This window comes from Pararge aegeria, chromosome 19 (genome assembly GCF_905163445.1).
Source record: "Pararge aegeria chromosome 19, ilParAegt1.1, whole genome shotgun sequence".
In the NCBI taxonomy this organism is placed as follows: Eukaryota; Metazoa; Arthropoda; class Insecta; order Lepidoptera; family Nymphalidae; genus Pararge; species Pararge aegeria.
In genome coordinates this window covers 7,259,034-7,498,815 of record NC_053198.1, presented here as the reverse complement: position 1 = coordinate 7,498,815, position 239,782 = coordinate 7,259,034, and the positions used below count along the sequence as shown (strand labels likewise).

General features: G+C 35.9%; 13 protein-coding genes across 18 annotated transcripts; 7 read left to right on the top strand and 6 right to left on the bottom strand.

Moving 5' to 3' along the window:
- Window positions 1-850: 850 nt before the first annotated feature.
- On the bottom strand, window positions 851-70,244 carry LOC120632128 (kielin/chordin-like protein). Of its 2 annotated transcripts, XM_039901932.1 has the most exons (25): window positions 70,136-70,244; window positions 17,521-17,603; window positions 17,044-17,190; window positions 16,475-16,668; window positions 15,813-16,044; window positions 15,318-15,458; window positions 14,258-14,585; window positions 13,467-13,756; window positions 12,720-12,919; window positions 12,340-12,523; window positions 11,815-12,019; window positions 11,297-11,490; window positions 10,668-10,836; window positions 10,075-10,225; window positions 9,293-9,499; window positions 8,535-8,721; window positions 7,524-7,700; window positions 7,091-7,153; window positions 6,329-6,457; window positions 5,773-5,913; window positions 5,373-5,654; window positions 4,776-4,913; window positions 3,852-4,066; window positions 2,877-3,008; window positions 851-2,490 (listed from the first exon to the last, which is right to left on the bottom strand). In XM_039901932.1, the coding sequence occupies exons 2-25, from the start codon at window positions 17,579-17,581 to the stop codon at window positions 2,236-2,238; spliced, it is 4,422 nt and encodes a 1,473-aa protein (XP_039757866.1). In that variant the 5' UTR covers window positions 17,582-17,603; window positions 70,136-70,244; the 3' UTR covers window positions 851-2,235. The 2 variants fall into 2 exon arrangements, with proteins under 2 accessions (XP_039757866.1, XP_039757867.1); XM_039901933.1 differs by lacking the exon at window positions 7,091-7,153.
- Window positions 70,245-87,842: 17,598 nt separating this feature from the next.
- LOC120632271 lies at window positions 87,843-101,942 on the top strand. Its single transcript, XM_039902093.1, has 8 exons — window positions 87,843-87,942; window positions 92,046-92,069; window positions 92,975-93,180; window positions 99,198-99,327; window positions 99,604-99,768; window positions 100,370-100,548; window positions 101,129-101,235; window positions 101,611-101,942. Exons 1-8 carry the CDS (start codon window positions 87,897-87,899, stop codon window positions 101,726-101,728), a joined length of 975 nt encoding a protein of 324 aa, XP_039758027.1. The 5' UTR covers window positions 87,843-87,896; the 3' UTR covers window positions 101,729-101,942.
- A 1,583-nt stretch (window positions 101,943-103,525) lies between these two features.
- On the top strand, window positions 103,526-128,636 carry LOC120632168. Its single transcript, XM_039901974.1, has 13 exons — window positions 103,526-103,571; window positions 104,250-104,273; window positions 107,578-107,777; window positions 109,068-109,197; window positions 109,919-110,086; window positions 111,217-111,395; window positions 111,834-111,940; window positions 112,647-112,682; window positions 122,562-122,793; window positions 123,559-123,688; window positions 124,388-124,564; window positions 126,273-126,454; window positions 128,460-128,636. The coding sequence occupies exons 1-13, from the start codon at window positions 103,526-103,528 to the stop codon at window positions 128,589-128,591; spliced, it is 1,743 nt and encodes a 580-aa protein (XP_039757908.1). The 3' UTR covers window positions 128,592-128,636.
- A 1,818-nt stretch (window positions 128,637-130,454) lies between these two features.
- On the bottom strand, window positions 130,455-133,270 carry LOC120632375 (ribosomal RNA processing protein 36 homolog). Its single transcript, XM_039902233.1, has 4 exons — window positions 133,063-133,270; window positions 132,127-132,365; window positions 131,506-131,786; window positions 130,455-130,610 (listed from the first exon to the last, which is right to left on the bottom strand). The coding sequence occupies exons 1-4, from the start codon at window positions 133,114-133,116 to the stop codon at window positions 130,471-130,473; spliced, it is 714 nt and encodes a 237-aa protein (XP_039758167.1). The 5' UTR covers window positions 133,117-133,270; the 3' UTR covers window positions 130,455-130,470.
- Window positions 133,271-135,261: 1,991 nt separating this feature from the next.
- LOC120632318 lies at window positions 135,262-135,959 on the top strand. The gene has a single exon (XM_039902160.1). It carries the CDS (start codon window positions 135,283-135,285, stop codon window positions 135,910-135,912), a length of 630 nt encoding a protein of 209 aa, XP_039758094.1. The 5' UTR covers window positions 135,262-135,282; the 3' UTR covers window positions 135,913-135,959.
- Window positions 135,960-136,354: 395 nt separating this feature from the next.
- On the top strand, window positions 136,355-138,777 carry LOC120632030. The gene has a single exon (XM_039901787.1). The coding sequence runs from the start codon at window positions 136,596-136,598 to the stop codon at window positions 137,217-137,219; it is 624 nt and encodes a 207-aa protein (XP_039757721.1). The 5' UTR covers window positions 136,355-136,595; the 3' UTR covers window positions 137,220-138,777.
- Window positions 138,778-138,875: 98 nt separating this feature from the next.
- LOC120632028 (bifunctional glutamate/proline--tRNA ligase) lies at window positions 138,876-174,326 on the bottom strand. 4 transcript variants are annotated; one of them, XM_039901781.1, is made up of 32 exons: window positions 174,185-174,326; window positions 173,769-174,101; window positions 172,543-172,693; window positions 171,531-171,650; window positions 170,550-170,676; window positions 169,296-169,488; window positions 168,398-168,569; window positions 167,649-167,807; window positions 167,102-167,176; window positions 166,784-166,928; window positions 166,066-166,313; window positions 165,598-165,805; window positions 164,546-164,725; window positions 156,654-156,866; window positions 155,217-155,417; window positions 153,611-153,811; window positions 152,585-152,785; window positions 151,355-151,555; window positions 151,013-151,210; window positions 150,130-150,279; window positions 148,646-148,750; window positions 148,465-148,542; window positions 147,148-147,274; window positions 146,113-146,261; window positions 145,406-145,606; window positions 144,359-144,476; window positions 143,439-143,578; window positions 142,440-142,566; window positions 141,414-141,655; window positions 140,171-140,331; window positions 139,586-139,729; window positions 138,876-139,089 (listed from the first exon to the last, which is right to left on the bottom strand). In XM_039901781.1, the coding sequence occupies exons 1-32, from the start codon at window positions 174,219-174,221 to the stop codon at window positions 138,924-138,926; spliced, it is 5,271 nt and encodes a 1,756-aa protein (XP_039757715.1). In that variant the 5' UTR covers window positions 174,222-174,326; the 3' UTR covers window positions 138,876-138,923. The 4 variants fall into 4 exon arrangements, with proteins under 4 accessions (XP_039757715.1, XP_039757716.1, XP_039757717.1 ...); XM_039901782.1 differs by lacking the exon at window positions 152,585-152,785; XM_039901783.1 differs by lacking the exon at window positions 153,611-153,811.
- On the top strand, window positions 159,685-163,353 carry LOC120632029. Its single transcript, XM_039901785.1, has 3 exons — window positions 159,685-160,689; window positions 161,718-161,864; window positions 162,335-163,353. The coding sequence occupies exons 1-3, from the start codon at window positions 160,372-160,374 to the stop codon at window positions 162,911-162,913; spliced, it is 1,044 nt and encodes a 347-aa protein (XP_039757719.1). The 5' UTR covers window positions 159,685-160,371; the 3' UTR covers window positions 162,914-163,353.
- A 6,474-nt stretch (window positions 174,327-180,800) lies between the features above and the next one.
- Window positions 180,801-186,051, top strand: LOC120632353 (potassium channel subfamily K member 9). Of its 2 annotated transcripts, none has more exons than XM_039902206.1 (8): window positions 180,801-180,937; window positions 181,567-181,703; window positions 181,973-182,190; window positions 182,393-182,567; window positions 182,865-182,971; window positions 183,039-183,157; window positions 184,118-184,229; window positions 184,685-186,051. In XM_039902206.1, the coding sequence occupies exons 2-8, from the start codon at window positions 181,577-181,579 to the stop codon at window positions 184,820-184,822; spliced, it is 996 nt and encodes a 331-aa protein (XP_039758140.1). In that variant the 5' UTR covers window positions 180,801-180,937; window positions 181,567-181,576; the 3' UTR covers window positions 184,823-186,051. The 2 variants fall into 2 exon arrangements, with proteins under 2 accessions (XP_039758140.1, XP_039758141.1); XM_039902207.1 differs by having other exon boundaries at window positions 181,545-181,703.
- A 951-nt stretch (window positions 186,052-187,002) lies between these two features.
- LOC120632381 lies at window positions 187,003-188,423 on the top strand. The gene is made up of 3 exons (XM_039902241.1): window positions 187,003-187,129; window positions 187,597-187,710; window positions 188,304-188,423. The coding sequence occupies exons 1-3, from the start codon at window positions 187,003-187,005 to the stop codon at window positions 188,399-188,401; spliced, it is 339 nt and encodes a 112-aa protein (XP_039758175.1). The 3' UTR covers window positions 188,402-188,423.
- Window positions 188,424-189,011: 588 nt separating this feature from the next.
- Window positions 189,012-200,658, bottom strand: LOC120631851 (ras-related protein Rab-1A). Its single transcript, XM_039901507.1, has 5 exons — window positions 200,479-200,658; window positions 199,751-200,015; window positions 196,321-196,452; window positions 194,393-194,607; window positions 189,012-193,160 (listed from the first exon to the last, which is right to left on the bottom strand). The coding sequence occupies exons 1-4, from the start codon at window positions 200,490-200,492 to the stop codon at window positions 194,407-194,409; spliced, it is 612 nt and encodes a 203-aa protein (XP_039757441.1). The 5' UTR covers window positions 200,493-200,658; the 3' UTR covers window positions 189,012-193,160; window positions 194,393-194,406.
- Window positions 200,659-201,641: 983 nt separating this feature from the next.
- On the bottom strand, window positions 201,642-209,446 carry LOC120631967. The gene is made up of 7 exons (XM_039901682.1): window positions 209,188-209,446; window positions 205,194-208,962; window positions 204,790-204,981; window positions 204,291-204,410; window positions 203,754-204,011; window positions 202,770-202,958; window positions 201,642-201,863 (listed from the first exon to the last, which is right to left on the bottom strand). The coding sequence occupies exons 1-7, from the start codon at window positions 209,310-209,312 to the stop codon at window positions 201,786-201,788; spliced, it is 4,731 nt and encodes a 1,576-aa protein (XP_039757616.1). The 5' UTR covers window positions 209,313-209,446; the 3' UTR covers window positions 201,642-201,785.
- Window positions 209,447-214,126: 4,680 nt separating this feature from the next.
- LOC120632167 (dihydrolipoyllysine-residue succinyltransferase component of 2-oxoglutarate dehydrogenase complex, mitochondrial-like) lies at window positions 214,127-223,061 on the bottom strand. The gene is made up of 10 exons (XM_039901973.1): window positions 223,020-223,061; window positions 222,294-222,382; window positions 221,200-221,343; window positions 220,151-220,313; window positions 218,676-218,879; window positions 217,784-217,944; window positions 217,089-217,247; window positions 216,504-216,637; window positions 216,005-216,162; window positions 214,127-214,261 (listed from the first exon to the last, which is right to left on the bottom strand). The coding sequence occupies exons 1-10, from the start codon at window positions 223,059-223,061 to the stop codon at window positions 214,127-214,129; spliced, it is 1,389 nt and encodes a 462-aa protein (XP_039757907.1).
- Between the last annotated feature and the right edge of the window lie 16,721 nt (window positions 223,062-239,782).

Below are 239,782 nucleotides of genomic sequence, written 5' to 3'. Positions count from 1 at the left end.
GTGAAATTGCACAGTAAAAACTGTATCCCTGCCTCTTTAATGCAAACCAATACCCCAATTCGTTTTTTGGAATTTAACCGGAACACTAAATTTCTTGACGGCACATCATTGTCATTCGGGCGAAGCCTTCAACCAGACCAGTACAGAGATAATTTAGAAATTATGAATTTTGCCTTTCGAAGTGGTCGTAATCACTAAAAAAAATTTTGACAGTCAGGTAGGGTCAGGTAATCAAAAAAGAAACCACATAAAATTAGACCTTAACTTTATTTTACATACACATTATAAATATACCATATTATTTTAATAATATTATAAACTATTCTTTATAATTATGTAATACTTTATTAACACACTAAAAATAAAAATAAATGGAATGAACTAACATAGACTGGTGATAACCATATAATTAAATAATGCACAATATATAAATGAAATATGTAAACGTAAATTTATTTACACCTCAAAGAACTTAGAACTAGAAATTAGGTACAGTTTCCGATGAAATAATAAGATGGAGACAAATTTGAAAAGTTTCACTGAAATTAAGAGAGACTAGATAAGTTCTGCACCGAGACACCCTCGTTTAGTGCAGAGGTTTTACATTATCTTATAAAAACACACTGAAGAGCGAGTCTCGACGAGAGGAACTAAAGGTGCGTATAGGCGTTCGTCGCTTTAATCGACGCACGCCCGTGCGCTTTCTTTTTACAGTACTTAAACTACTAGATATTTTCTTAATTTTCCTAACAAGGTTATGAAAATGTTATCTTTTTTAATATAAATACTATAGAGAATAACACGCAATATTCATTTAATAATGGATATTGTTTTAAAATGTTGACTTTGTTCTTTTCAAAAATAAAGAAGTATTGTATAAAATATAAACTTGACTGTGCACTAGAACGAATAGAAATGTCCTCATTGACTTTAAAATAAAAGTAAAATAAACAAAACTTTACAGTTTATTAAATTCGTTCAAGGCCATGTTAGATTCCCTATGTACTAATATTTCATTTATTAGGTACCATGAAAACTAAATAAGTATAAACATCACGAGTTGCTAGCCAATTGGACCCTATTTAAATTCTAAAGTTGCTACCACACAAACCGATCTCCGAGACTATTTTAAAGATTTCGAGACGTATTAGTAAGAAGGTAAGACTATATTAAGACGGTAATCGTATCCAACGTTGTAATATAAAGGCGCGTACTTAAGAACAATGATTATTCATTATTCTTAGGTGCGTACAGACGGCCAACAAGGGCCAAAAACCAACGTGGCCAGTCTAATTATTTGTTCGTTGCGTCTATGCTCTGCTTAATGATAGGAATCGAACCGTTTGTATACTCTTTGACTTATGAAATCTCTTTTATTAGGGAATAGTTTATAATGGGAAAAAATTGTAATTTTATGAGCAATAACGGAACATTTGAATTTATTGGCTATCGGCTGCCCAGGTTGGCTTTTTGTGATATAATGCTTGCAAAAGCTGAAGAAGGGTTATCTTTAGCACTAAAAATCAACTTTCATCTATTAATATTATTCCATATTATAGAATATAGGACCAAATAATAAAGTGTTTGACATCCACTGACTGCATAATTTAATTGTATCAGGCTAGATTTCCATTAGTACTTTTTGCTTAGGTACCTGTTAAAGAATTAGGCACGAATAAATTTATATAACATTGTTAAGAGCTAAAAGCCTCTTTTATACGAAACACTTGTAAGCGAGACTTAATCATGCTCTTGATATAAGCAGTGACTTGACTGAACATTCTACAACTGATAATAATATGTTGGTGGTCAGACGTCTTACAACGTTTCTATGCACAAAATTTATCCATCTGACCGTTATCAAATAGGCGATCGTTACACGCGTTCCCATTACGAGCAAATCGGCCCAGTAAAAACAGTCCCATGAAGTCCCTTTAAAATAGATCAGCACCACCCATAAAGCCAAAATATCGGAGAGTGCATTTAAGACCTAATAAATGTTTAAAAAGCCGGTTTAGGCCGATGTACGATATCCTGGTTGTATTTATGGGTTTCGGTGGACAAATAAACATATGGGCTGCGAAATCTTATCGCTTGGAAGTGCTATTGAAGTTTGTTACAGTCTATTTTTTCTTAAGTTTCTCTACGTCAGTTGCGTAGGTGTGATGTCGTCATCACACAATCAATTTTTTCACGCTCGCAACTCAGCAATTTTATTGGAACTCTTTCTACCCGTTACACTCTCGTATGATCATCGTTAGGCGGCACCGGTGGAGGCGGGGCGTGTAACACTCTCGCCAATTCTGCCTTTTCGTCAGCCGACAGCACGTATACGGGTGGGGCAGCAGGAAGGAACCGCTCAGCTTTGTGGGGTTCCCGCTGTAACCTAGCCCGGTAAAGCATCACTAGGACACACAGGACGCTGATGATGAAGGCCGATGTTGCTGCTAGAACGATTAAAGCTGTGTGGTATGAGGTTGCTGCGGATACCTGAAATAATAATTATTAAATGTAAGAATTTTAGTTACAATATAAGTACTTGAGAAAAAGTCACAAAGCGAGCTAGTAAGTTTGTATGATTCACTGCAACATAAAATGAGTATATGATACTCATTAAGTATTTTTTAACTAACAATCACGAAAATTGAATAACCACATTATTCCTGGATATTATTATCACCCATCAGACCGTATTAATTATTAAAAAAAGAAGAAGCAGAAAAATAAGGAGATCAGCTCTAGAAAAATATCGCTTCGTTAGACTAAATCTAGACTGTACAAAATATAGTCTATGTGATGGAGTTTATTTTTTAAAGCTGCTGTTATGGTAGAAAATATATAAGTAGTAAAAATGACCAGACTTGTGAGAAACTTACAGTCGATTCGGTAAGTATCTCTCTTTGAATGGCGGGAGCGGGCGCGACCAATCGGTATTCGCTACGGATAACGTCTGCGCCGATAACTCCATCTTCCGACTTATTAGCACCGGTGAGTTTTTCTTTTTTAACCTGTGTGTCATTCATAATTGTTTAGTTAGTTGTAGCAAGAATTGGGTTTTGTGATTTCAATTTTTACTTCCATAAGCACAACAGCCCACAAGCGTCCACTGCTGAACATAGGCCTTTCCAAGAGCCCGCCACTACACACGATCTTTCGCCTTTCTCATCCAGCCGCTTCCAGCCACCTTTTTTAGGTCATCTGTCCATCGGGCTGGAGGTCGTCTCACACTGCGCTTACCGATGCGCGGTCTCCACTCCAGGACGCGTCTGCCCCAAAAGCCACCTCAACATGCTTATCCTTTGAGCTTGGTTTTCCTACGGATTTCCTTGTTGCGAACTTGTTTTGAAGAGACTCCTAACAGCTCACTCCATATCGCGTTGCGCGACTTTGAATTTATGGATCAGGTCAACTGTCCACGAAAAGGACGTAATAATTGCTTCCATTCAAGAACAATATGCAGGAACAGTGCAGTGCTGGACTAAAGGCCTCTTCCAAAGGCACAATTGGCCCGTATTCGTAGTGAAAGACGACTTGGTGATCGTAGTATATGGAAGTAATAACGGAAAACAGGCCTGCCTATTAGTCGCAGCTGGCTGTTTTCCGCTATATTCCCTTAGTCGCCTCGTACGAGACCCACTGTGAGAGGTCTTGTAACAACTCTATTTTGTTCGGCCGCCACCTCACGGTAGTGTGCTGCTACTCATGGTAAACGAATTATCGGCAAAGTTTTAAGCTTAGAGAATGTAACATTAAAAGTACCTAATTGGGCCTAAGAACCCATTCTCAAAAGTATTTAAAAAACTAAGCTAGGTACTCTTTCTTATGGATGAAATACTTATTTTATAACAAACCTGTGATTCAAGATGGTAAACCAAATCAGCAGCTCTTGGTCCAGAAAGCAAAGCCCGCAATTTCACGACCTCCCGATCTTTGCTCACAGTGACAGGAACATGGGCCCCCAAAGCAGATAGTCGCGATGTAAGTAAAGCTTGAGCCTTATTTCCGACTGACGCTTCTGCACCTATCAGTTCTAACTCTAGAAGTGCCGATTCAATTTGAGTTACCTCTGTGAACATTAATAGAAGAATAATGATTTGACCCAAGTTCCTAATGAAAAAACCTCCATCATGTAAAATAAAGCTACAGAATGCTATTAAAAAGTGTCCTTTTTATGAAAGTTCAACAAGATCCTTATGTGCCTATCCATAATTTTTATTTAAATTAAGTAAAGGGTTTTTATCTACACTTTGAGGAAATAACATATATTTTTTTTCAAAATCGTGCATCGGTAGTACAAACACCGTGGCTTAATTAAAAAAGCATCCACTATAAAATTCCGCCGGACCCGAAATTTTATAAGTGGCATTATTTTAATTACATATTTATTAATCATCTTTCTTAGCCTATTAATATTCCATAGCTACTCAGGGTCTAAGATTTTATACCTAAACTTAGGTGAATTTATCAAATTGGACCAGAGTGAATTTTTGCGAAGGATAGCCTTAGAATTGAGAACATACAGAATCCTCATTCAGCCATCATTGTGTGCAGTGCATTGTGTCCAAAAACAGTGATACGCGGAATGTTGCTAGCTCACAAACTTTTTCTAATTTATTTCTCAACTGCTAAACGGTAGGTACGGTACTAACCGTTTGTTTGAGAAACAACAAAGTAAAGTGGTTATTGATGCTTCAAAATATTGAAGCATCAATAACCAGACTAATAGGTCTGGTACACGATTTCTGTATGTCCTTAATTCTATGGTGGGAACTTACCGCAAGGGTCAGTGCTGAAGGCGTTGGAACCGGGTCGAATCTGTCCTGCCGCATCTACGCACCAACAGCGCGCTCGGCCACACTGGCGTGGTGAAAACGAACCGTCTGGCAAGCATCTAGGCCGCCAACCATCAGCGCCTAGACCAAAAGTTGAATGATTAAAATCTGTATAAATCTTTATCACAAGGATGATAAGTTCCATTTTTATCTGTTATTACAGTGTTTTGATACTCGGTAAGGTCTCTACGATTGCGAGAGTATTTCTGTCTGTACGTTTATGAAAATGACAGCTATTCTAAATGACAGAATAAGTTAAATGCCAACTAACTCGGCAAAACCTGATTATATTATTTTATAGAGTGAATTAAAATACAGCGGTGCGATTGAATTCGAGAATCGATTTTATTTGACACCATAGATAGCTAGTTTTATTTAAAACATCTAATGATAATTTTTTTTTAATGTACATCATGTACAGACTATAAATATTTTGCCTTCGTACATACCCCTTTTTATAAATTTATTTAGAATCAAACTCTGAAATTAAATTTTCTAACCATTGTCAACTCTGCAAAGGAATTTCGTGATCAAAATTACCGTTATCGATTTCTTCTTGCATCAGCTGACACTTAGTACGGAAGATAGTTTTGTCTGGTACAATTTCTACGGGTGTTATTATTTTTCTCGTGCTCTCTGCTAACTTTGGTTCAATTACTTCTGAAAACACTGAAGTATCTTCTCTTGATGAATCTTCTATTGAAATCGGATCATCGCCACCTCTATGTTCAGGTCCTACATCCGTGTTGTCGAAATCTTCATCTAAATCTTCGAACTCATCTTCTCTAAATGTCGTCATTTGTCTGATCAATTCTTCTAGCACTGCAGAAAAATAATGAGTTATTAACTATTTTAATAATCACTAGATGTTGTAGATTTTCATGATTCATAATAGCATAGAAATCCCAATGTTAAATTATTTTAGTTTTCTTGTATTTACCTTCATCAGCTCTTGCTTTCTCATCGAGAGGGTCTCTTCGCACCCATTTGCGAGCCTGTCTGAAATTGCAAGTCGGTTTTGCACCACGTACTAGTGATCCCTTTTGAGGTTCTCCACGTGCGCTTACACACCAGCACACGTCTGTAATATAGAATATAAAAATTACCTTTACAAGTTAATGACTGCGTCAATGCTCTCACGAACGAATAAAAGTGGTTTAAAAATTGTAAAATTATTTGCCCTTAATTCTCTGAACGTTGCCATCCACTTTATATGCGTACATTTCTGACTTCCAGTAGATTAAGAAATTTACACACAGAGCCTACGCCCGTCTCTAGAAAGCAAGCTAAAGGCAAAGCTAAAAGCCAATATAAGACGAAATACCAAAATGTTATTACTTGAAAATTTAAGACCTAGGGTGCCCAAAGAATAACTACTTTCTCTCAAAATTCAAATTAAAAGTTTAAAATTTCTTAGTCAAGTCTGAACGTTTTGGCTGAAGGATGTCTGTCAGTCAGTTCGAACAAAGCCTTTTGCAGTAGAATATTACACTCACCAATATGTGACATGCATTGTACGGACTCCCAGGCACCGCTCGCGTCACATTTAGGTATGAACGTTCCTTTTCCATATTTAAGAGCGGCCGCTTCATTCTTTTCTCGCAGCCTTTCACAGGAACTTAGCACTGTAAAAAATGTTTAAGTATTACTTTAGATGGTTGTTTCTTCTACTTAATGTCCTGCAGAAATGGTTCAGCATCTAAATAACGAGGCCTGTAAAGATCAAGGGTGTAGTAATCAAATTACATATAAAATTAGTAAATCCGATGGGAATAATTTTACTACAAAGTGCTAAAATGTAGTCCTAGGAGTTCTTTGTAATCAAAATCAAGCGGAGTTTCCAACGTATTCAACTTTAATATGGTAGTAGCTGTCTTTCGAACCGGTGGTAAATTCACTACAAATAATCAGATCCGACATACAAAAGTTTTAAAGTAGGCCTAAAAATAAATGCATTTATGACTTTTATTGAATATTGTTTACTTAGAAAAGTTGGTAAAATATAAAATAAGTAAACAAAACATAACATTATCGAGCAATTAACACTTGTGCAATTCACTACTAAGCAAAAAAAAAGTGCAATTTAAGATTTAGTGAAAAAAAAATCTCCAAGAAAGCATTTGCATCACACAACTACTTCATGTATCTCATATATATGTGTATGTGTAGAACATAATATTAATCGCTAGCTTAGTATAAAAAATGTTACCCACAAAACATAAAAGTATTTATCTATTAATTACAAACAAAATTCGTGCCTTCTGAGCCTTTCATTTTCCTCCTGCTTTTCTGCTTCCATATTTTCCCCTTCTCATTCATAACTGTTAAAAATAATAGATACAAATAATTATCCAAGGGAAAATTGTTCGCAAATGTATTTCTTGATTTTCTCCTCAAAAGAATGAAAACTTTTCAAATTTTAATAAAATAATTTAAATACGGGTAGTTAGGCAGTAGTATTTAATGTTGTATGTATGCAAATACGCGGAGGGTTTATGATTGTTCAGATCCTTTAACGTAGTTATTCACACTACGTAAAACTCGTTCTCGTACGTCGCTTCGCTATTGTCCAGCAGTGAGGCAATTAAAAGGCTTGATAATACAGGGAAATGATAATCTATTTATTTTCTATTTACTACATTACCAACTCTATATACATTTAACGTTATTTATTGAAAAACCAACTCTCACCTGGACACACAGAGTTGCACTCATCTTTAGTACGGAAGTTATTGTGGTTGCCCGAGCAGCCGTGGTAGCGGAACCGTTCGCAACGGTTGCGTTCGTGGTTAAAGTGCCATCGAGTAGTGTTCAACCCTTCACCACTTTCGCAGTTGCCTTCATCTTTATTTTCAAAACATACGGTCCCTGTACAAAATATAATGTTTGAACCAGTAAGCTTATAACATATAAAATCAATGGTTTCGACTTCAAAGTTGAAAGGAAAGGCAAACTTAAAACAAAGAAAAATCAAATTTTTTTTTCGAAGAAAACATTATAAATTATTCACAAGCGTTAGATTTGATTATATTATATTTTCTATGGATTCACGGTAAACTTCTCTACGTTATTTCACCAACAAAAGCATTTCACAAGAGGGTTGACTTATATTGGTGGATTGATAAAAAATATACCAAAACCAAATAAACATCTTTCTTTAAGTTTAAGGATGAAATGTTATGCCACATAGCGTGGGAGAAACTCAGCAAGAAGATGAAGACTTAGGTACATGTCGTGTTGTTGGTCATGATATCAGAAACTCGATATTCTGATGCACTGCTTAGTTTTACCTACCTACCCACAAGTTAAGAGTGAGGACTCGTCACGTTAGTCTAATATGCATCCAGCTTTACGGTCGCTGCTCATCTACTCGACAAAACTCTACATTCCTCAGCCAAAACGCAAAGTATTTCAGTTTAAATTTTTACAGAGCAATTTACGCTCGTACTTTGGCATTTGCAACATAAAGAAGTGCTTTTTTTATACTTGATAGACTTGCGCTTGACAACTATCATGCCTGATGTAAAGCAATGTGCAGATAAACTTATTTGACATTTCTAAAAATAGTTCAGTTCTCTTCAAACTGTATATAACCCTGGAAATGGAGAGTACATTTTTGGAACTGTCAGTTTAATTGCGAGATTTATGAATAACGGAAATGGCACAATTTACAGAGTAGGTAGTCTCTAATTTGGTACTTACGTGGCTTAGGGCAACAGACCGAAGGCCTTGAATCATGAGGTGCAAAGCGACAAGCATGAGTGTATGGACAAGCTGCAGCACTCGGTCCACAGAGTAGAGCACCCGATCCATCTGGAGCTTGAAGTGGCTCTCCTTCTGGACACTGTGGTGAAGGTGAACAACGAGCCAGGGGTGGGCAGGATTCTCCCTAAAATAAAATTTAGCGCATGGAATCATTAAGAGCTGACCATGGTAAAGTATCATGATGAAATATAGCGAAGTAGATATTAAAAGTACATTATCTTTTATTACATGTGCCTCAAGCAGTTACTGCTATTTTGTTCTCTTTTTATTAATTCATTTTTGGAGACAATTTGAATAAATATTTTTGGTATTTCGTTCACAAAATCACTTACGCGGTTTTGGCAAATGAAAGATGGCAATGTCAATGATGGGGCATGAGCACTACCCTGTCCCGGTTATACTTATAGTACGTAATATAAAAGAAGTCAGCGGGCATGAGCCGAATAACTCATTTATCAATTTAAGTTACGCAATATGGGTATGTTTAGGTAAGTGGCCTGAAAACGATACAATGATAATCGTTCTAAAGTTTTATTTGACAACCATCGATCGTTAGAAGTCCATCTAAGAAGATATTTTCCAATAAGGACCTCAAGCCGTTTCTTAATATAAGACCAGACAGACATATCTATGATGAGGTCCGGAACGCTTAAAATTAATACATCCTTATTTTTAAGCTTCATAAGTAGGTATACCTCGCAGTCCAAAGGTACCAAATCACAAATCTCGTCGTCCCTGCATTTTGCTTCGGCGCAAGGGTCTCTGCAATCACAAGTGGGGCATCCTTTGCTGTCCAACAATAGGCCGTGTGGGCATATTTCCTCTACATCACATCCAGGGTTAGGGCAAGTGGCAGGCGCATCGCAGTTTGGCGTAGAATTAGTTGATCGAGTTCCGGAGATCTGTAATCAATTATGAGTTAAAAAGAAACTGAAAAATATAAGCAAACTATCTAACGTTAAGAAGGTGAAATTTAAATAATTGTTATGGTTGAATTTATCTATAACGGGTTGAATTCTGGCTTGGAAACTTTTGCACGGCACACCGTGGTACGACGAACATGCGCATAACGTGATATGAATGAATGAATGAATGAATACACTTTTATTGTACACCACAGAGAAAATTTACAGAGATACAAATACGAGTACAACAGCACAATAAGGTAGAACGTACAATTTGGCGGCCTTATTGCTAAATAGCGATCTCTTCCAAGAAGAAGAAGGCATACAAGAAAATGCTAAACGAAATTAGTAGGTGGTACAGCAAACATTAGTGAAATATTAGGATTTTAAACTAAACATAAAATAAACATAAAACATAGTACATATACATAGTGATAATTATGTGTGCTTTTTCATAGAAATAGAACGTGATAGACATAATTCTCTGGTGGCGCGCATGTAAGCCTTACAGGACAAATGCAATTGATCTAAATACAAACTTGTAGAAATAAAGCTATTTTAGGATTACTCACTTCATTGCCTGCTGAATCAACACACCAGCATGATTTCTTGCCTGATCCGCGACATTGTACATGGGCGTAGGTTCCGTCCTCCTTGCACTCCGGCACCCACGTCCATGATGGTGGATTTCCACTCTCCGCCGCTGTATGTAGCGCTAAAGCTCTATAAGAAACATAACCAATTAAAACCAACGACACGATTATGATCCATACTGTTATCGTTATAGTTTTACTAGCTTTCTCTGCTTGTCTCCAGCAGTCATGTTACAGGTAAGTCCGTGCCAAGTAAAGTAATAGTTAAAATAAACAAAATGCACGGTGCAATTGCCATAAAAACAAAATCGCACAGTGAGCAATAAAATTCTTTCCTAATTTTTGTTGTATTAAAATAAGCACAACGTTGTAAATTTCTTTTCAGCCTCAATAATATAAAAATCAATAACAAAACTCCAACTCTGTAAAATTTTGTTACAGGAAGTTTTCAAATTTTCCTTGGTAAAGACCAAGGAAAATTTGAAAACTTCCTGTAACAAAATTCAAAAACGTATCGATTAACTTTAAAGAACTGCTTCAAATAAGCTAGGGTTAGGGTTTGTTTATAGAACCTTCGTTGTTGGCAAGCAGTCTGATGTTCCACTGCTGTGCAGGCGGTCCCGCAGCCAGTCGCGCAACAGCGATGCTCTGCGCCACACTCGGCATCTGTCCGGCACGCCCATTCGCACGCGCCAGTCCAAGGAACTAAGTATGGGCACTGGCCAGCTTTACGGGGTAGACCTGTGACAAACGTTTACTTATATGGGACGTAGTTAACCAAGAAGGATCACCGCCATTTATCGCATTACCGGCTCACTAAAAGGTACAGGTATTCTCTCAGAATTCAACGGGCTTAGGCCGTAGTCCACCCACCATACTTGATAGCCTTTACACACATTTGAGATCATTATGGAGATCTCTGAGGCATATAGGTTTCCTCACGTTTTCTTTTACTGTGATATTTAATCGCTTAAAACGCACATATTTCAAGGTTATTTATCCGTTACAGTCTTAGTAATAGGAAGAAAATACGGTTTTGAATCTGCATGAAAGTAACTTGTACATAATAGGCGTATGAATGCCTACTGAAATAGCCTGTTGCTGTGGAATCTAAGCAAGATGAACGGAACTGTTCAAGTTACCAGCTGGTAAATATCTTTTCCATCCGTTGAATATAGTGTAAAATAGTTTTAATGCTTACATGCAGGCACCGGAGGACAGTAGTCAGCATCGCAAGCTACGTCCACAAGAGCACAGGCTCGTCCAGCGGAGCACGTCACTCCAGCACAAGGATCACGGCATTTACACGTTGGACAACGGCCAGCACCAAGCTCAAACCCGTAGTCACATCCCATGCGACATGTTAGCTCCAAACATGACAGTTCTGATCGTACCCTGAAAGTAGAGTGAGTAAGGATTCCAACTTTATAGTGGCAAATAAATCATCAAACTCAGTCTGATGTCAAACTGCTGGGTGTTTTTTATATGACAGAGGGACTAAGAGTTTAGTTCGTTTCTCCAATTCAAGTTGGTGGACTTTCGAAAATCATCAGGACCGATGGCTTGCCGAGGAACGAGGTTTTATATCGCGCAACGTCGTTGGTCAGTACAAAAATATTGTAAATTGTTTAAATCATATCGTCAAATTAATAATCATTAGTTAGTAGGACAGGGAAACAATAATGGCCAAATTATAGTAACAGTTTTTTTTTTACTTACTTTTCACAATCCAAAGAAGAGGTATTATTAGTTTTCGTATCGGGTATCTCTGTGCCGAAGGAATCGACACACCAACATTGTCCATGAGCACACTGCTGCGGTGCAAAAGAGCCATCTGGTTTGCACGTTGGAGCCGGAAGTGCCAACTTCATACCGTCTACTGTGCCTTCCATTTTCTCATCGAAATCACGAAGATATTCGCACACTGAAATGACGAAATAGTTTTGATACTTTGGACTGTGGGTTTACCTTGGAAGGGACGTATGTTTATTGGTTGTTAAGGTTTTTCCATTATGATGTTGATATACACCTTATGCACCGAACATTTCATCCCAGTCAACAAATGACGGTTTTTTCGTTCAGTAATAAAGATTCGAGAGAACGGGAGCCCAGTATAACTCTTCCGTCCTTTTATAAAGACGACAAATCATGATTAGAATTTTACCACTTCGTACTTTGCGGATAGAGAGTGGCCATTGAGGGGATTTTAGTGGGAAGAAATCTTTCAAAAAGATAAATACTTACTTGTAGGTGGATCATCAACCCGATCGGTCTGCAGACGCATTTTTGCAGCATCTACGCACACGGGTCCGCAACTGTCGGTAGAACAGCACACGAGACCTTCGTCACAAACACCTTCCGTGCAACTGATTGTCGAGTTAACACTGCAAACTGCATCTACTTCAGGTCCGCAGGATTCGAAGTTAATCTTAGAATACGAAAAGAAGCATATTGAGTATTTCAACAGTGGCTAGTAAATATATTAAGTATTTTTGTAATTTTATGTAGAACAGAACACAAATTCTTTGCATCTTGCCAAGAGCGTAGGCTGGTGAAGTGGCAAAATTTTCATTTTACTTTCACGTATTCTATACTAAACTAGGAAGGAGAGAAGAGAATCATACTTCTAAAACCTCCGATTCTGTGGAGTTATACATGAAGTTAGGATCTGGACAGCAGACAGCTCCGCCGCTGCGACGCGCAGTTGAACACAGATGCCCGCTGGGGCAGTCCTGGATTGTTCCACAAGCAATGACCGAGCCTTCCTCATCAGTGGCTGGTGCGCCTTCTTCGCATGGATTATCGTAGGAGATTTTTGGTCGACCTATTATAAGAGAAAATTGTGTTATAGCTCTTTATCATTACCTAAATATGTAATGGTAAACGTGTATTAATATGGTAACGAAAAATAATAAAGCATTAGATATAAGTTTAACACAAGGTCGATATATTTAAAAACTTAGGATAATCGTTACGTACTTGTGTACCTAACGATTATAGGAGATTATTATTGTTTTGTAACAAGGGTCTTACTTACATAGCTTAAAGCAGTATTATTAAAAACGTCAGTAACTATGGCATACCTTTCCTATCCTAAAAATAAGTATAAATAAATAACACTGCTTTAGACGATTTAGTATTGGGTTCAAGATGTTTTAAAATACTGAGAATGTGATTTAAGAACTCATGCTGTTGTGAATATCGTAACTGATTATTTTGTATATTTTGTACTTGTACCTATTGCTTTATATATGTAATCTAGATTTGGCCTTATTTTACTAATAAGATAAAACCTTAACAAAAATTGTTTGTAACGCTATTGGATTACTAATAAATAAATAAATAAATAAGAACTAAAGGCATGTACTTACACACAGGATATCCAGTGCACAGTTCGCCTGAGCAATCAGAATCGCGTACTCGAACACATTCCTCTCCATCAGCACATGGGAAACCAGCACAAGGGTCATCGCATTCGCAAGTTGGGCACCCATCACTGCCGGTCTTGTAACCGTATTCACAGACTCCAGCGCAGAGTGCTCTGGCACAGGAGCTTAGACTGCGTCCACCGGATCTTGCAGGACGAGGAGTTGGAGAGCAGCGTACTACATCTGACGGACCCATCGAACCACGAAGTTTATTGCCATCTGTATCTACGCACCTAAATAATATATCAATAGTACAGTAAGTACTTGACTGTCTGAGCCGGATAAAAATAAATTAAAGAACAACTATTATTGGAAGAATAAAGCAAAGCTGACGTAACGGAATAAAAAAAAATATTTCAACAAAACGAGACCGTTATTTGCTATTCAAGCTGACAGTTCCTTAATACTTTTCTCATATTTTCGATGAAACAATAAACCCAATATTTACGATAATGCTGATGCGCGCTAGTGAGTCGTCTCAGTATTTTCTATTTTAAAAATTAATGTGCACTTGCCTTTAACATAATGAATATCGCGTTGAGCATATATGTAAACAAATCTAGTGTGTACTTAAAAAAACATTGCTGTTACAAAACTCTTCAGCAATTTATATAATTGTCATGTCGGAAATTTCGTGTTAAGTGTAACGTTTTGAACCGAAAAGAGGGTTTTTTTTAAAATAATGATGCTATTATGCTACTTTTATTTATGTAACAACGAAACGTTTAGCTTACCAACACACGAGTCCATTCCTGGAGCATTGCTTCGATATGAAGGACCCGTCAGAGGTACACTGTGGCACATAGCCTCTTCCTTCCTTTTCACTGACTACTAATAACTCTGCCAACATCTTCTGCTGGGTACACATGGTGACATTGTGCGGTAGTGTACAGTGTTTACCACATTCACCACCGTCACAGCATTTCTGCATAGAAGGACACTCCAAATCGTGAGCACAAGGCGTGCCACAATCAAGGTCTGATGGTGAAGTTGATTGTGCGGGACAGGTACCGGCTTTCTGTAACTCTAGTGATGCGGGACAACACACTCCGTAGTCGTTTCCTGAAACATAGTCAGCATTTTTATAGATTGCGAGTATGTAGTAATAAACATTATAGAATTAGGCCCAAATCTTTAATTTGCTTGCTTTGCTATTAAAAATACAATCACGGATGATTTTTTTTTCCAATACAAATTGCATGTGCATCTAGCGGAACTGGTACAATTCATATTTTAATCCCAAAATTTATGTCTACAAATGTGTCTTAAGTACTCTTTTATAACAACAATAAGCGATAAGTTAAGATGAAGACAACAGCACGCCGCGCTTACTTTCAAATTCTAAAATAATAAGCACTTTGCAAACTCGGAAACTGATGAAAGAACATACAAATAAATGTAGATAGTCAAAGTCATTAACTTTCCCTCGTCAGGGAAAAATCTATCTAGTACCTCTTAGCAGTTCCATAATCAGGAAGTCAATTTATTTCACTTTAATAATGAAATTAAAATAACATGGTAATTACAATTAAATAAATTTGCTGGAAAGCGTTCAAATTTGTAAGGAAGATTACATCATCGTTTGTTTTCAGATTCAGATTAACATAACTTTACTTTGATTAATTATTAAGATATCTGCTACATTGTAAGTATACATCTACTTGATACGGAAAATAAAAAATTATAAATTGTATCAAACTAACACTGTCTGCAATTATAATTTTATGACGCGATTTCTTTAAAAGTACAAGAGAGAACAATGGTCAATCGAACAATAAATATACACAGCCATACCTGACTCAACCAAACATCTATAAAGCGGTGGACAGTTTGGTTTTCCTGGGTCCGTGCCACATAAGACAGGCCGACTAGTTTCTGATATCAAGAGTGGTTCTCCGACTGGGCAAATATTTTGTAGACTACGCCCTCTTTTACCTGAAATCATAGGAAACGTTGTTCAACTGACGAGAAACTTTGTTCCATAATAATAATCGATTACTGATGTGTGTACATCATTAAAAATGCTAATAAAATCAGGCAGCTACTAAAGTTTTAAATCTGGTAATTCTGTACGCAGAATAGCTATCGGGATGTCTCGCCATCTTCATCGCACGATCGAAGACACTTCACGTAAAGTAAGGTGAGGTCTCACCTTCCTTAATACATTCTCTATAGGCCCTACACTTATCCCTTAGCTGTTGCTACAATAGTTAAATAATAATTCAAAAATAATCAAACGTCACACAAAAAAGAGATTGATATTTTTTTTATATGAAGAATATAACTTACATGTTGGTACAGGCGGACACGGTGGCCTTAAGCATGGAGTCTGCTCCAATTGGCAAGACAGTTGCCCGGGACAGGTAACGCTCGAACAGGGATCCCTGCATTTGCACAATGGACAGCCACGGTTGTCCAACTCAAATCCGAGCGGACACAACATTCGGCAAGTATGAGCTGCACACGGTGCTGAATTTGTGCAGTTGACTAGACCAGCTGCAGGTGCTCTGGTGCCGGGAACCTGCGAAATAGTAGTCAGCACATGTTATCTTGAACCAGTATAATTCACTATTTTATGTGCACAAACAAACTTTATAATTTCTTCCTCTTCTCACGACTTCTTGTACGACCTTGATAACATAACGGATACATTTCTTATTGTGTTTACTCCAAATAGTGAGAAAGTCATATCTTCATTGGATAACAATGAATTATAATCATTCAAAATCTTCAATAGTAAACCTCTTGATGCACTACTTAACTATTCACACTTATTCAGACAATTGCCGAATTGGCTATGCTTTTTGAATTTTTTGACTTAAGATCCCCTAGCTGCGCTAAGTTCTGCATTTATGATTTTTACATACTGTCACATTTAAAGTAACCAAAAGCAAAAAATATTTATATATACTTAACCTATATAAAATATTAGATTAGTGGTTATAATTTACCTCAAACCCTGCTGCATCGACACACCAGCATGTGCTAACAATCTCATTGTCACACTGAATTTCCTCGAACTCCCCATCAGAGACTTTACACCTGGGTGATCGTAATGACCGAATGTAACCACGTCCACTCCGTGTGTTTTCCGCTGCAAGGGCCCTTGATATTCGCTCTGATGATAACTTTATGTTCTCGCAACCTGATCAGAGTAAAAGATGCCATTTAATCAATAAATAAGACGAGTACTGACAGTTTTTTAATGAATACCCCTATATTGTTAGTGCTCGAGGCACGTTTTCAAGAGCACATAGAACCCGCAATTCAGGTCATTAAAATATTTAATAGATAATAATCAGTATCCTTTCCTACAGTTTTTCACTTAATTTATAGCAGCAGCATGTTTCGAAGCCTAAGTTTGAGTAGAAATCTTTGCACGGCCAGCAGTTCGAGTAGAGATATTTGAACCCATTTCCATTTAGCCACTGTTTTTTACTGTAGAATTGAAGACATCGAAGCAATCTTTCCCCTGTTGAACATTGCAGCAATATCTGCAATACTTTGTTTTTGTTCGTACCAGTGTAAAGTGGTTCAACACAAGTTCTTCCACATGAAGTGTTGCAGCATATCTGCTCGCCACAGTCGTCGTCTTCGTGGCAGGGTGTCGCTCGCGGAGGACATGCTCCGTCTTCGGCGGGACATCGTCCTCTGAGCTCGGCGCTTGCTGTGCAGAAAAATTAAGGATTTTATCATTTTTTTTTATAAAACTAAGTTTTTTATTTGTTAACTAATTTCGGCATAGACTACACTGACCTCGATACAATATGATGTTTGGCGATGGACGTATGAAACTTTGTATCCCGGCACAGCAGAGTAATTAAACTGAAGTCTCTCGATGGAAGGAAGGTCCGTGCCCAATTGTGCGACATTAATAGGATGATGATGATAAATTTCGCTATCCGAAATGCCGCCCCTGAAAACTGTCAAACTGAGGCGCAAGCTACGCACTTGACAAAAAGGGTAGATTCGTAGGGCAATATTTATATATAAATACCTTGTTGTATGAACAATAGGCACACGCAGAGCAGCACCGCCCTCACCGTTCGCATCGCCATCGTAGCATCACACGATCTTCCTCTGTAACAAAGAGAAGAAAACGGTTAAGGTCATTGTTTCGATAGCAAATAACTAAAATTTTAGTGCATGTTTGTGATTTCGATGTAATTGCCCCTTATAAGGTTTTTAAACTCATTTAGGCGAACGCATGTCAAACACGATTTTATGTTTGTTTCTGGGACACCCATCGCTAATTAGGTAAGAAGTTATTGTTAAACCTACTGAGCTAAACGGGGAAAAAATCTGCGCAGTCGAGTTTAATTATTATAATTGGTAGGCACAATACGTTTGCTCAATAGATATGTGTAATTATAATTAAACCGCAGTACATGGCCTTGAGACTACTGCATTTGGTCGGAAGACCCGTCAATCATATTAAATGACTCACGTTCAGACTCAAAGTGAATTTTAAATATGGAGACCGTTTTTGGAAAGTTGCATGCAATGTTGAAAACGACAGTTTTTCCTCTTAGCATCCCATCCAAAATGAATCAATTACCGTAGACCGATGCAGGCGATTAAATCGGCACCGGAATATAAACTAATGCTGGCGGACTGCCAAATCGGCTCTAGTCTCCAAAGCCATCATAAGTAGGTCTAGGTACTTTAATGGCTATAAGTAAGTACAGGTACACAACATTCATTTACTTGTTAAAAAATTTAATTTTTATTGATGACAATTTAGCCAACCAAGCTACATTATTTAAGGAAAGATTATAACCCTATTATTATATGTTTTTATAAGTTTGACGTGTCTATGCGTGCGTGTGTGTGTCTGTGGGTATGATGAAATGATTTTGAACTGATTTTTTTTGTTTGAATGGTGAATTAGAAAATCGGTCCAAGATGGCCGCTGCCTCAAATAGCGGATATTATATTTTTAACTCCGTGAATATCGGTATCAAATAAAGGGGCTTGTAGAATACTTTACAGACTTCCAATCCAAGATGGCCGCCAACACAATATTGCGAGTTATATTTATTAATCAAAAACTTTTTCCTAAAGGGAAAAGATTCTTCATTGAAATACGTGGAGACAAACATAGGTACCATACCTGATACCTCTCTCTTGACTCTATTTGATTTGATATAGACCAATAGACAAAAAAGGAGTAACTTTTCAAAATTAAGTATTAATAAATTAGGTTTCAGGAGTTTGTTACCACTACTAGTTAGCGATTAACTGCATCCTTATCTGCTGGTAGGTGATGATGCAGTCTAAAATGATAACGGGCTAACCTGGGAAAGGTTCCCAGTAACTTCTTTCTAATTTACTTTGTAGATTTGAGTCTGTGCCATCCGTTTAGATGATATTATTAATGTAGGTATAATCCAGCCAAACTGATATTAGCTAGATTGCGCCAGTGATTTCATTAATTACCCTACATCGTAATTCGTAACGTTGAGCGGCCTCGTGCCACTTTGATTGCGAAGACGGTTCGCACCGCGCCACAACTATAGTTAAATAAATATAAATAAATAAATATAATACGACAATACACACATCGCCACCTAGCCCCAAAGTAAGCGTAGCTTGTGTTATGGGTACTAAGATGACTGATGAATATTTTTATGAATAATGTACATAAATACTTAGAATATACATATAAACACCCAGACACTGAAAAACATTCATGCTCATCACACAAACATTTTCCAGTTGTGGGAATCGAACCCACGGCCTTGGACTCAGAAAGCAGGGTTCCTGCAAACTGCGCCAATCGGCCGTCATAGTTGTACTGTTTGTTTTGTGTGTGAATAGCTAATGCTGTTACCAGTAGCTGCCTTTAAACATAAGTGTAAAGGACCTGGCCCAGCACTTATGCCAAGGGGTATCTTGTGTCTACTTCAGATTATATGTTCAGATACTTATGTCTCTGGTGGCTACTTCAGAGACTCGGCTGCGCTTGTCAACTGCAGTGTATATATATGTACTAGCTGTTGCCCGCGACTTCGTCTGCGTTTGATTTTGTTTTTAAAGTATTCAGTATCGCTAAGCCTTAAATGAGCATAGTTGTATATATATATATATGACTGTCAATTAATTATAGACAAATAATTTGCATTAAAATAAAATTGTGACTTTACTTAAAAATTTAAGCTATCCTATCTCTTAAGTTGGACCAGACTGCTCACGGTGTGCCAATTTAATTTAAAATCGGTTCAGTAGTTTAGGAGTCCATCGCGGACAAACATCGTGACAGGAGATTTATATATATTAAGATATATGTATATATTGTTGCAGAAGTTTTATTATATTCAAACAGTAAAAAGGCTCAGAGTCACTCAGCTGGCGATGGAGAGAGATGCTTGAAATATCTCTACGTGACATAGTTAGTAATGAAGAAGAACCAGAGTTATTGACATAGCTCAAAGAGTTGTGGGTCTAAAGTGGCAACGGGTGTGGCTCGGAGGAACGGTGGAAGTTGGGGTCCCAACGTGCTAGAATGGCGACCTCGCAGCGGTAAACGCAGCGTTAGTAGACCCCCGATGCGGTGGACCGATGACATCAAGTGAGTCTCAGGAAGGTGCTGGACCAAAATAGTCAAAATAGTTCAAGCTTGGAAGTCCATTGGTTGACATGATAATGACAGTAAAGAATAGAGTAGGTATGTACCCAATTACAAAACGCTTCAATCCATTACATAAATGTATTTATTCGCTACTTCACAGGCACAATTGTTCGAATTCCAACGGGAAGAGATAATGACTAGGTAGGCTGTACTTAGGATTTGTTAAATAGGTACAGTTAGTATAGTTTGCGTAGGTAGGTATCCAATTACAATTCACGTATGTGGGCATAAGATTACGTTATAATAAGCTGCGTCCTTAAATTCAATTCTAGCATAATATATTCCAATACATAATTACGTTTCTCGGAACCACTCCATTGTTTGCTCATCAATATAGGTAGATACATAACCGAATATATTAAAAGCTTGAATATTACGTAATGTTAAGCCAAGCATTGTCATCATGTTAATTTAATCTCGTCTCGCTTTCTCCTTTTAATGCTAAACAATAATCTCATACCCATTGACATTTATATTACTGTTGAAGGACCGGGCGGATAGCAATTGGTAATGTCACCCCATAAATCTTAGGCTTAAGATTATTTATTTCATCTCGTTATGCAGAAGAAGGACGTAACCGCCGAGGAGAAAAACGTCACGGATTCAAAGTAAGTATAAGTATTGCATAGAGTAATAATCGGACTAAGTTTTCTTTAATAAAATACGCGTTGACAACCATAACAAAAGCTGTGTTTACGTTTAAGGTCAAATAAGGTTACGGGGAAGACGCTGCATTTAATCTTTTCCTGCCCCGCGTTGATGCATGAAGTCAGCAACCTTTTGGGGAAATATATAATACAACCAGAAGATGCTAAACTTCTTCAAGCAAACTGCTGTTACTCCAGCTGGTGGCAACCAATACTTGCTAGGAGATCTAAACAGCGGCGTCCTAATAGATCGCTACCGGTTGAAATTACACCAAAGACTAGACGAACCGGAGCCGCAAGCAGAAGAAGAAGCATAGTCACGCCATAGGTACTGTCAATGGAAAAAGGAATCATTTTTCTAAAATAGTGATGGTTAAGGAGTAAGGTGTCCTTTCTTATGATTTCTCTATACTCATAAGGGACTATAACGGAGAATGGGCAGTAGCTTGCTCTGTGCTAATACTACCCTCCTCTGCTACCACCAACCCTTCTGCCCAGCATGGTGATTATGGGAAAACCCTCCCATTGGGAGAGGCCTTTAGTCAAGCAGTGGACTGTTATATGCTATTGATTGATTTGATATTCATTGTATAATGAACTGTATTAAAAGAACTCTGAGAATTGTAAATAAGTAACAACAACGTGCTGATTTGACACACCCAAAAGCCAAAAAAAGCAAAAGAAAAAAGAAGAAGTAAGTTGTTTCATTTTTGATGTTTACATTCTCTTTTGGTTCTGTTTTATGTAAAGAAAACTTTAGCTACTACTATACATTGAAATACTATACAATTCGCATTTCCATTATAAGTAATAAAATAAACTAAAAATAAAGTTGGGTAATTCTGGTTAAAACAGTGTAGTCGAAAAATGAGGCAAAACGTTATTATTATTTATTATTTATGTACCATAAATTGTGACTGTAAACATAAGATACATCCTTACATGAAGTGTACAAAGGAAACTTTGGGATCGACACAACTTTACATACATATCTATCACTATATCTACGTACGAAAATATGCCCGTTACTCGATTGTAATATCAAGGAGTACCTACTTAGTGAAGGTGAGTGTCCCAGGGGAGACCTTTGAACTTCGCTGGCAGAATAGCTATATGTTGGCGATGAGTACTTTGTCTACAAAGATTTGTCGGGATAATTCCTATTAAGCTTAGACAACAGATCAGTATTCAAAATTATTTAGGGAGAGCTTAAAATAATAAAGTAGGAAGCTACAAATGACTGACTGTAAAAGTGGCATGAACTATTTTGGGTAATCAGTCTAGATCTGCGACGATATGATGCCAATGCCAAGTCATAAACCAAGTGATAGTTCTTACTTTTTATTCCCAGTGGCAGCGGTAGTCCCGCAATACACAGCTCTAGCAGTGATTACATTAACGGCGAAGTAGGGGGCTACTGGATGCTATAGCTCTCCGCTAGAGTTTCTCCTGCTAGCATAAAGACCTCTACTATGTGGACAATCAACGTTCTTCTTCTATAACCACGGTCTTCTACCGAATAAGACCGTGTCGTGGTGTTTGGACGCCAATCGGGTAAAAAATGCTGAAGTAAGTTGATAAATTATGTAACCGAACTTGTTAACAGGCCGTTGAATTACCTACTTTTAAAAAACGCACTGAACTGAGAACTTCCTTTCTGTAAGGTTATTTAAGTGTTCGGAAACGCTTCGGTATGATGCAAGTTTTTAAAGTGAGTGAACTCTAGCGTAGTGACGAGTTCAAGTACCTACCTACCTCGTGACGCAATGACGTTAGCGTGCTGTGTTCCGAGTGAAAGGCGTGACGTGGCAAGTCTTACGATGCAACTTTCTTTCCAAATATTGGGTAGGAACCATACCCTTGTGACTTGGGTGATTATATTATGGCAAATTGTTTTATTTTTCTTAACAAAAATGAGACAATCAGCAGGTTATGGAACTATGCTTGTAGTAGGTTTTCTGTTTGGTCAATTCAGAAATGTTTGTTGGTCACATCTTTTTTATTTTTAATACCAGGCAAAACCAGACTTGACTGGACATTCTGGAATTGTTTATTCATTTTTGTTCAGTTCTGAGGAAAATGGCAACGATAACGCACAATCTATTGACAATAAAGTTAAAACATATGTGTGGAGTATAAAACTGCTAAAGAACCGCAATACATGATACAATTTTCGTAAAGACATCAAGATCCATTGAAAAACACATATCATGATACGTTTTTTTTATGCTTTGTATAAGAGTTATATTCCTACGTGCCAGTAACCCGTATTCATTTTTATTAGAACACAGAAAATAAAGGCGGAATACAGCCAAGGTGAAGACCGCTTACAAAAGCTTTATAAAATCAGAATATTCATCTTTACCGTTTGTATCAAGAAAACTTTGAGTTTTTATTAAAACCTAACAAATTTTCAAAATAATTTTTCCCAGTTTGCACTTCGAGTAAATTATTCGTTGTTATTTGTGGCTATTTGAAATATGACGACATAGGTAAGTATCTACCAACCTATTTTTACATTTTCTTTGTATAGTAAGTATTGCAGGTATTAAATTATAACACTCCACATATATGTTTTAACTTTTTTGTCAATAGATTGTGCGTTATCGTTGCCATTTTCCTCAGAACTGAACAAAATAGAATAAACATTTCCAGAATGTCCAGTCAAGTCTGGTCCAGTCAGGCCTGGTATTAAAAATAAAAAGTTTTGACAAACAAAAAATTATAAACAAATATTTAGTTAAACTCATGGATTAATGAACATGTTTTTGTGAAAATTTCAAGCCTAAGTAAACGTAATAAAAATATAAAAATGAGCTAACATATGTTTTTAAATCATCCGCATACTGTATTTATAAGATTGTTTTGGATAACCTATCTCTAGAGTTCTTTTAAAACCTACATCTCAGGGAAGCGAACATAGATATAATAAAATTTATTCTATTCTATTCTATTAGATCTGTACATCGCAGTACTTTTCCTTGTGGCCCTGCAAAGTTATGTTATTTTTATGATTTTCCACTTAACATCTGCTTGTCCATCATTACTTTACATAAAAAAACTGCCAATAGAAGTGAAAACTAAATGTAAATGCAGATATACAAGGTAGGTAAACATATATCCCCTTATAAGCGTGTGGTGACTATGGTTTTCGCTATTTATTCACCAAAAATTTACTATATTTACACAGTATGCATATACAGCTGATGAGAAGCGTTTAATGACGATGACGCGAGTCCCATGAATTTTATCCAAAAAATGCATAACACGCCTAATGAAGTTTTCACTTTGAAAAACCGAATTGGTCTGGTATTTGGCAAAGAACTTTGAAAGTGAAAATGGGTCTAATAAATAAACACGTCATTTGCAGTTGAATTAGAAAGTGAAGTGAACCGCTACACTTTTATGGAATACAAAACGAATGTGACACGCTCCTAAATGGCCAGTAAACAGTTTCACTGCACGTTGCGTGAAGTCAACGGAAGCAAGATCACTGACCTTTGACAAAACAAAGTTATAAATGTACTTTTATTGCTCTTTCTTGACAGCAAACTTGCTTTAGTCTATCAGACTTCACTCTTAAGTTTGGAAGTATATAGTCTCAATATTGTATCATCATTTATTTTCATTATAAATGTTGTCAATAACTGTGCGCCTGTTATAAAGAGAGCAACATTTCACAGGGCATGCAAAGAGCACGTCCTGCAATATGCCACTCTGTGTACCTTTAATTACACCGGCAACCGCATCCTTCAGAACAGCATAGCAACAATGCTGCTTAGCGGGAGAAACAAGCATGGCGATAGTAGGTTAGTAGGTACTTCCCCGGACGAGCTCTGTCACTAAAAGCTCTACTATACTAAAACCTATATCCCTAATCGGGATTTATATTCAGAAAATATAAATCCCACTTATAATACCATAACTCTAAACACTGTACCATGAGGCTGTGAAACGAGACGAGAGGGGGATACGTCTTAGAACACGTATGTTTGGTGCCCCCTTAAGGTGTCGCTCGTAACAGTAACCCGATTTGCCTCCTTTAGATCCAGGACTGTATTTAAACAAACTGTCCCCAAGCTCCAGTAACTTTAATTGACTAAGGTATTGAATCACCCTTTCCTAAGCTTAGCTATTTTAACAATGGATCTACTATCCAAGGATGGCATTGGATAAACCGAGATAAGTGGGACTTCAGTTTACTTTCTATCCTACGATACGATTATATAAAAGCTTTTTTCTTTAAATTATAGCGTAGGAAAATCCTTAGTCTTAGTAACCATACCACAAGCGATCCCCAATGTGGGGCTAGATGGCGATGTATGTATTGTCGTAGTATATTTGTATATTTATTTGGAAATGTGGGGGTAAAAGAAAACTGGTATTAGGTTTTACTTACTTTGGAGAATAATTCTAGGAGAGTGCCTCAAGAGCCATACAGGTTTTATTGATGGCGACCTGTAGTAGGAGGTCACGGATTCGTTCGAAATTTACCATAATTATTTTTTATTTTCGCTGCTTTGGTCGCAGCGGTAGGCAGTAACCATCCCACCGGCAAATCCGTGCCGAGAGTTCCGGAACGATGCAGCTTAGTAACGTATATGGATTTCATATATCTGCCGTACCCCTAACAGGTTTACCCATTACCATCTTATGACTGCATCATCACTTATCACCAGAAGAGATTGCAGTCAAGGGCTATCTTGTAGTGGAATAATATAAATACAAACACCCAGGATATTACCCAGTTCCCAATTCATAAAATTATAATTTTATCGTGAGTGGAGTCGTGCTCTTTAAACATTAAAGACCTCAAAATTAATAACATAGACTTGGGATGTTCGTTGTAGCGAAAAGTTTTCAAAGTGCCAAAGTTTACGTTGGACGGTGGAACCCAGTAAGGTTTGAAGTAAACTTTAAGGGCCTTGGAAATAAACGTGGAATAACCATAGTTATGCAGTGTTTTGTCACTCTTCCACTGAAAGCATCTTTCTAATGTCAGAGCGTGACAAACCCCTGAATAACTGTTAGAAAGTTATTCCGCGTTTATTTTTAAGGCCCTAAAAGCTTTCTTCATGGTTATTTAACCAACCTACTTACCTACAAAAATAGAAATATTATATATTTCTATTTTTGTAGGTAAGTAGGTTAGGCAGGAAAATTGCATAAAACGGTAAAAATCCTCCTCCTATACGAGTGATGTATCAATTTTAGAGTAAGCAGTGCTTTTGCGCATGTATGAAGTGAACGCCAGTTACGTATAAAATTCTGCGCCAGGAAGGTTGCCTGAATGGTGGGCGAAGGACGTTTATTCTTAAAAGGACGGTGGTGGTAAGCCGATTCCTTAGTTCCAGGCTTGTACTGATTTTTTTTACACATAGGTATCTAAAACAAAACTAACTGCTTGTACTGAAATTCCTTCTATGTTATGCTCTGATTATTCTTTTAAAATAAAATATAACTTTAAGTAGGTAAGTAGGTAATATCTATGAAGTGTGTAATGGATCTAGTATGTAGTAAATAAAATAGTCATATTAGTAACGCTCGCTGGATATCAGGCTCTCGCCTTCAATTTAAGTACGGATTTGAAAAGATCAAATCCATCTTTATGTTTTTTTATTGTTTAATGGTGGTAACTTATACCACGGAGTAAGAAACATACAGAGGTCCGAATAAGTGTTCGAGATAAAGAAATGTGTTTTTATTGTATAACTAGCGGACCCCAGCGCCACCCGTCTGGCTTATTTGTGAATCTAAACCATTCAGGGTGCCACCCAAACGCATACCAAAAAAATCCGCCGCCGTGTAGGAGGAATTCAGTGACATACACACGCACACAATAAATCTATATATATATATATATATATATATATATAAGAAATTTATGTTAGTTACACCATTTATAACTCAAGAATGGCTTGACCAATTTTTATGATATTAGATTTTTTGGATTCCTCTTAGACCGGAATAGGATAAAATATAACATTAATAAAAATAAAAAATGATTCGCGGTACGTAGTTCGCCGGGACAGCTAGTATATATATATAAAGACGATGGTAACTTACACCACGGAGTTGGAATTGTCGTACAGCGGTCTGACGATATGTTCGAGATAGAGCCGTAAGTTTATGAAAGCGTCCTTACCTACTGGCCTCAGAAGTAAGAAATCTATACACTTTCGCCATCTAGGTGATGTCGGTATTTAGCATTTACGATATAAGATTAAGGGTGTCGAAATACTATAAATAAATATAAATATACTACAAAAATACACAAATCGCCATCTAGCCCCAAAGTAAGCGTAGCTTGTGTTATGGGTACTAAGATGACTCATGAATATTTTTATGAATAATATACATAAATACTTAAAATATACATTTAAACACCCAGACAAAATATAAACTTAAAAATATCTGTAGAACTAGAAGTCGCGGACAACAGCTAGTAATATTATATTTACATAAACCATCAAAGTTTTCGAGATGTAGAACTACAAACTCATACTTGGGATACAGGCTTATCGCACGTGCCGCGAGCGACGTGAAAAGTCAAAGACAAGTTACTTTGATGATAACTTTCTTTACTAAGTATCTTGGTGGAGATAAAAGAAGGTTTAACTTAGGTTAGTATTATTTCATGGTCTATATAATAAAATATGCCTTTCCTTTTTTATTCTACAAGACATGCTATTGACATATATTCGAAAGGATGGTAGCACTTCTTCTTTAACATAAGAGCTCTTGACGGTGTAGACCTTTCTAATCTTCTCTATCACTTTTTAACCTATTTATGAATCCCCGACCCAAACTTTATTTTACTTGTCCCACAAAATCCATACCCGGTCATTCTCTTCCCCTCCATTTTTTTCTCAATTATATTTGGGAAGTCAAAGTCAAAAATATCTATATTCAAGTAGGCTCATAGCCTAGCACTTTTGATGCGTACATAAGAATTACACGGTAGTGAGATGAAGATGACTGAAGCTACGAGGGTTCCATACGCGTCCTGGTCTAAGAAGATGCCCACAACAAAATAAAAAATCGAGTAATAACCGACAAGCGCAGATCCAATAATATTTTAATCCACAATAATGGCATTGTTGAAGCGGATACTTTCTCCCTGACTCATGCGACATACCGCTCGAGTGAAACCCGTACGTTTAGAGAGTTTGCATTCGTCGCGACCATTTTTATTAAGAACTGCAAAAGGGTAAATGCTTATAACTTTATATCTTATATCTTTAAGCAAGCAATTCTTGTATATATATATATAATCAATATATAATTGGAATCTCGGAATCGGCTCCAACGATTTTCATGAAATATAGTATACAGGGGGTTTCGGGGGCGATAAATCGATCTAGCTAGGATTCATTTATATTGGAATCTCGGAATCATTTATATTGGGCATACGATTATTTTTTTATGTCGACTCATTCGCGGACGAAGTCGCGCGGATCCGCTAGTAACTACTATTAGAGATTAGAGATTATAGTACTATTCGATTGCCCACGACTTCGTCCGCGTACATCACCTGATAAATAAATTTATCCATACAAACTTTTATACGACTTACCGCGTCGTATCGCCCGCTCTTAGGCTGGTCCTATAAGGGTCGTACCATAATATTTAATGTTAATCAAGATTTTTCAGATTCGATTGATAGTTCCAGAGATAATCGCGTTTAGACATTACAAACTTTAGCTTTATAATACGAAAAATTCTTTGTCTATTTCATTAGAAATGCAAACATGTATTGTACCATTTAGTAAGCATTATATTTAACGAGACCAACAATTAACAAAAAAATAGCATTATTATACCAAGTAATTAAAAAAAAATTGTATGATCAAGCTTAAATACTATTTGTAGTTTTCGCGTCAATTCAGATATACAACAAAAATATGCGATTACGGATAACTTTGTAACTCGACATGCTGAATACATCTTAACCAATTGTTAAGATGAAATTACATTAAACAGTTACATAATATACACGGTGACTTTTATTCGTCTTCCAACAGTGACCCAATCTGTCCATTCTGGTAAATAATGACAAACAAAAGGTTAAGGTAGTTAAGGTTAAGTTATGGATATAAACCAAATGATTAGTTTGTGTGTATATCCTATATCTAGTACAAGCGGAGTGGTGCGGCGGCGGTATGAATCAATTGCGGTGGTTTTATGCAGCAGAAAATCAATTTTGAGGGTAAATCTTTGATTAGCTGTTTCGTCTATATACGAAAAAAAATATGTTGTAGTTATTATAAGTATTTATCACTAATGTAGTACACGAGATACATTAAATGCGCTGTTGATGGTAAAAAATACTTAACTATAGCTGTATCTATTACGAGGCGACCGATTTAGATGAAACGCAAAAGCAAGTCAAATCACAGTGAAATTAGTTTACCTCTCCGGCGTGCAGAAAAAGCATATTTACATATTATGTAAATTCAAGTATAAAAAAATATTTTGTTAGCCGCCTACGTGATATTTATAATATAAAATATTGGATAATAAATCGTCCCACGCACCCTTTCTGGTTTCTACGCCCCGCAGCTTATAAAGCTCTTTGTACCATTTAAATTCTAATATCTTTCAATTTATTATATAAGTAGATGGTTTTGTACTAATTAATATTAATGGATAATACCATTTATTTCTGACGCGGTAATAAATTGAGCATTAGAGACTGTTTATAACTTCTTATAAATTAGATATTTTAGATAGTTGGTATACTTTTTTTCTATATAAAGAAAGTAATTACTTTGTTTGCTTTTATAAAGACCTGTGACTTATCAATCGTCGACCTGTGACGTGTTATAAATCTAATGGCTACGCACATCATAGCGACTCGGAACCGACTCGACGCCTATTGAAGCATTGAAATGCAAGCTTTACACAGTCTGTTTGATGTGTTTTTTTACATTTATCTGCAAGTTAGCAAATTACTGCAAACTCACCTGGATTAGAGTGGAGTGTTAGATGGTGGTTCATCAAAATTATCATCATCACTTCAACCGATTGGAGTCCACTGCTGAACCTATGGTCTTTTGTAGGGAGTTCCAAAATCCACGGTCCTGGGCCGCTTGTTTCCAGCGGCTCCACAGGACTCCCCCTTTCACAGCAGGGGTGTATGGGGGAGATTAGTACCAGTCAGCCTCCCCAACCGTAAACACCATGGCTGTATAGCCATTCTTTGTCCAGCTGGTCCAAAATCAACTGATCTGATGCTGATATCACTAACCCGCATGCCAAGCGTAGTGATTATTGGCATAACTTTGCAATGGGACGTTAAGGTGGTGGTTGGTGACAGCTAAATCAAGTTAAGCCAATTTTTTTTAACTGTACGACATTAATTACGAAGATTATTGTAAACAGATGTGGTAAAATGCGCCATACAACGGTATGTTCGCGGGCCTTTAGAATATTAATACTCTATCTTATATCTTTAAACGAGCAATTCTTGTATATACGAGTATATAATTGGATTCTTGGAATCTCTAGGCTCCTATGATTTCATGAAATTTAGTATACAGGGGTGTTTTGGGGCGATAAATCGATCTAGCTAGTATTCATTTTTAGAAAATGTCATTTTATTCGTGTTTTCCGGTAATAACCGATTTGGTGCAGACGAAGTTGCACGGGTCAGCTAGTGAGTAAATAAAATAAATAATCGACTTAAATAACTTTTTGTGACGATAAGCAGCTCCTAATATCTGACCTAATACAGTTGGTACCACCCCTCCTGTTCCCGAGGGTGTCGTATGAGTCGACTTAGAGAATACAACGGGGCGGAACGGGCCTTGATATGTGCTATTGAAGACGATGATAATCTATACTTATAATAAAACTGTAACTGGAATTTTTTCTGAAAAATGCGTAAGTTTGTGAGGATGGATGTATGTATGTATCTCAACAACTTACTAACTTAGTATACCACGTAAAATAATAGAAGGTACATAGCTAGCCACGATGATTATAATGTTAGCATCAGATCTATTCTAGCTTCTCGATTAACTCATACGCGGACGAAGTCGCGAGGGTCCGGTAGTCTGGCTAGTAATTATCTGGAAAATGCGCCGCTGAACAACACATATTTATGTAAGACTCTTCCCAAAGTTTTCATATAGTCTGACTATTAGACTGGCGATATTGCATTGCTCGGTTATTCAATGCTTACATATTCCTCAGTTGTTTGTACAAACAATATCTTGATCTCGTGCGCGACGTGACTCGGTTTCATTGCGGTAAGAGCGGTAAACAAAAGTTACGGCCAACGGTCCTGATTGCGCCCCTGAGCTTTTATGAATGTAGATACCTGCCTGCGTCGTTATTCGTTTACATACAATGCAGTGAACTTACCAATATTATACTGTATTATTTTATCGACATGGTCTTTAAAAACTTCCAGAGATGGAAACACTGACTCGTAATAAAATTTAATAAAATACAATTCATGTTGATTGTAGCCCTCCTGCTTAATTTCATATCCTTTGGTAGGTTTCCTGGTAAAAATAGTTTTAAGCGATAAGGCAGACTATTGTACCTGTCTTTGCTTTCAACTATGTGTGTTATTACGTTATACACCATACGTGTATAATAAAGTGTATCTCCATTTAATTTCATTGTACCAAATCATGGACTTCCTAAAAGTAATGCCTCCTTATATCCAACAATTTAAATAAAACGTTGAGGACAGTGATTTTAAACGCCGCCGCTGAACTGCGTCACACTCTCTATGGAATTGATTCTGAATTCTCTCTGGTCTGGTCTAGTGCTAGACTTTGACCATGGAAGAGAATAAAATTAACATAGAAAATAAAATTTTGAAAAAGACGAGCTTCCAAGCGATTAAGCTTTATGGTAAGATGGCGCGTAAAAACTGATTACTTATAATCGGACTCTGAGGACGACGATGAAGAAATTAGTACAAAATACACTATTTTTTTTTTTTATAAATAGCGGGAAAACGAGCAAGTGGGTCACCTGATGTTAAGTGATCACCGCCGCCCATTAACATCTGCAACACCAGAGGAGCCACCGATGCGTTGCCGGCTAAACTTCACTAATGCCCATTTTCACTAACGTGGAACAAGGCAACGCATTAATAAGCAACTCCTCATCTAAGGAGATTCCTAGGCATACCTCAACCGTTCACCAATACGAATCACCAAGAGTTGGTGAAACTTTATTTTTCCATAGACATAAATCGTAAATCACCGATGATTAAACTAGGTTTATTGAAAACGGGCATAAACCTGTTTCAAAACTACTTCATAAGCTCTACTTATAAACAATAAAATTCCGTCTTGTAGTTACTCTACCACCAATTCTACTGAAAAGAATGCGGATTCTACTGAAAATAAGCTAGCAAGAAAAGCAGCAGTTTTTCTAAACAAATTTTAAAACTGGTATAGTGATAAACGACTAAAACATCGTGAGGTATCTTTGCATCGTTCGAGTCCATGTAAGACTGCGGTGCATCGTTAATGCAGTCGTATTTATATCAAAATACCCACCAACTCAATATCTGGCAAATATGAATTTATAGTTATTAAAAGTTTAATTATAATAATAAAGTGGGTAACACTTTATAAATTTACTGTAACAATAGTCTTCTTTACTCCATACTATCTTGAAGGTCACACCGTCACAGTAGGTAAAGCAGTGCCCTTGAAAATAAATAAAGCCAAAATTAGTTGAGTCAAAGCAACTATAGTCCCAAAGAGTCCGAACTCTTTGTGGGTAAAATTTCTTCTGAGATGCCAATAGCGGTGGAACGAGGTCGAGTGTTGCGGCAAAGAAGGTGTTACTCTTGAGTAGTGCTCGTCTGGAGTACCGAGCTGCATACGAGAAAGCCCACTTTACCGAGAAAATCCCAAGTGGGAAAATACCGAATAAAAACTTAAACTCGTATTTTATTATTTTTATGAAAATGTAAAATACATGCTGTGGTTTTATGAGTAAGAGGTTCCTGCAGGGAAAATTTGGGAATTTATAATTTCAGATTTTTTTCTGGTCTGGTATGGTGCGAGGCTTTGCACAGACAAAGACTTGCCGCAAAACGATTTAGCGGTCACGATGTCGTGTAAAAACCAATTGAGCTATGGATTTAATCTGGCTTAGTAAAACCCTAGCAGATTAACCAGGTGGAGTTGTAGTTAAGGGCTAACTTGATTGTACTTAATTGTTTGTATTTTAATAAATGTCGCGAAGAAAATGTATGAACTCTCTTAAAAAATGTATGGCGCCCAAGACATAGAAAGACAGATAGACAAAAATGAAAATAATTACAGTTTTGGCTCCAGTATCGATTATAGAAGGTACTCTAGAAAAAAATTGAAAAAAAATCTTCAAAAACAGAATACGACACATTACATAATGCTCTAGACTGCTAGAGCAAGAAAAGAAAAGAGCAATCCTCTTTCACTGCTCAAACTTTCAAGGTAATTTGGCACCTTAATTATTTGCTTTATCTTATAAGCTCAGATAGATTAGTCTCAAATATCTTCGCTAAAGACGTGAGGTCAATGGGACTGGTTGTTCGTCGCGAAAATACAGACAGATTTGCTTTTATTTTTACCATAACTTATCTGTTCCATTAAATTTTTTTTTTTTAATCCTCTACAGTTTAGCCCTTTGATTGCAATCTCATCTGGCGATACATAAGTGATGATGCAGTCTAAGATGTAAGCGTACTAACCTGTTAGTAACATGGAAGTTATATTAAAACAGTACCCTTAACCGGTTTCTAAATGGCATCATACTGGAACGCTAAACGGTACGTCTTGGTTCGTACGGTGGTAAGAAGCCACGGCCGAAGCCTCCCACTAGATCATACCAGAGAAAATTCTCAAATTAGAATTTCCAAATTGTCCCAATTGCCAGGAATAAAACTTGTCAGCTAATAATTAAATTAACTTAGCTTAGCGTAGCGAGCGTATCTATATATATTATGTATAGGTACGCTCGCTACGCTAAGCTATAAATATATATGTAGTGAAGAGTCAGCAACCAATTATAGAAATAGCTTGGTAGAAACCAAACCCCATTTAGAGCACATAGCGGGAAAAGCTTGTCATACGAATTAGGTGCATTCATTTTACTCGTGCATCCGTAAGACTGGGCGAACATTAGCTAGTCGTGCCTCTGAAACTTGATTGATTTTGATATGATGATGATCAAGAGGTTGATTTTCAATCATCGTCATATCAAAATCAACCCGTTACCGGCCCAATAAAGGGAACAGGTCTCCTCCTCTCCTTCTGCCGCAACGAAAAGGGGTTAGGGCGTTTGAGAACATTGTGAAGATCAGGCATGCAGGTTTCCTCAGGATGTTTTGCTTCACCGTTGAAGCTAGTGTGCTGTTGCCTTCGTTAAAACAGACAGATATTTTATGTCGTACTTACTTATGGCCGGCTTACTCTATGGCTTCAGGTGAAAAACTCAACAGTATACGTCTGACTTACATTGATATCTACCTTACGGAGCGTAAACTGACCGCAAGCGGATGCGTCTGGGAAAATAGCTAGTTACACCTGGCAACACCGATATAGTGTTACCTGATGCCTCTAATTCGTGTTTACTAAAGAAATAATGTGTGGAATAGTTATACACGACTTCTTTTCGTCTAACAACGGCCACCCAGTCTATGATATGTACACCACAGATATGAATTATATTTGTTTGTTTTTAGTTTATTTACTTTATTAAGTTAACTTACTCTAAGATCTCATTGACATGTTTTTGTGTAGCGTGTACTTTAATAATAATAATAATTTTCAGGCAATAGTCCCATGGAAAAGAATTGTTTTATATCACAATAATATAATTTTAGGCACAGTAAGAAACACCCTGTTTATTGCTGGACCGTAGGGAGTTTGGGGAGTTTGGTTTGCCAGAGTTTAGGGTTAAGTATTTAAGATTATATGTGTGCCGTGTGGTGACGGCAGATCATAATACATTTGTCACCACCCCTCTTCTTCCCGCGGGTGTGGTACGAGGCGACTAAAGGAATATAACGGAGAGTATTCAGCAGCGTTCTCTGTGCTACTATTACCATCTACTGAGATCACCAATCCGCTGCCCAGCGTGGGGATAATGGGCAAATCCTCCAGTTGGGAGAGGCCTTTAGTCCAGCAGTGGACTGTAATAGGATAATGATGATGATGATGATGATTATTTGAGATCGCGGTAACACACTGGCTACTCAAAACGATTTAAAAATTATCCCACTATGAATCGCTCACGTTTCCTATTCGTTAAGTTAGGTTTAAAGACATTAATTTTTTTTGACGGCCGAGTGGTGCAGTGGGCAGTGACCCTTCTTTCTGAGTCCAAGGCCGTGGGTTCGATTCCCGCAACTGGAAAATGTTTGTGTGATGAACATGAATGTTTTTCAGTGTCTGGGTGTTTATCTGTATATTATAAGTATTTGTGTGTATTATATAAAAATATGCAGCTGTCATCTTAGTACTCATAACTCAAGCTATGCTTGCTTTGGGGCTAGATGGCGATGTGTGCATTGTCTTAGTATATTTATTTATTTATTCTCAAAAGAAACAGTTTCACTTATTGAGAAATTAAAAGTGGTAATATATTATCTAGTTTAGTGTGATACAAAAACAAAACAAACACGAAAATACAAAAGATGGCGCGTTTATAAAACATTTAAACAATGCTTTTTTAACTTGTTTTTAAATGATTTAAAAGATTTCTCGCAAAAGATCTCTTTGGGTAGACTATTGAACTTGAATTTCAATAAAATAAACAAAAGTGAAAAAATCATTTGAACTTACGTTTTGCTTCGTTGCTACTTGATGAACTACACGAAAAAGGGTTCAGAAAAATCCGGTGTTGCAAAAACATCTGTGACTTGCGATACAGTAAACGGTAATAAGAGAGCTGGTAATTCTTATATTACGAAACGCAATATTTGCGTTTAAAAAAGAGAAGGCTTTATAACAATGAAATGGTGATTTCAAATGTTAGGGTTCAAACGCGATGCCGTAAGCGAACCTAAATATAGATTTAAATCCTTTCTCAAAGGAGTGACGTGGGACGCGACAGATTCCGAGAAATTCATTTTAGGAAAATAAACGACGGTGAAAAACCATTTTTCATACAGCACCTACGCGTTAACCTGTTATTCCATTGAAAGCTGAGACAAAGAATTCACGCCTGTTACACCATAGCGACAATGTAGAACGGAGAAGGGAGTTAATAAACGTATGAAAAAAGTCGATGTCACTTACAATAAACGTGTCCACCAATCTGTACTGGGCTTGCGTGGACTACGGCCTTAACCCATTCTCACTGTGGGAAGAGACCCATGCCTTGTGGCGAGCCCGAATGGGGTGATAAGATTATGATAGCTTTTTTGAAGAAACTCCAGGTTCTAAAAAATTTAATCGGTTGTTCTCTTTTATTTTGCTGGATATGCTCTTTTTAACCGAGTTCAAAAAGGAGGAGGTTCTCAATTCGGCGGAACCTCTTTTTTTTCATGCATGTTACCCGATTACTCGAAGACGCCTGAGCCAATTTGAAATATTTTTTGTTTTTGTTTTAAAGGACATACCTTTCCAAGTGGTCCCATTTAAATCTTATCGAAATCGGTCGAGCTATTTTAAAAAAATTAACAATAATATAACCCTAAGTAGCAATTTTTTTTTGCTTTTTAGTTCCTGGGTGTATGATGAAGTAGGTTTTTTTTAATTTTAGAATATTTTTTGTAAGTCGGTTGATAATAGCTTTTTCGTCATACACACGTGACGGGCTATTTTATTAAGTTATATTGTCTTGTTATTTATTCTTTAATGAATTTACTGACGCAGCAAATGATAAGAATTAACATGATACGTTATCGATTATGCAATTTGTAAGAACCTTTGCTTAGAATATAACGAGGTAGCACATGACTGAGGTATTGTCGTTCAATCGCCGTTCATGATTCAGCTTCCCCAGACTCCGCTTTACAGAGTGTGACCTACATATATCTTGTATTCGAATGGTTTTATCTTTTACATCTATTTTATTGAGTAGTACGTGTAAGTAGATTCACTTAATCAACTGGTCTCTGACAAAATAGTTTTTCTCGCATTACCGTTACAATGGCGTCATATTAACCTGGAATCAGAACTCAGGTGGCATTTCACAACCATCCGACCATGTGCACTGATTGCTACAATGCTAAAAATAGGCCTCCACTCTCGTAGAAGGGAGGTTAAGAGCTTTGTTCACATACGCTACTTATATCCGGCTGTCCTTATTTTACGTTGGATTAATTTGATAAGCACAGCTGTAATTATATAGCCGTAGTAGTAGTTTATAGTGGGATTACAAACGGTATTAATTGGGCGATTCGATAACGCGTATAAGTAGATATAAATGCTGATTGCGTGCGTGCACCGAGCCGCGACCCACCTAGTTACGGGGTACCGTGGTAACGGACCGGTCCACAGTTGCACTAAGAGATTAGGTCCAAGATAAGGCTGAAAGCGGAAAATTAGTTAAAGAAATTATCATATTATTTGACGGCCGATTGATGCAGTGGGCAGCGACCCTGCGTTCTGAATCCAAGACCGTCAGCTTGTGTCTCACAACTAAAAAATGTTTGTGTCATCACACAAAAATGAAAAAATGATTTTCATTGTCTGGGTGTTTATACCTATTTATATTCATCAGTCATCTTAGTACTAATAACACAAGCTATGCTTATTGTCGTAGTATATTTATTATTGTTATATTTACGAGCTGTATTAAGCTGGTTAGTAACATTTATTCGTTTGTTCACATACTCTCCGTCTTTTCTTCTAGCTCTATGCCAAAAATCAAATAGATTGGTCCTTTAGTTCAAGCTTGATGTAAGGACAAATATAAAAAAACTCACTTTTGCCTTAAGAAAGCATCTAAGTACGAGTATAAGTATCCATTTACAACTAACTGTTAACACTGTGATATGTCCTGTCCATTGTCATGAAGCTAAGAAATATTTAAAACTGGGAATGCTTCTTAGGGACGCAATTTGCAACGAGGAAATCGGTAGGAGAATGAAAGTCAACGTCTACTCATTAGCTAAAGTTATTACGTTAAAGTGGTAGAAAAATCTCGGTTTTAGCTGAATTATGCTTTAGAGCCACCCCGTGGTAACTGTGCAATTTTCCTGGATAAAAAGTAGCCTAGTTAGTAGATTTGAGTATAGTAGCTTCACCCCGCGGTGGATTAGTCCGTACACGTAATTGCAATAAAAGAAATTAAGTGTACAGACTTCTTTCTTCGGTTAACACCGCAGGTCGCAGCTAGTTAATAATATTACTTAGTAAGAATATTTCTGGTGCCCTGTAAAGGTACCACCGGTAGCTAACGGAACAGCTCTATGTTGGCTATAACACGATACCGTGCAAGATGCAAGTGACTTAGTGCAAGATTTCCTCGCCCGCAATCTCGTTTCGGAGCGTGGAAATACTTGAACATCGGAGTAAAATGGATGTTATCTTAATCAAATTAAAGCTCAAATTTGCCTTAAATTATTAAGCTCGGGCTTCTGACAGAAAGTTGCTTAAGTAAAGAATTTGCGACTTAAAATTAGTGGCAAAATTAAAGTAAAACCCAACCGTTTTACTTTAATGATACAGAGTTTAAAATTTGAAAACGATTCTTCAATCGAGCAAGTTTCGTACTAAGGCTACAACTCTATGTTGGCTATACCACGGTACTGTGCTGTATTTGCGATTGATTGTGCTCGAAGCCCGCGCCATTATTTTTAGTGCTGCTATTCCGCAAGTAACACGTTTGCAATCCATTCCCTGTTAATGGAAGTTCTATCGTAAATAGAAAATAATGTTTTAAATGCATCTTCTTGCAATTAAATAATAAGGGCTATTTAGGTTAGAATATAAGCACCTACTGTTCAAAAACCTTTATTCTACAATAGAACAAATCCATCCAATAGAATAAAACCTAGATATAATTTTGGGAGGTTTTTTTTTACGAAGTCCGCAGGAGGGGCGACTATTGCCTACCGTTAAACTTATTAACTTTTGCACCAAGTTTAGTTCTACTTTAGTTAAGCAATTCATGTTTGTTTCGTAAATTTGTACATTATAACGTTAAGACGAGGTTTGATTTTTATAGTGATTTATGTGTTATTTATTGTGACAGTGGTTTTATAACCATTTAATCATGCTTTGAACTTCCGCAATGATACTATAATGATAAACATACGAGTATGATGTATTTCACCAAGCTACCTATTGCACTGTTTCCGAGCAGCTGCTGCCCGTTAACGAGCTCCTTTCTCCATCTCCGAAGATATAACTAGTAGTCAATAGTAGGTACTATTTGAATAGGATCAGCAAGACGGTTTACTGTCACATTAATATTATAAATTTGATACTTTTAGGTTATGTTGAAATAGCAAATCCCGCAGAAATACTTTTCAGGGATTTGTATCATATGCTAAGTTCCCAATAGTGCCCAATAGTGCGTGGATAAACATCGTAAGAGTTAGAAAAAGCATACCCTTAAGTAGTTTAAAACTCGTACTGGAGATTTTCTTCGTTTTAAATCATCTTCATACCCTGTGAATACCCTCTATGCACGCCACTGGACTTTAAATAAATAAATAAATAAAAATACTACGACAATACACACATCACCATCTAGCACCAAAGTAAGCGTAGCTTGTTTTATGGGTACTAAGATGACTGATGAATATTGTATGAATAACTAGCTGTTGCCCGCGTCTTCGTCTCCGTTTGATTTTGTTTTTTTATGTGGCATTAAATTTAGTTGTAGTTCTAAAAAAAATTAAAGTATTCAGTATCGGTAAGCCTTAAATAAGGGGTTTGCTGCTGTCCGCTGAGGAGTTCTGGCCTCTGTCTTAATGTCGGGATAAAAAATATCCTATATCACTTCTAACACTTCCAAGAATATTTGTAAAAAGTTTCATGAGGATCGGTTAAGTAGTTTTTGCGTGAAAGCGTAAGAAACAAACTTACATTGACATTTATAATATTAGTAGGGATACACATAAATACTTAGAATCTACATAACAACACTTTCCATCTATCATACATATACATATATATATGTATATATATATATATATATATATATATATATATATATATATATATATATATATATATATATATATATATATATATATATATATATCACGTTTATCAAATTTCATCACGTGCTATGGGTGAGCCAAATAACAAACATAATGAAAATTAATAAAGATACACACACGCTGGCATTTATAATCTTAGTATGAACTAGGATGTTTAGATGCTGCCAAATTTAGACTACAACTTCTTGGATGATAAACTTGGAAAGTTCTCAAAACCTTTTTTTACAGATCTGACCGATGTTCCGCGTCATTAAACAAAGCCTGACCCACTTTGGACACAATGCGCTGCCAAAAACTTGATTTGCCAGCTCTTGCCGTTTGATAGATTTATGTGTTGACGTGAACCAACGATTTTAAATGTTTGTGTGTCTTGGGATAATAAATTGGAGAAAACTAAGGTGATCGCATGGGGGCGAATAACTGGAGGGTTTTCTAATGAGTCAATTTTGTTTAAGAGCCCTAAGTCATCGCTACACACACTGTTAAAAGACTTTGGTCTACATGCATTGAGGGATTTTGGACTCATTATGTCACGAAATTTCTGAGCTGAATTCAGCGATTCACCTCTTTCGTTCTCGAAGTTTTGTCTGCTTACCCGGTAAGTTAAATTAATGTGAACTTAATAAAACGAAGTTATATCGGAATTTATGCAAACATTCTTAAATTTAATTTATTTGAATGCGAAGGTGACTTTGTTGTTTTGTCCATCTTTGTTCGGCAACAGACCAACGAACTGGTGTGATTTTTTACACAGATTTTACAAGCAACTGTTTATCACAAAAAGTGGACTTTTCCTATGGATTGATATGATTCTCTGGATTTATTGATACGACGTAAAACACAAATGCTTAAGAACAAGCATTTGTGCTTTTCGTCGTATCGTTATATCGTGTGATCACCTCTTCATGCTAAAATGGCTGAACGTTTATGATTTTTGTAGTGGATAATTTTCCTAAATATTTATTGAAATTAACGTCGGTTGGGAAAAACCATAAAATAACAGGCATCGCCAACGGGTTAATGGAATGCAAATCGCCGAGGCATGGGAATTTATGGAGCGGGTCTTCGTGTAAAATATTATAATTTTACTAGCTAATATCCGTAATTTTGTGAGCATGGAATTTCAGATTTGCCGTAAAACTAAAACTTTATCGGTTTAAAAAGAAGTCTACGTAAGTCCCACCTATGCTATAAGTAGTTTGTTCTTGACTTCTAATTCAAAAATAAATGTGCTTTAAGTCTTAACGTAATATGACACCTTGTATCTTTTTTGGCGACCTTCCTGGCATAGGTATTCTACATATACACAGCACCACTATGAACATACCTGCATGCCATAATTATAAATTTTATTTTAAATGTCCTTTGTTAAAATTTCTCACTATTTGCTCTTTGTGTAATTTTTCCTGTATAATTGAGGAAGGCTGACTACTGAAACACAGTTTATACTAGTTCAGTAGTCAATGAACAATTGGATTGTTTTTACAATTGCACATAGGTATTTTGCGATGTAAATGTACCTACCTAATACCATAACATATTATAAATATTATACATCTAATTTGTTTGTGAAATGTTTTTACAATTTTGTATTTTGTAGTTGCTATGTGTATGTACAATATGTAATGAAATAAAATAAATAAATAAAATAGTGGTGAGCCCTGTAGTTTTAAGTGGGAGGTTCTGGGTTTGATCCAGGTAAGGCAGGAATCGTGTGGGACCAATTTATAATTGCTGTGTTTTCTCTGGTCTGGTCTGATCTGGTGCGAGGCTTTAGCCGTAGCTGCCACCTTACCGACGAAGAAGTGTCGCTCGGCGGTTAAGCGTTCCGATACGATATCGCGTAAAAACCGATAAGAGGTAATGGGTTTAATAAACTCGAACCTGCCATACCCCCTAATATTTTAGCCAGTTAGCATCTTAGACTGAATCAACTTACTACCACGTGAGATTGTAGTCAAGGACTCTCTTTTAGTGGAAAAAGGCATTACAAATACTACGCCCGATTCACGTTAAGTGAAAGTAGTAGGTATACGCTCAGTGCTTTTGGTGTGAAAATAAATACATCAATAGCTGGAGTTCTGTTTCCCTTTTAGTTGTTTCTCTAGATTGAAACAGAATCCAATAACGGAACGAAATTAAAAGAAAACAATCATACCTCTTGTTTTGTTCAGCCCAAGAAATGGTATTATGAACCGAAATAATAAATATTTCATACCAACAGTTTAAAGCGACTTCGCGTACAGATATTTTTTTTTCATTTTCCGCGCTATTAATTAACTGCAAGCACTAATAACTTCTTACAACGTACTTTCTTTAACCTTTCTTACTCGAAATTAGTATACTTATCTAAAAAAGTAGCTTTTATGATAACATGTCGTGAACATTCTAGATAAGGTTAGGTTAGCTTATTTAAGTAGTTAAATAACATATTTTCTTTTAATTGTTCACTAAAATGACCTGACATTTGTTCGATTAGGTAAACCACCTTTTCTTTAAGTTATCCAATTTATAAACTGTACCTACTGTATTTACAGCTGTCGGTTTTCACATAAAAGAAAATCAAAATAAATAATTTTCGTAGCTGGCAAGCCTATTAGTACGTAGTGTACCTATGCGGAGTTTCATAAAATGAATTCCAAGTATGTGTCACCGTCACGCACAAATCAAGATCACGTAGAAATTAGAATAAGTACTTACAACTGTCATGCACACTGTGTGAGTAAAAAAAGGTAAAGTATGTGTACTGGAGCTATGGTGATGCGCTCGTCTTTTTAGTTAGCGATTTTCCTCCGAGCGGGTGATTGTGTATATACGGTCAATTTTGATGGAAACTTCATTAGCGCGATGCAGGATCTATGTGGCGCCATCTAGTTTGGTAATGTGGAGACCGCTACAGTACGTAAAATTTGGTTGTTAGTCGTAGAAATGCAGAAAGTAAAAGTTGAATGTTTTAAGAAATTCCCTTTAATAGATGACATATTTCCCCTTAAAAACTTAAAACCTTAAAAACTTATCCAGCTGATAAAAATCAGCTTAAATATAATAAACCAGGTGGATGTTATTAATAAAATTACCAAAAATAAAATCACAGTGTATTATCGCACTTCACACCATACTTTAATACGTGCATATAATTTTTCATAATAGATCAAAAGGAAGCGGAACTAAATGCAGATATACTAACTACATTTTGTAGCGTCAGCAATGCATTTCACTGTGTGGACATTTTAGCTGTGCAAATTTATTTATCAAAGCAATGGACGCAGAGCACGGACGCCATTTCGAATGCAACAGAGCAAAATAAACATACAACTATCAATTAATTTAAGCTTTTCCTGCAAAGCTCTGGGTTATAACAAGAAGCGACGAGGTGAAAGCTAATTCAATTATGACGGTATGTATACTTTTCGTTCCAAATACAAATGTGGGTTATTTTACTGTTTGTATTTTGAATACTTGTAATTAACATCAAGCTGGAAAGCAAGCAAACTGGCGAGGTTGTCTGGCACAGATCGCTTTAGCGATAAGACCGTTTTGCACGCAAAATGTTTATGTTTTAGTTTTTTTTACTTGTTCTGCGTTTCCAGGATAGTAACATATTAAATCAATGTGTGGTACTAAGATGTGTGTGTGTTATGACGGCAAAAATCTATAAGCCGTGTGGTGACGGCAGATTAAAATACAGTTGTCACCATCCCCCTTCTTCCCGCGGATCTCGCATGAGGCGGCAGTGTCCTCTGTGCTTCTAGTTACAACTACTGCAATCACCAACCTGTCTGCCCGGCGTGGTGATTATGAGAAAGTCCTCCCGTTGGGAGAGGCCTCAAGTTCAGTAGTGGACTGAATAGGCTTTCATGATGAAATGTGTGTGCAATAACAAACAACATAAAAAAAAGACAATTTTATAATCCGCTTTAACCAGACAAGTCTGTCTGTGTATTACCATGTATTTTTGCAGATCACTAAGTCTTTGGAAATAGGTTTGCGTATTGGGTTTTACTATCAAGCAATTCCTAAGGAAATTCTTATCTAAAGATATTCTTTTAGAAACACGTTAAGTAAGGTCCTGCGCCTGATCTCTTTCCATTCGTGTCGGAGCTGCCGTCCTATCAGATTATGAGAATGAGGGAAGAGAGGCAAGGAGGTTTTGTTTAAACAAAATTGTTTTAAATTGTTATTAAATTGTTTGTGCTATGGTGCAATTATAGGCATCAGGCTTTGTTCCTAAGATAAGAGCGCCAACACGCTATCAATCTTGCTGTCCCGTTCTGATAGATATTTAAATTAAGTTCACTTGTGCATCTAACATTTATATTTACATCATCGACCCATTGCGGCCCACTACCCCTGTAGTACCCCGCACCCCACGGGTCTCCTCAGAATGAGAAGGATTCAGGCCGTAGTCTACCACGCTGGCCTATTGCGGTTTGGTAGACTTCACACGCCCTTGAGAACGTTATTAAGAACTCTCAGGCATGCAGGTTTATTCAAAATGTCTTCCTTCACCGTTTACAGCAAGTGATATTTAAATTTGTTAAATTAAAAACGCTCTAACTCCGAAAAGTCAGTGGTGCATGCTGGGGCTCGAACTCGGTCTTCACGAAATGAAAGCTTAAGGCCGAGGAAGGAGGAAGGAGATTCGTGCATCCAAAGGTATCAATAATTTCAAGAAAAAAAAAATGCGGGGTAGGTTTTCAATGCTTACTGCCGCTGGAAGTGAAAACTAAATCTATGCAGATATATATACCCAGTATACATGTAGCTCATAGGATGCATCCGGTGACGATGACGCGAGTTTCACGCTTTTTGTTCACCCAAAAAGCACACATATATATACGAGTATATTATATATACACTTTATATATACAGCTCACAGGAAGCGTTCGTTGACGATGGCGCGAGTTTTATGATTTTTGTTCATCCAAAAAGTGCTCAACGCGCTTAAAGAAGTTTTCACTTTTTTTTTGTTTTGTTTAAATATCCCACGTCAACACAGATAAATAACTGAATATACTACGACAGTACGAGTACACCGAAATCAGTTGTTTAAGTATTAAGTTAGTTTAGCTTGTCTTATGGGTACTAAGATGACTGATGAATATTTTTTTGGAATAATATACATAAATACTTATAATGTATAGATAAATCCAGACACTGAAAAACATTCATTTTCATCACACAAGCATTTTCCAGTTGCAGAAATCAAACCCAGCCTTGGACTCAGAACGCAGAGTTGCTGCCCACTGCGCCAATCGGCCGTCAAAGATAGGTACACGAAGATAAGAACAAAAATTCACCGACCTAAAAATTTAACCGACCCACATTAACCTGTGACACGGAGCAGTAGCGCGGGACTCATGACAAATAAAAATTGGGTCGTCTAATAAACTTTTACTGTGCGAACGGTGTCCCAAACGGGCCACGTCGTGCCGCGTCGCCACAGGAATGACCCTGTTCGGGCAAACTGTTTAAGGCTTTGTTTGTTTAATTATTCACCGGTTCTATTTGCTTTGAAATTCGTTGACTGCTCCTTTTTTACCTCAGACGCAAAAAGATGTTGCTACAATTGCTATCTGAAATCAGTTTCTGAATTTCATGGTAATTAATAACGGAATGTTTGAACAGATTTGGATACGCTTTGCTTAGCGCATATAAATAGGCTAAGAAAGTTGTAGAACTAATCTCAATATCTAATACCTTAATATGTCGTTGCGAGTAGCCCCATTGGTCAATTTCTGACAGATACTTTTTATCACGGTAATATATATGGTCAATTTTGTATTGCTCCGTGGACTCAATTTTGAAGTACAAATCTGTTTCTGAATTTCGTGGTAGGTAATTAATATCGGCATGTTTGGACAGATTTGGATACGGTTTGCGTAGCGCATATATATAGGTAGAGAAAGTTGTAGAAGTAATCTCAATATCTAATACCTTAATATTTAGTTTCGAGTAGCCCTATTGATAAATTTCTGACAGATACTTTTAATCACGGTAATATATTTATATGGTAAATTTTTTATTCCTCTGTCTTGTGTACTTGTGCTTGTACTTCAAAATGGAGTCCACCATTTTGAAGTACAAGCACAAGTAGCGTGTGCAGAAGTATGCATATGTAACAGGTAACAGCATAGCGGTTTGAATCAGAAATGTGTCGCTTTTATTATATCAAAGGCAAAAGCCATTCATCAGAAGGCCCATTAATTCATCGTATCCAACACGCGTATCTATCTGCAGAGAACCGTTAACACCGTAGGCACTATATTCACCTAACTTGACGGTTAATGCATTAGGTTAATTAACTTAATGTTACAAGTCTAGTGTAACTAATGCGAGTGAAATTGGTTTTGTAATTGTAACTTTTATCCTGGAATACCACAAGGGTATTCCTGGTGTGCAAAGTCCACCATTCTTCACTTGATCAGCGTGATAGAACGGCTTTAATCTGACCCTTGCCCCTATAGTTTGCCGCTGGGTTAATACTGATAATGGTGATAATTAGCCTCTGTTACATATGTACACAGCTTTATAAATAAACCAATCTTGACGAAACTTTTCATAGAGATAGCTTTTATCCCTGAAAAAAAGGAACGGTTTACGCGGGGTTTATTATATCAGTAGGGATATCTCGCCGAAAATCCTTTACGAAACAACTTGACGTAATACATCAAACGCTAAAAGGTTTCGCTTGGAACTCCCACGCCCCATTTGTATTTTATTTCTTATGTGAGTCCGGTAAACATTAGCTCTTTATTCTGGCGATGGACAATGGGACCTTGGATGGCGGCCAGTGAATACATTATGTTTAAATACATGTATTGAAAGTTGTGTATAAGTAATAGACATATAGATAGATAAAGTATTTCTTGCTTAATGTAACAAACAAAAAAGGAAATACAAAAAAAAATTATTTACAAAAAATATACTTTTTGCGGCATAGTAAACAAAAATTTTTTTTATAAGCCTCTTTCGAAGCTGTAGAATATAAACCGGCTGTTGCCGAACCTGGATTAAACATGAATAAAATTTAAAATAACCAAAACATTTATTATCCTTTGTTCGATTATGCGGTAAACTAGATAGGGTTTAGTGAAAGGCCCTAATCAAGAGAAACGCAATTTCCAAAGGCACAATGACAAGTTAGTATTTGCGGACTGGTTTCACTTGTATCCGCTTGGCCCACTGACCTCATGCAAACAAGCTTGCATATCAGATTATAGCAACCCAGTTCGTATGCACGATTAAGGAAATTTTCAAATAATATTATTACTTACAGCTAAAACGAGTTTACCAAGTTCATCAAAGCTACTTTGAATTTATAATTGAGTAAGTAGGTAATTTATTTTAAGTCAATTAGTAAGGGATTAAGTGTTAATGTGAGGAAATAAAAGAAGACTATAAACACACGATATAAGCAGTATATCTGTCTTTCAAAAAAAGCTGCCTTATCGCTTAGTAGGTTTAAGACAGCATTAGCGAAAATATGTTGTATATATATATACAACATATTAAAATTAACATATTAAATTTTAAAATATAATATTATAATATACACATATATTTTATATTATATAAATAAATATATATATATATATTATATAAATAAATATATATATATATATATATATATAATAAAATATATGTGTATATTACAATATTATATTTTAAAATTTATGGAAAAGAAGAAGAATGTAAAGCAAAATATTTCAAATTAAAAGCAATTCCCGCTTGGCTTCAAGACCAGCACTACGCATCTGTTGCCATATTCTGTAACTGTAAATTCATACAAAATACATGATTTGAAAGCTGAAGTTTTACACTCTTGAAACTGGTTACAAAATTTACGGAATAGTTAAAATCAGTAAGTACCTACAATAAAGAATAAAGAAAACTCATGTTTTTCATATTATTGTTCTCTTTCATCTTTATTTATCATCTCCTATTTTCTGTTTTTTGTTTATTTACGCGCAGTTTTAATCCTGTCCATTTTATTAAAGGTTAATCTGGTTGAAGCATATTCAAGGCATTAAGCTTCACAAAGGTACCTACACGTTATTCTGTTATTGTGCAAAAAGTACTAAAACAAATAAACTATTTTGAACAGTAACACATTGAGCCTTCCAATCAACTTGTTTTGTCTCTTCCAAGGATTCTGTATAATTGAGAAAATAAACCCAAAGCAGACATATTATTATAAGTGAATAAAAAAAACTACCTTCTTGATACATGACATTTAAAAGATTTTTGTTAAAAGCAAATTCATGTTTAATACATAAAAATAGACTTGTGCATAAATAGAATGTTAACAAGTAGTTAAATACTCCGTCATCTTAAGAGCTGAGCGTTTTGATTGCTGATTATTTCTACTCGCTATATATAGAATCTGCTTGACGTCAGATGGTAGTGTCACTACAGAAATCAAAGAATTTTAAATTTGAAGTTTTTCTTGCTTACCAAAATTGTAAATATGAAACGAATAAGGCTCGACTGTCTATGCTCCCCAGCCAGAAACATCTACATGACATATATAAACCTACCAATGATTTCCAAAGAGCAGTCTTATTACTACTTTTTCTTCAGATTCCTAAAACCAAACTTGAACGGAGCTTGGTCTTAGAATTCGCGGTAGTTCACCATAATCTTGATGACCGACTGGCGCAGTGGGCAGCTACCCTGCTTTCTGAGTCGATGGCGACTACTGGAGCATGTTTGTTTGATGAAAATGAATGTTTTTCAGTGTCTGGGTGTTTATCTTTATATTATAAGTATTTATGTACAAATTGTTCATAAAAATATTCATCAGTCATCTTAGTACCTATAAAACAAGCTACGCTTACTTGGGCTAGATGGCGATGTGTGTATTGTCGTAGTATATTTATGTATATTTATAACGCAATAAATAAGAACACTAAAACAAGAACAGCAAAACTTGCAATTATAAAGTGAAACAAACTATGGAACGTGATAATTTTAAACGTTCCCGGAATAAAAAGTGCCAAGTACATGAAGGTTTCCAAAAACTTAATTGCATTTTACGTGTTAAATCATGCGGAATCCCAAATAGGTAACTATAGTGCGGCATAGTAGAAGCTCAGTGAGACGGAAATGTGACCCGTTTTCAGTTTAATGTATCTACTGCCTTAATGGAGTCTATTTTAACTCATTCTCAGCTTATTTAAGTATAGTAAAATCAAAACTACAAGGGTCTTAACGCTCATTGTTCTAAAAGGACTCAACGACAGTTATTTATGTTCACAAAAGGTAAGAACCCTGTGTTTGAGTGTTTTAAGCAAATAAATCATATCAAATCAAATCTAAAATACTTTATAGCACACAAAAACAAAATAGAATAACAAAGAAATAATAGTACAGTACAGTGTATCTTTGTTATTTTTTTTATTGAATTTTGTGTTACAAATGCGGTTTGATGCTCTCCTTGCCAAAATATTGTTGAGATCGTTGGTTAAAATTAAGTTCTTAATTACAAGATTTTTAAAGACCTTCCTAAACGCATCGGTGAGCGCTGTGGCTTTAAGTGGGAGGTCTCGGCTTCAATCCCCATCAGAGGATTTTAAGAATTTAATTATTTTCGATATATTCTCTGGTCTGTTATGTTGGTGGTAGCCATGGCATCGACCGTGTCTAGTTACCACCTTACCGACACAGATGTCCGGTACGATGAAATCGATTATGGGTAAGATTACTCCTCCTCATTATAGATGTATCATCACTTATCAGAAGGTGAGACTGCAATCGAGGGATAGCTTATAGAGATCCAGTGTAATAAAAAAGAAAAAAGTGAGTGATTTCACTGGAGAAGGAAATTTCTATAATGGTCTTCAGTAAGACTTTATACATTCAATGTACCTACAAAATTAAACTTCTTATTATTTTTTCATATATTTTTTTTATATATTTCTCCAAAATCCCTGCCGGGGGGATTCGACCCATGTCTTTCAAAGTTGGATTATTAGCTTTAACACCATTTTGAATCATCGACTTTTTCCTGCTGTGGAAAATGCACGACATTATTACAATTAAGGTTTCTATTCTAAATGTTTTCCGTCATGGCATCGTATCAGGACGCTTCGCCTTACGTCTGCAGCGGTAAGTTACAGTAATCACTTTCTCATAAGTCACGGCTAACCGTTAAAACAGTGCACATTGAAAAGTTCCCCGCTGGGAACGCCGGAGTTTAGGAGTAAGTTCGGGTTACATTTGCCTTGATTGCGGCATGGGTGGCCATACTATTTTAATTACTCGGATTTTTGACGTGACAACGTCTTATAATTCAATGGAGCCGGCTGCACGCACGAAACGAACGCGCGGCGTTACCTCGCTCTGAGGCGTTCCATTCAAGGCTTGAAGTGCAAGCGAGAGCGCGAAACGAGCGACAAAGAGGCACAGTCGGCCTCCGCGTTCGATATCTGTCTCTCTCAAACTTGAGTGAGCGATGCGTCCGCGTGGACAGCTTCTATACAATAATACATTTACGTGTTTTCGGCAAGGATGAAGTGCAGTGAAAAGTGAATGTGGTATCAATTGTTTATAGCAACGATAATATCTATCAAACAAATAAAATTAAAACTTTCTTTTGAAAAATGCAACCATTCCATCAGTATTTTCTTACGACGTTGTCACGTTCAACTATCGTCAGTAAGCCGACTTTACAGACAACCAATTTTTTTCTTTAATATAAAGACCTGTGTATAAGTGCGGGTTTACCCGATGGCCTTTTGACCCGGGATATTCGCGGTGAACTAGTGTGAGAAGAAGAGCTTTGAAACCAGCCTTCTTAGTTTTGGACCTGGTGGTCTTCTATCATAACAGATACTCTTTAATAGGTACGTACGTACGTACGTACGTACATACGGTACGTACCTCTTTCGTCATACACAGGGGTTTTTGCTACAGAAAATGGCTCTACGCGTCATCGTCACCATCCGCGCTTGTTGCTATGACAGGCAGAACTAGGAATCCGGTAAAAAATCAAAACGGTTTAGACAGCTTAGCAGAGTACCGGTATTACTAAGATTAAGGTTTCAGTTACGTTGATTTAACCGGTTAAATAGAGAAACCGTTTCCAATTCGATTATGTACAAGTAACAGATGTAGACCGGTTAGTCAAAGTAACGCATAACGTTTTTTTATCACTGCATATACCGGTTACCGCTTTCGCACAAAACCGCGACCCAGCTAGATATACCGGTTAACCTTTATTTTTTTTGGCGTGGGTATCCTCAGGGATACCACAACACCACGGGGAGGCACGGTGGTTATATCGGATTCGTACCAACTTAAACTCCACGGTGTTCCAACCAGTCGCCTGTTGGCTGGGCCACGGCAACGCTTTCGCACATAACCGCGACCCAGCTAGATATACCGGTTATCCTAGGCTAACTGAACGTTAGTCTTCGTTCTAGTTTGTTAGAAATTGTTCAATCGATTAATGATTTGATTCAATAAAGAATAATTCCTTTATAAACCGGTTATTTATTTAATTCAGTGGTAAATTAAAAACTATGTCGAGCCCTGGTCACAGGGTCGATTTGATCTCTCGAGGTAGGTAATAATGTGTTCACTGCAACCTTTCGCCAAGTTTTGTCTGTAAGAGATTGCTTTAGCAATAAAACCACCTTTGCACACAACTACATTTATATATATAGATTTTTTTCTGCTATGGATTATCATAGAAATAATTAATTAAGGTGTGAGTTGGAAGCATTGATGTAATGGCAAGATGACATATTACAGGACAGGCAGATGACATCGTCCGCCATTAACATTTAAACACCATTTGAAATGCTACACTGCATACATTTGCATATGACTGGACGGTTAGGTTTTCGTTAGATCAATCTCTTCCTGATGTTAAGGTAGTTATATAAGTTGTTACAATATGTATATAAGTATGCATCTCCATAAGCTCCAAATCAATCGCACTGGGTACTAAAAGTAACCCAGTTTTTAAAAATATTAGATTATATTTCTCCATAGAATAAAAGTTATAAAATTAGAGATGTCCACAAAGAAGGTGATTTATGGTCGCCCTTTGATTAAACAAACTGGTAGTTTCATGGTAGAATCTCACGCGATAGTTGAGGAATTAATGCCTAAGGAAAATTTATAGCGACCTTAGAAAGCTGGTTATAATCATTATAATGTACTGATGAAGCTATTCAAGTTAATCTTCTAGCTTGTACTCGTAGGTATAATATACCTATAGCATAAATTTATTATCTTCATGATCTATTAACCTATTTTGTGGTTTTCATTCATATAGTTAAGTCTAGTACGGCGGTAAGTATTTTTGTGGAACTTTGATATTATATTCGTCCTCTTCTAGAATGACTACGTGCAGATTTTCGGTATTTTCTAAAAAAAAAAATCTGTAATTGTTTATTAAATTTTGTAATATTATATTGTACGACTTCGTCCGCGAACATGTCGACTTAAAAAACCACGTTAATTATGCCTATCCAAAAAACCACGCCAATCTAAAACTCCGTTTGTAGGCAGACAAAAATTAAATAAAAATCTGTTTTGGACTCTAAAGCACGCATTTTAATTATAAAGCATCCCCGGTAAAAATTTCCAAATTTTATTAAATGTACAGAAATCTTCCGGTTACAGTTTTATTATAAGTATAGATAATCAAATTAGAATGCATTAAAAAATAACACAAACTTTCATTGCCCATTTTATTTTCTTAGGCTATCATTTCAAAGATCCCTTCTTATTGCCCCTATATCACTCAAGGGTACTGATGTTACCTACCTTCGACATTTAAATCCCTTTTTACGCTTTTAATTTAATTGCTTATTAATAATTTTCTCTTTTCGTTTTCGTGAATACGAAAAGCTTATAAGATCCAGCTGTTTATTTATATTTAGGAGTTAACATGGAAGTAGCTATTCGATAACAATAGCTTTGTATTTGGTAAGTACGTACGGTTCATTTGAGCCGACAAGGAAGCCCATTGTTGGCACGTTGTCGACATTTCCGATAATTAATTTAACTTTATACAGCGCGTTGCCGACCTTCCAAAATGTTTTCGATAATTAAGCACTCACTGAAACATTTCGATAAATTAAATAGGTATAACTATCTAGGTATATATATATATATTTTTATACCTAGATAGTTAATATATATACTTATAAATATACCTGTTGTGCACAGGTTTCCTCTCTCATAGGAGGTTGGTGGGCTTTAAAGATTTACACATATTAGTTCGTGATAGTAACCGGGACCGATGGCTTAACGTGCTCTCCAAACCCGAACCTCCTAAGTCGTACACCTATTTGCGGGACTATCACAGGCATGAGAAGAGAGGCAAGGAGTAAATAAATCTAGGAAGCTTTTTACAGCAGGGATGACAAAATTAAAATACAGCTGATTGTTTCTCAGTTTGGTAGGATAATCTAGACTCCTCTTATACGGCGGGAAACGAGAAAACTGCGACGACGAATTTACGTGTACACCACTCCCGCACCGACCTCCGAATATATGCTGCGCCGCCCAGTGTCTGTTTAATTTTTATTGAGGTATTTTATCTGGAAGATACTCTGAACATAGCTTGTTCCACTGACAATGTTTCAGAGCCATAAAGCCATCAAACGTTCTACGATTATACGCCATAATTCTCCGCTCTATTGCGCTGAGAAGCTACGGATAAAAAGTCTTTATAGGTGTTATAATAGCACTGTTAACACAACGGTTTATTTTTAAAACGAAAGAGCATTATCGTGATTTCTAAACTCACTAACAAAGCATAAACAAAACAATCAAATCCGGTTTTGATACACTGAAAAAAGCTCGCAATTTTCCTCTTGAACTTCTGCGCCACTGTTTTACGATCTATTATTATCAGACATAGCAATATGTCTTATAACTAGTAATTATACATGACTTTGTCCGTGTAAAATTTGGTTTCTCGCTAAATCTTCAACTTCATCATCGTCAATATAAACTTATTTTATAAACTTATTTTATATTGATTACCGGCCTTCAAGAGATCACGGGTCAACTCTACGGATTAGAACGGTTTAGTGCGGATTGGTAGAGATCACACGCCTTAAGGACATAATGGAGAACTCTCGGTCATGCAGATTTCCTCATAATTTTATAAGGCACACAACTCTGAGGGATAGTGCGTGCCGGAGATCGATTTCGGTTCAAACAAGTAAGGCCGAGGTCTTATTCACTTCATATCCTTTTCTTACTGTTCTTATCGTATTCGCTTACATTTGCGTTTCTCTCGTGGAGTTAGTTGTATGTACAAATCCTGCGCATGCACTTAATTTTAAATTATATACCAATCTCCATCGATCACTAATATTAGTGATCGATGCCAATCTCCTTTTTTACTAATCTCTATATCTTTCATCTCTATCATGTAACAAAATGTGCTTAAACATTCTTGAAATTATCAATGCTTTTAATTCTCCACCAAATCCATGTAGCTTTACTTTAAACATTTCAAACCGTCGTTGTCATAACATAAGCTTAACAAGAGACAGCTATTTTAAATATCACAGACAGTCATAGCAATAATATTTATCTGTGTGGAAAACTGGTGACACTGGCATCTACTCTATTGTGAGAAGACCCGCCGTAGGCGTGAGAAGTAGGTACTATAAATAAGATATTTGTTCCGCCTTTCGTGCATTGTCTATGTTTACTCACGCGTTGGTACCCACTTCGCGTATCAAATCTAAACGTGGAATTCCGGGCATAGTGTCTAGCAGGCAAAGGCTAAAGAAATGTTTTTTTTTAATTGCACTGTAACGAATCACAATTATTTAGCACTGCTATGTTTACTCTATGGTCATATATCAACACCAGACAAAGTTTGTATCATAATATATGCGTTTTGTATTCAGTCAACAACAGTCAATGATCAGCAAAATGGTAAATAAACTGTTTTAAAATATATATGTCAATTAACGCACATATCTTATAAAAGTCAGCGGTGCGTGTTAGGATTCGAACTTGGTCCCCCGAAAGTGAAGTCAAGCTCGTACCTACTGGGCTATCACCGCTTCGTAATATACTTTGGATTGGACCCGTTGCTTGCCCAAACCTAATTCAATGTCGTATTTGTTCATACTATATTATGGGTATTAGGCCAATAAAGTTCCGGGAACTGTTAATAAATGGTCCTTTTTTCACGCAGCAACGATAAAACAGATTGGCGTTAGTTTTTTTTGGCCTGAAAGAACATCTCCACTTTATAAAGCGGGCAAATAATAAACTTCTTTAAACTCTGTAAGACGTTGACCAAACTGAGTTCCTGTAAGACTTCGGTCACAAAATGATAAAAACGGACCTCTATTATGCTGCTACTTTTTCCGTCAGTCACAACTTTGTATAGAAGTCACCTCCTATGTTATCAACCGGAAAATTAGATTCGCAAGTATTTTTTTATTACACTTCAAGTTAGCTCTTGACTGCAATCTCACAAAATTATATTATAAGTTATGATTCAGTCTAAGATGGTAACCGGCTCACTAAACCGTTTCTACGCGAAATCGTACCGGAACGTTCTTACTCGCACTTGGCCGGTTTTTTAATTATTAACCACAATTTTTACCTTAGTCTAGCGAACTGAGTCAAATTGTATCCATTCCAAAGTTGTAATTGAGAATGAACTATATAATGCTTAATTGCTTAACTTTAAGGCTCATTTCAATTCCAAACTCTAATTTACGACGTTCCGTTTCGCATTCCGACCATAGACAGCAATTCATCATTCCCACCCTTTACTGGCTACGTCTACATGCCGTGAAAACATTCGTGCGGCTGCCGCGATCTAGCATACCTGTGTGACATATAAGAATTGTATTATCATTATTATCATAACCAGCCCATTTTCGGCCTTCTACAGGGCAGCCTCTCAGAATGAGAAGCGTTTAGGCTGTAGCAGTGGCGTGCACTTCGTACAGGCGCGAAAGCACTGCGTACCCATATTTTTTTAATATAACTCGTATTGGAGGGGAATTTTACCATTTTATACCAAGCACCTGTTTTATGCATACCCTGGTCAAAAACCTAGTGCACGCCACTGGGCCGTAGTCCACCACGCTAGCCAACCGTGGATTGCTAGACTTCACATGCCTTTGAGCACATTATGGAGAACTCTCAGGCATGCAGGTTTCCTACCTCAATGTTAAAGCATGTTAATTGCTTGAATTAAAAACGCAGAAAAGTTAGAGGTGCGGGCCGGAGTTCGAACTCGGCCCTCTCGGGAGAGAAGCCGAATCCTTACCCCCCTATACTTATTTATGTTATGAATATGAAAATTTGTTTGTATGTTTGTCCTTCCTTCACGCCCTATTTAAGTAACCGATCAACTTGATTTTTGGCATAAAAATAGTTGAAAGGACGTGAGACGTTGATAGTAACATAGGCTATTTTTATCCCAGGAAAACAAACGGTTCCCACGGGATATGTTCACCGTTATAAACGCGGACGAAGGACGCTAGATCTGTTATAAAAGCAACAAAACTTAAACTCCTAGGAATCACCCAACTATGCGAAAGCCAGCGAAAATTTTCCCATCTAACAATCGGTAATTAGGTTTATCTGTTCATACTAAAGTTGTACTCCTGTACTATGCACTGATTAAGCCGGCTTTTCACGACAAATCCAATGTGGATTTGGCTTTTGGATGCCATTTGCTCATGTGGCTTTAACGACGACGATGCTCGAATGGATTATCCTATTATGTTAGTCTAAGAGAGCGACGATTTCTTGGATAAATATGTCGTGGCCAACAAGTCCATCAAAGGAAAAGATTGCTTGTTTGTTACGCAGTGCAACAGCTGTCATAGGTAAGTCTTGATTGCAGAAGGGCGGTTAAGTAATGCTAGGACTCCAGTCCAATTGCACTGAAAGTTAAGACGTTACTTGAACCAAGCCTTTTCCATCAGGTATCATAAACGCCCACATACTACGAGTTGGGAGCCTATAGTAAAAAGTAGGCTCCCGTCCAGCCTATATCCATTCTTCTATTCTGATTCTCTCTTCCGCTCTGTGACAAATATATCTTCTTTAGTGTATTTACTATCTATTAGGATGGTTATTTTGTATTTATGTAACATTAGAAGTTCGCTGCGACTTTGTGCGTTAATGTTTCATGAAAATGAAAACTGACCTTGCCTTTTTCCCATATGTACCTTCTATAAATGTGCACATAGCTAAGAAAACGTCCTAAGTATTTTAAAAAGGCTCTAAGAAGTGCCGCGGCTGAATACTACGGCCCGATCGTAATAACAAATCGTCCCTACCGACATCAAAATTAAAAATTCACAGCATCGGCCCGAGCCCGAGTAATGTGAACAAAAATTTACAATAGCATTCCTTCCAGCATAAAAAAATAATTGCTGGAGAAAGCTTACTACAAAATTAACGACTTTAAAATGAAAAAAATAATGAGATCGCCTCTACACTATTCTGGTAAAGTACAACAATTTGAAATGTTTTTTGTGAAAATTAATTATGTAACCCCTTCTCTTGTGAGAGGAGACTTGGGCCTTGTTTTGGACCGGTTACATAGTATGTATATTCTCGGCACCCTTATGTATTGTCGACTTCCTTCTCTAGGTACTGCGTTATTCCTCTTAAATAACGGATTAGGGGGTGAAATACTAAAATAAAACAAAACAACAGTTATCATGTAGTTAGTATCGATCTGTAGTTCTTGATTTTATACCATCACGCGGTCGACATACTGGGGAAGATATTGCAACGATTTTCCATGAATGTTTATTGGAATATGGCATAATTGATAAAATACAAGGTATCACGGTCGACAACGCAACTGCAAATACCAAATTTATGTATGAACTGGGCAAACAGCTGCCGCCACACTTTGATTCAGACAATCAACATTTCCGGTGCTTTGCTCACATTTTAAACCTTGGTGTACAAGATTTATTAAAGACCTTAGCATTACACTGTGAGTCTGACACTAACGCGCAAGATCAGCAGTACGAAGACTATGCAGACGAAACTGAGGATGAGGAAGATGAAGAATCTGCACCAAATATTGCTGACTCGCGTACATCTGTAACAAAGTTACGCAGTATTTCCAGTAAAATAAAAAGAAGTGAGATAGTGAAGAAGAAGTTTCAGTCTGCTTGTGAAGCAGCTGGCGTGCCATCAAATCTAAATGCCATTCTTGACTGTCCAACGAGATGGAATTCCACACATGATATGATTGGATTTGGTTTAAAAGTGAGAGCGGGCATTGACATATTGTGCAGTTCTGTCACCGAATTGAATGATTTTCAAATCACAGCTAATGAATGGCAGGTACTCGAAAAATTACATAAATTTCTAATAAACTTTAAACTTTTAAGTACAAAACTTGGTGGAGACAAATATGTTACGTTACCGCTAGTCATTGTATCATTTAATCTCTTGCTAGATAAAATTGAATCCATGGTAAAACAGTTAGATGAGAAACCTAATCGATCTGAAGTGGATGAAAGGCTCATTCTAGCTTTCCAAGCAGCTCGAGACAAAATGCTTAAACATTACAAGAAGAGCAACTGGATTTATTGTACTTCTTTAATTTTAGACCCAAGGCATAAGGCTCAGACTTTTGACCTGACAATGTGGGGGAAGCAACTTAAAACAGAAAGTCTGCGCAAGTTCAATGAACTTTATGAAGAATATAAAAGTCTACACTCACTGAACAAATCTCTGGAATTACCAGAAAAAGACAATAAAGTATGTGATGAAGATGAAGACGTAATAGACTTTGATAAACTCTATGAATGTCCCTCGACGTCATCTGGATCTTGTCTTCAAGGCTTAGTGATAGACGAGTTGGAGGAGTACCTGAGAAAACCAAGAACTGCCAGCTCGGAAGACATTTTAGATTGGTGGAGGACGCATGAGACAGAGTATCCGATTTTATCGAAAATGGCCCGTGATTTTCTCTCAATACCTGCAACTTCAGTACCTGCTGAGAGGTTATTTTCTAAAGCATCATTAGTAATTAGAAAACATAGAAATAGGTTAAGTGATGAGTCAGCCAGATGGTTACTTTGTATTAATTCTTGGTCAAAAGAATTGATATAAAGTATCATAACCTAATGATAAAGCTGTTGATTTGTGTTGTATTTTATTTTTTATTCAAATAAATGATAAATCGTAAAACTCTTTTATTAAATTTCTTATAAGTTTAGGGTTCAATCTCTTTCTAGACAGATAAGTATTGTTCTTTAAAATACAGTCAAGTTATTGTAATTAATTTGTTTTTTTACATGTTTTAGCAAATGTAAGCTTATAAATCATAAATGTTTATTAAGAAACAGTTACTTCCATGGAAAACGACATATAGGTCAGTTGATTTTTCGAATTTCTTATCAAATCTTCAGTTATTTATTAATCTGCTTGATCTTTACTATGGCTATGTTAATTCAAGCTCACAATGTTCCAATTCTAATACGTTTTTCTAAGATTTAAAGTAAACTTTAATAAATAGTAATAGACTAATAGGTAATTGCAAGACTTGCAAGACTCTTGCTGCAAGACCAAGACCAAGACCAAGACTGGGAACGCAAGACCAAAACCAAGACCAAGACTAGGTGTGTTGGCGCAAGACCAAGACCAAGACTGGCTAAGTCTCGTCTTGTTCTTGCATTTGGGCAACACTAGTCAAAAGCCAAAGCTAAAGAATTGTAGGCAAATTTGAGCTTTAGCTCGATGGATAAAAGATCCATTTTACTACGATGCTCAAGTATTTCCATACTCGAAAAAGACTCCTCGATTGCAAGCGATCAAATCTTGTACTAAGGCTACAGACACGCTTTCGAAGCACGTTGCGATTGCTACTATGGCACAATAGTACGTGACTCATACGTTGAATGTCGCTAGAGGAATTGCAATTCAAGCCCCCGACAGTACAAGAATGTTATTGTGAATTCTCTTTAACTGACTATACAGGTAAAACTTTGTTATTTTGACCAGTAGGTTTTTTGAGACCTGTTTATGACCCACCTGTGGGCCGATTCTGTATCTCAGTTCACACCAAATTTTGGAAAGTTACCATCAAATAACCAGTTAAATCTATATTTTGCATTCTGAAACCTATATGGAATGGAATATATATGGAAACTTATTCCAAATGAGTACATTTCAACTTGGGTGGTAGATACATTTGTACCCGTGTGTAATTATGGTTTGGGCGATATTTGGTGGCAGCTTTCCATAGTGGCTAGCTAAACTTGGCGTCAACTGAGATACAGAATCGGTCTGCTGATGTTAAGTGGAAAAGATAGTCCGCTTCGCGAAAAACTTGCATGGAATGGAACGTCCTACAAATCTGGCAGCAGGGGCGTTGCTGATTAATAATTCCAGATTCCGTGTTTCGTGATTAATGTTCTCTGTTCTGCTCTAGTTGGTGGCTTCGGCCGTGGCTAGTTACCACGCCCCAAAAAAAGACGTGCCGCCAAGCGATACAGCATTCCGATAGCATGCTGTGCGATCACTATTCTTCACTTCACTTCTATACCATTAACAGGTTAGCCCGCTACCATCTTACATGCATTGTGATTAACAGGTAAAATTACAGTCAAGAGTTAATTTTAAGTGAAACAAATAAAACCGAACGGAGGCCGGGTTCCGTTCCCGAAGGAACCGGATCCGGTGTCCTCGGGAACGGAACCCAAACAAACAAATTTTTTCATTTAGATGCACGCTGCACCATCGTAAAGTTCAAAAGCAAAAAGCCATAATAGAGTTATTATGCTCTAAGTATAAATATCACCGTAGAAATACTAAACCTGCGAAGATTTGAATAAATAAGCCATAAAAAATATTTATCACCCGTAAACTGAAAATAACTTTTATTCCATTGCTTTTCAAACTACAGCAAACATCGATGAAAAAAGTTTCGCAAAAAAAAATTCAACCATTAAAAGCGTAGTCAGAATAAACGGGGAAGTTTTAAATTCTATTGAAGAAAGAGTTCTTTACGTTTGTCTTTTTTATTTTTGTCTCTCTCCTTTTAGCATACTTCAATAAGCTATTCGAAAGAAATCTAGAAAATCTAGTGAAAAATCTCTCGGTGCGTCTTTGTACATTGAAATTTTCAGTTTATCAATTAGTACTACATAGAATTTTTATTTTTACTTGTTTAAGTATGAGGTTTTATAAAAACAATTTACTTTATACTAAGGTAGTCACTATTTTTTCGTAGTTTTTAACAGTTTGGATTTTATGGACAAGCGGGATCACGGATTACTTCGGTAGTAGCAAAATGGTCGTACAAATTATCGTTCAAACCATTTTTTTACAGACACATTGATACGCACGCACATTCACGGAGAGATGCGATTTCAAGGGATTCATGATTTCGAGTACTTTTGTATGCAAACTGGAACATTTTAAATGACAATAACTTCTCTACATCGGATATTACTGATACATTCGATGTGTGGTGTTCTAAAGCGCTAGTACCCCTTTATCAACCAAGCCTTGTATAGAAGAGGTACATACCTGTCAATAATAAATAAAATGAAAATACCACAAAATGAAGCAATATAAAATGAAATACGGACTGAAACCGTCACTATGAATGGCTAACCAAGCCGATAACTAAAATTTACTGCCAAAGGACGCCGCGTCGTAGTCTGAGTTCGCTAGCTGTTCAGTGTTATGTACATTTTCTTGACACGTCTCACCGATAAAACTTATCTAAATTGTTATAAAATAAAAGCGCCTCGAGACTCCAGTACAAATCCGAACAATGCTAGAGTTCTATAAAGAAGCACGGTTATGAACAGAAATGTATTAAGACTTCTGATTTTAAGAATAATAAAATGTGACTCTCTCAAAAGTACCTACCTAATTGTCAGGGGTAAAGATAAATGCTGACTGAAGATTTAATTTTTTTTTTTTTTTTATTTAACTTTTATGGTTAGAGTCTGTAACTTAACAAGTAAAGAAACTTAATAGTCCCTAAACAGTATCAGACAGCTTGGAAGTTAGGAGTTGTTGAAACACGCTGTAGTAGTAAAATATTTTTAAATGAACCTATATTATCAGAGTCGTTTAAATTAATAAGTTAAGAAAGTTAGTAGTCCCAAAACAGTATCAGACCACTTGGGAGTTGATATTAGGACTAGGTATCACAATAATGAAACAACATGAAAATATTAACTATAAGTGATCTGAATCCTCTTTTATACACTGCGGGTGTACAGTTCGTGCCGTGTCTTTGAAGTAGCCGACGCTCACGTCACGGCAAGAGTCGGCAGCCGCTCTCCAAGCGCGCCAAATAACTATTTAAACCTACGAACGATATTTATCGATGGAATTAATCCAATAAGCATAAAAAACAATATGCAGGAAAATGCTACAAAATATACAAAATCTCATTAGAAGATATTGTAAAACTATTTTAACAATATCTCGCTCAGAGATTTTGTTCCAGAGAGCAGGTAGAATCCCATTGCTAAGCGGCTTTCAGACGCAATTATTTAAAAATGTAGTGAGAAAGACAAAATAAACAAAAACAAAGCTTTTGTAATTAGAACGTGTCGTCCTGAGTGGCCTTTGTTTTTATGTCATCGCGATTTTTCTCCTATTAACTTCGTTTTCCATACAGGCTTTTACGATTTAACGATATGAACTAGCGTTATTGAATTCATTGCCGTCAGAGCTTTATTTATTTATTAAGTGCACTAACAACATGTATATTACCCGGTTTTAAATATAGCACACACACAAAAACATAGCCTGATATGCAAGTCAATTACAAGTGCACATAGCATTGACAAAGCGTCATGTAAACTTAATTTGACGAAATTCTTACTTATCGATAAGTGTTTGGTGAGTTTTTTCATAAAAGCTTTGGGTAAGTCTCTTACGTCGCATCTTTTTAGATTTCTCGTTGAATTTCGCACATATACGTATAATAGCGCTTGTTTTCCGAGATGGGATTTAGTAAGCAAAGTATGAATTTTTTTTGTGGATTTGCAACTTCTGGTGTACCGTTGCGGGACAGTCAGTACCTATATGATTTAGAAGGTAGTTACATTTAATTTTGTTTTGTAATATTTTATGAATATGCGAATGTGGGCAGAACTTACGAGCAAGAGTCGCACAGTCGCATCGTTTTAAGAAATGTATGCTGGGCTTACAACGCAAGACTTCTCAATGTGCGGCTCTCGTATCTCAAGCGACTCATTCCGCAATCCAAACTACATTTTTTTTTTCTAGCTACAAATATTTTCGCAAAATAGGACATCCATTGGTTGTTATGATAATGTTCAAGATAATGAATACTCTAAGCGATGGTTGTACGCTTTCTCAATTCAAATTCAATTAAAAACGGGTACTAATAAAAGTTTAGCTCTCCCAACCTGTTATTAATTTTACCGTTGAATGATTTCCCTGAGCGGTCTATTTTTCACTAGAATTGCAATCGACCTAAATGGGAATGTAGGCTATTACCGCTAAACGGTCGTTGTTCGCAAAATTCGATATTAGATTTATTAGCTCGGTAGGTATGACTCGACAAACGCTGAACTTACGAGCGGAGTATCCAAATACTGATTTAAGTATGAATAATATTAGGCATTAATTAGTTTACCTACTTTTATTTTGATGGGTCAAGCAGATTGCACACCTGCACGGCTCACAAAGGCAAAGATAATAAATAGTATTTTATGTCCATCTTCAGGACAATCTAGACAGCCGGTTGGCGCAGAGTCCAAGCCCGTGTGTTCGATTCCCACAACTGGAAAAGCGGATGATAACCCAATGGGTATGAGCTCGACTTCACTTTCGGGGAGCCCAGCACGCAGCTCTAACTTTTCTTAGTTATGTGCGTTTTAAGTAATTAAAATATCACTTGCTTCAACGATGAAGTATTGTGTAGAAAGACTAGACTTAACAATTATTCATTGTAAAGTCAACATGTGATGATGCTCCGGTTTCGGAGCGAAACGTGCGTAGAGGGTGTTTTGCCGAGGATCTGTGTGGTGTGGAGTATAAGGATTGAAGAAATTATAAATTACACCACACAGATTCTCCTGCTTTTCGCGGAGTATAGCAAATTAAGCTTAATTTTTATAATATATCAACGATGAAGGAAAACATCGTGAGGAAACCTGCATGCCTGTGCTAATGTTCTTCATAATGTTCTAAAGGTGTTTGGAGTCAACAAATTTGCACTGGGCCATTGTGGTGGACTACGGCCTTAACCCCTTCTCATTGTGGGAGGAGACCCGTTCCCTGTAGTGGGCCGGTAATGGGATGGATAGTATATTTATTATTATTGTTTATAAAAAAAAAAGCTGGTGTTAAACAAAAGAACACCCATATTAGTTAGCGGCTGTGGAACCCTCGTAGCTTTCGGTTTAAGTTAATACATTAGAAAAATTATCACAATCGCCTACGGTAAATTTATACGTACCTAAGCAACAAGACTGGTACAGAATGTTCTGACTTAAAACACTATTCACAATTATTATTCTTTCATATCACAATCGCCTATGGTAAATTTATACGTAGCTAAGCAACAAGACTAATACAGAATGTTCTGACTTTGAACACTATTCACAATTATTATTCTTTCATCAATACCGTAGAGTACTTCGGAGAATTTAACCTTGGTATTCGAATTGAGTAATAATTATTCAGGGACACAATATACTCATAGCCTCCTCGCACTGCCGAGTCTATAGAGGATCAGAATTATTATAAACTAGCAACTACTAACTGGGCTTCGCACAGGCATAAATTACAAAAAAGTTTAAATAGGGATGAATGTTTGTATGAAACTACGAGGTACCGTTTTAAGTTATATCTATGAAAATTGCTATAAAATTTTAAAATGCATGTATGATGTATCGGGAATATAAAAAGTCAACCATCAAAGAGGCTAAATAAGCGATCCAATTTTATATGTTAGAATTAGTTATATGTTAAAAAAATATTTTAGCATGTATTATATTATAGCCCAAAGGTTATTTAACATCACACTTTGACACGAAGGAGCCAAAACAACGTAGTACCTAATAGCGCGGGCGGGCGAGTAGACACGGTGAGTCGGGGTATATTTTGTAGAATAGTCGAGGAAAGTATCAATTGTTTTTGAATAGTTACAAGTTGTATGCGGACTAAGTCGCGGGGGACCACTAGTCTATTATCAATTTCTATGTGAAGCAGTAGATAGTACTACATTGTGAAGCTGACAATATTGTGGAACAATTTCACTTTTAATTTTTTCAAGCCAAAGCTTTGTTGCTTTCTTTGGCTTTCTAGTGAAACTTCTTGAGCTAATGGAACCGGTTTTGGATTCAGGCGAACGCTTTTATGTTAATTTCAACGCAGAAATGAAATAAAGGACGGTATTTTTAAATGGAGAGAACCTTTTAACTGATTTAAAAAAGGAACGTTATTAGTCCATAGTAGGTAATTTGTGTTTATATATTTTCTGAAATTGATTTACTACATCCGGATGAGCAAAGAGAAAATATAATTTAAAAAATTCTCGTCGAAAGAAGAATTGCCGTATGCCTAAAAACTCGAACATTTATATGGTGATAGAATTCACTATTGCCTTTTACCGTTTTTGTGTGGATTAAAAAAAACGGAAATTTTGGAAACCCCAAAAGAACAGCGACATATTTGTAATTGGGTATTGGAAATCTCTCTTGGAATGCCTAAAAACTTGAATAGGTTGCTTTCAATTTCATTATTTCACTAGACGTAAGTCCTTAACTGCAATACCCAGCTGGTTAGTGGTGATTAAGCTTAGATGGTAACGGGCTAACCTTCACATAAAGACATACGAGTATGTCTTTTGTAGGGAGTTCCAAATTCCACGGAAATACCACAAGCTAACCTGAGGGGTAAGTTATATTAAACCTGTCGGTTGAAACCAAATAGGTTTCTAAGCGGCATCGTACCGGAACGCTAAAAACTAAGCGGCACGTTCTTGTAGGTAGGTTGAATGAATGATATGAAATGTATGAATGAAATGAATGAAATACACTTCATTGTACACCAAATTAAAAAAAAAAAACAAGCATAAAAAAATACACAAAATACACACCAATTGGCGCAGTGGGCAGCGACCCTGCTTTCTGAGTCCAAGGCCGTGGGTTCGATTCCCACAACTGCACAATATTTGTGTGATGAACATGAATGTTTTTCAGTGTCTGGGTGTTTATTTATATATTATAAGTATTTTTGTATAGGTATTATTCATAAAAAATATTCATCAGTTATCTTAGTACCCATAACACATTGGTCGTATTTGGATGGGTATATTTATTTATATTAATTTATTACAGGCCACTGCTGTACTAAAGGCCTCTCCCAACTAATCGACTCGCTGGGCAGGCGGATTGGTGTCCGCAGTAGATGGTAGTGGACGCTGCTGCGGGCTCTCCGTTATATTCCCTTAGTCGCCTCGTACGACACCCGCGGGAAGAAGTGGGGTGGTGACAACTGTATTCTGACCTGCCACACGGCATGGGTCATCTTATCCGTACTCAATATACCTACTTTTTTGTGCGTGCCCTGAAATCAGGCCGCCTTTTAATTAAGTTTTCATCAAAATTATGTAACAACCGTTAAAGGATTGCCTACCTTTTACTCGAGAAATAGGATGCCTTAACAAAATTTATAGCCATTCATTTTGCCCGTCTACTGCGAAGTAAATGAAAGATTAAAGATTTAAACATCTGTGAAAATTAGTTCTTAGTTTATGAAGGACTTTGACTGTTTTGAATTAAATAAAGTTCGAAACAAATAAAGACTGAACTATTTCTAAATTAACAACATTATTAATATCCAGTGATAATCTCCTGTTTTATAAAAGGGGGGGCATAAAGAAAACTCGCTACTTTTAGATCTGATTTATACAGTAGTCCATCTAGTTTGATTTACCCGAAAAAACATATAAAACTACATCATATTTCCAAAGGCCCAGATTGAGCGAAAACATAAAAATATGCAATTTTATCGATAGAAAAAATTAAGTAATCTCACTCAAATTTTTAAGTTTTATCAATTTGTTTTCAATCTATTGCATAGTTTAGAGACAATATTTAATAACATAGTTCCTTTAAATGTTATCTAGTGCCCATATTAGCCATTTTTTTTTTTTTTTATATTTTACGAGCTATTAAAATATTGTATTCGGCGTTTCTTACAGTCCTATTCCTCGCAATGTGTGCCGCCCTCTAAGCATAAACCTGAGGCGTTAACACATGTTAACACTCACGTTCCTGTAATAACATCGGCAACTCCCTTCAGACTGGAACACAGCAATGCTGCAGTAAAAGTCTTGATGTCATTATTAAAGTACGAGACGGGCGAGCAGTGGCGTGCATAGAGGGTATGCACAGGATGTGCAGACGTTATAAAATGAAGAAAATCTACGGTGCGAGTTATAAATACTTAAGGGTAGGCTTTGTATAACTCTAACAATGCCTATTCTTAAATTTTTTATAACTCGTACTAGAGATTTTCTTTATCAAAGTACCTATAGGCGTAAAGTTTTTTTAGAGTATTTCTCATACTTTAAAAAGTCTCTAATTTGTCAGGAACAAGGACCTTGTGCCAAATACAAATTTTAGGGCACACCTTAGTAAGCACATAAGTGGAAAAACATATAAACCTCCTTTCCCCTTTGTACGCCGCAATTGGTTAAAAAATTGTGTAAATCGGTTTCGAAACGTTAATCTTTCCTTTGATCTCTTTGCATGGTATGGAAAATATATTCACAGAGACGCGTAATATTCATTTTGATTCGAATTCTTACGTTTTCCACGTAATAACATCTATGGAGACTATCACAATACGTGTAGGTGCTTTCGTAACAGGCCTACTGTCTGATTCCTGTCTAAAACAAGATTCTTCATATGTAATTTTCCCTTAAGAAGATGAGTAATCTTGAGTTCAGCGCCATGATCCTTTCGCATCCTACTCATTAGGCATATCGAGTTGCGTGACTTGAAAGTTTTCATCTTTATTTTTTAAGGGAACAAAAATGATTACTCTTATTATTTAGAAACACCAACTCACGGTGCCTGAGGTTAGGCCTGAGGGTCTCATTTTCATTGGTCGTCAGTGGCCTGCTAGGCAACTAGCCTAGGTGGCTGAAGTAACAGGGGAAGAGTAGGATGCACGACGAGTGAAATATGTGCTTAGGTTACAACAACCCAGGAATAAAGAAAGAAGTAGAACGAAAGACTTTTGTAGACTAAAGATATGTAGATGGTAACACCGACTCCACACAACTAGAAGTCTACCTGAGTTCCTGCCTGAGGTTCTCATTTTCATTGGTCGTCAGCAAGCTGGGTGGCCTGCAAGGTTTCTAGAACGAGCTTAGATGGCTGAAGTAACAGCGGAAAAGTAGAATGCACAACAAGCGATGTGCTTAGGTTACAAAAACCCAGGAATAAAGAAAGAAGAAGAATTAAAGACCAACGATTTTTGGAACCCAGAGATATGTAGACCAACTACAAATCTTTGGTCTACAAAAATCGTGATTTTATCTTTTCCTTGTGTTATTAATTATAATAATAAAAGATGTAGTAGTCAAAAGGATTGCATTTTGCATGCCATTATGAAATTGTGTGTGTAAACCTTTCTTAAACGGTAGGTATTGAATTCCTCACCTTAAAAATAGCGAAGGTATTTCTTGGCCTTCACAGTCGACACGCCAAATGGAAATTAGTAAAGTAGCAAGGTTAATATTTTACAATAACAAATCACGCTATTTTATTTTACTCTTTCCGGATCCAGGCATGAGGTACCTAGTATTAATTCCGCGGTAACTGTACTACCATGCCGTGTGGTGGCAGCAGATAAGAATATAGTTTCTACCACCCCTCCTCTTCCCGCTGACGTCGTACGAGGAAACTAATGGAATATAACGGAGAAAGGGCAGCAGCATCGTCAATGCTACTACTACCATATTCTGCGATCACCTCACCGTCTGCCAAGCATTGTGACAATTGATGACTATTGGTGATTGAAGAATTGTACGACGAGGCAAATAATTGTTAGGTAGGTAGGGACATATAAATAAATAAATAAATATACTACAACAATACACACATCGCCATGTAGCCCCAAAGTAAGCGTAGCTTGTGTTACGGGTACTAAGATGACTGATGAATATTTTTATGAATAATATACATAAATACTTAGAATATACATATAAACACCCAGCCACTGAAAAACTTTCCTGCTCATCACACAGACATTTTCCAGTAGTGGGAATTGAACCCACGGCCTTGGACTTGGCCAGTAGGGTCGCTGCAAACTGCGCCAATCGGCCGTCCAATATCCTGTCACGAAAATTTCAATGTTAGCCTAGAGTTGTGAAATTAGCGTTGCTCAACCCAGTCCTTGGCAGTTAAGCCGTCTGGTTCGGTAACAAATTATTGTAATCGTGAAAGCCCGGCAACTCGCGTTTGCGTGGCGTGATGGCTCCAATTCCCTCTTTCTTATAAGAGAGTAGGCGTGTTCGCAGATCTATTTATGAGTCAGTAAATATAATGCAATCCAAAATTAATTAAAGCATTATCATAAAATTGCAGAAAAGTTTATAGTTGAATTAGGTAGACACCAGCTTCTGCTTTATGTAATTTTTTTTTAAACCCCTTATAAGTTCTATATACATTTCCAGAACGCAAGCTGCATCTTCGCAAATTTTCACAAAGATCGGTACAGCAATGGAGCCAAAAGTTTAACAAACAACAAATAAACAAACAAATAGATACACTTTCGGATTTATAGCATTGTCATTTATAATAAGATAAAATGTTCTTGTCTGCACGCCAGGCAACGTTTATATTCAAAATTAAATGATAACGCCTACTGTTATAATATAATAAGTAAACTTCGTTTAAATTTTTTTTCGAAGAGTCTTTACTTAGTATTATTAATTAATCTGTAAGAATTAAAGATGCTTAAATAATAATTCCAATCAAAACAGTCCCAAAATGATGTTCATAATTTCAAAATAACGCAATAAATCATACCACACATTGTTAAACCTCCAGGCGTGACCACGCGATAATACGAACGTGCCGGACTTTCACATTTTCGCTCCACAGGCGAAATCATACCAAATAGAAAAAAAAACTACTCTCAATTCATAAAAAACGTCCGCAGATAAAATATAATATTTAAAAATAGAACACACCTCCACAAATAAGCGTTCGGCTCCAGATTTACAAATCCTGTATCGCACAACACTGCCACTTTCTCACTCGCGAATTTTCGCGCGTATCGGAACTTCGTTCAACACGTACTACACGCTACACAGTCTGGCGAAGACTGGCTAGTGAAGCCAAGTTGGCGTTCGGCTCAGAACAAGGCCATGCAAAACGTTGCTCCCATTTCCCCCCAGTGGAAAGTCGTATCCGTGATAGTACAGGTGTGGGAGAAAGCACCCAAAAAACTGATAACTGACTCATTCGGATGATTCTGAGCTTGACTTTGGTCATGGAAAGTGACCGGACCGGTTCTTGGCGCCGAATGTCGTTGAAATTGAAAGGTTAAAAACAAATAAGCAGCTTTTGAGTCTTAAAGTTACATATTATATATGTACCTTTATTTTCCACCCTTAAAAAATTTGAATTAATTGCATTGCCAAACACGACAAGTAATTACATAGGGTTAATAAATTTAGTTTAGCCTTAGTGATGACCCAATCCGGTTAAGATATTGCATTCTCTATTTGGTTTTTTTTTTGTTTGATCACCAACTGATTTGACCTTGACCGGCGGCATTATGGACTCTTTGTGATTACTCATCATCGCCTATCAAACTCCTTCGTCATGGAGGAGAGATAGTTTTGGAGCATAAACCCATAACTCTCCTCCGAGGAGGCAGTCTTTAACGCTGTTTATTAGATGTTAGAGTTAAAAAAAATACGGAATAGACTGCTCAATTCTATCTCCAGGACTCCAATCGGCTCAAGATATCTCTGTTTATTTATCTGTCTCTAATACTTAATTGAAAATCACGTCAGTAGTCAAATCAGATGCTAGTCCATGGAACAAAAAATAAAATGTTTAAGTGATATTGACAAAGCTCTTGAGCAATGATGTCTATATTTATTTAGTCCGCCAACGCGTTCAATCAAATGTACAATAGCGGGAATATTTATTTTCGTTAATTGTATCTATCACGGATGTTACAGAATTATTTATTTGGAAGATTTATTATACTAGCCGTCCTCCGTGACTTCATCCGCCTAAAATGACAGAAGAGTATCGCATACATAAATATATCTTAAAACATCTAGGTAATTTACTTCTTTATTTTTTAACCAAAATACCAATTTTCATCGATTTTAATTAATAAATGACAGACTATCATATAAAATTTCACCCCCTTTAGGAGTGGAGCCTTTTGTAAAAATTGTGGTACTCATCGAATAAAAAAAGATTTTTTAAATCAGACCGATATCTGCCAACAACAACAACAAAAAAAAACAAACTCTTCCGCTTTACTTTTTGTGCAGAATACAATTTATCTCGCGGTTTACACCTTTTGTTGGTCAGTACTGCAAAAATAAACAATATAATCTAACAAGTGCATCGAGGGGGAACTCTCGTGCGTCGAGGGTTCAGCACGCTACAAGAAAGGAAATCGGTAACTAAACTTAATTTAAAAAACCCTTGAATGAATCGCAAAACTTACATTATTACTACTAACTACTGATAATAATAATTTTTGATATCTAAAAATTAATATTGATTTTGTTGAATTTAAGTTTACATAATTCAATTAATATCCCACCTGGCCTTGTTATGTCACTCTGAGATTCGATCCCCCGATTTCTTAAGGCCTTTCTTGATAAAATATTTTTCTTGAATAACTGGGCTGGTAACATTTATCAGGAAAACTCTTTACCCAACAACATTTGACTCGAACCGGGAATCAAACCCAAGCCCTCCCGATCTGCAGTTGCAAGGAACAATACATTATACATAATTGTACCTAAAAATCAGAAGTCATTACTAAATAAAGCCCTTTAAAAACTTGCTTTCACAGTTCACAACGCACTAATATAAATACCTATAAAGAGTTGATGTTTGGATTTGGAGCTAATTAATATAATAATAAATTTAATAGTACATATTATAAAAAAGCATATAAAAATATATAAAATTATAAAAAAGCAATGTGTTATCTCTTGTTTCAAACGTGTCTCATTGTAATATGGACCTTTAAAAAAGGAGATCGAAGCTGCAACGTTTCATACTAGATGACGCTACAGTCGTTATAAGACTGATGTAAAAAGAATATACATACTAATTTTCGGCATCGATGTTAAGAGAGCCGTAGCTTAATTGGAAAAAGCGCTCAGGTCGCGATTGCCAGTCGCAGGTTCAAATCCTGTCGGTTCCGAAAATTTATAAAATCGATAATACCTCCAAGTGTAGGTAAGAACACTAATAAAAAAATATTAAAAAAATGTAATATAATAATAGTAATTTATTGCAAAAAGTTTAGATAAGTGGTCGGTGGAATGGTATGTATATAATATAAATGATTTAGACCTATTCTAAATCCTAATGTTGTCGACCTATGAAAAGCCACAACATTCCAATAGTATGTTTGATATGTTTCATTCCAGGAACACAAATTAGTCGACCTCCGGGGCATAATTGTGTGGTCGATGTGTGTAAGTTGGAGATCCCGGGTTAGATCAGCAGCAGTTTAATAATTTTCAATTTCTGAATTTTCGCTGTTAGAAGGCTTTTGCCGTCACGTTAGCGAAAAAGCCCTGCTGCTGAGCGATGAGGCTTCTAGTACGATGCCGCGGGGAAAAAAAGGCCCACGGAAGAAGTTTCATGTGGTCGCGTAAGGAAACTATTTTCTACATAAAATACCTTCAGTACGAAAATACGCTACAATCCCGAAATATACCTCACATTTTCTGCGGGATTTAGAGATAGATCGCGTTGCTAGTTATTTTTCAAAGAGTACAAAAGGATTTCTTGCCATTGTTACTTAAAATGTTCTCTTTTATATATTTCTTGACTAGAAGTTGGCGATATTGTATAGCGTACTGAACGTTATCAAAAAGTAGTTGTTACATTTATAACAAAAAAAATCTTAAGGTACCATTTCTTTGTCCTTCGGGTTACTTTTTAGTGCTGACCTAGTCCGGGTAAGTACTAACGGCATGCTTATTTCAGCCGTGAAGCAGCATAGTATTGCTGTGGCGCTATTCCGGTTTGAAGGGTGTGGTTGTCGGTACACGGGCACATGAGCCTTAAAATCAACACCAGAGGTTGATGGGCACATAGCGATATGTGGGCATGCCTTGCAAAGTATTGCCTTATGGTTTTCCCGTCCCGTTTGTCCGTCAATTATTACTATGAGTCGTCAATTATTAGTATCCCTACTAATATTATAAATGTCAATGTAAGTTTGTTTGTTACGCTTTCACGCAAACTACTTAACCGATCCTCATGAAACTTTGTACTCAGATTCTTGGAAGTGTTGAAAGTAATATATGATACTTTTATCCGGAAATTAAGCTCGGTTCATTTGGGACAGGGGATGAGTGTTTGACAATTTTACACCATGACTCCGTCAAATTATAACCGATTTAAATAACTATTTTTGTACCATAGAGGTTATAATATGTGTTTAATTTTGCCCAAACTGTGGTTGGAGATAGAGGGCAGAACTCCTTAGCGAACAGCAGCGAATCCCTCATTTAAATCTTAGCGATACTGAATATTTTTTTTTTTAGATCTACAACAAAGTTTAATTCCACATCAAAAAACAAAATCAAACGCAGACGAAGTCGCGGGCAACAGCTAGTTATTATATAAGACGGTGCATAAATCCATGCGTCCCCGATCTTTTGGTTGCACACCTATCCATCTGGGACTCTGGATATCAACTAAAACCTTACGGATCCATCTGGCTGCTCTGTAATCAGCGAATCCCACATACCCGTCCGTACGCTGCTCAAGCAATGCTTAATTGTATTTCCCAAAGACAAAAAAGCGTATGTAGTTTCCCTGTGCCCCTATAACGGTGAATAGGGATGAATTGGTTCCAGAGGTGGGGCTGTCTTCACGAATGCATCATGTGATTGTTTGCGAAGGTGTTCTCGTGAGACGTGAGACAGCCACCAGGCGGTGAATCAGAACACCTTTTACAAGAATAAAAGTAAAACATCTTCGCCTCCTTGTGCCAAGTTTCAATAGACATCCAACAGGTATGTATTAAGGTAGGTAGTTATAAATAACGTAAAGTCTAAAATTGCAGAAATCAGGATAAAACTCTTTGTATTGAATCTGGAAAAACAACGCTGCCAGCGCTGCTGAGAAATCAGTAGGTACATTTCATAATGTGCCTTATTTTAGTCACTCTATTCTTGAGTCTGCATCGTTAATTTAGTTTGCGTTAGTGGCTTTAATCGCATGGAATACATAATTGCTACAATGGAAATGAATTACACTGGCATTAATATGAATATGAATGAAAATAAAGTTTGTGCGAAAAAACGAAGACGGATTTCTTCATAATTTTCTGTGACGTTGTTACGATGCATCGAAAGTAGGACACCCAACGAGGTCCTCGATTACTAACGTCATCCTTCGGTTCACATCCATAGTTACGTGAGCGTATGGTCTCAAACAAAGTGCTACAAATCCAAACTGTCCAAACGTCTCGAGTTTCTTTTATAGTCAAAATTGACGGATCTAGCAGATGATTCACCTGAAGTGGATAAAAATCACCTAAAACAGAGCAAAACCCAGGGCGTGCTAGAAACACGAAACTTGTGTCCGTCAACCTGAATTGTAGATATTAATAATACACACACCTCCTCAAGCTTAGCTTGTGTAATGGACACTGAGATAGCTGATGAATATTTTTATGAATATAATACACATAAATACTTATAATATACAGATAAACACCCAGACTCTGAAAAACATTCATGTTCATCACACAAGCATTTGCCAGTTGTGGGAATCGAACCCACGGCCACGGAATCAGAAAGCAGGGTCGCTGCCCACTGCGCCAGTCGGCCGCCAAACCCTCATGTGCCTGTAACTACACCGGCAACCATGTCCTTCAGCCCGGAACACCGCATTGCAAATATGTGGCGTGGTGCAGAAGTAACCATGGCGGCAGTATGACCCCAGACGAGCTGTGATTTCCCAAAATCTTTACTACTACTTAACTTTACCCTTCACCTTTCCCGTTTTGTTTTCTGGTTTTTGGTTGGCGTTTCTCCTTCCCCTCTCGATTGCGTCGAACCTTGGGGCTCAAATCCTGGCGGCACTCCCACTCCTCGGTGATGACGTTACAACCCACGGCATCAGTTGATAATATTACCTACAGCATATAAATCAATTTCAGGCATTAGAGATTTCTTGAAGTTATCGTTCTAATTACAGTCCAATGTGTTGTCAACAGTAGTAATAGCTTAGTAGTTAGGGCTTCAGCTTGCCTTACAAAGGGCCTTGCTGGGATTCGAACTCGGCCCCAAGAAAGTGAAGTTGAAGTCCTACCCACTGGGCTATCACCACTTCCAATTTACAATAATATAAAATCGAAAATAAAATCTACAGAGTTAAAAATTCTAAAGAAATGATTCTCGCCTCAAAATTGATGTCACTGTTTTCTTTATTATAAATTATGATACATCTGAAAGCGCGTAATTTTGAGAGGCAGCGGACTGCTAAATAGTCTACACCTATAGTCATTTATGAGATTTTTTCACAAACATTTCTCTTACGTAATTTTTAAAAGTATACTATATATACCTCCAAGAATATGTATAAAAAGTTTCATGAAGATAGGTTCAGTAGTTTTCGCGTGAAAGCGTAAGAAACAAACTTACATTCACATTTATAATATTAGTAGGGATAGGGATTCATAAGGTATATGCAGTATAACGACCCGAATATGTAATTCAACCATGGGAAAACTGTAAAATGTCGGCCATAGATTATTAGAAATCCGCTTGCGGTGTAACAACTGTATTATGCCTCGACTAAACCGGATCATGGTCGCCACAGTGTGCATATATTCATGTTATTCATTCAAAAGCCATTTTTTAAATAACTTACAACTGGGTCGAACTTCGCACAGAAAAATAATACCAATCTTAGGTGTATTTTTGTTTGTTTGACAAATTTGATTGCACACACATTTGATAATAACGAAAAAGTAACAAACATTTACGGGCGAGGCGTCTTGTCGATAACGCGATCTCTCCCAGACAACCTTTCTCGTTCACTTCTCGTCGATTAATTACAATTAAACTACTTACTATTAGATACTTAATACTACGTGTTGAAAAACTACATATCATACATATGCAATTACTCAATAATGAACTACATACTATATTTTACATAACTAGCTGACCCGTGCAAATACGTTGCACCAAATCGGTTATTACCGGAAAACAAATAAAATGTCATTTTCTAAAAATGCCCCCGAAACCCCCTGTATACTAAATTTCATGAAAATAGTTGAAGCCGATTCCGAGATTCCAATTATATATATACAAAAATAAATACGTTGCACCAAATCGGTTATTACCGGAAAACACAAATAAAATGTCATTTTCTAAAAATGCCCCCGTAGCCCCCTGTATACTAAATTTCATGAAAATAGTTGAAGCCGATTCCGAGATTCCAATTATATATATACAAAAATTGCTCGTTTAAAGATATAAGATATAGATCGACAAAAAACACCAGAAATAATTTATGTATTTATAAAACAATTTTGTTGTTTTGGCTTACTTTAATGCAATATGTATCACGTTTACAAAGCAATTTTTTTTACATAATATAGATCGACGAAAAACAGAAGAAATCATTTATGAATTTATAAAACAATTTCGTTTTGGCTTACTTAAATAATAATAATAATAACGTTTAATTCAGATTAAAATCCATAGCTACAAAAATAACAATTATCTTATTTACTATATTATAAACTAAAATTGGCCAAACATATAAATAATAAAAAATTTGGAATCTCCTAACTAAGGTAAATACCCTCTTGAGCACCTGGTGTGTGAGTGTGCACCAACCCAGTGCTCCATAAAGGGATTTTCCCATTTATTGGTTAATATTTTCAAAATATTGTTGGAGCTTCCACGCATTCTGCTCATCATGTAATGCAATATGTATCGCGTTTATAAAGCAAAAAAGGAAGAAGCAACCAAGCTAATTAAGGCAGATTAAAAAAAACCAGAGAAAAAAGTAAAAAAGCTATTAGAAAAGGAAATAGCCGCTGTAGCACTCTTGTAAAGCTATTAGGGCTATAGACAAAAACATCGTGCTATGCTGCAAAAATAACGTTTTTCATTTTTTAGAAAGTTTGCACCTTTGTACGGTGAGAGGTAGGTATGATACTTACAGGATTTACGAGTGAAGGCTTTGTTCACTTACTCAGATACACTATAACTTATAGGACATTTTATGGTGAAGCGAATGATAAATAGGTACTTAGTGTAGAATATCAGTTATAAAAAATAAAATAATAAATTAAAATAAATATATAAATAATCTATAGTTATTCTACTACCATAACTATAGATTTTTTTAAGATTAGAATTATTGTTGGTATTTCATTTTGTTATTATAAAACATTATGTATTATTTACTAATTAATTTGTTCCTTACTTTTAATTCACAACTTATTTATAAACAGTAAACATAATTGCAATACATAAAAGAAAGCACTAACAAATAGCATCAACACTAACAAATTTTAATTACATATACACTTGGAAATCGCGCCTCTGTAAGTCGAAATTTCAGCAGTTAAGTCATACGTATCTCGAAGTACTTGTTAGGTCGAAAACTCCTTAACTCGAATTTTTTTGGCTTTCCCTTGACATTCGAGTTATAGAGATTCCACTGTATTACTTTGTCCTACTATTACTACGTTACGTAGAGTATCAGTTATATTGCACAAAATCACCGCGCTTGGTATTAAAGTAGAAAACAGTACACAGCGAGTGTCTCATAACAAAGTTGTTTACGACGATCATTTTGTTAACGTCGCCCCGTCTGAAGGGATATAATATTTTGCAGCCTTCACTAAACTGTTTCAGTTTTATCCAAACAGCGGGAGGTGATGTCAAAATAATTTTTTCATCTTAAAATATTCGAATACCCATTTTGAATTCTTCTATTTGAAATATACCGTACGTATTGTATGTGTCCAATATGTTTTTTTATAGCAAAACGTATCCAATCGATCTAAGTAGGATCGGAAGTTGGAACACGACACGAAATTGATGGGACCCCGAAGATCCTCGTCGTCCTGTCCAATTTGTCACCGCCAATACCCTGAGTGACGCTTACTCTTTCCGAATATTCGGATCGCCGCCATTTTATATTGTCGTTGTACAAAATGTATTTTCTTTTGTTGTGACAAGCTTTACCTTTGTCCGTATCTATATCATTATTATTCTCTTAGCGTCCCACCGCTGGGCACAGGAAAGAGGGTTTTAGGTTCAAAGTGGGTTGACTTCGTTGGCTGTCTTAAACGATCACAATCTGATAATAATATTCAGTGATCGTCGAGGCACGGAGTAAGACACGAACAATTTCTTTACTCCGAAGTAGTATTTTTAACCCCTGTTGCAAAAACGACGGGTGTTGACGTAAGTTTGACGTATCTGTAGCTATGTGTGATGTGTTGCTAGCTATGTTTGATGAAAATCGGGCCAAAGATGGCCGCCGCCACAAAATGTTTTTACATACATGTTACATATTTTTCCTGAGCTCCCTCAATATGGGTATCAAATGAAGGAACTAGTAGAATACAATACACTATGACAGATTTCAAAGCCAACCGCAACCACAAAATGGCAAATAATATTTTTTTTACAACTCCCTCAAAATGGTTATCAAATGAAAGGGTAGAATAATGTACACTATATTGAAATTCGGAAACGGTAAAGTTACTATCATAAATAAATACGCAAAGTAGGATCTGTTTTTCTAATTGAAAACCATTTTTCTCCTTACCTATGAATCACAAGAATTGTGTGTTTGATATGTTCCAGATGTATTGTTGTGATATTACATTATATAATATGGTGAGAGACAATATTATATAATGTAATATCGATGGACTCTTCGACTTATTTTTGTAAATAACTTTTCTTTTGTTTTAAAACGTATGTTTTACTTGATATTCGAAAAACGCGTGGACAACCCCTCCGTAAGAAAATGAGATGATGACAATGAGGCGCAACAACTCTAACTAATCGGCCTTCTTGAGATAGATTAATAAATAAATATAAATAAATAAATAATGATACTACTACAATACACACATCGCTATCTAGACCCAAAGTAAGCGTAACTTGTGTTATGGATACTAAGAAAACTGTTGAATACTTTTATGAACCAGACACTGATAAACATTCATGTCCATCACAGAAACATTTTCAAGTTGTGGGAATCGAACCCACGGCCTTAAACTCAGAGAGAAGGGTCGCTGCCGAACGCGCCAATCGACCGTCAATGAAGATGAAATATATCGACCTATTATTTACGTAACAATTGATAGGTACGCCAACACTACTTGAAATTAGTGTTACGTAACTGAACACATTAATTATCTCTAATTTACATACGCTCAGTCTTCGAACGTCGGACTTCCTACTATTAACTGGTGCACGTTTTTACATAACCCACAGTCGATTTATACCTAGCTAATTAACTCTATATTCGAGAGTACACTCGAATAGAGAAAAATTAAGCATGGATAAAAGAATAAGCGGAAGCGAATTACGAAAGACACAGTATGTTGTGTTTACATGTCGCAAAGTTTAACTAATAGGTAATTACAATATATAATGCTTTTTTTATAATCACACACACACTCTATATGTTAGATACATATATGATTGAAATCATAAGAACACTTGAGTCTTGTTATTAAGATTTCTATGTTATGCATATATTCATATAATGTATATTATATTATATTGTTGTATGTACAATGGTGTTTGTTAATTTTTAGGTAGCGTTTAAGTCATAAGAAAACATATAATATGTTGTACCAAGTAGCAACTACCATGCGTCTATAGCATTTTAATTTTTAAAATTTTTGTTAGCTGATAGTATAGCAAAAGATAAGACAGCAAAATTGTACCTTCTTTAAGTTCTATCATATTTGTATTACGTGAATTTTGCTCTGTGGTGTACAATAAAAGTGAATTCATTCATTAATTTTTGAATTTTGCGATAGGCAATAATCCTAAACATCTAAGAAAATACTATCGCCTCCAATAGCCGTAAAACATATCGAAGAACCTGCGCATAAGTAATAAATCGATAGGTACATCATACATGAAACTGCCCCATTCGTATCGAAGTTTTATACGATGGCAAATTGGGCAAACTTACCATCACCTCTTTCGTCTTTCCACATAGGGTTTGTCGTTTCTTTATGAATTATCATTACAGCACATTGGGATTCCAACTCCCGTCGATCCTCTTATTCATTTGAAGCAGCAGTAAAATTTATAGGACCCTCTTGTTGCCACAGAGGCTAAAAATAGCAAGTTTTCAAAGTCAGATTACGTGCGCCCACCCCTATCTGCCATCTCATCGTTTATTTCAGTCGTCGCACTCAGGTGAAATAGTGATAATAAATTGCCAAAATTATAATTATAAGTGTGATTTTATCTTTACTTTAATCATAATAATAACTTTATTTATCAAAAACCGTAAACAGTTCAGTAGTGTAAACCCTTGTCTCCTGTGATAGTTTAAAACTATGTTTGTAGGAGGCAGTGTCTTGGTTGTGTTGAACTTTACATTGATTGAATCACTGATTGAATCATCATTAATAGCACACATGTATTTTGTTTATGCGTACTTATAATATGTGTATATAACAAGAATTTCTGTAAAATAATAATTTAAAAGAGACCTATCGATACACTTTATCAAAGTGTCTAACTAAACAAAGTTTCGATTTTTTTTTATACATTTGTATTGCAGTGGTTCTTCCGTAATGCTAGTAGTAGGTACTACTTTACATAAAGGAAGAATAACAAGAAAATAAAGAACTATTTAGTTTAATATAACAATGTTAAGAGTTTGAAAGGCCCGGAATTTTTGGCCAGAGCAAATTTTATATGGCTCTTTTGGCCTAAGTGCATAATGTCGCTATAAGGAAGCGAAACCAAAAATCCCTTCTTAGATAAACTTACTTTTATAAATTCAATATTTCTTGTAGGGTTCATACATATAATATGTTTACATAATTGGAAGGGGATGGTGATAACTTCGTCCGCCAACTTAAACCTAAAGCTACGAAGGTTCCAAACGCGCACTGGTCTAAGAAGAGCACACAACAAACTTAGCCGGGTAAATAGATACATAATCTATTATTGCGAATCTGGGTAAATAAATCAATATATACAAATCAAGAGTGCGTTTTTTTTAGTTTTATGTTTTATTTGTTTCTTATACGGGCCTGGTTAGGTTAAGTGAATATAGTGTGATTTTTTTTTAAATCTAATTTTGTCCACAATATTTTAAAAGTGCCACATTGTGCGGCTGCTTTAATTTCCCTTCCCTTCCCACTTACACGTATCATGTTGGCTAAGCACATTTTGTAACGATGTTTCGACGGGCCAAGGGGGATTACGCCATAATTTGATTTTCAAAATGTGAAATTATTAATCTTTAGAGTAATGACGTGGTATTTCTTGGAGAGCCGTTAAAGACTTCTAACTTGTAATTTTTTCCTACCTTATATTATGTAAAAAATGAGAAAAGTAGTAAAACTAATTTCGCGTTTCAAGAGAATCAGTGTTGGCAATCAGTGTTGCTTCGATTATTTAATATAACCAAACTACTTATTGTGCTAACATTTGCGACCTAAGCAAATAATACAGTTTTAATAATAAACTGGACGTTTCTCACGAACTAAAATCGACGTTATTATGAAATAACTCTTATTTTATAATTGTAAATCCATCTATCGCAAAGTTATATTTAAACAAAGAATTTTTTTCATTTCAGCGTTGTGCGAAGTTCTTTAAGGAACGTCAACGTCAGCGTACATGGTAACATATTTATGGAACACTAGCTGTTGCCTGCGATTTCGTCTGCGTTTGATTTTGTTTTTTGACGTGGCGTGCAATTTAGTTGTAGTTCTAAAAAAATTAAAGTATTCAGTTTCGCTAAGTTTCAGTATCAGCCTTTAATGAGGGGTTTGCTGCTGTCCGATGAGGAGTTCTGCCCTCTATCTCCAACTACATTCATCAGATCTACACAAAGTTTGGGCAAAATTAAACACATAGTATAACCTCTATAGTACAAAAATAACTATTTAAATCGGTTATAATTTGTCAGAGTTAAGGTGTAAAATCGTCAAACACTTTCATCCCCTTTCCCAAAGAAACCGAGCTTTATGTCGGGATAAAAGTATCCTATATTACTTATAACACTTTCAAGAATATGTGTACAAAGTTTCATGAGGATCGGTTAAGTTGTTTTTGCGTAAACGCGTAACAAACAAACTTACATTGACACTTATAATATTAGTAGGGATAGGGATAGGAAGGGGATGTAATCAAATTAATAAAAATAGATTGAAACTTTTAAAATAAAAGTTTAAATTATGTAAGCTCGCCATTCCATTTGGGTAATAAGTTTTTGGTGTACCTACCTAATAAATATTCCTCCCCTTCTCCCGTCCGTCTGAGCTATGTCGCCACCACTTTGTCGCAGACAAACTTCTTTTTCGACGCCGATGCAAACTTCGCTTTACACTAATAACTTAAAGAAAACTGAAAATACTACCTACAACATATAAAAAAAACACTTTATAGGCGTGAAGCTGTGGCGATTGGGCTCAGTTAGTGTTACATAAAAGGTTGGCCTATATGTTTTATGTGGAAGCTTGCACATTGGAAGTACCTAAAACCAACACGTATGATATCGAGACGAGACAATACTGCACCACTGATTTTTACTTCTTATGTAAGTAGGTACTTACATTTCCTTATTATTTTTTATTTTATTAAAGAAATGTATTGCCTAGCCTTCATGTCTACGGTGATTTTCACTTTAAAAATTTAGTTATGTATCTACATCATCATCATCATTAGCATCCGATTAAAGTCCCACTACAGAGCACCGGTTGGTTTTGATAACAAAAAACTTGGCAACTGATTGATGAACTGATGACAGTTTGAAAACTCAAAATACTTGATATACCCACCCACCTACACGGAGATTATCGAAGTTCAAGTTGCACAAAATTATATTTATATAGAAGTGACGTCATAGTAATGAAATCGGCCTTTCAACTGTTATAGCGGATCGCTAGTTTTGCAGTTTTAGCTATTTGACGGCCGATTGGCGCAGTGGGCAGCGACCCTGCTTTGAGTCCAAGGCCGTGGGTTCGATTCCCACAACTGGAAAATGTTTGTGTGAAGAACATGAATGTTTTTCAGTGTCTGGGTGTTTATATGTCTATTATAAGTATTTATGCATATTATTCATAAAATTATTCATCAGTTATCTTAGTACCCATAACACAAGCTACGCTTACTTTGGGACTAGATGGCGGTATGTGTATTGTCGTAGTATATTTATTTATTGAAAATTAATAAAAATACGTTTTTTCATAATACATTAATGATATCACTATCATCATATCAACCCATTTCCGGCCCACTACAAAGCACGGGTCTCCTCCCTCTGAGAAGGCGTTAAGGCTGTAGTCCACCACGCTTGCCCAGTGCGGATTGGTGGACTCCACATACCTTTGAGAACATTATGAAGAACTCTCAGGCATACAGGTTTCCTCACGATGTTTTCCTTCACTTAAAAAAACGCACATAACTTAGAATAGGTAGTAAGAGGTGCGTGCTGGGATTCGAACTCGGCCCCCTGATAGTGAAGTCGAGCTCGTACCCACTGGGCTATCAGCGGTTTATTAATCATATATGACTAGATAAATACAATATTTTAGCGATTCTTCGTTACTGTCATCGCGCCTAGTCCTGTTGTTGAGTTATATATCTAATATTGTATGCATAAGCATACAATATTAGATATATAAACGAAGAGAAAACTTGACTATTACGTTTCTAGCAGCGGCGCGGGCAAATACACCGGATTTGAAATTTGTGTCATGACTATCGCATTACAATTCAGGCCTTGTAAAGAATACCGTAGCGCTGAATGAACGGCATTGGGCATTCCCAGTTGTTGCTCCGATCGTTTTGTAATCGCGCTCGAAAAGGATCTTCGGAGAAGGTTGCAGGGCTTACTCATGAGTGATAGTGCTACCTATTACGCATAAGACGAAATGAAATGAAATGAAGTGTATTTATTTGTATAAATACGTGATGTGTGTGAATGTTCTTAACAAAATAAAAAGTCGCAACATATCCGGTCAGGCAACCTCAAAATACAAAATTTGGTCAATTATATATAAACAATCTAGTTCTTAGGCTTAAATTACCGAAATTCATCAATTGAATAAAATGAATTGCTCAATATTAGAGAATGAATAATAAAGGACCGAGTAAGCTGCCTTGGGGAACACCGAAGTTATTTTGCTTTATCGATGACCTGTAACCGGTAAGAAACAGTTCATTATTTTTTTTTTAATTTCTACGGATTGCTTCCTGTCTCCAAGGTTGACAAGAGCTGGAGCCCGGATCCCGTAACTTGTGTAGCTACTTTTTTACTTTACTATATCACTCTTTAGATCAGAGAAAAGGAATACAACCAGTGTACCCTAGGGAAGCGTAATATATTTGTAATACGCATTGTATGCCGTTACGCGAAACTGTGCAAGATACTATTTTATACTTAAAATTAAAAAGACGATTTTTTTTTTTAATTTTGTACTGGGATGATTCTAACCATTTCTTCGCCAAAAGAAAGCTAAACCATCCCAAAAAATAATCAAAATCTCCAATTTAAACTTTTATATTAACTCTTTTGGACAAAAGCGAAAAGTAACAAAATTTTGTCTATAAAATGCGAGTGGTGAGGTTGATGGATATGGATGAAACATAAAAAGTATGTAGTACATGATAAAATAACATATATACTAATACTGTGTGTATCATACTGGTTATTAAGATTACTAATGAATACTTTAATGAAGAATATTATATAAATACTTATAATATATAGAAAAAACACCCAGCCATTGAAAAACATTAATGTTTATCACACAAACACATTCAACACATTCACATTTGTGGGAATCGAACCCACGGCCTTGGACTCAGCAAGCAGGGTCGCTGCCCACTGCGCCAGTCGGCCGTCGAAAAGTGCTAACCTAAATTGAATGCCAAATATCTCCCAAATATACTGATCCTAGGAAATGCTTCAAAAACAAAAAACCAAACGCGAACGAAGTCGCGGACAACATCTAGTGTTGAATAAGGTCAGACGTTAATAATTAAAGATTGCTTCACGCTACACCCGGATCCTTTTCAATCTAAACCCGGGAAGAAAACAGTCAAAAATCCTAATTTATGAAGTAGTTAGCACTTTCACACTACATTCGCAATCACCTACTGCGCAGTTTTTCAGGCTATCAGAGCCTGAAAAACTTGCAGTCAGGTTAGGTTCACACGGCATTGAATACTGCACGTTTTTTCAGGATAAACTAAATCGAATTGATATGCATTCATACAGAAGTACAAAAGTGAGAAAGTTTAATATATAACACGCCGCTTATAATGCATTTTTTTTAAGTATTAACTATGCACGTGTGAGCGTTTCTGTGGCTTATAAACGCGCCACTTTGTATTCTACAAAGTTTATCCTGCAAAGAAGCGTGCAGCACTTTGAGGTTGGAATCTCCGCACACACGTCAATATTATTAACAATATTCTGCATTTCACAATAATATTGACTGTGTGCGGGAAGCCTAAGGCTACTACAAAACTGTTGAATGCACCGCCCGGCTCGCATAGTATATCGCTGTATAGTGTCGATACAGCTTTAAAGTGCTCAGAGTAAAAGAAGCACTCCAATCAACAGATATAATTCACTAGAAGGTTTAAACTGTCTGCAAATAATAAATATTTGTAGTAAGTTATTTCCATCACTTATCCGCGAGCCAGGCGCTGTGCCAAGTCGTTAAAATGATAACGCCTGCAAGGCGCCGCTTAAACTACGACTTCAGTTTCTTTTTGCATGTGCCTTTTTTACAGGCGCTTTCGAGCACTAATATAATAAGAATACTAATTTACCAATAGGTTTTAATCGCCAAAAACCACTACAGGACACGCGTCTGCTCTCAGAACCAAAAAGGTTTAAGCCGTAATCTACCACGCTGGCCAGGTGTGGATTGGTAAACTTCAAGCGCCTTGGAGAACTTTATGGAGGACTCTCAGACAGGTTTTCGAACGATTTTATTCTTCACCGCTAAAGCAAGCGATATTGTTATTGCTAAATTAAAAACGTACATAACTTCAAAAACTAGGTAAGAGGTGCTTGCCGGGGATCGAACTTGGTCCCCGAAAGGGACTTCAAAGCACTAACCTAAAAAGCAAAAATTCTTCGGGCACGACTCCCGGCGTGAGAGTGTCTCCATAGAGCGTCTTGTCGTGCAGGGCAAGGTGGAGGGCACTAGAGGTTGACGAAGGTCACCCATGCGATGGACGGATCAGATTAAGTCTGCTGTGGGTGGCCCTTTGCAAGAGTGCACCAGGCTTTCGGCCAGCCGAGAGAAGTGGCGGATGCTCGTGGGGCGTGCGACATCTGCCCTCAAGGACACTTTATGATGACCACGACCACTCTGCCAAGAGTGTAACGACAAAGAAGAAAAAGCAAAAAATCTAATATAAAATCTAAGTCTAAATTTTAGAACACAAACGCTACTTTTGTGATCTAAATATGATAATTAGATATATTCCCTCACGGACTTTTTTGTAGTGTGGTGGTGAGTACTTAAATCATGTAGTAAATTTTTTTATGTATCATGCTAAATAATGAACTTTGTAGGCAATAATTTTCTACTTTGGGTCACATTATTGTCGATTTTTTAATAACAGCTAGACCGATTTCAATGAAATTAAAAATGGTACCGCCTGGAACGTATGCCCTTTAAGACAAAAAAAGAATATTTCAAATCGGTTTACGCGTCTTCGAGTAATCGGGTAACATACATTGAAAAAAAAGATTCGAATTCGAAATTCGATTCGAAAAGAAAGATCCGACAAATTGAGAACCTCCTACTTTTTGAAGTCTGTTAAAAATTAGGCACAAAAATAAGTGGTTGGGTCTTAATGTAATAAAATTTTTCGACCAACCAAGTACGGAGAAAGGCTCAGGAACAAAAGAATCAACAGTTTTTTTGGAAGTTACCTTGGATTGCAAGCCACAGTCGGGTACTCATATCGAGACACTAGCGGGTAAACCCAGCTCAGCTGTCTATTCAGGAAAATTAGACCATTTACAGAGGTTGAAACTGCTAGGCTTGTTTATTATACAACTAGGCATAATTGAAATAAATGTTTTTTATAATAAATATCCTGTCTAAATTATGTATCTTTTAAAAATATCTCTATATGTGCCATGCAAAATTATTTGCGAACTTTCGTTTCGTTTAGTGCGAACTCGTTTTTCTCGGGTTCAGCTTCCGCTTTTGTGTGAATTAAAGAGAAAAAAATTGGTTCTACAAAAACATCGTGTATTAACCAATTGAATTAAAAATATGTCTGCGAAGACGCTCTTAACTTATTTCTGTTCGGAAAACTTAGATCGCGCGTAATGTATCTCATCCGTCTTTATCTCTATTATTTACTTGCATCTCTATACAAATGACGGCCGCCTGAGGACCAGTTTTATTTGCCTTTAAATAGCTTACATTGAGATCGACTGACCAGTCGCGTTCCCTGCACAAGACGGGACGGTTAAAGTCCCGATAGCAGAATAAAAGTTATAATGAAAGAACTCCTAAGTTTGCTGGCCATCGCCTCTTTGGCTTCTGGTATGTTAATTATAGAGTTTCTTAACTTATTTAGCTTTATAAAGGTGGATGATTTATGAATAACAATCCGGACGAAAATCATTTTAAAATTTTTGTTTTTTTTTAATCTGAACGTTGATCGTTGGTTTAATCTTAATAATTATTTTTCACGATCCTTCATTAAATTATCATTTCAATGAACATCTCGAGGTCTTTGGTTTGCCGAAAGGTCAAGCCGAAAATTGTTAGATACTTATTGGGTTTGGAAAATACTGATAAAAACCGGGACCAAAGCTTAACGTGGTCCCCAAGGGTGGACGGGGGTGGACTAACCTAACCCGGGAATCGAGCCTAATACCTACGCCTAATCTGAGGTGAAAATTCTAGCCAGATGAATTTCACAGTATGTACCAATGGTTAAAATCCCTTAACCCGTATTAAAGCAATGCAGTGTAGAGCGATTTAAGATATCTACTTCTAGTTCAAAAATGCCATTTAAAAAGTATATTTTGATAATCAAAAAAATTTACCAATTATAAGACATACCAGATCTTGCAGACTAATTACTTGTTGTTGTGCATAAACATTTGTTTATGTTTTCTTTTTTTACCGTAAACTATCTCGTTGTCAAGTTAAGTTTGCATTATATGTGTAGGTATACGTTTCCCGGTCAATCCGTTGCGCCAATTGCAATTTTAATTTGATATAATTGATTTTATCGAAGCCATTACTTTATTTTAGGTTTTATTTTTGCCATATTATAAGTATTCGCCCTTAAATAAAGCACTTTTGGAATGATATTTTAAATAGTACTATTTTTGCCAAGTAAGACGTTCCCTAATGACGATGAAGGTACTAAATTCAAAAATTCAAATTTAAAATTTCTTTATTCATGTAGGCCTATCACAGGCACTTATGGAACGTTCATACGTATTTGTTTACATAATTCAAAAATTCAAAAAAATTCAAAAATTCAAAATTCATTTATTTCAAGTAGGCCTAATATAAGCACTTTTGAAACGTCAAGTCTGTCTGTTTGTAGTGATTCTACCACCGGTTCGGAAGGCAGATTCTACCGAGAAGAAGCCGGCAAGAAACTCAGCAGTTGCTCTTTTCCAACATCAACAATTTACATTTTGTATTTTAACATTCATTTTTCTATCTTGTGAGAGCTGAAAGCGGAGCCGGATGCTTCCAAGCAACCTTGTCATTAAAAAATTCATCAATTGTATAGTAACCTCGCTCTAATAAATGTGTTTTAACAAATTCTTTAAACTTGTGCATTGGCAGGTCCAAAATCACCTTAGGAATCATATTATAAAAGCGTATACTCAATCCCACAAATGATCCCTGTACCTTACGCAGACGATATGCAGATGACACTAATTTATGACCATTTCTTGTAAGTCGACTGTTTATGTCCACTTTTTGTGTATAAAGACTAATATGTTGTCTTAATTGTAATTATAATACCTAAGTTAAATATTTCTTAATGATCCCTTAAAGAATTGATTGTTCAATCCCCAAATCGAATATAGGTATTTAAACGAGTAACTATTATAAACTTATATCTTAATATTTTTCGTTTATCTCGCAAAAGATATTACGATGTAGTTATTTATGTAAGTAGTTAAATTAGATTTTGCTTCAAAAGTTTAATTAAAAAGATGTTAAATTACGAATCCATGGGTGATCGGGGTCTGAGATGTATTTTGTTAATTTTATAACCTTGAAAAAGCGTGGAAATATCCTACTAAACAATAGGTACATCTACATAGACGGATTACTTAACTTCATTTAATTAACGGGTACGTGCGGAGTAGGTATATTCATATTTATATTATATCTACTTCTAAAAAGTACGAATCTGCATTAATTCTTTTCTAACTTGTCTTATAATGTACCTAAACAATCTTTTCATTTACTTTGAGTGTGAAGTATGTTTAAAATAATTAAAAACCAGTGCGATAAAATAATTTAAATAAAACACAAGCTCTGACACAAAAAACTCTATTATTACCAATTGACAAAGTTACTTAACTCATAAGTCAAGGTAGGTACTATAGTTATAGCCACTCTGAAATTGTCCGCTCAGCTTAACAATGTTCAAAGAGTACCTACCTTTACATATAAACATAGTATGGTAAATATCACTGGGTTTTTAGAAACACTATGTAAGAATTTGGTGAGAGGTTACCTAAACCAGAAATTCACGCCACATTTTTTGGTAACGGCAAATACGAGTAAATAGGTAAATATTTAGTGTACCAAAAAAAGTTTTCTTTGTACGCGTATACCTACATTATAATGTAAGCGTTTGTTGTCAGTTTTCTTACATAAATAAGGTAGAATAAATAGTAGCGTAATAGTAGTATAGTTTCTAGCTGCAGATATCAGCATACGAAATAAATCATAGCCTACTTTATTTTACAGTAATTTATTGCAAACAACACATGGGACAATGAATTCATGATTTTGATTTATTTCATAAATTATTTTCATTTTTTTTTCTTCCACTACATGTGAGCCCTTGACTGCAATCTCACCTGGTGGTAAGTGTGGCGGGCTAACCTGTTAGGGAGTATGGTAGTCAAACCCCTAATGGGTTTCTACGCGACATCCTACCGGAATACTGAATCGCTTAGCGGCACGTCTTTGTCGGTAGGGTGGTAACTACGGCCGAAGCCTCCCACCAGACCAGACCAGAGAAAATTCTGAACATATGAATTCCCAAATTTCCCTGCCGGGAATCAAACCCGGGACCTCTTACTTAAATTCACAGCTTCACTCACCGTTGCACCTGGGACGTCGTCGAAATACATAGCCCCTAAAAAGCAGATAATGCATTAATACATTAACATTCTACTCATGTCAAGTACCTAGTTATCAGCGAACATGTGTAGCTTTATTCAATTTAAAGACAGTTCCCAGAGTTCACGCCCCCTTAATCTTATTGATGATTCACTCAACTCGAGAACACCGAAAGATAGAATTAACCGACCCTATTTGATATTCTATTTATCTTTTAAATTAGTTTTCGCAAATATATATGTATGTGTGATGTGGTTTTGGTTGTGGTTGTGTGGAAATTTAGGTAGAGGCAATATATATATATATATATATAATATATATTATATATTATATATATATATATATATATATATATATGCCTCTACCTAAATTTTGCTCATGACTAGAATGCAAGGAGGTTTATAGGTAAGTAGGGTATTTCGTCAAGATCAGCTTAGTGTGGCCGTGTCTAGAAGTCAAAGTCAAGGCCGAATATAAGCAATTTTTAACCTTGACCTCAAATAGTTTATATAAGGCACTTTTGAGGCGTAATTACAAAAATTTATACATGGCGGTGGAATGACAGTGATAACGTCAATCGTAAACTGAAACTACTAGGGTTCCATTCGCGAATAGAACAGTTAGCGTGGGCACTAGACATTTCCTCCACGAGGATAGGGAATTTTTTTTATCCTGTCACTAAATTTTATCCCTAGTCAGTAGAAATAACCAGGGGATAAAATTACTATCTCCTGTCTATGTTACCAATGCTGGTATAAAAAGGAAAACAGTAAGCCTGGGAGAATAAAATTCAAAATTCAAAATTCAAAATTCAAAATTCAAAATTCATTTATTTCAAGTAGGCCTAATATAAGCACTTTTGAAACGTCAAGTATGCATGTTTGTGTGACTCTACCACCGGTTCGGAAAGCAGATTCTACCGAGAAGAGCCGGCAAGAATACTTTACTTAATTAGACAGCAAAATTTTACTAAATGACGCATGATATATATTTTTTTAGTTTAACTCATAATTAATTGACGGTGTCAACCCCCGTGCCTCGGAGAGCACCTTAACCCGTCGGTCCCGGCTATTATCACTTGTGATAAATTGAGACGTTAAAGCCCACCAACCCGCATTGGACAAGCATAGTGGGTCAATGGTCTAAAATTGTTTCTCCTATGCCCAGCCGTGGGACGTTAATAGGCCAGGCTAGGTTAATAAACCATCGCCTATAAAGAGATCAATAGGCAGATTGGATTTATGCCCATAAAATTTATGAATATTAAAAATAGCTATACTTATAAGTATATGGATTATTTTGCTTTGTTTCAGGAATGCAATACAATGGTCTCCGAGGTGAGCAATTTTAATTACTAAAAGACGAAAGGATCTTTTTACTATACATAAACAAGGCTAGTTTGAAAAGAGTATTTATTGCCTAGGTCAGGCCTACGTTCCGTTTTTTTTAGTTGTGTTTATTTCTAACCGATTAGTTTTAAAATAAACAAAACGTTACCTAAAGAAGCCGCAGTCACGAAGTTTGAAGGCACGGATTATTGACTGAAAAAAATATTTTTTTTCAAATCACGCGGAAACTCTTTGTTTCATCGTCATCATCATCATATCAACCGATAGACGTCCACTGCTTGACGTCTACCATCTAGGTCTTTTGTAGGGTGTTCCAAATTCCACGGTTCTGTGCCGCTTGGATCCAGCGGCTACCTGCGACGCGCTCGCAATGTCGTCGGTCCACCTTGTTGGGGGTCGACCAAGGCTGCGCTTACCAGTTCGGGGCTGTCATTCCAGCACCTTGGGACCCCAACGTCCATCCTTTCTCCGAACTATGTGCCCGGCCCATTGCCACATCAGCTTCGCGACTCGTTGAGCTATGTCGGTAACTCTGGTTCTTCTACGAATATCAACATTTCTGATTCGATCGCTCTCTCCATCGCCCGCTGAGTGACTCTGAGCATTCTTATGAGGCCCATAGTTAACGACCATGTTTCAGAACCATAGGTTATCACTGGCAACACGCACTGTTCGAAGACTTTCGTCTTCAGGCACTGAGGGATTTTTAACGAAAAGATGTCACGAAGTTTGTTACCGTTTGTTTACCTGGAATTAAAAGAAACGTTTGTTACTCTTCGTCTTTTAAAAATAAATCAAGTTGATTGGTGGACAAATAAACTAACAGACATACTATCTCATTTATAATATTAGTAAGGATATTCCATTAAACCGGTCGTATTGTCCACTTTCAGTTAAGTTCGGCTGGTCAGACGCGTTAGCAAATAAAGAGTACTTCCACAAGATCCCCCGTACGTTGGTGCAAGCGGAGAGCGAAGGTTGGCGTAGAACTGAACGCCCTAAGGGACCACTAGAAGAATTACGGCTATACTGTTCGCCAGGAAAATATGTCTGCCCATTGTACGATCCTTCTGGTTTCGTAGCTGGAATACAACTTGCGGTAAGTGTTAGTACTCCGTATTAGATTGATTGTGACGTTAAATATAACCCAGGTCACTCGGAACGCCGCCACCAGGGGACCAAGGACCTATAAGAACCGTGGCTATTTGGTACGCCAGGGAAATATGTCTGCCCATTGTACGTACCTTCTGATTTCGAAGCTGGCATACAACTTGCGGTAAGTGGTACTCCGTATTGGATTGATTATGACGTCATATTATACCACGCACTAGCAAATACAGCTGTTCCCGCAATTATCACAACTCATAACCGGCTTACTACAGAACACCGGTCTTCTCACAGAATGAGCAAAGCCGTAGACCACCACGCTGGCCAAGTGCGAATTGGTACACTTCACACGCCTATGAGAAAACTCTGCTTTTGAAAAATTGCTTAAAACGCACAAAACTCCGAAAAATCTGTCAGTGAGCAACAACAAATGAACCGTAATAACTACAATTAACCTAGATAATGCCACTATTTACGTATTCCGCATTTTTAACCTACCTCAGATATTATGAATCCTGTTTTATTCCGAGAGATCATTTTCAAAGGAAACCAAGGTAAAAGCGATTTACATAGGTTAATATACTTATAGCAAGATTCACTTAAACTTGTAACATTTATTGGACATGAAAGAACAAATTGATGCTTTCGTCACTGCTCAGAAATCACAATGCAGTCGTTTATCTAATTTGTTTGAATGACATGGTCGGAAACTGTGTACAGCTCATACATAAGATGATACGATCGTGTAGGTACCTACCAAGGAATATTCTGGAAACATCTCAGACTTGTTCAGTTTACTTTTACGGGTAGGTACTTTTAACTCACTAGTATGGGTTTTGGGTCCTTATTAAAAGTTTGTTAACTATAAGGTTACAATAAAACTTACAACTAAACTAATTTACTGTGCAAGTCTAGCCCGCGTAGAACTGTGCTAAGAATGCTGCCACAGTTCAGCACCGAGCAGCAAAAATGTACAATTATTGTACGCAATTCACACAAAACATTAAATTTATATAGATACCAACAGTTGTCAGCTCATCGCACTTTCTCGCAGGTGGCCACCGCTTAGCAACTTTTACCAAAGCTAGTGAATCGGGCACCAGATGAGGCAAACAACCGCGGTATAACGTCTCGTAAGAATTTATAACCACTTCGACTACAAGGGTTTCCATGACAAATGGGAAAAAACGTGAAGAGAGGCATTCTTAGTAAGGCAAGCCGCGCCGATTACCTTCCAAAGTCACGTGTCAACGCTGTTGCGTTCCACAAAATAGCCCGGTTTTTAGAGTTTTCTCTTTATTTCGTGATAATCTGACACCTATTTTATTGTAATGCAATATTCGTCTATTATTGTGAGTAATACAAATAAGTATAAATACATATTTCTGTGAACTTTGACTGACTTTTTCAGGCATAAAAGTAATCTAAACCTACTACTCGACCTACAACTTCAAAAAGTGTTTCCACTCCTGAAATTACGTAACTACACAGTTGACGGAATTCGCATTTTTTTGGCAAATTCTAATTCCGAATTCAGCATGAGACATTCGCAGCGTGTGGGCACTTCTCGCCTGTAAAATGCGCGAGCAATCAGAAATATTTCGTATCAAAGAGCCACCCTTTGTCTTTCTCTCTCTTTGAGCAACTTTGTCTGCGGCCTGCGCAAAACATTATTTTTGTTAACTTACGAGTACCACTATAGGTAGTATATTCCTATTTGCCGTTTTAGTAGCTGGATAGTGGGAAGACACTGGTGCCAATTCTGTTGTTTACAAAACTCTCCAAACTAAACTACTTTGACAGATTTAAAATAGAGCTGTCGCACGAAGAACTGTTTCGTTTATAGATTTGAGTACAACTGAATCCGTACCAATTTCAAGTCTGGCTATGTGTACTTAATTAACGTTTCCGCGTCCATACAATATCTAGTGAAGTCAATACTCACCCACACCATGGTCAATTTAGGTCTTTTTACCTTGGAAGCGTATCTATTTGATTTTAGGATGCGATAAGGCTATATCATTGCATATAAATAGACTATGGCGTGTTTTTTCATTTTTAGATAATAACAATCCACAATTGTTGTTTTTTACAAAAGTATCTATTAATTATTATGAATATTTTAAAACCTATGAGTATAGTAAAGCAGCAATGCCTGATTTTATTTATATTATAACGGTATATATTATGTGTGAAAGTGGGTGTAAAATTATCGAAAGTAATAATAATTGTATTTTATTTTTTATTATATGAATCTACATTTTACAATATATTACATTATTTTATTTTTGTGTGCTTATAGGATGACAATGCTTCTATACGTAATATATTCTTATAAATGTTTTAAATTACTATAATAATTTTTTAAAAATAGGTTTCCTCAATGCGGGGTCTTTAGGAACTATGCACGATGATTTCTTAGTTGCTATGGGTCGTGTTCAGGTTGACATCATGGCAATCAATGAAACCTGGCTTCATGATGGCGAGGAAGGCCGTGCGCCCTCTGTCCCCGACTATAGACTTTTGCATATTCCTCGTCCGGTCACAGTGCGCAGTGGCCGTGGTGGAGGCGTTGGTTTTTATATCAGAAAGGGACTCAAATTGAGGCCCTGTCCGCTCCCCAGGCACGAAACTGTTGAGCAAATGTGGCTAGGTCTCGCCGTCAACTCGCTTAATATTGCTATTGGTACAGCCTACAAGCCCCCGTGTTTAAATGTTGATCTTTTCTTGGACGTCCTTACAGATACTATTCAGGCATTGTCTAGTTATGAGCATATTATACTGCTAGGAGATTTTAATATTAACATATTGAACAGTAATGAAACTAAAAGCATTAAGCTGACAGACTTTTTTAATTATTTACAATTGACACAATTAATTACTTCCCCGACACATTTTACTGATTCTAGTGAAACACTTATAGATATTATAGTTACGGATCTCCCTGTTAGAAGTGTAAATGTAACATCTATCCCTTCTTTGAGTAGTCACGCCCTTCTCGACTGTGTTTTGTGTATCAAGAAGAGAAAAATTCGCCCAAAAACTGTTGTGTACAGGCCTCTTAAGAGTGTATGCATGGATACTTTTAATAGGGATCTTGATGCTATACCATGGGTTGACGTTTCGTCTGCGGACTGCGTCAATGACATGCTATCGGTTTTTAATAATTGTTTAAATGAATTGTTTGATAAACATGCACCAAAAAAAACAAGAGTTTTCAGAGATAGATACAGTCCTTGGATTACATCTAATGTAAAACTTATGATGAAATTGCGAGATGATACGCATATTCGGTGGCGGCATGATAAATCAGACGTTAATAAAACATCTTATAAACAATACAAGCATTTGGCTGTGGAGGCTATACATAATGAGAAACGTTCTTTTTTTAAACAAAACATCAACAGTAAGCTTAAATATCCAAAGGTCCTATGGCAAAATTTAAAAATGACAGTCTTGCCTAATAATCCGAACCAATTGCCGGCACATTTCACTAATGCAGATGCTATTAATGCACATTTTCTTAATGTCCCAGGATCGAATCACGTCTCTTTCTCTCAATTAACTTTTTATGAGTTCAATAAACTATATGAGGACACTTTTTCTCTTAACACAGTCTCTGATACCGTAATCTTTAAAATACTTAAGCGGTTACATTCTAATGCTGAGGGTATAGATAAAATAACATTAGATATAATTTTTATGTCACTTCCTCAAAGTTTAGATAGCATTCGATCCATTGTTAACGCGTCTATAACTACTTCTGTTTTTCAGAATGACTGGAAAGTTGCACTAATTCGTCCACTCCCGAAAATTTCTAACCCTCTCACGCCAAAGGATCTTCGTCCTATAAGTATTTTGCCTTGCTTATCGAAGGTATTAGAAAAAGTTGTGTGTCTCAGGCTTATATTGAGAAGCAAGAAATTTTGCCGGATTATCCATCAGGTTTTAGGGCTGGTCGTGGTACTGTTACGGCACTGTTGGATGTGACTGACAACATTCTTAGAGCACAGGATTTGGGTATGTGCACACTGTTGGTGCTTCTTGATTTCTCTCGGGCATTTGACAGTATCAATACAGCACTTTTATTATCAAAGTTATCGCATTATGGCTTTACTGTTAATACTGTCAAGTGGTTTGAGAGTTATCTTAGCAAATTAGCACAAATTGTGGAAATTGTACTCGAGGATGGTAAGGTGCATCGTTCGGCGCCTGTGCCAGTCAATAGAGGCGTGCCACAGGGCTCAGTCCTTGGTCCTCTTCTTTTTATATTGTATTCTGCTGATGTTGCTAAGCAGATCATACACTGTAAATATCATATGTATGCAGATGATTTGCAACTCTACTACCATTTCAAGGCAGAAAACCTCGATGACGCTGTTCGCTTTGTTAATGCAGACTTGGGCCGAATAGGGGCTTGGTCAGACCGTAACTCTCTTGTACTTAATCCATCAAAGTCGAAGTATATACTATTCGGTTCTGCAAAGCAACTATATAAGCTTCGTTCCGGTGTTAGTATAGATATTGAGGACTGCGCCATAGAGAGAGTCTGCAAAGCTCGGAATTTGGGATTGCTCATGGATGCAGATTTGAGGTTCGAGGAACACTTAGCAGAAGTAGTTCGCAATTGTTTCTACAGACTAAAGATCCTCTACAAGGTCCGTCAGCATCTTTCAGTAGAAGTGCGCTTACAGCTAGTAGAGGCTTTGGTGCTGTCTAAACTAAACTACGCGGATGTTGTGTTCGGTCCTCGATTGCTGTGCCGTACGAAGCGTCTCATCCAGAGAGTGCAGAATGCATGTGCGAGGTTTTGTTTCGACATACCTCCTAGAACCCATGTAACTCCTTTCTTAAACAATCATCACTTGTTAAAAATGGGTTCTAGAAGGAAGTTGCATCTTGCAGGTCTTCTCTATGGCGTAATAAAGCAAGGTAAGCCTTTGTATTTAATAAATAAACTGAATTGGGTTAGTGACGATGAAAGGAAGCTTCGAAGCAGTCGAAACCAGCTTCACATCCCACTTCATCGTACTGCTGCGTTTAGGGGCTCGTTCACGTACTCCGCCACGAAGTGTTGGAATAATATTCCTCCGCCAATCAAGAACTTTAAAAGTAAGTTTGGATTTAAGAACCAAATTAAACAATATTTATTGGCCAAACAGGTGGAATTCCAAGAACATGTGGCGGAGTCATCTTTTCTCTAGAGACAGTCTGTATACTTTACTATACTTTACTTTACCACTTAATAATTTTATTACTATTATATTACACTGTGTATCTTAATAAGTTAATGATATACGTACGTTTTTATTTTCAAGTTTATATAAATATATGTTACTTAAATTTATTATTATTATAGTTGTGGATTTATTTAGTTAGTTTTTTTTTAAACTAAGCTTAAAATGTGAAGTCAGTGGATGGCTACGTATTTCCGTGGTGTTACCTGGTACAAGGTGCCAACTGAAAATCAGCGCTGTATGCTCCCACTGGCGCATGCAGCACAATGCTGAGCTGGCACCTTTTTTCTAAGTTGTGCCACACATAACATATGTGGTGTTGTGAATATTGTAATGTGTGGTGCAATGTAAAAAATAAATGTTTCTTTCTTTCTTTCTTTCTTTAATGTATTCAAATATTTGTGGGTCATAACTCATAGTAAACCTTGTTTTTTATAAATGTAAATAAATAAAATAAATAAAAATAGATTTAGGAAACGGCGGCTGATGCTATAGCATTAAATATATATGCTATTAGCATAAATTCGAAAGCCTATATGTATATAGCCTATTGTGCGAAAAAGATATCACGACATCGGCCACCTTTTATAAAACTATTCTTTAATGGCGCAGATTATATTTAGAAATTGTAATTAGTTCGTAAACAAATTAGTTTATCTTTAGTTGGTAATAACAGGAGAGGAGAAGGCAAGAAAATAAAAGACTCAAATGGAATTCAGCATTGAATAAAATGTGTTATTATGACTTTAAGATCTTAATAAATGTTTTTCAGTTCCCGGCTGATGAGTTGGTCACTCCCACTTTTAAGCCAGAAAAGTGGTTTAAAAAGTGGACCGTGCCAGCGTCTGATGGTGAGCCTGCGAAGGACTACATGACTATCACGCAGTATTTTGTTTCTGAAGGTATTTAATTTAACTTACCACACAATTATAAGTACTTAGTCCCTGGGTTCCAGTCCCAGACCGACGTCAATTTGAAAATTTATGATATGGCTGGCTGGTAGCCGTGGCTAGTAACCACCCCATGCCTACAAAGTATCATAGTCCTCTGCTATCTTAGAGATTGCCTCTCAGCCAGCCAACCTTGCAGTGAAATTAAAAAAAAAAAAACACTTAATAAATCGCTTGGCAGACATACCTGCACTGTTTTTACATTAATCTTTTTTTCCTGATTTATAGAATCCTTAGCAGCGGGTGCGGGGCCGCAAATGGAGAACGGGGCCACACTGCAAGATGGTGGCGTATGGGTCAACGACCCCGATGGACAGCTCATGCGCATCCCAAGCACCGAAGCAGAGCTCAACACCACGCTTTTCAAAAAACAGAACTGCGTACCTAACATGGGTACACATATAATATGAAGTTATCTAGCCTAGCGTCATTTCTTCAATAATAAAACTACTAGCTACCGCTTCTGATGCCTATTCACTGAACGGTGGTGGGAAACGAATGTATCAAAAGAGCTGAGATATTTTGAGATCGACCAACGCTGCGTATACCAGAAAGGAGTTACCATTCCAGCTCCTTGAAACCCCAATGTCCATCGGTTCATCGAGCTACGTGACCCGCCTACTGCCACTTCAGCTTCGCGACTCGTTGAACTATACCTGTAATTGTAGTTCTGGCGCAGATATTCTCATTTTTGATTGGATCACGTACAGTAGTCCAAGCATAGCTCTCTCCAAAGCCCACTGATTAAATCTGAGCCATCTTATGAGGCGACAATGTTTCAAGCGGTACAATTTTACTTAATGATGATGAATTACGTAATTCCTACAGCGGATACCATTCCACACCATACCATACTTAGTCGGAAATATGGTATAATAAATTTAGGAAGCTACTAAATATACTACTAATACTAATAGAAGGTAGGTTACATGTTATTTTAACCTTAATTTAAAATACTAAGCGTTTTAAATTATGTTTCTTTGATACATACCAGGAACGCACTACTATTACAACATGTCGCGGGACACCCTCTGCGAGAATATATTGCCGTGGTTTGCGATTACGACCAAGGGCTACTTAGTCGGTGTTGGCCTTCAGTTTTTCGGTAAACTTACCGAGTCGCCTAAAGAAAAGGAGTGGTTCGAGCTCTTTGAAGGGAGAATGATAGCAGAGGTAAATAAGCTTTTTACCTAGACCTCATTTATCGTGGAACTTATTGTCAATGACTTCACCCGCGTTTATTTTGGGATTTAAAAGATCCAAAACAACTCTTTATTGACACGGAATAAATTGTTTATCAAGATAGGTTAAGGTTAAGCTGTCAGTTTGCTTAGGTAACAAATGCTATCTTTTTAGATTGTAGATACCTTTTTGTTTTTCGTTTTTCTCTCATCCTTACCTTATTGTACAACCATAAATGGGTTTACAAAAGGCGGACTTAATGCTAAAGCATTTTCTACCAGCCAACCTTCGAACGTCGAGGAAAACGTGAAGGTGTGCTTTTACCTATTTATCCCGGAAAACTTTCCTCTTGGACCGGTGCTTTGTGGTGGGTAGGTATTAGCTCCTACAGAAAGAAGGCCTAATTCTAGTGAAGCATTGCAATTGCGGCTGAGAATGAAGAGGCATAAATAAAATCACCCCCTGGGATAGATAAAAAGATCTATTGCATCCCCAATTAATAAACCTTTTTTCTAATCGGAGTCGATCCCTGAAGATCGATATAACTTTAATTATTTATAAAACGTTTCAGTCGACTATTCCGCTTGCACCGGAGTGTCTCTATCGAAGCGCAGACACCTATCCAGTCTTTGGTCTCCACATTTACTACATCGATGACCCTTGGAATATCAAGTGCCGGTAAGTTTTACTTATTAGCTAGATATATGACAGCCAAGATAACATCAATTTAAATAAAAAAACAAAAACCCCTTGACAATAAGCTCTGATACCCAAATTGAGGGAGTTGTGAAAAAATATGTAATCTAACACACAAACTTAGAACACCCTGTCGTTTAGCGACGGGAGTTAAAAAAATTAGTGTATCAAAACATTAACCTCTTTTCTTGGGCTCTTATAGTTTTTTTAGGGCACATACGTGATAACGTTTTTTCACGATAACCATGCCATGCCATAACACGAGAGAACATTTTCTACAGTGTTGTTAACTAACACTTGTCTCTTCCTAGTCTTGATTCAGATATCTAAAAAATTTCTTCTGTGATTCATTTTCAGAGCCGGGGATTCAATCAAAACCGCCGATTTGATGAGCCGCCTGATGATAAACCTAGACAGATACTCTACTTCGCTAATGGACAATGTGAAAAAGATTTTTATCGTTAATAAGACATAGCAGTTGTCAAAAATAAAAAATAAATATATTTTTTCTAAAGCGAGGTCCACTATTTGGTGTCGCGCCTACTTCCAGTCGTTCTAATCTGCTAAGGTTTTTATTTGAAAATTTCTTATAATTCACCAAATTTTAATAAATTTACTGAATTATTATAAAGGTTATGAAAAGAAAGAAACAATTGTTTATACAATTTATAAAATTACTTCTTGAATGGGCGGGCAATAATTTATTTTTAAAGTGTTTAATATTCATGCAAATAAATGAATACTTACACATTTCATTTACTAAGCTGTGTCAATAACTTAACTATTGATTACTTCTGGAAATGATCTGTCTTTAATTAAAATATTTAAAATTGATGTGTCTGTCCATTATTATTAATTCCCAATACCCCCTCTTATTAAGTGCACCGATTCGATGGTAGAAACTACCTTCGAAAATCAAGCTGAATTTTCATAATATATAATGAAATTCCGCAAAGTAACAAGCTTCTATCCAATAGAGTCAGTATAGACAGAAAAACTTGATGTTTTAAAAGAGCTTATGAAAGATTTTTTTCCAGGTAGTTATCCTAAAAAAATTAATATAAGTATATACTAGCAGTTGCCTACGACTTCGTCCGCTATGATATATTTGATGATGATGGATTTGCCCTGAAAGTAAGTAAAACGTTATCAGGTTACAATCAGACAGAGATAGATATATATTTTCATAGATCAAGTTTTATTTTTTTATATTTGATTTATAAAAGCCTTTAAAAACTCTGGTCACTAGTCAAGAAATAGCTAAGAAGCATCCCACCATACCAGACCAGCAAAATTTCATAAATTTAAATTCCTAAATTACCGATCCGAATAGTCTGGATCCGAACCTGGGACCTCCCAATGATAAACCACAGCGGCCCTAGTTATTCACACAAATGTTGTTGTGAATAGCCGGAATGACGGCATTACGTGCTGTCCAAGCTACGGGGGTGAAAAACGCCAATTTACTAACTTCGGGCTGGTACTGAGGCTCAAAAAAATCCTATCGTTTAAATTATTAGCGTATCCGGGTATCAAACCATCGGGTTCCATAGTTTTTAACTACTCAAACGGAACAGCCTCCAAATGGAACTTACATGCTAATTTACAAAAAGAGGGTAATTATATAAAATTGCATCTTCGAGCGTACAATAAATAAATTGTAAATTGCCACTCTTAGTTTCCATAACACAAGCTACGCTTACCTTGAGGCAAAAGTTCTACTGCTACTAAACTTATTGGAGTGTTGGGGTTCTCGGTTAAAAAATATTCACAATCAATCCACTTACCTCGGAGACCAGGTTAAACTACCAGTGACACTTTATATTACCAGCGATTAAAGTCCAGATACCATGTGATTAAAGTCATTAAAGAGTCCAAGCCTCATTAAAGTACAATAGTGTTTTAAGTTAAGATAAACCCTGTTTCCTATTACAAATGAGGCTCGTTCCCAGCAGTGAAGGTTATCAAAGATGATGATACCGATTGCGAGTCTTTCCAGCAAGATTATATGCAGATTCGATCGATTTCTGCTTCTTCCAGATCAGATAATGCTGAAAGACTCAACCAAGAACTACAGATCGTAACGTCAGGTGTCAATGCTTGTTCGCGGAAACAAGTTTACATTTTTTAGATATTGACATAACGAGCAGCTGCATGAACATATTTCGGTACAAATGAATTTAAAAATGATCTCATAGAGCTATATGTAGCTCAAAGGATATTCATTGGTCTGCTTAACTCGCTGAGTATAGGAGAGCACCGAAAAGTCACAATGAAAGTCTTCTTAATATTACTCCTGGGAATCAGCGTAGCTGCTGGTAAGTATTATTATTGTTTTAATATTTTTCATCATCATCAACAAAGCTGATATTTGTCCCATTGCTGGGCTATTGTGCTTAGACCTATCACGCTTGGCAGGCTTACGTAATTAATAACACATTTAGGTATTGTTAAGTGAGAAACAAAGAACAATAGCAATAACACCTAAAAGAAGAATCCACCAATTCTTCTTTGAACCCAGACTCTTTGTGTGTCACCATCGGTACATTTTAAGTCACAGGAGTAAGCGTCAAGAAAATAAGGATCTGACACCCAATGTGATCGTATTTTGGACCATCAATCAGTCTTCTTTTAATGCTAGTTTGTGTTCGATAAATAAGATAATCAGATATAATGTGTAGCATGAACGAGTCCATTTGTTAATAATCCTATAGACTCAAATGTGGGGTAGGGCAAGGGTGAACTACCTCGCCTCTTTTGTTAAACTTGCAAGAGGATGACATTATTGTTGTTCTTAGCAAAACTGAGGTTCATACACATCTTGCTGATACGTGCAGATATTATGCTGATGATATGGTTTTGTAGAACTAAGCCTATCTGAGACGTACTCTAGTAAAAATGATAAAATTATTTCTCAAACTGTACCACCAGTACGGTTCTACAAATTGTGTTAGGTTAGGCTAAGCTACGATATAATAAGTTTTACTTTGTTTCAGGTTTCGACTTTAACGGACTTCGAGGTAAGTTACAACTGCTGATGTATATATATCTATTAAATAATTCGCCCTGTTCTTAGACCTCAGGTTTGCTTCTTCTTGATTCTTGATCTTTTACCTAAGTAAAACTAATTTACTTAAGTAAAGTCAAAGTCAAATATTTCTTTATTCAAATAGGCACATAGATGGCACTTTTGATGCGTTATTATATACAAAATGTCTACATAGCAGTAAGTAGTGATGGCGATAACTACAATCGTAAACTTAAAACTGAAGTTACGAGGGTTCCAATCGCGCCCTGGTCTAAGAAGAAGCCCACAACAAACTTAGCCGGGTGTTCTTTTTGTTATCACCATCTCACATTGTCATTAGAAAATATTTAAGAAGCAACCTGGCTAGAGCAATTGTTTACACCCAAGCTTTTTTATCGTTTACGTAATCCTTTATACTATAATAGGACTTTTCTATTCAAAGTTTGTAATAAGCTTTCGCTTAATACAAACTTTGAACTTCTTTAGTGACATCCCCAAGATATCAACCGGTAATTTATTGTAAAATTGTATACAATTTCCTTTAAATGAATTGCTTATTTTGTGTAGTCTAGTGTATATGTTTATTTTTGCTTCTAACTTTCAAATTATTGCAGTCACATTTTCTTTTAAATTTTAATATATTTTTGTGAACATACATTAAATTTTCAAATATGTATTGGCTATAGAGTGTCATTATTTTAACATCTTTAAATTTATCTTTCAATGACTCTCTCGGACCCATTTTATAGATCGCACGAACAGCCTTCTTCTGCAGCACGAAAATAGTGCCAATATCAGCAGCATTACCCCATAGTAAAATTCCATATGACATAATGCTGTGAAAGTAACTAAAATAGACCAGCCTAGCAGTTTCTATGTCTTTCAGGTGGCGTATCTTCTTTACTGCATAGGCAGCAGAACTAAGCCTGTTCGATAAATTATTTACATGAGGGCCCCATTGAAGTTTAGCATCTAACGTTATTCCTAGAAATACTGGTGTATCCACCGGATTCAATATCTCATTATTAAGTAGTATAGTGGTTTTTACATGTTTAACATTTGGTAATGTGAATTTTATGCACTTAGTTTTATTTTCATTTAAAACCAAATTATTAGCTTCAAACCATTGTACTACTTTAGCGAGATAGTTGTTTACATCGTCTTAAGCTAATTCACGTCTCTTCATTTTGAACATAAGTGATGTATCATCAGCAAACAATACTATCCCGTGATTGTCCTTAACAAGGTAAGGCAGGTCATTAGTGTAAATAAGGAATAGAAAAGGTCCTAATATAGAACCCTGTGGAACACCAATTTTCACAAATGACCCATTAGACCGCTTTCCATTAACGTCTACCATTTCAACCTATCACGCAAGTAGTAACTAATCAAGTCGAGAGCTACACCCTGAATTCCATAGTGGTGTAGTTTTCTGACTAACGTTTCATGTACAACACAATCAAACGCCTTAGACAAATCACAGAACACACCAAGTGCATCATGTGACTCCTCCCAAGCTTCAAATATATTATGTATTAGCTCAACACCAGCGTCGATAGTTGAGCGACCCCGTGTAAAACCAAATTGTTTAACGTGGAGTAAATCATACTTATGAAAATAGGAAAGTAACTGATTTAAAATAAGTTTTTCAAAACTTTTACTGAAAGTGGGCAGTACTGATATTGGTCTGAAGTTAGTGGGGTCAGAAGTACTACCCGATTTAAACAAAGGAACTATTTTACTATGTTTCATTAAGTCAGGAAACACACCACAATCTATACAGTTATTAAATATTAATGCTAAATCGGGTGCAACGATATCAATTAGTGATTTGAGAACTTCAACGGAAATGCCCCACAAGTCATTTGTTTTTTTATTATTTAATAATTTAAAGGCTTTAATAACGTCAGAGCCACTAACATGGCTGAATTTAAAAGTGTTTTTACACTCAGGCACGTTATTCTTCAATAGAGAGAGAGCAATATCTGGTGAGGAGTTCAATGATTTAGTGGTGGAGATAGGAATGTTATTAAAAAAGATTTCGAAAGCAGTAGCCACCTCGAAATCAGATGTTAAGTCTTTATTATCTACATTGAGTTTAAAGTTATTATGCCACGGTGGAACTCTTCCCGTCTCCTCATTAATAATTTTCCAAGTAGTTTTGATTACGTTATTGCTATTTTTTTTTATTCTGTATGTATCGAGACTTTTCCAAGAAGCAATCGCGTTTAAAACTACTGGAACACAATTTAACACAATCTCTAATCTAAACTCAGCATCAGTATTGTATTGACGTTCTGCATAAAGTTCGTACATTTTTTTGCCTACTCTTATGCAGTTCAATTGATGCCCACTCACTAAAAACTAAAGCATCAGTCACCACAACCGACTTACTAGTGAATATAGAATTAAATAGTCGTTGAAACGTGTTGAAAAAACAGCTGTACATCTCATTCGGACTTGTCCCGGATTGTAAGAATGGGAGGTCTTTGACGAGGCTAGTTCTCATTTTCTCTATGCGGTTTAATGTCACTGGTACAAAAGTAATTTTATGTTTGGAGACATTTTTCTTCACATTTTCAAATTGAATTAATTGACCACAATGATCAGAATCTAATTTATTAATTATGTGTTTACTTATTGGAATTATATTCGTAAAAAAGTTATCCAAACATGTGGCGCTAGTGGCAGTAATTCTTGTTGGTTCCATGAACATATTTGTAAGATTCTATGTTTTAAATAAATTTAATAAATTAACATTTAAACAATTACGTTCTAAGATGTTTACATTAAAGTCTCCGCCAACTATTAACTTTTTATTTGACTTTGATATTTTAAATAACACTTCATCCATTACCTTTTCAAAAAGTTCAAAGTTAGACAAGGGTGGTCTATATACAGTGACAATTATTAATTGCTCTAATTCGACCCAGGCTAGCTCTATTGTCCGTTCAACAGACAGGCTCACAATATCATTTCTGTTTTTAAATTTTAAATTTTTATTCAATAGTATTAAAGAGCTTCCATGAATTGCAGTAACTCTGGTGAACGAACTTCCAACCTGGTGGTTACCAAAATTAAACAAGTATTCATGATTCTTCCACCAGTGTTCAGTTATACATAAAATATTAATGTTGAAATCATTCAAAAATAATTCAATCTCTAAGTCTAAGTAATTACGTAAATTTTGTTTTACGTACTCCCATATTCACTAGCTTTGCCTCTCCCACAGAGGAACAACAAACGAAAGAAGCTGCCGACTTCTAACAACTTAAATTCTTTAAAACTACTTTCAGTTACATTTGGCCCGCTAAAAAATATAAAGGAATTTTTCTTCAAACTCCCGCGTACAACCGCGGATGCGCAGATGGAGGGATGGTGCAAAACTGAACGCCCTCCAGGACCCTTGAAACAGCTAGAGTTATACTGCGCACCAGAAAATAATATCTGTTTGCTATATGATCTTTCTGGCCGTGTTGCTGGACTACAAATTGCGGTAAGTAACAATAGCAGTAAAGATAGCGATAAAACTTATTTTAAAATATTTCAAAAAATCAGCCAAGTGCGACTCGGACTCACGCACGAAATGTACCGTTCCAATACCTATAAAAACGGCGAAAAAGCATGTACGTTGTATAGAAGCTCCCCTTAAATATTTGTTTTATTTGATTTAATTTCATAAGGTGCTGACTTTACAATGAATAGATTCAATGTATCATCCTCAGGAGATGTTAACTTTACAATGAATAGATTAATTGTAAAGCCAACATCTCCTGAGGATGCTCCGGTTTCGGAGCAAATCGTGCGTAGAGGGTACATTGCCGAAGATCTATTCGGTGTGGAGTATAAGGATTGAAGAAACTATAAATTACACCATACAGACTCTCCTGATTTTCACGGTGTATAGCAAATTAAGCTTAAGTTTCATAACATATCTTGCAATTCCGCCTTAAAAGATTAAAACTTTTAATTCTTTATCATCAATGACTGGAAATAATCGAGAAATGTGTGGCCTAGTTAGTCGATATCACTGTGTAAGCAATGTTGACCCAAGTCAGTGAGTTTTGAAAGATAATTGGGCATCCCCCACTAACACAGATTAGTAATCGTTAAAGAAATAGTCAAAATTGCATTGTAAGGTGACTAATATGCTGAAGGTTATCTAAAAAAATTCTATCATTTTTATTCATTCCTGGAAGCTAAATATGAAACACCTATATATAGGGAAACACGTTATGTACATAGTTTCGTTAAGCCGTAAGTGCAGGGTTTCCTACGGTCTGCTTTGGGATTCTGTCCTCTATCTCCAGTCCAGAAATTTACACACAAAAAGAACTATTAGATCGGTTCACATTTGGCGGAGTCATGGTGAAATATCAAATCTAAATATTTTCCAGAGACCGTGTTTTTTGTTATAAATGTTTCATATTGCACCTTTGTGAACGAATTTATTTCGGTATGGCGTGCACACATAATAAAGATAATATTATTATATTATACTTATAGAAGCCATTCAGCCATTATTGCATGCAGTCGATTGTTGCACCCAAAACGATGAAAGCGCTCCGCGCACCCTCACTTCACACCCGCGTAATGTTGCTGGCTCACAAACTTTTCCCATTTTCATTTCAACATTTCAACATTTAAAACAATAGTGGGAAAATGGAAACTGCCAACTGCAAAATGTAAAGAAGTGACTAACCGCTTATGTAGTATAGTGCTTGATGCTTCAATATCTGTGGGCGTACAGGACCATTTTGAAAAATAAGTTATTTGCGTTTTACAGTTCCTCGTGGACGCCTTGTGGGCTGCAGTGATCGACATTGAGAAGTGGTTCACAAAGTGGACTGTGGCCGCAACTGACAGCGAGCCAGCAAAGGAATACTGGACCATCACGCAATACTATCTTTCTGAAGGTAAGGTACCACTACCACTGACCTCTACGGATACCTCAACTTGGTACAAAAATTATTTGATAAACTAATTTGACAAACTTCATGCCACAGCGATGATCGGTGCGGTTTTAAGTGGGAGGTTGTTCGATCTTCGGCAGGGGCAATTTGGGAATTTATAATTTCTGAATGAAACGCCAACTTGTCTGGATAAATTTAAAAATAAATAATAATATCCCCCGGTTATATACCCTGACAAGAGATACAATTAATGTATCCCCCTACCATAGCACGGCAGCTGGGAAGTTTAAGAGAAGTTTACTTCCGATTATTATTTATCAATCGGTCAGGACTTTGAAATTTATATTTTTATATAGCAGGCTACAAGCGTAGATAATCGTAATCAACATTCTCAATCGTGAATGACCGTCCTGGGCTATATCTTTACATTGTATAAAACAAATGAAATTTTTAGCAATAGATAGAATGTTTCAAGAGGACGGTTTATACAACGTGTAAAGTAAAACAGAAATAATACTTCACAGTCTTTAAAGGTTTATTATGTACTGTCTCTGAGATTTGTCCGTGAAACCGAAAACCTAATAGTTTAAACCACTGCCAAAATTTTAACTAAAAGAAGTTTAGATTCAGCCCTAACATTTAAACTTCTAATTAAGGTAGGAGCAAACTTTTTTTAATTTAAATTACTAATAGTATCTATGTTTAACCCTATTATATCCAACAGAATCTCTGGAAGAGGATTGTGGTGTACAAGATGATGACTTCTCAACGGTGCGTGATGCCGGTATATGGGTCTACAACCACAGCGGGGAACTTATGCTTATCCCACGTTCTGAAGCCGATATTAAATCTAAAACTATATTCACTAAACAAAACTGCACTCCTAAAATGGGTAAGAGTATATCAAACCAAATAAAAACTCTTTTATTTCCAATGGACTTCTTATTATGTAGTACTTTTAACATTGTGTCTTTCACAAGAAACCGAAAAGGCACTCTGCATTTGCTCTTTTGCCAACATCAATATTTTATATTGAACAATCATTATTATAACTTGTTTGAGACAAAAGAGGAGCTGACTACTTCCAAAACTTTGTGCGAAATGTCAAACTGGCTATCGTTAAACCTGAGTTACCTCAATCTATAAAATTTATATTGTGTTTCTGAATAATGAATTTAAATTGTTCATAACCGCATAATATTTTCTGCCGTGCGGTGACGGCAGATTTTAATACAGGTGTCAACATCCCTCTTCTCGCGGGTGTCGTACGAGGCGACTAAGGGAACATACCGGAGAACGAGCAGCAATTTGTCTGTGCTATTACCTACTATCATCTACTCCGATCACCAACCCGTCTGAACAGCGTGGTGATAATGGGCAAACCCTCCCGTTGGTCTTTAGTCCAGCAGTGTACTGTTATAGGCTATTGATGAACTGCCTTATTACCATGTTTGACTCTGGGCACAAGGCCTTTGGTTCGATTACCAGGTCAGCCTCACCCGCCATACTTTTTTAACTATTGGGTTTACCTGTTAAGAAATTCTCAGAACCCGCCTCGTTTTAGAAAATTGGACCAACTCAGTGCCTTGAGCAACTTGAGCTGTCGGTCCCGTCAGTCGGAGTCCGCTTACCCTTAAAGAAACAAATCCTAGTGAAGAACTTAAAATCGCGATCAAAAGCTTTGTTTATCCCTAAAGGTAGAAGGATGCCCAAAATGACGGTGTGATAATGTATAATCATCATCACCCACAGCCTATAATTGTCAAAAAGCCCTGCACAGACCTACTGATTCTTAATCACAGACTGAGACAATTGGGATTGTCCACTCCCTTGCCTCGGAGAGCACGGTTAAGCCGTGCATCCAGGTCATTTTCGCTAACATTCCATTTTTGAGCCGGGCTCTAAATCTCATTATTTTATGAGAAAGTAAGCCGGTGTTTGTATACCGCTGGGTAGCTGCTGTATACAAACATACCCTGAGGAGGATAGTGACCAATCTTATAACATACTTTTCCACTCCAGGTACTCACTACCACTACAATATGACGCAGGAAATGCTCTGTGAAAACCAACTGCCATGGTTCGCACTCACAATGGATGGAGAACTCATCGGCAGTGGTCTCCAATTCTTCGGTGATCTCAGCAAACCGCTCAAATACAGAGAATGGTGTGAGAAGTTTGAGGGTAGCGATGTGGAGAGGGTATGATTTATTTTTCTTTATTTCGTTAGTTTCCCCAAACAACGTTCAACTCTAAAAGTCTATTTTAATATTACCATTATTATCAACACATTTCCGGCCCACTACCCGACTTAGAAAGGGTTTAGCCTTAATCCACCACGCTTGCCAAGTGCGGATAGGTAGACTTTAAATGACTTTTTGAACATTATAAAGAACTCTCAGGCTTGCAGGTTTCCTCGCGATGTTTTCCTTCACCGTTTTAACAATTATATTTTAATTGCTCAAATTAAAAAAGCGCACATAACTCCGAAGAGGCAACTGCCGATGATCGAAATCGGCCCCCTCGAAAGGGAAGCAAAAGCCTTACCAACTTAGCTATCAACGGTTACAGTTATAAAATCTGAGGTGTAATGCGCAATGATGTTTCAAAAATCTAAACTAAACTTGCACATTTTTCAGGGAGCAGTTCCAAATGGACCGAAGTGCCTTTACAAATACGCAGACTTGAATACCATTTTTAGTCTTCATATTTATTTCATCAACGACCCCGAGAATATAAAATGCCGGTAACTTTTTAGACTTTTCTATTATCAATCAATCGTATTCGGTCACAGCGACTGTTTCGGATTCCGGCTGAGCGCGCCGCTGGTGGGCCCTTAGATGACTCGCATAACCTGATTTTGTGCTAAACGTGCGGCTGCATTCGCTACACGTCAACCCACCGGCAATGTAGTTATATGATAAGGCCGCTGGTTGTCGGGCCTTTAGCTCATCGCGTTTAGCATCAAGCGCCTTAAGTCGCCTCAACTCAAACTTCGTCACGTTCGTGTTTACTAAGCGCCGTCAATATTATTGACAATATAAATGTTAACAATATTTTGTACCTATACTAATTTAACTCTTTAATAGCCCATTACCGGAGCACGGGTCTCCTCCTCGAAGGAGTTAAGGCCATAGTCCACCACGCTGGCCCAGTGCGGATTGGTGGACTCTACACACTTTGAAATCATAATGTAGAAATCTCAGGCATGCAGGTTTCCTCACGATGTTTTCCTTCACCATTGAAGCAAGTGATATTGAAATTTATAAAACGCACCTAATTTAGAAAAGTTAGTTGTGCGAGCTGGGATTCGAACTCGTCCCCCCGAAAGTGAAGTCGAGCTCCTGCCCAATGCGCTATCACCGCTTCTACACCTAGTAGCCCTACTACTTTTTATTAAGGCCTGCCGACTGACCATTATTCTATTAAAAAAAACTGTTCATTAATTTCAGATTGGAGGACTCAATCGACCCAAGTACCATTCCGCAGCAATAAGCATAATGGATGCCAATTTAAATAATAAGGCCTATTTCCCCAACAAACTCTCTACAAGACATCAGCCAACGGGTCGTTAAACAAGATAATCTGCGTATATTGACCAAACATAGATTATTGATTTAATATCTTCTTCCTTGCCCTAGCCTTATCCAATCATTTGGGGAAAGCGCTCCTATTTGCGCTAGGACTCTCTGACTTCGGTTGCCACGTCATTCAGATATGCGTTTTTAATTTAAGTAGTGCGTCTGGAGAAGATTTCTTTTACTTTCAGGAAGTTCCAATGCCCTTCGTACGGCGTAATCTTCCCCGCGCCTCATAACGTACCTGTACCACCGTTATCTGCTTTCCGTCATTTTGTCTGTTATCGGAGATCTTATGCTCTTTTAATCTCTGCTTAATAACTCAAGCACCAGGTAAAGGACACAGTCTCACATTGTAGGTACATTGGCGATAAGTGTAATAGAATTGTAATACTCTTTTGTTTAGTCAGATCATAATATGTTATACCTACGAAATATATTTTAATGTCATGAAATTTCAATTTAGGAGGCTTGACTTTAAATTTATCTTATCAAATCTTTATTTTTAAATATAATATATATATACTAACATGAACAAAGATGGCTGCGAATATAAATAAAATAACAATATTTGAATTGTTTCTTTGTTTTTTTTTTTATTATTAATGCGATTGTGTTTAATTGGTATCGCAGCAACGTTCGCATTTATTACATCAATGTGGTGGGAACAGTTGACATATGCAAATACTAAGAAATAAGAACACACAGAAACCGTGTACAAACACGTTTTACGTTTAATAAGATGAGAGAAAACTATATTTGGATGGCATAACCGAGCATGAACAATATCAAGAAATGCAATAAACAACAGTTTAAAGAAAAACTTCATTTTCTTAAACATTTGTACCAAAATTAAAGAAAAACCACTCCACCAATTCACCTAATAAGTCTGTATTGCATTCGGTACATATACTGGATTTATATACTGGAATAGTTGTGTTTAAATATGTCGGTAAGTACTCTTTGCTCGGTTGCCTAAGTTTTTTCACAATAAATAAAAAAATTGAAGAAAAAAAAAAGCACTGCTGATTGCAAACACACTGCTTTTATTATTTGTTGTACGGGTTCGAGCCCCGGCAGGGCAATTTGGAAATTTATGATATCTGAGATTCTCTGATCTCTACTAGTGAGAGGCTTTGGTCATGGCTGGTTACCATCTCAACCTAAAAGACGTGACGCCAAGCGATTAAGCGTTCCGGAACGGTGTCACGTCGAAACTGATAAGGGGTCTGGGCCTACAATATCACTTACCCACAGGTGTGACTGCTGTCAAGAGCTAAATTGTGGAGAAGCAAAAACTATCATTAAAGGCATTTCAATAAATATAATATACACTTTTGTTCAATAGGTAAATTTTATTAATCAAAAGCTAAAAATTAAATCTATACTTCTATACATCTAATATTATAAAGAGTAAAGATTTTTTGTCTGTTTGTTTGGTTTGTACCGAATAAGCTGGAGTGATTAAAACCATTCCCTCACCATATAAAAGCTAAATTATCACAAAGTAAGATAGTCCATTATTTATTTAAAAAAATTTAATAGCCTTAAGTAAATCGTAATGTTGTAACTCAACATTTCGCACATAAAATTCAGTAATTGGCGTGACGTGAGAAAACTATTGGTGAACTATTGGTGATAAAAATGATGTACTTTACGATTAAAGTACTCATTATTACCTACGAAAATGTATCATCAGCTTTTGTGTTTTAAAATTTTATTAGATCGCCGGTTGAAATATGATTGAAACAAGGAGTTGAAGGAAAGAGACCGTAATAATCGTCGTCATCTTGATCACGACAACGCTACAAACATCGCGCTAACTCTTTAGGAACTCAGTAAAAATTAATAGTTTCGATGGGAGGTGTTAATGCCTCTGCCATGTAGCCCTGACCTTCAAGTAGCATCTTCAGATTTCCACCTGTATCGATCTTAAGGTCTTATTAAGACGGCAGAATTATTTCTTACGCAAAGCAGTGAATGCAAAGCGGGATATCTGTAATACCGTCACAAACGCGAGCGACGACGTGGGCAACAGCTAGTATCATCATCATCATCATCATCAATCCATTACCTGTCCACTACAGAGTGCGGGTCTCCTCTCAGAATGAAAAGGGTTGTGGCCGTATGCTGGCCAAGCGCAGATTGCTTAACGACGAGTAAATACGCACGCATTATCTCATTCACTGACTAATCACGAAATCTCAGGAACTATGAAGCCTACAAACTTGAAATTATAAGGGTAGGTTTCTTCTAGAAGAAACTAGGTCTAGGTGTGAGTTAAGAAACGGTTTTGAGAAACAAAGTCAAAGTCAAAAATATCTTTATTCAAGTAGGCCCATAGGTGGAACTTGTGATGCGTACATAAGAATTACACGGTAGTGAGATGATGGCGATAACACATTCGTAAACTTAAAACTAAAGCTTCGAGGGTTCCAAACGCGTCCTGGTCTAAGAAGAAGCCCACAACAAACTTACCCTGGAGTTTTTTTTGTTATCACCATCTCACAATGTCATTTAAAATTATTAGAAGAGCAACCTGGTTAGAGCAATAATTCACACCCAAGCTTTTTTATCGATTACGTAGTCCTTTATACTATAATAGGACTTTTCTATAAGCTTACGTTTAATACAAACTTTGAACTTTTTAAGAGACATCTCCAAGATGTCAATGGGTAGTTTATTGTAGAATTGTATGCAATTTGCTTTATACGAATTATGAATTTTATGTAACCTAGTATATTGCACTGTAAGTTTATTCTCACTTCTAATGTTTAAATTATTGCAGTCACATTTTTTCTTAAATTTAGAAATGTTTTTATGAACGTACATAAAATTTTCAAATATGTACTGACTATACACTGTCAGTATTTTAAAATCTTTAAAATTATCTCTCAATGACTCTCGCGTACCCATTTTGTAGATCGAACGAACAGCCCTCTTCTGCAGCACGAAAATAGTGCTAATATCAGCATTATTACCCCAAAGTAAATTTCCATATGACATAATGCTGTGAAAGTAACTAAAATATACCAATCTAGCAGTTTCTACGTTGGTCATATGGCGTATTTTCTTTACCGCATAGGCAGAACTAAGACTGTCCGATAAATTATTTACATGAGGGCCCCATAAAGGAAGTTGGAAGATTGTATGAAAGTCCTATTGTTTTATAGGACTTTCACTATCCCGTTTGCTGCTGTCCTAATTTGACCACCTTAAGTCATCTCTCATTTTTCCTTCTTGTACTGCTGTACGTGCATGTGTGCATTGTTTATACATATTATATATATATATATATATATATATATATATATATATATATATATATATATATATATATAATATGTGCATACGGGATATTCCTCAATAAATCAAATACCTGACGAAAAGATGTTTTTCATTTGTGCTGGTATACTCGTATACCTATACAAACCTTCAAAGCAACTTCTTTTAACATATATTTGAACGAGCGGCTGAGGGGTGGGCGAATATACCTGTTTTCGCTCTAAGAGTTTTAATCACCAACTATTTCAACCCTACAATCACGTAAACATTTTTAATCGCAAATAACTTAAATTCTTTCTTATATCTCACGTTCGGAAAATTGGCTTGCTTTATCTAAACTGCGGGTTGAAAACACCTTTTCTTCTTCTTTTGATTTATGGCTTTTCGTACTGCAAAACAGCAGGAAAACCCCACATTACATTACCGCGGAAGGTAAAAAAGTATTCAAAGAGAGAAGTCAGAACAACCAATCGCCTTACTTTTTTTTTCTCTTTATTCTTCCCAAAGGGTGATAGCCATGTCTTCAGTGTTCAATAATCATGTCCTATTTGATAGTAAGGCTTAAAAAAGCCATATCTTTGGTGTTCAATATTCTCGATCTCATAGTCAGACGTATAGATAGCCCTGTCTTTAATCCTAAATATTCATATCCAATTTCATAATAAGGCATAAAGCCATGTCTTCAGTGTAAATAAAAGTAAAATATTCCAAGCAGAGTAATTTTTACTAGTTTGTAATTCAAATGTCTTCAGTTGTTGATGTAATATATTTATATATAATCTTGTAAGCTTCTGCGTTATTGAAATGCCCTTGAGTAGTGGTTGGCCCTATAGGGGTTTATAAATCTCTGATAATTTATCAATTAATAGTAGGCGTTCCATATTAAACATTCCTCTTGAAATCTTCGTGAATTTTAAGCTATTTTAAACAAGGGAAAATAAATATTTACGAGTGTAAAAAATAATTTAAGATACAATGCTCGCATTTTAGCAAAGTCACTAGAGACCTAGTATGACCAGATATGAAAAATGGTTCTGTTTCTAGAATTCCAGCTATAACAGGAATCCAGAGCCTAAAATTTTATTCTTTCCCAAAGGGAAAGGGCAAATGTACATGTCTTCAGTGTTTAATATTCATATCTCCCGAAGCCTAAATTCCAAAACCAACCCAATGAGAATTACAAACTAAAATTAATATTTACAATAAATATAAGCCCTCTTACTGTTCACTTATGGGCATGGTACCCAAAATGCTGGCGCTGTTGCCCCTTTGAATTGCTAAAATAAAGCCTAAATTGGTTCATTTCCCGCCAAAGATAAAATAAACACCCGCACTGACGTCAGTGACTACCTATCCATTAAATTAGAATAAGTACTTACCTAAAAGGAAACGCAGAAGCTGGTTCTATCCAATACAAATACCAGAGAAAAAAGAGTTAATATAAGGTGGAATAAATTCTGGAGTCACAAAGAAGTTCTAAAATCCAGCCTGCTACTTCCTTGCTTTAACCTAAACAAAAAAGAAAATCTTTCTCCTTCATAAAATTAGTAAATAAGTACGTATGGATTATTACGTATAGCCATGTAATATTTCTAAAATATATTGTACCTTTATTATTATATCACATTTGAGTAAATAAGAATAATTATTACGCAACGAAAATTTCCTTTACACAGCTCGGTTCTTGTCAAGTCATTAAGGCAAATATTTTTTCATTTGACACTGAAAATGCTAATTTTTATTAAATGACTTTCGTCCAAGGTAAAATGAAAACAAAATTTAGCAATTATAGAAACGTTTGCTGCAGCGCGGTCTTAAAGACCCTAGGTTAATAAAGTAATTATGTTTTATTAAGATTTTTACCTGGTGTATACTTTACTAATTAGTTAAGTAAATTTTCTATTGTTCATAAAGCTCTTTCATATAAAAAAATATTTATACATTTTTGAAGTTATACTTCTTTTGGCACGTTAGGAAAAAATTAGGAAAGTAAATTTTTACGATGCGCTCACCCTCACAAAAAACCGACGCTCTTAAGTTAGCTATAAGGTTTGACAGTGACAATTTCAGTTGTCAAAGTCTGCGGGCTCATTCCGGTGATTCAATTGATTGAATTGTACGAAAATCGCAAATTTTATTTTGTGATATTTAAATAAACTTTATTTAACTAGATAATGCGTTATCATAATGTATTAAATAAATTTTTTACAAACGTAGAATAAGGCGAGAGATACAATTTTCAAAAGATTTTTATCTCTATTGGAATAGGTACTTGGTTATATTTTTAAACTTCTATTAATCAAAGTTATACCAGATTTTTAGATTCCTAGAAAACAGGGAGAGGGCTGTATTTTTTGGCATATTCCGCGATAAATCAAAACCATTAATTAAAATAAATCATCATCTGTTTTAAATATACAAGCCCATATACTAACTAAACCCCATTTCGGGTGTTCAGAAAAAATATAGATTTATGAAAACAAAAAAAAATATAAATAATAATCAAATAGTAATTATTTGTTATTTGTAGTATTCAAATAATGGTGGGCTACTATTATATTATACAACTATACCTTTCATGTCGATAGCTTTGTCTACGCCTGATAGTCCAAAATCTTACAGTCTTTCGTAGAAAATTATACCTAGTTGTTCTATTGCCGCACTGGCAATAGAACAACTAGGTATAACTAGGCACCGCACCCATCTCCGTTCAAACGAAAGTTTGCAATATACTTTTTCTCTCTGACACAAATAAACAAATCGTGCAAGCTGCGCTTTTGTATGCTACACACATTTTGCTTCTGATGCGTCTCGGTAACAAAGGAAAATTACTTTATTACTAAAAAAGCCATAGTTAGAAAAAAAAGAATGAAGAATAAGCCTCAATAACACTCTATAATAGTACTGTTTAACTAATCGAGCATGTCTAAAAGTACGTATATATATATATATATATATATATGTGTGTGTATATATATATGTATTATATATATATTATATATTATATCCCTTCAAATTGTATCGTTTTACGCCTCTTATTGAATATTAATTTTTGACTATCGATATTAAAACACCACCAAAAATGCGTTCTCGCAATAATTAGGATAAGGTTGCATCCTATAAAATATTTTTCAAATGAATTCTTTTGAAATTTCGCGTATAAAAATCGGCATGAATATATTATTACAAGCGCTAAAGTGTGTTTGTGGCCATCAAACATTTCATAAACTATTGAGCTCTTAAGAAATTTTAACAGTTGCACCTACCTAGAGTACCTAGAGTATGTACTCTGCTTCGGAAGGTGGTATTCATTTTAAATATCATGATTCCAACGAATTAATAAAATAACTTTGGGCGTTTAAGACCGCTTAACACATATATCGAAAGCATTATGCATAATGAAAACAGCCATGCAGTGAACGTGTTAAAATATAGTGAATAACAGGTTAATATTTTGTAAAATTGTCAGCATCTGTCTAAATATGTATTTAATTCTAATTTGCATTTAAAAAATAATATATAAAGGAGAAGTTTTAGTAACAAATTCAGTCACCGATAGCCAACTATCAATATGAAGGGCTTGTTGATAATCCTTGCGATCGCGGTTACTGGCACTCATGGTAAGTTTACAACACTTCGTTTATTCATTAGATTTAATAAATCAGGTATTCATAATACAAACTTTTTGTGAAAAATCGGCTATGCAAGAAATGAAATATATGAATAGGCGATATATACAAGCTAACTACTTAAATCAATTTTAAGTTTCAGTTTGCAAAGTATAAAATTTTGACAAAAAATAAACTCGATTTTGTTATACAGTTAAAAAGCAAGAAATGAATATTTTCTACAACATTTTTAAGTCGGTGCCAAGTAAAATGTATTTTTGATGTGAAACATCTAAAGGCGGAGGGTAAACCTGATTTTTGGCGTGGCGACACAGGCCGTGGCGAAGCTTCGCCACGCTATATGATTGAATTTTTGTATTTCGTATGTAACAATAAAAATGAATAATAATTTTGTAATAAAACAGTCATTATTAACCAACTTACAAAAAGGAGTGGTTATCCATTTGGTTGTATTTTTTTTTTCTTTGTGGAACAAATTTGTAATGCTTTATCTTTTAATAATGCAATATCTGCAATAACTTACAGAAAACAATTTCGATGTTTCACATCTGCCAGGCATCCCGTGACGGCACACACGTTTTTTTTCACGCTTTTTAGTGGGTGGGTTTGCAATCACCCGCAGTTGACATTCGGCTATTATTATTACCTAAGTAATAATAGCCGAATGTCAACTGCTCATAGCCTTCTACAAAATATGCTTTTTTCGAAGCCAGGGCGTTAATGCTTGAGGAGTTTTCCTGGCACTTCACCATCACCTCCTTTATTGTGACGAGCATTTATTGCTTACCTAATATATACAATAATCGAAACGCAACCAGTTTAATACTTATTATTGTGTAGTTCCGGTATCCATCCGTGGTCCTACTTTACCAAATGTTGGTTTTCGATAGATCTTCAAATATTGTGTGTGGTATCGTATTGAGGTGTTCCTATAATATTTAAAGAGTTCCCTCAATTTTACCAGGATCCCTTCAACAGATCTTGACCTCAAACAAAAAAATAATTCTTCAAATCTGTTTATGAAATACAATCGAAAGAACCTCCTCCTTTTTTGTTAGTCGTTTAAAAATAACAGCTTTTCTCTCTTTGTGCCTCTCCACTACAGGAGGTTGGCCGTCAGCTCAGCGAACTTCTCGCGGTCTTGCGCTAAGCTAACAGCTTTTCACTACATGCATATAGAAGGACCATGAACCGTACCTTTTCTGTTATTACACTATAAGTAAGCCTTTGACTGCAATCTTAACTGCTGGTAAACTGATGATGAAATGTAAGATTGTAAAGGGCTAGCATGTTAGTGTTATGGCAGTTATATTAAACCAATACCGGCTTCTACAGGACATCGTACCGGAACACTTAATTTATTAGCGGCTCGACTTTGTCGGTAGTGTGGTAACTAGCCATGGTCGAAGACTACACCAAAGAAAATTTAGAAATTATTTATTTCCAAATGCTACGGAAAATAAACTCGGGACATCCAACTTAAAACCCCTCTGCACGATGGAAGTCGTCAAGGTCGTACCAGCTTATAACAAATAGTCGATTGTGCAAAAGTTAAGTTCAGTCTTAGAGTTAAAAAATGTATTTTTGCACGTACCAAATTATTAATTTTGTCCGTATCACTTTTCATTAAAATTGTTCAGTAAAATTGCCTGACGCAAAGTTTCTGGATAATTTGATCAAAGATGATACTACGAAGTTGGTAAGTTTCTATTATAACTAGAACTGAAAATAGGTAGATGCCATATGAATATAATATAGGTTATTAGATATCTATTGCAGGTACAAATAAAACTTAAATATTTTTTTTAATTTCTTTGTTCTTTATTTCAGTGTCAGCCGATTTTTCTCCAGGACTAAAAGGTATGTTCCTACATGTTTTATTTTATTCTAAACAAGCGACCGGCTTCTTACGGCAGAATGCCCCGCGATAATTGATCAATACAATTCCGTAGCACATTTATTTTATCAATCTCGTAAGGTCTAGCCACCGTTTGCAATGCAAGCGCACACAAATGTATTTGTTACAATATCAGTAAACAAATCGTTGAATTTCTTTGCTTTTCTCTCGAATAATAACAAAAAAAAATTGGTTGTCTGTAAATTCGGCTTACTGACGATAGTTGAACGTGACAACGTCGTAAGAAAATACTGATGGAATGGTTGCATTTTTCATAAGAAAATTTTAATTTTATTTGTTTGATAGATATTATCGTTGCTATAAACAATTGACACCACATTCACTTTTCACTGCACTTCATCCTTGCCGAAAACATGTAAATGTATTATTGTATAGAAGCTGTCCACGCGGACGCATCGCTCACTCACGTAGGAGAGAGACAGAAGTCGAACGCGGAGGCCGACTGTGCCTCTTTGTCGCTCGTTCCGCGCTCTTGCTTGCACTTCAAGCCTTGAATGGTACGCCTCAGAGCGAGGTAACGCCGCATACGTCATATTTTTTCGTGCGTGCAGCCGGCTCCGTCGAAATATAAGACGTTGTCACGTCAAAAAAAAGTATATGTTGTCCACTCTATCTATTGCTTAAACTGCATTATAATCTGTATGGCGAACTCTCAGATATGCAGGTATCCTCGTAGTATTTTGAGTGATATTCTTCTTTTCCTTAACCCACGCTATGTAGGATCGGCACATGTATACTTCTTCCATTCACATATCAGCCGTCATCTCATCATCTACTCCATTTCACACTTCCTTACAATCCAGGCTTCCTCTAAACCTAACATTCTGGTAACATGACTTTCTTCCATACACATTACGTGACCACATGCTATCCTATTACTGCCTATTACCTATTAATCATCTTAATGGAAGTAATAATTAATTGCTTCAATTTTTTTACAGTAATTTGTTACTTAAGTTACTTTGTTATAGTGAAATTCGGCCTGGGAAACCCCTGGTCCGGGACGGACTTCTTCGTTGGAATTCCGCGCAATATTGATCAAGCTATTGAAAAAGGCTATGAGTACACAGAAACTCCAGAAGGAGTCTATGACGGTCTTTCGCTCTACTGTCCAAATGGCCGGACTAAGAGTGACATTGGCGTGCTCTTCGATACTGGAACTTCTAACATTGCTGGTATTATGATCATAGTAAGTAATCTCATCTTAACAACCCTTTTCCGGCCCACTACAGGGCATGGATTTCCCCCTACAATGAAAGAGGTGTAGGCCGCAGTCTACTACGCTGGCCCAGGGTAGGTGGGCTACACACAACTTTGAGAACATTATCGACACGACTCTCCGATTTACAAGCTGTATATTAAACTCCACGTAGGGACGCAGAATTTTTAATTTGTAACTTTTTGTATATTGCATATTAATATTGAATGTAAGTTTTCTTTATCTTGTTTAGTTTTTAATTACTTATTCTGTTATGTTATAGTGTGGATGGGTCATTGAGATTATTTATTTAGATTTGTTTTGATAAACAGGCCCTAGACATTGCCCTAATATTAATAATATTGTAAGATTGTATCTCATAATAAAATATGTGAACTTTTTGTTCTGTTCTCGTAGATATTAATCTATTACATACATACGTGTCTAATGTGAAACCTTCCTTTTTTTCAAGTTAATTAATTAATAAATACAAAATTATTCAATCGCACACATTCATTGCACTAATGAAAGAACGGAAAATCTAAACAAGTATTAATAATCTGAATTCTAATTTTTTTATTCCACTGCAATTTAATCCTTGATTGCATTATAACATGGTATTATGTGACTTATATATTTAAATGGCTTCCGTCAATGTCGTGGGAATTCAGAATCACCACAAATCGAAAAGAATCAAGGAGATTCGTCCCTAGAAAATGGTGACCCAATACAATTGATGTCCTTTTTTCCTTACAGTTTGACAAAAAAAGGTTCAGCAATGATATTTTTGACTGGAAAACTCAGGGATATAGGTCTAGTTCTTTAATAACAGACGATGGAGATGACTATGAATTTTATTGGACTGCGATGTACTTCGTTTCTGAAGGTTGGTACCCATTAGTTATTGGTAACAAACAATATTAATATTAGAAGTAAAAATAAATATGTAGCGCAGTTTATTAGGCTACATAAAATTTGTAATTAATTCAAGGGGAATTGTATACAAATATATATATATATATATATATATATAGTGTATAACAAATTACCAGATTGAATCTTTGAGATTTCTCTCAATGATTCAATCAATGGAAATAGAAATAGTAAAGATTTATGAGAAAAACAAATGAGGAATCCTGACCCCTAAACTAGGACATCCCGTATCTTAGGGGCCAGTGCCTTCCCATGACATTTATTAAATCATTGAGATAATATCTTGTGCACTTTAACGAAGGAAACTTTACAATGGTGTGTTGAGTTCTCTAACGGTTAAGTGAGAATAGCATACTGACTAAAACACGTGTGTCTGTGTGTGTATATGTGCGTATGAATGTTGTGGGTGTGTGTGATTGTGTTTGTGTGTGTGTGATGTCTGTGCGTCCATCTGTGTATGTGTTGTGAGTGTATGTCCATGTGTGCGTGTGTGTGTGTGTGTGTGCTCACAAACTTCCGATTCCGATTCCTATATATGTAAGGCATGTAACGAAGTAATCTTCATTCGTCGAGTATAGTGCATATATTATATCGTGAGTAGTCTTTACTTATTTTCGGAGTACCTATTCATCATTTGTTACTCTTCTTCCAGAACATTTGAATAAGCCGGTTGAAGAGCGTATTGCTATCCGGTCCCAAAATGACGAAATATTACCAGAAGGAGCGCTATTTGTCACGGGCTTCGATCAAAAAATTGATCGGATATCTGTTATGGAAGACGATATTAAACAAAGTATCTTTACTGAACAAGCTTGTATTCCTTGGATGGGTATGCTATTTGGAATTCTTTTTTACCTCTAATCATCAATTTTTCTTTACTAGATCATCATCAATTACAATAACCTTTTTTATATTGAATGCAACCTAGAATGCATACATTTTACATTTCATCCGGTATAAATATTGCATTAAACCATTTATTTTCACAGTTAGTGGTATTTGTAGTTTCTGTGGTGCTTGATTTTGCCGAATTGATCATGTAGAAGAATGTCATACTGCCAACAAGTAATTAGAAATCGGAGCTGCATGCAAAGAGAGTTACTCTTTTGCTGCACGTACTTGTGCTGCCAACTCCACCAAGCTCGGCTGCAGGCACCCATGATTTGGGTAAAACACAAAAATGCTGGCTTGTACTCTTTCGGATAGTCACCGATAGCCATCGATATTCGGAATTGACCCGAATTTAAATTGCAAGAATATATACAAGAATAATATACAAGAATTGGCATCTTCATCTCATCATCTCACCAACGCTCGCCACTGCCGCTTTAGGCAGCACATTCCGCTTTATTGGAGAACGGGCCTTAATGTTACCGAAGAAATAACTTTAATTCTTAAAATATTTTGGCAGAAAAATATGTTTAAAAATATATATTATATTATATATCGTCTCCTCGCTCTCTCTGCTAAGGAGTCCGGCTACTGGCTACATGCTCTCCCTTCAGCTAATCTGGGCACTATGTTAGACCACAGCACTCTGTCGGTTGTGATTGGTCTTAGGCTTGGCGCAGCTATAATTCAGCCTCATCGATGCCACTGCGGTGACAGCGTTGACACCTATGGTCGCCATGGACTCTCCTGTTCAAGAAGCGCTGGTCGCTTCTCTCGCCATTGCACCATCAACGACATCATCCGACGATCTCTTGCTACAGCTCACGTACCAGCTGTATTAGAACCAATTGGTTTGGCGCGGAGCGATGGCAAGAGACCTGATGGTATGACGCTCATACCTTGGAGGCTGGGAAGGTCACTTGTGTGGGATGCAACTTGTGTCGATACCCTAGCTGCATCACACATCCAGGCCACTCGTCAATGGTGGGTGCGGCTGCTACCAGTGCCGAGCAGGCTAAGAGGCGTAAATATGAAAACCTGGTTAGCAGCTTCATTTTTGTGCCTTTTGGAGTAGACTTTGGGACAGCGGGGTCCTAAAGAACTATCGAAAAGGGTTATCAAGTCTACCGGTGATCCTAGAGCGGGCAGTTACCTTGGCCAACGAATTAGTATGCCCATCCAAAGGGGCAATGCTGCCAGCATCTTAGGAAATGTACCTCGCTGCGGTGGTTTCTAAATAAATAAATAAGTAATTATATTATATGTATATATTTAAGTAATGAAATATTTATTTTATGTGTATAAGTATGTATATATGTACCACCTAACTATTTTCTGTACCTGTTTTTTATCTTCGCCATTAGTTGCCTGGAAGAAATTGCTATGAAGCGACAAGGCCGCGAAGCGGTACTGTGGTGTTCAATAAAAGTATATTCATTCATTCATTCATCCATTTATATTTAAATTTTGTAATATTATGATGGTTTATAAAATTTAAAATATTATAATATGCTAAATTTATCACAACACATTTATCTGAAAAATATTTTAATAAACCTTCTCCGGTAAAATTTGTCCTTGGCGGTTAAATGCACTAAGACGTCGGAAATTGCTCAATATCTACTTTATATTTTTTTTTTGCGCAGGTCGTCACCATTACTACAACATGAGCGAAACTACCACTTGCGAAGCAGACACCATGTATCCCTGGTTCCCGTTAACAGCCAACAATAAAATGGTGGGGATTGGCCACATTTGCTTCGGGAATTATGCTGTTGATGAAGTCAGCTTCGATTGGTTTGAAAAACCAACAAAGCCAGCTGTTCAGGTAGGAACAAACTAAAAAAACGTCTGTGCACTTATGTACACGCGTTAGAAGTTATACTTCTTTGGCGTAACAAGATAAAAATCTTTTCAAAAATTTTATCTTACGCCTTATTCTAGGTTTGTAGAGAAAACGATACTATAGTCGTAAAAATGTAATAGGCCCGTTTTGACATTTGTGCAAGACCATAGAATGTAACTTGGAACGAAACTGTAAGAAACAATAAAATAAAAATAAATTACATACAGTGTTTTAAAAAATACGCAAATTTTTTTGGGACGTTAAATAATATGAAAGAATATATTGCGAGTATTCTTTTTGCGCTTACTTATTATATAGTAGCATGTAATTTATAATTGTTGCGAAACGTTCCGAAAACAGTTACGTTCTCAGTCTTTTTTTTTTTATACTAGAGCTGTAACCATTTTTTTACTGAATATCGAAATTAAATATTGTGTAGTTATTTTTACTGCAAAGAATGAGCTTGGTTCTCAAAATGGGTTCTAAATAATGAGTCTGAGTTGATGTATCTGACCAAGCGGCACATGACTGAAGCGTCCTCGCGCGCACTGCGCAGTTTTTCGTTCCTCATCTTGTAAAGTTGACTGTGCGCTCGTTTAAGTTTGATATATATTGTTTACTATTACGTTAACTATGGCTCTTCTATTTTGGACATTAATTTAAACATAGTGATTTGACTCGATTTTTGTGTTTGTTGTTATATAGTACTAACTCTGTTTCAACATGTTGAAAAGTGGACGTATAATCAACAGCCAGTCACGCGTATTGGTTGTGAAGTTAAAGGAATACTTTGAACGAACAAACACTTTACAATACATAATAATATCAATCAAGTACTGATACAAACTTAAATTGATTTATCGTGAGTATCGAGTCCCGAGTCTTATGGTTCCATAACTAATTACGTCGCGATGACAAATGTCAAAACGGGCCTATTACATTTTTACGACTATAACAATAGAAAAAAGGTATTTTATACATTGAAAGTTTTATTATAACGCATTATCTAGTTATCTCATTATCGGACCACCAAGTTTCACTGAAGATTTAAATTTGAGATTTTTGTACAATTGAATCAGTTAAATCACTGGTATGAGCCCGCAGTCTTTGACAATTCAAAGTGTACACTGTCAATCCTTATAGCTAACTTCAGGGTGCCGGTTTTTTGTTACGGTGTTCACGCTCATCGTTAAAAGTGAGCTGGCGGGCGATATATTACCCTCTCATTCTGTTTCACAACTGCCTTCATCCTGTTAAAATAACACTATTTCATGTGCGCGCGCATTACGTTACGTAGTATAATTTCACTCCCATGATTTTTTACTAACGCCGCTGAAGAATTATTACTTAAAAATTAGGTGTACTTACTAGTATTATAAATGCAAGCAAGAAATAAAGTTAATCTGCATAAATAAGTAACTAGAATATCTATCTACGGTAAAGTTAAAACAATATAATTCTAAGACATGTATAGACCCATCAATTACGGGTCGTACCGTATTCCTATAAATTGCTTAAAAAATTTGCTAACCGGACGAACGCTACGTCCGGGAGTTCCGGTCCGGAAAAAATCAGTACGAACAAGATGGCGATAATAATCGACTAATGTGTGCGGGAATATTATACCGGTGCTGGGAGCTTAAATCACTCATCATTTGAAACCTTTGTTTGAAGATCTCAAATTATACTGGCCGCGACGGTAATTTGCCGTAGTTCAAACACACGGCAAATTACCGTCCCGGGGCCTATATCTATAGTTACACCTGTTTTTTTTTCTTTTTCGTTTCGTATCACAAAAGACTTATCGCAATTAAACGAAAGGTAAATCAAATATTAGTCGATTGCGCTGGGTGAGAATCGAAATCGAATTCTCACGTGACTCCTATGGAGATAGGTACAACCATAAAAATTTTGTTATTATTTACTAAATGGTCATCGCGCCCTCATCACGAAAACCTGCTACAAGTACCTACATACCTAAACGGTTTTTCTTTTGTTTCAGGCGATCGTCCCCCACGGACCACAGTGCCTTTATGATATAACTGAGAACACTGGCATTGTGACTATGCACACCTACTTCATTAACGATCCCCATTTCCTCACCTGTATCTTCCAATAAATATTATTGACCTTCACTACAGTGCAGCTATTTTAACAGGCAACTTTCGACAACTTGTACTCAAAAATTATGTAAAGAATTGTGTAAAGAAATTTATTTAAAATCACAAATTACTTATTTTCTATGTTAAGGGCGACTTAAGTGTTCCATATTATATTTTAATACAAAGCTAATAAGTTCATGAAATCCCAAAAGTGCCTTAGTTAGCAGTTGTACTTTAGATTGGTATCACCTATAATGTTGGCTTAGGAACAGCATTTTCGTAGCTACTACTATTAAAAAACTTCTAATTGAAACTAGCCAGGCATTAAGGTAGTCAATAAATAATTTATTGAAAAAATGTATTTTGCTTTATTTGTATTCCTGTTCAGTCCAAAATCATTAAGATTGTAGATAGGTTAAACGTACAAACTTTATGTCGTCGCGGAACTGGCAGCGAGTATAGTTTCGCGCAGGTAGTCCAGTGCACAGAATACCGTACCGCTGATTGGCTGATATTGAATTCTGCGCACCGAAACTCACGAAGTTCGAGAAGTCATAAAGTTTGATTCGGATGACTAAGTATATCTACTAATAGCTCTAATGGCCGTTTTCACTAAACCTAGGAATCGCCTTAATCGGATGCCTAGTGATTTAGATGATTCCTAGAAAAAAAAAACGTTAAGTTCAGGGGAATCGTAAACTGACACTTGACAGATGGGAAAAAATATAAAATCGGTTATTTTTTTTTATAACATGTAATAATACAAACACCGAATACCATACCTCATGGGATGAACCATAGTTAGCCATATGAGTTGCTTGTTTAAAATCGATTGGTAAAAGGTAAATATATGCCTAGGAATCTTCTTTGATTGTGCGTTGCTTAAGCATTATAAATATAATAAATAAATATACTACGACAATACACACACCGCCATCTAGTCCCAAAGTAAGCGTAGCTTGTGTTATGGGTACTAAGATAACTGATGAATATTTTTATGAATAATATACATAAATACTTATAGTATACATATAAACACCCAGACACTGAAAAGCATTCGTGTTCTTCACACAAACATTTTCCAGTTGTGGGAATCGAACCCACGGCCTTGGACTCAGAAAGCAGGGTCGCTGCCCACTGCGCCAATCGGCCGTCTGAATCATTGCCTTGTCCGTCGTTAGTAAAAACAGCTAGATCGAACTCCAAGCAAGGAGACTTACCGACGTTTTCAGGGTAGACAGCCACCAATAACAAGACCAGCCATACTCGTACGTTTTACGATTGGTTTCGAATAACACTCAAATTCAACGCCACCCTCAGATTGATCAGACCCTCAGTTGGTTTTCAACGATTAACGCAAAAAAAAATGTAATGCCTTCCTACTCAAAAGAACTGACCATCTAAGCAAATCATAAGAATTAGGTCAACTTTTGCATTTTGGAAATAGATTCCATCATTTGGGAAAAGACATGGCACTTACTAGAAGACATGGATACTACTACTACTAGCAAGGAGTAGAACCGACATGGGAAATTATTAGAAGCGGTCAGAGTCAGGGGGATTTGACCGTTCACTCTTCCGTATCCTATGTGGCCCTGGGAAGACGGCAGTTTGATGTGCACAAGCTGCCGTGGCTCACAGCCAGTCAATTAGATTTGGGGAAGCGTTTTTCCCCGGGACGTGCCCAAAGGGCGTCATACAAGGGCACGGGTGCGTTCTTAGGAGATCCCAGAGCCTCCCATAATGTCCTGAGGCCGGGGGTCAGCTGTCCTCCCCGGCCACCCCCTCTTGTTACGTTCATGTATGGAAAAACTACTACCTAATATAACTATAACCCTTTATGCTTTGTATTACATGGTTTAAAGTAACAAAGAGAAAAATAACTTAATTAACAGTTTATTCATCAGTTAAAGGTGTTTTAAAGGATCGCTTTTTAACCTTCTGCTGTCGACGCTTCAGATGCCTCTGGATACGGCCAGTACCTTGTTTCTTCAATTCTTCGTATTGTTTTACGAGAGACTCTACCCGTACCTCCGCTGTAGAATAAATAAATTTATATAAATAAAAAATTTTAAAAACCCCCGACTTTCAATGTAATGTGTTTATTTATTTACATTTTACATTATTCTACTAGTCAACTTGACTTTCATTTGATACCCATATATACGGAATTGTGAAAAATACGTAATCCGCAATTTCGTGTCAGCTATCATCTTAGAACGATTTACATCAAATATAGCTAAGACCACCTTCGACTAATTTAGCTTTCAAACAAAAATAATAAAATCTAAATTGGTTTATCCGTTCGGGTAATACACTAATAATAAAGTCCATGATGTTAGCGAGCTAACTTCTTAGGGGTGTGGCAGTTATATAACACCCTCTTAATCAAACCGATTAAGGGTGCGAGGTTAAAATAACTGTAATATAAGCAGTATCGTATCGGAACGCAAAATTGATTTGCATATCTTTGTCTTTAGGTTGGTTACTTGCCACAACAAGGCCTTCTACCAGACCAATTTAAAATTCAGAAATTATACATTCACAAATTGCACCCCCAGCCTCTGGGATCCTCCAACACACCCAAGACCGCAGCTTTCAACGCTCAATGCTCACTGCGCCAGGTGGGTAAATATCCCAAACAATATACCAAGACCCATCGCGTCACCTCGCCCGCGCTATTGGTTTAGCACTTTTGGTTTGTTTATAAGTTTGGTTGTGGTATTTCAAATAGCTTTTAATAGCCCAAAGCTATAATCCTGTTCGGTTTTTTCGTACTAGAACGCAAAATCGCTGCGAATTTTTCCAATCCAACTGGAAGTTCCAGATAAGTGTGGGCAGAAAAAAACAAACTCTTCAGGTATAGTATCACAGTTTTGCTCTTAATTACCTTGTAATAATCGCGATAACGGTGACTAGATATGTACTTACATTTATTTTTGAAGTAAGGCTGTTTTCCTTGACTAAACTCTGCTTCAACCTCTGCCTTTTGCTTCTCCTTTTTCTCCCTTTCTAATTTCTTTCTCTTGTTAGACTTTTCCTTGTCGTTGAGACGCTGCAGCAAGCGGCGTAGATTTTGCTCCAACTCAGGATCTGTTGTTTGTTTTAACTCCTTTTTTATCAATCTAATGTCATTTAAACGGGCTTTGGATAGAAAACTATAGTTCTCGGCAAATTCTTTCTTATCAAAAGTACCACATAGTGGATCAAACCTGTGAATTAATAAAATAAGTTTTTCTTTAATTTATACATGATATTTATTACAATTATACTTAAATCAATACATTTGCACCATTTCTTTAATGATTAATATCAATTTAAATGATTACACTAAATTTCCATTCTCATATTGTCCCTATCTATGTGCCAAATTTCGGCCAAATCTGTCCAGTGGTTAGAGCTTTGCTTTAATAGATCTTACAGTCAGACACTTTTATCTTTTATATAATATGTATGAAAAATACAAACAGACTTTTTGTTCGTTCAGATGGAGACATTCCTAGAGACCTTCCTAGATACTATAGAAAAATTACAAATATAATAGATTTGAACCTTGGATCCCTGATCTCTTGCTTCTTTACGGGAATAACGTCTCCCAATATAGGTACAGGTTTCTTAGAGCTCACTTCCCGAGGCCTATTTTTATTATCCCTCTTGAAAACTTTTGGTTTATAGCTCATAGCTTGTTTTTTACCAAAAACTACTTCTGTGTAAACTTTAGCACCAATTTTTTCTTTGAGTTTCTGAAGATCTTCAAATGATAAAGTTGATAACTCATTCTTGATGACCACCTTGAAAAGAAAAATTAACATGTGATTAAGTAGTGGAGTCCTTGTAGAAACCATACTATTATCATCAAATTTAAAGCCTGTTTGTAAGTATATTTAAACCTTTTCAAAGGCTGATTGGCGCAGTGGGCAGCGACCCTGCTTTCTGGGCCAAGGCCGTGGGTTCAATTCCCACAACTGGACAATGTTTGTGTGATGAACATGAATGTTTTTCAGTGTCTTGGTGTTTATCTATATATTATAATTATTTATGTATATTATTCATATAATTATTCATCAGTCTTCATAGTACCCATAACACAAGCTACGCTTACATTGGGGCTAGATGGCGATGTGTGTATTGTCGTAGTATATATGTTTTTTCATAATTTTAACACTTATGCAAAGGCAATTTGGCTTTAGCCATGCTACTGCCCTACCAACAAACATGTGCAACTACGGGATGATGCCATATTGGACGCAAATAATGGGTATGACTTATATATAACTACCATAACCTCTATCAGGTAGAAATTGCAGTCAGCCAACCTGTACTGGAATAAATATAATTAAAAACAGAAGACAAGTCCAGCAGTCGAAGCCCTGGACTTTCGGTTGAGACGACGGCGATCATATTAAACAATAGTGAGAAAACACGTATTTGAGGCAGGTTGTAAAGTTTGTTATTTTATTGAGCCAAACTATTTTTCAAGTGACTTACTCTTTCACTATCTTGGTCTGAATCAGAATTGTTTGTACTTTCTCCTCTTAACATTATTTTTAAGTCCGATTATAATAATGAATTGACAACAAATCACCCGTGTGAAAAAAAATTTTTAGGCAGGAAAGTTATGTCGCAAAAACTACTTTATAGTTTATTTAGAACTTTAATTTTAACTCCTGTACTGCGTGATGACATGAGAATGACCTTCGGCTCCAAACAAAATGACAGTTGACACTTGACATTAAATTGACACAGACCTTACAAAATGAGACAGATTATTAAGCTGGGACCAGAAATATAAATAAATATACTACGACAATACACACATCGCTATCTAGCCCCAAAGTAAACGTAGCTTGGTTTATGGGTAGGTACTAAGATGCCTGATGAGTATTGTTATAAATAATATAAATAAATACTTATAATATACATATAAACACCCAGACACCGAAAAACATTCATGTACATCACACAAACATTTTTCAGTTGTGGGAATCGAACCCAGGCGTTAGACCCAAAAAGCAGGGGCGCTCCCCACTTCGCCAATCAGCCGTCCAATATATCAATATTATGCGGAGAGAAGTACCTAGAGAATACCTAATGTTTGGCCCTAGGTCAAGCTAGTCCTAATAATCGTTTAATCTAAAGCTAAGATTGATTTGAGGATCGAAACATAGAAATATGTGTTCTATGACGGTTTATCAATACAAGCCTATACTTCCGTTACTATTCCAAATAAAATATTAATTTATAATGTTCCCCGAAATAAGAAAAAATGGTTGAACTTGGCAACACGAAATAGAGTAGGTATACTTGTATCGTTTACCGATTTACTTTTGTGAGGATCATTTAGTTTTTAGTACTAAGTTTTTCTTTCATTTATCTTCTACAATTTTACTAAGATAAAAAAATAATCGTGGAAAGAACTCTGTTATAGTCGTAAAAATTTAATAGGCCCGTTTTGACATTTGTGCAAGACCATAAAATGTAACTTGGAGCGAAACTGAAAGAAACAATAAAATTAAAATCTTTTTGCGCTTACTTTATAGTAGCATGCAATTTATAATTGTTGCGAAACGTTTCGAAAACAGTTACGTTCTCAGTCTTTTTTTTTTTTATACTAGAGTTGTAACCATTTTTTTTACCGAATATCGAAATTAAATATTGTGTAGTAATCTTTACTGCAAAGAATGAGCTTGGTTCTCAAAGCCGCAAATAAAATTTTGAATTGACGACACTGTGTTCTAAATAATGAGTCTGAGTTGATGTATCTGACAAAGCGGCACATGACTGAAGCGTCCCCGCGCGCACTGCGCAGCTTTTCGTTCCCCATCTTGTAAAGTTAACTGTGCGCTCGTTTATGTTTGATATATATTGTTTACTATTACGTTTTACGTTTTTAACTTTGGCTCTTCTACTTTGGACATTGATTTAAACATAGTGATTTGACTCGATTTTTGTGTTTGTTGTTATATAGTACGAACTCGGTTTCAACATGTTGAAAAGTGGACGTATAATCAACAGCCAGTCACGCAAATTGGTAGTGAAGTTAAAGGAATACTTTGAACGTACGAACACTTTACAATACATAATCATATCATTCAAGTACTGATACAAACTTGAATTAATTGATTTATCGTGAGTATCGAGTACCGAGTCGGATGGTTCCATAGCTAGTTACGTCGCGATGAAAAATGTTAAAACGGGCCTATTACTTTTTTACGACTATAGTAATGTTTGCTTTGAGTTTGTTTACACACAGATAACGTCACGCAATTGTAACCGTTTTTCATTGAGAGAGAACCGCAGATTTAAAAAAATACGATATCTTTACATGTTGTGCATTCTTGCAGTAAACTGTTCATCAAAATCGGCCGTGTCACGACTCCCAGCGATAGTCCGATTCGCATTAAACAGCCCATCTTCGTTCTCCATCTCCGTTTATTACGAAGGTTTGAATTATTCAATTATGCACAAATCAATTTCGTACGAAAACGAGTCAGCAGAGGTTCAGCCTTACTATGCTACTGATTGCTGCTAATCTTTAATCTGTGACTATTTTGATTATTCCAATAAAAACTCAAGTGTTACGTCACGTTGTGTCACACAACAAAATAGCAAGTTTAAACACAAACACCATCATAAACCATAACATAAAAGTAAAAAATTATAACTGCTGTAAAATTCTAAAAACTTAAATTCGAATCGTAATCTACAATGGATTTAGAGGAAGCTATAACCATTAATCGGATAAGTACACAGAATGGACCAATTTACTTATTAATCGGATGGCAAGCAAAATCCTTTGAAACCTATATTTACCATGAAGAAAATGTTTGGAAAGGAAAGTTTTCATCCAACCGTTTATCAGGCTTCAGTAAAAATTTACAAATGACTGAATCCGCCTATTTTGCTAAAGTCAAGAATTGTCTATCACACCAAAGAGAAGATTACCTTTACGAGCTGAAAAGTGGTTTCTTCTACTGGAAACGAATATTAAAAAGCTCAGTTATTATTGAAGGTTTCTTGCCTGTTGAACTCGAAGTATCTCCTAGTATTTCTCGACCTGATCTAATAGAAGTGTTACTAGCATTAAATAGGCATTTGCATGAAAAATTAGGTATTTATAAATCAAAAATTAAAAATATAAAAACAGAATACACAAAGTGCTTGAAAGATACACAAGAGTTTTTACACTTAAAAAATGGTATGGAAAAGGCACTATGTGATAAATTTTTAAATTTACTGAATATGAAGAAAAATGATATTCAAATGTTGACTGCTTATAACAGTTGTTCGAGTGTTAGGAAAAAAAGCCCAACGATATGCAGTACAAATTTGAAATGAAATAAAGTTTAATAATATGTGATATGAAGACGTAAATGTGTTCGAAATCCGTGATTGACTTGATAAATATTATAATTCATAAACAACATCTACTCCTTTTAGTTAGCTGTTCTCTTTTTCTTTAACTCGTTAAGTTGTGGCTGTGCTACCTGACATAGTATTGTCCTGTGTGCTTGTCTATTCGCTCAATAGCCTGACGAACTTCTTTGCTTTCGGTACACCATCAAACTGTAATCGCTTATGAGTACGACTGTATATCAGATACATGAACATGAACTAACTTATATGCGTTATCAATGGTTAACTCAACGCGTGACCTGTAATATGCACGTCATACCGTTGATGCGGCATGTTATGATGAACGGGCATTTCATTGACAATTACAGATAATAATTATTGTCAGTTTAAGGTCAGTGTTGATCATTCATTGTTCTTAGGGTCGGTCAGTGTGTCTGACGTACTCATTTTTATAACTATTGTTTTGTTTTGTTGTTTCGAAGTTTAAATTAAAGCTTTTGTTTACTTTTATTTACAATAAACCCGATAAACTAATTAAACCAGAACAGGATAAAGTTAACCTTTGTTATGATTGGAACAAATACTGATCAGAATTGCCAAGCGCATAATAAATTATTCTTTTAAAGATTGCATATAATTTATTTATTTTCTTTTTCAAACATAAAATGGATTATAATTCAGTAACTGAAAACTTTATATCAAAGTTTGAAATTAAAGGTAAACCAGTATATGCAAAAATACTGTGGCAATACACCAAAGGCAATCTATTTCATATAAAAGTGTTTAGTGAAGAACATAGTTGGTCTGGTGAATTTTCAAATGCAATGTGTACAACATTCGGAGAAAATTTTGATGAGAATCATGAACAATACTCAAATAATGTAAAGGATGCCTTAAAATTGAAAAACAATATGTATGTGTATGACTTTTTACCAGTTGAAGGTGATAGCAATGTTATGAAATTCTATTGGAAAAGAACATTTGTAGATTCTACTGCAACATTAGTTCATGGTTTTGTGTCTGTCAGGAAAGATGAATTAGCGGGAACCAAAAATGATATCATTGATTTCCTAATAAATGAGAACAAAAATCTCTCTTCTGCTGTAGAGGATGACAAGACTAAGATAGAGATATTACAAAAAGACCTAGAAAACTGGAAAAATGAGTTTGACAAATTTATCAATATGAAAAACTCATTAGAAACAAGTTTATATGGAAAGTTTGTGCAGCTTTTGAACTCAAAGAAAAAGAGGATTCGTGAACTTGAAGAACATTTAAATGATTTGTGAAACCTTAAGTTTCAAACCTTTCCTAGTTTAGTTGAAATTATTAAGAGAAGTTATGTTTTTAGTTTTATAATATGAACATTAAGGAAGAACAGTGCAGTTTATAATTTCTTCAATCAGTTTACTCCACACAAACCGATCTTCCAAAAATTTACTCTGTTGCACGTTTCGCTCCAATACCACAGAATCCTTACAAGATGTTATGTGTCTTTACTTCTACTTCTAATTCTCTACAATTGAACCTTAAAGGATTAAACTAATAATTGATCCTTATTTTTGTTAATGCTGTTATCTTCGGGCTGCCAGCATTTTCCAAAAGCATGTGACCACACACAGTCCTCAGCCCTTCTCACCCAGCCACTTTCAGCTATTTTTAAGTTATCTATCAAATGGACTGCAGGTCTTCCCAAACTGTGCATACCGGTGTATGGCCTCCACTCCAGGACATGTCTGTGCCAATAGCCATTGGTTCTACGACAGACATTACCTACCCAGTGCCACATCAGCCTGCTTTTTACTTTACTTCTATAAATTTCTTCATTGCATATTTTGTCCCTCAGAGAAACTCCTAACATACCTTCCAAAGGATGCTGTGTGACTAAACTTCTTGATAAGGCCTACTGTCAGTGTTCACGTTTTTGCTCCATATATCATCAAAGGCAGCAACACCTTCACCTTCAGCTTTTAGGGTTTGGGGGATTGACAAGTTGAACACCTGAATTAGTTTTCCGAATGCTGCTGATCCTAGTTGAATCCTGTCAGCTTCCTTTTCAAAGTTGTTTCTAGTGAGCTGTATTACTGTGATTTGTGCGATTTATTACTTGCTGTCATATTAATAGTTATTTTTGAATTTAACATTGTTATATATTTAAAAACTATATAGAATGCCATAAAAATGCAGAAATTCTGATGAATTTGTAATTGTAATAAATAAATTCTCTATTTCAGTGAAGTAAAGTACTGAAATAAAAATGAGTACTTACCTCTTTTATGATTAAAGTTATTGCCTGCATCTGTAATAATCATAAATTATGACTTGAATATTATTAAAATAGGTTTTATCATTATTGTATATATTAAAGCAATAATGCATTTATGTAAAGTAGAATGTATTATGCATGGAGACTTTACATTCTGCAATCTTATGCAGCATTTATAGCCAATTTTAAGAATTTCTAGTTAGTATTTTTTTTATTTTTATGTTGTAGTGAAAAGAAAAATTAGAGTAGGTCCTACTTTGTTTACGAAACCACTCTTGAACTGATGAACTGGTGAAAGTCCAATGAAATTTAATGAATCAATAGCAATGGGTTTTTAAGAACATTTCACGTGGATTGCTGTCTACGCTCTCTTTTGACGATGTTACGCCCCGCCCCTTTCTTTATGTTCTAGCACAAATTAAATAGAATAGGTCTGTCACGCTTGAAATTTCGATACATGCAGATATACGCGGGGACTTATCGCAGAAGTCCAGTTAGTTTACATAAGACCTGCATTGGCCATCCACGCAGCTGATCCTAATGCAATATAAAAATAACAAAATAACGATGCAATGGCTGTTAGTTCGAGAGTTTAGCGCGTCCATACAAAAAAAAAGCAATAGATTTATTATTTGTGTAAATGAAAAAATTTTTGGGTAATAAGATAAAAAAGGCAGAGTAGAAAATTAATAACTTATTTATTATTCATATAATATATCGTTTTTTTTTAGTAGCTTCGTCCAAAGAGGGTAATGAACTTGGGTTTGCTGTTGCAAGCCGGGTGAATGCAGCGATCATTGTCGGTGAGCTGACGCGGGGGTGAGAAGGGTATACAAAGTGATTTGGCTCCCATCGCTGGACCTTTAACTTCGGATGTAGGATCATCATCAGTCCTGCAAGACGAGTTGACACAATTACCATAAATGTGATATTATGCTTATAACAGATACAGACATACTCCATGTAAACTTTTATTTTCATTACTTTTTAGTGAAAGTATGTTTTGAAATTATAAAAATAACAAAGACAAATAAAATAAAAAATAATAATAGTTCCGTATGTTACATACAAAAATATTTTTATATGCACCATACGGAAATATAGTTTTACAAATACAACGTAAAGTTTAACTTATTTGTGTAGATATTCTTTTGTGAAAATGACACATGATTTAAATTTCAGTAATGAAAACTATAAATGCTTTAATGAAATGGGTTAAAAATAAAACAGGTTTTTTTTTATTATTCTGATTATTCAGATTTTTAACTTAAAACTAAAGCTATGAAAGTTCCAACTGCGATCTGGTCTACGAAGAAGCCCACAATAAACTTAGCCTGGTATTATTTTAGCATAACTTTTGAAAGTGGTTAGCTATCTTTGTTAACTCACCTGGCGCTGTCGTTTTTGATGCTGTCCTCACACGGCGTAAGGCCGCAGAAAGGTGCCAGTAGCATGTGCTTTTGCTCCAGAGCGTTAACGAAGTCATCCCATTTCGTAACTAGGGACACTCTTGCATCGCGCTCCTTTGTTGCCCTAAAAACACTTGACATCGTAAGATCCCATAAAGATTCTCTTTTGAGATTCGGAACCCGAAAAGAAAAACGGTTCGGTACTAGGCCAAATTTGATGTGAATTTGTTCCATAAAGGCCTGGAGTTAGTTGGGTTTTAGAGTCTCTTCATTCTAGAGTCCTCTTGAAGACATCTATGACGATTCCCTTTCGTCATTTGTGAGGTTCGTCACCCAAACAGAGAAATACACTTCTGTTCTAGGCCCACGGGTATGGTACGGTACTGGTATTTAGCCAACATCGCGTCGTGGATTTGGTCCATTAGCATCAATAGTTTGTTAGGCGTTTCCGTCCTTTTAAAAGAAATTTAATGATCCTACAAATATTCCCTTTTGCTATTTTTGAGGTTCGGAAGCCATAAGAAAGAAAGGCAGTTCGGTACTAGGCCAAAAAAAAAGGTCTTACTTAGCCAACATCGCGTCGTGGATATCGTCCATAAGAGCCAGGAGTTTGTTTGGCGCTTCTGTCCTCTTGAGAGTCATCTTATCTCCGTTAAGACGCTGTACGGCTACCACCTCGCCTCGAGCCATGTCCTTGGGTCCCAGTTCTACGCGGATGGGGACACCCTATTAAAACAAATTAATTTTATTTTTATTACATCTTGCCATCTTGCCTAGTAAAATTTAGTGATAGCCTAGTTGTTAGGGCTTCGGACTCTCTGTCGGGGGACCGAGTTCGATCCCCCGCACGTATCTCTAACTCTCGAGCAGGGCTAGCATAGGTAGGAGACAAAAAATATATCCCCCGATTATATAGTTTACCCCCGTATATTTTTACACACATATATATATGTGTGGATTTATGCACATCAATGACAGCACAAGGTTGAAATAATATTATTTCGATATTATTTCCACTTGTGCGCCAGTGCTCTGAGAGTTGATAAAGCTGCGAAGAAGATAAATACAAACAACAAAACACTAAATCGCTTAGCGGCACGTCTTTGTCGGTAGGGTGGTAACTAGCCACGGCCAAAGCCTCCCACTAGACCAGCTCAGAGCAAATTCAGAAATTATAAATTCCCAAATTGCCCCTGCCAGAATCTAACCCGGGACTTCCTACTTAAATTCATAGAGCTCACCGTTGCGCCAGGGAGGTCGTCAAATCTGATACAATTTTAGACAAACATTAGTTAAAAATTAAAAACGACATATCGTTACTTATACTTAAACTGTAATAATTTATTGTTATATATCTACATCTTAGAGTAGGTATGCACCATAAAAAGCAGATACTAAAATAATTTATGAATAAACTGGATTAAACCTACTTTTTAAAATGCAAGTTTTAACTCTCAAGTGCATATCTTAATATATATAAAACTCCTGTCACGATGTTTGTCCGCGATGGACTCCTAAACTACTTAAACGATTTTAAATTAAATTGGCACACCGTGAGCAGTCTGGTCCAACTTAAGAGATAGGATCTTTAATAATTAATTTAGATCTTTAATTATAGTCGCAATTTTATTTTATTGCAAATTATTTGTCTATAATTAATTTACAGTCACATGTTTTATATATATACTACTATACTCATTTAAGGCTTAGCGATACTGAATACTTTAAAAACAAAATCAAACGCAGACGAAGTCGCGGGTAAGAGCTAGTTATACTATAATTTTTTTTTTCCTTAACGTTAATCTTACCTTGAGCTCCCAATGGTTGAACTTCCAGCCCGGCGAGTAATTGTCCCTGTAGTCACCTTCCGCCCTGATGCCAACGTTCGTCAACTCCCCAACGAGTTGTTTACACGATTCGATGAGACTCTTGCGCTCCTCGGGAGTACTAGACGCAGTAATTCCGCAAGGCACCACTATGGCCTGGATCTCTGCGACCCTCGGAGGCAGCACTAAACCACGGTCGTCTCCGTGTACTAGCACCATGACACCTAAAGGTGATTTATAACAGTCTGTTACGTAGGCATTTCCATCATCAACATCACCATCATAACGTAAGCTCACAAGCTTGGACAGTACAAGGGTTTATACATAAGGCCTGAAAAACTTGCACAGTGAAGTACCTATTGGAGCAAATATTTAATTTTTTCACTATATTTATATCTGCAACTGCCTTATTAACTTTCAATAGGTACACACAAAGTACCTTTGAAAAAGTTGATCGAAACTAGATGGCGCTACAGTCGCTATAAGACTGATATTAAAGGCATTTACTAATTTGGGCATAGGCGGTAGAAAAGCCGTGGTTAAAGCGCCAGAGAGTCGCAGGTTCTCAACATTAACAGTTCCGAATATTTTAATATGCATTTTAAATTTATAAAATAACATTTTAGTTTTGCTGTTTTTGTATTATGTGGTAAAAATTAACATCGCTTTTTTTGTTATTGTTGTGCTATATATATAATAAGTTAAACAAATAAACGACGCAATTAAAATAATAATTTATAATTTTATATAAGACATCACACACATCGCCATCTAGCCCCAAAGTAAGCGTAGCTTGTTGTATGAGTACTGAGATGACTGATGAATATTTTTATGAATTATATACAAAAATACTTATAATATACATATAAACACCTAGACACTGAAAAACATTCATGCTCATCACACAAACATGTTCCAGTTGTGGGAATCGAACCCACGGCCTCGGACTCAGAAAGCAGGGTCGCTGCAAACTGCGCCAATCGGCCGTCCAAATTATGATTTACTTACCTATGGTCCTGGTAGTTAGACCCCAGGAGTTTTGGTAAACGTAATTTTTCTCTTGGGTCTCGGCATCGTCGTAAACTATTTCGAACATTTTAGAGAAATTCTGCCCTAGATGATGACTGGTTGCACCCTGAAAAATAAGACAAATTTCGGTAAGTCTCCCTAAGTGTCCTATGGCCATTCAAAGTGGGGCCAGTACTGATACCATGCCATTCTTTCAGACTGAAATCTTATTATTACTGAAATAATATACACTCAATGTGACTCGCCGAGAACGTAGCTTTGAATGAATGAATGAATATACTTTAGCACACCACAAAAAATACATAAAAAAAAGAAAAGTATAACGAATCAACGTATACAATTTGGCGGCCTTATCGCTTCATAGCGATTTCTTCCAGGCAACCAATGGCGTAGAAAAAAATACAGAAAATAGTTTGGTGGTGCACATATACATATACCAATATATCTAAAGAGCTTTCTAAGCTTTCTGTGTGGAAGAATTTTTAAAATCCGTTAAGTATCATTTAAGTTTATCAATTATATTGAAATATACAAACAAAACATTTCTTTTCCTCTTTACAATCAATCAATAGCCTATAAAAGTCCACTGCTGGACTAAAGTCCTCTCCCGACGGGAGGATTTGCATGGGCGAACCTTCCCATGTTCCCTTGGTCACCTCGTACGACATCCATGAGTAGAGGCAGTGCATAGAGGGTATGCACAGGGTATGCAGATGATAAAAAATGAAGAAAATCTCCTGTACGAGCTATAAATACTTAAGGGTGGGCTTTTTTATAACTCTTACAAGGCCTATCCTTAAGCTTTTTATAGCTCGTACAGGAGATTTTATGCATTTTATATCATCTGCATACCCTGTGCATACCCACTAAGCACGCCACTGAGCTGAGGGGGGATCGTTATAACTGAATTCTGATCTGCCATCACAACACTGCACTCTTTGTAATACTAGAATACAAAAGTAAAATATTTATAGATACCTGAATTCCCCGTCCGCTAGCAGGAATGTACGCTTCCACTGTGGTGGTATAGTCTCCACCAGCGAATTTTTCCTTCTCGGTTTTGCGTCCTTTAATGACTGGTATCGCCAACAGTTCTTCGTATACGCGCGCGTAAAGATCTAAGAACCAAGGTATTGATATGCTTACAGAAAAGTCCCATTTGCTTTGATAAGTCTTATTGCTTATACAAAAGTTCTATTGCTTAAAGAAAAAGTCCCATTTGCTTTTATAAGTCTTATTGCTTATAGAAAAGTCCTATTTACTTTTATAATTCTTATTGCTTATAGAAAAGTCCTATTGCTTGGAGAAAATTCCTTTTGCTTATAGAAAAGGCCTTTCATAGATAGAAGGATAACGTAAACCATAAAAAAAATATTGCTTATGAATCATAACTCAAACTAGGTGGCCCTTGAGATAGTTTAAAGTGAAAATAGGAATTTAATTCAATTTCTACATGTGCTGACTAAGTTTCACAAAGTTCGTTCATATCATGGAAATTTCATTTCTAATGATGAATGACTACAGCCTTTTATCGTATTACTTCCTTGTTTTCCCTAAGTCAGGCTTCGGTTTTCGCACGCACGCAACTAGCACGCACTTTCGGAGCTGTGTCTTATTTTATTTTAAGCAAATAAATATCGCTCGCTCTGACGGTGATGGAAAACATCTTGAGGAAACCTACATGAGAGTTCTCCATAACATTGTTAAGTGCGTGTGAAGTCTACCAAATCGCAATTTCCAGCTAGGCGGGCTATAACGGGCTGAACCCATCTCATTCTTAGAGGAGTCCCGTGCTCTGTGGTGGGCTGAACATGGTATGAAGATAGTATGTCTCATAAGAAATGGATAAGAGAAATCCACACTTCATGCTTATTCTTGCGATAAAAATAGGTACCTACCCAAAATCTGTAGAACTTCCTCGGCAGCCTCTTCTTGTGTTCGGAAAGCAGTATGTCCCTCTTGCCACAAGAACTCACGAGTCCGAAGGAATGGCTGTGGCTGTTTGAACTCCCATCTCTGGTAATATTAAATTGTATGTTAGTCTCTTACATATATTATTTTCCTTTCCAACCCTTACTAGTCCGTACTAATATTTAAAATGTGAAAGTATGTTTGTTTGTCCCTCCTTCACGCCTTTACTAAGCAACGCACCAACTTGATTTTTGGCATGTATTTAGTTGTAAGGACGGATAGTAACATATTTTTGTGTATCCCAGGAAAACAGGCGATTCCCACGGGATTTGTAAATAACCGTAACAAATGCGGACAAAGATAGCGAACAATAGCTTGTGAGTTAATAATAATAAAAAAAACAAGTTGCTCACTTGAGGAAATAAGTTTCTTGGGCTTAGATAACGTTAAGTACAGCTAAATTAACCGAGCGAGAATTTCAAGCACTTAAATTGCGAAAGAGTTTTTTGTTTGGTCAATTGAAACGCATCATAATTAAAACTAGGCACAATTCTGTACCTTTCACTACTGTACTGTTGTACGTTACACTATAATTGTAAAATGCAAATTTTAACTATTTGCTTTTCACAACTACAGTTTATGTAACAGAATATATGCATTATATATTCTGTATATAAACTACAGCTAGTTTAATAAGAAAAATTTTGAGCTTAGTAGGTTGCATTTACCCCAGCAGCTTCGATCACGTTGGCTCTGGAATCTGGATCTGGATTGTCTATCCGGAGAGCAATGTAGTCGGCCAGTTCAAAGCAATATAGTCGGCCTGTTCGGAGAGGAATGTAGTCGGCCAGCTCAAAGCAATGTAGCCGGCCTTTTCAGAGAGCAATGTTGTCAGCTAGTTCAAAGAAATGTAGTCGCCCTATCCGTAGAGCAATGTAGTCGGCCTATCCGGAGAGCAATGTAGTTGGCCTATCCGGAGAGCAATGTAGTCAGCCAGTTAAAAGAAGTTCAAATTATATAAGCATAGCACATACCACGACGTTGTTCCACTGGTTGAGTTTGTAGGGTAGATCGCGATGACTCTGTATCCACTTGGCATATGCCGGGTACATGACGGTCTCGGAAGTTGGTCGGATGGCGATGTGCTCAGCCAGTTCGGAAGAGCCCGAATGCGTCACCCATGCTACTTCAGGCGCAAAGTCCGCTATGTGGTCCTTCTCGCGTTCTAGCGCCGCCTGAGTTATAAGGTCGCATGATCAAATCATCAAACCAATTCAATATACGTTTGACAACCTCCTTGGCTCAGCGGTTAGCGTTGTGGGTTTTCACCCGGGGTCGATATCCGGCAAGGACAATTTAGAGTTCCGGTAAGATGTCGCGTAGAAATCGATTAGGGATATGGGTTTAATATAACTGCGATACCTCCTAACAGGTTAGCCCGCCACCATCTTAGAATGTACAATTAATCACCATTAGGTGTGATCGCAGTTAAGGGCTAACTTATAATTAATGTAAATAAATTTTAACTGAATTATTATTATTAATTTGACTGAATTTTGGAATGGAGATGGATTAACAAATACCTATCCTACTTTTAATCCCGGAAAAATATACGGTTGCGGAAAAATAGTGCGGGCGAAGCCGCGGACAACCGTCAATTTTATATAAATACGTATGTATATATAAACATAAATACAACTATTTATTCGACAGATGTATAGGTATTTTAGTTCTAACATACCTTTGAAACAAATATGGGGAAGTATCCATCCTTGACGCCAAGTTTCCTGAAGTGTGTGCTCAGGAAATTTCTGATCACATCCCAGATGCTATAGGACCACGGTCTCAGGATGTAGCAGCCTGAGATGTCGTAGTAGTCGATCATTTCCGCTAATAAACAATAGATAGTTTTAATATTCTCAATTGTTATTCTTACAGATTCTCAAAAACACTTACTACAAAAGGAGACTTAAAATGATTACTTAAAATTTGTCCTTATAAATTAAGGACACAGACATTATGTTAGGTGAGTTACAATGATTTTACGTACGAATACATTTATTTTACAAATAAATAATCTAACGTTGACTAAGAACTACTAAAATAAGTAAAGAAATAAATATACTATGGTAATACACACATCGCCATCTAGCCGCAAAGTAAGCGTAACTTGTATTATGGGAACTTAGATGACTGATGAATATTTTGAAACAATATACATTATTACTTATAACATACAGATAAACACCTAGACACTGTAAAATATTCATGCTATTGGTCGTTGCGTATAAGTCATGTTTACGCTTCATCTGTTATAATTGAGATATCAGGAACGTATTGTAATGGGATTTGAAATCTATTTAATTGTTTAGTAAATTACAATCTCTCTCTCTCTCTCTCTTTCTCTCTCTTTGTTTCATGTTTGTGTGATCAACATAATTGTTTTTCAGTGTCTGGATGTTTATCTTAATATTAAAAGTATTTATGTACATTATTCATAAAAATATTCATCAGTCATCTTAGTACCCATAACACAAGCTACGCTTACATTGGGTCTAGATTGCGATGTGAATATTAACAAAAAAAAAAATTGGACAGGGCGGCATGTTGTTGTTGCTCTTTGCTTGCCCTGTGAAATGTTGCTTTGTTTATAGGCCTGATGATAAGTGGATATTCCACTTAACATCAGGTGGACCATCGCTTGGCGTCAATTATTACTAATCGGAAATGAACACTGTTGTTACATAGTTAACTGGAGAAATTAACCGACACTTACATTTGGTGATGACCTGGGAGTACCATTCCGGTAAATCAGTCTCCTTGCTGGCTTCCAACCCCAGTCGAGTGATCTTCTTAACGCTCGTTGAAGACTCTTCTTTAACTGGCTTTGTAGGTTTTGGAGCCTAATACAGACCAACAAAAAAACAGATTTGAAAGAAAGAAAGTACAATAGGCGGCCTTACCGCTAAAAAGCTATCCCTACCAGTCAACCTACCAAAGGGCATGAAGTTAAGAAGAAGGGTTAATAAACATAAATTGCAAAAATAGATAAAATATACTTACTTCGTGTATATGAAGTATGTATATTTTATAATATTTACGCAAATATTAAAAAGAAAATATAATAGAATATATTTATAATATATACAATGGATACTTGTATGTCATAAAGAAGCCAGAAAGGCAAAAAAAAAAGAATAAAAAAAGAGACTGTTTAAAAACAAGCTGGAAAAAAGGGAAAATAAAAAGGAAATGATAAATAATACACATACTACTAAGGTGGTAAAAAGTTGGTTTTTAAGTAGCTGTTTGAAAAGTATAAGTTTTTTTAGTCGGTATAAAATAAACTTCCACTGGTGGGCACCGGCGTAGTCTCTAATAGGAGGGACGGTTTAAGAGCATAGACCCACCACGCTGCTCCAATGCGGGTTTGTTGGCTTTAAAGACTATTGTCACAAGTAAGTCGTAATAACCGGGACCGACGGTTTAACATGCTCTCAGAGGCTGGTATCAACACTGTCATAATTAAGGATGAAGATTATTTTTTCCATTAATGACGTACAATAATAATATTTTAATAATATAATTACATTTTAAAAATTTCATTTAGATAATCCGTGCTACGTATCACTTAACTAAACAGATTCAATTTCTAAAAATAAAATATATTGTAAAGATTCAGCGATAGCTATTTTCTAATATTACTGTTTTCCTTTTGTTTTTCCTATAATGTTGTGTTGCAATAAAGTTTTCTATTATATTATTTTGATCGAAAATCTGAACAGATAACAATAAAATGTTTTTTTTCATATTTTCATTTACCTTGTAGATTCCTGTGTCCTGGAAAAGGAGAAAGCTCTCAAATAGGGAAGCAGTTTTCGGAAAGCGACATTTTCGTTTACTGATAGTTATTTAACAAGCTTCGAAAATAGAAGTAATATTGAGTTCTATGAATATGTCCACATTCGGAAGTTTCTAATGCTACTCGACTTCAAAATACGTGTGCAAACTCATCTCCGGACACAGAGACAGTGCCTACCTAAAGAGGCCGGTTGTTTGAAAATATATTCACTAATTTTGGGTGAAATATTACCTTTTCAGCTTTCTTTGGCTTGGGTTTAGCATCTGTAGATGGCTCCCCGCTCTGATTCGTTGTCGCCTTAGCCGCACTCTAATATACAAATAAAAGAACGGTTCTTATTGTTTCATAATATAGTATCAAGAAGTACAATACAACAAACACGACTACCCTATTAAATTTAAGACATATTTACCTTTTCGCTTTTCTTTTTAGAATCCTGTGAAGGCGCTGCTTTTGGTGTCCATTCACTGCCAGTCAATGCCTTAAATTGTGCCTTCAGATTCAATAGATTGGTCACCTAAAATAGCAGGAGTATTTAAAATGACCTAAGGGTCCGATGGGCCTCATAAGAAGGCTTAGAGCCACTCGGGCTATAGTAACTCGGAGTATCTCTACTTAAGCTTAATTTGCTATACTCCGCGAAAAGCAGGAGAATCTTTGTGGTGTAATTTATAATTTCTTCAATCCTTATACTCCACACCAAAGTAGTAGCTGTATGTAGTACTTTACACCTAACGCAACAATTATTCATTGTAAAGTCATCTCCTGAGGATTCTACGGTTTCGGAGCGAAGCGTGCGTGTAGAGGGTACATTGCCGAAGATCTGTTTGGTATGGAGTATAAGGATTGAAGAAATTATAAATAACACCACACATATTTTCCTGCTTTTTGAGGAGTATAGCAAATGAAGCTTAATTTTCATAAGAACCAGAGTTACCAACAAAGCTCAAGTCGAAAAGCTGAAGTGGCAATGGGCGGGGCAGATAGCTCGGTGGAAGGATGGACGGTGGGGGACCTAAGGTTCTAGAATTGCAGCACCGCACTAATAAGCGACCGATTGGTCGACCCACAACGAGGGGGTCAGACGATATTAAGAGCGTCGCAGTTAGCCGCTGGACTCAAGCAGAACAAAACCGTGGAATTTGGAAATAGATGAACAAAATATATGAACTACCTATTTCCTGCTGTGGACGTCTATCGGTTGATATGATGATGACGATGAAGGTATCTCATTGGACTAATATCTGAGAGCTACCTAGAAAAAATAGGGGCAGAAAAATCGGAGACACATAACCAATCGGAAATGGTGGTCATAGTTTTATTGATTTCATCAAATATTATGCCCACAATCGATAAATGACAAAGAAGCATCTAAAGTATTTATGTAGGTTTATTTTTGATCTTTCTTTGTGCATTGTCCACCGCCCATTTAACTGATAGCTTTTTACGCTTAGGTTGCCTGTAAAATATCACTTTTAAGTGATAAGGCCGCCTTTGGTCTTAGCACTATGTACTTTTGTCTTTGATTATCTTTGTATCGTTTCTTTGTGTTTTTTTGTAATAAAGTTATTCTATCTATCTAAAAATTGAGAATTGATATCTTAGACGTAGGCATTGCTTTGTGGAAGATCAAATTTTCATTGATTATAGTGGTTTGACTGGCAATTACTATTATTGTCTCTGAGGAACAGTAATTCCGAAGTTTATTGTCTGATGACGGACAAAGACGTGCCGCTCAGCAATTTAGCGTTCTAGTACGATGTCGCGTAGAAACCGATTAGGGGTCAATTTAATTCAATTAACTTCTTAGGCTGCATAATCACTTGTCTAGGAAAGAAAAAAAAAATAGCTGTAGAACATAATAAATCAGCGCAAGTATCTGGCATCTGCGCTAACCTCAACATCCACCACTCCCTTCTCTGCTTTCTCGGCTTTGACCTTGCGCACTTTATCTCCCTGCGTTGCTATTTGCGCTAAGAGTGCGGCGACTTTCGCGTCGTCAGCCATTTGAACGTTTGCTGCCGGTGCTGCACCTGGCTTCCAATCCTGTTGAGTAGATCCTAGAGTTAAATATAACAAAAAACATACTACATCTAAAATAGTAAACAAATCTAAAAGGAAACTCCGCACTATAATGAAAGACAATAAAGAATCCATAAAATTCAGTTGAAAGAAAACACTGCTTTATTATATTATCGATTTTTCAATTTAGTTACATATTATTAGAGAAGCGTCTTCTAGCAAATTGCTATAATTGTTTAGAATGATTGTGGCGTTGCATCTTTTAATTATTTATAATAATTTATTCAGAATTATTACAATTATAAGACAAAATTTCATTTCACTCTTATTTAAATAAAATAGTTTTAACATCAATGTTATTTTGAAAACTTTTTAATTCTTTCCAATAGAACATTTAATTTAGAAGTTGTCGCGAGTTTAAAAAATATAAGAACTACAACAAAACACTTATTTTAAGAGATACATTTAATTGAAAAAGTTAATTTTAATAACTACACCCGATTTTAAAAATAAGAACTTAAATATATCTATAGAAATACACCCCAATAAATTGCGTCAAATCTCTCAAATAAACTGTTCCTTTAAATCACAACAAACGCAGATTAAGTAGCGAGCAACCGCATGTACGATTTAATTGACTCAAGACACCAAATAATTTCCAAGGGATTTTTAAACAACCGAATACACGGTTTGGAGTCGAAGGAAGCACCTAGTTTTGGATAAACTAATACTAATACCAAAGATTCTAGAACCTTACCTGACCCGTTGCGGTCTTGTATTTGGTCTTAAGATCAAGAAGAACCTTGACCGCTTCGTCAATTTTGGCCTTATCAGCTTTGCTTGATTTTAGGGAACGAACTAAGTCTCCTTGTTTGCTGATCTCTTGGTCTAGCATAGCTGGATCACCTGATTTAGATGTTGAAACTGGATCTTGTGTTACGCCAGGTTTCCAATCCTAAAAATGGATGGATTAATACCTATGTAATTTATTTTTAAGCTTATTTTTGAGTAATGCCTTGGTTTTTATATCACATAAACCAATCAAGTTTCCAAGTTTAAACAATCAATAGATTCAGTGATTTTTTTATGAATATTATACCTGACCAGTAGCGGCTTTATATTTGGTTTTCAAATCCAATAGAGTTTTGACTGCCTCGTCAACTTTAGCCTTTTCTGACTTCGCTGCTTTGAGGGAACGGACCAAGTCACCCTGTTTGCTTATTTCAGTATTCAACACCGAAGTATCATTTCCTGTAGCAGGGGATGCAACCGGTGCCGGAACTGCGCCTGGTTTCCAATCCTAAGTGAAAGACGTTTTATCTAAATCTAAATCTTAGATTAATAAAAGTACAAATTTTGTGTATGTATTTATATAGCAGTAAAAAACTTTTTAATTCGTTCGAATTGGATATTGAAATTTATCGCGAGTTAAACAAATTTAAGGACTACAACAGAAACACTTATTTTAAGTAATACTTAATTGAAAAAGTTCTTTTTAAAAAACAAACCCGATTTTAAAGACAAGAACTTAAAAATATCTGTAGAACTACAGAGTCTTAATTAACAGTTTTGAGTCCCCTTAGATACAGGTTCCCTGTAAAGGTTTTCTTGAATGTTTTGCCTAAGACAATATATATTGTAATTACACAAGTGCATCAATCCGCTGAAGGTTCAGTAGAAATTGACCGCGCAACTTCGTATCTACGTTCGCGCATTTACGTACTAAAAGCCTGCTGAGTCAGTTCCCACAATAGAAATAAAAAAACTCACCAGGTGAGTAAATCTCACAAAGTACACTTCTAGAGTGTACTACAAACGGTTTAAAATTATCCTGTTAACAAGTAAAATTCCTGATCGCAAGTGATTTGTTGCTGTCTGTTGGGGATTTCTATACGTCAACTACGATGATTCTCATTAGTTTATTTTGGTTATCCTCAAAAGCGTATCCTACCAATTAAAAACATGATAAAAGACTTGTTTTAATTAGTTCTCCCAGTAAAAGACATATGCGTGAACATTGACGACACATACGTACTGTTAGAACAAAATATAGATGTTTAAAAATGTTGTATATCACAAAGATATAAAGAAAAATGAAAAGTTACCTAACCAGTAAGGTTATCCTTGAAAGCGTCTCCTATCAAATAGAGAGATGATACAAAAATACTTGTTTGAATTGGTTCTTCCAGTAAAAGACATATGCGTGAACATCGACGAAACATATGTACTAGTAAAATAAAATTTTAATGTTTAAAATTGTTATAACACAATGATATAAAGGAAAGTAGGAAGGTATAAAGGAAAGGATAGAAATATTTTATATATTTACCTGACCAGTAGCTGCTTTATATTTAGTTTTCAATTCCAGTAAGGTTTTGACTGCCTCGTCAACTTTGGCCTTGTCGGCCTTCGCTGTCTTGAGCGAACGGACCAAGTCACCCTGCTTGGTAATCTCGGTGTTCAACGTTGAAGCGTCATTTCCTGAAGCAGGTTTTGAAACCGGTGCCGGAACTGCGCCTGGTTTCCAATCCTGTCCAGTGAAATATTTCTTTTTTAAATAGTTTTCGGTGAATTATAGAGATCATTCATCGCGAGATATATTGGACATTTTTTTATAGTATGGCGGACTAAACAGATGACTTATGTTAAGGGGTATGTTAAGTGGAAACCGATCGCTTATAAACAAAGCAAACTTCGCAGAGCATGCATGGATCACGTCCTACAACCGTGTCCGTAAACTTGAGGCGGCGGTGTGTGCCTGTTATTATATTGAGTAATACTTTATTGTGGGTTGTAAGTTAATTAATAAAATGAGTGTCTTCAAGAAAGCACAAATTATAAGAAAAATATACTGTTTTATAAAATTTTGCATGGATTGCAAGTGATTTATTTTAATAAAAAAATAATGATTCAATCTTATACTAATATTTAAATCTGAAGAGTTTGTTTGTTTGTTTACTTGAACGCTTTGATCTCAGGAACTATTGGTCCGATTTGACAAAACTCTTCTAGTTTGGATAGCCCATTTATCGAGGAAGGCTATATATCATCACGCTAAGAACAATTGGAGCATAACACCACTGAAGAATGTTTCTAAATCAGAGTTTTTTTTCTTTTAAGAGCTTCCGCTGCGTGTGCTGCGTAAACAGTTAAAGTTTCGATAAAATCATGTAAGACAAAGTTGGTCCTATTCATCAGCTCTAAACAAATGCGAACGCGTATGTCACTTATACGTGGTCAAAGTTGCGAGGGACCGCTAGTGATATATATTAAGAACCTCCTTTTGGAAGAAGGTTAAAAATATGAAATATTTTATCATAGGATAGAAATATTTTATCATAGAATCAAAAATTACCTGACCGGTAGCTGCTTTATATTTGGTTTTCAAATCCAATAGGGTTTTGACTGCCTCGTCAACTTTAGCCTTTTCAGCCTTCGCTGTCTTGAGGGAACGGACCAAGTCACCCTGCTTGGTGATCTCGGTATTCAACGTCGAAGCATCATTTCCTGACGCAGGGGGTGGAACTGGTGCCGGAACTGTACCTGGTTTCCAGTCCTGGTAAATAAAGGAAAGTAATCCTCACTAGATACATACAAAGTGTAAATGAAACCGAAATATTACTTCAGAGGTTTTAGAGGTACATTATTTACTGTCTCTCAGACTTATCTGTGAAACCGAAACGCTAATATTTTTTGAATATACCATTCCCATAGTTTTTTACTTAAAGAAATCAGATGCAGCCCTAACATCACATGCAAAAGTAAAATCAAGTGACTCCTGACATTTTATTAGGTACGTGTCGCGGAGCGTAGGTACTATGCACGTGTCGGTCTTTTATCTTTAATAGGGTTGACATAAGTAAACACTTAGAATTATTAGGATTTTTTTGTATGTAATTAATATAAGCATGATTCTTTTGATTTAATATTTTTACAGGGTGATTCCTTACGAAATATACTTATGCACCCTTCAACAGTATTTCGTAATTCCGTTACACGTTGTGTTTAACTATTTAAAATAATATAAGAAATTTTAAGAGCAACCGAATTTTTTTAATTTGCGCCCTAACTAATCAAACAAACTTGATTTATGGCATAGAGTTAATTCAAAGGACTTAGGGTAACATACGAGGATACTTTTGGTCTTGGAAAAACCTCAAATTCCCAATGGTGGTTTACAGAAATATTATACCTAGTATTTTTACACAAAATGTCTTCTTTGCCTCACGTTCTAACAAACCAACAAACTACTTATTCACCGAGCGTAGGGCACAGCTTTAATAAACTATTGCATTGATTTCTAGGAATTAGTTTCATAAAATATATAGTTTAGCCATAATTCCATGCATCATAGGAATACAGGTTGCGTTTAGAGCATTTTTGAAGTTATACTTCTTTAAGCGCGTTCGGGGAAAATGATGAGAATAAATTTTTTCGATGCGCGCGCACACCGTCACAAAAAACCGACACCCCGAAGTTAGCTATAAGGTTTAATTGTTGAGTTAAACTTGGTTGTCCGATAACGAGTCTATTAGTATTCCAAATTGATTATGTTTATTATGTCCATTTCTTTAATTATGGAGAAATATTTTCTTTGTGATATTTAAATCATGTTTATTTTAACAAGATAATGCTTTATAATAAAACTTTCAATGTATTAAATACCTTTTTTCTATTGTTAGTGTCGTTTTTTCTACAAACGTAGAATAAGGCGAAAGATAACATTTTTGAAAAGATTTTTAATCTTGTTACGCCAAAGAAATTTTATTCTATCGCTTGTACACGAGTACACACACGTTTTTTTTAAGACAGAAAATACCTATCAAATAAAAACAAGAAAATATTTATTTCAATTGGTTCTCTCAAACTTCGACGAAACATTTACATATATTATGTTCTGTCAGAATCGAGATGTTTAAAAATATTATATCATAAAGATATAAAGGAAAATGAAATGTTACCTGACCAGTAGCTGCTTTATATTTAGTTTTCAATTCCAGTAAGGTTTTGACTGCCTCGTCAACTTTGGCCTTGTCGGCCTTCGTTGTCTTGAGCGAACGGACCAAGTCACCCTGCTTGGTAATCTCGGTGTTCAACGTTGAAGCGTCATTTCCTGAAGCAGGTTTTGAAACCGGTGCCGGAACTGCGCCTGGTTTCCAGTCCTAATGATGTCCAATTATTTTTCTATTATTATCCGAATAAACAATATATTATTGAAGGAGGAGTTAAGGCCGTAGTCCACCACGCTGGCCCAGTTCGGATTGGTGGACTCCGCACACCTTTGAGCACATTATGCAAAACTCTCAGGCATGCACGTTTCCTTATGATGTTTTCCTTCACCGTTGAAGCAAGTGATATTATATTTACCAGAAACGCGCATAACTTAGAGAAGTTAGAGGTGCGTGCTCGGATTCGAACTTGGGCTCCCTAAAGTGAAGTCGATACTGATATCTACGCGGCGTTCTGGGTTTGGTTCCCGGGTCAATGATGTTGAGTTTATCTGTTAACGATTGTCAGTACAGGCAACAACACCGCCAATTTCGGACACGGAGAGAACCTTAAACCCCTACTGGTTAATATCACAAATATGTGATAATTATAACGATTGCCCACCCCACACACAAGAGCAGGGTTTTAAATCCATGCTCTATAGCCCTCTCTAACTGAGAAAGGAGGTAAGTGCCGGGTAACGGGATGTTCATGGGCTGATTTTGATAAAAAATTATAACGACATTTTTTATACATAATACACGATCAAAGTACGGTAAGTATACGGTATACCGACCAATTAAGAGTCCTTAGAATATACGTGAAATCAATAAAAAATAGGTCAAGCGCGACTCTTGAACTGCTCTTGACTCTTGAGCGTTCTGTACTATTAATATTTTTAATTTCTTGAAACAATTTGACTATTAGTTTTCAAAAAATAGACTGCACGTCGTTATCGTTTCATTCGTTTTTCTTTGTCGTTTAGTGTACGGGGTATTTGCTAACCAATAATCTTTAAAATTTTATCTTGTGGGAGGTTTAGTCCCCGGCTAGTTACCACACAAAGAAAAAATAGACTACACGTGGTAATCGTTTCATTAGTTTTAAATAATAAAAAAAAGAAGCAGGCGCTGTTTTGCGGAATTCGATTATATACAATGAGCATAAAGCTTAATTTGCTGCACTCCGCGAAAAAGCAGTTGTGCTAACTTTATTAAGTCAACATCTCCAGAGGACCGGAGCATCCTCTGTGTTGGAGCGAAACGTGCATTCACTCGATGTTCATTGCACAAAACTAGTTTGCGTTTGTACTCGAATATATCATCTTCTTTAAATTCAAATTATTCATTCATCATTCGAAATTAGAGTACAGGCAACATATGTTTAATTTTAACATAGAATATACCAACCTGTCCAGTCTCTGCTTTATACTTGGCTTTGAGGTCCAACAATCCCTTGACCGCTACATCAACCTTGGCCTTATCGGCCTTAGCGGACTTGAGTGATCGAACTAAGTCTCCCTGTTTGACGATTTCGTCGTTTAGGTTGGCAGAGTTGGTTGCAATCGGAGGCGTGGCAACTGTGGCTGTGGCCTTGACTTGCGGCGGCTGAGCAGCTTTTGGCTGTAACAAGTAAAATAAAAAGTATTTAAAACCCCACGTCAGCATACTTTCGCTGAGAAGATTGCCTATTTTCTTAGGAGCTTTGGGCCCCTAATGACATTATGTTATGTCACGGTGGTTTTAATTTTATTACGTAGAAAAACAATTATCTTTCAAAATTCTGCAAGCTATTTTAATTTATTCACCCAGGTTTAAGAGAAATCTTTTTTTAGGTTGTTGAAATTGAGGTTTTATCTTATTATTATCTATGATATAAACATATATGGTATATAAATGGTGTTGCTAGATATAACTTTTTTAACACTCGATTTTTGAAGTCGTTTTTATTATGAAATAATATCGTAATGAGTATTCATTGTTGCATTATTCAAGCGTACGTAATTATTAAGCTATTTTCACGTTATTCGTTCAACCAAGTAGTTAGATATTTTATTATTATTTTGAAGTTTGAATAAATGTAGGTAATCATTTTAATTAATCAAAAAGTATCGCACTTTTTGAATCGATTTCTAATAAATAATTGATTGAAATACAGCTCCGATATCTGGCAACATTTAGGTTCTATTTTGTAGATTAGCGGTTGTAATTTAGTCAATTAATTGAGTTTTTAATGGCAGAGTAAAAGAAATGTTGATAAAAAACAAATAAACATGAAGAAACCAGACATTTTTTTTTGATTACATAAACATGTGACACGCCGCCAAATCCTGGGCCTGTCCACGGGCCTGTCCACCTGTCCTTTAAGGAAGGTATAAACATTTTACCCTACATACCTTAAAACATATATATAACTAGGTAAATACTTTCATACAATGTTCAAGCCAAGAAGCCTTTTTTTATTCCGGATTTCCGGAATCAAACATATGCCATCCCCCTGTATAGCCCTATTATAAGCATCAACATAATATTATTGAAGCTATACAGAAATTGCAACCCGTATACCTAACTAACAATGTGAGAAGTTCACAAATTTAAGGAGCTCAGGAAATTTGGAAAAAATTAGTATATCTACCTAACTTCAAAGTAATGGCTAAATAAAACTAAAAAAAAATATTACAAAAAATCTATTTCGACTGGTTGAGATTCACTCCGTGGCACCACCAACGCAATAGGTACTACCTAAACCATCTGATTGAACGTGCCGTTATGATGATGCACGATTCAAGGTACGGATTTAATGAACTGTCATTTGAGTGGTAACCTGTTATCAGTATCTCTGCACGCAACTTGCAAAGTACAACTGGCGCTGTGTAATAAAAAAAAAAGTAAAAGGAAGCTATTGCAGCTATTTCTGAATCTGGCGGTAGTGTAAGTGTGATTATATATGCCCAAAGTGGGTAAAGTAAAGCAGGCAGTCGGTTGTAAAAAGAAAGGTCAAAACCAAAACAACGTCTGTCTGCATTGAAGTTTGAAGAAGACGTGACGTTGTACGAGGACATAGAAACTTGTAGGTGGATTTCGTAAGCTGCATTACAAGGCGCTCAATTATTAAAGAACAAGCATATCATAGAAAAAAAAGGCTATATGATGTTGCCACGTAACGGGGAAAGCAGCAACAGCTCTTCCTTCCCATCTTATAAAAAAAAAACTGGCTTTCACAGTCACCTATTAGGTACCCCAGCCAACACACAACAAATACCAATAACCTATATAACCTTCTTTTAAATCGTTTCAATACATTACTGAATTTGCGTTTGCCCATGCCTTCAAACGAGTACAATATGTGATACCTATTTTTTTTTCATACTTTGTTTATGAAAAAACTAATGAAAGGGTATTTTATTTTAAAACTATGTAGATTTTAATCCGCAATTGCAAAAAGAGGAGATTGAGTTCAACACCTTTACGGTTAGATTTTAATTTCTTTCTTAATGGATACCAACGTTTTTTAAAGGAGCCTAAGCTCTAAACTTAAATTTCCCTATCTTAGAAAAAAATGGATTAACATGCATTTCTAGATATATTCCATTTGCTTAGAAATAGTCGCCTTTGTTGTACTTGATGTTGTATCTAGGTAGGTATCGATACCTATTTTAGTTTGGATTCAGAACGTTATGTACCTATTTATAATGAAGGATCCGACGATCATCTATATATTTCAAAGAAAGTTGTGTTAGTTACACCATTTATAACTCAAGAACGGCTGGACCAATTTTGATGATATTTGATTTTTTGGATTCAGACCGGAATGGGATAATAAGTATTAAAATATAACATTCATAAAAGAAAACAATTATCCGCGATACGAAGTTGGCCGGGACAACTAGTTTATTATAAAAAGGTTTCTTGTACCTTTTTATAATAAATTAAACAATGATCCGAACACTTCGCGTGATGAAAAATTGTGTTTATTTTACATTCGTTTATCTACTCCTTTTTATCATTTAAAATTTCCTTTTACTAGTATTTATTATTTATATTCGTATTTATTATAATAAACATATGAATAAAATAGGAAAAGTACTCACATTAAAAGCAATAATAACAAAAGCATAAATGTAAAATTCCCAATTCTCCTACCGGTGTACCGACGCGACACTATGAAATTGAACAGACATTACTATAATTTAGGTATATGTTTAGACAAAATTGATGTGGCTGTGTTAGACTTAATGAAATGTCGAAGCTATTATTCCTTGTTTGGCTACAGAACCCTAAAATACCGTCCTTTGCTTGCACTTTTATCTATTGCACGAGTGGCCGAGTAAGCTCTTTGTTAACAATAATTTTGCTGTATTGTGTAATAATACACTTTCCGTTGTTAGAAACTTACTTAGGTATTTATTAATATTCATTCACAGTCTCAACAAACAAGTGTGGTTAACGAGCACCATTAGGTACATATTTTTATACGCATATCAGTGAGTTTAAATAAAACATTAGTGCATCTTTCACGTATTACTGTTTGACTTTTTTGATTAGGTATGCTTTTTAAATGAAGCTACTCATATAAAAATGGTCGACCTTCACAAAGTTCATTTGATCTTATTTAAGAAAGCCTAAGTGAGGAATGTGATGGTATATAAATCAAATTCATTCCTCAGCTATAAATTATTTGACGATTGAAACCGGACTCAATGTTATGGTGTAGGCCAAGAACAGCTCTTGTTTTGGATTTGGATTTGCGCATCTGTTGTTTATTGTATCCTCACAAACTACTATTGTATTGAATATCGATAAGGTACCATATTGCATGATTCTCGTATGTTTTTTTTTGTTCTATAAAGTATTGTTTTTGCGCATCAGTAACACTTGAAAATTTTAAACAGTTTGAAATGAGGTGAGAAAGAATACATAAATATTTTATAATACGCGTAGGTACTTAAATATAAGGCTTTACCTAATACCAAACAAAACAATCTGAATGTAATAAATTAGTTAGGCGAGTGGGTAGGTAGTAAAACCTACTTGTTTTCTTTTTCGTAAGAGGGTAGACTGTTGTTTGTTTTAGTGATTGATTCGTAACTTCTATTTTTTACAAAGTTTAAAATAAAAGACATTCGCAATGAACAGTAAGGACAAAAAACGTAAAAAGTATACAAGGAAAGTAATACTTCTTAAATATAAAGACATGAGTGAAAGACTCGTTTTAACTCGAACAGTGAAAAAAAGCAAGGAAAGTCTAAAAATTGAAATCCGGTGTGTGACTCAGCCTGTGAAGGACGTGCAACAAAAGATTAATCAAAATGAGAAATATCCTATTTTCCGTGCACAGTTGAAAGATAGAATAGTTCCCCGTTGCTTAAGGGACAGCTGCAGAAGAGATATCAAATCTAAAACAAAGCAGTGCAACAAACGACATAATAAAAATAATTCTAAACAGGTTCGTAGATTCTTAACTCATTTTGGAACTGTGATTATATATGTGTAAGCATTATAAGCGGTGATGGCCTAGTGGTTAGGGCTTTGGCTTCCCTTTACAGAGGGACCGATCTCCGGCACGTCTTTGTCGGTAGCCAAAATGCCAAAGCTACCAACAAGATCAAAGCAAAGAAAATTCAGAAATTAATAATTCCCAAAATTTTTCTCGCCGGGAATCGAACCCGTCCCTCTACGCTACCCGTTCACCGCTGAACCATTGAAGTCGTCAAATGGTTTAGTGTACAACCTTTACTAGCAAATTTTCTTGTAGTCCTTGAAGCGGTGATAACCCTTCAAGGTGGACTTCGACTTCATTGTCGGGAGGCTAAGTTTAAATCCAAGTACGCATCTCTAACTTTTCTAAGTTTTGTGCGTTTTAAGCAATTAAAATGTCAGTAGCTTCAACAGTGAAGGAAAACATAGTAAGGAAACCTGCGTGCCTGAGAGTTCTCCATAATGTTATCAGAAGACCCACCCACCAATCTGCACTGGGCAAGCGTGGCCTCAACCCCTTCTCATTGTGGGAGGAGATCTGTGCCCCGTAGTGGGCCGGTAATGGGTTCATATGATGATGATGACGACTTGAATATGTATACAAGTAAAATTATTACTTATCCAAAGTACCTTGCATTTAAGGTTTATTACAATAAATAAAGTTATGAATTTTTATTTATTATTTTTATTTAACTCTTAATTTGTACACCACTATGAAGTTAGGAAAAAAAAGAACAATAGAAATACAAAGACAAAAGTCGAATACAAAAGGCGGCCTTATCGCTTAGTAGCGATCTCTGCCAGGCAACCTTTGGATTAGGACAAGATGAGCGGGAGCGGACAAGTGGTGTAAAATTATTATAATCCTACATTCAAATAACTAAATACAAATACATAAACAAAATTGCACAAATAAGAAAAATATAATAAATGAATTGATAAGTTTCAGGAGTTCGATTCTTGTCAAGGTTAATATTGAGAGGTATTTTTTTTTAGGAATCTAAAAGTATTGCCAAAAACGACAGCAAGTCGACTGCATCCATAATTACATTAAGCGATGAGGAATACGACGGTTTACAGTACGAAGATATAAGTTCGTGCACGGACGATGAAGTTGACACTTTATTGGAGTCCACTCGAAAGGTTTTGTTTATCTATATCTAGCTAATACTAAAAGGCTCTCTGAACTCGATTACGCTAAAATGGAGGATGATCATCATCATCAATAGCCAACAACAGACTCAATATCCAACTGCTAGAGTAAAGGCCTTCGCCAACGGGTGGGTTTGCACATAATGACGAAGGGCTGGTCGTAGAGCATGGTAATAGTAGCACAAAAGACGCCGCTTCCCGTTCTATGTTGTATTTTCTTAGTGGCTACGCCCAACAACCGCGGGATGGGGAGGGGTAGTGTGAACTGTATTTAGTTTGGTGAAAAGCTTGCTGGGATGTCAAACCATCCCATTGAAGAGGCCTTCAGGTTAGGACTGTTATAGGCTGTTGTTTAATTGATAAACTTGCCACACCATACGAGAAATAACACAGAATTGGCTGTGTCTTACTCGCACAAATAATAATACAATAAAATAAATAAATTAATTAAATGTTTACAGAGGATGAAGGATTCAGATGAAGAATGGAAGCTTCTACCTAGAAAACAGGCCCCTGAAAACGATAACTTGGTCAAAAATAACATTTATAACCGCGCAACAAGAAGCCCATCTTTAAATTCTATCGATACTTTAGTTCTTGATAATATGGAAAAAAAGTTATTGGCTACACCTAAATTGAACACACTTTATTCCCCAATTACGAGTCCAGAGGAGATATTGAAATTAGATTCCCATGACACAAGCAATACTGTAAAACGTAGGCTTAAATTAGAACCAAGCGAAAGCCTAAAGCGAGAAGAATATTTCTATAAGAATGAAGTTGAGCACTCCAACCCAAAAAAAAAGATAAAATTAGAACCACTGGCAGCTATCAAAAGGGACCCGCATAATGTAAACATACAGAATGGTGAAGAGCAAATAAACTTTAAGTACGCTTACGCAGCCTTTCCTAAAACTGAGCTAGTTAATACACAAAGTAGAATCAAACCAGAGCCTCTGGAAACCAATAATAATACAATAACATATAAAGCAGATGATATATGTATAGAAGATAAAAAAATTATAAAATTGGAACAGTAATACAAAATTAGAAAGAAATGACATTGATTATTCGCAAAGTTAAACCTTATTTAATCGTTATAAAGCAGGAACTTTATAGTGAGTTTTTCAGAACTTAGTTATAATAGGTACTTAAAATTAAATACTAAAATTATAGGTTATTAACCTTTAAGGCTAACACAGAATAACCGTAATGGCAACATGATAAACGCCGGATCAAAAATTTGAGTTTTTTTTTTAAGAATTGTTATCATCAAAACATTCTAGTGTGTTATATTACCGTTTATTTAATGTTTAGTTACTTATAAAATACATTTTTTGACAAAAAAACCGCCTTTGTTAAACGCTTAGAAGCAAGAAATATACAACATGTATATGAATTACGAAATACTGTAGTAGGGCACTTTTCATAAGGATATTTTATAAGGAAATATTAAATCAAAAGAACAATTTTTTACGTATGACAACCCTATTGAAGAGAAAAGACCGACACGCGCATAGTACCTATGCTCCTAATAAAGTGACAGGAGTCACTTGATTTTAATTTTGCATGTGATGTTAGGGCTGTATCTGATTTATTTTAGTAAGAACTATGAGCGTTTTGGTTCCACCGACAAGAATGAGAGACAGTAAGTGATGTACCTCTAAAGCAATTGAAGTAATATTTCGGTTTCATTTACACGTTGTATATATTCTATGTCAAATAAAATTTAAAAATTACCAAGTAGCTATACGTGTACTTTACATACCATTCCCTTATAAAGAGCAGCAAGGAAAGTACCTAGTAATTTTCTGAATTCTAAATGTGTAGGTTTGCAAATATCCAAATTGTAATAGCCAAAATAAACTGCTCATAACCTTTTACAAAATATTGCTTTTTGGCTTTAGTGGTTGAAGAGTTCTCCCGGCACTTCATCATCAGCTCCTTTATTGTGGCAACCATAAATTGCTTATCAACCATATACCATAATCGAAGCGCAACCCCTGTAATACTTTTTATTGTATAGTTCCGGTGGCAATACGTGTTCTTCAACATCAGTTTCGCTTGACCAAATGTATATATATTTAAAGAGTTTCCAAGATCCCTTCAACAGATCTAATCCGAATTGAAACCGGACCACCTCTGAGGTATGACATACCAAACAAAAAAAGAATCAGCAAAGGCGGCTTATAATTGGCGGAATAATCGCGTTACATTGTACTTTTATTTAAGTCGATCGAAAAGTGCAATTATTTTTCAGTTTTCTTGTTTTTATTTTTTATTTCCTAAACATATGTTTTTTTTAAATATAACGTATTCATTTAGTAGAAAAATCTAAATTCGTAATTACATTATTGTTTATACATCCTATGGTTATGTTGAAAAAATATAAACCGCTCAAAATTTCAAAAAATTCAAAATTCATTTATTTCAAGTAGGCCCAGTTTATAAGCACTTTTGAAACGTCAAGTCAGTCTGTTTGTAGTGACTCTACCACCGGTTCGGAATCGTAATCACTTCATAATTCGGATAAAACATTTTGCTTATACCGTTTATCCGGCCTAAAAAGCCCCTTAAGAGTGTATACTCGGAAACATGTATATCCGGGTTTATAAACGAAATGTACACATTAGGTTTCAAACAAGTATTGTAAATTCCAAACATTGGCTTACCTTCTCCTTAGTACGCCCATCTGGCACGTGGAACAGAATCAGAGGGGTGGCGCGGGAGGTGTGCGGTGAGGGAGGACCGGCGGCCACGTCCACTCTGAAGAACCCCCTCCGCTGGAGCTCGATTATATCGCCCACCTTTACTTTGCTCAGCGCTGACTCTCCCAGCATGGGGACCTCCCACTATTGTAAAAAAACAGGGTTTTTAGTATTGCCACTACTGACTGGCTGAAAGTTTCTGACTATGGGGAACATTACGGTGAATGCCTAGCGCCTGCGTTTACCAACCAGTCTGCCCAGCGTGGTGATTATGAGCCCGTTCGGAGAGGCCTTTAATAGAAGCTAACTGAGGTTCATGATGCTGACAATGCACCGATTTATTGATGTATAGTTTCGATATGTCTAAATCGTTTGGCGTGTACGGGAGCTATGGTGATATGCTCGACCGTAACAATAAGAAGGTGTTCCTCCGAGCGGGTGATCGTGCTCGGGGACCGAGGTCCGAACATTTTTGGCGCCATCTAGTTCTGTAATGTGGAGACCGCTACAGTATTCCCCTCCGAGACGCTGCGTGCGTTGCGTGCGTTGAGAGCGTGCGTGCGTTGAGAGCGTTGAGAGCGTGAGTGCGTTGAGAGCGTTGAGAGCGTTGCGTGCGTTGAGAGGGTTGCGTGCGTTGAGAGCGTCACGTCTTTGTCGGTAGGGTGGTAACTAGCCACGGCCGAGGATCAAACCCGGGACTTTCCACTAATCAAATGACAAAACGTTGGCAAGATTCCCAAAATCGATGCATAAATCCTAACATAATTTTGTGCATAAAAAAGTACTTACTGTCAATATTAACGTTAAACGTGTTGTTAGCTAAGCGACGTTATGGAAGTGCGCAGGTGTTTTAAATTTTTTTTTTATTTGGTGCTCAATGAAAATAAATAAAGTTGATGCCCAATGAAAATAAGTAGGTATTTTAATTTAGTACTCAGCTTATGAATGTCTAAAACTCCAGAATGGCTTCGAATTTTAAGTTTTTTTTTTTTGTTTAAGGCATTTCCTCCACTTACTCTGGTCTGATGTCCAATATACTGTTTGAAATCTTCGTCTTTGCCCAACAGTGGTTTAGATATGATATGATCAAAGTACACACAGTAGGTTTCCACTGTGGGTGATTGTGGTGTTTCAGCTAGCCATGTCAGTTTGATTGTTTTCTTAAAGTCCTTGTTTTCGAGATTTGGCGTCGCGTCTATACTTGTGACCGTTCCATCCGGGGTTCTGGTGGGCAAAAGTGATAAACTTAATCCAAGAGGCAAACAGTAGTGCTTTGAACCTTACTTAAAATTCATTATTTATTATGGTTTTATTAGTTTCATAATATGGATGTTTTATTTTTCGCGCCTATGCGGTTATTTTAACAAGCTAGGTAAGGGCCTTTGACTAATTGCTTAACTTATGTGCAATTAGTACGCCGCTGGCTTAATAAGGTTGGGAACCCTTGGCTTAAACCGTAAAATATTATACACCAGATAACTTACCTATTAATATTATCTATCATAACATTCCCATAGTTAATAAACGTTGCATTCTCGCCTACTTTAAGAGCTTTCGCATCCAATTGGTCTATGAGTAGTCTTTTTGATATCCATATCGCTTTTGTGCCAACGTCCGGGTTTTTGGGATGCAATTGCACATTGAGACTGGTCTCCGATTGCACCCCCTTGAGATTTACTGGCACTGGACTTGTTTCTAGAGCTGTGAAGCGAGGTGCTATTGGATCTATTACCTAGAACAATACACATCATCCTTAATATATTTTGTTTTACCAGCGCTTGTGTTCTAAAATCGCCGGTAGAAACAAAAGTGGGTTACATTTGTATCACAGTATTAATTCTTATTTAAATAAATGGTTTTATATTCAAGCGTATTTATATAGCAGTTAAATACTTTTTAATTTATTCCAATGGGCCATTTAATGTAGAAGTTATCGTTTGGTTAAATAATTAAGGATTGCACCTAAACAAAAATTAATTTAAAAAGTTAAAAGCTACACCAACTCCTTCCATTTATATGCTGACACTGAAAAACAATCATGCTCATCACACAAACATTTTCAAGTAGTGGGAATCGAACCCACGGCCTAGGACTCAGAAAGCAGAGTCGCTGCAAACTGCGCCAATCGGCCGTCGAAATAATTCATGATACACAAAATAATGGAACTAATATACCTACTTTAAAAAAAAATTAAATAAAAACCTTTTTATTGATGGCCCATATTTTGTCCCACTCCATGAATACAACCGATCGACTGGAGCCCTGCGCCTGTATGAACTGCCGGAGACCTTCCACCGTCATACCACGACGTAGGACTCCACGAACTGTTGGCATTCGAGGGTCATCCCTAAAATAAACAATTTTATTACTTTGTAGTCAAGAGCGTACCCAGCTTGGTTTGTGGGGGGGGGGGGGGGGGGGGAGTGAGAGCATATACATGCTCATAACATGTAGGTACATGCACATTTACGTCACTATACCGAGAGTTTGAAAGGAGAATAACGTTATAAGGTCACTTACCATCCGTCAACAAGTCCTTGTTCGACGAACCAAGTCAATTTTCTCTTCGATAACACAGTGTTCGTCATGCTCAATCTAAGTAAAAATAACATATTGTTAACATTTTAACGAAGTTTTGAACCGTTTCGTTAAACGTGAGTATAGTGGATTTATCAATATTATACAGTATGATAATGTTAAATCCACTTGGCTTTAAGGCTGGATAATTAAAAAAAATATCTTTCTTAGGTTTTTGTGAGCGCCTTTAGACCAGTGGGGGTAATATGCGGACAGCGAGATAATTATGTCTAACATGCATTCTTATATCATACAGATATAAAGGATGCTATCAATATCAGATAGCAGATTGGCGCAGTGGGCAGCAACTCTGCATTCCGAGTCTAAGGCTGCGGGTTCAATTCCCACAACGGGAAAATGTTCGTGTGATTAACATGAATGATTTCAATGTCTGGGTGTGATAGAATTCATATACGCATCAGAATTATCACCCATGTAGAGAGCTCTATTTGAAACAAGATTTTTTGAATTTTCACCATTTTCGTCATACCTGCTATATTCCCAAATATAAGGTTTCCTAAGACCCAGCGAGTCGATGAACCAATAGAATTGCGGATCGCGGTCGTGATACTCCATAGTTCGCAGCACGTGCGTCACTCCCTCTATGGAATCCACGATCGGGCACGCGAAATCGTAGGTGGGGTAAACTCTGTAAAAATAAATTTCATATCATTAATTTAAAAAAAAAAAACAATACTTAGTTAGGATTTCGTATCTACATGGATCAATAGTAATACCTAGAGGATATTGGCGTTACTCAATCCCGTGACGTTAAGCTAATTCCATGGATAGAGGATTGCATTAACAGCAAAAGAAAAACATTTTAGCTTGCTTTAACTTTGTTTTTATCCCACTACAGATTAGCCCTTGACTGCAATCTCACCTGTGAAGTGATGATGCAGTCTAACATGGTAGCGAGCTTATCTGTAAGGGAGTATGGCAGTTATGATAAACCCATACCCCTAATCGGTTTCTAAGCGACATAGTACCGGCATGCTGCTCGCTGCTCGCGCGCACGCTCAGGCATGCAGGTTTCCTCACGCTGTTTTCCTTCACCGTTAAAGCAAGTGATATTTTAATGGCTCAAAACACACATAACTAAAGTTAGAGGTGTGTGCTGGGCAAAAGTGGAAAAAACCAGCAGACGAAAGTCGAAGTCCCATTGGGCCACCGCTTCATCATGGTAAGGTAAGAAACTTATTTCGATAAATAGAGATGGATAGAAATCCTAGGACTTACTTGTAGCTGGTACCAGTGCGTGGGTGTTCCTCAGGCTTGCAACGGTATATGGTGGGATCTCGCAAACACCCGTTTGTGGACTGCATGTCGATTTTAGCTCGCACACAATTGCGCACCCCTATTTGGCTACCTTTCTTCATCTCTCCCCATAGCTGCAGATTCTTTTCAACAGCTGATATACAAAAATAATAAATAAGATTAACTAATTATTTAACAACTAAGCTTTAACATTAAGCTACACTATTTTAAAAAGAAACGGTTTGATCAAATTTAAAACTTTGATGGTTTTCTTTATTTTCAATATGATTAAATGCACAATATTTTAAAAGAAACGTATCAAAAATCAATAAAACGAAGTTACTCACAGTTGCCCCCTATTCTTTTTAACATTAAGCTACACTATTTTGAAAACGGAGAAGAAACGGTTTGATTAAATAGAAAACTTTGATAGTTATCTTTATTCTCAATTTTAGCTAAAGGAGTAATTCCTTTCTAAATGATAAAATGCACAAAATTTTAAAAGAAATGTATCACAAATCAATACAAACGAAGTAACTCACAGTTGCTATTATTTTTAACATTAAGCTACACTATTTTTAAAAAACGGTTTGTTTAAATAGCAACATCTTTCAAATTGTTTTGATTGCCTGAATGAAATTGCCTACACATATACTATCTATCTTGTTTGTGTAGTTGTAAGCTAGTTCAACACTATTTTTCGCATCCAGTGTTTACCTGTAAGTAAACACTACACTATTTTTCGCATCCAGTGTTTACCTGTAAGTAGCTGAACATTTTGTCATCATACTGTATAAGCTAGTTTAAATTGTTTTTTTGAAATGTAAACCTGTCGGTAAACCAAATAAAGAAAAAAAAAAAAAATAACGAAGAGACTTACAGTTGCTCCTATTTTTGCTTTCAATCTTTTGCTCTCGTTCGTTCTTCATCTGCTCAGGAGGCGTGTCGTCGACAAACGCCTTTCCCTCCTTGATGAGTTTCTCACAAAACTCTTGCATAAGGTCAAAGTACTGGGATGTGTGCGTGAATATCTCAGGTTTAATCTCTAGCATCTCTACATCTTCTAGAATTACCTGGATTAGAAATTAACTCATTACCTCTCATTACTCATTAACATCATTATCATCACAAAGCAAGGGTTTCCTCCCACAATGAGAACAGCGTTTAGACCGTAATCCACAACGCTGGCTCAGTGCGGTTTGGTGGATTCCACACGCCTTGAGAACATTATGGAGAATTCTAATGCTTGAAAGTGTCCTCACGATGTTTTCCTGAACAGAAAGTGATAATTTAATTGCCTATAACGCATATAACTTAGGTGCGTGCTGGGATTCGAACTCGGACCGCAGAGAGTGAAGCCGAAGTCCTAACCACTGAGCTATCAGCGCTTACTTATCATGTATAATGACAATTATACAATTTAGAGGTTTTTCCTTATTCTTTGCTTTATGTAGGCAAGTAATTTCGAACAGAAGGCTAGCCGAGAATAGACATTAATTCAACAAAACAGATATAACACATAAATAAAATCTGCGATTAATACAAACTTATGATGAGTAAGGTTTTTGGAGCAGAGACTGGCATATTATATTGTACATCACATAAAAATACAGGCAAAATTATAAAAAAAACTAGTTTACACGAAGTATACAATTATCTTGATACATATCACTTTTAGTGATAAGGCCGCCTTTGCACCCTAGCACTAAGTATTATTACTGTTTTCCTTGTATTTTCCTTTTTTTTGTTGTGTTGCAATAAAGTTTTTCTATTCTATTCTATTCTATATCTGAACCCAATTTAATAAAACACAAACAAACACACTTTGCCTTAATCTACAAGCAAACTGCAGATTTGACGACCGATTAGCGCAGTGGGCAGCGACCCTGCTTTCTGAGTCCAAGGCTATGGGTTCGATTCCCACTGCTGAAAAAAGTTTCGTGTGATGAACATTTATGTTTGTCAGTGTCTGTGTGTTTATCTGTATATTATAGGTATCTGTATGTATATTATTCAAAAAATATTCATTAGTCATCTTAGTACCCATAACACAAGCTACGCTTACTTTGGAGCTAGATGGCGATGTGTGTATTGTCGTAGTAAATTTATTATTAAAAAAATATTGAAATCTCACTTTTTCGAAATCAGCATTCTCCTTCGCTGGGTTGGTATCATCAAATCTCATAATTAGCTTTCCTTCAAAAGCTTGTTGGTAATACTGATTGAGCAATGCTGCTTTAGCATGTCCAATGTGAAGGAATCTGAAAATTATCATATTATAAACTTTAGGCTGTAAGTATACCGATTGCTATCTTTAATTACTTTCTGCAGGGGTTGGCTTCAGCAATAAGACTGCCATTGGATACCAATATTTGTTTAAATTCATGAAGTTGTTACTAGAGTTGTTTCTTTTTTTTTTGTGCAATAAAGTGTTTTATCTATACAACATGTAACCAAATTCGAAATGAAGGGTGTATACATATGTTTCATAAGGAAAAATATTAAATCAAAGAAGGATATTTATTTTTCCATATAAACTAGTTCAAGACATTCTAACTGTTTACACAAAACCTCTACTCTATTAAAGATTAAAGACCGACACGTGCATAGTACCTACGCTACGTGACGCGTAACTAATAAAGTGTATCTCATTCTTTCAGTAAAAACTATTGCAGTGGCTTACTGAAAAACTATTAGGTTTTCAGATTAACAGATAAGTCTCAGAGACAGTACATAAAGTACATCAAAAGCCCGTAAGGTATTATTTAAGTTTTTATTTACATGTTGTATAATGTGAGGGTTATTTATTCATCATTATACTATAATTTTTAAACTGCCTTGTGGTCTAGAATTTAGATTATCGACTAGACACCAAAAAGTGTCAGGTTCAATTCCAAGGATTTGGAAAGAAATATATTAGGTTTTGAAGAAATTCTCAGTACCAGCCCTGCATTTGGAAATTGGCATTGAATATAACAGTACCTACTACACAGGAAATTTTAAGCACCTTGGCTTTAATTACTTATATTTATTATACTAAAAAGACTTCAATTCACACTTTTACTATTACTTAATTGCCTACAGCTTCTTTTACAAATCACGCACAAGAACTTACCCTGATGCTTCCGGTGGAAAACGCACAACAACTTTACCCATTTCAGCATGGGGCAGGTCAATGAACTTGCCTTCCTGCAGTCTACCAGATACAACATCTTTGGCGACTGGAGGAGACCTCCTGTAAATTAATGAAAACTATACAGTACAGTACAGTACATTACTATATATCGTAATGATGATATCGTAATGAATATCATAATCGTCAGCATCATTATCGAACCGCAACTGCGCAGGTATACTATCAGAATGACCAGGGCTTAGACAGATAGGTATGAATTCTCTATTCTCTTGGTTTCCTTAATCCTAAGGTTGCCAAGAAGAGATCGCTACTAAACGATAAGGCCGCCTTTTGTATCCTACTTTTTAACTTCTCTTTTTTTTTTTGTTTTTTGATGTACATATAAAGTGTATAAATAAAATAAATAAATAAATATGATTGTTGGACTTCGTACATCTTTAAGAACATAAGGGAGAACTCCCAGGCATACAGGTTTTCCTTCCCTGTTGAAGTAATGGTCTAAACTGGGCTAAACTGTTAGGGAGGTATGGCATTTATAAAATCAAACCAAACAAAATCGTTTTCTACGCGACATCGTATCGGATCGCTCAAACGCGTAACAACACTTCTTCGAAGGCTGGTAACTAGCCACAGCCGAAGTCTCCCAGCAGACAAAAATTCAGCTAACATTATTTTCCACCAAGTGAAATTGTAATCAAGCGCTAGAAAATAAGACCCTGTGTGCACTTACTTTGATCGTATTATAGAGAAGAGAGGCTGCTTAGTATTTCTAAATGATTGATAGATCTGTTTATTTTTTTAAGATATTTCTAGAACAGTAACGCTATGGTCTTTTTATGCTAGATTGTCAATTCATTTTTACAATTGGGCAAGATCCCTATAACATAATGGCTGGTTTATCCGATTTTTGTTATTGTGTAAGTTACAATTATGTTAAAAATTATGATGACTTAGGCAATTCTAACAAAACAATATAAAATAGATTTGGTACCTTGGTGAAGACTTAGAGAGATTGTCCACAACATCATTAGGCAGGCTCAATAAAGCTTTAGATACTGGTTCCTGAGCTTCCACAAGTTTCATCCATCGTTGAACATTATTAAGTGATATTGTCTTTAGTACTTTCTTGAACTGTGTGGATGCTTAAACACAATGTAAATTAATTATCCAGATGTAGTAGGAAAAACAATTTATTTGAGATATTCAGTTTTATCCAAAACCAATAACTGTGTAAAATATGAAACAGGTTATTTTTTAAATATTTTATTTAATTTCATCGTTTACTATATTTTTTTTTTAGAAATCTGGTTTTAAATTTGTTTTTTTTTTTTTTTTATCAACAATGCATATAGAGTCCTTGTTCTGGCTGTTGTGTTGTGTTTCAGTGATAGTGTACTGTGCTAATAATCGGAATAGTACAAATTTCTAATGCTATATAGAAAAACTTATGAATATTCAGCAACCAGAAGATTACTTTCTCAATACTCTCACAGCTTAAATCACAGAACATTGGAAGTTTCTGGACCTGTGCTCAAAGGATACTTTTTATGCCAGAAAATGTATATAGTTCATCATCATCAACATATATACACCCATTAACTGCCCACTACCGGGCATGGGTCTCCTCCCTCAATGAGAAAGGGTAGTAGCTGTATTCCACTACTAGTTCACCAATCTGGATTGGGCAATCCAGATTGGTGAACTTCACACACTTTTGAGAACATTATGGAGAGCTCTCAGGTATACGGGTTTCATTACAATGTTTTCCTTCACCAAGTGATATTTTGATTGCTTCTTAAAAAAATACCTTAAAGTTAATTCTGTTATCATCAGACTGGTTAAACAGATTTTTATGTAATTTGGCTTGTAATAATCCACTGGATTCTATTTATTTTAAGAATACTAGACTGATATTAAAAGGTGAAAGTGAATTTGCTGTTTACTACTTTCACTCAACAACTTTCAAATTTATAATGTTACCAAATGGGTGAAGCCGCAGAGTGCAGGCAATGTTGTGCTAATATGACTTAAAATATATGATTTTATGTCATATTAGCACAACATTGAAAAACATATAGCCTCAGACTTTAAGAGAAATCTTAATTATAATAACAATCATTAATATTTTAATTCTGTTCATTATTATGTGTCTATGCTATTTATAGAACAATGATTTAAAAATAAGAACACTCTTTAGACATCTACACAGTTACTTACCATATAGAATACTAAACACAGCTAAATCAGATACTGACAAAGTTTCTCCCACTAAGTAAGTCAATGGACCAAGAATTTTGTCCAAATATTCTAAAGATTTTGTAAGATCCTCTTCCAGAATGAGGCTGAAAGACAGCCAATGATTCATGGTGAGCCTCTGGAGCGGCCCAGCCGACTTATTGAAGGCATTTTCAATAATTCTTATTAAATCATTGCTAGTTCCATATGGCACCGGTTTAGCTGAATTAGGAAGTGTTATTGAAGATTCTCCACTCCATACAAGCTCTACATCCTTTACTAATGTTTTATAAAGTTCTGCAGCAAGTAGACCACCTAAAATTAGATCGAAAATGTTATTTTAGGAACTGCTTTTTCCATTAATGTTTTAAAACTTAGTCAAATTAAAAATTTCATACCAAGCGGCGGGTTTAACTTGTTACAAAGGATTTTCATGTCGCTATAATTTATGACAGTATTTGATTTTAAGTTGTAATTTCGTGTTTATTTGAACAATTTGCCTATAAAGAATCGCCGAAAATCAAAATCGCACACGATGTACAAAACTGTCAGATTGACAGATTGACAAATGACGATCTGAATGCAGGATGACAACTTAAATTGCGTTCAGAAACAAGGGCACTAAACAAAGAGAGCGGAAGAATAAGACTCATTGAACCCAAAATTCGACGAAAAATGAAATTATGGATTATTCGATGATTTTATTTTTTTAATTATACTATTTATTGGCACACAAAAAAACACAGAAGAAGAATAAAAAAAAAAAATACAGAAAGGCGGCCTTATCGCTGAGTAGCGATCTCTGCCAGACAACCTTAGGATAAGGAAAACAAAAGAATAAAAGACTGCAGGTTGTGCATAATAATAAAAAAAAATACATACTAATAACTACATACCAGTACTTGTACTTGATTACACAAATAAAACAATACATAGATAATCAATATAAACTAATTAAACGTATCATAAATAATTAAATAACAGTTAATACTATTACAAGTCGTCTTTAATGTAAAGTATAGTAATTTTTGATAGCTTTTTAAAATAAATCTTATAATCACAATCAATCAATCAAAATTGAACTTCTCCTTAAGGTAAGAAGGAGTTTTTAAATTAAATAATACACAGTACAGAAGCGAAAGTACATGCAAATTCCGGGGACATTGACACACCGAGACAGAGTATTTTTAATTAACAACACAATAATTAAATTCAGCATACTGGGAAATTAACCACTGACAAGTGAAGTCAAGTATTTAATCTGTGCTTTGTGTATTTATTTACTGGAGTGTGGTTTTATCTCTGTGATAAGATTTTTCCTCTGTGCCAGTGTTTACATTTTTTATATCGATTTCGAGATTTCATAGTTTGGCTAGTTTCGGGTTCGGCGGGAAACTTCGTACATGGCGGACGCGGTTTTTTCAAATTTTTCTTTGATTTTATTGTAAACTCGTCTTGAAAAGGATTTGGTGTTGTTTATATTGAACTGTAACTTGGCCTGTCAATTTGTGCACACGTGTTAGTGAGATTCCGGTGTAATTTCGGTGTTTTATGTGAATTTACACAGCAGCAGAAATAGTTGTCATTGGTGATATTCGTATAAATCTAACCGTATTTAGTGTTGGTTAAATATTTATTATGTGTCTGTAGTTATAGTGTTTCCAGTAAAATGGATCTAGATACACCTCCTGAGCCGCCCGACCCGGGGGCATCAGCCTCGTCTCGCAAACGACAAGGAGAGGATACCAACGTATATACGGCCAAAAAAACTATAACTGATCCTACTCAGGTAAACCCATCCGTTCAAAGCCTTTACATACATCCTTCCTTCACCGAAGGCGCCAAGTCATACTCTGACGATGATAATGGGCCTTTTATCGTCCAAGTCTCACGGGAAGTGGAGGACCCATCCTCTGGAGCGTCATTACGGGCTATAAATTTCGGTCAATTCTTGCACAAACACAAAATTGGTTCAATTATCCACGACGGCGTCAAAAATATAGGCCGCAACAAAATTACTGTAGAGTTTACTTCTGCCCAAGCTGCCAACAACTTTCTTGTTAGTCCAGTTTTGAAGTTATGCAAATATAGAGCTATAATTCCCACATACAACATAACCAGAATGGGGCTGGTGAAAGGAGTCCCCGTGGACTGGTCGATGGACGAGCTTGTTGATTCGCTAGAGCTCCCGCCTGGCTGTGGTGAGGTTCTGAAATCAAGGCGACTGAACAGAAAATCTGTCACAGAGGGTGTCATCACTTGGGTGCCTACCCAATCTGTTGTCCTAACCTTCAGGGGGCAAATGCTTCCTGCTAAGGTATATTCATACCACACCTCACTGCCAGTTGAAACATATAAACTTCCAACAATACAGTGCCAGAACTGCTGCCGTTTTGGCCACATTAAAACAATCTGCAGATCTAAGCCCAGATGCTACAGATGTGCTCAGCCCCATACAGGTGACTCATGTTTGGTCATCAAGGAATTATCTACATGTTTACACTGCTCTGGTAGTCATTTTGCTACTGATAAAGACTGCCCAGAATTCTCCAGGCAGCAATCTATTAAAATGGTCATGTCTCAGAATAATAAATCTTACATTGAAGCATCATCTCAGTTTCCTCCTGTCCGCAGGTCCTATGCTGAGATAACAAAAGAAATGTTTACTCCTACTAATGTAACTTCCACCAAAACCTCCTACCGGCAAACAGTTTTCCGCTCTCCTCGTCCCCGAGCTCCTCTAGCAAAGGGCTACGATAAAAAAGCTGTTCAGACTATTGTCGGTGATTACTGCTCATCCCTTCCTAATGGATGCGCTCTCAACAACAATGTTGAGAACCCTCCCTCCCAAGGTAAAATGCTTGAGTTTATCTCCGAATTTCTACTTAGTATTGTCGCTCCATGTAGTGAAATCCCCTTACCGCCCAACGTTGCCAAAAACTTAAGCCAACTTTTTAAACTACTCCAAAATGGGCCCAATAACCCTGCTACAGTGGAACTGTAAAAGTTTACGTCCCAAGAAACATGAGTTAATCTCTCTGATTAACCTTCATAATCCCACCATTCTTGCCATCTCGGAGACATGGTTGAGGCCTGGTTCACGATTACGGGTGCCGGGCTTCTCCTGTTTGAGGGATGACAGGAGTGATGGGTATGCAGGCAGTGCTGTATTTCTACGGCACTCCCTCCCCTACACCCAAATCGCTCTTCCTTCCCACAGTCAACAGATCAATGCTGTTGCTGTCCGTACCCTAGACATATCTTTTGTATCTCTGTATATTCCTCATCCCTCATCTTCTATTATTCCCGAATTACAAGCAATCTTGTCGTCCCTTCCCAGCCCTATCATAGCCATGGGTGATTTTAACACCCACCACACGATGTGGGGGTGCCATGCTAGTGACGGGTTTTCTCCATTGCTGATTGATTTACTTGATGATGTCAGTCTTTGCATCCTCAATGACGGTTCTCCTACTCGAAGGGTATACCCCAATCAGAACCCTAAATCAGCGGTTGATCTCACCCTATGTTCGGCTAACCTAGCATCGCGCCTGACTTGGAACGTGCTACAGTCAACCTGTGGCAGTGATCATTTTCCTATAATTGTTACATTAAATAATAAATCCTTACCTACCCCTAACTATGATCCCCTTTTAAAGTATAAACTTAAAAAAGCAAATTGGGAAGATTATGCCCTATCAGTTGATTGCATTGTAGACACTCTGCCCGATTTGGAAAGTGATGGAAACATTCTGGTATGCTATGATCTCTTTTTAAAATCTCTTATATCTTCGGCCGATTCCCATATTCCAAAAAAACACCCTGTGAAAAATCCGCTGCTTTCCTCTCCTTGGTGGGATGATGAATGCAGCGATTTATTTGGTAAAAGATCTGCTGCAGAAGAATTATACTCAGCCTGCATGACTCAGGATAACTTTAATAGTTACCAAAAACTAGATGCTAAAATTAAAAGATTAGTCGTCAAAAAGAAAAGAGCAAGTTGGACGCAGTTCTGTGAATCGCTTAGCCCTCGTTCACCCTCCACCATTGTGTGGGAAAATATGAGGAGATTCCGTCGCTCCCTGAGCCACGTTGATCCTTCCTCAAATAATCCTTCTGACTGGCTTAACAACTTTGCAGACAAATTAGCTCCACCTTATGTTCCCTATGTGGACTCATTTCTAACTACTACGCCAGCTCCAGCTACGGATGAAATGGATGCCCCCTTTTCCTTTTCTGAGCTTCAAATTGCTCTCAATGGTCTAAAAGATACAGCTCCAGGGGAAGATGGCGTTCCATATTCATTCCTGGTTAACTTAAATGACAAAGCTAAAATTTATTACCTTAAAATAATCAATAAATGTTTGGAAACTGGTTCTATCCCAAACTCCTGGAAATCTCAAATTGTTATTCCTATCCTTAAACCTTATAAAAATCCCCTTAATTCAAATTCATATAGACCCATAGCTTTGTCATCTACTTTAGCTAAAGTTACAGAACATCTCCTTAAAAACCGACTGGAATGGTTAATGGAAAGTAGAAATATTCTCCCCTCCTCCCAATTTGGGTTTCGGAAGGGTATGAGTACAACAGACAGTCTCAGTGTATTAACAACAGATATAAGATTAGCCTTTACAAAAGGAGAGTACCTTGTGGGTGCTTTTCTTGATATTGCTTCTGCATATGATAATGTCCTACTTCCGGTGCTCAGGCAGAAACTACTTAAGCTGAGTGTTCCCTCGAGGATGGTTCATTTCATATGTAATCTGCTGTTTTGCAGATATGTTCTGGTAAAGCATCAGAATAATTCTCTTCCCCCCAGATTAATCTGGAAAGGCCTCCCTCAAGGCTCTGTTCTCAGTCCTCTTCTCTATAGCATATATACCCACGACCTCGAATTGTCTGTTTCTAGTTTTTGTACCATTTTACAATATGCTGATGATATTGTCCTCTATCACAGCTCAGGCAGTATAGAGGAAGTATCCTGTCGTATCAATTCTGCTTTGTATTATCTAGGCCAGTGGCTGTCTGACCATGGCTTGTCCCTATCAGTGGGCAAATGTCAGGCAGTGGTATATACAAGGAAGAGATACCTCCCGAACCTCAACATCTCATTTGAAGGTCAAGCAATCAATCTTGCAGTTAAAGCTAAATTTTTAGGTGTTTATTTAGACACACGACTGAATGGAATTGCTCATTCTGAATACATTATCAAAAAATGTGAAAAAGGCATCAATGTACTACGAGCAATAGCGGGAGTTTGGTGGGGTGCTCACCCCTATACTTTAAAATTATTATATAATGCCTTAGTACGTAGCCACATGGATTACTGTATGTTTGTTTTAGAGCCTTTTAATAAATCAGCTGCTGAAAAGTTTAATAAAATTCAGTATAGATGCCTTAGAATTATTCTAGGTGCAATGAAATCCTCCCCCACTAATGCTTTGCAGGTAGAATGCGTTGACCCTCCTCTATCCATCCGTCGACAATATCTATGTGACCGCTTTATCAGCAAGATGTTACAGCTGTCATCCCATCCTCTTTGGCACCGACTAAGTCAACTATCACACGCACCTTGCTCCCGTAACTCGTCTTCCTACTTGCTAGATAGTTTCCTAAAGTATACCAGCCTTCCTAATCCCCTGACATCTTTCACAATCAACCCACTATATTCAACCCCATTTAAAGCATTAATATACAACCCTTCCATCATCACAGATCTAGGTCTGAGTAAAGGATCCCCAGATACCAATATCAAACTAGAAAAGCATATTAGTCAAAATTGGTCAAATCATCTTATTATATATACTGATGCTTCAAAGCTGTCTCCAGAAGGTTGTGTTGGTGCTGCATGTTGGGTTCCTGTTTACAGAATTGTTTTAAAATTTAAATGCCCTCCCGAGTCTTCTGTGTTTACCGGAGAGGCCATTGCTCTTTTGGAAGCAATCCTGTTTGCACTGTCCCATAACGTACAACAGACGGTTATTCTGACTGACTCTTTAAGCTGTTTAATGTCTATTAAAGAAAACCCCTTTCGCAGCAAATCACGATTTCCCATTATCTTAAAAATCCGGAAGGCTCTGCTCTCTTGCAATCAAAAAGGACTATTCATCTTACTGGTTTGGATTCCAAGCCACTCAGGTATTCCAGGAAACGAGACTGCTGACTCATGTGCCAAAACAGCTGTTGAGTCAGGTTCTCTAGATCATTTTAAAAATTCATCGCAGGACCTATGTACTCTTGCCAAAACATATATGGAAACAGCCTGGAAAATTTTTTGGAATGATTCCAAATTGGTTAAGGGTAAGTTTTACGCTACCATCCAACAAAACATACCAAGACAACCCTGGTTTTGTCACTCTCGAAGTACAAATCGCTGGACTTCATCCACAATTTCCCGATTGCGTCTTGGTCATGCTAGCACACCTGTACATCTGGCCAAACTCCGGATAAGGGACAACTCCATCTGTGAGTGTGGCTTGGATGAGGGCACTATAACTCATATTATTTTTAACTGTCCCAAACTTACCTATCCCCTCTATGACGTTCTTCCTCCCAAAGTCCCCCGTCCTTTGAGTGTTAAATGTTTTTTAATGTTTGTTTTCAGTCCTTATTGTAGATTTTTATGTAAATATATAGTAAGTAATAAAATTAAAGTATAATGTACAAAAAATATCCGTGTTAGATATATATGCATGTGTTGTCTGTGCTGCCTTAGGTTAAAGAGCTAACTAGCTAATAACAACTATTTCTTGGTACAAATTCAAAATTAACTTTTCATTAGTTTCACCGATCAATCTCCTTCGTGCCTTCTTCACCTACAAGACATTGGCGAAGTACCTTGTGCCCAGTTGGCACAGACAAAAGCCATAAACAAGAATTGAATTGAATTCATTAGTTTCACCGATCAATCTCCTTCGTGCCTTCTTCATCTACAAGACACTGGCGAAGTACCTTGTGCCCAGTTGGCACAGACAAAAGCCATAAACAAGAATTGAATTGAATTGAATAGTTTGGCTGTTTATTTATTGCGCTAATAAATGAGTAAAGTATTTCTAACATGAAGTGGTAGACTGTTTATGAATATGAATTAGGTTCCTGATTATGTTATAAAGATTGAGAGACTGAGACTAGGAAACGCACAGTTCTAGGTATGAGTCTTAACATCTTCAAAGTTCAGGTTTAGTTGAGGTTTAGACTACGAGTTCTACAAAAACCTCTTCAGTTTTCTCTCTTTCCCACATAGTACATTGAATATATGCTTTTCCCGCTAGACTAATGAGCTTGATCAACTAGCAATGAAGCTTAGTGTGGAAGAAATACTATTATTATCTGAAAGTAGTTCGAAACCTCTCTTTTTTAAATTTAGTATTTATCTTACTGTACAAAAAGTTTTTAACTGTGTTACCTTCAGTATCAGAACAAGTTAATTTGTTTTGCTAATCCAACTTATTGCTGGCTTTATGCTGGTACATTTAGTCTACAATGTATCCCTGCAGTGAAATTAAGCCTGATAAAGTGCCTCAGGACAGTGTGAGGAGTAAGCTCTAAATCCCACCCTCCTAATATCTTTCGAAAAAGTTTTTGTGAAGCTTCTGACACTGTGTTGGGAGTTGGGTCATTGAAACGTTGAAGGAAATGTAGATAATTACAATATTATGATAGAAGACTATTGTAATATTACTAAGCCAATATCATTGGCTTAATTTAAAATATGATAAGTATATAGAGGTAATATAAGGTAATCGTAATTACCAGAATTTAATTTACATATTTTCAGATAGCCAACGATGAAGAGACAAAATGTTCGTACACTATCACTTGTGGTGTGTACATTCACATATTTATTGATTGGAGCTGCTGTTTTTGATTCTCTTGAGTCTGGCACTGAGACTAAACGATGGGAGGTATTATCAGGTACAAACTTTTAATAATGTTCTTACTACTGTTAAAAGCAACTTTGGTGCTGCTTAATACATGGAATAATTTTATATATAATTATCATAGACTACTGCTATGCATTATGTGCTTATCACATTATGCTACTGCAGAGCAACAGTACAATCAACCAAAGTTGCATTGTGCATTTAATTCTAAAAAAAATTTATGTTAACGAAATCCTTCAGCCCATAAGGTTCAAATTCTACAAAGAAAAAAAAATGTTTTAAAATTTTGGTTGCTCGCAGATATAAAAGATGGACTTGTCCGTAAATACAACATAACCCCTGAGGACTATCACATGATAGAAATAGTAATTATAGAGAATAAGCCTCACAAAGCTGGCCCCCAGTGGAAGTTTGCAGGCGCCTTCTATTTTGCTACTGTTGTTCTGGCTATGATTGGTTATGGTCACTCCACACCTGTTACAGTTGGTGGAAAGGCTTTCTGTATGGCTTATGCTATGGTAAGACATGATATGATTTTAAGTTGTAATGTATAGTATGAGATTGGTAGTTTTGAAGCATAAAAACTGTAATGTCAGAGTAGAATTAACCTTGTTTGAAGATTAATTCTATCCACACTGCTTCACCTCCCATTAAACACTTGTAAAGTAAATATTAGTAGTGCTGAATATATTTTATACTTATACATACTTTTATGTCCAGGTAGGGATTCCATTAGGTTTAGTGATGTTCCAAAGTATCGGTGAACGTCTTAATAAGTTCGCATCAGTAGTCATCAGACGGGCCAAGTGCTATTTGCGCTGTAACACAACAGAGGCTACAGAGATGAATCTCATGTTTGCTACTGGGATGCTTTCTTCAATCATTATTACAACAGGTAGGGCCCTTTTATGAATGAATACTATTTGTGAAATAAGTCAAAATAACAGAAATTTTGATAATAAATTTGTTTGAATGCATTAGCCATATAACTGTCTGTTGGATTAAAATAATATTATTTGCATTCGATATCCCAATTACGAAGAAAACTACGACTGTGGTCTTATTTTTTATCTTATTGATTTTTGATTCAATTGCATATATAAATAAGTATATAAAAAACTGTTGTATAGCCCTAATTTGGACTGGAATCATCACCAATGTTTACTTAATACATGATGTAATAAAAAATCAGGTGCTGCTGTATTCTCTCGGTATGAAGGATGGAGCTATTTTGATAGTTTCTACTATTGCTTCGTAACACTAACCACCATTGGATTTGGCGACTATGTTGCTTTACAGGTATGTTATTTTTTAAAGAATGTAAGGCTCGTTAGTGCTTCTCTGTTACTAATTAATAATTTTCCAGAATGATCAAGCTTTGACAAGTAAACCTGGCTATGTGGCACTGAGTCTGGTGTTCATATTATTCGGACTAGCGGTGGTTGCAGCCAGCATTAACTTGCTAGTACTGAGGTTTATGACCATGTGAGTATAAGTTACTTTAATATGGCTCCTTTCTAAGCACTTGTACATTCAGGCGTTACTAAATTTCGATCGGTACCCCGTTTCCTAATACGTTTATTAAACGGGATTTCCCAGGTTGGTCTCGTAAACATAGAATCTGTAACTTGTTTCCACACGCATGAATTGAAGTTTGCTTGAAATAAAAGCAAAGCATAGTGGTAGGGCCGAAAAGTTTTCGAAGTTATGTGTATTTGAAGCAACTAGGTATAACTCGCTTTAACGGTGAAGGAATCGATCATGAAGAAACCTAGTGAGTGCCTAAGAGCCTTCCGTAATGTTCTGAAATGCGTTTGAAATTAGTCATGGCAAACTACAGTCTAAACCCATTCTTGCAGGAAAACCGTGCCCTATCGTGGATCGCTAATGCGTTGATAGTAATGAAAGAAAAAATAACTCCCATGCTGACCACGTTGTATTCTGGCCTTTGTAAATTAAAAATGTGACAAATCCTTTGACCCATTCAAACGCAAAGCATCCCTATTATAAATAAATATAATACGACAATATCGCCATCTTGCCCCAAAGTAAGCGTAGCTTGTGTTATGGGTACTAAGATGCCTGATGAATATTTTTATGAATTATATACATAAATACATAGAATATACATATAAACACCCAGACACTAAAAAACATTCATGCTCATCACACAAACATTTTTCAGTAGCGGGAATCGAACCCACGGCCTTGGGCTCAGAAAGCAGGGTCGCTGCAATCTGCGCCAATCGGCCAACAAATTCTCTTCTATCTCTTCTATCATTCATATCTTCTATTCTTTTCGATCATTTTTGTTACCGTAAGCCTAATCTCTTTTTATAAGATTGAGTCCATGATATCAGGCTATCAGTACAATTACTGCGTTAGGTATTTCGAGATCTTTCTAACCTAAGAAACATAACTAATAACTATATTACTAATTTCCAGGCAAGCGGAAGAGAATGCCCGAGACGAAGACAAGGACAGTTGTAGAACGATGTTGCCAATCGACGAACACGTTATTGCGGGCAGAATGCGCTCCAACGAAGATCAGGCATCGGTAACGTATACCTTAGGGTATTTAAAATACAAAATTATTGTTATAACCACATCGTTTTGCGCGTTATGAAAATCAGTTATCATTATCTAAGAGGGAAGTCTCTGTATTCCGATATACAGTTCACACAAGTTCGGAAGACAAGGACACCAATAAATTCGATCTCTCAATTTTTTTAGTATAATGTTGTTATCTCTTTTCTTTCAGTAGCTTTAGCGTAAGTTATTATGTAAACTAACGTTAACATTAGTTAAATGCCCTGTCTTAAACAAATGTTCTAACTTCTAAAACCGCATCAGCAAATATGTATAGGCCGCCCGACAGGGAGTGCGAAGTGTGGATTGCCCATTTTGACTATTACGACTGCGATAACCCCTCGGATTTGCTTGCGCGCCGTTACTCTCAATGAGTATACAAAATAGAAGACTCACATACTGATTCGTTGTGATCGTTCGTAGGTATGTTCCTGCAACTGCCTCGGCAACAAGCAATGTGAAGGCGGAGCCCTACTGCCGACTGCTCCCACGAGGCCGCTGCGGACGCTCCAGAGACGAGCCTCGCTCGCGCCCGAGCTAGTAGAGCGAGCTTCTGTATAAAACACTTATAAAACTCTCTTTTAACATCCTACAAATCACACAATGATTTTTAAATCGATCTAGCAAATAACTGATAATGAAGTGAAAAAAGTACCCAACCAAAGATAATACAATTTAAAAGGTCCTTTTTTATATAAAAAATGAAAAATATTCAGACGTTGAGTCTCATACTTGTACTTTTACAACATAGTAAAATACATATTCTTCCTTGTAAGTAACATATGCCATTATTATCATCATCAATAGCCTAAAACAGTTTAAATACAGATATACGAGTATCTAACTGGCTGGAAGGCTGTAACGTATAGTCGAATTCTTTATTCGTTCAATCAACGCATTCTTCCATAAACGTTATATGCTAAATATTAAAAATAAGTATTATACACGTACCTGTATTGTAGTTTGTAGTATTCGTTGTAGTGCCAAAATTGTACCTTTTATACAATAAGTTAGATTTTAAGTAAAATTACTCCCGAAACAGTTCCGATTGTTTCGACATTATGACGTCAAAGTATAATGAACCTATTGCTCACTGTTATAGGTATTATCCCTTTTTCACAGTTTAAGTTCGTTAACTTGCGTGAACTTGTACTAGGGCTACAGAGGAGATGACACGTACTTAACTTTTCAAGAAAACTTACATGCCTTGTGCTTTAAAGAGTATTTGCTAACATCATCAACATTACATAGATATTTCCACACTTTATGGTGCCCGTGTATACGACTCCATAGAGGATCTTACAAAATTCCTCTGCAGCATTCATCGTCATCATCATATCAACCCATTACCGACCCACTACAGGGCACGGGTCTACCCCACAATGAGAAGGGGTTGAGGCCGTATTCCACCACGCTGGCCCAGTGCGTATTCAATTATTTTATTTGCATAAAACATTGTAGGTATACATGTTTATACAAAATCTATGACATGCAAAATCATTGGATTCTATTACTTCCACTTTATTCTGACATTGAATTTTATGTCCATCTTAAATTCCTGATTTATAATATTAGTGGAAACGGTAGGTAACAGGCCGGTAAACGTTGGTGATGTTTCTCTCATTTATTATCACCTCCAGTAAAGTCGACCAGCTAGAATTAATGGTTGTGTAGATTTTACACAATCATTCAGCTTTAATTAGGATCCATATAAAATGGATATACTGTGATATGATTTGATCTCATTTTTTTAAGTTAATTGTTGTTTTCAATTGTATATTATTATTATATATTCACGTTTGTATATTTTATTGTTCTTTACACTTTTATGTGCCAAATCAAACTTTTTTTAATAAATGTTTGTTATTTTCTCGTTTGAAATTAGTTTTATTTCCATCAACACGGCAACCTGCTACTATGAATATCGAGACCCTGGGATCGATCTTGTATAAGGCAAAGAATACTTTTATATTGGAGAGTGCCAAGAAGTCTCAGTATCAGACCGAAAATGAGAAGGGGTTAAGGCCGTCGTCCACCACGCTGGATTAGTGCGGATTGGTGGACTTGACTTTTGGGAACATTGTGTAAAACTCTCAGGCATGCGGGTTTTGTCACGTTGTTTTCCTCCAACGTTGAAGCAAGTGATATTTCAATTACTTAAAATGCACATAACTTAGAAAAGTGGTGCGTGCTGGGATTCGAACTCGGCCCCCCGAATGTGAAGTCGAGCTCCTGCCCAATGCGCTATCACCGCTTCTTATCCAGGGTAAATCTAGCCGATTATAAATATATTGTTTTGTCTTGAGTAAGATAGGCGGACGAGTCGACGCGGTGGATCGAGATTTACCTTCTAGGATAGCGGAAGTGTTTGTAGATATTTATGGGTAACTTATCAGATTGAACGCGGACGAAGACATGTGGTTCAATTATAGGACGACGAGGAAGATGAATTCCTGGCATTGGAGAAGTGTGGTAGGTAGAAACTCTAGGTACATCCCTTTAATGAGATCACGTCATATTTAAGTATGGATTAGATATTATGCAAGTGACTCAAGAAATATATTACAGTACTTTAAAATATTTAAGTAAATGTTATCTCTGTGACAATGACCTAAAACTAATTACCGCCTGTTTAGTAAGCATAAGCATTTACTAATCTGGTTTAGATTGGAAGACCATGTATATAAGAAGAATAAAGCTCAAGATTTGTCTCATTACTTACCTTGATCTTACGTATTACAATGTATTTAACCAGAATATATTTTGGTTTATTTTTAATATTTTTTTTAAGTGCCGAATGTAAAGGATTCTTTTTTCGTTCATCTGATTCAGCAATAGGTTTGAATGCGGTTAGGAAAGCACCGAGATGTAAGTAATTATTTAAATGTACCTATGTAATTTATGTATAACATTTTTAGGTAACTTAGGTAGGTAAGCTCTACTCGTCTAATAAATTCTATGCATTATTTACTTCATAACTACCTAAGGTACCTATATATACTGGGATCAAGTGGATGGAACAAATATGTCGGCGGTGAAACTTCCAATGTGAAATGTGAACTTCCATTAGTAAAATAAAGTAAGAAAATCTAAAAAATACTTAGCATGCATTTCGTGAGTTTTTTTTAATTGTTACATGATTGGGGGTTGCTGTAAAGAACTCTGAATATCATTGTGAGTTCGTTGTGTTGATAGGTATAGTTTAGATACAAGGTGAGATCTTCGGAAACTATCCAATGACACCGATAGTCCGATACTTAGTTTGTTCCATCAGGTACTTAGTTAAGAGTTGGGGGACCAGTTAAGTTGAGACATGCTTATTTTTGTTTTAATAGGGAACATGCCGTGGCTCGGCGTGGGAGTTCGGTGTAACGGATGCCCGCCACACGGCTGTGAGGACGACGAAGCGATCATACACGGCTTCTGCTGCGGTTGCGCCTATGGACTTGGTAAGTTTAATACTTTTCCAGTATAAACCGTTTGGTTTTGGGATATAGTGGCCGGTGTCCCTATTTCCTATTCAGTATGTCTAGGATTCAAAGCATTTTAAAAGGAACCGCGTTCCATCCTAGCCCCAACTCCAGATCTAGATGGAGATCTTAAACCCAATTAGCCACGGCCGGCCTGTAGTTTGAAGAAATCTTTTTTAGTCTCTTTTATATCGGCGATGTGTCGCACCTACAATCGATTACTAATTTGATTTTGGAATTCATCCTTTTTATTACATACCTTTGTCTATTGCCAAGGAAATTTCAGTCTTCATCGTTTAGATTTTTTTTTTTTTAAATTCTATATTAATTAAAAATGGGAGTGGCGCAAAGGCCAATCGCTCTGGAAAATTGTAGATCCGGTGGTTTTCTATTACCTACTTATTCGGAGTTTGTTAGTACCTTTATGCATACATTTGTGACTGAAAACTCGCGGTGTCAAAAAAGTTACAAAATCACACAAAATGCATATCGTGCACCGAGGTTTTTACGATAGAGAATCAGGTCATAAAAGTTTCAACTATTATTAAATTGGTTATTGATATTTTTTACAGATAGGGTGCCAGTCCTCTGTCCAGACTTTCTGCAATGTCCTCTTAACTTGCACGGGCTCTGTCACGACTACGAATACATGATGAATTGTTGCTGTTAGAATCATAAATAAGTCACTCTTGTATAATAAAAAAATAAGTGTCATTAAATAAATAACATAATAATTGTGTATATGTAACTCCAATTTACCAATTTAAGGCACAGAAAGTGGGTCAAAATCCTGTTAACGGCATAGCATTTTCAGTTACCTATTCTGGAGACAGGCTGTCTGCCCAACCTTTGTCTGGTGGATGGCTTCGGCCGTGGCTAGTTCCCACCCTACCGACAAAGACTTGCCGCTAAGCGATTTCCGGTACAATGGCGTGGAAATCTGAGGGTTAAATTAATACCTCCAATTGGTTAATCCGCTATCATCTTAGACTGCATCGTCACTTAACATCAGGTGAGATTGCAATCAAGGGCCAGCATACAGTGGTGAATAAAGAAAACATAGCTTTTTAACCGGTTATTACTAGAAGGCTTTATACCAATCCAAGAAGTTATCTACGCTTAGAAGGTTTAGAGCCTACCGACATTTGTGAATATGATAAAAAAAACAACTAGTTACGTAATAAAAAAAATCAAATCACCTTAGCAACTAATTACGTACATAAATAGGGATTTTAAGTTAAAAATGTGTTAAATTAATTGATATGAAGAAAAATAAAACATCTTTTAATAGCATACTGTTTTAATTTCTAAGAAACCCTCAATACAGAATTACAGTGGGTTAGCGGATCGATTAAGTAAACTTAACATTCTTCACATAATAGTACAAAAATAACATTACAGTAAGTTAGAATTAATATTATCGAAACAATAAAATAATTTATCATTCGGCCCGATATTGTAAATAACAATGCATTATAGTTTTTGAATTCATAATACTTAATGATTTAAGTTGATGAGAAACAAAGGTTCTATTTATAAGTTGGTAATTAATTTCTCGTTTATGACTTGTAAGTACTTGCGCTAACAATAAATAATGTGCAAAACGTTCTGCCAATATCACATATAACTCACTGGATGAATATATTTTAAATTGATACTGACAATACAATAGGTTTTCATTTACCTTGGCGTATCCAACCTTATTAAAATATCAAAGGCTTAGTGCTAATTCAGTTTCACACAAATCTCTAATGGAATAGGTACGTGCAATGTAACGTATGGAAAAATATAGCAATACTTTTAGACCCGGTCTTGATATATATCGATTTCAATTTATGAATTATCAAAAGTAGTATACATTTCCGTTTGAGGTTTTTTTTGGGAATATTATTGCAAGTGAGTAAATTTCTTTAATTTGAAATTGTATATTAAATAGCAGACAGCTTAAATGTTTATAATCGTAACACTGCTCTTGTTGATAAACGTCCCGTAACGTCGCGTTAACAGTAACGCAGGTTTTTTTGTCACACTTCAACTAACCGCAACTTTCAAATGTCAGAGCGTGGCAAAATACTTTTTAGATTCTCCACGGATATTTTAAGAGGGCTACAATGTTACAATCTTTTAACAATACATTTCATACAATACCCGGCAGCTGTGTAATCATAATTGCCTTGTACATCCAAACATGAATTTTCATAATTTTAAAGTATTATTTTCACAATAATTTACATATACACAATTTTTTCACTATAGATATTTCGACCCAGCGACAGATTTACGTTAAAATATCATTATAAATGTATCTTTTATGTTAAAGAATTTACTATCATAATTGATAAATGCGTATACCTATTCCATAAACTGACAGGTTTTAATATAGTGCCATCCTTTGTCAGAAGGATGGATAGGAAAAAAGTTGAAACTAAATTAGCACGATTTCCTTAACATATCTCAAACTATGCAGCTGTACATATTGTTATTTAAAACATCGAGCGATACATATGCATATATATTTTTTTTAATTATCACATCATCAAAGTGATAGTATCATCGGTATATATTATTGAATATGTCTTTTAATTAATACTATGTTCCCGCTTGATTGTAATCGATGGCTATACGTAAGTTTACTATACATCTGTCTAATTTCACTAAGGCCAATTTGCTATATCTACAATTTTGTGTTAAAATATACACCTACGTTAAGTCTTCGAAATAAGGGATTCTAACACAAAATTTTGAACACAGCACAACCCCAGTACGCGTTTAAGATAGATATATTATAAATCAAAAACTTCAATCGAAAATATGCCCTGGCACTATGTAAATTGTTATTACCAATCAGTTTAAGATCTCTGCCGTATGACATTCATTGTATGTCTAGCTTTTTCGGCCACTGTTGACACTTATAAATGAGTGAGTTCGCACACTGTTTAGCCGATGTTAAATGAAGGTAAGGGTTTATCTACGATTTAAATCTTCGAGATAAATAACATTATATACCTATACAGAATAACACCCAGTGCAGACGAAGTTATAAAAAAAAATTAGTACCTCGGTGACGATTAAAACGAAGAAACTCAACAGAAGCTTGGACTAACAAAATTAGCCTACGCACGAAATGGACAACGTTCAGACACGGTTAAGTTCGAATTACATGTACTTACAAACATCAACAGAATTTTCCTTTTTTATAAAGTTGGCAGCGCAACTGATCTCTGATGATTTAGATTACACGCAAATCTGCTAACAATCGTCACAAACGCCTATTTTCAAATCATAATTCCCGAGCTGTTGCTGGCTACTTCTGCGTGAAGTCTAGTGATTGACACAAATATATGGACGTATCCGAGTATATATTATATCCCGTGGCCAGCACGTTAGGGTTCACCTCCGCGAGAGATAAGTCCAAGATTCGCCATGATGTTTTCGCTTGTATGGTTTTTTTGGATTCCCAGTATTTAAGACTATAAGTCAAAGTATATTGGACCTTATGACGACTGTTTTATAGACAGATATCGATTATTATTTCATAACGTTCCACCCAAATAATCCGGCTATAAGAACAACTTTCTATCAAATACTCGAAAACTATCGAAGCTTGCGAGGTTAACCATCTCGTACTAAAACTTTAAGAGCTTCAGGAATAAAAAGGCAGATCACGTCATCAGCACAAATAGATAAGCAATCAGTTGAGCTACATTTTATACGATCCCCGTAATAACTCCAAACTTATTTATTGTAAACTTAATACATTGTTATTTTTAACAGTAACTTTTTATAGTTTTCTCAAATTTTTCTTAATGATTACTTACGTAGTGAATTTTTTTCGAGTTTATTAGACTATTTGGTGGCGACTCCCAAACCGTTGATGTATTAAAAAGTAATTTTAGTAAAGTAATCAAGAGTAAGTACCGAAACACGGCAAAATCCTAAAACTTGATGAGCTTTATTAGGCTGGAAACATTTTTATTTTTAGACAAATATCGAAATATTATTCTGATAAATATTAACCATGTAGGTACCTACTAAACTTACGATTAACTCGGCATTGTAAAATCCAAAATGTTTAAAAAGAGTATATTAATATTACACTTCGACCTTAACAATTCTGGTAAAAATTGACCATGTATTAAATTTATCATCAAACTCGTATTGGATAGCCATTTTTAACTGTTCACCTCAAGAACCGATGATCTCACAAGGTTCATTAAACTAGATACAAAAACACATAACATTTCGCATATTGCGTCGCGCTCAGGTCTAGCCTGTATTTTATATTTTAGAAGACCAAGAAGTTAATTGAAGGCACTATTTGATAGCATAAAATTGGGTGGATCGTACCAGCTACGTAAGTTTATGTATGGTGTTAAACCAAAGACCTGATTTACACTTTATTAAGTGCACGCGCACTTAATAAGTGATCAGTTTACGTTAAGTGACAAATGAATAATTAAATACATATTTATTGAACACCAAAGAGTACAAAAATACAGTGATGGTCAAATGTAAACAAAGCGGAACCTTATTTACACGCTGATTTCACTAATCACTTGACACCTGACAAAGTGTAAATCACGCGTATTACACGGTCAACTAAATCCGCGTATATTGTGCATTGTTTTTTGTGATCAGAATTCCTAGTGTGAGATTTTCTAGCTAACTTTTCGATCGCGTTAACGTAAACTACGATTGTGTGGAATTCAAAAAGCGCCATCTAGTGACAATAACTGTTTCCCAGTATTGTAAGAAGATTGCGTTCTTTCTAGGCACTCTGTAACAGTATCACGGCAATAAAAACACATTATCAAATAGAACCTAAACGATTCTGGCAAATATTCAGTTCTGTTTTTGTTTAAGTGATGCCAACGAGTAAATAATCAATGGAATCAATGACTTTAAACGTTATTTGTCTGTAAAAAAATTACAAAGATATTAACATCGTTTCATACTCTATATCTCGCAAGTAGCTTTTCCTTGGCCACATATTATATAGTTTGTTCATATTAACACAGAATACAACGTCGCTTAAGATATGTCGCCGTCGACAATAATCAGTATAGACAACTTTTTTTTTTAAAGACATTTCAACTCAACTAATTTACTTTTCGGTCTCCTTGAATATTATATTGGAATTACAGCACGAAATTAACCTACGATACTCATTATATATAAACATGTATAAACATACACGCATCCATTCCACCTCGTTTTCCATTTAACTAACGATATACCGGACAGTAGCAACTTAAATGGAGTTAGCTTATGACGTAACGTTACGACGAGCAGAAGCTCGGCACTATAATATATATAATTTAACTTTATTTATAATAGGGATGCGATCATGAAACATTTTGTGGTAATTGCATTTTTATTGCCGGTTAGCGGCCAGAGTGTCGACCCACGCGCTGTCACTTGCCGCCAGCCTGTGGTAATAGGAGAAAGAAAAAATTAAATCGCCTGTCTTTTAGTTTCTAAATAGTGAAGATGGATTGAAAGTCATCATCATTATCTCAACCACAGGACGGCCACTGCTAGACCTAGGTATGCTATTTTGTAGGGATTTCCACCTTCTACGATTTTGTGCCAATTGTATCCAGGGACTCCCTGCGACTTGGCTTTTTTCGCGCGTCTGTCCATCTATTGTCTACCAACACTGAACTCACCAAATCGGGGTCTAGACTCCAGCACCGGTCCAACGGTTCTCCGGGCTATGTGCCCTGCCCTTTGTCATTTCTGCTTCGAAGCTTGTAATTTTAGAGACCACATTTAATTTTACTAATTTTCCGCATAAATAAAATTGTGTATGAATCTAATGCTAAAACCAGGTTTGAAAAGTTAAATTTTACTCTGACGTTACGGTGTATTCGATGGGGCCTTGCCGATCTTGACTGCAATCTTGGCCCAAGGATGACAAATCCCAGCACCTTGGCGTCGGTCATGATCGTCAGGAACTATAATCATCGAACAACTTGGATCCTAAGAATGTGTGCATACCACGTGTGTCGTATTTAACAGCGCCGACTTGTTGGTGTCGAAATGCTGACTATGGTGGATCTTGAGAGCAAACTAGCTAGAAACGATACCTGCAGACGACGTCACCGCAAGCCTTAGTTTTCGCCATCATCGTCAGGAACTTTAATTATCATCCAACTAGGAAATATGGATGTGCGCGTGCCGTGTGCGTCGTGTTTAACAGCAAGACGATTTGTTGGTGTCGATATTGTTACGTTGGTCGATCTCGACACTACTCGCCGGAAACGATGACCGATTACGGCAACTCCGCAAACCTATGTCTCTGCCATCAGTCGTGAACTATCATCATTGTACATCTACGATCATCCTACAACTAGCACATAAGAACGTGTGCGGCGTGTTCAGCAGCAGGAAAACTTGCCGATGTTGCCGGTGCTTAGGTCGATCTTGACAGCAAACTAGCAGGATACATTTACGATACAACTAGGAAATGTGGATGTGTGCGTGCCGTGTTCGTCGTGTTTAACAGCAGGACGACTCGTTGGTATCGATATTGTGACGTTGTTCGATCTCGACACTACTAGACGAAAACGATGACCGCAGACTGCGACTCCGCAAACCTATGTCTCTGCTATCAGTCATGAACATCTTCTACAACTAGGAAATAAGTATGTCTGCGTACCGTGTGCGTCGTGTTCAGCAGCAGGACGACTTGCCGGTGTCGATGGGGCGGCCTTGGTCGATCTTGACGGCAGGTCCGCCGGGCGCTGTGCCCGCGGACGGCGGCCCTACGCGCGCCTTAATCTCTGCCGCCATTGTCATAAACGCCTGCTCCACGTTCGTGGAGTTCTTCGCTGACGTCTCGAGGAATGGTATTCCCAGTTGCTCTGCATATTGCTGCAGGCACAACAAGTTAATTTCCATCATTGTAATAGAAAAACTGGCTATGGATAACCTGCCCCTAATTATGGTTTCCTAGTCATCATCATCATCATATCAACATATTACCAGTCCATTACAGGGCACAGGTCTCCTCCTACAATTGGCTGGCACTCTGGCAGTGCGTGGATTGGTGGTCACTTAACAATTATTCATTGTAAAGTCAACATCTCCTGAGGATGCTCCGGTTTCGGAGCGAAACGTACGTAGAGGGTACATTGCCGAGGATCTGTGGTGGTGTTGAGTATACGGATTGAAGTAATTATAAATTACACCATACAGATTATGCTGCTGTTCGCGGAGTGTATATAGCAAATTACGCTTAATTTTCATAATATATTATGGATTTCCGCAAAGTAACGCCTGCTTCTATCCAATATGGACTCTACATGCCTTTGAAAACATTATAGACGACTGTACCTTACTTGAATAAAGATATTTTTGACTTTGATTTTGACATCATCAAACTATTACCAGCCCACAAGGAAGGGGTTCTCCTCTCAGAATGAGAAGGGTCTAGGCATAGTCCACCACGCTCGCAGTGCGGATTGGTGGACTCCACACACCATTGGAAACATTATAGACAACTTTCACTTTCATGGGTTCCGACCTCGGCCCCCCGAAATTGAAACCGATGCTCTTACCACTACGCTATCATTGCTGCATTCCTGGTTTCCTATTACAAACTCAAAAATTTCAAACACCATAATGTGGTTAACAGCAAGAATAAGTAACACTAGCTTTTTACCAGCAGTCCAACAAAAACAAAACCAGGCTGGAAACTATGCTTTAGTACAATATTATCGTATAAAAATCACAAAGACAATTTCTTCCATTGCATGAGATGTTATTTACAAAGTTTATCAAGTTCAAGACCAATCTTTAAAAGTTTTGTGTTCATACAGAATGTGAAAGTTCCAGTTTTGGCATTTATCCAAAATGTACTAAACAAAGGAGATGCTGAACTTTCTTCAAAATCTTTTTATTAGATGTAAAGTAATGGTTATTTATGTTAAAGGTTCGGAGATGTTTACTTTACTAAGATGATAAAGAGGGCATTGTACTTTTCTTATCTTTTGAAATTAACATACAATCATTCAATGTGCACTCTTTGCACCTGTAAGACGGAAACACACTTTGAAGCTAGGCGACCCGATGAAACTAGACGAGTTTTGAGATAATAGTATCTAAACAAACTAACTATCTTACTTTAAATCGACTTTTTGCAATAGATGCAAATACAATTTTAATGTATTTCAATAATTTAGATAAAAGTTATTTAGATCGTTATTTCTGAACCGATTTGCGTGATTTTTTTGGGTTTCTGGTTATTACAATGAAAATTAGTAATAAACAGAGATAATTTTTGGGGCAATTTTTTCTGGTTATTACAATGAAAATTAGTAATAAACAGAGATAATTTTATGTCCTAAAGATTTTAAACTAAGATTTTCGTGGTTAATCAACATTTCTTGAATATAGTTAAACGGGTACATACCACGATAATATTTTAAGGTTTAAGAAATTTTGTGTCCATTATAAAACAATGTGTAGTTTCAAAACTTAATCGAATCAAATCAAAACTTGACTACTCTTATTTATATCGTTCTGTGACTACAGCTGAACACAAGTTAAGAAAATATTTGTATAAAAACGAACATACGAACATACCTTAGCTGTGGTATAGTCAACCACCTTCTTTGTTGTGAGGTCACACTTGTTTCCGACAAGCAGCTTGTTGACGTTGTCACACGCATAGCGATCAATCTCTTCTAGCCACTGTTTAACGTTACTGAATGAGTCCTGAGGATTATAGAAATTATTTAATTGAAAATTTTTATTTTCAAAAATATTTAGCACAAAACACAAATTTTATATTCAGACAGATATTTTTTTTTTTATCATAACATATTGTTTATGTAAGAATAGACAAACTCAAATTATTTAAAAACAAAAAAAGCCTTAATAAAAATAAAATCTAGAAAAATCTTCGAAAAAACTCCAAAAGGCATGTAGCCCAAGATGGTGGCGACATTTCCCCTTTAAATGGCTAAACTAATTAATCAATTGAAAGTATCATTCATACACTACAATACTTTATGACGACCTTCGTGGCGCAGTGTTGAGTGATGTACGGCGGTCCAAGGTTCGAATTTCTGAATTTCTGGTGGGAGGCTTCGGCCGTGGCTAGTAATCACCCTACCGACTAAGACGTGTTGACAAGCGATCAGCCGTTCTGGTACGATGCCGTGCAGAAACCGAGGCGTACGGCAGATTTAGAAAACCCATACTGATATTGCCACTAGAAAACTTTATTTTTGCTTCTCGGTTTAATATTACAGTATCACATTATCGGCCGCCATTAAGTATTTCATTTATCCAATTCATAATATCCATTTTTTCTAAAGTAACTTGAAGCTCTTGTTTTGCTTACATCACAATAATAATGTGTAGTCCCAAAGTAGACTATGGAGTAACTATACTAACAAGGAGAGAATGCTATGAAACAAGTATACTAAAAAACAATAATTGTTTTCATTTTTAGAGTACCAGCAGTTGCCCGCGACTTCGTCTGCGTTTGTTTTTGATGTGGCATTAAATTTAGTTGTAGATTAAAAAAAAATTAATGTAGTCAGTATCGCTAAGCCTTAAATGAGGGGTTTGTAGCTGTCTGCTGAGGAGTCCTGCCCTCCATCTCCAACCACAGTTTAGGCAAAATTAAACACATATTATAACCTCTATAGTACAAAAATAATTATTTAAATTGGTTTTAATTTGTCGCAGTTATGGTGTAAAATCGTCAAACACTCATCCCCTCTCCCAAAGGAACCGAGCTTAATGTCGGGATAAAAAGTATCCTATATTACTTCTAACACTTCCAAGAATATGTGTACAAAGTTTCATGAGAATCGGTTAAGTAGTTTTTGCGTGAAAGCGTAACGATAATTTTTATCATAAACTAACACAGCAAGTTCTCAAATTGGTGTATCAAGTAATTAAATTATTTAATCATATTATGATAACCATGATAGCCTTATTATAACTAACACATGTATGTATGTCAGTGTGCTCTTCATGATTCATTAACCTGTGTTACTTACAGACCTACAGATGATAATTGGGATGCTGAATGACACCAAAACTAAATTATAAGAATAGGCAACATGCCAAATCTTATAATCTACCATTTTCACAAGATAAATTTAACGGCTCAATTTAAAACCTAACTGACTACTGCCGTGTCGCCTATTTTTGAATGTTACATGTCAAAGAAATATAAACAAGCTTTTTTGAGAAATCATTTTTCAAATTAGAATGGTTACTGAGATCAGCTGATGTTCAAAATCATTCTCACCCTTTTTCTTTCTTATCATAACTGTAAATAATCATTTGATTACTTTTAAGTTTAATGTATAAATCACTTTCTTTTGTTTTTTATTTATAAAAATGCTTAGCATAAAGCATTTTTGTAAAGTAACTAAATTATAATTAATGAAATAAAAAGTTAATAAAATAATGAGTACACTTAGAAAAAAGAAAAAATGAGGCAGACATTTTGTATTTTAGTCTTACTGATTCATATCAGTTGCTTTTTAGGACCTTGAAAAGTATTCTCTGTCAATGCTATCTAATTCTTAGATGCCCCGGACATTCACTGTGTACCAACTGTCAAAACTCTGAACTACTTAAGAGGCTGATGATAAGTTTTACAGCAATTATAGATAAATCACCTCAATATGTTTTGTTTTTTATCTTTGGTATTTAATAAATAAATAAACCAACCAACTGAGTACACACAAATTGTATTAAATCCTATAACCTCACATTCCCTATGGTTAATTATCTTTAACCTGTCCTAAAATTTATTTCTCAGTACTTCTTAGTAAAATAGAAATAGAAAAGTTAATAATGTCAAAAAACCTTTTTGTAGGAAGCAATTGAACTGTTTTACATAAGAAAATTATATAAAAACAATAAGCTCATAACAAATTTCAATTAAAGTCAATTTTTCCATAATTACTGTTCTGCTGTATAACTTTATTATATGGTTTTTATTACAGGAAGTAGGAAAATGAAACCTAAAATATGCACTGCTAAATAAATGTTCTAGTTTTATTCAACCAGAAATGTATATTCTGTATGTAATCCAAATAAAATATTACCTTGAGCTGTCAACATAATAAAACAAACAAAAAACATTCTAGTGCACAAAAATATATCATATTTAAAGGTTTCTTTTGTTGTATTATTTCATGTGCAACACATCTTTTCTAATATTTTAATTAATCTCACTACTTTTAAGGACTAGTTTTGATGCAGTCTGTGTAAGAGAGTAAGCTAAACTGTTATGTTTGTGGCAAATTGGTTTCTATGCAAAATCATAGCAGATCTCTAGATCGCTTGGTGGCACACGTTTGTCATTCTGGTGGTGACTAGCCACAGCCATAGCCTCCCACCAGACCAGACTAAATACAGGAATTATATATTCCTAGATTGCCCCTGCTGAGGTTAAACCTGGGACCTCCATCATAGAGCTATATTGCACTTATATTGCGTATTACAAACCATGATGTCTAAGATCGTAGTGGGCTAATCTTTTAGGAGTATCGCAGTAATATTACACCAATACCCCTAATTTCTGCACAGTATCTTATTAAAAGGATGAAGTGCTTGTTACACTTTATCATATCGAACATCTTTTTTCAGTAGAGTTGCTAGCCAGAACTGAGAATTCCAGGACCAGACCATAAAATTATAAATTTTCAAATTACCTCTGCAGTGGATCAAAACACTAATATGATAGCTCTATTATTATTTTTATTAAATATATACCAATAATGTTTCAGTTATATATAAGACAAACATATATATTTACCCCAGCCAATACACAAATCATTATGAAATTAGATAAATTATATATAAATATATAATAATTTCTATCATAAAGCTACACCTGGGCATCAATCCAGCTAAACTTTCAAAAAATGCAGTTCCTCACGGGAAAGGATACTCTATATCTGGGCATAGGTTACTGTTTAGAGTAAAAAAAATAGATTAGATAGCATAGATTGTACTTGTACTGAGATTTAAAAGTTCATACCTGATCTGTGCAATCATAAACAATTATGATTCCATGTGCTCCTCTGTAATAAGACGAAGTGATTGTTCTGAATCTCTCTTGTCCTGCAGTGTCCCATATTTGTAACTTTATTGTCTTTCCATCTAAGTCTAAAGTCCTAATTTTAAAGTCCACACCGATTGTACTGATATAGCTTTCTGTGTAAGTGTCGTCGGCAAATCTGAGCAGGAGACAGGATTTTCCCACACCAGAGTCACCAATCAAGAGGAGTTTAAACAAGTAATCGCTGAAAACAATGACAAATATGTTAAAGCACCTGATTCAGTTACGCGTCTATGAAGTACAATTTTAATTTACTGCGATTTGATAAACACGCAAATCCGCGACCTCGGGAAAGAGGCGTATCATTGTCTTTCCAAACAAAGAAGACCAAGTAAAACTAGCTCTAAGTCGAGCCGGAACGTTTACAATTTTTTATCATACGGGCGGAAGTGTAAGCAAGAGAACTGAACACCCTTCACACAAATTTCGTGATTACGTTTCGATTTCTTTAGTACTATGAACGTAATGAGTCACCAGGTTTTTTTTAATGTGTAACAAATAAGCAGATGAAAAAATGTAAGCTCTAAAGGTTATTGCAATGTAACATCACTTAAGGAACACAGGTGTTGTGAATTCTAAAATGAACATGCTAAAATTGAAACCATATTCAGCCCATCCTTGTTGGATGTAGCACAAAAGATACTTACTATTCCGGATTCATTTTGTACTATAAATGTATTTGAAACAAAATGTTTACGTGGTGTATTATAACGAAAAGGAATACAGTTCTTTGTTTCAAATTTATTGCAGCGCAAAACACAAAAAAATTATAATATTATACGTAGAATAATGGCCGCCGACACTGAAACACCCACACTGACGTAAGTCAGAAATTCACAAATGGCAGGAGTGCCACTTGGCAAAAATAAATAACGTTCTAAAATATTTGTAAATTTTAGTGAATTTTAACTTCCTAAATAAATACTCAAAATTTATATATTTTTGATAACTCTAGCATTATATTAGTAATTCCAATGCTGTGGATTAGTATATGTATATGTTTTAATGTGAAACCAATAACATGTTATGTCTGTATCTTCATTGTTAAACATAAATTTTTGATGCATTACAAGCCGAAGAGAATATAAACACTACTTTTAACAAGAAGCTTATAATATTGACGATATATTCGAGTATTAAACATTTAAATATTATGACTATCTTTTTTAACAACAATGTCTAATTTGTATTTACGTTTACTTAAATCTTTAATATTATCTTCATTGAAATATAATCACTATGATTTATAAGCCTGTGAGTATACGACCACTTCGCTCCATTATCGGAATGGAAGAACACAAACCTAATGAGATTTATCATGGTTTTAAGCACTGTGTGTGAGTTTTACCAAGGGCATGGGTACTGGCTAGTTACCAACCTACCAAACAGCATTCCAGTATGATGCCGCGTTGAACAAACTAGGCTAGCTACCATTTTAGCCTGCATGATCACTTACCAACAGGTGAGATTGCAGTCAAGGGCTAACGTGTAGTGGAATGAAATGGAGAAATGCCTAAGTAATAATATTTATTTGGTTATGAATTCTTTGCTCTTCGATAAACTACTGAAAGGATTTTAATATTTTATCTCAATTAGGAGCTATTTTTAATATAGGCTATATTTTATTTTAGTATTAAGAAGCTTAAATGATTTTCAGTTGCCATTTTTAGGTATAAAATAGTTTATTGTTATCAAACAATTTTGTTATTAGGTTCAAGAGATAATGAAAAATTAATATTACAGGACTTAAAACAAAGAACTACTTTCATTTCCTTTGCTACTAAAAAAATATTAAAATAAAATAATTTAACCCATTTAAACTCTTTTATTACTTCATACGTCTGGTACAATAATATACACTTTCTTAATTTTAATTAAACCTATAAATTTTAATGACAAAATAACATGTAACTACAATTTAATGGTGCGTATTCTACGTAACTCGGTAGAAACTTTAAAGTATCATTTCTTGCAGTATACAAAGTGGTATTTTCCATATATACAAACTCCTGTCCTTGTAGCCCGCAATGATCTGTAACAAATATCACTGAATTATAATACAAATAGTATATGACGACTGTAGGGGAGGAAGTAAGTATTTTTATTGTCAGTTTGAAGTTTAAGATATGTTAAATGGTTGTCTACATTATCTGAATATGGCATTTAATCAGTATTATTTAATTTTTCTTATAAGTTGTTAGCCGATCGTCTTGTTAGTACTAGGCAGCAGTTGATTTGCCAAACTCCAACTCAAAACTCTATTTATTCAACAGGCCTATGTTACGGAGATGTACATATATAAGTTATGCTTCCCATATAAATATGTTGCCTGTGAAGACCACTTGGTGGTGGAAAGCAGCAAAACAGTTTAGTCCAGTGATGACCACAGTCGCGTAACAACAATAAAAAATTGCTATCGACTATGTTGAGCGTCTTTAACTTATTACGGGGTACGGACTATAGGGTATGAACTATCGGTAGTAGTCATTGTTACTTACTACCGATAGTCCATCAAGAGTTGAAGATCAAGATTGTGATGTGAAGATGATGAGATTCAAAACCAATATAGACTATTGATTTCCTGTATTTTTAACTATTAATAGTCGATCTATAGTTTTGCCACACTAGTAGTGACTACGATGCCTCGCAGTTCGATATAAAAAGTAAGAGGGGGAATAGATGTGTACCTTTATAAGATGGCACACAATCGTAGTCTTTTTCGAGTATCGAAACACTGTGAGGTCAAAGCAAAATAGACCTATTTCTTTTACGTTTAGAGTCGCTAGTTCTGTAATCCTAGTTTTTATTTTGAAATAACATTTGCTGTAGAAGAGCTTTAAAACTATGTATATAAGTTCCGTTTTACATTGACTTCAGATAGTCGAAACGAATCTTAGATTAAAAATGTACTGTATAATACTGATACTGAATATCGTACCTTGCTGCCGACCACCGCCAATGAAAGCAGCATCAGGCTGGGTCCACGGATCTGCGCAAAGGGCTCGCCCTCGCTCTCGCGGTACACGTACACGCAGCCATCGTAACAGCCTGCGAATAGAAGCCCGCCTGTCGCGCGCAGACACACCGCACCTTTACCACCGGAGTGCGTACCCGCGTGAGTGCCACTCTGGATAGACAAATATTTAAAAGTCAAAATCAAAATGTTCTTTATTCAAATGAACTTATTGATGCTTTTTGATTTTTGGAGTTTTCATTTAGGTGGAATTTTTAAGTACTGGCTTTGGCTTTGTAAGCTTTAATTTTGTTAAGTGTTCAGAGTGATTTTTCTGTTTTTCTACTAATGGATTTTTGTGTCCTTTGATTAACCTGTCTTTATTTATAGATATTGTAAGGGCGAACACGATAATCTCGACCTAAAGGGACATCTAAAAAAAAATCGACCAATTAAAACCAATTTATATTTACTCCAACAGCAAAATTATCCAAAATAACCTCAAAAACAATAAATAAATATATTACAACAATACACACATCGCCATCTAGCCCCAAAGTAAGCGTACCTTGTGTTATGGGTACTAAGAAGACTGACGAATATTTTTTATGAATAATATACATAAATACTTATAATATATAGATAAACAAACACCCAGCCACTGAAAAACTTTCATGCTCATAATACAAACATTTTCCAGTTGTGGGAATCGAACCCACGGCCTTGGACTCAGAATGCAGGATCGCTACAAATTGCGCCAATCGGCTGTCAAATAATATTATTGATATTGATAATAAATACTTCAAGGAGATTCTAAGAGTCAGTAGTTTTAATCTTCTTTTGTATAGGTGTTATTATAACATAGTAATCTATGTTTCGTGACTGTTGGTTCTTAGGCGAGCTATACATGGGCGCTAAGTAATGTCCTTTAGTACACTATAGTACCACATAAGTGGGAGAAAAACTTACTGCATAGTCAAAAACGTGTATCTGGTGACTGCTGGTACCGCAAAAGACTTTGCCATCTTCAAAAAGCAGAGAGTACACTGTCATCTTAGGCCCAACCAGAGTCCGTAACAACAGACCAGTTTGTGCGTCTTTGATAGTCACATTTTCTGACCGAGCCGCCACAAGGAGCACTTTTCGAGGTCCCTCCTTCATTGCTCGAAGCGCGAGGATAGATTGGTCCGAGAATTTTACAGAACTAACTGGTATCAGCATGTTATTCTGAAATACAATTTGTAATATTATTATTATTTATTTTATGAAACAGTATTTGATCTCCATAATATTTTTAGAAGAGTGTGAAGATCTACCAATCCTCAAACCGAGAGTGTGGAACTTTGCAAGGTTAACGCAAGAGATTTTATTGCTTAAATTAAAAACCCATGACAAATGTTCAAATGTCAGAGTGCAACAAATATTCTGTACTACTCCAATGCTATACCAGGTTTATTAATAAGGGAATAATTGTATTTTATTGATGAAAGATAAACCATTTCATACCTTACACTCAAACTGCAAGACAAATCCAGTTCTTGTACCAACAAATACTGTGTCCCATGCTCGGTCCATCGTTTGTATTGGACTTAAAACATTGCACTCTAGGCCTTTTTCCAAACCAGTCTGAAATAATTATGTATGATTAATTTATTGGCATGCAGATGTAATAGTCAAAAATTGTCAAAAAAATTTTAAACAGAAAATAATTTTTGAACAGTTTAAAATCCCTTATATTCACATAACAGATATATCTAAGTAATAAATTCCTAGCAGTATAATTATAAAAAAAGACTAGCTGTTGCCTGCGTAAATAATGGTTTTTTACAAATACCCAGGGAAACGTTTGTTTTCCTGAAACAAAATATACTCTCCATTCTTTCTACAAACTCGACGCCAAAAATCGAGTTGATTGGTTGCTTTCTTAGAACACACCTTCGCATTTATAATATTAGTTAGGATTATGATGCAAGACAAAGAAATACAGTTAACCAAGTATTCAAACCTCTAAGTCGTAATATCGTATCCTGGAATCCAAGGAACCTGTGTACACTGTGGTTCCATATTTTTCTTTAACTATGGTGATGCATGTGACAGCTAGATTTGATCCTCTCAAAGTGCTCAACAGCTGCCCATCATTATTGAAATAGTAGACATTGCCATCAAGACAAGCAGCTAGGAAATTGCTTTCCACACACTGGATAACAGAATGAAATCATTTTTATAATATACAGATTGAATAAATTTAATTTTTTAAATAAAATTTGTATCAATATTTATAACAAATTTAATACGTAAAAAAAAGAAAGAAAGTTATTGTAGGCAGATTGTTTTAAAGTCAAGCATAAAAACGTTTTGTAATATAAGAAAAGGCATGGGAAAGTTTAAAAAATTAAATACTTTATTTACCTCTAATGCAAGAACCGCATCAGCATTTCCACTGACGACAACAGAGTCGCGGCGTAAGTTTTCATCTGCTGAGTAATCATACATTTTACACTCGCCTCCCTGACCCATAGCTGGTGTAGTTGCATCTTCCATGGATGACTGACTATTATCTAAAATTATTTCTTCACAAACTGCAACATTTTCATTCTCAGTGATTTCTTCTTTGTCTTCCAAAGATTTTACTTCACAGTTATCACCAACAACAATATCTTCCGAGACATCTAACATATCAAAATGAATATCATTGTCCACAGATTCCTCAATGATGCTGACATTCTGTTCACATATGATATTCAGATTGGTTTCTATACCTTTTCGATTTCTATCAGTACTTTGCTCCTCTTCAATTATATTCAAAAACTCTACAACAGGTTCCAATGCCTGAGATAATATACGTTGTCTATATGGTGTTATATCTATTCTTTCTATAACCACAGAGCATTCTTTGATTGTGTAATGAACAGTATTTGTGGGTTTAACTATTCTACGCCTAGGGATTGACCTAATCCGAGTTGAACCTTTTTTCTTTCTTTTCGTATTTTTATTTTTCGACTTCATTTCTGGAATTTCAGAGTCATCTAACAATGTTATGTCATCTTCAATTGGCCCTTCATTGGTAATAATTTGCTCAATTAAAGATATATTTGGGGATTTTGGCTTTGATTTTTTTCTTTTTTGGACTGTTACAGGGCTCTGGGAATGAGATTCCTCATAGGGAACCTTGCGACGTCGAAATCGTTTTGATTGATTGGATTTACTGTCTTCATCTTCTTGTACGGTTTCCAATGCTATTTGTTCCAGTTCTTCTACTGGTATATTTGCAAAGTCATTAACAATTGTATCTTCAGAGAGTGAATCTTCTGTGGTTTCATTTTCACCATCTCCATTGTAAGGACTAACATTTAGAACTGTCATACCTAATGTTTGCATTGAGCTAGTTCCAGTATCTTTGCTTTCAATGGAGCTGTACAGTTTAAACTTTTCTTGTAATAAAACTTGTATCTCTAAATCAATTTCTTTCATTCTTTCAAATGCATCATTTGACTTGTTGCCAGTTTTATCTGGAATATTCACATCAGTTTGTATCGATTTAGTAGCATACTTCTTTTTAGCTTGACATGACTGTGTGCCACACTTAGATGGTGGTGTTTGTGTTTGCTTTGCATGCATTTTTCTTATGACCTGAATAGCAATATGCCTTTTCATTAACTGTTTACATAAAGGTCCCTTAAGTTTGCTTTTCTTGTTTAACTCAATGTTGGAAGTAGAACTTGGAGTAGGGGCAGTATTTCTATGTGCTTGATGAATTAAATTAGTTTTCTTTGGATTTTCATTAAACATATCTATTGGCTTTAGGATGGTTTTTGTCTCTGATTTAGTTTGGTTATCACATTGGCTAGATGTCGTTGTTGTGGCATTTGTATCACCATCATTATTAATATGGCTGTTTTCTGTAGGACTTGAGAGATGTGTTGAAGATGTGGAATCTTTTCGTTTACTATTTTTTTCAGTTGTCCTTTTTGGTGTTTCTTTTCTTTTGACATGTTTTTCTGTATAGTTTTTGTCATTTGAACCTGTCTTATTATCTTTTGGTACAAGCTTACTTTGTTCCTTTGAGAAAAATAAGTTAAATATTGGTTTTGAGGTTTCACATTTATCTGAAGATTTAGAAGCACAATCATTTACATTTATTATGATATTTTTATTAAGAATTTGTTTACTTGATTCAGATTCTGATTTTTTCCGTTTTTCCTTACGGTGTGATGGCCTTTGGTCAATTGACCGTTTTCGGGGATTAGATAATGGGGATTTAAGATTACTTGACAGATCTGTGGTATCAGTTTGTTTGGTGATTTCCTGGAATGCAGCGTCATATTGTTTGTTGGTTTTATCATTATTATGACTGGTGCTGTCCCCATTATTTTCTTCTAAAGACAAAATGTTAGAACAGCATAATGATTCTTCTTTACATTCTATAAGCGCTTCTTTAGTCTCCTGTTTGATTGACGTATTATTAATGGGTAGTGATAATTTTAAAGGTGACTGAGCCATATTAAAAATTTGTTTCTCAATATCCTTATCAATGCTTTTTAAGTTTTTATCTGGCGATAAGGGTTCTACTTTAAAAGTTTTTATGGAGTTACTGTTATATAAATCTTTATCATGTTTTGGGCTAAGTATGTCATCCTGTTCAATGAAGTCATGATCTACTGCAACATGATACTGCTTATCTAATTCAGCAAATGGATCCTCATCTTCTGAGAGCTGATCTCCATTAGAATCAAATAAATCTTGTGGAACCCCAGTTATAGTTTCATTTGGTTTATCTCCTAGTTCTCTTCCATAAAAATTGATCTCAGAGGTACCACCCTGCATAAAACTAAAACTTTTTGTTCTGTGTCTCCGATCAAAAAGATGTTTAGAATCTCCATAATGTGGTAGGTTATCTTCATATGCACCATAATTATTAGTGGTAGGTTCAACACTTTTTGGTCTCTGATAACCTGTTGGTGAAATATTATTTAGCCCAGAGTAAATATCTTCAGTAGAAAATTCCTCATGATTAAAGTTATTATTATTTTGATGCAGATTATAATTTTGATGTTCATCATGACTATTGGTAGCAATGCCATCATCACCTATATGAACATTTTGATCATATTCATTTAACTGTAATACCTTAGTTATTTCAGCCATTACAAATGGCTTAATATCTTCCAGGAATACAGTATCTTGTGGATCTAGCATACATTGCATCTGTTTCATAAATGTGTCTTCATAAATAGTATTATTATCATTTTCAATGAAATCAGTACTGGATCCACATAGGGTTTTCTCAGCAGCTGATCTTAGATGTCTATTGAAGCTGTTTTGTGATTCTGTTATCAAGCTACTTATAGCATATTCAAATTTTGTTGAAGAATTTGGATTGTCCATAAGTTTGTGAATTTTCTCCTTATCCATTTTAAACAGTTGATGTACAATTTTGCTTCTTATTTTATCACAACTTGATTTGTCAGTATGACGTTGCCTTTGATACTTTTTTCTTAGAGGTTGCTCATTTTGATTATTTCGAAAGGTACTACTTGTTTGTGACTTTTGACCATCCTCAGCTGTATCTTGACAATTCTCAAAGTTATCAGTAGTATTCTGTGGGTCACTGCGGTTTAGCAATCTTTTTCTTACTAAATCAACTGTAGCATCTACTGAACGGCTAAATGTATTAGTGCTATCAATAACTGATGTAGGATTGCAGCCATAGTGATCAGATGCAGGTGGTCTATGCCCAGTATACTCCATGGAAGCTGCAGATGGTTTGTTTGGATGACCTCTATCATGTCTGTATACATTATCTTCTTTTCCACTAGAATGATGTAATGGGTGATTTACTTCCCATGGTGAAATTAAAGGTGGTTTGTATACTTCTCTCATTTGGGGAATATGCCTTTTATCAATCTCACTCATTCTATTAGGATGAAACTGATCAATGGGTTGATCTTCATAATAATTGTTTGATGCTATGGATGTGTTTCTGTGACTATCACCTGTTTGCCTAGTCCATTGCAGTGAAGACGGTAACCGTCTCTCCCCTTGTTGATGTGGTCTCTGATAAACATTTTGGTTACTTCTAAATCTATATCTATCAGAATGAACAGATGGTGTTCGGTCAGACTTATCAGAGCGATTATTAAATCGCATTGACCTTGAACCATCGAATGGTGGCGGGAATCTGAAAACATTTAAAAACTATTTAATTACACTTTTACCATTTTTAAATTTCATAGAAAACTTGATTCTACCGAAAAATTTACTTGTTAAAGCATTATTTTAATAAAAAGATATTATAGTAATAGCTTAGGCTTGTTTTGACACTTCGAGTTAATCACTTCGGATATGGCGTGCGACAGTTTATTTTTGTTTACATTTAAGTTATAAAGTATATTTGAGTAAATACCTCGGTGTCTCTAGTATGCCATAGCTCTTTGGGGGCCTGAAATGCGGATTGCCGCCAATCCTAGGTCTAAAATGTCGCGGATTCTCACTACGCCATCCGCCAATTCCTGAATGACCTCGTCGCATTATGTCACGGTTGCTGATTACTTCATATTTTTACACATTCAAAACAATTAGGCGTACTATGAGTTGTTGTGGTTAAATTCTGATGTTTTCAGCAAATCTTCTTCCAACAAAACAAACACGATCAATTTATTTTGTATCTTCTTCTTCTTTTGATTTATGGCTTTTCGTAGTGCCAAAACAGCACAATGTAATTTTGTATCTTTGTTTGACATTACTACTGGTCTTGCTTGACATTTAAAAACAGACACAGATAATTTTTAGTAGTCACAGACGCTTGACAGCGTATTTATGCCTCAAACATGCAGACGGCATGCGGCATAGAGTATCTTCCGACACATGTGATTGATATAAATAATAGGCAACTAATTTCAAAAAAGCCGAGTATGTAAATATTTAGAATTTATTTTAGTAAAAATAATTAGTATTTTTAATTTTAAATGAACAAATAAAACTTCAAAATACTTGTATTTTTAATCTGTGGTTAACTCGCAACTTTATTCTTTTTTTCTTTGCTCCCAACTATGGAGGGTAGAGGTAAGGAGAGTCATCTTATATGGGAGAAAAGTTGAAAAAGTGTCCAGTTGTATGCGCTAAATAACAGTTCAAAAATCCTCCACAATGGCGCTGGTGGATGCACAGGGTATGGTATGAATGTAGCAATCGTAGATGAATTGAAGTATGCCGAGTTAAAAAATTTAATGTCATTATCGACTAAAGTAGTTAATTATTGAGAATTTCAACAACTTACGTTGTACAAAATATTGTGGTAAATATAACCTTACTTCCTTGTTTATTTTTCAAGCCTACTCTAACAATATTTATATTTAACGCTTCTTTTAAGAGTTACCTTGATGCAAATGTGGCGCCATCCTAATTTAATACATTTTGAAGACACTTTTTCATATACACAGATGATCCTCCTTACCTCTACCCTCCATACTCCCAACGAAATAGATATCTGCAATATTTTGTCTTGCCAAGTTAAACCATTTTTTTCTTTTATTTTCTTTTACAGAAGTATTTGAATAAAGTGGTACTAAACATCGGCGATATGAATGTTGACCCACTTTCATTATTTAAAACATTTAAAAAATTAAATATAAATATAAATAAATAAAATATAAAATATGGAATGCAAGTTATAAGAAATTGAGAAAAAAAAATGAACCTTTCCTTCATCGGATTTAACAAGTTACCAAACTTTATTATTTTAATTCCAGTTTAATCACAGATTCTTAGTAAATTGTCTGTTCATCTTAATTTAAGGCTTATACTGATTGGCAGTATTGAAGCATTTAGTGTCGCATTTTCCAATATGAATTGCATATCCCAAAAATTAGGGAAAGCATTTTTTGGATGTGCATCTTTTGCATTTTTTTTTTCTTGTATGAGCTAAATAATGTGTCACGTTTGTTACAATTTATCAGTAAATTAAATTTCAGCATTAGAAAGGGTAAGCACACGATATCCCACGGGTATGTTAAACCTACACACCACTTGCTTGGCGGTAAGGCTTTGTCAGTAGGGATGTAACTAGCAACGCCCAGAGCCTGATCAGATCAGAGAAAATTCAGAAATTATTAATTATCCATTTCAAATTACACCTCCGGACATCCCACTTATAGGATCAGTTCATCACTGCGCCAATATCATCAAAATCAAAAGTGGAGGAAACAACCAACCAACAACACTGGATATACTAAACTTGGATGACTATAGGTTTAACGGTTATTTAAAAATTAACAAGGTGGAAACATCCCTGGACTTTGTCCGACTTAGATATATCTAAGACATTCAATTTTGGCTGTCATCTACTTTTACATACAAAATAGACAATGTGTTTACATGCATCCTAAGAGAATGTAACGCTACGTTTTACATACAACAGTCGCCTTGCAATGTTTCATGTTTTTCCTTTTGCATTACAAATGCCAGGGTGTAACGGCTAGTAATCTCGGCTAGTAAACGCAGTCGAGCCGGGCCGTTGTTGTCACTCAGTATATCGCAAAAGGTAAATGGGATCCTGAGGTAAAATGGCGTGTATTTAAAAACTCTATTTAAAATATAAGTTTGTAAGACAACTATTAATAGAAACGGAAACATTACAAAAAATAGAATGATAGTAGAACTATACAGGTTGAGGGAGCACTACTATACAATATACAATAGTCTACCATATATACCTTCGTCTACCGTCAATATATAATACTCGATAGTCTAGAAATCTTTTAAATAATTAAAAAATAAGCTATAAAAGCTTTGTTTAGATTGTGATGTTTGCGCCTATAAATAAAATAAAAGATATTTTATTTTACTTCTAAAAGCTGTTATTAGTTTAGATAAGCTGCAAATTTTTTATCAAACTCCCTAAGTAGATATTATCATATTGGCACTTCTCTATGTTAATTTTAATTTGTCATTAAACCTAAGAGAGCTTATTTAGTTACATTCTGAATGTAGAAACAATAATAATTTAAACTTAATAATTATGCTGTGAACATTTCAATAGAGATATACAGTAAAGTGCGTCATTTTTCCTTCCCCCTATTGGCCTAATTTGACCACTACCCAAAAACTGAGGGAGGGAGGAACTGGTACACTGGGATCACTGTTAACAAAAACAGATTTTGACTGATTTACATACAACCTTTATTTTACAATACCTGTAATAGGTACCGTCATTATTGATTCAATTAAATTTGTTGAGAAAATAAAAAGGATTATAGGGAAACCATTTTATTTAATTCCAAAACTTAGTAGGTAGTGATAAATGACTTTTAAACAGCTTTATATCAACTTTCATAAAAAGAAAGCATCGCTAAAAAAGCGGTAAGCTCTAGTTGGAAAGGGCGTGCTATGCCGATGGTGTCTACAGTCGATGTTGTTCATGACATTGAGAAACTCATTGTCCACGAATGTTGCAACAACTTTTGATCCTGTGATCAATACTATTGGAGAAATAAAAAAATACAATGTTTCTTTATAACAATATAGACGGTGACCTAGTGAACGATTTTTTTTTCCCGTTCGCTGGCGATAACTTTAGATGACCATTTTACTCACGGATTTCTGAGATATATTATTTACTCACGGGTTCACACTCGCACGAGTGATATTTCTTCCAAAATTATTAATCTTGTAATACCTAATTATAATATAATCAAGATAAGCTACATTTCTTTTACTCTAAGTGTTTAGTTAAGTATTTCAGGATTCCGCTCAGTAAGTATTCAAAGAATATTTTTTTATATTATCACATTTGAACTATAGTCTGAGTTTTCTCGAGTCAGGCCGCTTCGCTGACGCTACAGCTGCAAAAATGGATGTGGTTGTAAAGTCGAATCATGACGAATCGAATAATTGTAGCGAAGTGGTGATAGCGCTTTGGGTAGGAGCTTGACTTCGTATTCGGGGGGCCGAGTTTGAATCCGAGTGCGCTACCTCTAACTTTTCTAAGTTATGTGCGATTTAAGTAATTAAAATATCACTTTCTTCAACGGTGATGGAAAACATCGTGAGGAAACCTGCATGCCTCAGAGTTCTACATAATGTTCTCAAAGGTGTATGGAGTTCACCAATCCGCACAGCTAAGTCGTAACCGACTACGGTCTTAACTTACCTGTGATAATAATGATGATTATAAATGCAAAGTGTGCATGTTTGCTTGTTTGTTACCTATGTTCGCCTCAATTTCTGCATAGATTTTAACCCATAAATTATTGTTAATTTTTTTTATGTCAAGCGGAGATAATTGTTTATTACCTACCTACTGTTAGCAACGCAAACAGCCCTCTAGTTAATTATTAATTAATAAAATATAAATAATTAATATTATATAATTTTGGCTGCAATGAATGTTTGTCTCTGGTTTTTTAATAAACAATGTGCTAAAAACGGAACGTAGGTGGCGGGAGTGGCAAACCGTCATTGGAACATTAACCGCGGCGGTTCAAATTTGAGACGTTCACCGCAACCGACCGCAGCCGCATCGTTTTAAATTTCGCTAACCGCTACACACGTTCCGCAAGCCAAGTCACTAAAGAAATCCTGTGTTTTCACTTGCCCTGCCACTGAAGGATACTTACTTTTTATTCCAGAAAAGCATCAAGCAATCAAAGCGCTCCCGGGAATTTTAAAAATAAGTAGGTATAGCTTTTGTTTATGTACGGTTTCAAAGCGTTACCGATATTGTGAAATTTTGTATAGCTTTCTTCCCAAATATTCCTATTATAATGATGTACCTTAAATCCATACGAAATATGAAAAATATGATAATACAAACACAAATTACCACACCTTGTGGCAAGAACCATAGACATGTTAGGTTACGCGAGTTGCCTAGTGAAAATCGGCGAGTGAATCAATAAGGTAGTGAGAACCTAGGAATCTTCTTTGATTAGGCGTGACTTACATGGGCATCCCTTGTCCATCGTTAGTGAAAACGAACGTTAGAGTCGCAAATCCTGTACTTCTGATTTTTGTTTTACAAAGTTTCTTTAGCCATAGTTAAAGATTTGTAGGCAAATTTGAGCTTTGTTAAAGTTATTATATGCTTTTATAGCAATAAGATCAATTTAAGACTGATGTTGAAGTACTTCCATACTGGAAAACAAATCCTGGATTGCGAGCGAATAAGTCTTGTTTATTTTATGGCAATTGCTATAATGTTAATCAGACACTCCTACTAATGTTTTTTGATAACAAATAGATATAATTTACTACACATTGTATACTGCCTATACCTATATAACGTACTGGTAGTGTAACTCATTCTTATACGAGAGAAACTTTTTCTTTAACGCTGTTTTATGGCCTTAAATTCCAGCTAGAATTGACGTGGGATCCTCAACTCCGGATTTCACTTTCCGTAGAAACATCACTGCTTCGCGTCCATCAATCAATCGGTGGTCGTACGATAAAGCCAAGTACATCATTGGTCTTATTTCCACCTGTAAATAGTAAAACCCGTATTAATAACCCGAGATAAAAAATACTGTTTTTATTTGTGCCCGTTTGTGTTTGCGCCTATAAATAAAACAAAAGATATTTTATTTTACTACTAAGCAGATTCAATTATTATTAATATATAATAAAATAGTTTACTATTTGCCTTGGTAATTTCAAGAGGTCAGATTTTCTAAAGTACCTTATTATCTTTTCGGGACAAGCGAAGTGATAGCGACACATCTACGCTTTTGACTTTGATTTTATATAAACAGAATAAATATTATAACAGGATTTCTTTATAAGCTTACGTTTTTATTATGAAATTTAAACTTTTTTAGAGACATCTCAAAGATTTCATCCGGTGATTTGTTATAAAATAATTTACATTTTCCCTTGGTCATTTTAAAGGGTCAGATTTTTTAAAGTACCTAATTATGTTTTCGGGACAACTAAGTGATAGCGACAGATCTACACTTTTCACTTTGATTTTATATAGGTAATAACGAATTAATATTATAACAGGTTTTCTTTATAAGCTTACGTTTTGAAATTTGAAGTTGTTTAGAGACATTACAAAGATTTCATCCGGTGATTTGTTAGAAAATAATATACAATTTCGCTTGAATTAATTGCCATTATTTGTTATTTTTAGTTTTATTACACGGTGTAGGTATAAACTATTGTTAATATCTAGCACTGTTGCACGGGGCGGGCACGAGTGAGGCGAACTAGAAAATCTAAATACGACTCCGACAACGGATAGGTTGGAGACTTAGTATAAGCTGTCGTGAGGGCGTGTTTAGTCGTCTCTATTCCATTTCTGTTGGCCTATTCTGATCTCTAACCACCCATTCTATTCGCTCGAGCCATTGCTGATATAGTTTGGCATTCATTATGTTTCTTAAATATGCTGTTTTATTAAAGTAACCTTCGTATTTGGCAATGCTATATAAAAAAAGCGATATGTTTATATGTACTACTGAAATGGTTGATAAAAACAATTATAAGTAGGAAAACAAAAATATGAATTTAAATATTGCCCGACGCAATTATTTGCATAGTACAGAAATTGGAGAATACAGAGGTATGTGTCTAAGTATGTTACCAAAGTGGTGTTTTAGAGTGATGTGAAGTGTCTATTAATCGATTGCGCTGATTAAATAACCCAAGTCAAAAACCGAATGGCTTAGCGACTAAGGAGAAGATATTCCGTGCACTGTAAGACCTCTTTGAACCAGGAACAGGGTAGCTTAGTTGGTAAAGTCTTCAAGCGATTTTCAGAGGGTCGCAGATTCAAATACTGTCGGTTCCGAAATTTTCACACTTTCATGATAAGGTTAACGAAGTTTGTAATTTATTTGTTTCTGTAGTCAAATTCAAATACAAATTCAAAATTCATTTATTTCAAGTAGGCCTACTTTATAAGCACTTTTGAAACCTCAAGTATGTCTATTTGTTTTGATTCTACCACCGAGTAGGAAAGCAGATTCTACCGAGAAGAGCGGGCAAGAAACTCAGTAGTTGCTCTTTTCCAACATCAACATTTACAATCATTTTTTTATCTTGAGGGAGATAAGTCGAACCACTGAAACAGCGGGCCAGTTGAAAATGATTATGAGATTCAAAAGTGACGTAATACAGGAGCTCGTTGAATATAGCCAGACGCCTCCTGTCTGGCACTCAACAGGAAAAACTGTAAGGGATGAAAAAATAAAGCGTTGGTAGGTACATTTTTTACGGCATACCTTGCCTGCCAAGGCGACGGGTCGTTGCACAATCGCGTGCATGCCCAGTATCGCAGACTGTGGCATATTAATAATCGGCATAGAGAGCAGCGAGCCGAACACGCCGCCGTTGCTGATCGTGAACGTGCCACCTTGCATGTCACCTGGAGTCAGTCGCCCTAAAAGTTTACGTATTTTTAGATCAGTGACCTTCAATCTTGCGAGTCTCTTGTGTTTTTTATAAACATGTCGATATTTTTTTTGTTTCTATGAACCTTGAATGCCTAGTCAACTGATGGCTGGAAACAAGAACATGAAATTCACTAGCAACAGCCGAATATTCGATTCTTTATGCCCGACAAAGTATCTGTGAGTTTTAATTTTGATTTGTTTTCCACTAATGAGGTTGAGGAAAATTTTAAATTGTAAGTAGGCTTCTATGATCCTTCAATATAAATTTATTCGATTTAAAAAATGTAATAGTAGGTACTTAGAAGGCAATAGTGAGAGAATTCGTTACCATTTCTAGCTTTTTCTGCAAGCGCAGCTATGGCAAGCTCGATTCGAGGGAAGTCCATGGATTCTACGTTCCGAACTACAGGTGTCACCAGACCTCTTGGAGTAGCTACTGCTACGGATATGTCAACGTAATCTCTAAAATGTTAAAATAGCCTATGTAAGAATTATTTTTTTCTTGTTAAATTGCAATTGTGTCCCTCAAATGCTAACCTTAATTATCAAACATTGGTCTATGAATAATTGGATAAGGATTGGTCATTTGGGAAACTAAAAGTTATTCATATGATTTCTAATGGTATTTATAACTCATATTTTTGAATTTTTCTTTAAGCATTAAAATATGATCAAGATTTTTTTTCTGTTTCGCAGTAAAAACTTACTACCAAATTGGAATATTAAAAAAAAAAAAATAAGTTTAATATCCTCACATCATTGTTGTCTATCTGCGTTTCAATCTAAATACAAAAGAGCTCTAAGCAAAGAACCGGGTGGGGAGTCCAGGCGAGGTGGGTTCGAGAGGGATGGGAAGGGTGGTGTAAAAGCTCTGTCCAACTTCCTAGAAGTAATAAAATTACGTGCCCATTACCTGTAAACAATGTTATCGCCCATTATAACGCCGTTGATGACCGGCTGATCCATGAGTGCATTGGCCGAGGCTTTTAAAAATGGCGACATGAAAGATAACTTGACGCCGTATTTCTTCGTGAACGTTTCCAGATTGGCTTTCCGGAATGCCATAAGTTTGCTAATAAAAATTCTTCAATAAATAGATATAATATAAGAAAAAGATTCCCTTAGATCGATATGATTAACTTTATATATACTTATACGTTTTATCATAGGTAAACCTTCGTGTTATATATTGGATGCGAAATTATGTGTATTTATAATGGGAGGGATTTTATGGTGGTATAGGGAAATTAAATTACCCAATAAATCTTAGTTATATCTTGGTGTAGTTGGTGGGTCTTACTCGTAAGTATCTTTCTATTTAGTTTACTAGCTTAAGAATATATTCATATTTATATCATATTGTTGTACACATTAGCTATTATTTATGTGTTACTTTTCATTTAATATACTTTTGTTACATAGTGAAATTTACTGTTTATATTTTGGTTCCAAAAATTTTGGAATATCTGTAAGTGAACCTGATGAATGGAAAAAAAGAAAAGATAGATTAGCAGCTACTATAGCCGCAAACCTTATAAGATTCAAGCTGGTCCCTTATTATCCAATTCATGGCGAAGTTAATTATTTTTACTTTTAAATATAATTTACCTCATATCACATTCATTAAATGTCGTCAACATTGCAGTAGTGTTTTGGGCCTCTTTTAGCCTCTCAGCTATACGTTTGCGCATTCTGTTCATTTCTACTGGATGTTCGGTGCGTGTGCCGGAAATAGTTTTGGTTGGATCGCCTATTATCTTCGCGGCTAACTGGACGAAGAAGGTACATTTATAAACGATTTCCCGAAAACAGGAGGTTATAATTATATTCGATTGTTCCGTCAATGGTGGACCGATTTTGAAAATTCTTTTATTATTTAAAAGGTGCTCATTTCCAGTGTCACCAAGTCAGGATTTTATGATGGGATCCTATAGAAATCGAAGGAAATTTGCAAATTTTATAGCAATTTTTGAAAGAAAAATAAATTTGCATACGAGTCAATTTGGTTGACTGCAAAACCAATAAACTAAATTAAGTAGTAAGTAAATTGAGTTATTAAGGAGATATGTATCTCACAATACAAACATCGCCATCTAGCCCCAAAGTAAGCGTAGCCTGTGTTAGGGTTAATATTTATATGAATATAATACACATAAATACTATTAATATACAGGTAACTCCCAGACACTGAAAAACAATCATGTTCATCACACAAACATTTTCCAGTTGCGGGAATCGAGCCAACAGCCTAGCACTCAGAAAGCAGGGTCGTTGCCCACTGCGCCAGTCGGCCGTCCAATGTAAATAAATGTTAGGTCACATCGCAGACAGATTACGGATACACAACATTCTGAGTTCTATGCGATAGTTTTGAATGTTTAAAGTCATTATTCCCAGTATTCATAAAAGTTCTGTGTCCTGCGTAGAGGCATGGAGTATTTACGTACCGTCAATGTACATATAACTTATAAGGGGTGGGTTTAATTTAAAGTAAACCTACGGTAGGTCCAGCCGGTGCGGCGGCCTTCTTTACAACAGTAGGTGCAGCCTGTTTTTTCCCAGCGGCAGCAGTGGTAGGTGCGGGAGCGGCAACAGGCGCACGGGCAGTAGCAGGTGCGGGTGCGGGTGCGGCTGCGGCTGGTGGCGCCGTGGCCGCTGCCGGTGCAGGCGAAGTAGCTGCCGGTGCTACACCAGTTACGTTAACCTTCATCAGAAAAAAAATGCCGTCATACATTTTAAGGCCTCGTGAATATACAACGTGTAAATGAAAACCGAAACAATACTTCACAGGCTTTAGGGGAACATTATGCACTTTCTCTGAGAATTATCTGTGAAACCGAAAACCTAATAGTTTTTGAGTAAACCACTGCCATAGTTTTTACTGAAAGAAAACAGATACAGCCCTTTTTTTTGTCGTGGTGGAAAAGCTTTTGGGCAGTACAGAGGTCATGTTGGACTCGTTTAACCAAACTAAAAACCACCACGGCATGCCCAACTCGTTGGCTTTAGTAGACGTCCGGGGAACCCGTTGTATACTTCCCAGACGTCTACCAACCGCCCTAACCGATTGCCAGGTCTACTGCGCTAAGGAGGAGGGGATCACGACAGCTTGACCCCCCGCCAGACAGTATAGAGACTCATATAGTGACGGGTAACTAAGCCCTAACATCACATGCAAAATTAAAATCATGTGACTCCTGTCACTTTATCACGCGTACCTCGTCGCATAGCGTAGGTACTATGCGCGTGTCGGTCTTATATCTTCAATAGGGCTGTCATAAGTATGCACTTAGAATGTTTTAAATTCGTTTGTATGGAAAAATAAATATGCTTCTTTTGAGTTAATATTTTTACAAGGTGATTCCTCATGAAATGTACTTATGCATCCTTTAACATTATTTAGTAATTTGGTTACACGTTGCATAATATGCATTATATTATACCAATTTTATCAAAAATTATAAAGTGCAAGTGTCTGTCTGTGCCACAGGTTATCCTAAAGTCAACATCTTCTGAGGATGTTCCGGAGCGTAACGTGCGTAGAGGGTACATTGCCGAAGATATGTTTGGTGTGGAGTATAAGGATTGAAGAAATTATAAATTTCACCACACAGATTCTCTGCTTTTCGCGCACTATAGCAAATTAAGATTAATTTTCATAATACTGAAAGCATATCGAAAACCTACGTATATCATACAAAAAATTGAGATTATGTTGGTGGACTTTTGAGGTCCGAATTTGCCATTTACCTTGCCTTCGTACCTCAGAGAGCTGTTGGTTGATTATCTCAAACTCCCGATATTCTTCTCCTCCTTATCTTAGAGTCAGGATTTGGTTACTGAAGTCCGCTTACCGATATTGGTGAGGTCTAAGTTCCATACGTCAATTTTCTACCACAGAGTTCTGTACCTAGTTGTTTAGCCGGGCACATATACAGCCAGTGTAATTGTGTGTTAATTGATTGATATCGCTACCGTGAACAGCGGTTGTTGTGACTTCACTGACTGGCCCTCCTTCACTAGCATCTTGGCGATCGTTCCGTGACCCGGCGACATCACTGGTAAGGCTGTTTTGTCGGTCTCTATTTCCAAGACCACCTCGTCCATGGCGACAGCGTCCCCTTCTTTCTTTATCAATCTAAATTTGTAACATAGTTATTAATAATTTCACACTTTTAAGCATTAAGTATTGCTCCAACATCTGTAGTACAAATATTGGATAGAAGCAGGCGTTACTTTGCGGAATTCCATAAATTGTTAACGATTATCATTGTAAAGTCAACAACTCCTGAGGATGTTCTGGTGTTGGAGTGAAACGTGCGTATAGAGTAGGTAAATTCAGATCGCAGATCTGTTTGGTGTGGCGTATAAAGATTATGAATTAGACCATACAGATTCTCCTGCTTTTCGTGGAGTGTAGAAAATTAAGTTTAATTTTCATAAGAATATCTGCAGTACAAATTTGATAGCTTATATTTCAGACTACTGATAGGCCGGTACTTCCAAAGATTTGAAGATATATATATAATAAATAGGAGAAACGGTTTTATAGCATAGATCCACAACGCTGCTCCAATGTGGGTTGGTGGGTTTTAACTACGATTATCATAAGTAAGTAATTTTAGTAGCAGTAGAGCTTATTTCGACAGAGCTCGCCTGGGAAAGTACGCCACCATGCTTATTTCTTCCGCTAAGCAGCATTGTTGCATTGCTGTGTTCCGGTTTGAAGGGCGTAGGTGCCGCCGTAATTACAGGAACATGACGCTTAACACCTAAGCCTAACACCTAAGTCTGTGGTCACAGCGCAGTGCGGTGCGGTAGTAGAACATGTTCCTTGCATGGCCTAGTGTTTCTTTGTTTATAGGCAATGGTTTCCCATATGAGGTCTATGCTTGGTCTGTCAATTATCACTATAAAAAAACCGTGACCACGACATCGATACTGACAGCTTAAAGTGCTCTCCGAGGCATAGGCCAGAACTGCAGGCCTTTGTGGGCTTCGTAGCTAAACGATAAACTGCTTACTTTACGTCCCCACTAGAGACCGAGTCGGGAAAAGTTGGAGCTTTGACTTCTTCGACCCCTCGTAGAACAGCATGTGTTTGAATGTCTTGTCTTTTTACAAAATATAGTTTTGCTGCCTTACTATGCCGTACTGAGTGTAAATGCCTGTAAATGTTTAAGTAAAAGATAGAGCTTCCACAAGTGTATACATATCTGTACTCAAAATCCATCCATCTTAGCTACATGAGGTACCACCAGAATATATCTATGCCATAGGAGCATTTTCCGGGAAGAAAAACAAGCTTATGTCACTCTCTTAAGTGTCTATCTTTTACTAATTATAACAATAACTCTGATTATTTATGCGCTAAGTTCCGGAACTGCCAGTCGGATTTGAAACATATTTTATAGCCCAATTCTTGAGTAAGGTTATACGACATTAAATATCATGTTATAACAATTAACATCATGTTATAACACTTAGGAGTCGAGCTGTTAGAATTAAGTCTGAAAGAACTCCTAGCGCATTCGAATAGCAGCAGCGGATGGGCGTAGAATAGTAGATGAAATTTTGTATGGGAAATTTATCGGAAGTTACACGCAGACGAAGTAATACGCAGCTAAGAGGAAACGCCTTCCCTTTGGCCGTGGTTAGTTACCACCCTTCCGACAAAGACATGCCGCTAAGCGATTTAGTGTTCCGGTGCGATGTCGCGTGGAAATCCACTACTACCATACACCTTAATAGGTTAGCCTGCAACCATCTTAGACTGTATCATCACTTACCATCAGGTGAGAATACAGGAAAGGGTTAACATGCAGTAGAATAAAAAAAACAGCCTATGCACAATATATAAGTAGATAAGGATAAGCTTATAACGATAAGGAACACAGTTTTCGTTCTGGAATGATACAAAAAATGTTTTGATCTATTAGGTACTTGCAAAGTTTAAAGTTTATTATATTTTAAGTATAAGTATTATATCTTAAGTATATTTGGTGAGTGATTTTTGATCCAGATAAAGGAATGGATCTCTCAACGTAATAAAGTAACTCTCACTGATTGTGAAAGCATTTCAATACTGATGATATATCCAGATTACGCAGGTACTCACTTGACATTTAAATATCGAGAGCATAATTTCCGAACTTGCGTTCTGCAAGTGCGCGACGTTGTGTCCAATGGCGCTTTTCCTTGAATAATCTACCAAAATAAAGTAATTAAATAAGCATTTAATTAGTTAGTAGTCAGGTTAAGTTATTGGCCTTTAACTTTCCTACATTATGTCTGACATTTAGTGAGCTACGAATACGGGCTATCGTGATAAGATGGGTCCAGGTTTGTATCATTTGTGTCACGTTTCCTTTGACGACGGGTATTGCTACGTACCTATTAAGCACTACGTAGCCATGATACAATCTACCAAACCCACTAAAACACCCAAAATAAATAAATGGAAACGTAGGAAAATTAAGTACCTTTATATACTTACTATGGTCATAATTCTACGTCTAAACATATTATAGGACAAAATTTTGTAATTTATTTTGGTAGCAAAACATCTTAGCAAATCTAAGCTGACTGTCAGTCAAAACTTAGAGGAAATTTCTTTTTCTTCATAATTTATTTTTACAGAAAAGAGGATAGCTAGGTAGTTGCGTATGTTTTTGTAATGTTTACAAAAAAAAAAAAAAATTGCGAAACACGCCCTTGGAAGGCTTTCGTCCTCCATAATTTAAAGAGTGTTTATTTTTAAAACCCACATTTTTCAGACTTAACACTGTTTTAGAACTATTCTTACTTTTGATTTTATTATATTACATTCATCATCATCTCTTACCCTATTTATGTCAAAATCCTTGACAGTGAACTCCCCTTTCATAGGGATATTTAGAGCTTGTCCAAATGGGATGTATGATCAAAGATGTTTCGGATTATCCATACTAATATTTATGTTGAAGTGTGTTTGCTATGTTCGGCTCAACTGCTGCACCGATAATAAAATTGGCACAAAGGTTGAAGAAGAGCATAGGATACTTTTTATTCCGGGAAAAAAAGGGTTCCAATGACATTCGTTTTGCAGTATATGTCACCCATGTTCGCGCTTATACTCTGAACCATTGTTAAAGTTACTTTTAACTTTACTTTATAAAATAATTTAAATTATAAAGTGATGTTAAACATTATTTTATAAAGTAATGTTAAACTTAAATTTATAAAATATTTTAAGTTTAACATTACTTTATAAAATAATGTTAATGAAAACATACGAGTAGGAAGAGTAAACGACATCCCTTAAAAGTAGCTATTGTACATCTTAAAGAGCCAGCCGCCTACCACCAAAGTTTAGCGTACCTATCTACCCGTAAAATAGCTGACGTACCTTGAATACAGCCAAATATTAGAGTGAACAATAATCTATGTGTATATAGGTAGAAATATAACTGTTGCTTTTTTTTTGTTTAGAAAAATGTTTTTATTATTATTCTTGTTATATGTCATATCCAGATAATGCACTCGATTATGATTAATGAAACACAATTCATTTCATACAATCAATGTAAGAGTAAATTGTTTTTTTCACTATTTTTATTTGGACTACTCAATGATAGATGGCGCTCTATTAGGTTTTGTCTTCTTACTATTAGTCACAAGATGGCGCTAATAAAATCTTGTGCATCTGTCACTAGAATGCAGCCCAACAACTATTACGCACTAGATGGCGTTCTTTAAAGACAAGAGATAATCGCAGCAGTGTAAAGTGTATGATATTTTTTTTTCTAATGGTACTTGTAGTTATAATTTATAACTTGGAAAGTAAAACGCGACCTGGCTACGTGGCCAAAGCGTGCACTTCAACTGTTACCATTTCAAGAGTTTTATTTTTCTATTAAAATTAAATATAACGAAAATAAACAGTAATCCTATATATTTATTTAAATTGAAAATTAGTTGAAAGTTGTGATAGCCACGTGGGTAGAACATCGACTTAACTTTCGGGGGGGCCAGTTCGAATCCCAGAATGAATCTCTAACTTTTCTAAGGTTTGTGCGTTATTTAAGCAATTAAAATATCACTTGCTTGAACGATGAAGGAAAACATCGCAAACCTGCATGCCTGATTCCTGTTCTACATAATATTCTCAAACCGCACTTGGCCAGCACATGCAATGACCTAATAAAGAGAAATTAGCAAGCATTATTATAGTTTAGAAATACCGAGGCATAACTTTTAAACCATCCAATGAAAAATCCATCCAAATGGAATTAACTACTTATTTTTTTTTATAATATGAATCCCACTTAGCTTTAAGTATTTACTAATTGTTATCTTGCTATTTAAAGATGCATTTACGTATAAAAAATTTACTATTCAAAAAGGAAATAAGTTACCTTATATTCCACAGTTAATTGGATAAATTCAATGAAAATGTACAGAGTTATGTCGAAGTGTAGATACAATAAATGTGTGTACGCGAGGTTCTTTGAGGGACATTTGTGGTGTCCACTCAAGATGCCCCGCTACATCCTCTTCGACCTCTTTGATTTAGGGCTACCACTCAACACAAAATGTAATAAACTTAACATAAAAAATAAGTTAATAATGATAAGAAATGAATACTTATTTTAAATTAGTGGATCTGGATTGCCTTCCAAATTAGGTCAGAGAGAAACAAAATCTGTGAGTGATATAGCAAAATTCCCTGCGGGAATTTTTAGATTATCTAGGATATTAGTTCCATGTATATAAGCTATCATAATATTACGATTTGTATTTTGTTTTTTTTAGGCTTACTTCTACTACTGTAAGTATAAGTGTAGCTAAACATGCGCTTATTCATGTTCTTTTGATCCTATTGGTCAAATATATATTATATGGTTTTCATATATCTATTTTGTTCTTACTCGTACAATAATGTAAACAATATTTTCGGTACCTACTTACTAATAAGTAAAATAGGAAAAAATTATAAAAGTACAGTATTTTTTAATGTTGTTTATGTTTATTATTTCTCACGAAACTACTTGTTGATTAGATTTATTTGTGTGCAAATAATTTTTGCAAACATTAAAAGAATAATACATAATCATCGTCATCATAATCGTCTCAACCGATTGACCTCCACAGCTGGACACAGTTCTTTTGTAGAGAGTTCCAAAATCTACGGTCCTGGGCCGCCTGTTTCCAGCGGCTCCCAGAGAATCTTTTGATGTCGTATGTCAACCTCGTACCCGCACCTTGGGGACTTCCAACGAGGTGGACATACAACACAAAAAAACGTAAAATTTTTTTGTTGTCAACCCTATGCAGTTAAGGGCATCTCCCCTACTAATTTGCTAAGATTCGAGCGGCCCGCATCTTTGATTAGAAATCTATAGCGTCCCAGACGGGACCGTATCTACTGCGCATTTAGCTGCTTCAGCAATTTCCGATCAAATAATTATTATGTTTAATATACTTACCTACCTTACAGTTAGGGTCATTAGGTAAGAAAAAGTACAGGAAGTGTTTTTTTTACTAAGCGCTCATCTTTAATAAAATTGAAATCTAACATGACATGTCTTTGATACAATTTGATGCCTAAGTAATCTTGAAGGAAAACGATAACATTTAATAAATTAAAAAACACAATTACCTCCTTGTATGGATATCAAATTAAGTGGCTAGACATGAGACGTAATTTATATAATAGACATAAACTCTCAAAACTCTCAACTTAGATTCTACCTCCTCTTAACAGTCTAACAGTTTTAATTTAGTTCACAAAAAAGCGCAGAGCAATGCGAGAAGGACCCACTACTCTGACCTGTTAACTTAATTTGAAGTTAGAGACATTCATGCAATCCTTGTCTCGCCACGACATCATATGCCTTACCAGGATTTCATTTAATACATATATCGTATCAGAAAAGGTGGCGATGAGTAGCCAACCTACGCAGCTATATTCCTCCCTTTATTATAAGTTTCTCTCTTGACTCTTCACTTTCTCTCTTGACTCTCAGTAATGCAGGTTTCCTTACGATGTTTTCCTTTATTGTGAAGGCAATTGATATTTTAATTACCTAAATTAGAAACACAAACACACATAATACAGAAAAGGCGGAAGATTGGTGCAGTTTGCAGCACCCCTGTTTTCCGAGTTCAAGGCTGTGGGTTCGATTCCCACAACTAAAAATGCTTGTGTGATGACCATGAATGTTTTTAGTACCCATCTGGGTGTTTTTTTTTATGTAGATAGACTAGCACTTGACTGCAATCAATCGTTTGACTGTATATGATAAGTATTTATGTATACATAAAAATATTCGTAGTAAATTAATTAAAAAAAACCGTTGTATTGATAGATAGTAGGGAAGATGGTATATAGTGATAGTACAAGATTTTAAGTTACGAAACGTGATAGTAGTCAGCGCTTAGGTACATGGCAACTTTGCAACAAACAAATTGGTATACTTACCAAATACCTAGTAGAAATTACAGTGGAAGTGGTAGGAGGAACGTTCCAACCTTTTATATATGATAAAAGGTCAGGGCGTTCATACAAAAACTATACAAACTGACTAGTTAATTGCATTAGTAGCGTACTATACAGATACCCGGTTGAAATTAAGAATTGACGGTGAATATTCCTTGAGGTAGTAATAGTATAAGTTTTAAAGTTATGTAAGGTGACGCTCATACAAGTTCAGGGCGCATATACAAAAAACTATGCAAACCAAAAAATTAGTATACTATCCAGATACCTGGTTGTAATTACGAGTAGAAATGCCAGTGCATATTTCCTGAGGTAGTAAGCAAGTTGTGAAGTCTTAAGTTATTAATACTTTGGCCTGTTGTTTAGAGCGACTGAGCTAAGCTTTCCTATACTAGCAGCGACTACCGAGGCGGGTGCAGTGGAGTAAGTTCCTGCAATTTATTGCTTTTGGAAGTTGTGAAAACTGTTATCAAGATCCCTTAGTGCGAGATAACATACATTTTAAGCGTTATGGTTTTCGAGTATCTTTCCACACCCTAAGAGCGAAATAAACCTAATGACCATTGAAGAACTACCGTACTGCTATGCCACAAAGTTCCACTCAAAGTTGGCATACCCAATAACGAATAGGAAAAGTCATATTTAAATATAAAATCGATTCCCTTATAGATATTAATTATAGTAATGCAGTTGAATGTTTTGGATGCGTTGGAAGATTTTATGCATAATATTTAGTATTTTAAATGGATTAGTGAGATTATAAATAATGGATAGAAGCAGGCGTTACTTTTCGGAAGTTCATAGTATATAATGTACACCAAGCTGTATGTTTTGAATTTACTAAGATGTTGTAGCAAATTAAGCTTGGTAAATTCTAAAACAAAACAACATGAAAATTAAAACTTTGTTCTTCCGTCCTAAAGCTAAAGTGTACTTAACTACCAAACTAAGTTTCGAAAAATGATCGAAAAAGCGAAAATATAAAGAAAGGATGCCATTTAATAACTAATAAATATATACAAAACTTGTAACTATGAAAATGTAGATCTAACAGAGCCAGTGACATGCGCAGGGTCTTCGGCCAGGGTATGCATAAAACAGATATATGGCATAAAATGAACAAATTCCCTTTCAATACGAGCTATATAAAATAATTTGGGTAGGCAGTGCTTTTGTACATGTATGAAGTACACGCGACTGAACTGCACTTTCGATTAACTGTATTTGACAGTTTCTATAGTAAATAATAATTAAAGCAAGAGATTTTTGGCTTATTAGAAAAAATCATAATCATAGGCTTAGTTTGGTTATCAGATTTTTTTTTTTAAGATAACGGCTTGTTTACATAACCCAAAAAATTTTTAGGTTACCTTTTTAGACGTTTTTGCCTTGGATTGCATTTTATTATTGTAGCTTTTACAAAACATTAAATATAATATAAAAATCTAAACTAAAATGACGCTCAAGACTTTAATGACAGTAGAGGTTAGGTTATGATCCTTAAAATTCTTATAACATTACACTTAAATGCGGCTCTTGTCATTAAAACACATTGTAGCCTAGAAAAATAGAAAGGATTTGTTTGCAGTAGTGTTTTTTGGGGAGTATGGCTAATATAAAATGTGGCTTTTGCAGATGATTCAACCGTACCGACGTTTTAGGTTAGCAATTGTTTATAAATTTTACGGTTACTACAACAATTGAAAGTGCAATTGCAGTCCGAAAGTAGGTATTCTTTAATTTTGGTTAAACTGACGGTAGTAATACTTAAACTATTTCCAAAGCTTTTCCAAAGGACACTTAGAAAAGAATAGAACAGAACAGAATAGAAAATAACGAAACAGAACAAAAAAGAACAGAACAGAACAGAACAGAATAGAACAAAACATAACAGACCATAACAGAATATAACAGAACATAACAGAACATAACATATCAGAACATAACAAAACATAACATAGCAGAAATAACATAACAGAAAAAAACTAATAAGAAAAAGTAATTATATGCATATAAAAGCATGGCAAGTTATAAGGTAAAGTACAAAATATTTCAATGTCACAATAAACATAACACATGTTGTTTACAGCAACAGTGGCTGTCGTAAACGATACCTAGTTTACTTATTTCAGTCTCAGTTATTTTAACACTGTCTCGCTGGATTTTAAAAGCAGGTTTTTTGGACTGGTAGATGTGAAATTGTACCATTTTTGTCTTTACTAAATTAACCCTTAAGCTATTTTTGCTCAGCCATTGCATTTATTTGCTTAAGCTTCATTTATTACTTGCTGATAATCAAGACTAGTTCTCCGCACAAGGACTGTTGTGTCACTAGTTGGAAGGACATTTTAAATGTAAAAAACAAAAACGTACCCAATTTACTCAGTGGCGTGCACTTAATACATGAACAAAAGCACTGCCTACCCTAAAAATTATATAAAGCTCGTAAAGGACGATTTTTGCCATCTTATGCAACTTTCCTGCTGTAAACCCAGTGCACGCCACTGATTAAACTGCCCTGTGGCACACCTCTTTCAATGATTTTAAATTCGGAACTATATGTGTTATAAGTGTTATTTAAATTTTTGATATGAAAGTATGTACTTGAAACTTATTTAAAAGATGGATTACAATGTTGTAATCCATCTTTTAAATAAGTTTCAAGCCACTTATGGGTATAAGTGGCTTGGACCTAAAAAAAATATAAGTAAGGTAGCGGTAACGTTATAGCTTGAGGTGGGCAGTACTTTACACCATAAATACGGACAGTAAAGCACAATGCCTTGAGTCTATCGGAGGAAGTTTTGCCGTCTCAGGGCAGTAAGTGAGCTACTGTTTCAGCTTAAATGCTTTAACTTGATCAACAACAACTCCTCTATTACGTCGTAGAGGTGCGGAGCATGACGGTTAGCGATTATCGATATCGATGAAAATCATGGTATTAATGCGTTAATTCAGTACAAGTATTTGATAGATCAATTGTCTATTTGACGAGGTTTAGTAGGGGAAGAAAATTAAATAACACCGTATTCATTATTTTGCAGGGTTGAGAATCGTGACTGTTTATGTAAATCGATATCGATACCTGTAACATAAATCATTATTCATTAATCAAAGATTTTGTCTTGAACTTAAACTTTTGAGCTTTCTGTTAACATTTTTTGGCATAAAATATGTTTGACGAAATTTTTTTTAATTCTGAGAATTCATTCTTATCGATGAATGAAATAAGATAACATTCTAAATTGCCTACCATACCATACCATAATTTCCTCACCACGAAAAGTCTCAGATAAATAAAAAAGTATTTCAGTTTAAGTGCTATAATATACTAGATCGAGGACAGCGCCTCTCGTCGATTCAGCGTAAAGATAATAAATAATAATAATAATATATAATAATAATTGTTTTTATTGTGTATCATTTACAACGGATTCTTACAGTCTAAGGAACGGTAACAACTGTATTAGTTAAAAAGTGTGAGCTATTAACGCCCACCTCCGGGTTTGCTTAAATACAAAAAGATTAAAACAAAGAAAATTAAAATATTACAACTAACCAAAACTATACAATTTACAATTTTATAATGTACGTGTGTTGTGTTTGTGTGTGGGTGTAAGTGTATGTGAGTGTGTGTGAGTGTACGTGCGTGTATGTGCGTGTGAGTGTTGCGTGTTTTTGAGTATTTTATGCAAGCAAGATCTGCAAAGTTAGTGCCTTTAATTTGAAGTGTCGATATTTTCCGTATTTTTTTGATGATTGGAAGATGTGTAACATTTGCTGGTTAACAATATCGAGCTGTATAAATGCGAAAGTGTGTTTGTTTCTTTGTTAGTCTTTACTTACGCCATCATAACGAAGAACGCGGGCAAAAGCTAGTTCGTTAATATGTATATATATATAAGTCAGATATTATTTTAAACAAATGGATTTAAAAATAAGCTTTTTGAAGTCACATCTGGAATTATGGAATAGGGTTTGCACCGGTAATACGATGTTTTACCGAAAGTTGAATACAACCCTATTAGTTCCCAGGGTAGTTCTGTGAAGTTAAATACTTTCTTGAAACGTAAGTCCGGTCTTGGCTAGTTGGCAACTTGCCGATTTATTGGACAAATAGTTGTATAATTTGCGGAGATTTATAGTTTGTCTTCAATTGAATGCGTTGTAAGCGTTATTATCATAAACTTCGAATATCGATATAATTGTTGGCTAGTTGATGGTAAGCTTTACAATATGGATAGTATCAGTAAGGAAACTAGCAAGCGTAAGATAAATGTATAACTTAGAGTAAGTTTGACTTAATGTAAAAATATTACCTATAGTCTGAGGGCGTTTGTGCATTAACTCGTATTTTATGATGTTCACGAAAACACGAACTTACCTACACGAGTAGGTAAATTCACAAACGACCTTAGTCTTAACAATTACAAATTAGGTTACCTATTGAGTTGGTACCTTTCTATATTCATATATTTATTTCTTTAAGTTTATCTATTTTATTTAAAACTTTAGACTTGACTAGGTACGTAGGTAAACGTAAACTTTAAATGAAATGAAAAAGATGCCCCTTTTTATTAACATTGCAAAGGGTGTTTTACCAGTATAGGTATAAAGTAGGAAGATGGCATGTCATTTATAAATCCTACTCCCATACGAGTTCTTGAAAAAAGTGGATAGGCAGTGCTTTAACGTATAAAGTACATGCCAGTGCCAACCGTTTCCCAAATCCCAATCATACACATAGGTATCTCCAGACTAAACTAAATTTACAGGCTCAAACATAGTGCTGTCCTTCTCACAATGTTTTCAATGGAAAAGGATAAAACTATTTTTAGACCTGTCAGTTTGAGTTTAGTGTAGATATTTGTGTACGGCAGAATTGGCAATGACAATTTATTTATTGATAGAATGTCAATTCTACATTCTATTTATATTAGATGAGAATGTTGTTGAATGATGAAATGCAAAAAATTGGTGAGAAGTGTACTTAAATATAAAGCTACCATAAATAGGTTAATGTAAACGTTGACAAAAGTTTTTTATTGCGTTTACGTAAGGGCACCAAAAACACCCTCTGCTGTAACTCAATGAATCGAAAGCTGAATATAATAATAATAAATTCGCGTACGCCACGGTCCGCCTATAATCTGTGCCCTCGTCTCCCCTTCGAAATTCGAACGCAAAAATACAAAATGGCCGCAGCGTCTTGTCTTTATCTTTTCCTTATGTAAATAGCGGTGAAATATTGGGAATTTAATGAGGTTAAGAACTTTCCCGACGACGGCGGCGCCGTTCCCGCGGGCGTCCTTTTGGCGAGCTATTGTGTTTTTTTTGTACAGGTTTTCATACGTTGAAAAAGTTTTTATTACGATTCCGTGACGTATTAGTTTGAGTTTATTTATTATCTTTGGGTAAAATTTAGGCTTTAAACAAAAATCTAACAACTTATTTAAAACTATGATACCTGTACCTACAAAAAAAATAGGTCTAAAATGTACTTTTTTAATTATGTGACGAATAAACAAAAAAAAATGTATATCACGTCTGCTGTTCACAGTTCTCTAAACTAAGCAGAATTTTGAGAATAATGGCACTACTCGTACAGTGTTATTAATGAACCACTGAAATAAGTAAAAGCAGTCATATCAATCAATAACACGTTATTAACTTGATTTAAAAAATTCAAAAATTCAATTTCTGCATAGTTACCTAATATTTCTTTGGGTAAATCTACCTCAATTTCAATGAGTAAGATTTATTTCCCATCATTATCATCATTACATCAACCCATTACAAAACACGGGTGTACTACCACAATGAGAATGGTTTCGGCCGTAGTCCACCACGCTGGCCCAGTGCGGGTTGGTGGAGTCCACACGCCTTTGATTTCATTATGGGGAAACTCGCAGTAATGCAGTTTTCCTCACGATGTTTTTCTTCACCGTTGAAACAAGTATTATAGTGGAATAGTTGGAGGTGCGTTCTAGGATTCGAACTCGGCCCCGCATTAGTGAAGCCGAAGTCCTAACCACTAGGCTATCACCGCTTTATTAGGTATGTCCTTGTTTACTTTGTGCTTGTGAGCTAAGTTATTACTGAGCTAAAACATCAATTTACACTAATGCCCATTTGCCGTAACGACTAACAAGGAAATACTTAGGTGTAAGTGACGCCTAATCTACTGAGATTCCTAGGCATATATCAATCATAGTTGTCGCCTAAGAGTTCGTGAAACATTTTTTTTAGAGACATCGTCGAAATCATTAGCCATTCGATTTAGGCTATGCCTAGGTTTAGTAAAAATGGACAATATGAAACAACATTATTTACATGACAACCGTTAGAGAAGTGTGGCGAAGTATTGTCAAGCGAGCCACAAAACCCAGATGACGACCACGACCAGACTGAAACGACTAAGAAGAAGAAGAAGATCGTGTATTTAAGTGACATTAGATCGTGTCAAATAACTCCAGTTAGGTACTCAGATAAATTAATAATCGCACTGTCACTTTAAGACCTGACAATTTAGTTTAGTTAATATAAATGTACATCCAAATTGAGACCATTATCGTCTAACATTAATAAATAATCAATCTAATATAAACTTTTAAGATTAATGAGGTTTTATTGTCCAAATAATGACATCTGAAAACTTTGGATTCGATGGACTGGTAACATCGGCCAAATAAGATTTAAAATGAGATTTGACGTACATTCGTAATCGAATCAAAAGGAGTGCCTGCCAGTATTGTTGCTAGATTTATTGCGAAAAGGAAGTCTTTGCTAGTTCCGGCGTCACAATGGCTCTTGGATCCGTTTCCGGCGCACACTTGAGAGCTGAGTGTATTAAGAACTTCCTCGCTCTTAATGAATTGTGCAAACCTAAAATTGCTTTGCAAATAATAATTATAATCATATATGTAGTTGAGGCGAAGCTTTTAAACTATATTGAAGTAACTGCTCGTAACTATTGATTTCCTAGTATTTCTATTTCAATTTGTCTACTAATTAGTATATTGTTTATCTATGGGCAGCATTTGAAGTATATGATGGCGAACTCACCATCCTTATTACTAACGTAAAGTTTTTTAGAAGATGGCTTTTAAATAAAATGAGTAAAATATAATATGATCAATAAATAAAAAAAAACAATTGCTTGTGCCTTCATCGCTATTTTTTATAAGATCTCACGGAAAACTTAATTTCTCGTGCTGAATATTTCTCGTATATCATCATCATCATCATCTATCAGCTATTAATGCCAAATGTTGTTTAGATTGGACAATAAACAACATTTGGCATTAATAGCTATATAATAATAGCTATGAACTTCAAATGACAACTTTTAATAGCATTTGTGTACTAAGAAAATATTACGGACATATTTTGACTATGATATTCTCATTATCGCTGGCGATCGCTCAGCGCCATTATTGTTTACCTTTTACCTTCTGTCATAACAACTTATATTCACCGAATTAGAATTGAATACTGTTTTTTTCGTTTGCTGTACGGTTGTTTGTAAATAGTTACAATTATTATTGTTAACATTAACCTTTGTGACAGTGTACTTTTTGTAAATGATTGTGAGGAATATTCTTAGTGTAAGAAAGTTCTTATATTCGGCGTGTGATCTGGTGGTTCAGTGTTCTTGGAAAATGTAGGTAAGTTTAGAGCTAATTCTTAACTAACGTTTAATTGAGGTTATTCGTAAAGGAAGGAATGTACCATTCTAGGAGCGGCACGTAAAAAGAGCTCTGACTGACTTACATAAACAGGCGAATAGCAGTGATCAGTTTTTTGTGTCATTATTTATTTATAATAATACCTGTGTTTGTTTATTGTTTACACAAAAAACATTATTTAATGTAATTGCCGCAATGGCAGACAATTTTAAAAACTCGCTGATCGGTCGTCTCAGAGCTTACTATACTGGAAATAGGAGATGATGAGAAGATCTACATGGGTATCACAAACAATGTTAGGTTAGGTACCTACTCACAAATAAAATTATACAGTAACATCAAAATAGCATGTTCAGTACCTATTTTTTTTAATGCACGCCACTGCCCTCATTCAAGGCTTAGCGATACTGAATACTTAATTTTTTTTTAGATCTACAACTAAATTTAATGCCACATCAAAAAACAAAATCAAACGCAGACGAAGTCGCGGGCAAAGCTAGTATTGGTTTAAAAACAACTTTAGGTTACATTCAATATGTGAATTACTGTATGTGCTTTAATGCTCGTACCTATAGCATTTTCGTGACTACCAATTTGTCTATTTTCAAACGATTCAAATATGATAATGTAATAGGGGTCTTAGAAATCCGTCCACTGTATTACGATAGTCCGGAACGGCTTTCATCACAGAGACCTTGTAAGCCAAATTAGTTCGTGTTCAAATCCGTTAGAGACATCTTATTTAAGGGTGACTACTAGCTATAGGAACGTATATTACGGGTAGATATATATTACGGTGATTTCAATACCCACTTTTGGAAATGGTTACGTTAAATAACTTAAATTGATAGTATTTCTGGCTAGATGTACTAAATATATGGCTGCTTGGAAAGCCATGGATGGGGGCCACCATCAACCATAAAAAGTATCACTAATGTTACATTTAGAGAAATGATTATACTTAATACCAAAAATTTTTATATTTCAGATAAATATTAGTCCGGCCTTGTCAGAGCTATGACTTCCTAGTGGTTAAGTCAAAGTAATATGGCCCTGCCTTTTATCCAGTCCAAGGTTATGAGTTCGATTCCCACATATAAACTAAACACCCATGATGAACATGAATGTTTTTCAGTGTCTGGGTGTATTATAAGAATCAGTATATTATAAGAATTTACTTAATGAATAATATAGTTATTCATAAAAAATATTCCTCAGTTATCCTAGTAGGTACCCATAATACAAGCTACGCTTACTTTAGGGCTAGATGAAGATGTACTCTACTGTCGTAATATATTTATTATTTACTAGATGTGCCCTGCGGCTTTGCCCGCGTAATTTTGGGAGGCACCGTACTGCTACATAGTCTACACCTATAGTCATATATGAGATTTTTAGTATTTTTCACAAACATTTTTTTATCTTACGTAATTTTTTTTTTTCAATAAAAAGTATATAAGTTTAAGTAAATATAACTATATTATTATTTCTAATACCTCCAAGAATATGTATAAAAAGTTTCATGAAGATCGGTTCAGTAGTTTTCGCGTGAAAGCGTAACAAACAAACTTACATTCACATTTATAATATTAGTAGGGATAGGGACTTAAGTTCCCGGCTTGGCTGAGTTCCAAACCCGGTACGCATCTCTAACTTTTTGAAGTTTTTGCGTTTTAAGCAATTTAATATCACTTTATCAATGATGAAGGAAAACATCGTTAAGAAACCTACATGCCTGAGAGTTCTCCATAGTGTTTTCAAGATTGTGTAAAATTTATCAATGCCTTCTGTGGTTCTCTGTAGAGAAATTCCCGGCGTCAGAAAATCCAAAGTCAGTAGTTAAGTACTGTAATTGAGAAAGACGTCCCCATATCCAGGTCGAACTGCACTCCGAAGGAACTCCGGTGTGGATCCTAAAAGTCAGAGGTGCGTGTCCGGGATTTATCTCAGGCCCCAAAGGGGTAGACTAAATCATACTCACTGGGCATCGTTCAAATCCTAAAAAATCCTAGTAAATAAAAAGCTTTTAAATAATAAAATGGACGTATTGGTTCTTTATAAATCGATGTATTTATGGGGTGGTGGGTCCAGTTCGCGGCCGAAGGGCGTAGGGCGGCGTTTCCGCCGGAAATACTCGCCGTCTGTGATTGCAATCCTCAATCCTGAAATCATCTAGATTAGGAAATGTCGTTTACAAGTTCGCTAATTGAGGATATAATCTTGCTCTTAATAATCCCTCTTAACATCATAAGATGTCATGGATAGACGCAAATGTTATGTAGAATTCCGTGATGCGTAATTAACCTTAACCTTACTTTGTTATTATTCGCCAAACACAAGTAAATCTGTACGGAGCAATTTATAATTTCTCAAATCTTTACACGCCAGAGAGTCTTATAAAATGCTCCGACACCGTACTGCAAAAGTTTACTTAACAACTAACAATTGCTAAGGCTTACTTAAAACGTACTTTGTTTCTCGTACTTAGCAAATAAAGCTTAACCTGCTTAGCGTTTATTTTATGGAATGTCTCTACTTCTTCTTCTTTCTTTCTTTATGGCCCTTTTTGTATTGTGGGTACCCGTGGTTACACCGTAACTCTACTAGTGCCAGCGTAGTGGAAAATACAGCGTGGTGATGTTTCGTTTTATTACTTTTATAACATTTAGGAGAAATTTTATTAAAACTGCCCGGACTTATTAAACGTGCCTGTGTTATGTAGGTCTATCATTGTATATTGTCATGAGGTTAGGTTTGTGGTTACTGTCTAATGTCTATGTATCTATTGTATTTTAATTGTGAGAAGCTCGTCTGTTTTTCGATAGTTTTCCTCAAAAATAATAAAATGCAGGTTAATCAATAAACTACTCTCGGTAGATCTATTCTTACTTAAAACAAACACCAAATATACAGTGTTATATCTACCTATCTATTCCGACAAGATAATATAACAAGATAGATAATAGGCACAACAAGGGTATTAAAGTGGATGGTAAGATCATAAGCGGAAGCGTTTCTATTTTGCGATGGTTTTCCCCAAAAAATTATTAGTAGGCACTATTAGTGAATCCATTTCTCCTTCTTATTCAAAATCTCCTTTCCCAACAGAACTTCGCTGAATTTCGGGTTTAAAATTATACCTCGTGGTATGAAATAAAAGTATGCCGTTAAGTTAAGTTTTATTTGTAATTATTCAGTAGTTTCAACGTGATGCGTTGCCAAGCCACAGACAGATACAATTACAAAAAAACAGTTTTTGCTTCAGTATCTATTATAGAGTCTATAATCGTACAAAAAATTTAAAATATCGTCAATATACCGAATTGAACCTGTTATGGTACAATTATAATTAAAGGTATAGGCATTATATCCAGGCAAAATATATTGACATTGGCGGTTACAAACAATTTTTTTTAATTTTTAATCACCTCGGTGATTTTGTCTAAGATGTTAGCGGGCTAACCTGCTAGGGAGTTATATTATACCCTAATCGGTTTTTACGCAACTCATACCAGAGCGCTAAATCGCATAGCAGCACATCTTTGTCGGTAGGGTGATAACTAGCCACGGCCGTAACCTACAAGCAGACAACATTAATTGCTGGAACAAAACGTGATGGTGGAATCTTTTAAAAACCTGAAACTTAATTCTAAGACCAGTATGATCACTCGTGACTTGCACCACATGTCATGTCCAAGCAAATCGTCTCAGCAGGTTGTCGAGGGCGTTTTCACGGTTCAATGAGAACCTGGTTCAGATGTATTCATTATTGCATAAGTAAAGGGGACAGATGAATTAGTTTTACGTTTATCTAATGCGTATGTTTCAGACATTAACCGCGTATTAAAGTAATTTAAATTTTACCTTTATTACTATCCCTCAAATGTTATATACAGTGTGTTTCTGGATAAAGCACACATACGGAAATGGATCAAACTATACCATTATTCGCCGTCTAAAAAGTTGGGAAAAAAAATATTTTAATAATATTTTAAAACAATACCTGATGTATATTTTTTTCTAACCTGTCTTATTATGTTAACAATCTTTTCATTACTTTTTCGTGTAAAGTTTGTTTTAAAAATAGAAGAAGACCTGCCTGGCGCAACAGTGAGCGCTGTGAATTTCAGTAGAAGGTCCCGGGTAAGATTCCCAGCTAGGGCAATTTGGGAATTTATAACTGTATTTCCTCTGGTCTGCTTCTCGAATGATCATGCTATTTTTAAAACTAATATATTATGGATAGTAAAATTTCGAAATGTTGTTTTACAGTTTTGAATTTTGGGTATTTTAAAGATCCTTAATAGGAAACAAATCGTTGGCCATGTGGTCCTTCGTTCGATTTCCTGACTGAGCTTAAAGTTAGGTTTCTCTGTTAATTATTGTCAGTACAAGCTCGGAGTTAAGAAATAGGTGCTGTGTACCCATGTTCTTGCGCCGTTGGACCCGGATATGCTTACTAAGCCCGCCTATCCGTATTGAAGAAGCTCTAAGCCCTGAGCTCCTTTGTCCAATCAGTGTTAAATCCTGTGCTGGCAAATTGGCAAATTGAAAGAAGAAGAAGAAAAATAGGAAGAAGAAGAAACACTTTATTGCACGTATAACATACAGGAAAAGAAACAGTAAGGAGTATACAGTACACAATGTAGACATGCAAAGACGGCCTTATTACTGCAAGCAATCTTATAGGGATCTTAATCGGGATAGTGCCATAGAGTGTTGATACATAAATACCAAAATAATATACAAATACATATATAATTTAAATAAATATACGTAATATATAGATAAGTACTAAATAACAATAGGTTATTTAGCATAGCAGTTATATTTGACCCATATCCTAATCGGTTTCAATGCAACATTGTACTGGAATAAATCGTTTGACGCCATGTCTTTGTCGCTTACTAGCCACAGATGTAGCGTCGCACCAGACCACATCGGAAAATAAAGGAGCTATAAATTTACTAATTTCCCCAGCCTGCGATCAAACCCGGGACTCCAGCGGCGTGCACTTCGTACAAGCACAAAAGCGCTGCCTACCCTAAAACTTTTATATTACTCGCATAGGAGGACCATTTTTCCATTTCAAGCTATCTTTCTGCTTTATGCCTACCTTGTTCAAAAGCCCTGTGTCGGGACCTACAATTTCTAAGATCGAAGAAGATAAGTAATTATAGTAATTAATTATACATAAATTTTAGTTATATATTATATTTATATATATATATTATATATATATGTGTAATGTTTATATCTCATTTATTGAACCACCTACCATTTTTCTACGTTTTTTCCTTTTGCGTCTTTGGTTGGCTGGAAGAAATCGTTATGTAGAGATAAGGCCACCAAATTGTACTCTCTTGCTCTATGTTTATATCTCTGTCACTTTTTTTGTGTGCAATAAAAGTGTATTTATTCATTCATAAATAAACCTAC

Bases quoted from the DNA above. Each gene is read 5' to 3' on its own strand.
- LOC120632128 (XM_039901932.1), bottom strand. From the start codon at position 17,581: ATGGCGATGCGAACGGTGAGGGCGGTGCTGCTCTGCGTGTGCCTATTG. The intron at 16,669-17,043 runs GTACGAACAAAA...TACTCTGATCAG, and splicing joins TGTTGAACCACTTTACACTG to GTTGCGAGAACATAAAGTTA. The intron at 16,045-16,474 runs GTAAATTATAAC...ACTATTTCGCAG, and splicing joins TCGATGCAGCAGGGTTTGAG to GTTCCCGGCACCAGAGCACC.
- LOC120631851 (XM_039901507.1), bottom strand. The intron at 196,453-199,750 runs GTATGAACTTTT...TATAATCCTCAG, and splicing joins TTTATGATTGCACAGATCAG to GACTCATTCAGTAACGTTAA. The intron at 194,608-196,320 runs GTATGTTCGTAT...TTGTGCCTGCAG, and splicing joins TTGACTATACCACAGCTAAG to CAATATGCAGAGCAACTGGG.
- LOC120632030 (XM_039901787.1), top strand. From the start codon at position 136,596: ATGGATTATAATTCAGTAACTGAAAACTTTATATCAAAGTTTGAAATT.
- LOC120632381 (XM_039902241.1), top strand. From the start codon at position 187,003: ATGTATTTAACCAGAATATATTTTGGTTTATTTTTAATATTTTTTTTA. The intron at 187,130-187,596 runs GTAAGTAATTAT...TTGTTTTAATAG, and splicing joins GGTTAGGAAAGCACCGAGAT to GGAACATGCCGTGGCTCGGC. The intron at 187,711-188,303 runs GTAAGTTTAATA...TATTTTTTACAG, and splicing joins CGGTTGCGCCTATGGACTTG to ATAGGGTGCCAGTCCTCTGT.
- LOC120632167 (XM_039901973.1), bottom strand. From the start codon at position 223,061: ATGAAAGGGGAGTTCACTGTCAAGGATTTTGACATAAATAGG. The intron at 220,314-221,199 runs GTAAGCAGTTTA...TTACAAATTTAG, and splicing joins GTCTCTAGTGGGGACGTAAA to ATTGATAAAGAAAGAAGGGG. The intron at 216,163-216,503 runs GTAACGAATTCT...GTAAACTTTTAG, and splicing joins TGCAGAAAAAGCTAGAAATG to GGCGACTGACTCCAGGTGAC.
- LOC120632271 (XM_039902093.1), top strand. From the start codon at position 87,897: ATGAAAGAACTCCTAAGTTTGCTGGCCATCGCCTCTTTGGCTTCTG. The intron at 100,549-101,128 runs GTAAATAAGCTT...AAAACGTTTCAG, and splicing joins AAGGGAGAATGATAGCAGAG to TCGACTATTCCGCTTGCACC. The intron at 101,236-101,610 runs GTAAGTTTTACT...ATTCATTTTCAG, and splicing joins CCTTGGAATATCAAGTGCCG to AGCCGGGGATTCAATCAAAA.
- LOC120632375 (XM_039902233.1), bottom strand. From the start codon at position 133,116: ATGTTAAGAGGAGAAAGTACAAACAATTCTGATTCAGACCAAGATAGT. The intron at 132,366-133,062 runs GTAAGTCACTTG...TTTCTTTTCAAG, and splicing joins CAGACCAAGATAGTGAAAGA to GTGGTCATCAAGAATGAGTT. The intron at 131,787-132,126 runs GTTCAAATCTAT...ATTAATTCACAG, and splicing joins CAAGAGATCAGGGATCCAAG to GTTTGATCCACTATGTGGTA.
- LOC120631967 (XM_039901682.1), bottom strand. From the start codon at position 209,312: ATGCGACGAGGTCATTCAGGAATTGGCGGATGGCGTAGTGAGAATCCG. The intron at 204,411-204,789 runs GTTTGAATACTT...TAATTATTTCAG, and splicing joins TACGATATTACGACTTAGAG to ACTGGTTTGGAAAAAGGCCT. The intron at 204,012-204,290 runs GTATGAAATGGT...ATTGTATTTCAG, and splicing joins TCTTGCAGTTTGAGTGTAAG to AATAACATGCTGATACCAGT.
- LOC120632168 (XM_039901974.1), top strand. From the start codon at position 103,526: ATGAAAGTCTTCTTAATATTACTCCTGGGAATCAGCGTAGCTGCTG. The intron at 111,396-111,833 runs GTATGATTTATT...CACATTTTTCAG, and splicing joins AGGGTAGCGATGTGGAGAGG to GGAGCAGTTCCAAATGGACC. The intron at 112,683-122,561 runs GCAATAAGCATA...TTGTTACTTAAG, and splicing joins GACCCAAGTACCATTCCGCA to TTACTTTGTTATAGTGAAAT.
- LOC120632318 (XM_039902160.1), top strand. From the start codon at position 135,283: ATGGATTTAGAGGAAGCTATAACCATTAATCGGATAAGTACACAGAAT.
- LOC120632353 (XM_039902206.1), top strand. From the start codon at position 181,577: ATGAAGAGACAAAATGTTCGTACACTATCACTTGTGGTGTGTACATTC. The intron at 182,191-182,392 runs GTAAGACATGAT...TTTTATGTCCAG, and splicing joins TCTGTATGGCTTATGCTATG to GTAGGGATTCCATTAGGTTT. The intron at 182,568-182,864 runs GTAGGGCCCTTT...ATAAAAAATCAG, and splicing joins TTCAATCATTATTACAACAG to GTGCTGCTGTATTCTCTCGG.
- LOC120632029 (XM_039901785.1), top strand. From the start codon at position 160,372: ATGAACAGTAAGGACAAAAAACGTAAAAAGTATACAAGGAAAGTAATA. The intron at 160,690-161,717 runs GTTCGTAGATTC...ATTTTTTTTTAG, and splicing joins ATAAAAATAATTCTAAACAG to GAATCTAAAAGTATTGCCAA. The intron at 161,865-162,334 runs GTTTTGTTTATC...AAATGTTTACAG, and splicing joins TATTGGAGTCCACTCGAAAG to AGGATGAAGGATTCAGATGA.
- LOC120632028 (XM_039901781.1), bottom strand. From the start codon at position 174,221: ATGAAAATCCTTTGTAACAAGTTAAACCCGCCGCTTG. The intron at 167,808-168,397 runs GTAAGTCCTAGG...TTATTTTTACAG, and splicing joins CGCACTGGTACCAGCTACAA to AGTTTACCCCACCTACGATT. The intron at 151,211-151,354 runs GTATAATATTCA...ATCCATTTTTAG, and splicing joins ATAAAGCCGCTACTGGTCAG to GATTGGAAACCTGGCGTAAC.